This window comes from Geotrypetes seraphini, chromosome 4 (genome assembly GCF_902459505.1).
Source record: "Geotrypetes seraphini chromosome 4, aGeoSer1.1, whole genome shotgun sequence".
Classification (NCBI taxonomy): domain Eukaryota; kingdom Metazoa; phylum Chordata; class Amphibia; order Gymnophiona; family Dermophiidae; genus Geotrypetes; species Geotrypetes seraphini.
The window spans coordinates 12,466,804-12,674,300 of NC_047087.1; the positions used below are offsets into that span (position 1 = coordinate 12,466,804).

Below are 207,497 nucleotides of genomic sequence, written 5' to 3' on the forward strand. Positions count from 1 at the left end.
CATCATTGTACATTTGCATGGCAGAATCAGAGACTGCTAGGAAAAAGAAAAGACCATGGTAAGTATTTTGATAATCTGCCGCTAAAATACATGCACACTAAACAGGCTGGAGCAGGTTAAAGACATGTTTAGGTTTTGAGAATCTTTCCCTCAGTGACTGGGAGTGGGTCTGGAAAAAGGAGGGCTTGGTAGAGCTTGGAGTCCAGGAAGGGCTCAAACTTGATGACTGGTGAAAGGTGTCCAGGACCCTTGGGGACCCAGAAGGCTGAGGATCAGGAAACTGGCGATGGCCCCACATGTAGCAAGAAGAGTTCAAGATCCCAGGCTAATTTGGATTGAGGTGTTCTCTCGAGTGTCCCGGATTCTCAACTTGCGGGTTCCGGTGGACTGGAAACATGCCCTGTTGTATTGGCACCAATTGGATCTTGATTGGGGAGATTCCTTATTCTGCAAGATAGCTTTCACTGCTGCCCGGTTGGCCCTAGCATCCTTGTGGAATCAGGGGCGACCTCCCACTTGGTATATGGTGGAACAGCGCTTGACTAACTGGCAGCTTCTTTATCAGTTGACGGCTTTACGACATGGCAAACACCATGGCTATGCTCGTATTTGGCGTCGTTTTCGGGCATCTATAGGGATTAGTGGAAGGGGGGAGAGGGGTGTTGACTTTGATGTTTGATTGGGAGCCTAGGACTGGGGAGACCCTATTACTGCTATTTTTTAAATTTTTTATTGGTGGGGTTAGGAGACCCTTTATCCTATTGGGTGGTGTGGGTATTGTGCTTCGTCCCTGGGGGGGTGGGTGGGGGGGTATTGCTGTGGTTTTGATGTATTTATGGTTAGTTTTAGCGTTTCTGGGGCAATAACTTCTGTTTAATTTGCTGATCGCAATGTTGATGTTTTCCTTTGCGCTTTGCTGTTGCTGTGTGTTATTGCTGTATACTTATGTATATTTTTCAATAAAAGCTTTCATTTAAAAAAAAAAAAGATCCCAGGCTAATGGGGACTGGCGAGTGACCAGTGGGGCTGGTGGTGACTGGTGGAGAGAACAGTAATGGTACTGGCAGCTGCCAGAAGACCCAAGAGGAAGCAGCCTGTAGAACCTGAGAGCACTGGCCAAAGGTCACTGGCGAGTGACCGGTGGGGCTGGTGGTGACCAGTGAAGAGATTGGTAAATGGTACTGGAACATAAGAACATAAGAAACGCCTTCACCGAATCAGACCTTTTTGGTCCATCCAGTCCGGTGACCCGCACACGCGGAGGCCAAGCCAGGTGTTCCCCAATGAAACCTGTTTACTCGTATCCATCGATGTGATTTGCAAGAAGGTGTGCATCCAACTTGCCCTTGAAACCCAGAATGGTGGTCTCCGTCACAACCTCCTCCGGGAGAGCATTCCAAGCGTCCACCACTCGCTGCGTGAAACAGAACTTCCTGGTATTTGTCCTGAACCTGTCGCCTCTCAACTTCAATCCATGACCTCTTGTCTGATTCACATTTGACAATGTGAATAACGATGCTTCTTGCTCTATTTTGTCGAATCCTTTTATTATCTTACTAGCTGATGCCCCGGCGTTGCACGGGTATTTAATTATAGCAATAACACTGTAAATGGATTCAAATAAAGATACTTTATAATGGTGAATGAAATTATTTTTTTACAGCTTTATAAAAAGTACAATATTCAAATTATAATGTGAAATATTTGACAAAATGAATACAATACAACTAACACAAAACTTGATTATAAACAACATTTTTAGTTTCACCTCCAGGAGCAAGAACATATAAATTCTTGGGTGAAGAGACCCCCAGAACATATCACCCCAGTTAGTGAGGGATCTGCATACCAAGTTTCGTTCAAATCGGTCAAGCCGTTTTAGATTTACTGTGAGAATGGCAGCTGTTTACATTTTTTCCATTGACATGAATGGGTGAAATCTGATGTTCTGTTTGTAGCTCCGCCCACGTGTGCAGGTGGGCCGCGAGACCCCCAGGACATATCACCCCAGGTAGTTGGAATTACTGTGAGAATGGCAGCTTTTTACATTTTTTCCATTGACATGAATGGGTGAAATCTGATTTTCTGTTTGTAGCTCCGCCCACATGTGTAGGTGGGCCGCGAGACCCCCAGAACATATCACCCCAGGTAGTGAGGGATCTGCATACCAAGTTTCGTTCAAATCGGTCAAGCCATTTTTGAATTACTGTGAGAATGGCAGCGTTTTACATTTTTTCCATTGACATGAATGGGTGAAATCTGATGTTCTGTTTGTAGCTCCGCCCACGTGTGCAGGTGGGCCGCGAGACCCCCAGAACATATCACCCCAGGTAGTTGGAATTACTGTGAGAATGGCAGCTTTTTACATTTTTTCCATTGACATGAATGGGTGAAATCTGATTTTCTGTTTGTAGCTCCGCCCACGTGTGCAGGTGGGCCGCAAGACCCCCAGAACATATCACCCCAGGTAGTGATGGATCTGCATATCAAGTTTCGTTCAAATCGGTCCCACAGCTTTTTACATTTTTCCCATTGACTTGAATGGGTGAAATCAGATTTTCTGTTTGTAGCTCCGCTCACGTGTGCAGGTGGGCTGCGAGACCCCCAGAACATATCACCCCAGGTAGTGAGGGATCTGCATACCAAGTTTCGGTCAAATCGGTCAAGCCGTTTTTGAGTTACTGTAAGAATGGCAGCTCTTTACATTTTTTCCATTGACATGAATGGGTGAAATCAGATTTTCTGTTTGTAGCTCCACCCACGTGTGCAGGTGGGCAGCGAGACCCCCAGAACATATCACCCCAGGTAGTGATGGATCTGCATATCAAGTTTCGTTCAAATCGGTCCCACAGCTTTTTACATTTTTCCCATTGACTTGAATGGGTGAAATCAGATTTTCTGTTTGTAGCTCCGCTCACGTGTGCAGGTGGGCTGCGAGACCCCCAGAACATATCACCCCAGGTAGTGAGGATCTGCATACCAAGTTTCGTTCAAATCGGTCCCACAGCTTTTTACATTTTTTCCATTGACTTGAATGGGTGAAATCTGATTTTCTGTTTGTAGCTCCACCCACGTGTGCAGGTGGGCCGCGAGACCCCCAGAACATATCACCCCAGGTAGTGAGGGATCTGCATACCAAGTTTCGTCCAAATTGGTCACAGTGAGAATGGCAGCTTTTTACATTTTTACCATTGACATGAATGGGTGAAATCCGATTTTCTGTTTGTAGCTCCGCCCACGTGTGCAGGGGGGTCGCGAGACCCCAAGAACATATCACCCCAGGTAGTGAGGGATCTGCATACCAAGTTTCGTTCAAATTGGTCAAGACGTTTTTGAATTACTGTGAGAATGGCAGCTTTGTACATTTTTTCCATTGACATGAATGGGTGAAATGTGATTTTCTGTTTGTAGCTCCGCCCACGTGAGCAGGAGGGCCGCGAGACCCCCAGAACATATCACCCCAGGTAGTGAGGGATCTGTATACCAAGTTTCGTCCAAATTGGTCACAGTGAGAATGGCAGCTTTTTAAATTTTTTCCATTGACATGAATGGGAGAAATCTGATGTTCTGTTTGTAGCTCCGCCCACGTGTGCAGGTGGGCCGCGAGACCTCCAGAACATATCACCCCAGGTAGTTGGAATTACTGTGAGAATGGCAGTTTTTTACATTTTTTCCATTGACATGAATGGGTGAAATCTGATTTTCTGTTTGTAGCTCCGCCCATGTGTGCAGGTGGGCCGCGAGACCCCCAGAACATATCACCTCAGGTAGTGAGGGATCAGCATACCAAGTTTAGTTCAAATCGGTCCCACAGCTTTTTACATTTTTCCCATTGACTTGAATGGGTGAAATCTGAAGTTCTGTTTGTAGCTCCGCCCATGTGTGCAGTTGGGCCGCGAGACCCCCAGAACATATCATCCCGGGTAGTGAGGGATCCGCATACCAAGTTTCGTTCAAATCGGGCAAGCCGGTTTTGCAGAGGCAGTTTTTACATTTTTTCCATTGACATGAATGGGTGAAATCTGATTTTCTGTTTGTAGCTCCGCCCAGGTGTGCAGGTTGGCCGCGATACCCCCCAGAACATATCACCCCAGGTAGTGAGGGATCTGCATACCAAGTTTCGTTCAAATCGGGCAAGCCGTTTTTGCGTGATCGCGGCACATACATACATACATCCGATTTTATATATATAGATAAGTCTCTATCATATCCCCTCGCAGTCTTCTCTTCTCAAGGGTAAATAAGCCCAGTTTCCTGAGGCGTTCTTTGTAGCTCAAATTTTCCATACCTAATACTAGCTTCGTAGCTCGCCTCTGCACCCTCTCCAGCAGGGTCACATCCTTCTTTAGGTAGGGAGACCAGTGCTGGACACAGTACTCCAGGTGTGGTCTGACCATTGCTCTGTAGTTGCCCGAAGACCCAGAGGGGCAATGAAGAGTTGAGAAGGACCCAGTGGTGACCAGGTATCTGGAGGAGCCTGGTCATGTGAATGAAGTGTGTGTTTGTTGTCTTAACAAAGCCTGAAGAAGTTAAGCTGGAAGGAAGACCAGAAATGCCTGGGGATAGAGGCGTGATGGGTAATGACCATTCAGCCTGATCACCCTAACTCAATTGGAGACATTGTCCCTGAGAGAAATTAACACTTTTTACAGGAAGGTTGTCAGTCTACCCGGGCTAACCAACAGATTATTGGTACATAATGTAGATTTTATCTCTTTATCCTCAATCTTAACCCCCATCACCTCCCTATCCTGTAGCAATTTCCAAGCTAAAGGCTCCATATACAAAGCTAAAAGCTCTGGGGACAGAGGACAGCTTTCAAGGGTTCTCCTTCTGAATACAAAGCCCACAGATAATATCCCATTCACTAGCACTTTCACTTTGGTCTTACTGTAAAGAACTTTTGTTTTGTTTTAAAACACCGCAGCTAAAGCCAAACTTCTACTATAATAAAACGCTATGCGCACATTCGCACTCTTACCTGCGTGATCCCTGATCCATAGGTCCGTGGCTGGCAGGAATGCGCATATACAACAGTCCCTCTCTCACAGACCCCAAGGTGATGTGCGGGGGGAAGAGGGATTAGAGGGAGAGAAATAATGGACCTGTAGGAGGGAGCTGGAGATTGGAGAGGAGGGAGAGAAGTGCTGGGCCTGCATATGTGGGATGGGGGAAGGGGGTGGAGGCAAGGGAAAGAGGTGCTGACCTGCAACGGAGGGGGCCGGAGTAAAGGGAGACAGGTGCTAGACTTGTGTGTGGAGGTGGAGAGAAGGGAAAGAGGTACCAGATGAAGGGGAATAAAGAAGAAGCGATCAAATGATGAACCTACAGTGGGAGAAAGAACCAGATGGTAAAATGGGGAGGAAAAGATGGATGGAGTAGGTTCAGAGAGGAGAGGGACAAGTTGGTATGGGGAAGGAGAGAGGGAAGAAAGTTGGACATAGGGTAGTATACAGAAACAGAGGGGAAATAACAGGCATTGAGTAGGAGCACAGGAACTGGAACATAAAGGGGAAATGCTCCTTTGTGCCAATCCCCATACAGCAATACCTGACACAGGGATGGAGGGGGGGGGGGAATATTGGAATAGATAGATAATGCTGGACACTGGGGGAGATAAAAGACATGGGGGAACTACGAATACAGAAGGGAGATGCTGGATATGGGGGAGGCATAGGGACATAGAGGGGTGATGATGGATGTGGGGAGATGAACACAAGAGATGGAAATATAGGTGAAAGAAAATGCTAGATCCAAATGAAAGAAAGAAAAAGGGGGATGGAATTTGAGATATCATTTTTTTCGGTGTGGTTCAATCACAGTGATTTACGTGGGGTGATGAAATGTTAAGTGTCTTGTCTAAACTTGCCTCCATCTTCCATCTGTGTCCCTATATTTCCTTGTAAAGATAAAGTCTTTATTAATACATAGAAGCTTCAATGATTCTTAAAAACAGATGGAAGATGGATGGTGGACTTATAAAGAGAAATGTCAAATGGACAGGAGACTCTGGTGAGCGTGTTAACAGAAGACAGAGGGAGGCAGAAACCAGAGACTAGAGCAATATAATTGTTTAAAAATATAATGATCTGGTAACAAAAAGGTAGAAAAAGTAGTTTGATTTTCTATGTTGTAAATAGAATATGTCAGATTTGGAATGCCAGACCTAGTTGCCCCTGCTAATACCATCCCTTGCAAGTTCTACTTTTCCTGTTTCTGTGATGCTGTACTATACCCAGGGGTTTACGGTCCCTTATTCGGTATTCGGCATTGGTGTTGCACATGGGTGACTGACGTATTCTGCAGTCATTTGGCTTGTTCAATTTCCCCGCTCAGTAGATTGATATTTTAGGGTCCCGCTGTAATATTTGGGCCACTGCTTTTCCATCGTTTTGGTAATGCTCTAGGTTTTGATTGAAAGTTTTTGAAAGGGTTTCCTATATAATTTTTTTTTAACTTTCTGTATTGAGCAGCCCCTGTTAATGTGGACTTGGCATAAGTCTTAATGTTGAATTTTTAAGTTGTTTCCTTGAAATGTGTTTTTTTTTCTGCTTTTCCTGATTTTTGTTATTGATGTAACAAGTGTTAACAAAATATATATAAAAAAATATTATTACAACATTATAATAAATGAATTAAACAGAAATACAGTTCAAGTAATTTAACACATATTTAAATCATCCTTCCTATTTCCCCCCTACCCTAGAATGAAAGATGACATGAAATACCAAGTTTATAAAAATGCAGAGAACATTTACATAGCTTTACTATAAAGTATTAAGAATCATATTTCTTGCTTTCGAGGATAATTTTTGTATATAAGGGTCCCAAATTATTTTAAAATAAATACTGTACATAAAAATATGGGGGGGGGGGTTGGAAATTGAGGGAATATATTGAGAGCTGTATTAGGTAATTTGAAAAAATTATTTTGAAGGAATGATGAACATTTATTAGAAGTTAATATGGTAAATTTAAATGTAATGACTATTTTACTGTATTATATTATTATGTATTCCTTCAATAAATGTTATAAATTGGAAAAAAAAACCACACACACTTCTGAAAGAACTTACTTTCGTAAGATTAGGCTGGAAACGAAAATGTGCCATCGACGACCCGGATCCTCCCCAAAAGGCTGAGGCTCGTCATCTGGCGCGGGCGGAGCCTCTCTTGCATCAGCCTCCTAGGAGGGAATAAAGAGAGGCGGCGGCGGCGCCAAGCGGCAGCACCAGAGACAGCGCTGCACGTGCGGTGGGCTCGCGCGGCTGCAGCAGCAACGTCAACGGCAGCAACTGCCGCGATGAAGAAGCGCGGCGGTGGCTCGAGCTCGCCGGCGCGCGGCGCCGAGGAGAAGATCCTGAGCGAGCCGGCGGAGGGCGAGGCGGTGGCCCTGCAGCGCAACATCACCCTGCTCAACGGCGTCGCCATCATCGTGGGCACCATCATCGGCTCGGGCATCTTCGTGAGCCCGACGGGCGTGCTGCGCGAGGCGGGCTCCCCCGGCCTCTCGCTGGTGGTCTGGGCCGCGTGCGGGCTCTTCTCCATCGTGGGCGCGCTGTGCTACGCCGAGCTGGGCACCACCATCTCCAAGTCGGGGGGGGACTACGCCTACATGCTGGAGGTCTACGGCCCGCTGCCCGCCTTCCTCAAGCTCTGGATCGAGCTGCTCATCATCCGGCCCTCGTCGCAGTACATCGTGGCGCTGGTCTTCGCCACCTACCTGCTCAAGCCGCTCTTCCCCAGCTGCCCGGTGCCCGACGGCGGCGCCAAGCTGGTGGCCTGCCTCTGCGTGCGTGAGTATGGGCGCCCGGAGCCTCTCCCCAAGGGGATCCCAGACCTCCTAGGGAGGCTGACACATGACCACCGTCCCACCCCACAAAACATGATTCTGCCCCCCCCCAAAAAAAAAAAAAAAAAATTAGACACATGGGTCCAGGGGAACTGAGACAATACCTGTCCCCCCCAAAAAAACACATAGGGAATCCGAGACTCCCCCCAGTATACACATCCTCATAGACACATGGGTCCAGGGGATCTGAGACAACACCTGTCCCCCCAAAAAAAAACCACATAGGGAATCCGAGACCCCCCCAGTATACACATCCTCATAGGGAATATGACACATAACCCCCCCTCTGAAAATATAGGTAGATGTCCATGCACAGATCCTGATACATCACTGTCCCAAACCCCCAATACAAACATGATCCTGCTCCCCCCCCCAAAAAAAAAAATAGACACATAGGTCCAGGAGATCCGAGACAACACCTCTCTCCCCCCAAAAAAACAAAACAGGGAATCAGACTCTCCCCAGTATACACGCCCTCATAGGGAGTCTGACACATGACCCCCCTCTGAAAATATAGGTAGATGTGCATGCAGACATCACCGTCCCACCCCACAAAACATGATTCTGCCCCCCCCCCCAAAAAAAATTAGACACATGGGTCCAGGGGAACTGAGACAACACCTGTCCCCCCCAAAAAAAAACCACATAGGGAATCCGAGACCCCCCAGTATACACATCCTCATAGGGAATATGACACATGATCCCCCTCTGAAAATATAGGTAGATGTGCATGCAGACATCAGTTCCCACCCCACAAAACATGATTCTGCCCCCCCCCCAAAAAAAAATAGACACATGGGTCCAGGAGAACTGAGACAACACCTGAGCCCCCCCAAAAAAAACACATAGGGAATCTGAGACCCCCCCAGTATACACATCCTCATAGGGAATAGGAATATGACACATGACCCCCCTCTGAAAATATAGGTAGATGTGCATGCAGACATCACCGTCCCACCCCACAAAACATGATTCTGCCCCCCCCCCCAAAAAAAAAAATTAGACACATGGGTCCAGGGGATCTGAGACAACGCCTGTCCCCCACAAAAAAAAAAATCAGAGGGAATCAGACTCTCCCCAGTATACACATCCTCATTGGGAGTATGACACATCCCTCTGAAAATATAGTTATATGTCCATGCAGACATCACCGTCCCACCCCTCAAAACATACCAACATATGATCCTGCCCCCCCAAAAAATAGACACATGGGTCCAGGGGATCTGAGACAACACCTGTCCCCCCCAAAAAAAAACACCACATAGGGAATCCGAGACCCCCCCAGTATACATATCCTCATAGGGAATATGACACATGACCCCCCTCTGAAAATATAGGTAGATGTGCATGCAGACATCACTGTCCCACCCCACAAAACATGATTCTGCCCCCCCCCCAAAAAAAAAAATAGACACATGGGTCCAGGGGAACTGAGACAACACCTGTCCCCTCCAAAAAAAAAAACCACATAGGGAATCCGAGACCCCCCAGTATACACATCCTCATAGGGAATATGACACATGACCCTCCTCTGAAAATATAGGTAGATGTCCATGCACAGATCCTGATACATCACTGTCCCAATCCCTCAATACAAACATGATCCTGCCCCCCCCCCCAAAAAAAAATAGACACACAGGTCCAGGAGATCCGAGACAACACCTCTCCCTCCCACAAAAAAAAACCCAGAGGGAATCAGACTCTCCCTAGTATACACATCCTCAAAGGGAGTATGACGCATGACCCCCTCTGAAAATATAGGTATATGTCCATTCAGACATCACCGTCCCACCCCTCAAAACATACCAACATATGATCCTGCCCCCCCCCAAAAAAAAAAAAGACACACGGGTCCAGGGGATCTGAGACATCACTTCTCCTACCCCCCAAAAAAAAATATACCAAGGGGATCTGAGACCCCCCAATATACACATCCTCATAGGGAGCCTGACACATGACCCCTTCTGAAAATATAGATGGATCCTGAGACATCACCTCAACCCCCCAAAAAAAACCCACAACACATATACAAACACCAAGGGGTCTGAGACCCCCCCAGTTAACACATAGGGAGTCTCACACATGACCCCCTCTGAAGATATAGATAGATGCCCATACAGAGATCCTGAGACATCACCTTCCCCCTCCCCCCAAAAAAAACATGTACAAACACCAAGGGGATCTGAGACCCCCCAGTATACACATCCTCATAGGGAGCCTGAGACAATACCCCAAATAAATAAATAGATTTATAGACGGATGCTCACACTCACAGGAAGCCAGAGACAACAGCCCTTTCCCCCAAAAAATAGACACACCAGTTCAGGGAATCATCACTCCCAACAAACACACTCACAAGAAGCCTGAGACATCTCCTATATACATCAAGGGAATCTGAGACCCTTGTATAACACTTCCTCACACACCCCCTCTAAAAATACATATCTAGATAGATGCCTACACTCACAAAAAGCACAAAATGCCATTCCCCCCCCAAAGGAGTCTGACGCAATAACATCCTCCTCAAGTAAGGAATACATTATGCCTGGCTTCTAAACACATACAAGGAGTCTGAGAACCCCCTCCCCCCTTTTCTCTGTTCCTATCATCCACTCCCCCCAAACACATCCTGATGGGCCACATCCTTCTCTGTCAGACACATGGTTCTGTAGGCCTCTCAGGCTTACATTTACACGTGGGTCTCAATGAAATTGGAAAAAATGTCTCCTGACTGTAGCATCATATCTGGGAAAACAGAATTCTGTGATGAGAACCTCTTTTCCCCTCCCCCCACTCATTCATTCATTTGACCTTAGTCTGATTATAGAATTTGTCCCACTGATAATGTTTGTCGAATTAATTGATTGAATATTGTACACTTACTGCAAGATTTGAAAATGAATAAAGGATATATATAAAAAAAAATAAGCTAAGAGCATGACATCCTAATATATATAGTGCTCTTACAACAAAACATCTTTAAATAACCAGGGCCAGTAGGTGTGTTAACAAAAACCTTTGGTCACAAAAAGGATGTATTTTTAGGAGTTTTTTCTACTGATGATTACCTGCAACATTTTGTTCACATTAACATTTAGTGGGGAGAAAGTTCTGGGGAAAAAGGACACTGTGGAAATTAAGCAAGAACTGATGCTGCTGCCAGTGTGTATTATGCAATGCATTTTAGTCTGTGTGCTTTATTGGGAACTGAGTGATTAGGTAGGTGGAGGGTAAAAGTCAAATTTAGATACATATTCAAAAGATTTTATGCTCCTGACTTTGAAAAACTACTAAGCATCTAATCTACTGAGATCATAAATTTTTTAAATGAAAATTTCACTAAACTCTTGAATTTAGCAGCATAAAAAGTGGGTGACAACGGGTAGATTTAGGGCAGGGAAAAATTGGGAGTTTAGTTCTGATTTTCAGCAATAGGCTCATAAATCAGGTTCATAAATCTAGGCAAACAAATAGCAGGCCTAATTTTATAAACATAATTTAAGCTACTAAATCAAGATGAATTTTCAGTTGGTCTGAAAATAGGGCACAAACATAGGAGCTCAGCATTTTTGGAATATTGGGCCCAATAATCATAATCTAGTTCTTCATGTAATAGAAATAGATATCATCTTATAAAACCAAACCAGGATTCTGCTGAATGTGTTGGTTCATTGATAGCTTAGCATTCTTTTAAGTTTATTAGATGATTTGGAATAGAAGATAGATGCTGTCTTGACCCTGTAAACTGCATTGGTTGTACTCGCAGAAAAGCAGTACACGTTCCCCTCCGAATCCGCGGTTTCAGCATTACCCATAACTTTGAATAGATGCCTTTATAGCAAAGTGTCTCTTAGAATTTTGAAACAAATTAGTGTTAAACCCCTGAGGCAGCTGCATGTGCCTTTCTGATCTACTGCATTGTAATAATACCGATGTGTTCCTGTTTGGTTGAAAGGTGGTACTATAGAAGGCCTCTCCCTACACAGTGTTTGGGTGAAGGCATATGGTATCCATGCATGCAGCAGGAACGGGTAAACACTAGAAGATGGACAATTAAAAAAAAAAAAAAATTGCAAGAAGAAGCTGAGCACACCTTGTTTGGAAATATTTTATGTAAAGGAACAAGTAGTTGTTTCTCAAAAGATGCCAATAATCTTGAATTTCCTGCTTGAAGGCTGGGATGGTAGCAGAGGGGAGAACTCAGAAATGTGTCTCATATTTGGCTCTAGTCATTTTTTGTTACTCTGTGTAAATCCTTCCCAGGTTCTCATTATTTACAGGATTAGAGGCTTAGAGACAGCCCTTGCTATAGATTTGCAACAGCAAATTACGACTTTGATTTGGGGATCAGTTCCCTGCTCCTGTGTTGTGTTTACAAAACAATGCCGGGTTTTTTTTCTGGCTTCTGCTGGGGGTAGAGGGGATTCTCTTTCCTATTTCTCTCTCAAGGCCTTTTAGTGTTGGATCTTTTGGACTTTGTCGAGCACCTCCTCAGGTATCACATAACCTGCATCACTGAAAGATGAGCCTGCCTGTTGCATCATCCCTTTCTGTTAGCTTTACTTGTATGTATGTGATTTGGTTGGGGGTTTTTGTTCAACTTTAACAAAAAAAAAAGTAAAAACACAAGAGAGCAATTACAGGGCTGTGCAGAGAACATGGTAACTTGCTTCATCTTGACATGGAACTTAAACCCTTAGCAAATCTACAGAAGAATGCAAAACCACAGCCAGCAGAAATTGAAACAAAGCCTCACTGAGGCTTGGGGCTTCTTTAGAGCAGTGACAAGCCTGTGCCAGAGACCTCCAGGCGCTCTTCAGGCCTTTCTTGTGACATAAAAGAAGCTCTTGTACTGGTTGGGGATGGAGGACACTAAAAGTTGATGCTACGGTTTGTTTCTAGCTATACATCCTGGCCTGCATGTTTTATTGTGACACACCCAGGAGCGGTTTGTGTAGGTGTAGGCAGGTGACACCATATTTAAATAGCGTATAGATTCTAGTTTCAAAGGTGCTCTTCAAGCCTTATGAACTTAGACTGGACCTATTTCTACCCCATGGGACTAGGCCAGCCTAGCGATCCTGGTGTGTTGATTTTCAGAACTTGTTGCTCACACACAAAAAAATTTGCTTGTATCCGGCCACTCCTTAGAGCAGTAGTCTCAAACTCACGGCCCGGGGGCCACATGCGGCCCGCCAGGTACTATTTTGAGGCCCTCGGTATGTTTATCATAATCACAAAAGTAAAATAAAAGTTTCTTGATCATATGTCTCTTTAGCTATAAATTACAATATTATTATTAAGACTTAGCCAAAAGGAAAGATTTATAAACTATAAAGAATTTTACCTCATGCAAAATTGTCATTTCTTTAATAAGACATTATTTTTTTCTGTGGCCCTGCAAAGGATTTGAGTTGGAGACCACTGCCTTAGAGGGAGCATTGCCAGCCAAACCTGGGAATGAAACCTGCCTTCCCCCCTCACAGGGTTACTTTTTAAAACTTTAATGTGTGGGAGGTGCGGCTCTTTGCTGATTGTACTGTTCTCCCTAAGCTGAGGTGTAAGTGACCATTGATTTACTCCTGCTGCGTCCTTCAACCCCTTTTTATCAGCCTTGTGAACATGTCAGTATGAAGTGCTTAACAGCTGAGGTGGTGGAGTGGAGAGGAAAACGGTGACGGAGTTTAAAGAAGCGTGGGATGAACACAGAGGATCTAGAATCGGAAAAGACTAGTAAATATTGAAGAACTAAGGCAGGTACTGGGCAGACTTGCACGGTCTGTGTCTGTATATGGCCGTTAGGTGGAAGATGGGCTGGGAAGGGCTTCAGTGGCTGGAAGAGTGTAGATGGGCTGGAGTGAGATTTCACAGAGACTTTGGCAGTTGGAACCTAAGCACAGTACCGGGTAGAGCTTTGGATTCTTGCCCAGAAATAGCGAAGAAGAAAAAATTTAAATTGAATCAGGTTAGGCAGACTGGATGGATCATTTGGGTCTTTATCTGCCGTCAGGGTCTGCTGAGGGATTCCATGTTCATTGGCAGAGCTGGAATAGGAGTGGGGTACTGCAGGACCCTGGGGCAGGATTTAGGTGCACTGATCAAACTATGTGGGGAAGAGAGACCTGAGCAGAACCTATGTCTAATAGGTGGTCTTTGATGGCTTGATGAGGACCTGGGTTCAATTTCCAGGTTAGTCTTCTGTTTATCGGGTCAGTTGGGGATGCAGCAGGGGGGGGAGGGGACATTCACAGCCCTGAGGAGAAAGATGGTACCCCACAGTGTTTGCAAGAAAGCTTTAAGGCATATGATTGCAGGGTTCCAGAGGGAGCTTTGAGGGGTATAGCCCCTGTAATGACCCAGTTAGGTGGGAAGTGATTCTTTGCTCTGAATGAAGACTGGCTGTGCTTCATCCCAGCCCTAGTTCAGTCGTGATCTGAAAGCCCGAAGAAGCTGCAGGAAATTTCTAGATAATAAAAATTAACTTCAGTAAAACAGTTTAAAATGGATTCAGTTTGTTGCTGGATTTTCAGGCCAGCCTGTGACATAGAGGGGTAGAAGCTCTGCTGTTTTAAGCTGATACCTCTCACTACCTTCTGCTCTGAGCTGATAGTCTTTGGCTCCTCTCATGCTGCCTTGCTCAACCTTTCTGTTACTACTCTATATGATAGAGGAGAGGGCTAGAAAGGAGCTTTTCTAGGATGCCCTGTGCTTTGGGGGTCTCCTCTGCAATTTTCTACAGGTTGCCTGATGCGGTAAGCACTTGCCACTCCCTCTGGCTGATGCAAGCTGCTGCCGGGATGTAGCCAGCCCTGGTGATTCATCCGGGCAGGAAGAGCTTGGTGCTTCTATAATGCAAATGACAGGGTGGGTTCAAGACACAACCCAGCATGGTGCAGGGTTGCAGCCTGGTGCTACATGCGGAGGATGAGTTTCATCAGCCTGGGCCACCCACTTTCCACGGAAGATGACTGTGGTCCTCCTTTAACTACTAGAAAATAAACTCCGTCCATGTGGGCTGATGGCATGAAGCTGCTCCTTCATCTACGTGGATATGGGAGCTACTAGTAGTCATGGCTTAAATTGCTCTGACATCTGTTTTCACGTGTACGTTCTTACAAAGGCAGGCATTTTATTCTGGTCGTATTCTTGCACAGAAAGTCAGGATTACATGTGTTTAATTCATCTGATCTATAGGGTGCACAGTATATGCAGCTTCTGTGGGCAGCTTGGAGAGAGATTTGTTGTGATCCCAAGAGTTTTCCCTTCTGAAATGTCTCTGCTGAGGAGGAGATAAGAGGGAGGATGAGATCTGCCAAATATCCATCATTTTGCTGTAAATAAACTGCACTCTTTGTAAGTTATCTTTCTTTACAGCAGAATTCCCCCTGTCCTCCCTCTCCATTTGTGTTCAGGTATGAATCCTTACATTGTTCCTGCTCCAAGGTCAGTGAAAGTACTGTTTTGTTCTACTTCCATACAGATTCTATCTAGGGAAGTGCTGGTACAAAGATCTCGTTCTAAAATCGGTAAATTATAGGAAGAAGAGAAATGAGGGCATCTTTGGAGCTGACTTGGCTAGCTGAAGTTGTTTTTGGGCTATACTTTGTGATAGAGGAACTTTTTGCTTCCTGATTGAGATCCTGTACAGTGGGCATCAAGCTTGGGGGATTTCTGCTACTACAGATCCCAGAATTCACCTGGTTCATACTTAGAAGAACCAGGACTGAGCTGAGCCTGTCCCTGGAAGCTGTGGGCTCCAGCCAGCACTGTAAGGGAATAATAATAACAGTTTATATACCGCAGTACTGTGAAGTTCTATGCGGTTTACAAAAGACTAAAAGAGGTACAAGTTGATTTAATTTAAAGAGGTTAAGGAAAGAAAGTGGTAATAGGACAAAAGTACCGTTAAGGAGAAAGAGATGAATGGGTCAGTGGTTGAGAAGGGATGGTGGCTTTTTACTAGACTAAGGAAAGTGTACAGTGATGCACTGTTTGTTTCCCCGGTGGGGGGGTTGGTCTGACTACATGGAAATAAATACTTTATAAACCTGGCAAGAGGATGTGACTGGAAACTACAAAAGAAAAGAAATAAAGCCCAAAAGGAGCTGGGAAGGAAATGCAGGAGGCTGCCTTCACAGCCAAATGTGGAGCTTGTCCCTTAAGGGGTCCAGGGCAGGGGGAGCGGATTGAAAACAGGATGAAGGTTTTTTGTTACTCAAAGGATTTAGCTGGGAGGGTTGTTAGGCAGCTTTATTTTTCCTGGGCATAAGGGTATGAAAGAGAGCAGAGCACATATCTTGGCAGCAGGTCAGTAAGGATGAACGTTCCCCCCTCCTCATGCTCCCATGTAACTGGATAGGATTGGTGGATTCCATGGTAGTGTGAGCCTCATGGTGCTTTTTCTTTTCTCCTGCAGTTTTGCTGACAGTAGTGAATTGTTACAGTGTGAAGGCTGCGACCCGTGTTCAGGATGCTTTTGCAGCAGCGAAGCTGTTGGCCCTGGTGCTGATCATCATCCTGGGCTTTGTCCAGCTTGGAAAAGGTGAGTGAACCCTGTTCCCTTTCTGTCTCCCTTCTCTTGGATCTAAGGCAATCAGACATTTCACCTGCATATCTGCTATCCTGAGTGGATGAAGTAGGCAGAGGGACTGTATACACTGTGTTTTTCATTGGCCTGGAGTGTGTAGCCCTTGTTTTGAGTGGGGCAGGTTCACACTACTGTAAAAAATCCAAGACCTCCATTAATGGTGCCAGCAGGAATTGGGTGCATGAGTAGAACGGGTACAAGTGGATCGATCTTTCGCTCCGTCAAAAATTACAAAGACTAGGGGACACTCGATGAAGTTACAGGGAAATAATTTAAAACCAATAGGAGGAAATATTTTTTCACTTGGAGAATAGTTAAGCTCGAACGCATTGCCAGAGGATGTGGTAAGAGCGGGTAGCATAGCTGGTTTTAAGAAAGGTTGGACAAGTTCCTGGAGGAAAAGTCCATAGTCTGTTATTGAGAAAGACATGGGGGAAGCCACTGCTTGCCCTGGATCGGTAGTTTGTAATATTGCTACTCCTTGGGTTTTGGCTAGGTACTAGTGACCTGGATTGGCCACCGTGAGAACGGGCTACTGGGCTTGATGGACCATTGGTCTGACCCAGTAAGGCTATTTTTATGTTTGAGACTTCCTACAGATCCCTAGTGGGAGGAGGTAAACAACACACTGGTCCAGGAATAAAGTGAGGATTTACAAGAAAGAAGATTAGCAAAGGTAAGAACCTAATCTTTCGTGGAGATACAGTAGGTGTTTGAGGGGCAGAGTGGCCTGCTGGTTAGAACAATTGCCTCAGCACCCTGAGGTTGTGAGTTTGATTCCCACTGTAGCTTCTTGTGACTCTGTGCAAGTCACTTAATACTTCATTGCCCCAGGTGCAACATAAGTACCTGTCAAAAAATATATAAACTGCTTTAATTGTAACCACTCAGAAATAATGGTTTATGAAGTCTCATCCCTTTTACCCTATTTGGTGGGTTTTGGAGAGCTCACCATACAATATAAAGGAGTTTTGGTGAAGTGTATACTTGGGATCAGTGGCCCCTGAAGTGTTCTGCTCTGCTAGGATGTCTGTGTGGCCAGTCTACTAAAAATGGTGGCCTCTCCTACATTCCAATGGCTTGTTTTGTGTATTTTTATTTTTCAAAAATGGTTCAAAAAGATAGATGCACATATGAAAAATGGCCATTTCAATAAAAAGATAGACGTTTTGCAGTTTTGAAAATAGGCACGTTTGCTATTGGATTTTTGTGCCCATGTGGGATCCCTTAGAGGGTTAAGCCAAGGGAACCTGTCACCAGGAGTGGGATCCCTAGGATAGTAGACTTGGGGGTGGGTCAGTAGAGTGGGCAGATCTGATGGGCTATGGCCCTTATCTGCCGTCATCTTCTATGTTTCTTCACAAAACATCCAAACTTAGATTTAGACACCATATTGAAAATGGTCCTCAGTGTACCCTGGGAAAAGAGTTGAGGCATTGTGCTTTGAGTCTCACAGCCACCACGAGACCTTAAGGCCTCCAGTGAAGAGCACTGCTAGCTCATTCTGTGATAAATATGAAACCAAAAGATCTAGCTAGATCTGAACAGGGTAAACAAGTGACCAGCATTGCAGCTGCCCCTAACCCCAACTTTGTGAGCAGTAAAGAAGGGAATGCAGAAGCTTGGAGGACCAGAGGGGAGCTGATCCCCATGTGATGGGACATGGGTAAATTTAGCTGGTGTCTTCGCCCTGAGCTGAATCACTTGAGTCTGGTCAGATGTTCTCCTGGGATCCTTGTCTGCTCGTTCAGATGCTCTCACGCTCTGTTTCAGACTCATGTCTGGCTTCAGGCTGCATAGCTATAAACATGAAACCCAGTTTCACATGGCTGCATCGAGAGCTCTTACATGCACACTCTAAAGAATTCAAATAATGCCAGTAACGAGGGCTTAACTGCATCCCCATTCATACAGGATTCCCAGTGCCTGTGTGATGCCTTAGGAAGAGTTCTGTAATAGAGAATGACACGGTGACAAAATTCCGCGGGATAACCGCGGGAAATAATCCCATGTCATTTTCTAGTGTCTATTTCAACCTTGGTCCTTCTACACTGGCATTCTTCAAAGCAAAGCTTGCGGGTCAGTGGTTGTGGCCATTCATACTCTGATTCTTATGTGAGCCAAGGATAATGAAGCCATTGTGACATCACTGATGTGATTGGCTCTTAGGCACTGGTGGAATGAGGCATTATGACATCACAATATCTGCTCTGGAATGTTGCTGCTCAATCTCAGCATTCTTCAAAGCAAAACTTGTGGGTCAGTGGTTGTGGGCATCCAAACTCTGATTCTTCCCTCTCTCTTTAAAGAATGACATGAAGATGGTTTCCCGCGGTTATCCGCGGGGACGGGAACAGTGATGAATTTTGTCACCGTGTCATTCTCTATTCTGTAGCAAAGCTGGAATGTAATCTCATAACTGGCAGTGAATGGAAGAACCTGGAGTTTGGATCATCTCACTTTAGGCCTTTGTCACTAAGGTTTTTGTCTCATACTGTGGTTGCAGAGGACTTGGGAATCCATTAGAAATCCCATTTTTTGGTTAGTAAAGCTGACGTAGGGGGAGGAATAGCACATGTTATAGGAATTCTCCTTGTATTTTTCCTCCTGCCTGGCTAAGAGGTACACTAACTAAAACGCACGCCGACAATCGTGTGCAGGACTTATGCGCACCAGATTAAACAGTTACAGTAAGCGCTTCAAGGGGAGATGTGGGGGGGGGGAACTCTCCCATTAAACTTAGAAGTGTTGCGCTCCCTTTGGGGGAGGGAGGGGGTGAACTACCATTACAGAAGAAACTGCTGTTTTACCTCATTTTGGGGGGCAATTGGCAGTTTCTAAGTTTACTGGGAGGGTTCCCCCCCCCCCCCCCGGAGTGCTTACAGTAACTGTTTTAATCTGGAGCGCATAAGTCCTGCTCGTGATTGTCGGCGCACCATTGTTAGCGTGCATTTGTCCCACGCGGTTATGACAGATCACCAGCTAAGAGACAACCAGGGGGAAGAAGAGGAATTTACTACTGGGATATACATACACTTCTCCCTCGTTATTCGCAGGGGATACGGGCAGAGCCGGACCGTGAATGACGAAAAACCGCGATTATCTGGCTCTGACCCACCCCCACCTCCCTGCTGCCTTCCTGGCCTTACCTGGTGATCTAGAGGGCTTTCGGGGCAGGAGCGATCTTCCTACGCTCCTGCCCCGTGCAGATCGCCATGAGGAAATGGCTGCTGTGAGTTCCCGTAGTCTCTCGAGATTAAGTCGGGATCTCCCTACAGCCATTTCCTGATGGCGATCTGCACGGGGCAGGAGCGTAGGAAGATAGCTCCTGCCCCGAAAGCCCGCTAGACCACCAGGTAAGGCCGGGAAGGCGGCAGGGAGGTAAAAAATATGTTTTTTTTAATTTTTCCCCTCCCCAGAAAAACGATTATGTGTGAAATCGCGAGTGCAGAAACTGCAAATGGGGAGGGGGAAGTGTATTGTTAAAAGACATGATATCTTGACTTTTTGTCATGTTGAGTTGTTGAATTGTTATCCTTCACGTGCAGTATTAAAGTGAGGAAAATAAAAGAAATTCCATTTTCCTGCCATTTTGTGTGGCATCTTATAGTTCATTTCATTTGCTATATCACTTATCTTAGTACAAAACTCAGTAGTTAACAAAATAAAATCATTGGAAAAAGAACTGCATAAAATTGACAGAGAAGTTCGCACATAAGCCCAAAGAATCAAAAATTCAAAATACAATGCAATAAAAGAATCCTAAAAGTCGAGTGATCTATATGAATCAATTGTTATATTATTGTACACTTGTTGTGAGATGTAAAAATGAATAAAGATTTGGAAAAAAAAAAGAATCCTAAAAGTCAGTACCCATCTTCATGCTGGATGTAACTTCTTTTTTTTTTTCCCCAATTCTTTATTCATTTTATCATCTTACAACAAGTACACAATATTACATCATAAAAAATAAACACATCACTTGAATTTCTTACTAATATCATCCTAAATATATAAATTAATCCCTCCCCACCACCCTTCCCTTAAATATTTCAATCAAAAATATATAAATATTATAAACTTATTTAATAATTAACCTTTAAAAATAAATTTATACCACCCCCCTATGTATAAATATACTATCGATGAAAAATGATGTCTAATCCTATATAATAAAAAGCTAGCCGCGCATGCGCACTTCTATTTGCGTGTTCCGTGCGCTGTAGGTCTGTGGCCGCAGGAGTGCGCATGCGCGAGTCCCCAGCCTTACTTTTCTCTGACTACAGACCCACAAAGCCACCGCCTCGGCTCCTCTCTCTCATCTTCCAACGCAACTGCAGCTCATGAGAGGAGCCGCGGGGGCGCCTTCGAAAACGGCTCCCTTGCGGCGCTTTACAGAGAGTCTGACTACAGACCCACAAAGCCACCGCCGCAGCTCCTCTCTCTTATCTTCCGACGCAACTGCAGCGCAAGAGAGGAGCCGCGGGGGCGCCTTTGATAAACGGCTCCCTTCTCCGAGTGCCCACCCCCTCCTCCTTTTTTTGCGATCCATCGAGCGGCTTCTTCCACCACCTACCGAGCCCCCAGCCCTGTTTTCAGCTCCTCCTGCACGGGCCCAAACCAAAAAAGGAGCCGGAACTCTTCCCCACCCGAAACACTATGCCCGCTGCTCACAAAAACAAAACTCCCCCGACAGATATTCTCCGAGTGCCCACCCCTTCCTCCTTTTTTTGCGATCCATCTGTAACCAGGTAACCGACAATAACCGACCCAACCGTCTGAAAGTCAAATTACACATTAAGACAGGGGAAACTCAGAAGAAAGCAGGTACAATTGAAAACATCAAGCGCTACTGTCCGACGAAACGATATAGCACTGTGTGTATTAAAGCCTGAAACGAGATACGGTGATGTTTAATTAAAGATAGCATAATTAGCAGCTTTTTTTAAGGCCCTGGGGACTCAGTGTTCCCAAGAAGTTACATTACTTCTACGTTTCAAGTTGGTTTTAGGGGCCATGGAGAGACAGGGAGAGGGTTAGGGGGGAGGGGTGTGCTGGGGGGGAGACAGAAGGGGCCATGGAGAGATAGGGAAAGGGGGCTGCTTTGGGGGGGTGGGGTGCTGGGGACAGACAGCTTTGCTCTGGGGGGGAAGACAGAAGAGGGCCATGGAGAGACATTTGGGGGGGAGGTGGGTGCTGGGGGCAGACAGCTTTGTTCGGGGGGGGGGGGAAGGGGGAGACAGAAGGATACAGACAGCGGCCAAGGAGAGAGAGATAAAGAAACACAGACAGACAGACACATCTATTCTAGCACCCGTTAATGTAACGGGCTTAAAGACTAGTCTTTACAATAATTTGCCAATGGACCCCAGATCTTTTTAAAATTTATAATTCCCATTCTGCAAAGCAATTACTCTTTCCATTTTATAAATGTGGCACAATGAATTCCACCAGAATATATAATTAAGATTGTTATAATTTTTTCCAGTTACTAGTGATATGTTGCATGGCAACTCCTGTCATTATCAATAAAAGTTTGTTATTACTTGATGATGATTGATTCTTTGTTCTCATATACATATCGAACAGAATAGTATCATATGATAGAGCTACATGGTTTTCTAATAAACAATTTATTTGGGACCAAATTGATTTCCAAAAAGCCATGATATATATGATAAACATTTCATTTCTACTAACCAGATGAGAAGTGTCTTAGAATGATGTGACAGTAGTGCTGTCTGATTCAGGGAAAAAAAATCTCCAATTTGATGTGGCCTATTGAATTGATTTTTCAATTTGATTCACTTTTCCCACCCAATAGGGCTTTTTTTGGTTTTTAAACCTCCTGGCAGGTTTATTTTGTAGCCCCTTCTCCCACCCCAGTCCCCCTTTATCCTATCTAGCCCCATGCTGGCGCTGTGGTGTAAACAAAAAACACTTTTCCTCTGTTAGGTCCTAGCTCACGCTCGCTAACACCAGCTCTGGCAGGATGCACATTTCAAATCTGACATTTTGTAATCACAAAATAGAAAATAAAATTAATTTTATTACTTTTTGTTGTCTTGTCATTTTATTATTCAAATCATGTAGGTTCCTGGCTCTGGTTTCTGTTTGTCTTCTGTTAACTCACTTTCCAGGATCTCCTTCCTATTTGATGTTTTCTTCTTTCTCCATTCTCACCATCCATCTTACATCTGTACCGTTCCTTCCACTGCCATATCCAACATTTCTGTTTCTTTGCCATTGTTTACCATCTCTCTTTCTCCCCCTACCGTCTACCCTCTCTATACCCTCCTCCCTGAGATGAATCAGGCAGCACTAGCTCACGGTGACACAAACCATTTGTGACATCACAGTATATGGGGAAGGCTGTGCTTTAGTGCTCTTTAGGGCATATTCCTTTACTTTACAAATGTTCTTACTGTATATTCTGCAAACCCTTGTGAGTTTTAGGCAGATTATAACTCAAAAGAAAACCAGACAGTCCCTGGAAATCACAAAACATTACATACAAATAATTGAACCTTGTGATTCCACGCTCTCCATTCATTATAGGTGACATCAGCAACCTGAGCTCTGAGCATTCCTTTGAAGGTACCAGCACAGATGTAGGAAAGTTGGTCCTGGCTCTGTACAGCGGTCTCTTTGCCTATGGAGGCTGGTAAGTTGCCATACCTTGAATGACATTCTTTAACCCTTCTCACCCACCCTACACACTTGCCACATATCCTATAAAGCATTATAGGAAAAAATATGGTCAAATCCAGTATTGATTTACACCTAAATTTTCAATAAAACATTAATGCAATCAAGTTTGCAAACTTTGGAATTATTTTATGTATAAATCCACACTAGTGTTTTAAAGAAAGATCCTACTTTCTTAATATGTCAAACTAGGAGGGGTGTATATCATAGAACTGGACAGGCTCAGATCAAAAGACTTCTTATAACCTATATGTTTCAGGTCCCCATCCTGGAAAAGTAGCTTTAATCATCTATACACACCTCCATCCTCCCCCTACAATGTGAACAAATGAACCTGCAGCTGAATCCTAAAATATATGATTTAATTAGCACTTACTGCTTCTCTAACACCCTTATGAGTGTGACTCGTTGTAGAGGTATTACATATATTGGACCATTTAGCAGTACTTATCTTTTTTAGTGATTTCCACCTTCAGTGCTGAAAACATGATGATAATGATTTCCCAACACTCTCCTTTATATGACACTAAACTCTGTAGCAGGGTTAGAACTGCGGAAGAATGCAAAGGGACCTGAACAAACTGGAGGAGTGGGCGAATAAATGGCAGATGAACTTCAATGTAGGGAAATGCAAGGTCATGCATATTGGGAAAAAAAACCCGATGTTCAGCTACCAAATGGGGGGATTGGTACTAGAGGGAAGTAACCTTGAAAGAGACTTGGGTGTACTGGTGGACACAACAATGAAGTCAACGTCACAATGCACAGCAGCCTCGAAGAAGGCAAACAGAATGCTGGGTATTATTAAGAAGGGTATTACAACCAGAACGAAGGAAGTCATCATGCCGCTGTACCGCGCGATGATACGACCACATCTGAAGTACTGTGTCCAATATTGGTCGCTGTACCTGAAGAAGGACATGGAGATACTTGAGAGGGATCAGAGAAGAGCGACAAGAATGATAAAAGGTATGGAAAACCTTTCATATGCAGAGAGGCTAGAAAGGCTGGGGCTCTTCTCCCTGGAAAAGCGGAGACTCAGAGGAGACATGATAGAGACTTACAAGATCATGAAGGGCATAGAGAAGGTAGAACGGGACAGATTCTTCAGCCTATTGGAAATTACAAGAACAAGGGGGCACTCAGAGAAATTGAAAGGGGACAGGTTTAGAACCAATGCTAGGAAATTTTTCTTCACTCAGAGGGTGGTGGACACCTGGAATGCGCTTCCGGAGGATGTGATAGGACAGAGTACATTAGATAGGATCATGTTTTAAATTCTTTATTCATTTTTGCACATTACAACAAGTGTAGCAGATAAACTCATATGAACTTATAAATACACACTTGATTAACTCTCATAAAACACTTTAAGTATAACATTTCATTACAAATTAATATTCTATAATATTTTGAATATTATGTAATAAACCTAATATTTAAACTATTCTTATTAAATAGAAAAACCTCCCCTCCCATCACAATATTACATACAAGTACCATTACAATGAAACTATTGATATATTCATATATTATGAAATAATAAAAATACCCCCCCCCATATTTCCCCTGATGGGCCACCGCAGGAACGGACTGCTGGGCACGATGGATCCCTGGTCTGACCCGGCAGAGGCAACTTCTTATGTTCTTATGAGCATTTCAATCAAATGGACTTTCCTTGGGGGAACTCTATCAACATTGCTAATCTGGTTGAGCAGGGGGGGTGGGCTGTCCTATGGAAGCACAGTTGTGTGGGATGTGGGCTCCTTTGAAAGAAATTTTGACCTGAAGTCATGATGCCACTGTACAGAGCCATGGTGAGACCGCATCTGGAATACTGTGTTCAATTCTGGAGGCCACATTACCGTAAGGATGTGCTCAGAGTTGAATCGGTTCAGCGGATGGCCACCAGGATGGTCTTGGGGCTAAAGGGTCTCCCGTACGAAGAAAGACTGAGCAAATTGCAGCTCTACACTCTCGAGGAGCGTAGGGAGAGGGGAGACATGATTGAGACATTTAAGTACATCACGGGACGGGTAGAGGTGGAAGATGATATCTTTCTTCTCAGGGGACCCTCGACCACAAGAGGACATCCGCTCAAGCTCAGGGGAGGGAAGTTCCGTGGAGACACCAGGAAATACTTCTTCACGGAGAGAGTGATTGAGCATTGGAACGAGCTTCCAGTGCAGGTGGTCGAGGCACGCAGCATCTCAGACTTCAAGAACAAATGGGATACCTATGTGGGATCCCTACGAGGTCATGCCAAGGGATAGGGTCACTAGGACTGAATGAGCGGGTCAGTAGAGTAACAGTATACAGTGGTGCCTCACACAACGAACTTAATTCGTTCCAGGAGCAAGTTTGTTATGCGAAAAGTTCGTTATGTGAAACGCGTTTTCTCATAACAATACATGTAAAACAAAATAATTCGTTCTGCAGCATAAAATATGCTAAGATGACATAAAAAAGATAAATTTTTTGTTATTATTTTCATTTAGATACATCTAAAAACACACATTTTTTAAATTTAAAGACAGACTAAGTAGAGTCTATCGAATCTTGCACATCTTCACTGTATGTTTCCTAATGGAGTGAGCAGGCAGTGCCATGCGTTAAGGCCTTGCCAAATCCAGCATCTACCACCTTCTGCTGTTCAGCAAAGTAAAAGGAAGGGACCCAATACTGCAGTTAAACGTCCATTTTTTTTAATCATTATTGGAAGTCCTAGTTCTTAATTTAAGCATCCCTGTAAAATAGGGCTAGAACTGGAAAACCTCCAGACACAGAAGCTGAAGTTAGCCCCAAACCCTTCCGGGAAGAAAGCAAACGGTGGCTCGAGAGGGTCCGAAAGGGCGGGGCCCATCAGACTCACCCCACCACCAGGACCGTCAGCGCCGCCACCGCCAGGTAGTTGGTCTGGTAGTAGAGCAGGTTGCTGACCACTCGGTTGTTCCATTTGTTGATGTCCTTGAAATCGGGCTTGGCGAAGCGATCGGAGCCCGGGAAGAAGTCGGCCCAGGCCCGGAAGGGAGCCAGTTGCACTTCCATGACGGCCAGCGGCTGCTGCTTCTCTTCCAATGGCCCTGGGCTGCACCGGCTAGAGCGGAGCGCGAGCGTGGGATCAGCTGAGCGGCGCGAGCTCCGGGCTCCTCCCTTCACTTCCTGCTCGGGGAGTGGAAGGGCTGCCTTTTATGTCTAAAACGCAACGAAGCTCCCTAACGAGCAAACCGTCCACTTTTCTTTTCTTTTTTTTTAGCATCGGGGAAGCGGCGAGAGTAGCTCCGCCCCCCCCCCCCCCCCCCCCCAACGCATCAGCAGTAGGCGCGGATGCAGCTCGGGCGACTTCGTTGTGTGAAACGAAGTCCGTTGTACGGATCAAGACAAGAAGTTCGTTGTGCGCAGCGTTCGCTGTGCGAGGCGGCCGTTATGCGAGGCACCACTGTAATTACAATTATTCTTTAGGGGGTCAGTAGATTTAAGATTTAAGAGATCCAGAACTTATGGATAATGCACCGGATTGGTTATATTTAGAATGGCGTCTTATGTTTCCCCTAAATTTAGTTCATCTGCCAAGTATTAACATACCTAGAAGATACAGAGAAAATAAAATATTAATGGATACTTGGAAAACGTTGAGGTTTATTGATAAATTAACACCTATCCCAATAAACAAATCAACTAATCAATCTATATGGATAAACTCCAAGATCAAAATTGGCGGAGCTCAAATCCTTTGGAAGAACTGGATTATTGCAGGCATTAGATCTCTAGACGATGTTATTTCAGAAGGTAAACTGCTGGATTTTTCACAATTGCAACATAGATTTGATCTTAATAAAACACAAAGTTTTAAATGGTTGCAATTGAAGCAGGCCATTCAGGTTGGGTTCCCTGAATGGAAAACATTAAATAATCAATATAGTTTAAAGTTCTTATGTTTTCAAGCAGACTTCCTAGGACATCAAGCCGCATTGTGGTATAAATTAATATCTGGATATTTGAATAAAAAACCAAAAAATGGTCTAAGAGATATTTGGAGCATTGAGATTAAGCATCAAATTAATGCATCTCAATGGCCACTAATTTGGTCTTGGAGAATGAGATGTACAGTGTCAGCATCTATGAGACAAACTTGGTTCTTTTTATTACATAGAGCTTTTTGGACCCCTACACGTTTGCAAAAATTAGACAGTTCTAAGTCTAGTAAATGCTGGCACTGTAATCTGGAACCAGGGACATTAGATCACTTACTATATCATTGTCCCTACATTAAAACTTTTTGGAATTCAATTTGGCCACAAATTAACAAATTAATGGAAAATCATATAGCAATATCATATGATACGGTATTATTTGGAATGATGATGAGAAAAAATAGTCAAATTTCACCAGAAAATAACAAGCTTTTATTAATAATGACAGGGGTTGCCATTCAACATATAACCAATAATTGGAAGAATTATAATAACCTAAATTATACATTTTGGTGGAATACAATATGTCACATATTTAAAATGGAAAGAACAATAGCAATACAAAGAGGGACATATACTAAATTCATAAAAATATGGGGGCCATTGACAAAATACTGCAATGAATAAATATTAAGATTTCTCTTCTTCTTTTCTTCTTTTAAGTATCTTTTTTATGACGCACATAGAGGGGGAGTAATGAAAATAATATTTACATAATATGTTATAATATGTTATACAATATGTATGAATGAAAAATAATAAAAGGATGGGGGGAGGGAGAGGGGATATAAATATATTTAGAATATGATGTATTAGATATAAAAATGATATTGTGTATTTATCAATTGTAATTTAATATTTTGTACATTTTATGTAAAATTTGAAAATTAAAAATATTATATTAAAGTAATAAAAGGGTGGGGGGAGGGAGAGGGGGAAAATCAAATTTAGATATATAATGTATTAGATATAAAAGTGATACTATGTATTTATCAATTGTATTTTAATATTTTGTACACTTTATGTAAAATTTGAAAATAAAAAATAATGGGAAAAAAAAAAAAAAGAGGGTGGGTAAATAGTGTGGGCAGACTTGATGGGCTATGGCCCTTATCTGCCATCATCTTTCTTTCTATGTTACTAGGAAAACATCATTTTTGGATATGGGTCAATTTACAGGGACGTCACTTTCTAAAGAGCCCGAAATGCTAGGCTAGATTTAATTTTTAGAAAAGATCAAAACTGTTCTGATGCATCCTGTTCTTGGGCTTGCTGTGGTTTAATAGCTTCATTATGTATATAAGAGGCCCTTTTATGTTAGATTTTGCACTTAAAATGCTATGAGCAAACTAATGCAGCACCCAGCGGGAGCGTTCCTGTATTTCCCATTGCAGGCCGTGTGTGCACACTACCTCTTCCTGGTTAACACTGAAGCACTTACCCTCTAGTTCTGTAAACTTGGGCAGACAATTTTGTGACTAGTGTACAAAACTGTATGTACACAATTATAGAATAGTACCTAAATTATTTAAGAAGATGCTAATTGGCTTAACTGCCAATAATAACCCAGTAACACAGTAAATGATGACACAGTCCATCCAGTCTGTCCAACAAGGTGGCTAGAGCCGCATCTATCACACTGCAGGCCCTGTGCTTAAACACTGGTTGTCAAGCAGTGGTGTAACTACAGCTAGGCCTGGGTGGGCCCAGGCCCACACAGTGACAGCATTACACTGCCCTCTCCTTGGCCTCCTGGCATCTGCCCTCCTATTCTCTTCCTGGTGTACCTTACAGACTTCTGCTGCACATCAATGATTTCATTTTTGCTGTCAGTACCTGCTCCCCAGGCTTCCCTCTACCATGACCCGCCCTTGCTGAGGCCACTTTCTGTTTCCTGTCTGGTGGGGTTGGTGCCAGCAGCAAAAATGAATTGCTGCTGGTGCCAGGGATGCCTGTAAGGTACACCAGGGAGGGACAGGGTTTGTAAACAGGGGAGATGCTGGGAGTTTAAAGGAGAGAGACGTTAGATGCAGGGTAGATGTAAAAACCTTTTCATAGCTTGTTCTGGAACTCTATGCCTGTGGAATGTTTAGTACTTCTCTTTGTGGACTCTGCTGATCTTTCATGAGTAGTTGTGCTGTGCTGTAAACCAGGTTGAAAGTGTAGTGAGATTACACCACTGTTAAAGTCATCACCTTGCCAACTATATAGGCAACCAAATATAATGGAGTGTTGGTTATAATCAGATACCATCTGCAGGTATTGCTGACAGTATTCATCTTACCAGCCAAGATGAATGGAGGAGTAGTGTGGTTAGCAAAGTGGTCTGGGGAACTGGTTTCGATTCCCACTGCAGCTCCTTGTGACTTTGGGCAAGTCACTAAACCTTCAATTTACTTGCATATCATATGTAAACATTGCAACCACAGAAAGAAAGGTGGTATACCAAGTCCCATCCCCTTTCCCTCCCCACCAAAAGCTGGACAATGATCTACAGTACTGGAGTTGCCGAAACTTTACCTGTCTTTGCCATTTGCAGGATACAGACCATAGACGTCTGCCCAGCATCGGTCTCAGTTCCCCCAATGCTGGAGTTGCCGAACCTTCTTTCATTATTTTGCCATTTGTGGGCTACAGACTATAAAAAATGGTAAAAGACTGAAAGAAGAATGTGGGATTAATTGGTATCAATTTGCAGTTCTGCATGTAATTGCACTTAGGTGCTAGGCTTCTCGAATAACATCTAAGTTCTATAGTTCACGGGAGGGGCATGTCAGACACAGACAAAATTTATAGAATTCTGTTAGTTATGCATGCATCCGACAGTATTTATGCTCACACCTAAGTTTGGCCCTCAATATCAATTTCTGTCAGTTTTTTTTTATAAAGGCTTCAGCACTCAGCTTGGCTTTAATAGAATACTTGCTTAGTGCTCAAATTTTTGTGCCCTTTTTGGAGGTGGTAAGTGGTCCGTTAACTCTGCATTAGGAACTTAATGCTCAATAAGTCCAGTGTATTGACTGCCAAATGTCTTCCATGCCCACGCCTGCCCATTTCATGCTCCCTGACACTAAAAGCACATTGGGCTAGATTCACTAAGCAAACCGATCGTGTACCGATTGGTTTGTGACCCAATTGTTCCGTGACCCGATCAACACCCGATCCGATCAGCTGCATGCAAATGAGAGAAATGGCATGCAAATTTTGTAAGGCAGCGATTCACTAAACAATTTATACTAAACCGATTGGGCTTGCCGATCAGAAAAGAAGCAACTGCTGAAGACCAGTCGCTTCTATCCTGGCCGACTCTCCTGCCCTTTAAAATCACGGGCTTACAATGTTTTTAGCTGAATATATAAAAAAGGAATTTTTCCTTTTTTATATGTTCAGCAAACTGCATTGCAAGCCTGTGATTTTAACCCGTGTCCCCCCTCCCCGAACCAAAAAAACCTGCCCCCCTCATGCACTGCTGCCTGCTGTTGCCACTGCCCACCCCCCCTGAACCGAAGAAATATGACAGGAGGGATGCCATCTCCCTCCTGCCATCACACATGGCCGGCCCACCCGCTCCCCATACCTGTAAAACTGTTGGGAGTAGGTGAGGTGCCCAATTCCTCCACAGGCCGCTGGTGATCTTCGGGAGGAGGAGGGGTGCCCAGTCCCTCCTGCTCCTGGCCTCCTTCGCCGAAGAGTGCAGCCTTAGGCCCCACCCTGATGCATCATGTGATGCATGGGGTGTGGCCTAAGGCCCTGATTGGCTGAGGTACCTCAGGCTTCTCCCTTGGGAGGGGCCTGGGGCGCCTCAGCCAATCAGGGACTTCCTTAGGGAGGAGTCTAAGGAAGTCCCTGATTGGCCAAAACAATGGCCGGCCGGCCTCGGAGGAGGCCTGGAGCAGGAGGGGCTGAGCACCTCTTCTCCCAACGATTTGGTACAGGGAGGGGGTGCTGGGTGCGCATGAGGGGGGGGGCTTCGGCACAGGGGAGGCTTTTTCTTTTCTTTTTTTAAATAGGCCTGATATTTTCCGATCTCTTAAAAAAAAAAAAGCCAGCAAAGCCCTGACAGCAGGCTGCTTCTCCTGTCACTACTCTCAGGGCTCAATCCGATCCGTGCAGTTAGTTGGGGCGTGCCCCCAATCATCCTCATTTGCATGCGGATTGGACACAGATCGGAGGGTTAGTGAATCTAGCCCTTAGGCCCTGATTCTGTAAATGGCACCTAACTCCTAGGAGCCGTTGAGTTGAATTGTCAATCCTCAAATTGGTTGGCACATACCAGCTAATTTTTAAAGTGATTTTTACATTGTTTTTTAATGGCACTTTCAATTGTTTGTTTATTTATTTATCTCCTGCCCTTATCCAGGGTGAGTTACACATTTACATACAAAATAAAGCATTACATTTAACATACAAATCACATCAACATCACTATAAAACAAATTGCACACTTGCATATAGAATGTAAAATTACATGTAACATACAAGTCGCTTCAACGACCAACATCATTATAACCAAAGAAGCTGGCCAGACCATGGAATACATTTGTGACCAGCACTTTGCACTCAACAATCGCCACTCCTCCTCCCTCAGCTAATCTCAGACCCTATATTTCATCTTACAGAACAGATGTCTTTTAAGTACGTTCTTAAAGTTCTGTAAATTTTGCTGTTGCCGAATATATCGGTGGCAATTAAGAAAATTAAGTTAGGCACTTAGGTTGGCTAGGCCTGTTGATCTAGGAGCCTTTTATAGAATTTGGACCTTAATATCTGATTTATTGCGCTATAGCTTGTAAGTTCTGCACATTAAACCATACATTAGTAAAAAGGACCCAAAGTTATTTGTTTCAATTGCATTGTAAAGCTATGTATGTGTTGTCTGATGATGGCTGTGGATGATTTTATGATAAATATTTGCTGATTTTTATGTATTCTTAAATCTCATGTTACTAATTTTAATCAGCTTTCAGGTGCGTTTTGTGAAGAAGCAGGGAAGAAGTCCAGTCAATGAAATGAACTATCAATAATTGTCTTATTTTGCTTTCTAGGAATTATTTGAATTTTGTTACAGAGGAAATGATTGATCCGTACAAGTAAGTGAAGAGTTGGTCAGCTGTGTGGGTTCTGCAGAGTAAATGGTGTGCTGAACTGGTTTTTTTCCAGTTCTTTTTTTGTACAGATATTTATCCCAGGACAAGCAGGCAGCATATTCCCACACATGGGTGACGTCACCGACGGAGCCCCGCAGCGGACAGCCTCGAAAGCATCTTGCTTGAAGATCTCGAGCTTTCGATTGCTGCATCGCGCATGCGCGCGTGCCTTCCCGCCCAAACTAGGGGGCGCATCTCCTGAGAGGATCCTCAGTTCAACGTTTTCCGCGGAGCCGAGAAGACTTGTCGACTTGGTTCCCGTAGCGTTGTGCCTTCTCTTCACCGCGGCTGAGTACTTTTTATTGTTTTCGGTCGCTGTGTTTCTATACTAATTCTATTTTATTTCTATATATAAAAAAAAAAAAACAAAAAACATCTTTTTGTTTTTCTTTAGCGTCGGGTTGGAAGATTGAGGCCTAGGCCTCTCTTCTCCGTTCTCGACACGGACTTTGTCCTATCTATGTCCCGGCCTGTTACCGGGTTTAAAAGGTGTTATCAGTGCGGTAGGACTATTTCCATCACTGATCCACATAGTCGGTGTATGATCTGTCTCGGGTCGACTCATCGCCCTGAAGATTGTCTTCGCTGCCTCACTCTTCAACCTCGTGCTTTTAAACGCCGCTGCGACAGGTTTTTGGAGCTTTTTCCTCGTATGGAGCCTGAAAAAGCTGTGGCCTCGGTCGAGGCATCTGTAAAATCCTCGACTCCGGGTCCAACCTCGAGTACTAAAACCTCGACCTCGCCTCCTCGACAGGCCTCGGCCTCGAAGACCTCCGGGTCCTCGGCCTCGAAGGCCTCGACGATGTCCTCGAAGCCTGGATTGGGGGGTAAGTCTCCTGCTTCCTTTTCAGGTACCATCCCTAAGAAGCCGACAGAGTCTACCTCCATTCAACCTGGGGCCCCAGGTTTGACTCCGTCTTCCAGACCTTCAAAACGTGCTTCCAAGTCCAGGGAATACTCTCGATCGAGGTCGCCCTCCTTGGAACGCACGAGACCTCCTGTGACTCCGAGTCCTTTGGTCTCCGTCCCCATGTTTGAGGATATGCTGAAGTCAATTCTGACTACGCAAATTTCCTCAATAGTGGCTCAGTTGGTACCGGCCTCGACTCTGTCTGCGCAACTCCAGCCTGAGCAAAAATCTGCACCTTCTCGACGATCTCCTCGTCGCAGGTCTCGATCCAGGGTTTCCTCGTCGGACTCCTCATCTGAACATGGGGCTAAACAAGCATTACCTCGATCCAAGCACAGGTCTCGATCTTCGAAGCTTACCTCTACAAAGAGCTCGAAGCATTCTGATCTTACTTCCAAAGCTCATACTACCATTGCCTCTTCAATTTCATCGAGGCATTCGAGGTCGAGGACACCACCTTCGAGGCATTTGTCTCGAGAAAAATCTCCTCTTACTAAGCCTCGTACTCCGCGCACCTCTCCGACTCGGAGCCTTAAGCGGAAACATTCAGCCACTCCTCCTCTGACAGGCAGTGGAGCATCTTCCATCACTTTGCATCTTGAATCTGAGCCTGTATCTCAGTATTCACGCGAGGCTTCTCCATCTTTTTCAGTGACACATCGTTCTCGTTCTGTTTCTCCTGAGGAAGCCTCGACCTCGAAGTCTGCTTCCTTTGCTAAATTTGTCTTCGACATGGGGCAGGCTCTTAATATTGATTTACGTTCCGATTCAAAATACACGCCTGAATATCTGGCGGATATGGAACTTTCTCATCCTCCTAAGGAGACTTTACGTCTACCCATGACACTGGTGCTGAAGCAGACGTTTCTACGTAACATGGAGACTCCTTATTCTGTGACAGCTATTCCATCGAAGCTGGAGTCTCGGTATCGTACTGTTCCATGTAAAGGGTTTGAGAAATCTCAACTTTCTCATCAATCTCTAGTGGTGGAATCCTCCCTGAAGAAGGCTCACCCATCTAAGGTGTCTGCAACAGTTCCACCAGGACGCGAAGGGCGAACTATGGACAAGTTTGGGCGCAGACTTTATCAAAATTCTATGATGACAAATAGAATTTTGAATTACAACTATGTCTTTACTTCATATTTTAACCATTTTTTGAAGCAGTTGTCATTGTTTTGCCCAGACTGGCCCAAAGAACGCCTTTCTGAATATAAACATATTATTCAATCTCTATCTCAGTTACGTCTATTCATGTTGCAGGCATCTTACGATGCTTTTGAGCTATCCTCCAGAGTCTCGGCATTTGCAGTGGCTATGAGACGTCTTGCATGGCTCAGGATTGTAGATATGGATCCCAATTTACAAGATCGATTAGCAAACCTGCCGTGTCAAGGTTCTGAGCTCTTTGATGACTCTATTGAAGCAGCTACTAAAAGGCTTTCTGAGCATGAGCGCTCCTTCGCCTCTCTGCTTCGTCCGAAACCAAAACCTTCTGTGACTAGAGCTTACAGACCTCCAGCTCGTCGTTACCCCATGAAGTCCACACCGGCTTTTTCTAGGCCTCCACCTAGGCGGCCACAACAACAACGTCCTCAAAAGCCCCAGACACCTGCTCCAACCAAAACAGCTCCGTCTTTTTGACGGTCCAGTGATGAGCATTCCAACCTCTTTACATCCAAATTCCTCCCTACCCATCGGAGGTCGCCTTTCCCTTTTTTCATCTGTCTGGGAAACCATTACATCGGACCTTTGGGTCCTTACGATCATCCGCGAGGGATACTCTCTGCGCCTGCTTCAGGTGCCTCCAGATCACCCTCCAAGAGAGTGTCTTTCCAGTTCCTCGCAACTTCCCCTTCTTCTTCGGGAGGCTCGGGCTCTTCTTCACCTTCGAGCAGTGGAGGAAATTCCTCCTCTCGAACACAACCAGGGGTTTTATTCCAGATACTTCCTGGTTCCAAAGAAGACGGGGGATTTGCGACCCATTCTGGATCTCCGAGCTCTCAACAAATTTCTAGTCAAAGAAAAATTTTGCATGCTCTCTCTCCCGATTCTGTACTCCCTCATGGATCAAGGGGATTGGATGTGCTCACTGGATCTCAAAGAGGCTTATACTCACATTCCTATTCATCCAAATTTTCGCAAATATCTCAGGTTCAAGGTGGGGAACCTTCACCTTCAATACAGGGTTCTTCCATTTGGCTTAGCAACCTCTCCTCGGGTTTTCACCAAGTGTCTGGTTGTGGTAGCCGCGGCCCTTCGAGCCCAGGGATTGCAAGTTTTTCCTTACCTCGACGATTGGCTTATAAAAGCTCCTTCTCTTACAGGGGTTACGCAAGCGACCCTTCAGACTATTTCTTTTCTTCAAAGTCTGGGGTTCCATATCAACTTCCCAAAATCTCAGTTAGTTCCAACTCGATCGATCCAATTTATTGGAGCGGTGTTGGATTCTGTCCGCATGAGAGCTTTTCTTCCTCTCAACCGACAGAATACTCTCTTAAACCTTTGTCATCATGTAGCTTCCCTATCAACTATCAGGGCGCGTCAAATGATGGTCCTTCTCGGTCACATGGCATCTACAGTACATGTGACTCCTTTAGCAAGACTACATCTTCGCATCCCTCAGTGGACTCTGGCATCCCAATGGCAACAAGCTCTAGATCCACCTTCTCGCCATATAACGGTGACACCTTCTTTAAAGAAGTCTCTCCGCTGGTGGATGCTCTCTTCAAATCTTTCCAGAGGTTTGCTGTTTCACCATCTTCCTCATCAGAAAGTTCTCACAACAGATTCGTCCGAGTACGCATGGGGAGCCCACGTAGATGGTCTCCGTACGCAAGGATTATGGACGGCCACAGATCGTCGATGTCATATCAATCTGTTGGAACTCAGAGCGATATTTCTTGCTCTCAAAGCTTTCCTTCACATCCTTCACGACCAAGTAGTCCTTGTTTGGACGGACAATCAAGTAGCAATGTATTATGTCAACAAACAGGGCGGGACGGGTTCCCATCCTCTGTGTCAGGAAGCTCTGAAGTTGTGGCATTGGGCGATTTCACACAACATCTTTCTTCGAGCCGTTTATATTCAGGGTATTCAGAATTGCCTTGCAGACAAATTGAGTCGTCTGCTTCAACCTCACGAATGGACGATCAACTCCCCCACACTTCGTCAAGTATTCAATCGATGGGGGACTCCTCGGGTGGATCTTTTTGCGTCACCCAACAACTTCAAACTTCCTCTGTTTTGTTCCCGCATCTTCTCCCCTCTTCGTCTCGAGGCGGATGCTTTTCTACTAGACTGGAGGAATCAGTTCCTTTACGCCTTTCCTCCTTTTCCTCTGATTCTCAAAACTCTTGTCAAGTTGAAGTCGGATCATGCCACAATGATTCTCATAGCACCTCGGTGGCCCCGACAACATTGGTTCTCTCTTCTTCTGCAACTCAGCATCAAGGAACCTCTTCTTCTGCCAGTTTTTCCTTCTCTACTCACTCAGAGTCAGGGATCCTTACTTCATCCAAACCTGCAGTCTCTTCATTTGACAGCATGGTTCCTTTCTACCTGATGGATTCTGCTGAATTTTCTCAGTCTGTTCAGGATGTATTTCTGGCTTCCAGAAAACCGTCCACTCGTCAATGTTATAGTCAAAAGTGGACCAGATTCTCTTCTTGGTGTTCCACTCATAATCTTCAGCCAACTTCTTCTTCTTTGGCTTCCGTTTTGGATTATTTACTTCATCTATCCCAGTCAGGTCTTCAATCCACATCTATTAGAGTTCATCTTAGTGCAATTGCTGCTTTCCATCAGCCTTTAGAGGGGAAATCACTTTCGGCACACCCTCTAGTTTCTCGTTTTATGAAGGGTCTTTTTAATCTCCATCCACCTGTCAAACCACCTCCTGTGGTATGGGATCTTAATGTGGTCTTGGCTCAATTGATGAAGCCTCCTTTTGAACCTATTGACTTGGCTCATTTTCGATATCTTACTTGGAAAACTGTTTTCTTGATTGCTCTCACTTCAGCTCGTCGAGTTAGTGAGTTACAAGCTTTGGTTTCGGATCCACCTTTTACTGTTTTTCACCATGACAAGGTGGTACTCCGTACTCATCCCAAATTCTTACCTAAGGTAGTGTCTGATTTTCATATCAATCAATCTATTGTTCTACCGGTATTTTTTCCTAAGCCACATTCTCACCCTGGTGAGGCGGCTTTGCATACTTTGGATTGTAAACGTACGTTGGCTTTCTATCTTCAACGTACTCAACCTCACAGAAATTCTCCTCAACTTTTTATTTCTTTTGATCCAAATAGATTGGGTCATCCCGTCTCGAAGCGTACTATCTCCAACTGGATGGCTGCATGTATTTCTTTCTGTTATGCTCAGGCTGGTCTTCCTCTACAGAGTCGAGTAACAGGCCATAAAGTCAGGGCTATGGCGGCTTCTGTTGCTTTCCTCAGATCAACTCCTATTGAGGAAATTTGTAAAGCTGCCACTTGGTCCTCGGTTCACACTTTTACTTCTCATTATTGTCTGGATACTTTATCCAGGAGGGATGGCCATTTTGGCCAATCTGTTTTACAGAATCTTTTTTCTTAAATTGCCAACTTCCCTCCTCCCTTTTGATTTAGCTTGGAGGTCACCCATGTGTGGGAATATGCTGCCTGCTTGTCCTGGGATAAAGCACAGTTACTTACCGTAACAGGTGTTATCCAGGGACAGCAGGCAGATATTCCCACAACCCTCCCACCTCCCCTGGTTGGCTTCTTAGCTTGGTATCTGAACTGAGGATCCTCTCAGGAGATGCGCCCCCTAGTTTGGGCGGGAAGGCACGCGCGCATGCGCGATGCAGCAATCGAAAGCTCGAGATCTTCAAGCAAGATGCTTTCGAGGCTGTCCGCTGCGGGGCTCCGTCGGTGACGTCACCCATGTGTGGGAATATTTGCCTGCTGTCCCTGGATAACACCTGTTACGGTAAGTAACTGTGCTATTTCTTCCTGTCTTTACCGGCAATTTCTCTAATGCTTCTACCCCCATCCCATAAGGGATGAGGCAAGACAGAATGATTTCTGCCTGTACTTCCTGTTTTCCAAACATGTGCCAGCCAGCCAATTAAATATGTCACTGAAAATCTCTTCCAAACTTAGTTCCAAGTGTATTCTCCAGTCAAATCTTCTTTCACGTTGAATTACACACTTTTAAAGAAATCAATATCTTCTGTCATAGACTTTAGAAAACACCCTCCTCCGTCCCATATTGGTATGTGTTCTTAACGGGGAGTTGATTGGTGTAACCTCCTCACCGGTCCAGACTCAATTTTAATTAAATTATCTTATTTTAAAGGTACTAAGAATCTTATATTCATTATAGAATTGTACTTATCTAAATAAATGATTCAGCGTTTGGACCCGACATGTTTCGCTGCTGCTTCGTCAGGGATCCACACTGTGGCTCTAGCTCAGCTGGGTTCTGCTGCCTCTCTGAAGCTAGGTTTCCAGTTCTACTTCCTCATGGCTTGGCAACCTGATGTATTTGATGCTTTGGTACATTCATTTAGATAAGTACAATTCTGTAATGAATATAAGATTCATAGTACCTTTAAAATAATAGAGAATTTAATTAAAATTGAGTCTGGACCAGTGAGGAGGTTACACCAATCAACTCCCCGTTAAGAACACATACCAATCTTTTTTCCTTTTACCATTTTCTTCAATTATACAATCCCCCCCTTCCCCTCCGTTAATAATTTATGTTAAAAAATGGTGTTTATTCATTACAAAACAATGCTAATGGCTCCCATATTTTATTAAATCTTTTATAATTTCAATTTTGTATTGCTATTGAACGTTCCATTTTATATAAATTTAATTTTATATAAATTTAATTTATTTTATATAAATTTAATTTTATATAAATTTAATTTCCACCAGAAATTAAAGTTAAGTCTGCTATGATCTTTCCAATTGTTAGTAATAGAATAGTAAGAAGAATAGAATTGAAAGGGAGGATGGGTGAGGGATTTATATATATATATACAATTGTTAGTATCTGGATGGAATTATCAAGTGTTGTTTTTGAGACTATGTATTACTTTTTATTGTACACTTGTTGAATGATTAAAAAGGAATAAAGAATTAAAAAAAAAAAAAAAAGAACACATACCAATATGGGACGGAGGAGGGTGTTTTCTGAGGTCTATGACAGAAGATATTGATTTCTTTAGAAAGATGGGAGGGGGGAGGGTTTTTAATTAATTTACATATTAAGAATATAATGTATGATGTTCAAGTGTTGTACGATAGTATTTCATGTTGTTCTTTTTGTGCACTTGATGTAAGTTTGAAAAAGAATAAAGAAATTAAAAAAAAAAAGTGTGTAATTCAACGTGAAAGAAGATTTGACTGAGAGAATACACTTGGAACTAAGTTTGGTTGGTTGATGTGCAGTTCCAAGTATTAAGTGTTTACCTTCATTTAGTGACTGAAAATCTCTTGGCATGTGTTTTTCCAAGTATATACAAACCAGGCTTGAACCTGTCATCTTCCAGGCTTACACTGGCTGCTCGCACATATAAAAGCAATTTCCTCCTACCATTTTAAGGAAATGTAGTAAAGGTCGTACCTACCAGTCTCTGCTTAATAGGCCACAAATGCATGTTGTGGCTCTGAAAGGTTTGATAATCATGTTTAGACCAGGACACCCTGCGACCCTTAATTTGCTTGTTTTCAGTTGTAGCTAGGGCTTTATTAGCATTATATTGGGCTGTAGGCAAACATATTTGTGGGTCTCCCTATCAGGGAACCCCTTTTCCACTATTTCACCTCTCCAGATGTAGCAGGGAAAATTTCTGAGCCTAGCTGTGGATATGATGACAGTAATATTGTATAAACTGAAATGTCTGGGATGGCCCAAAAATGGGTCTCCCTGTTTCTATTCAAGTCTTCTCCCCCCCAACCCTCCGAATCAGCAGACTTCAGCCCATTCCCGCATCTGCCCCCTACCTTCACCCCCACCGGCTAGCGTTCCCTCCCTCCCTCCTCAAGCAAGAGTGAACCCCATCCCCAGGTCTACCGTGGCTTTCTGGTGGTCTAGCAGTTGAAGCCTCATGACACTGCCACTGGAAGTCTTGGTGGTCATTTTTTTGCTGCGGAGAAAGAATGGGCAGGAGTGAGTGGGAATTGCTCCTGTCCCAATGTGGGGTGGGGTTTATTCTTGCTTGGGAGGGAATGCTAGCTGCTGGCCGGTGGGAGTGAATGTGAGGGTGTGGGTACGCGCTGAAGTTTGGCGGGGGAATTTGGAAACAGCAGAGGGATTGGCAGTGGTGGAGGGGGAAGATTACCAGGAGGGTGGTAACTCACCATAGGGAAGGCAAGGGGAGGAATGGTAGAATATAAGCCCTTTGGTTTGTATTTGAGTTACCATTTTTCCCCTGGTTTCATGGTTTATACTCAAGATAGGTAGTAACTTTTTAAAAGCTCAGCAAGGAAGAATCCATTAACCATGCATGTTACCTCTTCATTGAACAGGAACCTGCCCCGGGCCATCATTATCTCCCTGCCAATAGTGACCCTGGTGTATGTGCTAACCAACCTGGCGTATTTCACCACCCTGACGACAGATGAGATGCTGAATTCTGAAGCCGTTGCTGTGGTGAGATTAACATGCGAACCTCGGTTATATACGCAGTACACTACAAAAAGCTGCCCACCTGCCGTTTTGTAAAGCAGTAGTACTTTGATTCCTGGCCCATTTGCCTCACCTGCGCTCATAGAGCACCTCGAGTCCTGGCTGTAGGAACCTGATAACGGTCACTTCCAAGGCTCCTTTAATCAATTGCTTCTCTAATTCTGCTTTTACTCTTTCCAATACAAGGAAAATTAGAAAAACTTGTGCAAATATTAACCCATTTTATTTCTAAGCTTGTAGCATTGTGCACTAGCAGGGAAATCTATGTTTAAATAATTACATGAGGTACTCCCCTGCCAACCAACCCCTTCTATTTGAGAGAAGGGGAAGATAGTTGCGGAGAGAGCGCATGGGTCAATAACCTGAAGATTCCTGAATGTATTTGTGAGGATCAATCAATTGCATGTCTGGTGATGAGAGTCAAGTCGTGCAGTTTATCAGATGATGGTCAGAGCAGGAGAATTAAGGTGGAGAAATTGGCAACTGAGGAGTTGGAGAAGAGGATAAGGTCAAAATTAATCTTGTTTACTTCTAGGATTTTGGTAACTATCACTTGGGTGTGATGGCCTGGATCATTCCTGTCTTCGTTGGCTTATCCTGCTTTGGGTCTGTGAATGGCTCCCTCTTCACCTCTTCTAGGTAAGTGCCACTGCTACCCATCACAGGGCCTCTGAACCAGTGTTCTTTAGCAGAGATGCAAATGTATGTCTAGTAGTGAAGTGGAGGCAATGGCAGGAAGGCCCAGTCCCACACTGCTAGATTTCCACAGCAGATCAGCTATTGGGTCTCAAGAAAGATGGGGCCTCTTCTCAAATGTACTTAGCAAGCCCAGGCTCTAGAGTTGTCATAATATATAGGTATGTAATAGGTTTGATTGGGTTTTTCTTGCCTGGTAGTTTCCTCCTGTTATGGGTTTTCAGCTGAATCAGCACTGGCTTCTTCTGGACTGTGATATCATGAACCTTCGATTTGTGACTACCTGGAGCCATGTACCAATGCTCCTTCTGGAACACTCTAAGCCTGGACCCTAACTCTGACCACTAGTTGTCATCTTTGAGCAATAATGCAATGTTCTTCAACCTTTTTACACCTATGGACCGGCGGAAATAAAATAATTATTTTGTGGACCGGCAAACTAATAAGACTGAAATTTTTTAAAACCCCATTGCCGCCCCGTCCCCGCGAGCTCGGTCCCGTTAACCATCTGATCCCATCTGCACAAGCCTCAAATATTTATGATTTTATATTGAACATATTTTATTAAAGTATAAAAAAAAACAATATTCTGTACAAGTGTCATTTTATAAATATAAATAATACAGGGCAAGGATCAACAAAACCCCTGTCTCCCCTCCCCTTCACATATATCCCCTCTACTATCAAGAAAACTGAATAAGCCAAATTATTACAGAATGCTACACAAATATCATGCTAACAGAATACCGCAGTCACACATGGCAGGAATGGTGTTAGGGGGAGAGCAACTAGGGCAACTGCCTACTGGTCAGAGAGAGCCCTAAGCCAGCTGGAAGCTAAAGACGCACTGCCTGGGATTTGCACTACCCAGTTATGTCTAACATCAGCTCTAGCAGGATACATATTTTAAATCTGATATATTCTAATCACAAGATAGAAATAAAATTATTTTTTTCTACCTTTTGTCCTCTCTGGTTTCTGCTTTCATCGTCTTTTCACTCTGTTCCATCCAGCGTCTTCCCTCTATCTCTTCAATCCAGCATCTGCCTCTTCCATCCACTGTCTGCCCTCTACCCCTCCCCCTCCCATATGGTATCTGCGTTCTTTCTATGTCCGTCTCTCCTACACCAGATCTAGCATCTTTGTCCCTCTTTCCTTATTTTTCATCTGACCCCCCTTCCCAGCATCAATCTCTCTCTATTTTGTCATTCCTCTGTCTCTCCCCTTTCCCTCATCTGATCTCTCCATTCCATCCTGACTCCTTCCCCTCCTCTAATCTCCCTTGCCAGCTGTTTCCTTCCAATGTTCCTCCTCCCCTGTCCAGCAGTACCTTCTCCCTTTCTTCCTCCCCTTATCCAACAGTAATTCTCGTCCCTTCCCCTTCTCCCCTGTCAGCAGTATCCCCTTCCTTGTTTAGGAGTACCCCTTCTCCCTTTCCTCCTCCTCTTATCCAACAGTAACTCTCGTCCCTTCCCTTTCCCTTCTCCCCTGTCAGCAGTAGCCCCTTCCCCTCTCTTGTCCAGGAGCACCCCTACCCCTTCCCTCCTTCCCTCTCCAGTAAATGTTTCCTCTTTGTAGGCTAGCGGCAGCTCTGTGTGTTTTTAACTTCGGCACACAGCTGCCCCTAAGCAGTATTTTAGCGCAGTTTCATGAGGGGGCCTTTGGTAGGCCGGCCCGCTTCGATGATGTGGCCTTACTGGGTCAGACCAATGGTCCATCAAGGCCAGGAACCCATTCTCACAGTGGCCAATCCAGGTCACTAGGACCTGGCCAAAACCAAAGCCTAGCAACATGCTACCGATCCAGGGCAAACAAAGGCTTCCCTCATATCTTAATAACAGACTATGGACTATGCTCTCTTCAGCCCACCAAATCACCACATATGGGACACAGACTGTGCAAGTCTGTCCAGTACTAGCATTAGCTCTTTAATTTACATCCTTTGTTTTCTAATTGAAGATCTTCTGTTTATCCCATGCTTTTTTGAATTTTTCCTCTCCACCACTTCCCTCGGGAGGGCATTCCAGGCATCTACCACCCTCTCCGTGAAAAAGAATTTCCTAACATTACTCCTGAGTCTTCCTCCCTGCAACCTCAAATTATGCTCTCTAGTTTTACCATTTTCTCTTATCTGGAAAATATTTGGTTCTATTTTAATACCTTTCAAGTATTTAAACATTTGTATCATATCTTCCCTGTCCCTCCTCTCCTCCAGAGTATACATATTTAGGTCTTCCAGTCTCTTCTCATATTCTTTTGGTTCAAACCTCTTACCTCTGGATCGCTTCAGTCTTTTTATATCCTTCACCAGATATGGCCTCCGAAACTGAACACAATACTCCAAGTGCGGCCTCACCAATGACCTATACAGGGGCATCAACACCTCCCTTCTTCTGCTGTTTATTCCTTTTTCTATACAGCCTAGCATCCTTTATCACATTGTTTAGATGCCTTTAGATCTTCAGACACAATCACCCCAAAGTCCCTCTCTCTGTCAGTGCTTATCAACCTCTTACCTCCCAGCACGTACAGTTCCCTTCTATTTATACCCCCCAAATGGATCACTCTGCACTTCTTCGCATTGAATTTTAGTTGCCAGACATTAGACCATTCTTCTAACTTTTGCAGATCCTTTTTCATGTTTTTCCACTTCCTCCGGGGATTCAGAAGTGTCTGAGACACTGTAAACTGGTGCTGCCCTAAGAGGCTGAGCACAGACACTCAAATAGGAACCCTTCAGAAGGTAGTTTCTCTGAAAAGTTCACCTTAAAGAGTTTATAGTCATTTTAACAGACAATAGTACTGGCCAATTTCTATATCCATTATAAAATACTACAAAGCATGTACATATGGTGAATATCCAAAATAACTGCCTCTTTCTGTTGGTCCCTATCTGCTTAACCTTAACCTTCTAACCCTTCAGAAATGACCCTCACAACCATATTGAACGGAATTGGTCCCAGCACTGAATGTAGGTAGATTTGCTGTATGATATTTAAAAGATCTAATACGATTTTGAAAATTCACCTTCTGTCTCGGTCGTGTTAAATTTAAGTTTAAATTTAATTCCAAATTTGCAAATTTTGATCTTAGTTCCGGTTTAGGTAGACCAGGAAGTAGTGTGGTATTACCTTAAACACATAAAGCAGGAGCCCTTGAGTGTTTCGGTAAGCACATCCGGTAGAGAAATCCCGGACGTGATGAAAGACGCCTTGAAATTTTGGGCAAGGTAAAAAAAAGTTTGGAGACCCTGAACATGCTATTTAGCATTGAATAATAAACAGGTTGGTTGGATATATGGCAATAGATTTGTGTGGGTAGCATTTTAGTGAGTGGTATTAAAGATTGTTGTTTCAGTAGAGATTGAAGCAACCATAAAATGTAACAGAAACTACCGTATCGGCGTAATTTTGATATAGAGTGAGTAGAGGCGAAAAATGTATCAACCACTAAAAATAGATCTTAAATTTAAAATCAACCACTAAAAACAGTTCTTAAATTTAAAATCAAAATAAAGTTTTTTAGATAAGTTTAAAGCATGTAGATTGCAATAGGGTGATTTAGCCTTAGGTAGTCCTTTGAAGCCTTTATTAATTGCAAGAGCTCTAAATAGTAAGATATCTGTTTTAAAGAAGTATATACATTTATTGTTTAGTGCTGACAAGATCAATTATATTGTTCCTGAAGAAGCTCTGTTGCTTGTAGAGAGAGCGAAACGGAGATCTTCCGTCGTTTCCAGATGGCCGGGTAGCAAATCTACTCCTGAGCTAAATACTACAATAATGATATAAGGAGATAACCATAGCAGAATAACTATAACAAATGGTATAAAAAGTAAAGAGAAAAGAAAAATCTTTCCAGTAAATTGGATATTATAATAATAAAAGAGTTTAAAGGACCGATGATAGCTCACAAGAAAGTTATATGCCGTGACGTGTTCTAGTAGCAGAACAACTGTGAGCGCTTTTATTTAATTTTAAGGATGGTGCATAGTAGAGAGCTGCACGGGAACGGGGACGACGGGAATCCTGCGGGACCCACAGGCATCCCGCGGGTTCCCCCTTCGGGTCACGGGGATCCCGTGGGGACGCCCCTAGGGTCTTGGGGATCCTGTGGGGACGCCCCCTAGGGTCGCGGGGATCCCATGGGGACACCTCCGAGGGTCGCGGGGCTCCTGCGGGGCTGGATGTACTCAGTCGTGTGGCTCTTCTCCCTACCTTCTCTGCTTGCAGCACAGAGCCGAACGGAAGTCTTCCCGACGTCAGCGCTGATGTCGGAGGGGAGGGAGGGCTTAAACAAAGCCCTCCCTCCCTCCGACGTCAGCGCTGACGTCGGGAAGACTTCCGTTCGGCTCTGTGCTGCAGGCAGGGCAGGTAAGGAGAAGGAGAGTAGCCTCGCGGTTTGAGTGGCTACCAAGGGAGGGGGGCGGTTCGCCCCGCCCCAGTTGCAGCACAGCCGGCCAGGTCCCCTTACTTTTGTGGCACTTCCCCGACCGACCGATAACAGCCCGGGTCCGACAATCCTCCCTGCCCTGTAGCCGCGAATCTAAATTACCTTCTTACAGCAGCTGTAAGAAGGTAATTTAGATTCGCGGTTAAGGGCAGGGAGGTTTGTCGGACCGGGGCTGTTGTCGGTCGGTCGGGGAAGTGCCACAAAAGTAAGGGGACCTGGCCGGCTGTGCTGCACCCGGGGCGGTAGAGAAGGAGGGGGGGAGAAGGACGCTGAAAGGCCATGGTGAAGACAGGAGGGGGGGGAAGGACTCTGAAAGCACTTGAAGACAGAGGAGGGAGAAGGACGCTGAAAGCACATGGGGGAATACAAAGGGGTGGAGAAGGACGCTGAAAGGCCATGGGAAGGGCGGGGGGGAGGACTCTGAAAGCACTTGTGGAAGACAGAGGGGGGAGAAGGATGCTGAAAGCACATGGGGAAGACAAAGGGGTGGAGAAGGACGCTGAAAGGCCATGGGGAAGACAGAGAGGGAGAAGGACGCTGAAAGGACATGGGGAAGATGGGGGGGAGAAGGACATTGAAAGGAAATGAGGAAGAGAGAGTAGGGAGAAGACGCTGGCAGGGAAGAAGACAGATGCCAGACTATGGGGGGAGCGGAGAGAAGAAGATGGGTGCCAGACCAATTTGGAAGGGGGAAGAAAGGGAGAGGCACAGTAACAGAGCAAATGGAAGATGCAGAAGGAAGAGAGACAGTGGATGGAAGGAATTGAATGAGAACATGAGGAAAGCAGAAACCAGGCAACAAAGGTAGGAAAAGAATTCTATTTCTTTTTTTTTTATTATTTTTTTTATTTATAAATTTTTCATTCTTACAATAATTTAATTGTACATAAAGCTTAAATTAATACATGAAAAATTATGATTCTAAATAATTCATCTTATCATATAAAATATAACCCTCCCCTTTTTTCATTTCTTATTTCCACATAATATACATTCCCCTCCCCACGCTAATATAACTATTACTAATGTGCTATGAAATCTGATCATTGGAATAGCGGGTCAATGGTTCCCAAATTTTCTTAAAATTATGAATATTTCCCTGTTGTAATGCTATTGTTTTTTCCATTTTGTATATATGACAGACTGAATTCCACCAAAATGTATAGTTTAATTTGGAATAATCCTTCCAATTTTGAGTTATTTGTTGCATGGCGATCCCTGTCAATATTAATAATAGTTTGTTATTGTTTGCTGAAATCGGACTCTGAGTTCTCATTGCTGTACCAAATAGTATAGTATCATATGAGAGTCTTACAGGATTTTCTAATAATTCATTAATTTGGGGCCAAATTAATTTCCAAAATGCATTTACACAGGGACAATAAAAAATTAAGTGATCTAACGTCCCAACTTCTACTCTACAATGCCAGCATCTATTAGATCTAGTACTATCTATTTTTTGTAAACGCGTAGGGGTCCATAAAACTCTATGTAACAAAAACATCCAAGTTTGACTCATAGATGCTGACTTTGTAGATCTTAATCTCCAGGACCAAAATCGTGGCCATTGAGACTCAGATATTGTCTGACCAATCTCAATGCTCCAAATATCCCTAAGTCCAGTTTTCTTTTTTTTATTTAAAAATCCATTTAACAATTTATACCATTTTGCGGCTTGGTGACCCAAGAAATCCGCCTGGAAACATAGAACCTGCAGACTATATTGAGTATTAAGCGCTTTCCATTCAGGGAACCCTGCCTGAATAGCTTGCTTCAATTGCAACCATTTAAAATATTGTGTTTTATTTAATCCAAATTTATGTTGCAATTGTGAAAAACTAAGCATTGTTCCTTCTGAAATAACATCATTCAATGTTCGTATACCTGCAATTATCCATTGTTTCCAGACGATTTTGTATCCGCCAATCTTGATCCTGGAGTTTACCCAAATGGATTGATTTAATGATTTAGCAATTGGTTCTGGTGATAGATTACTAATATATCTTAATGTCTTCCAAGTATTCAACAGAATTCTGTTATCCTTATATCTTCTAGACATGTTTATACTAATTAGATGTTCTAAATGTAGTGGGAACAGGAGTCGCCATTCTAGATATAGCCAATCTGGTACATTTTCCATGAGATCTGGGAGGATCCAATACATACCCTGTCTTAGAATATAGGCTTGATGGTACCTATAAAAATTTGGAAAATTTACCCCTCCCTCCACAATTGGTCTTTGTAAAGATACTAAAGCAATTCTGGGTCTTTTCCCAAACCAAACAAACTTTGTAAGAATATTATTTAACTTTTTATAGAATGACCCCTGAAAAAATATTGGTATCATACTCATTTGATAACAAACCACAGGCAACATCATCATTTTAATTGTTTTTTTTTTTTTTGCTTCAGGATAAAGTAGTATATTAGTTGTGTTGATAAAAATTTATAAACATTAGAGGCTCTGGTAGAAACCCGTTTACAAAGTATGTATTCTTCCCAATTAATATTTTCAAATTAATAAAGTCTTTTTGCTTATTTGTAAATGGGTTTCTACCAGAGCCTTTAATTCAGTAGCATAATTAAATGAAATAACTATTTCTGAAATTTATAGGGACGGGCGGGGACGGAGGGGATTCCTCGCGGGGACGGGTGGGGACGGAGGGATTCCTCACGGGGACGGGTGGGATTCCTCGCGGGGACGGGTGGGGACGGGTGGGACTTTGGCGGGGACGGGTGGGATTTCTGTCCCCGTGCAACTCTCTAGTGCATAGAGGGCTCTGGCAGTAGCCTATATGCATTTCGATGATAGAAGTGCGGTGCACAAAATACTTTGAAGGAGTGATTAATACTAATTAAATATGTCATATTCCATTCAATTGATCTGTTCAATCCAAAAGGTTTCAAAAAATTTAGCCTGGAGAGCCACCGTGCTTCGCATTGTAATAATTTCCTTTTGATGGTCACCTCCCCGAACACGTTTTTCTTCTTTGTCAATGCACAAACATTTTAAATCTTCAAATTTGTGCTTAAATTGTATGCAATGATCAACAAGCGGAGCAGTTAATATACCAAGTTTCAAGTTTACTAATTTTAATATACCGACCATCGAAGAACACCTGGCCGGTTTACAACTGATGATGTATTCAGACTTACAGGACAAAAAATGTTGGATTGTATATCTTGTGCCTTCTGTTGGATTGATTAACCCCTTCACTTGTGTGGTTATATTGCAAATGCTGCACAAACTGCATTTGTAAAATCCACATGGCAAAATGTTTTTACTGACTTGTTGGCCAGTATCATATATTGCCGGACTGAGAATATCTTTAAGATTTTTCTCTCTTGAAAATGCAATTCGGAGATAAGAATCACAATGGATTTGCTTTATTCTTTGGGGAAATGGTGGTAAATTGATATATTTGTGTGGGGTGATTGTAGCTGCTTTAATTGCCTCCAATTCCTGCTTAAGTTTAGAGCTCCTCTTTGATACTAGCAAGTTGAAAACAGATGGGGCAAGCCTTGAGCCTCCAAATGGTGTGCCTGGGAACTAAACACCATAATGATTGCACTGAATGAAATTCATCTTGATTATTTGGAATTGGGATAGACTGAGACTTCTTGATTATTGGGCTGTCTATATATGAATTGCAGACCCTGGAGTAGGTGGGAGGGTCTAAAGTCCCAGTGAGTCACCAAGATCCCTAACAGCAGGGAGCTTGGTGACAGCAGTTCTATAGGAGGGCCTAGCAATTGAGACACTCATACAAATTATACAGATTCTGCTGGAATCTACCTAATATTCCCAATAAATCTAGCTAGCAGCTTCTGTGCTATAATCTTCAGCTACCGATTAAAACTTAAAGCTGTTTTCTGGTCTGATTAACTATGTAAAATAAAATAAACCTTGCCTGCAGTATGAAAGACAAGAGATTTAAAACAAATTGTAGATTTAAAACAAATTGTAGAAAATATTTCTTCACTCAACATTTAATTAAACTCTAGAATTTGTTGCCAGAGAATGTGGTAAAAGCAGTTAGCTTAGCAGGGTTTTTAAAAGGTTTGGATAGGCTGGAGAGATTTACCCCTGACGCTTCTGGGTAGAAAAGCTCTGATTTAGAATGGTGATATTCCCACAATGGCTGTATGTGATGCAAATGTTGCTGTTGAAACTCTTGAAGAAGAATCTCAGGAACCTGAATCGTCTGCCCCTCCCATTGGAACCGTCATAAACCTTAAGTATAACTATCTTGTTGGTGGTAGGAATTGTGGTGGTCTAGGTATCCCCAATTTTGGACCTTATAACATGACTTGTTTGCTAAGACAAAGGATTGGATGCTTGTGGAGCAGCAATACACGCCAATACCTTTAGAATCTGCCTATTATGCGACCTATTCTCTTCCTGCTTTGCAACACATACCAAGTGGAAACCTCCTTAAGGCTTAAGTAGTGTTTTAGTGAAATCTGTGCTTGAGGGGTGAGCCACTTAGTGCAGAAACTCGGAGGGGATTCCTTTGAAGCTGGGATGGATAATCCTGTTTTTGTGGAATGGGAAAGGAGAGGTATTTCTCGGGTGGAGCATCTCTTAGATGATGGTTGGTTGAAACCTTTGGATATAGGGAATCATTGGGGGGGGGTGTCACATTTGCCTATTGTCAAATCAAATACTATATAGAGACTTTGTCGAAGGAATGACTGAGCCAACCCATAGGACGCCACTCAGATATTTTTTTTTTGCAGACTAACTAGCCCCAAATGAGGAAGGACACTGAAGGAGAACTCCTTTATGAACCCTTGAAAAAGCCCTTGTGGGCGAAACGGGTCCTGTTGGGGCAAAAGAATTGCTATTGTTTCGTATTCATTTTTGAAAAGTAACAGTAAGAATTACAGCAACAGGCAAGCAAGCCGCATTTAATGAGGAGGCAATCAGATGATCCAAAGCTAGACTAATGGCTTTGTAAGCTCTCTTGCCATCCTGTAATTGACCCAAACAAGTGAGGGTTGTAAATATTAATTAGCAGTTGGTGCTTCGGGAATGCTTCATATTTCACCCAAATACAGTTGCATAAAATAGGAGGGACGAAATCTCTATTATGACTCAAATGCCAATTCTTTCCCATTCCTTTTGGGCTTGTTGGTACACTCAGAATTTTTTTGTCTACCATAAAGAACGATTTGCAGGAAGTCTTGGGCACAGTTGAACAGATGGCGTTAGACATAGCAGGAACTTTCCAGGAGATGCGCAAGGGAGGGCTAATGTTGTGTTGTAAGGTGTGTCTCTTAGCGCTTAAGTGTATTCTTCAGTTTTGGATTTCTTCAGATGACGGAATGTGCTTTTTAATGGACTCGGTAACTGATGAAACCAAGAAAGAATTATGGTGACCCATTATAGATAAGTGACATTTTGCACCATCTTTGGTTTTATTATATGCTGTAGGTTGTTGAGGATTTGAAATGAATGGATGCATAATACTATTTTATTTTGTTTCAAGAGGGAGCTGTGGGCAATTATTTGCTGTCATCATTAGGTTTCCCGGGTCATAAATTCAGCCTGTGCCAGGAAATCTATTTCATCTGAATGCATTTTCCTGCTGACTGAAGGAACTGTGAGTTGCTGGTTTGAGAAATGAGTGGAGTGGTTTTTTTCTTTGGCCGATGCATGAATGGATGCCTGCTGCTTATTAAAAAGCTATGCCTAGAACTGCAGGGCTCCTGGTTAAACTGAGGTCTTTTTTCTCCACTATAAGTTGTGGTATCAGTTCCTTCTTTCAGTAGAAGAGTGTGAATTTTTCTTGTATTATTGTTGATTGACTACTACTGGTCCTTTAATTATTTACTATTTCTTCAGACCCCCCCATCTTATTGGAAATGGAGGGCTAAAAAATGCAAGGTCATGTATTTGGGCTGCAAAAACCCAAGGGAATGGTACTGTTTAGGGGTGAAGAATTTATGTGCATGACAGAAGAGCGGGACTTGGGTGTGATTGTATGTGATGATCTTAAAGTGGCCAAACAGGTTGAAAAGGTGATGGCAAAAGCTAGAAGGATGCTTGGGTGCATAGGAAAGGTATGGCCAGTAGGAAAAAGGAAGTATTGCTGCTCCTATATAAGACTCTGAGACCTCATTTAAAATATTGTGTACAATTCTGGAGGCCGTACCTTCAAAAAGATATAAAAAGGATGGAGTCAGTCCAGAGGAAGGCTATTAAAACGGTGTGTGATCTTCGTCATAAGGCGTATGGGGACATACTTAAAGATCTTAATCTGTATACTTTGGAAGTAAGGCAGGAGAGGGGAGATATGATAGACATTTAAATACCTACGTGGCGTAAATGTGCATCTCTTTCATTTGAAAGGAAACTCTGGAATGAGAGGGCATAGGATGAAGCAGTGACTTACCGGGGGGGTGGACCACCCAGGTGCACATCCTAGGGGGGTGCACAGCCGGCCAGGTCCGGAACCTCCCGCCCTACTCTGCCACGGGACCTACACCTCAGCGCAGCAGCTGGTCCACCCCTTCTGACGTACTTGTTCTGGAGCAGAGTTGGCAGCTGTGGGGAGGTGCAGCAATGTCCCACGATTTCTGCATCTGCCGGCTCTGCTCCAGAACAATTTATGTCAGAAGGGGGTGGACCGGCAGCTACGCAGAGGTGCAGGAAGGTCCCGCAATGACTACGTCTGCCAGCTCTGCTCGGAAGAAGTAAGTGACGTTGGAGGGGGTGGTCCGGCAGCCACAGTCATTGCAGGACCTTGTAGCAACTCCTCACGTCTGCTGGTGCACCCCTTCCGAAGTCAATTCTTCCAGAGCAGAGTTGGCAGCTGCAGTCATCATGGGACCTTGCTGCATGGCATTGGTTTAGAGGGAGAGAGAAAGGATAATGGAAGGGTGGTGGAGGGAGAGAAAGGGGGTAGGGTGGTGGAGGGAGAGAAAGTGGGCAGATGCTGATGGAAATTGGGGGAAGGGAGAGGAGAGAGTGAAATGCCAGACCATGGGAGTGTGGGAAGGGAAGGAGAGGAGAGAGATGCCAGACCGTTGGAGGAGGGAAGGGAAGAAGATGGATGCCAGACCAATGGGGGTGAAGGGAGAGATGGAAGGGGGAGGCATGCAGTTTCTGGAAGGGGTATAGAAATAGAGAAGATGCCATATAGAAGGGGCAGAGAGAGGGCAAACAGTGGATGAAAGGAAGAGAGTGTCAAGAAGATGAGGAAAGCAGAAACCAGAGAAGACAAAGGTAGAAAAAATTTTCGTTTATTTATTTTTTTAATAAATTCTTTATTCATTTTTCAAACTTACAATAAGTGTATCAACAGGTACAATCATTTAAACTTATATAAAACACTTAATGATCAACAATAATCAAATTATAAAATTTACCTCCCTCCCACCCTTTTCATATTATGTAATAAACATTTATATTTAATAGATACTTTCCTATCTTTCTTCCCATTTATAAACAACTTTTAAATTATCTCTCCTCCCTCTATCTATTCGTTTTTGTTTTTTTTATTTTTTGCATCACTGTTTCTGTGGTGTTGCATTATATGCAGAGTCCAGCTTCTTGGTGGTTCAGTTTAACCTTTGTCTTCGTATTTCTATTTTATCCCCCCTTTTACAAAACTGTAGAGCGTTTTTTAGCGCCGGCCGTGGTGGTAACAGCTCTGATGCTCAGAATTCTATGAGAGTCTGAGCTGTTACCACCATGGCTAAAAAGCACACTACAGTTTTGTAAAAGGGGGAGGGGTTAGTTTGTGATGACATATTCCATACTAGGCGAAGGTGTTTTCTGTGTTCGAAAGATATGGTTTTCTGTTAGGATTGACTGCAGGTTTGGTCTGTACTAGTCTGGCTTGTTTAGTTTTACAGTGGGTGTATTGATGTTGTACTGCTCACTACAGTATGTAAAATGCTGCCTTTTCCTAGGTACACTCTTGTGCGACATGTGGATTGTTACTAAAAATCATGTTTTTCATACAGATGGGGGGTGGTGTCAAAAAATGATGAGCCCTGGGTGTCACATATGCTAGGTACGCCACTGGGATGAACTTAAGAAGTGATAGGCTCAGGAGTAATCTAAGGAAATACTTTTTTACAGAAAGAGTGGTAGATGTGTGGAACAGTCTCCCAGAGGAAGTAGTAGAGACAGACTGTCTGAATTCAAGAAGGCACATGGGATCTCTTAGAGAGAGGAAGATAATAGTTACTGCGGATGGGCAGACTGGATGGGCCATTTGGCCTTTATCTGCTATCATGTTTCTAAGTTCATACTTTAGTCACTTGGTGCAGGCAGTGGAGGACCATCTTAAACAACGAGAAAACTTTGCTAATCTGAGATGCTTACCTGGACTCCTTGAATCCTAAAGGTCAAAGTTTACTATTCAGGTGGGGTTCCCTGAATGGAAAAATTTAAATCATCAATATAGTTTGGTATTCTTGTGCTTTCAGGTGGACTTCTTGGTATAAATTGTTAGCTGGATTGATAAATAAGAAACCAAAAACTGGTCTTAGGGACATTTGGAGCATTGAGATTAAGCACCAAATTTCTGTATCTCAATGGCCACGAATCTGGATTTGGAGGTTGAGATGTACAATGTCAGCATCTATGAGACAAACTTGGGTTTTTCTGTTACATAGAGCATTCTGGACCCCTTTTCGGTTACAAAAGTTAGATAGCTCTAAGTCAAATAAATGTTGGCATTGTCATCTCGAAGCCTATAGGGACTTTAGATCATTTATTGTTCTATTGTCCACTTATTTTGGCGTTTTGGAATTCAATATGGGGCCGAATAAATTGTTTATTGGAGAATCCAGTGGCATTGTCTTATGATACTGTGTTATTTGGCATGTCAATGACAGCTAAAAGTCAAATATCATCTAAGAACAACAGACTTTTATTAATAATGACAGGAGTTGCCATACAACAAATTACAAGCAATTGGAAGAATTGGAAGAGGGTTAACTATAGTTTTTGGTGGAATTAATTGTGTCATATGTATAAAATGGAAAGAACATTAGCCATTCAGAAAGGGAATTTTAAGAAATTTCAGGAGATTTGGGAGCCATTAGCAAAATATTCTAACGTCTAATTGTTTTCCCCTATAAACATGCACATCCGGGAGGGGGGAGGTTTGATAGGATAATAAATTTAGATATATTGAATTGAGGGTCATTATAGAAATTATGTATGTCAGTCATTGTGATTGGGAGGGAGGGGGGAAATAATTTTGAAATAGATAAAATTAATAGAATATTAAGTATGATATTGAAGTAAAAAATGTATTTATTATTATAATGGTGGGAATGATTGGAAGGAAATACTGTTAATAGGGATTTATAGTCGTATTATTGTGGAGGGGAGGATGATAAAGATTGATCTCTGGGGGATCATAAGAACCCAGACCCCTGAATGAGTTGTAATTTAGGACCTTTCATTGACATCTGTCACTTGTCCCCCCTCGTTTGCTTGAAATCACTTGAGGGGGGAGGGGGGATAATTAGGGGGGAAATGTTTGACTGAGTTCATTGTTTGAACAATTCTGATGCATAGTATTACAATATTTTATATTCTGCCTTTTTATAAATGTAGTTGTTGTCATCAATAAAATTAATTGAAATTAAAAAGATTTGGATAATTTCCTAACAGAAAAATCCACTGCTTATTCCTAGGGTAAACAGCATAAAATCTGTTTAACTCTTTGGGGATCTTGTTAGATACTTGTGACCTGGGTTGGCCACTGTTGAAAACAGGGTACTGGGCTTATAATGACAGAAGACCAGATGAGCCCAGCTAAAATTCTTCCACTGGGTAAATGAGGCTATGTATTCCCAAAAGCTTGTGCCCTGCGGGCTGCTTTGCTAGTGTTTCCTCATCCCTGCCCCAAGTAGCTGACAATTAGGCATCTGCAAGGGCAGGCTGACTTGCTCAAGTCGTACGAGTGAGCTTGAAAGAGGGGTGTACACTGGCTTTTAAATGGTTTAGTTTGACTAGTGTCAGATTTTGTAGACACGGGGTGAGAGTGGTTGAGTTGGGGCTTGGAACTTATTGTATCTTTCTCTTCTGTATGTTGATTACAATGAACCCCTTGTATGCCACAGTAAGAGGAGCCACTTGCTTTTCCTTTCAGATTGTTCTTTGTGGGTGCTCGGGAGGGTCACCTACCATCTCTTCTGGCCATGATTCACCCTCGACTGCTGACGCCAGTGCCGTCCCTGGTTTTTACAGTAAGTGCCATGCCACTTCTGCTCACCCAGTGCACAGTGTTAATAAATCTGTATGAGTCTATCATTCTTCTGAGCTTATTGCCCTGCTAGACCAGGCTTCCATGGGGTTTTAGTTCTCTGATACCAGACTGTGCCAGGGTCTGAGAGTATGTTAACATTGATTTTCTAAGCTGAGAGAAACAGCTAAAAGAAAATCTTCTGTGTTTGGTAGAGATGAAGAGGTGGACAAAAAAGGCTCTTCTGACTAGGGAAAGGTCTTGCACTTTGAGGTTCCCTTGGTACAGCAATTGGCATGGCTGGGCAAATTGAATGAGCCAATTTTCCTTTTTATTTCTCTGCCATTATTTTCTGTGTTAACATTTTCATTTCAGTATTGAATATATTAATAATCACTTTTAGAAAACTGATAATGATATTCAAGAAACAATAAAGTAAAACAAAACATTAGCATTTATCATAAAATAGAATCGTAAGTAATTGAGATTTAGGTGATTAACAGCCTGTTTGAACTGCCACAGAAGAGATTAGAGATCAAAGATTATTTGAGGGTCTTAGGAAAGAATATGGCAATAACTGAAAAAGCTGGTCTAGCTTGTCTATGTAAACTCTCCTGGGAGGACCACAAAGAGCCTCTTGAACCAGTATCAGGCTGGTATATGCCGTGGAAAGTGTTCCTTTCCTTAGATGTTAAGAGGGGTCGGGGCGGAGATAGCTAGTATTTTCCAGAAATGCATGCCCTGTGAGTTTCACCCTGTTGCTGAGCTCCTGGTGTTGCTTTCCTGTCATCCACAGTGTGCCATGACCCTGCTCTATGCTTTCTCTAAAGACATCTTCTCAGTCATCAACTTCTTCAGCTTCTTCAACTGGCTTTGCGTGGCACTGGCTATCATTGGCATGATGTGGCTGCGTTACAGAAGTCCTGAGCTGCAAAGGCCCATCAAGGTGAGGGGTGAAGGAGGCATATCTTATGCCCAATGAGGCAGGGATGAGGGGCTGTATGAGAAGGACAGACTCGCCAATATCCACAGAAAGAACATAAGAGTATCCAGTTTCCAACACTGATCAACCCAGGTCACAAGTACCTGGCAAGATCCCAAGGAATAAAATGGATTTTATGCTGCTTATCCTAGGAATAAACAGTGAATTCTCCCAAGTCCATCTTAATAATGACTCATGGACTTTAGTGTTAGGAAATTATCCAAACCTTAAACCTTGCTAAGCTGACTGCTTTTACCACATTCTCTGGCAGTGAATTCCAGACTTAATTGCATGTTGGTGTGAACATATGTCTGAACCATTACCAGGCCTATACAAAAGAAAAATGGTAGTGGAGAAGCAGAGAGGATACAATGGTGAATAGACCCACCAGACCTCACACTATGAATCTTGAAATAAGCTCTTCCTTGGGGGAGCAGAGTTGCTGCGTATTTGATCTTGTGGACCGTTGTATATTGAGGTATCGCAGGATAGATGGTTTCCATCAAAAGAAGGGACCTTTAGGGCCCTTGTGTACAAGTTACTGCTTCTGTATCTAATCTCAATTTGTTAGGCATTAGATGTGTTTTTCTGGAGACAAATGTCACTGAAATTGAGGCACTGGGATACTGTGTGCTATGCAAATTCGATATAAAAAAATCCCTTCAGGAGTAAATCATATCTAAAATACAAAAAAATAAACACTTGCTTCAATATAGATGGAAAGACACTGAAAATAACAACTAATGAGCAAAGCTGCATCACAGACGAGCTCTGAATAGCAAATACACATGTTGCATCACTTCTAATCTCTTACACATGTTTTGACATCAATGTTCCCAATATTTTTACACAAAAATAAATTGCTCTTTTCATGAAAATATAACAAATTTTTGTGCCCATCCATATTTAGACTGTAAAAACTTATAAAATGTAAGTGCATTAAGCTCTGACTGCTGTCTACTCATAAAGACCACATTTGCCGAGTCATTAAACTGACCGGAATCTATTACAGATTGTAGTTTAGTTGATTAAGTCAAATGGTCCTCTCTCCTTCTCTAGCTGAACATCTTACTGCCCATCTTCTTCGTCCTGGCATGTATCTTCCTCATCGTTGTCTCCTTCTGGATGACCCCAGTGGAATGTGCCATTGGATTCGGTATCATCTTGACTGGACTCCCTGTTTACTACTTTGGGGTTTGGTGGAAATCGAAACCCAACTGGATTCTCAGTGGTATCTGTAAGTATTTCACCACAGGAATGGTAGCAATTTTTTTTTTTCCAGGTCACTGGCCTGTAATCTTTCTTTTAAAAATGTATTTAATTAAAACATCTATCTTACATCATCTATGGTTCTGGGCAGTTTAATTTAAAAAACATGACCTGACATACACACACAGAAGATAAAATAAACATAATCCTCTCGATATTCAGACTGCAGGAGATTGCTGGCGATCAAAAATCCAGTTCCAGCGCTGTATCCGGCGACAGACTGGAAATCCAATGCCGGTCATTGGCTGAATGAAACATAGCCAGCTAGGCTAGTATTCCGTAGCTGGCTGGCTAAATCTTAACGGTCAAAGACCACTCCTTGATTACCGCAATATTGCCTATTTGGCAATTTCCCAGAAGAATATGCAACGAATTGCAAATAATACAAAACGCGGCGGTCAGGCTGATTTTTAGGTTGAAGAAATATGATCACTTAACACCCTCCTATCGAGTACTGCATTGGCTGCCAATGGAGGCGCGGGTGAACTTTATGTTTGGTTGCTTCTGTTTTAAGGCTTTGTTTGATTTAGCTCCCAAACATATAATTGAGCTTTTCTCTTTTGCAACCAACAGACATAAGAGAAACTCACATCTGAATTTTGTTTTACCGCCTGTTAGAGGATGTAAACTTGAAAAACATCATCAAAATCTTTTTTCATATCTAGCAGTGTTATGGGGTAAGGATTTGGAACAATTGCTTTTGCTTACTGACACTTCTGGGGAATTTAGGAGACATCTAAAAACATATCTGGTTTTGAAGTATTTAGGCAGCTAATTCGTAAAAATTTTATTATGCACTATTTTGATCATTTTAGTGTCTCTAATTATTGGCTTTTAACTTTTTTAGTTCTATTCAACTTCTCTTATTGGGTTTTTTTTTTAACTACTGTAAACCGCATAGAACTTTACGGCCTTGCAGTATATAAAATGATTATTATTATTATTATATGGCCATCGAAGTTAGCCCGCGAGCTGCTGCATATTGGCAGTGACTGGCTATGTCAACATGTAACATAGCTGGTCACCTGCCAATCAGATGAGCTGGATATTCACTGCCAGGTAGCCAGCTATATGCTAGTTAGCCGGCCAGGAGCCATTCCCAGCCAGCTAAATGGCGCTGAATATCGGGCCCAGTATCTAAATGTCGTTAAAAACCTTATCAGACATCCTTTGCCCTACTCTGTTATTGTAGAGAAAGCATGGCAAGTGACATCTCCTCCTTCAGAGATGCATGTGTAAAGCACTATCTGCCATGCACTGGAAATCTGAGTGGCTGTGTTAGCTTTTTATTTATATTACAGTTCCATTTGTAACACTTCAGAAAGACATGCAGTCATTTCTGGGGTGGAAAGTCCTGGCATTTTCATCCAGTTCTCATGGGGAAAACTCAGGTCTTGCCAGAGAAGACCTGCGACTTCAATTCACAGCTGCTCTGAGAAATAAACCATTGTCCTTAGCCATTTGCAGGGACCTAGCTCTTCCTGCTACTTGATATAGCCAAGTTCACCCAGTTTTCTTCCCTTTGTGGTCCTCCTCTGAAAGGATTACTCCTACAACATACTTTCTCTCAAGTCCTTGTGTAGTGCTGCTAATGGATATTGTAGAATCTGCGATCTCATTGTTCAATCTACCTCACCAGAATGATTTTTGTTAACCTCCGCTCTTGTATTTGCATTGCTATGTTTCTTGTCAATTATAAATTGGCATGTCTTGTATAACCAGTTTCTTTCCAGTTAATACCTTCCTCCCTGGTCCACTTATAAGGAGCTGTCAAAGGCCATACAAATGACAGGGGCCATTTTTAGAAGCTGCATTAAGTGCTAATGAATGCTTAAAGCAGTAAAAATGTCCTAATACACGGCGTACAAAAATATTCTGTGTTTTGCCCTTTGAATGCTCTAAGCACATGGTATTTTATTGTTTTTGGAGGGGCACTAACTGAATAATGCAGCCAATGTGGTAAGTAATCCTGCGTTAATTTTTTTAAATGGTTGTGCACTCCATGGCCAGAAATTCAATAAACAGAAAATTGCCTATTTTACGGCTGTGCCAGAAATGGGTTTCATGTGTGGGGAAAGTCCTGCGTTAGGGCATGGTAAGCCCCTAAGCCATCAGCTGGTGATTTTGTCAAATAATGTGATCTTTTCAGTCTGATCTCCCCTTGTGATCCCATGTGCTTTAGGATCCTGTTAACATATTGAATTTACAGTATTTGCTGATGTTTATTTAAGGATAACTGACACTTATACTGAAACCTTCTTTTTTTGTCCCCCGCTGAGCAGTTTCCACCACAGTGCTGTGTCAAAAACTGATGGAAGTGGTACCTCAGGAGTTGTGAGCCAAGGGCGCGATACAAGGAAGAATTTGTTGGTCCATGAAAAGTGCACAAATGTTACATTCAACAGGACAATCCTAAACCTAGTTAAAGGCTTTCATGGGCAGCAACCTGCATCAAGCCATAGGGTTGCTCAGTGAAACACCCTTGTCCCAACTAGGCAGCTCATCACCTCCTACAGGAGATAGAGAAGAATGCTGTTCACACCTCAAAAGTACTTGTATTTTAATTTGATTCTATTTAAAATCACTTAAAGACAGAAAACACTCCTCTGATCTGAAGCAGCGAGATTGGGGGAGGCAGGGGCTGTTGGCATATAAATATTTTCAGTAAAGGCAAAAGACTTTCAGTGCTGCGTCCTGAAAATGGGAACGGAGAAGTCAGGCCTGAACCCTCCATGCCTCCTCCTCCACCTCACACACCCCTGCAGCTGGTAAAGACAAGGTGCTCGTGGCCCTTCAGCGCTGGGCGGAGCCTGTACTTTGACTCCTGAGAACCTACAATCTCCCAGATAATTTCCAGACTCATGAGAAGACTATTAAATTATAATTTTTGTATGTTTTAAAAAAAGAGAGAGAGAGATGTCCTACACAGACTTGCTAGAGTAATATTTTGAAAACGAAAATATTGAATCATATTTGCAACTGCTATTCTAGGAAATTTCACTTTTAAAGGTAGAGGAGTGAGTTATGGCTCAAGTTTGGACTATTCATTCATACTCATTCCTTGCATATCAAACCTTAAACACTGCAGTAGTTTCATTCACCTTGTTACTGATATCATATATTGCCGTGGAGTCTCTTGGGCAAACTTTTTGAACTATGCAGGAAAAGGTGCTTTTAACGTGATTAGATCATGTGCTGTAAGATTTATAGGCTGAGTACTTCTTCCCAGCTGTTTTTGTGATATAGTGTGAAATCCAAAATGCTGTTACAAATTGAAAGGTCTCCTAAATAGATTATCTGCTGTATAGCTACAGCTGTACTTACCAGCAAAAAGGTAACCTTTTAGGACCAGATTCTTTTTGTTATGCTGTGGGGCTGGTGTTTGTGATCTGCAAGAGCCCTACACTGCTGTATAGGTGGCAGCAGGGAGCACAGACCGGGTCTTGATGAGTATACAGAAAAGAGCTTATGTGTATCCTCCAATTAATGTCCATCAGTCTACATCCAAAGATTATGTTTTGAGTCTTAACAGACATGTCATGCAGCTCTTTCTATGAGTTTGTCTACAGCACAAACTCTTTTACAAACTAAGGATGAGGGTCCAGTGCATTCATCCTGGTTTGTTTTGGCTCTCAGACTAAAACATTTTTCTACAATGTTCTGTGTAGACAGCTGATCACTGTCTGTGATCAGAAGCAGTAAGTACCAGCCTTTGTGTGTAGAAAGAAGTGATGGGCCCTTTGCAATGGCCTCTCCGAGCTTGCTTTGTGCTCTTGTCACCAGAGCTGCTGCAGGAGAGAGACACTTGGATCAGCCCTGATTTCTCATCTTCCATCCTAACACATTGTGGTATAGGTGATCCCTGTTTCTACGATTTGCAATTAGCTCTGTAGATAACAGGCATAGGTTGTCAGAGTGTGGCACAGTGATTAAAGCTACAGCCTCAGCACCCTGGGGTTGTGGGTTCAATCCCATGCTGCTCCTTGTGACCCTGGGCAAGTCACTTAATCCCCCCATTGCCCCAGGTACATTAGATAGATTGTGAGCCCAAAGGGACAGACAGGGGAAAATGCTTGAGTACCTGAATAAATTCATGTAAACTGTTCTGAGCTCCCCTGGGAGAACGGTATAGAAAATTGAATGAATAAATAAATAAATGCTGTCACATGGAGATGCTCTATAACTAGATATATTTAGACTATGACACCATCAGAGCTGCTTAATTCATGTACTCAAAGTTGACATAATTATTCTGCTAGCACATGTGTTGGTCCTGGAGGCATCTTCCTCATTGATAAATGCACAAGCACCAGGCACACCACTGCCTTGTAACACTTGGTGTTTTCTCTCTAAGGAAAGCACAGAATGTGGGTCCTTTGCAAGAGAAGGTTGTGTGATCACTTTTGTACCTTGAAATGCTGATCTAAAGAAAAATAGTCTAGATGTTACAATTCAGTATTTTTTTGGTTTCTCCTAGTTACTGGTTTAATTTTACTAATTTAATTTTGCAGTTTTTAACTCCTCTATTTATTTTTAGGTGAAACAGTACCTTCCAGTCATAATGCTAAGTGAATGTCTTTTGCTGCATTAATATTGTGTGTTATGTCAGTATTCCATAAAATGCGCTGACCAATCCCTTACCCTACTCTTTGGTAGTCTACTTAATTCTGTGCATTGTCTGCCTTACGCTTCGTTTGTGTAATTGTTTTTTTTCAGGATATCAGAGTTGCTGAATTATATAACATGGGCAAGCAGTGTTTTAAGCAAAGATCTAACAAACTGAGCCTTTGTGGTGCCCATGTTAGTTGCTTGTTTCTCCTCATCTGTTTCCTCCACCCCCCCAAAAAAATACAGCAATTACAGGGGCTGGGCCTTTCGCTGGGGTGTAATACCTCCTATACAGTAAGACTAACTGTAGCTCTTTCCATGTCTGATGTTTCTTTTCACAAGCCAACTAAGCGTGTCAGGGCTTGAGGCAAATGTACCTTGCTCCAGTTCATGGTGCAAGGCAAGGAAGGAACATGAACTCTTCTATGGCCCATTGCCTCCAGTGGTGCTTTTGGTAGCCTTCTTCATTTTAAGACTGAGGAGTGAGTGGCAGCCACCCCCTTTGCTGGAGACTTACAAGTGAAGCTGCTTCTGGTTCTGTACAGCAGCCTGTGCTTTTGAAAGTCCTGTGTTATTTTTGTGAAGAATTGTGCAAAGGTTTAGTTGCTAACTGTTTTCAGAGGTGGGACTTGCAGCAAGCTTCTGGGTAAGGTGATGGAGGGTGATAGGAGGAGATAGCATGGAATATTGCTACTCCTTGGGTTTTGGCCAGGTACTAGTGACCTGGATTGGCCACCGTGAGAACGGGCTACTGGGCTTGATGGACCATTGGTCTGACACAGTAAGGCTATTCTTATGAGGTGGGACTTGGTGGTAGCATTCAGTTTTTTAGGAATGCTTTTAGCACTAAGCATGAAGGTAAGAATGGTGAAGGAGTTTAAAGTTGTGAGAGTCTCAGGGTGTAAATGTGGGTAGTGTCCTGAGGAGTGGGGGGAGGGGAGGGGAACAATTCCATGTGGCCTGTGGTTTGGGTTCCCTCTTCTTAATACCAGTTTATTTTTGATTTTTTACAAATAAATAAACTTTCATACTTTTGTGCCTTTGGTTTTATTCTCTGCTGGTTTCTCTTTTTGATTTATTTTAGTTTCCATTTATTTCAGCTGCCTCTTTGTCTCATCAGTAACTGCTTAATTCCCTTCCTACTCTTCCCCTTTCCTTTTCTTATTTTGTAGCAGAGGGGAAGCATCAACATGAGGTTAACTGAATAGAGAGGTGGACAGTGTTAGCAACAGTTTAAGAGGGAAAGAGATGAAAGATGCAGGAGAGAGAAAGAAGTGAGGAGAGCAAAGGATTGTGGGAAGCACAATTGTGAGGAGAGATGGGGAAGGTTGGGAGAGGGAGAGTAAGAGGGAAGGTTGGGACAGGGAGAGTAAAAGAGGGAGGGGAGAAGGTTGAGATGGAGAGTAAAAGGGAGAGGGCAGCAGCACTGGAAAGGCAAGAGGGAAGAATGAAGCAGCATTAGCTAGGAGGGAGGGATGGGACAGTGGGAGCAACCTTAGTAAAGATGAAGTATGGGTTTTTCTGGTGGGAGACAGTGTGAAGACCAGATTTCCTACCTCTCAGCTCTCCCATTCCCCCTCATGTCTTACTCTCTGTTTCTTGCCCACCCACCAATCCTGCTCCCATCATCTCTACTACTTGTTTATATTCTGTCACAACTGCTGAATCTCTCTCTTCATCTCTGCTCTTCTGGATCCCCACTCAGTCTTTATCAATGCTTTTGCCTTTGAGTCCTCGTTTCTCTTCCTCATAGCTGCTTAGCACCTTTCAACTTCTTCCCACTTCCTGCCTTTGCTGTTCTCGTACCCTTTTTCTTGCTTCCATCCCCCCCCCCTTGCTCCATAGCTTGAATGCCCTGCTCCGTCTCCCTCTCTGGCCTGGCAGACGAGGTTCTGGTTGGATAAGTAACCAACTTCTGACTCTCCCTAATGTGTGAGTCAATTGATCTGGAAGGAAATAAGTTCACAGTGGGAGAAGTGAATGCACTTGCTGACCTGCTAGAGATGGGAAAGCAGTATGGTAACTCACCTCTTGTTGTGGGCCACAACTTGAGAATAGGTAGAGGGTGGAAGCAGACACATGTTCTTACCCCCACCCCTCACCAGCAGAATAGGATCTCCTTTCCTCCCCCATGCTGGGAGCAGGAGTGGTTAACTCCCTGTTCCCTATGGAGCTAGTCTGCCCAGAGTGGCTGCATAGCACAGGAAGCTGACCACTGTGACCTGCTATTGAATGTTACTCCTGCTGTCAGGGAGAGGAGAAAGAGCAATCGAGAAGAAAGTAAGCTACTCGTGCTGCATTGGAGGGAAGTGCAGGAGAAGAGAAGGTCCACTCTGTGCTCTCAGTGAAACTGGGATAGGAGGTAACTGTAGTCCATAATTATTTTACTTAAGATCTGCTATACTGCCTCGGTACACACAAAAACATTTGAAATAGAGCAGGGAGCTACAATTTGGATAGGAAAGAGTCATTCATTACAAGATCATATTTGAATCAATCCAGATAGAGACAAAATGGGGTTTTGGGTGGAGATAGGGGGGGACGACTTAGACACTAACCTGTTGTCACCGAAAGTTGTATATTTAGAGAATGCATGTTCAAAAAAGAATGTTTTTCCAGCTATTCAAAATTTTTTGAGGTTGGATTCTTTGTCCAGTTGTCCAGATTTGGGAACATCTGCTAACCTTTCTGTCTAATGCTTCAGGCTCCTGCAGCCTCTGTTGTAGAGATGACACAGGGACCATTTACTGCGGTAAACCGCGGGTCACTGCAGTAAATCCGCATGAATGGAAACATTTGCAACTGGTTTACCACAAGAATGGGGACAAAACCTTTCACTGCCCTGCTGGAATGGGGACAAGACCTTTTACTGCCCCGTGGGAGCAGTGAAAAGTCTTACTCCTGTGGCAAAAAAAAATTGCGCCTATGTCAGACTCAGCATCTTCTCCCCAGCTCCTCTTGCGCCTATTTTACCTTCAGGAGCCAGCCATGCCACAATGAAGACAGAAGGAACCTAGAACCAAAGCCTGAGACCAATGTGATTTGAAGAATAAAATTACCAGACAACAAAAAGATAAAAAAAATACATTTATTTTATATTTTGTGATTAGAATATTTCAGATTTGAAATATGTATCCTGCTAGAGCTGGTATTAGACATAACTGGGGACCATAAAACCCAGGCTGTGCTTCTTTAGCTTCCAGCTGGCTTAGGGCTCTCTCTCTGACCAGAGGACAGTTGCCCTACTTGCTCTCCCCTAACACTATTCCTGCCATGTGCGACTGAAATATTCTGTTAGCTTGATTTTTCTATGTAGCATTCTGTAGTAATTTGGTTTGTTCAGTTTTCACAATAGTGAAGGGGATATTTGTGAAAGGGAGGCGAAATGGGTTTTGTTGAACTTTGGTATTTTAGCTGGCAGAAGTGGTGCACATGTGCAGTGAAGATTCAAAAGCTTGTGGTACTTACTGGATTGGAGAAGTTTTCCTGTAAGTGCTCTATTGATGTCACCCATGCTATAAAGACTTGTATCCTATTGTCCACAGAGAGCACCTGCTACAAGTAAGCAATTTGATTATTCTGCATTTCTGGTACCTAGAAAGCAAGAAATAACAGTGATGATTTCCCTTAATTACTTTTGGTTAAACTAAGTTACAAGTGAGGAGAGTAGGTTTCCTAGTACAGGTACAAAATTCTTTATCCGAAATTCTTGGGACCAGGCATATTTCGGTATTCAGATTTTGGAATGGTAATATTAAGTCAAGTGTGGTGCAGTGGTAATAAGTCAGAGGGTGTGGCGCAGAGGTTAAAGCTACAGCCTCGGCACCCTGAGGTTGTGAGTTCAAACCCATGCTGCTCCTTGTGACCTTAGGCAAGTCACTTAATACGCCTATTGCCCCAGGTACATTAGATAGATTGTGAGCCTGCTGGGACAGACAGGGAAAATGCTTGAGTACCTGAATAAATGAATGTAAACTGTTCTGAGCTCCCCTGGGAGAACGGTATAGAAATTGAAATAAATATTTGTGTTTATAAAATGACAATTGTCAGAGGAGAAGCTTCCGCCCACACACACGCGACTGCAGGGCAGCACAGGCAGGCTTTGCCGGCATCAGTTTCTTTTCTAAAGCACCATGAAGGTAAGGGGGAGGGAGGGAGATTCGAAGGGCGGTGAGGTGGCGAGAGGGAACAGTGAAGGGGACGGTAGTCCGGTGACGGGGACAGATTTTTGTATGATAATTTTTTGTGAGCGACTGTCTAATGACTTGACCTATGGAAGAGAGGTGGGGGAAGATGTGTACTATATAGTGACACTGTCTTGTGTGCATTGTAATTTTTTAATGGATTACTAGCGGCTTTTTATTTTCTTTGTTCAGTTGTGAACTGTGTTTAGAGATATTTTAAATTAAATAACATGGCAAGTAAGGATTACTTTGGCTACCTCTTCTGTGCTCGTGTGTTCTGCAGGCTTTAGTATCCTGGCAGTACACCATTGGGTCTCTTTAGTACTTGAAGCACCAACTCCTCTAATTTGTTTTAAAGTATTTGATATTTATCATCATGTCCTGCCTTAGATTGTCACTTCTGTAAGTAGCAAGCTGAAACCCAAGAATTTTGTCTTCTGCTGCTCTTTGCAAATGCTACTCTCTTCCTGTTTGTCCTGCTGTATCTTATTTCATCCATTAGGGCCTTAGGTCTTGTAGCCTTCCTCTTTTTGCTTTTTCTGATGATTCTACCTCTCTTCTGCTGTGTGTGGGGGGGGGGGGGCTGTTGCCTTCGCACTACTGTCCCACATCATCATGGAATTGACTTTAATGCACTCCCATTCAAGTTGGCAAAATACAACCAAACCAGCAGATACAGTATAGCATTCTTAATATATAGCTAACAAATAACATAGTAAATGATGGCAGATAAAGACCCAAGTGGTCCATCCAGTCTGCTCAACCATACATACTCCATAAATTAATTTACCATATTTTTCACCCCATAAGACGCACCTGACACACCCTAGATTTAGAGGAGGAAAACAAGAAAAAAACATTCTGAACCAAATTGTGCACCCAGCCTCCCTCACTCCCTGCCAGGCTGTGCACCCTGTCCCCTCTTCCCTGCCAGGCTCTGCACTCTGTTCCACTGCCACCCCCCCCCCCCCCCCTCACCTCATGGTCTAATGGTAGCCTGGGACAGGAGGAATCCATCCCAGCCAACTAACAATTTTTTCCTCCTCCATCCCCCTCATGGTACCTTTTTAAAACACTACTGCCACCCTTTTGAAACACCTGCGCCCGCCCTTTCTTTTAAAACATCCCCCACCCCGCAGTACCTTTTTTTATGCAAGATATCAGAGATGTTTAATTCCAAAAGCTAACATTTAAATTAATAAATGCAAAATAAAATACTTTTTTCTACCTTTGTTGTTTGAACACATTTTTTTGGTAATTTACTTTGACTCCATGTATCTCTTTTCTGTTTTTATCTGTTTCTTCTGTTTGTGCAGGGTCTCCTGTCCCTCTGACATTTCTTCTATTCCCAGGTACCCCATCCTTGCTCCTGTACCCCTATTTGCCCTACCCAGTGATCTTCCTTCTCTGTCCCTGTCCTACTTCCATATCCCCATCTGCCCCTTTTCCAGCATTGTCCCTCAGTGTCCTAATCTCCTCCATTTTCCAGCATTGCCTCTTGTTCCACTGTTCCTACCCTCTCCCTGTCTCCCATTTACAGTCTGCATCCCTGACCCTACCATCCCTCCTCGCCCAGCATCTCTCTTCTATGTTCTTATCTCTCCCCATGTTCAACTTCTCCTCTGTCTCTTCCCTTCTTCTAAAGATCCTTTCACCTCAAGGCCACATATCTTCCTGGCCCCCCTCCCCCCCCTAGTGCTGGCATCTTTTCCTCCTCCAATTCAGTCCCTTTCTTTCCTCTCCTCCTGCTCTTCCCCATCCCTGTTTTCCTCCTTACTACTCCGGCAGCAGCAATTGCATGCAATCTTTCTAGTAGTACCTTTTTAAACGCCCCTTCAGCCTGGTGGTCCAGCGATGTATGAGCCAGCAGGAGTGTGCTTTCTGCGATGCTGCCTGGGCCTGCACCTCTTTCTGAATGGCTGGTGTCAGTTCTCACAAGTCCTGCAAGAACTGATGCCAGTCTTGAATTTTCCACCCCTCAACCTCAAATTATGCCCTCTGCTTTTACCATTTTCCTTTCTCTGGAATAGATTTTGTTCTACGTTAATATCTTTCAAAAACTAGAAGACACTCGACTAGGGGACACTCGATGACGTTACAGGGAAATACTTTTAAAACCAATAGATTTGGACAAGTTCCTGGAGGAAAAGTCTATAGTCTGTTATTGAGAAAGACATGGGGGAAGCCACTGCTTGCCCTGGATCGGTAGCATGAAATGTTGCTACTCCTTGGGTTTTAGCCAGGTACTAGTGACTACTGGATGCAAACATGCAAAATAGTTCATTATTATGTAAATTGAATAATGCAACTCCTGTTGAATTTTGCAGGAGAATAATGTCAGCTCAAAGCTAGTGCTGTTTCCTTCCTGGGAGCCCTTCTAAAAGGGGATGGTACTGTAATATACAAGTATGGTCCAGATTCTTCCTCCCTCCCCCCCAAAAAAAACATATCTTCTAGTCCCTCCAGAGACCTAGGGCTACCTCCAGAAAAAGGAGGATGGATTGAGTCATCCGGGTTTTACTTCCACTCCTGGAAATAAAACCTGGATGTCTCAATCCATCCTCCTTTTTCTGGAGCTATATGATAATCTTATCCAGACCTCCAATGCCCAAAGACACTTTAGTTATGTGGCATTTAAACCCTGTCTTCCCCCTCATTGTCTTGCCCTGTCCCCCCCACCTGATAAAGACCCCCCATTCCTCTCATAGCCCCCCACCCCCAGGCCTATTCAAAGCAATTGAGTGTGGCTTAAAAGTAGGGGGCAGGAGTGATCCCCTGCCAGTTGCACTCAACATGGTGCTCACGATCCCAGCAGTAACTTTGCAATACTACCACTAGGGGTCAGGCTTCCAGGAGATAGGAGGCACAGTTCAATTGTGCATTAGGAATTGGTTACCACTACTATATTGTTTCTATAGCGCTACTAGACATACACAGCGCTGTGCATAGTTTATGCAGGTACTTTCTGCAAGCTCACAATCTATTGGACAGAAACAGAGAATAGGGTTAAATGGCCATTTTTCTTAATGGAGAAGGATACTACACACTGGAGTGCCACAGGGTTCTGTACTGAGACTGGTTCTATTTAACATATTTATAAATGATCTGGAAATTGGAACGACAAGTGAAGTAATTAAATTTGCAGACGACACAAAACTACTCAACTTTGTCAAAACATGTGCACTGTGGAACATTGCAGGTACTACTACTATTTGTCATTTCTATACTGCTGAAAGGAGTATGCAGCATTGTACATTTAACATTCACTAGACAGTCCCTGCTCAGAAGAGCTTACAATTTAATTTGGACAGACTAACAGGACATCTCAGGGTTGGGGAGTTGCTAGCAGAAGGAATGATATGATGGGTAAAGGTAACTCAGTTGAAAGCAGCTTCAAGAAAGGGGGCTTTTAGCTTGGATTTGAATACCACTAGAGACGGAGCATGGCGTATTGATTCTGGCAGCCTGTTCCAGGCATATGGCACGGTAAGAAAGAAGGGACGGAGTCTGGAGTTGGCAGTGGAGGAGAAGGGTACAGACAAGAGGGGACTTACCCGATGAATTAAGTTTACAGGGGGGGAGGGGAGAGCATAGAGGGAGATGCAAGTCAGTAAGAGGAGTTTGAACTGTATTCGGAGACAGATGGGGAGCCAATGAAGTGGGCGGCTCTTGCGTAATATGAGTTGTGCAGCAGCATTTTGAGCATATTGAAGGGGGAAAGAGACAGTTGAGTGGAAGACCTAAGAGAAGTATGTTGCAGTAGTCTAAGCAAAAATTAATGAGAGTGTGGATAAGGGTTTTGGTAGTTTGCTCAGAGAGGAGAGGTCAGATTTTGGTAATATAGAGGAGGAAGCAACAGGTTTTAGTGGTTTGTTGGATCTGAGCGGAGAAGGAGAGAAAGGGATAGCAGCGGATGAGGTTACATCGCTACATACACTGAAAGTATGATGGTAGATAGGTAGACCTTAAGTAATTGCAAATGACAAATTAAATGTCATCACATTCGGAAGAATAATCCAAATCACAGTTACCTAATGCTGGTCTCCACCTGAGTCAGCACCCCCCCCCCCCCAAAAAAAAAAAGATCTAGGTGTCATAGTCACTACACTAAAATCTTCTGCCCCGTTTGTGGCACTGGCCAAAAAAGCAAACAGGATGCTAGGAATTATTAGGAAATGGATAAGCCTAAGACTATTATGCCTCTGTATTGCTCCATTTTATGACCTCACCTTTATTGTGTTCAATTCTGGTCGCCGTATCTCAAAAAAGATATGATTAGAAAAGGTTCAAAGAAGAGCAAGCAAAACTGATAAAAGGGATGGAACTTCTCTTGTATAAGGAAAGGCTAAAGCAGTTGGAAAAGAGATGGCTGAGGGTGATATGATTGAAGTTTCCAAAATCCTGAATGGTGCAGAATGGGGAAAACACAGCTCTCAGATTGATAAACTCATTGAAAAAATGTGATCACATTACCACTGCTTACCAAGACTCGCTGGCTCCCAATACAAGCACGCATACAATAAAAATTCTTTTGCACCCTCTTCAGAGCCCTAAATGGAACGGGTCCCAGCTACCTAAACAAACACCTGATCAGAAATAACACATCAAGACCAAGGAGAACATAGGCGCTCTTCACTCATCCCCAGCAAAAGGCATACAAAGCAAAAAACTATATGGCGAACTACTAGCCACCAGAGCAGCAAAAATAGATGGCCAACTACAAAATATTAAGGAAAGAACTGAAAACTATACTTTTCAAAACGTTTGTCAAATGAGCTAATCAAAAACCTTATAAACCCCCAAAACCTACCGATCATGCTAGTCTTCAATTCGTGTAAGCTCCCTGGGAATGCCCAGGCAACTCTTTTTGTAAACTGCCTAGAACTGAAAAGTATTGGCAGGATAGAAAACACTAATTTAATGTAAAAATGAATCTTTTTTTTTTACTTCCAAAAATGACAAAAACCAGAGGACACAATGAAATTACTTGGAAATACTTTTTTCACTCAAAGAGTAGTTAAGTTCTGGAACTCATTGCCAGATGATGTGGTAACAGCGGTTAGTGTAAATGGGTTAAAATAAAAAAGTTAGTACAATTTCCTGGAGGAAAAGTCTATAATCTGCTATTGAGACAGACATGGGGGGAAGCCACTTGCTTGCCCTAGGATTGGAGAGCATGTATGTTGCTACTCTTTGGGTCTCTGACCTGGATTGGCCACTGTTGGAAAAAGAAAATGGGCTGGAGTGGACCTTTGGTAGTTCTTAGTTCTTATTTTCTTACATTCGTTGCCAGTTGGGTCTGGGAAGCACTTTTAATTTTAAAGAAGTTTTTTAAACTAATTTCTTGATGATGTCACCTAATTACATTCATTTCCAGTGTGCATGTTTTGTTTTTTAATAAGGCTTTCACAGTCAAAGTGAAGCAATCAGATCTGACCCTTGAGGGGAAGCTTGCTTTTTTTCATGTTCCTTTTTTCCTTAATAGGTTGTGCTTATTAGTTTCCAGTTCTCTCTAGCTGCTCAGTGCAGGCTGAGAGTAATTACGTACAGGAGTACTCATACTGGACTATCTTGTGGATCTTATTGGATTTTTTTTTGTTGTTGTTTCTAATTAACTGGTACATTTGTGCTACTGGTAGAACGCTTTATTTTCCACAGTGAGCGCTTCCTCTGATGTGGTTGGGATTCAAGAGGCCAAGTCATGCATTAGCAGATGTATCCACCAACGTGGAAGAGCTGTTTATGAGACTCTCAAAGCACAATGAAGAGCATTTAGAGATTCTCTTCAGCTCCCTTGTTCCTTAAATAGGCCACACTGCAAACCAGAGCAGCACAAATCACAGGCATTCAGCTCAGGGAGATCTACTCATATGTCTCTTCTGATGCACACACTGTGACAAGGGATGCAACGCTGATGGAATTGGTCAGAAGTGAAAGACAACAGTCAACACTGCATAATCATCTCAAAAGGAAATTCAGAAGCTTAAAACTTTTAAAATTAAAATGACTAGACACCTCAGAGCTAACAGTGAAGGACTCAGCAGAGATCTGGGTTTATTAACACACCTCAAGTAATACGTTTCCAAAACCTTAACACAGGGGTAGGGAACTCCGGTCCTCGAGAGCCATATTCCAGTCGGGTTTTCAGGATTTCCACAATGAATATGCATGAGATCTATTTGCATGCACTGCTTTCAATGCACATTCATATTTTATTATTCACGTAGGTTTTGGCAATGAGGAAGGGTGTTTCAGCTCCCAAAATCTAATCGAGACTTGTAGTTCAACTCCACCTTAATTTTTTTTGTTAACCTTAAGGCTGACTGGGGGCTGGCCACCAGGGATTTCCTCACGCAGGAGCGCACAGGCCCCTGGCTTGTGATTCCATTGGCCAGTACCCAATTTCAAGATGCAGAAAACAACTCTCCACTTCCTACTCCTGCTCCTCCATTCCTCTGTAGTGTTTAGGCAACATAAGAGGGGGTGAGACTGGAATGGACAGGTGTCTGTATATTTCTATTTATAATTTGCAGTCACTTCTGGTGAGGGAGTTTCTGCGATTAGTATAACATAAGAACTTAAGAGCTGCAGAACTAGGTCAGTCCAAAGGTCCATCTTGCCCGTTATTCAACTGAGGCCGGCGCAAGAAGGAGATGGAAGATGCTGCTTGCACTGGCAAACATTTCAAGAGGTATAGCAGGGGTGGGAGAGGAGGAGAGGCATTTGGTGCCCCTGCCAAGATGGCACCCGGAGGTGGTCTGCCCCTCTTACTGTGCCACTGGTCCTATGAGCCGATGTCAGGTGGGAAAGCACCAGCATGCATGTGGTATGGGCTTTGCCTAATGATTTAAAGTGACAGTGTGCTTGGCAGTATCCATACTGGGTTCCATGGATGACATCACCCACGTTTGAGAATACAATATATGCCTGCTGTCCTTGGAGACCACCTGTTACAGGTAAGTATCTTTGCTTCACTAACTGGCAGGTCAAAACAGTGTACAGACTAAACAAAAGTAGTGAAAGAAATACAAACACCAATAGCAAAGTTCCTAAAACATCCTTGTGCTCATTTTTATAAAGGGTCAAAACAGACAATACACAGATACATAGTAACCAAGCAGATAACAGCAAATAAGGACCTGCATAGACCATCCAGTCTGCCTAACAAGATAAATTCATAAAGCATGATGTGATACTACCGTTACAGTGATTTTATTTGATATACCGCCATTATTAACCCCCAAAAAGTCAAAGCGGTTAACAATAGATAAAAATCTGAGGGAAATAATTAAAAACCAACAAATAAACTGGCTTTCTTTCTGTCACTCTCTCTCCTTAGCCGCTTTCTGTCTATCTTTCTGTCTCTCTCTCTCCTTAGCTGCTGTCTGGCTGTCTCTGTTTCTGTCTCTCTCCTTAGCCACTGTCTGTCTGTCTTTTGGTCTCTTTCTCTCCTTGGCCGCTGTCTGTGTCTTTCTGTCTTTTTCTCTCTCTCTCTCGTTGGCCGCTGTCTGTCTGTCTTTCTGTCTCTCTCTCTCCTCTCTGTCTCTTTCTCTCTCTCCTTGGCCGCCGTCTGTGTGTCTGTTTTTCTGTCTCTTTCCCTCCCTCCCTCCCGTTCCCCGCCTGGCCCAGCTTCCCTTCCTTTGGCCGCCCCTCAGCCCACCCCATCCCCTCTGCGGTAGCGCCACCAGCCTCCAACAAATCCTCATCCTTGACCCACCCAACGAACTGAAATTCACCCAGAGGGGAGGGTGGAGGCAGAGGAGGAGGCCGTGCGACCAGGGAGCAGCAGTGATGTGGCCTTCCCTCCCCTAGCTCCGTAGCTCGGTAAGCCGCCACCCTCTCTCTCCCCGATGTCAGCTCAGAATGTGCGCACGCGCCGAATGCCGCACTCTCCAACATTTCTCTGCCGCCACGGAGCCATGAAGATTGAAGTGCGCGTGCATGCTAAGGGTATTATTATATAGGATGTAAATATTCAGGGTGCTGATGATACAGGACCTGATGAACTAGAGTTAGTGTTTTGAATTGTATCCTAGAATGAATTGGCAACCGATGGAATTTTAGATATAAATTCTTTTACAAAGCCACTCAACTACGGCACCAAAGCCCTTAATTTCCAATGAGCTTGGGTGGCGATTACCGCAGGCTGCCACGCTAATCAGCTTAGTATAAGGGGAGGGGGGGTAATTCAGGCAGCTCTTATAGAATTTCCCCTTATGCCTAAAATAACACTTCATAAAGTAAAAAGCCTGTTCATCAAGAAGTGCTGCCAGCGTCAGCTTCATCTCCACTTGAAAGTGACCCAACTAATCACTGTGTTTTTGGCTGGAAACCCGTAACCAGTTCAACAAACATAGACAACCGAACAGCAAAATTCAGATGACATGATCCACTGTTTGCATGACGAGGTTTGCAATAGCAAAATACCTAGCTCGCGGTTTGGCTGTTTAATTTGCTTATTGAGGAATTGTCACATCTCCCTTCCACTTTCACTTTTACAAGGGTCAATTTCATAAATAATGCACACTATTTTTGTTTATTTTTTTCCAAGTATTTCTTACAATCCTTCAGTATAGTCTCCCTGCTTTGCAATGACTGAGTCCCAATGTCCGGGAAGCTTCATTATTCCCATCCAAGACACCGTTTTAGTTCAGTTGCCAAATGGGCTCGAGTACTGGCAGAAAAAAAAGCTACTTCCAGAGATGCAAAATGATGTCCACTCAAAGGTTGTTTCAACTTTGGAAATAGGTCAAAGTCGGTGGTCTCATGTCTGGACTGTAGGGAGCAGGAGGTAACACTTCCCAGCCGTATTTGCATAATTTTCAATGACATTCCCTATGTGCGGGTGAGCGTTGTCGTGAAGAATGAGTGGCCCAGCCAAGAGCAACTGAGGTTGGGTTTTGTGCATTTTTTTGAAAAAAAAAAATCATGATAATACACTGCTGACTTCTTCCACGTGGAACTTTGTCTGTGATGATGATGCCTTCATGATCATAAGCAAAAATCATCATTTGTTTGACTTTTGATTGAGCTCGTCAAAATTTTTTTGGTTGTGGGGAAGATGGAGCTCTCCACTCGTCATTGAAAAACTACGCGAATACGGCTGGGAGGTGTTACTTCCTGCTCCCTACATTCCAGACCTGAGTCCACCAGACTTTGACCTTTTTCCAAAGCTGAAACAACCTATGCGTGGACATCATTTTGCATCTCTGGAAGAGCTTTCTTCCGCCGGTCCCCGAGCCATTTGGCAACTGAACAAAACGGTGTCTTGGATGGAATAATGAAGCTTCCCGGACGTTGGGACTCAGTCATTGCAAAGCAGGGAGACTATATTGAAGGACTGTAAAGAAATATTAAAAAAAAAAAAAATGTAAATGAAAAAAAAATAGTGTGCATTATTTATAAAATGACCTTTGTACTTTTAACTGCAAGCATCAAATGTAAAAGTAACAAAAATTGACAAAATGATTAATTCAGTAAAAGAAACAAAGTACTTCTTTACAAGTAAAAGTATCAAAATATTTACTTAAGTATAATAACTAATTACATTTATTTATTCCACCCCCCTGTGCTGCCGAGCAGCATGAGCTAAATGCCGAGCCACCCATAGGAGTAGAATGAGTGGCTCTGATTGGCAGCACAGCTTGATCAAAGAGGGGGCTGGGGAGGGCTTTGACAGAAATTCCAGTAAGTTGGAAGTGGAACCTAAGGGCAGTATCGGGTGGACTTCTACGGTCTATGACCCAGAAATCTATATACAGTATATAAAATCGGAGGTATGTGTGTGTGTATGTGTGTATGTGCCGCAATCATGCAAAAACGGCTTGACCGATTTGAACGAAACTTGGTATGCAGATCCCTCACTACCTGGGGTGATATGTTCTGGGGTCTCACGGCCCACCTGCACACGTGGGCGGAGCTACAAACAGAAAATCAGATTTCACCCATTCATGTCAATGGAAAAAATGTAAAAAGCTGCCATTCTCACAGTAATTCACAAACGTCTTGACCAATTTGAACGAAACTTGGTATGCAGATCCCTCACTACCTGGGGTGATATGTTCTGGGGTCTCACGGCCCACCTGCACACGTGGGCGGAGCTACAAACAGAAAATCAGATTTCACCCATTCATGTCAATGGAAAAAATGTAAAAAGCTGCCATTCTCACTGTAATTCAAAAACGGCTTGACCGATTTGAACGAAACTTGGTATGCAGATCTCTCACTACCTGGGGTGATATGTTCTGGGGGTCTCGCGGCCCACCTGCACACGTGGGCGGAGCTACAAACAGAAAATCAGATTTCACCCATTCATGTCAATGGAAAAAATGTAAAAAGCTGCCATTCTCACAGTAATTCAAAAACGGCTTGACCGATTTGAACGAAACTTGGTATGCAGATCCCTCACTACCTGGGGTGATATGTTCTTGGGGTCTCGCGGCCCACCTGCACACGTGGGCGGAGCTACAAACAGAAAATCAGATTTCACCCATTCATGTCAATGGACAAAATGTAAAAAGCTGCCATTCTCACAGTAATTCAAAAACGGCTTGACCGATTTGAACGAAACTTGGTATGCAGATCCCTCACTACCTGGGGTGATATGTTCTTGGGGTCTCGCGGCCCACCTGCACACGTGGGCGGAGCTACAAACAGAAAATCAGATTTCACCCATTCATGTCAATGGAAAAAATGTAAAAAGCTGCCATTCTCACAGTAATTCAAAAACGGCTTGACCGATTTGAACGAAACTTGGTATGCAGATCCCTCACTACCTGGGGTGATATGTTCTGGGTTTCTCTTCACTCAAGAATTTATATGTTCTTGCTCCTGGAGGTGAAACTAAAATTGTTGTTTATAATCACGTTTTGCGTTAGTTGTATTGTATTCATTTTGTCAAATATTTCACATTATAATTTGAATATTGTACTTTTTATTAAGCTGTAAAAAAATAATTTCATTCACCACTATAAAGTATCTTTATTTGAATCCATTTACAGTGTTATTGCTATAATTAAATACCTGTGCAACGCCGGGGCATCAGCTAGTACCAAATAAAAAAAGACAAGTTAATCACGAATTTATAATGCTTATTACTATTGGGCAGGCTGGATGGATCGTTCAGGTCTTTATCTGCTGTCATTTACTATGTTACTATGAATTTTAAAAGGAGTTAAGCAAATTTCTGGAGCAACAGCTAGTAGACTGTTTTTTTCACTGGGAGCAAATAGAATGGAGTTTATTTACTTTTTGGGATCAGGATGCTGTGCTTGATGGATTTATTTTTGTCTGGCTCATTATGGCAGTTCATATGTGTTCTTGACAGTGTGGACGGAATACCAGGACATAAGAATAGTCTTACTGGGTCAGACCAATAGTCCATCAAGCCCAGTAGCCAGTTCTCACAGTGGCCAATCCAGGTCACTAGTACCTGGCCAAAACTCAAAAAGTAGCAACATTCCATGCTACCGATCCAGGGCAAGCAGTGGCTTCCCCCATGTCTTTCTCAATAACAGACTTTTCCTCCAGGAACTTTGCAAACCTTTCTTAAAACCAGCTACTATGGTAATAGTTGGTAACAATATTGAGATGAGCATTAAAAAAGCACCACAAATAGTGTTTGGGGAATGAACTGGAACTCTGCTAGAGAAAATGTTTGTTTTCAAAAACAGTGCAGCGAAGACTGGTTTAGAGAGACTTGGAGGCTTTTAAATCAGTTTCAAACTGAAAAAGGCTAAGTGTGGACAGGGGCTTGGCATCCTGAGCTGAGCCAGCTAGAATGAAACCCATAAGAACTCACTTATAGAGAACCCGAAATGTCCCTGAAACACAGGAACACAAAGGTATTACGTTGCAGTATAGCTGAATAACATAGAAACTCTGGCTGAAATTAATCCCCTAAGGAATTTGCTATCCAAGGCTGCATAGTGGCTGGTTCTGATTATTCTTTCTGCTTGCATCAGTAACAGATGAATGCCGGGGGGGGGGGGGGGGGGGGGGGAGGGGTCTATTCCTGTTTACAGACTAAGTTCTACACGCACATCAGATGTTTGGGAGGCTTTCCTGACGTTACTAAATGGGAAAGAATTACCAAGTGGAGAGATTTGCATCCACTTTCTGTGACATTGCATTGAATAAGCTATTGATAACTTTTCGAGAGCTTGGTATATCAAGAAGATGTTCTCACATAGGGACAAAGCAAGAGAAAATCTTTAAACCCTTAGAGTACAGCAGGAAGTGCAAGGTGGCCATGAGAGCCCTTTCGACTGGCCACTAAGAACATAAGATTTGCCACTGCTGGGTCAGACCAGTGGTCCATTGTGCCCAGCAGTCCGCTTACGCAGCGGCCCTTAGATCAAAGACCAGTGCCCTATTTGAGTCTAGCCTTACCTGCTTATGTTCTGTTCCAGCAGGAACTTATCCAACCTTTTCTTGAATCCCTGAAGGGTGCTTTCCCCTATAACAGCCTCCTGTGAGAGGAACTGTATGTGAAGTTGTCAGTAGAGTTCATATCATCATCTACTATCATCATTCTGCTGCCCCTCAATATCTCTCCTCACTTTTCTCTCCTTATTCATCTCCCAGACAACTCCGTTCCTCAGATAAGTCACTCTTAACGTTACCCTTCTCCTCCACTGCCAATTCCAGACTTAGTTCCTTTCATCTAGCTGATCCCTATGCCTGGAATAAATTACCTGAGTTTGTCCGTCAAGCCCCTTCCCTTGTTTAAAAGCAGACTGAAAACCCACCTTTTTTATACAGCCTTCAATCCTTAACCCTACTCCCCATTGCCCTCTAACCCAGCCCACTGGTTAACCGTTCCCCTTAACTGTATCCATGACATCCTGTTTGTCTGTTTAGATTGTAAGCTCTTTCGAGCAGGGACTGTCTTCTTTGTGACTCTCTACAGCGTTGTATACATCTGGTAGCACTATAGAAATAATTCATAGTAGTAGTAGTAATGTGAAGAGTTTCAGTTTTTGGGAAGCAGAGCTGAGAATGTGATGTCATAATGCCTCATCCCACCAATAAGAGCCAACCTCATCAGTGATATCACAATGACTTGATTGTCCTATGCTCCCCTCTGCCCTCCAACCCAGCCAGCTGATTAACCTCTCCCCTTAACTGTATCCATGACATCCTGTTTGTCTGTCTTGCCTGTTTAGAGTGTAAGCTCTTTTGAGCAGGGACTGTCTTCTTTGTGACTCTGTACAGTGCTGTGTGCATCTGGTAGCGCTATAGAAATAATTCATAGTGGTAGTAATGTGAAGAGTTTCAGTCTTTGGGAAGCAGAGCTGAGCTTGTGATGTCATAATGCCTCATTCCACCAATAAGAGCCAACCTCATCAGTGATGTCAGAATGGCTTGATTGTCCTGTACAAGCCAGCAGATTAACCGTTCCCCTTAACTGTATGCATGACATCCTGTTTGTCTGTCTTGTCTGTTTAGATTGTAAGCTCTTTGGAGCAGGAACTGTCTTCTTTGTACAGTGCTGTGTATGTCTGGTAGCGCTATAGAAATAATTCATAGTAATAGTAGTGCGAAGAGTTTGGGAAGCAGAGCTGAGTTTGTGATGTCATAATGCCTCATTCCACCAATAAGAGCCAACCTCATCAATGATGTCACAATGGCTCAATTGTCCTGTACTCCCCTCTGCCCTCCAACCCAGCCCGCTAATTAACCGTTCCCCTTAACTGTATCCATGACATCCAGTTTGTCTGTCTTGGCTGTTTAGATTGTAAGCTCTTTTGAGCAGGGACTGTCTTCTCTGTGACTCTGTACAGCGCTGAATAAGTCTGGTAGTGCTATAGAAATAATTGATAGTAGTAATAGTATAAAAGGCAGAGAGAAGAGACATGTGTGAGGAAGCCAGTAGAGCTTACACCATAGTTTCTAGAAGAGACAGAGAGAGGAGCTATGCATGAGATGATCAGAAGAGCCCATACCACTACCCACCAGAAGAGACAGAGAGAGAAACTGTAGGTGAAGTTGTCAGTAGAGTTTATATCGCCATCCACTGTAAAGTCAGCAAGAAGAGATGTGTGTGAGGAGGCCAGAAAGGCTCATGCCATCAGTTTCAGGAAGAGATAAAGGAGCTGTGTGTGAGGTGGTAAGAAAAGCCCATACCACTATCCACTTGAGGGACTGAGGTAGGAGTTATGGGGTAGAGAATGACACGGGGACAAATTTTTCCCCGTCCCTGTGGGAACTCATTTCCCAGTCCCTGCAAGTTCTTTTCCTATCCCTGCCTCATTCCTGCAAGCTCTGTCCTCATCTGCACGAGCCTCAAACACTTTAACATCATAAGTAGCAACATTCTAGAGCTCCAATTGTGATGTCATAATGCCTCATTCCACCAATGCCTAAGCTCTGTCCTCATCTGCACAAGCCTCAAACACTTTAAAATCATAAGTGTTCAAGGCTTGTGCGGTTAAGGCAGAGCTTACAGGAATGGGACAGGGACAGGGGCAGCGACAAAACTTGCGGGGACGGGATGGGGAAATTGAGTTCCTGTGGCGATAGAGACAAATTTGTCCCTGTGCCATTCTCCTTTATGGGGCTCATTTTCAAAAGAGATAGATATCCGAAAGACAGCATAAACTGTCGCTTGGTCGTCTTACTAGTGAAAACATCCAAGTGGGCATTTTCAAAACTGACTTTCTAGACATCCTTCTGGCTGTTTTGTCTCCGGTGCATCTAATCTAATCTAATCTAATCTAAACCTTAGGTTTATATACCGCATCATCTCTACATTCGTAAAGCTCGACACGGTTAACAAGAGTTAGGGTAGAAAGGAACTCCAGTAGAGGGAAGAGGCAAAATGAATCTAAATCTTAAGCGGGTGTGTTTTGGGCGGGATTAGCCCTTGAACATTTTACAACAATAATCAAACCTTTTACAAAACGTCCAGGGCCCAATTTGGACATTTTGGGCTAAAACTATTTTTTAAATGAATAAGGGCCAAAGAGGTACCACCTGACCAGCTGACCCCCCTCCTACCCCCCCCCCCAAATATCTGCATGAAACAGTCCATAGCTGTCTCTATGACAGCTGCAGACACTATGGCCAGTTCAAGCAGAGCTGCAAGCAAAGGTCTGGAGTACCCTGGTGGGCAGGGCAGTGCAGTGGACTGCAGAGAAGGGGACCCAGGCACACTTGTGGTGGAAAGTGTGAGCCCACCAAAAACCTACAGTACTGTCATATAGGTGACAGCTGCAGGCATAAGGGCTATTGGGGTGATAGGCAGTGGGTACAGTAGGGGAGTTTTGAAGGGCTCACCCTATAATGTAAGGGGGGTTATGGTGAGATGTGTACCTGGCACCCTTAATGTGAAGTTCACAGCAGTGCTCTATAGGGTATCCACTGCTCTGCTGGCATGTCTGTGTGGCCAGTCCATTCAAAATGCTGGCCCCCTCACACATGCAAATGGCTTGTTTCTGACATTTTTACTTTGGACTTTTTTTTTCTCAATAATAGCAAAATAAAAAAAAACACAAAAACATCTGACTTGACAAACATATAACTGAGTATAGCAATAATTGATCACAAACAATGAATTGGCTCCAATTAGGATTTTCACGCACATCTTGCTGATCACTGTGCTATAAAGATGTGCATGGAACTCTCTTAGGGTACATCTGAACAGATGAATTGGAGCAGCTGAAATATCTACCAGAACTAAAGCCATTTTGGTGGCTGGGGTGAAATTGTGGAAGATGGTGGGTAACATCCAGCACTTTAAAAAGCTTTTATTTGCAGAAGCTGTTTTTTTTTTTTTTTTTTTAAATAGATGAGGAGTACTTTTTAATAGGAAGCAGTAGATGCGGAATGAGAGATTCTTATATTTTCTTATTATTTCTTATGTGGATATATTGTATATTGCCCAGGAATTAGAAATGTGTAAAATAAATAAATAAAAGTTTATATATGTATTTTATAACCTGCTTAGGTTTTAGGTGGGCTATAAATTTTTTAAGTAACTGAATAAATTTACTGGGCTATTTTGGGAACAAAAAATAGACATCTAGTTGGGCCATTTTCAAGAAAAAAAGATAGATGTTTTACAGGTTCAAAAATGGCCACTTTCTCCAGCTATTTTTGTGGACATTTTTCTCTTAGATGTCCTATTAAAAATGTTCCACATCTTAGGTGTATAATAGAACCTACACTTCCATCCACTAGAGGAGACAGAGCTCGAAGCTGGGGCCCTGAGACTGTAAGCAGCGCCTGCCACGACAGAATTGAAGCTCCCAAGGACCCTAGGCACTGGAAATGTAGACCGGGGTTTTACAGGCCTACGTTTCTGGTGCCCAGGGTCCTTTCGGAATCACAGCCAGCAGTGCATAGTGATGCCGAAGTCCAGCGTCGCCCCTAACCATGCCCACTTCCCAGATGCCAGTTCTGGAAGACGCACAGTGGCTATTTTAACGAGGGTTTAATTAGGTTTTAATGGCGTGACCAATTGTTATCCCAGTTTAAACCAATTAATTTAGGTGGAGTTAGGGCGGCTACCACCGCCTTATTTTCAGCTGCTTTTGTGGAATTTGGTCAGTAGAGGTCATCCCACCATCCACTAGAAAAGGCAGAGAGAGGATCTGTGTGTGAGGTGGGCAGGAAAGCCCCATCACTATCCAGTAGACGAGACAGAGAGAAGCATTGGTAGAGTTCATCCCATCAATTGCTGGAGAATAAGTGTCGCCCTGGCAACTGATAAGGACATTTGCAAGATGGGAGGGGGGGGGGGCAGATAAGAGAAAGAATGAAGAAAGGAAGGGGGGGGGGAAATGAGAAAAATTAAAAATGCTCCCCTCTAAGGCAAAAATTCCCCTCTCTGCTCAAAAATCTCCAACAAACTGAGGTGTCATTGTTGCAGGTTTCCGGGTCTGGCTGCGTCTTTGTCAGGCACAAACCGACGTTTCAGCCACCCTGCTGTGGCTTTCTTTAGGGTATGCTCTGAGGTCTGCCGTGTGACTTTGGAAATAGTGGGTTCACTGACCTGATTGGGAACAGGGCAGTCTACCAATTTGAATTTCTGGCGGGAAAGTCAGTTGGTCAGAAATTCAAATTTTGTTGTGAAACGCCATAGAATGGAAAAGTAGGGGGGAGGGAGTTTAATTTCAAGGATTTCGTCTTTTAATATCCTAAGCTTTGTGTTAATAGTGTTATGAGCAATTTGTTTAATATGTTTCTCCTGCTTTATTGTATCTTATTATATAAAATTTCAATAAAAATTTTGGAACTGAAAAAAAAAAAGATGGTCTCCCCATGGAGCTGGGTTAGATGTTCTCTCAGGGTTTCCATAGCTGGCATTGTGCTTGGCATCTCTGTGGACAAAGCAAGTGACACTCTGACCTTTATCTGGCACAAACTTTCCTAAGAGGATGATTATTTTATGAGCAGGCAGAGATTATTAATTAAGGGCCATACAAATTCAACCTAGTTTGAATGAAAACATTTATATCTTTAGTGGACTGATATGTTGAGGTAAGCTGGTTGCTGGTTGCCGGTGGTGGTCTTGAATCTATATTGTTTATTGCTGGCCCTCAGCCACCAAATCTAAGTTCCCATGACCCTAAAAGAGGCGCCAGAAGTCTGAGCTTCCCATGGTGAGGAAAGTGGAATGGACTCATAGACAGCACTGACGTTTACTAGCCCAGAGTTATTTCAGTCAGGAATGTCCTGGTGAGATGAAAAGCGTCTCTCCTATGTGAGTTTCCCAGCGCGACAGGGGAGCCCTCCAGGGCTTCACAGTCCAGTTCATCAAATAATATAATTGCAAGGTTGAATAAATATACATAAGCTATCCACTGTTAGTAACTCAAGTGTGAGAATCTGCAAAACAGCAGGTTGAAAGGCAAAGGCACACACAATGGGAGGAAACCAGGGAGGGAAGGTTCTCTAGAGTCCATGGGGGGTGTTTTGACCACCAGAACATGAACACACATCAGCGGATCTGAGCTTTTCTCATCATATGATTCAAAGAAGAAATGAGGGAGAGTTGGGAGAGCTTTTGGACAGCTGGTAGTTGAAGGAGGTGCAATGGGTGTAGACTATCGCTAATTATCGAGAAAGACATGGGGGAAGCCACTGCTTGCCCTGGATCGATAGCATGGAATATTGCTACTCCTTGGGTTTTGGCCAGGTATTAGTGACCTAGATTGGCCACTATGAGAACAGGCTACTGAGCTTGATGGACCATTGGTCTGATGCAGTAGGGCTATTTTTATGTTCTCCCTCCCATCCCACTGTGCAGCAGAACCCCGCTGACCCTCCCACCGTGAGACTGACATACCTCCACTCCGAGGCCTCCAAAAACAGCAGAGGTGGCAGCGCTCTGAACGGGCTACTTCACGGCCTTCCCCGCCGGGGCCTTCCCTGTGCCAGTCACTTTATGACATCATTAGTGATGCGGCAGGGGGAAGGCCCCAGTGGGGAAGGCAATGAAGCAGCCTGTTCAGAGTACTGCCACCGCTGCTCTTTATGGAGGCCTCGGAGCGGAAGTGTGTCAGTCTCACGGTGGCAGGTTCGGTGGCGTTCTGCTGCACAGGAGGATGGGAGGGATAGAAAGATGCTGCATAAGGGGATGGGTGAGAGGGTCGGTGGGGTTCTCCTGCACAGGGGGATGGGAGGGAGAGATAGAAAGATGCTGCACAAGGGGATGGGTGAGAGGGGAGGAAAGATGCTGCATATGAGGGGGAGAGAAAGGAAAGAGGAAGAACTGGGATGGAGGAAATGAAGGGAGAGATGATTGTTGTACATGAAAAAAATAAGACATCCCCAAAAATAAGTCCTAGTGGGTTTTTTGGACCCAAAATTGATATAACACACTGTCTTATTTTTGGGGAAACACGGTAATTTATGGAGGGAATTGAACAGATTAAGAGACAAGATTCCCTAGCAGGATCAGTCAATGTGAAATAGTAGGAGCCTTGCCACTTGCTCTCACAGAGAGTGTAAATCAAGAAGCATGTAGAGCAGTATTATGGGGGACCCCCCCCTACCTCAGAACCTCAGCCCCCTGCTCTAGGGACTAAGAGAAAATAAAGGAAGAAAGAAGCACTCAGAGAGAGGGAGGGAGAGGGGAGGGGGAGGAAGCAGAGGAGAGAGAAAGAGATATTCAGGGATGGGAGTATGAAGAAGAGAAAAAAATCCATAGTGGAGCTAGAAGGATCTCGGATCTGTGGTTAGAAGAAACATACATTTGTGAGACCTCTACTGCGCCACCCCTCCAAGATCTTTATTCCTGGTCTCAATTCCCCCCAACACCCCATCATATATATATATACACACACACACGGTGAGCTTTTAGCTTGGATTTTGAATACTGCTAGAGATAGATATTGACGTAATGACTCAGGCATGTCTGTTCCAGGGCATACAGCACAACAAGACAGAAGGGGATGGAGTCTGGAGTTGGCAGTCATATGTCTTGTAGTAAAATTATTCTAAGGTGCTGCATTGTCTTTGCACACCACTGAAACTGGACTAACATGTCTGTTAGATTCCCTCCCATATTCTTGTACCCAGTCTTGTAGAATTTCAGTACCTCTGCTCTCCTCCAGTCTCTTGGTGGAACTTTGCCTTTCTCCAAAGACATTGAACAGAGCTCTGAGGGCTACACTGAGCATGTCTTTCAACTTCCCAGGACCCTGGAGTTACTTACCTGTATTGGCAGCAGAGAACTGCGCAAACATACTGTGTGGTTTGGGGAAGGTGGAGTTGTATCTCCCCTGCTTGCTGATGGAGCAAGTGAATTACCTGTAAAGGGTGTTCTCTGTAGATAGTGAAAATACAGCCGGTGCCCTGTGAGACTCCGCTGAGCTTCCAAAGGACACCTAATAGCCTGTGCTCAAACACCTGCTAAACAGAAGGTGAGGAAAAAACAGGGATGGCCCCGAGCTCCAAAGAAATAAATGCAGGCTGACCAACAGGTACCATCAGCTGTAGACCAAAGTCTGTTTCTTCTCTACGTGGGCAGAACTGAAGAAAAGCTCCAAGCACAAAGAAATCCCGACAAAGGGGCGAAAACACTGAATAAAATAAGAAAAAAAGGAGATCAGAACAAAAACATTCCTCCAGGCATGCATGCAGAAGAGAAAACTGCTGGTGGTGCTCCCAGTGAAGTAGAGGAGATTCACAGACAAATCTGGAGTGGATTCCTTCTGCATATTGAGAGATAGCCTATTGCACTGGAAATCAGATTTTGGACATTTTGGAAAAATAGCCAGAAAGCCAGTTGAGAAAATTACCATTTTCAAGTCATCCAGAGCAATAGTTGGCTAATTTTGGGTGGACCTGGGCCTGGGATCCTTGTGTGCTCAGTACAGAAAGAAGTGCATATCTGTTTTTATTTCTTCAGCGTTGTAATACTTGCTGAGTTTAATTTCTTGGGGTTCTCAGTTCATTTTCTATTTCTATTTGTGATCTCTTGTTCTGTATTTGGTCAATGTTTTGTCTGTGTTTTGTGTGTGGTAGTAATGGGAGGTAGGGATATCAGAGAGGAGAGGGGATTAGGGGTCCCCTCCTTAATATCTGCCCTGGGCCCCAGAACAGTAGGCTGAGACTGGGGGAAGCCAGAGTTCAAATCCTGGTCCTGCCCCCCTCCCCCACATACAACAACCAACATTGTGATGCTTCTTGTGAACTTGGGCAACTCACTTCATTCTCCATTCCTCAAACTATGCCTGATAGTCAACGGCAGATAACAGGAGATATTATCTGAATACACAGATTATCTTTCTTTAACCCCTGTGACCGGCATTTTAAAAATGCTGACTGTGGCAGCTGATATTGTAAGGCTCTGGGGATAGGGAAGTAGCTACTGTACATGGTGGAGAGTGAACTGGTTATTCTCCTGCAGACTCCATGGCTAGGTTCAGTGGCTTCAAACCACAGATGACCCTTGCTCTTATTAGGAATGAGCAGTTCTTCACAGAGGCGTACTTAGTATATCTGACTCCCAGGGCTGATCATTTTTTAACATCCCCCTCCTCTCTATATAAAAATTTTTTTTTTAGTAATAATCCACGAGTCACAAGGGTATACCTAGGAAAAGATGGCATCTTAAACACTGCAGTAAGCACTAGAACCTCAATACCCATAAGCTAGATTAATACAGATTGATCCTGTACAGATACACCCTCACCAAGTACATATGAGAGTTATATTAAACAATATCAGCCAGAAATTTAAGGACCAGAGGCATTATAAAGGTGACAGGTATGGAAACTAGACTGTGCAAGTGATATTTTTGGAAAGTATCGTATATACTCGAATATAACCTGAGACTTTTTGGCCAAAAAAATGGCCCAAAAACGGAGGTCTCGGTTTATATTTGGGTCAGCACTATCCCGCCCCCCTCCCGAACCTGTTTGTAGGCTTCTGCCAGGCCTACCAAGAAACCTGGTGGTCAAGTGGTGGCTGGGACAGGAGGGTTCCCTCCCGCCTCCTGTCCCAGCCCGATTCTAATTATGTTATCTCCCTCCTGCCTACCCCGCGTACCTTAAGTATCCCTAGTGCTCCAGTGATTAATCGCGGCAGGAGCAACCTTTTCCCCTTCCATAAAGCATCTTCCCTCTTTCTGTGTCCCTTTCATAAACTGTCTATCCTGTGTCCCTTCTCTTCTTTGTACATGATTCATTTCAGCTTCATCTCCTCTCCATTTTTCTCTCTGTCTCCACACCCTCCCCTATGCTCTGGCATCTCTCTCTTCTCCATTCCTTCCTTGCAGTGAAAGGAAATTAACAATTGAAAACAGGCCTTCCTGAGAAGGGAGGAAGGCAGAAAAGTTAGCTGTAACCTCATTTGCAGCCAAGGAAGGACTGCTTTTGAAATAATCAAGAGAATCAGGACTATTTATATAAGCTGTTTTGTTTTGTTTTTTTTGCTCACCCTGAGAGACAAAGGGGCCAACAGGAGTGACTCCAAGGCTGAAGAGCCTGGCCTGGAAGTTTTCTTTTTCTGCCTTTTGGGGGGGAGAGTTTAGAGCAGTGGGCTCAAACTCACTGCCCGCCAGGTACTATTTTGAGACCCTCGGTATGTTTATCATAATCGTAAAATAAAATAAAAGTTTCTTGATCTTATGTCACTTTAGTTATAAATTATAATATTATAAGACTTAGTCAAAAGGAAAGATTTAATAATAATAATAAACAGTTTATATACCACAAGGCCGTAAAGTTCTATGCGGTTTACAATAGTTAAAAAAAATACAATAAAAAGTTGAATACAATAGAACTAAAAAGTTAGAAGCCAATAACTAAAAAAAACCCACTAAAATGATCTGAATATTGCATAATAAGATTTTTACGAATCAGCTGCCTAAATACTTCTTTAATAAGACATTAACTATTTTTTCCGAGGCCCTCCAAGTACCTACAAATCCAAAATATGGCTCTACAAAGGGCTTGAGTTGGAGACTACTGCTCTAGGGAATAAGATTACCTAACTGACAGTGGAGAGATCATCTTCCCACCTGAGCAGAACACCCAGGACCCTTTCAGATGGGCCTGAAAGTGAGATACTATTTCTAGTGAACTGATAAGCTTAAGATTTTGGATTTAGGGCAATAAAATGTGCATATGATATCAATGCAAGTCAAAGAAAAATCGTATGCTCTCAAGTTTTACAAATACTGTACTCTGTACTTCTAACTCCCCTTTAAAAAATGCTGTAGTACAGCTTGGCAAGCTCTAGTTACCTTACACATGTGGGTGAGAAGCAAGCCTCTCCATGCAGGAAACAGAAGGCATCCATTCCTTCCCAGTGCCCAGCTGGTGTTGCCTGCTAATCCAGACATGCAAGAGCCCAGGCTGTTTTATATCCCCTGCCAACAAAAAGGTAATAAATAATCCCTTATAAAAGACTTTTTATGTTCAGCATTGCACCAGAGAGAGTGGTTGACCTGCAGGGCTGGGGCCAGATATCCCTAAGCAATTTACGGATTAAGCTTTTTTGCACAAAGCAAAACCACCGACGCTCCTTCCCACCTCATTCCCAGGTGATTCACTAACCATTGCGCTCTGAAACCTGAGATTTAAGAGGATATAGGAAGAGTGTGGTGCTGTACCTTCAAGGATTGAACATTGAGTTAGCACAAAACCATCGTGAAGAAACTCAGAAACAGAATAGGATCAAACAGGGTCATTAAAATGTGATTTTGTTCTCTGTCTTAAAACTGAAGATCCTATGCCAAAGGTTTCTCAATTAAGAATGGACTAAAATTCTGAGCAAAAACTATGGCCTCTCTCGGTTGCCTTAAATTGGCCAACACCCAATCCACTTCTAGACAAACTCAAGATGATGCCAATATTTTATGAGAACTGAGCTGTGTCGGAGATCTCAAAGACTTACAACTCAGCTTTTCTTGTGCAACAGAACTGGTGGTCTTGAGCAGCAGGTTAAACCCTCATTAACTGCGAGGGTTATAGAGCAGAGTTTCTCAACTTTAAGCCAAGTACCCCCTAAATCTAACCAATATTAACCAAGTTCCCCACTCAAGCTCTGCCCCTGACCCCACCCCCATAGTAATAGTACCAATTGTAATGCAATTTCTTCCATTCATTTTTCATATACACACACAATATAATCTTAATACATAATGGTAACCACAAAACTTAAAAAAAAACAAAGCACACTGTATACAGAGAAAATATTAATTATCATTTATATTTGGGGGTTTTTTCAAAGAGGTCAAGGCAGATAACTTTAAAATATGCAATGTACCTCAGTAACAAATATAGAAAAATAGACAAATATAATGCAAAATAGACAGCAGATATAAATTCTCAAAACTGACACATTTCCGATCACTAAATTGAAAATAAAATCATTTCTCCTACCTTTGTTTGTCTGGTGATTTCATGAGTGTTTCTGGTTGCACTTTCTTCTGACTGTGCATCCAATATTTCTTTCTTCTGCCTCCTGCACACTTCCTCTCCTCTGGACCTCAATCCCTTCCACAACCAACATCTCTCTCTGTCTCTTCATGAGTCCAAAGTTAATTCCTCTCTCCTCCACCCCTATTGGCAACATGTCTCCCTCTCTCTCTCTCTCTGTTCATCTGTCTTGAGAGATCCAGGCATCTCTCCTATCCCCTCTACATCCAACATTTCTCCCGCTCTCATCCCCAGATCATGTGCAGCATTTTTCACCACTGCCCACCAGCCCCATGCCCATTTCTATTTCTATCACCCCTCTCCACCACCATGCCACATCTCTCCCTCCATCACTATATCCAACATTCCTCCCCCTTGCATCCCCTTCAATCTGTCCCTCTGTTCCCTCTCCACCACCATATCCAACATTTCTCCCTCTCATCTTTCTATTCCCCATGCATCTCTACCTCACTCCTCTCTCTCTATGCCCAATTTTCCTCTTTCTCCCTTTCCCCATGTGCACCATCTCTTTCCCTCTCATTCACACACTCATGCCCAACATTTATCCTTTTCTTTTCCCTCCCTCCTATGTCCCAAGTTAATGCCCCCTTCCTCCCTCCCTTGTTTCCCAAGTTCATGCCCCCTCCCTTCCTTCTGTGTTCCGAGTTTATGCCCCCTTCCCTGCCTTCCAGCCTCTGTCCCAAATTTGTGCCCCTCCCATGTCCCAACGCGCTCCTTCCCCCTCACCTTTCTCCCACTATTATGTCCCCTCTCTCGCTTACTTACTCACTCCAGGGCCACACTCTCTCCCCAGGGGTCCAGCTGGGCTGCTCTTTCCAGCCTTCAACCGCACAGGGAAATGGGCAGCAGCTCTTACACGCTGCACGTGGCTGACCCACAAGCCTTCCCTCTGACGTCAGCCTTCCCTTGCTGTGATCAGCTCAGCAGCAACGCAATTCTCTACATGGAACCTGTGACATAGATGCTGGTTAGAGAATTGGGGTGGTTAGATGGGGGTTAGGCGATTATGCATAGGACGCCCACATGCAATTCTCAAAAGCTGCTTAGGAGGCTGCTGAAACCGGTCGTCCTAAATAGAATCAGACCCTAATATTTTTTTCCTGAATTTATTAATGGCAATATGTCAAATATGCATCTTCACCCTTGGTATTATAGGGGACCATCTCAATTTTTCTGCCTAGGCCCATTCAGTCCTAGCTATATCGCTGGTTAGATCAAAGTATCATTTATTTGATTCAAACACTTTGGAAAAATAGTAAGCTTTCAGATGGATTTTAAGTCTTAAAGGAGGACTCTGTTCTTAATGCCAGAGGGAAGAAGTAGCCACTGAAAACCAAGGTGTTCTGCTAAGATAAAGCTGAATCTGAAGATGTCCAGGAACAACCATTAAATTATACTGCTATGTCATCCATCCTCTGATTATCCCCTCATCCCTACTTTTCTCCATGAGACTGTCTTTGATTTGCTTTCATGTTTTACTTACATATTCTGACATTTCTCATCTTTTGCTCATTTACACTGGCTTTTACAAAGCCGCGGTTGAAGTAGAATTCCAATGAGCGTTGAAGCATTTACCTCGCCGGCCTGTGGTAGAAACCTTGACTGCGGCTTTGTAAAAGGGAGCCTTAGCTCCCAAAGAAGCTAGTCAAAAAATTTATTGTTAGCCCAATAAAACAAATCTCTTTTTTGTTTTATAGTACAGTATTTCAAAAGAAAGAAGTGAAATTGTTGTCACGAGTCAGGGAAGCTTCCCTGTCGCCAGTTGAAGGAAGGAGCCAGTAGAGAGAGCAGGTTATCTGTACTGAATGGATGTATCCTGCTCAGGGCTGCCTGCTGTAATTGCAGAGCAGACTCTGTTCTCCTATTAATACAGACTGATAAAAGCAGATAGGGCAGCTAATGAAACTTCCTGGAACAGTCCCTGCCATCAGAAAGGACTTCAAATGGAAATGAGAAACTGTGTAAAGCCGGCCTCTGTACTCCTCCTGCCCACTTGGAATAATTGCAAGAAAAGGAAGCATATCAGATTTAACTGAAGTGTCCTGCAAAGATGCCTCTGGATTACACTGAGAACATCACTTAAACTCCTTCCCTTAAACAATATTCAAAAGGGACTAACCGGTGTCTATAATTAAGCCCTAACAAACAACAAACCTTCATACTCCACTCCACAAAAGGAGAAACCACAAACAAACTCTGGCAAACAATAGCCTGCAAAGTGGAGTTGATGATCTGTAAACTCCCAGGTTTGTTATTCACATAAAATTATAAAAACAACAAATAAAAGTCAATAAAATAAATGCAACTGGCAAAAATAACAAGTAGTCCCAGATACAGATCAAATGATTATCTATGCGTAAATAATTCCACTATGGTGTACACAATGGCAGCAGATGGTGATGACCGCAAGCACAGTATTTCAAATCAGCTGACAAATGGTGTAGCAATAGAATGGACATCAGTTAGTTTAGCAGGGTTTAAAAAAGGTTTGGATAATTTCCTAAAAGGGAAGTCCATAGGCCATTATTGAGATGGCTTGGGAAAATCCACTGCTTATTCCTAGGATAAGCAGCATAAAATCTGTTTTACTACTTGGGATCTAGCTAGGTACTTGGGACCTGGGTTGGCCACTGTTGGAAACAGGATACTGGGCTTGATGGACCTTCGGTCTGTCCCAATTCAGCAATTCTTATGTTCTTATTTGAGCCAAATATAGGACTTCAAGCCATTGTGACATCACTGATGAGGCTGGCTCGTAGGCATTGGCGGAATGAGGCATTATGAAATCACAAACTCTTTGGGTTTCTGCCAGGTACTTGGGACCTGAACATAAGAATAGCCTTACTGGGTCAGGCCAATGGTCCATCAAGCCCAGTAGGCCAATCCAGGTCCCTAGTACCTGGCCAAAACCCAAGAAGTAGCAACATTCCGTACAGAATCTCAAAGAATAGCAAGATCTGGAATCCCAGAGAGTAACAAGATTGTAGAATCCCAAAGAGTTGTAACATTCTATGCTACTGATCTAGGGCAAGCAGCGGCTTCCCCCATGTCTTAATAACAGACTATGGACTTTTCCTCCAGGAATTTGTCCAAACTTTTCTTAAAAGCAGCTACGCTATCCGCTCTTACCACAACCTCTGGCAACGCGTTCCAGAGCTTAACTATTCTCTGAGTGGAAAAATATTTCCTCCTATTGGTTTTAAAAGTATTTCCCTGCAGTTTCATCGAGTGTCCCCCTAATCTTTGTAATTTTTGATGGAGTGAAAAATCGATCCACTTGTATGGACACTGTCACCAACCCTCCGCAGAGTAGGGCTGTCGGGTGACAAACACAGGGATTCTGGCGTGTCCCCTCCAACCAGGGGTACCTTCAGGACTTTTTCAGGTGGCCCTGGGCAATTGCCTGGGCCTAAGAGATGCAAGGTAAGTAAAAAGGTTTCACCATATCACCAGCCAAAACAAGTTCTTTAGGAAAGAATAAGTTGTTTATTCTGACCCACAGGTCAAAAGTATGCAACAGAAAACAAACATCACTTTTGCAGGTCATTCAACAAAAATAGTAGATTTGCAAAAAATAAAGCTTTACTGCAAATTCAAAATAAATCAAAACTCCTTAGGCAACCATAGCCACAGCAAACTCTGGTAACAGTTCAGCTTTTCTCTCAGCTCACACATGCAGGCAAAATCACACAGCTGAGACAGATAATCTAATTAGCTTCAAGAACGGGAGTCACAAGTTCCAAAAACCAAACTTAACGATGTCAGTTTGAGCTTCAGGTTCATAAACTTGCTTTTAAATCCATTCCTCAGTTTGAAGCAAGTATTATTCTTACTCTCAAAATACTTATAAAGTTCAAACATATCTTAACTTCTGCAGGCATAGTTTGCACAGCAGAAACAAACCAAACATCAGCAAAAGAAAGAAAGAAACACAAACCACTAATGGTTTCTCAGTTGCTGCATTCTTTCATGCAACTTCCATACCTTCCGTCTGGCTTTCTAACATAGGGCCAGCCAGTTCTATCTCCATGCCTTCCACACGATCTAGAACCTGGTAGTTTGAAGTAGGCAGGATTTCCTCCAAATCCTGCATGGAATAATCCAGCACGTTTTCCTCTCCTGCTCTGTTCCACAGCTCTTCACCTGCCTTGAGCTGTGGGAGTGACTCGCCCTGGTCACTCGCTCCTCCTCCTCCCTCCTCCTCCCTCCTCCTCCTGCTTGACTCAGCCTGCTTTAAACAGATCAGAGCCAATCTCCTTCAGCCTGTAGCGGGGGATGGGTTTTGGCTCTACAGCAGTTTTTCTCTGCCTAGGTTTATCTCCTGCAGCTATCTTCCTCGTGGCTTCTCTAGCTGCTCTAAAGCCTGGAGGCTGCTGTTGCCAATCTGCCTACCTCTGTTCCAGTTCACTATCTCTTTGGTTATGGGGGCAAGGGAGGTCAGCCTCAAGGTGAGTGCCAGAATCGATCTGGTCTGCTCTTCTGCATCCGATCCTATCAGGGACCGGACTAGTGCTGGTGCTGGGTTTGTCACAACACGATGCACGTTAGGAGAACCTAGGCCTTAATAGTTTCTTTATATGCATTGATGCCCTTCCGTACATCTCCTCCTCTCATTTAATGATCCCTCTGCTAATTATCCAAGCTTCTCTCCTCTATCCATGACGTCCTCCTTTGTTCAAACTAGGTATCTGAGATAAAGCTACCCTTGTCTAGTTTGAGCTGACATGTAAGACCATTTTTTAAAACTATCTTTTTTTTCGCCCTGGTGATTGTGTCCGTATGTAAATAAACCTCTCCTGAGTGTTCTTGGGATATTTACTTCCTTACATGCGTAAGGCGGGAGGCGTATTCTTCGGTCTTTCTGAGGCCCAAGAATGTAGTAATGCTCTCCTGTGATTTCTCACCCCAAACACAATTCTATGTTATCAAGGCTCAGGTACCTTTTGTGATTTTAATGCCATGTATGCTTGTCTATTTCACGCCCACACTCGAGATTCTGTTCCGCCCGGCAGTGACAGGTTGGTGATTAAGAATCCAAGTTTGTCACTTATGCCTGCAGGTAAAATCAATATTTAATTTTCTGACTGCAATTCTGGACTGTTAACAGTAGGACAGACGAGAATGATGCATATGATATTTGCACAAAAGAAAGAACAAAACCCAAAGCAAAGAGCATTTTCTGTTCCAGGGACAGATGTAATCAGGCTGTAAGATGACGTGGGTTTTAAGACCATAAAACATGAGGAGAACCATGATAGGTTGTACCATCAAGCCCAGTGTGGTTATTTTGGGTTGCTTAGCAAAAAACTAATATCCTTTGTGAGAGATCTATATTTCATTCTTTACTCCGAACTCTCATGATAGAAAAAAATACCTAACAGATCATACTAGAGAGGTCCATCGCATGTTCTTTACTTTCAGCTTTTCCTTAGAAACGTGATGGCAGATAAACGCCAAACAGCCCATCCAGTTGGCCCATCCACACCATCTCAGAGTAGTGAAGACACAGGGGGATTGTGAAGATCTACAAAGTGACATAATCAACCTCGAGAAATGGGCATCGACAAGGCAAATGAGGTTCAACGTGGATAAGTGTAAAGTGATGCATGTCGGTAACAAAAATCTCATGCACGAATACAGGATGTCCGGGGTGGTACTTGGAGAGACCTCCCAGGAAAGAGACTTAGGAGTTCTGATCGACAAGTCGATTTAGCCGTCTGCACAATGTGCTGTGGTACCAAAAAGGGCGAACAGAATGCTAGGAATGATAAAGAAGGGGATCACGAACAGATTGGAGAAGGTTATCATGCTGCTGTACCGGGCCATGGTGCACCCTCACCTGGAGTACTGCGTCCAGCACTGGTCGCCGTACATGAAGAAGGACACGGTACTACTCGAAAGGGTCCAGAGAAGAGCGACTAAGATGGTTAAGGGGCTGGAGGAGCTGCCGTACAGCGAAAGATTAGAGAAACTGGGCCTCTTCTCCCTTGAAAAGAGGAGACAAGATCGAAACAGTCAAGATAATGAAGGGAATAGACTTAGTAGATAAAGACAGACTGTTCACACTCTCCAAGGTAGGGGGAATGAGAGGGCACTCTCTAAAGTTGAAAGGGGATAGATTCCGTACAAATGTAAGGAAGTTGTTCTTCACCTAGAGAGTGGTGGAGAGCTGGAACACTCTTCCGGAGTCTGTTGTAAGGGAAAACACCCTCCAGGGTTTCAAGACTAAGCTGGACAAGTTCCTGCTAAACTGGGATGTATGCAAGTGAGGCTGGACTCATTTAGAGCACTGGTCTTTTACCTGGGGCTGCCGCGTTAGCGGACTGCCGGGCAGGATGGACCACTGGTCTGACACAGCAGTGGCAATTTTTATATCCCTCTTCTTTCTATGAGATCTTAGTGATAGCAGTCTATAACAGCATGTGGCATAGTAGTTAGAGCTACAGCCTCAGCACCCTGAGGTTGTGGGTACAAACAAACCCTGGGCAAGTCACTTAATCCTCCACTGCCCCAGGTACATTAGATAGACTGTGAACCCACTGGGACAGACAGGGAAAATGCTTGAATACCTGATCCGTTCTGAGCTCCTTTGGGAGGATGGGCTTATAAATCACAATGGAGAGGCTGCCCAAGCTATTAGTCTAATTTTAGCTTATCCAATTTATTTTTTAAATATTTATTCATTTTAAAGCCAAAAATAAGTGCAACATATTATACAGACAAATCTTCCAGACTGGTTAAGATTGGAATGGCAACTCCTGTCTCCACTGAGATTGGGTCACATCTTAAGTATCAAGTTAACTAGGCTGTATAAGGACAATAGAATTTTATTGGACACATGGCAGACATTAAATTTATTAATAATTTAACACCTATTTCGATTCATAAATCCACCTGTCAGTCCCTTTGGCTTAACTCCAAGATTCAAATTGGCGGATTTAAGGTCATCTGGAAGCATTTGATGAAGGCGGGCATACGTACTCTGGATGATGTAGTATCAGATGGAAAACTGCTTGACTTTTCACGACTGCAACAAACATTTGGTATTGCTAAGTCTCAAAATTATAGGTGGTTGCAGCTTGTCCAATTTTTGTTTAAATCCATCTGTATAATTAGCATCAACTATATTCTCCAGCAACACACTGCACGACTTAATATGCTTGTGACTTAATCCCAAGGATAAGCAATGCTTCCCCAGATTTACTGATAAAAACAAAAAACTGTGGATGCTGATGTTCTGAAAATGATTTATTATTTGTCCTTTCACAATAAAATCATAAAACATAAAAATCCATATATAATAGTCCACCGGACCCTACACGGTCCGTGTTTCGGCGAACACGCCTTCCTCAGGGGTCCAATTGATTTCAAATACACAAATTAAGAAATGGACTAAAAACAGTGTAGTTGTCTTTAAGCATATAGTAAGAACTGACTGGAGACAAGCAATGGGCTTGAAGGGCCACCGCGGGAGCGGACCGCTGGGCAGGATGGACCTATGGTCTGCCTCAGCGGAGGCAACTTCTTATGTTCTTATGCTTTTGCTCCAGGAATTTGTCCAAACCTTTTTTAAACCCAGCTACCTTTACTGTCTTACCACATCCTCCAGCAGCGATGAACCGTTCATTGAGGGCAGGATTCTGGAACTGGTGCTTTCGGCGGCCGCTTTCACGTGACAATCACACAGTGGCGCCTGTTTCAGGAATGCGCCTACGGGAACAATAGGTGGCGGAAAGGTAGGCCAGGGTTTTCTGAGCCTACATTTCCGGCAGCTATCTTTGCATGAATCGCGCCTATGTAGGCGCTTTAGGCCGCCTAACGCCACTTCTGGCATTGGCCACACCTGCTTTGGCGTTCGGCGGCCTACAGTGCCTGCGTAGGCATTATTCCAGCACCTTTTATTTAGGTGCTGGTAGGTGCTTCAACCTCGCCCTTTTTTTGTTGCCATTTCTAATGATGTTCTTCAATTAACTTAGGCGCTGGTTTTAGAAGTTTCCCCCTCCCCCGCCCGAGTGCAAAACTATTTTCTTCTATTTGTTTAAAGTATTATCATCAGCTGTGGGGCACCTGCCACTCAGCAAGATGGCAGAGATAGCGAAGGAGCCTGTGGCGGTTTTCCCTGTCGCCCTCCCTCAGCGACACTGCGAGCCTGGAGCCAGTGGCGACCACCGCGGCAGTGACTCTCCCTCCCGCCCTTTCTCCGTCAGCCGAGGAAACCCTGGGCAAGACCAAAAAAAAAGTACTACCATCGAACCTCATGGAGTGTTCCCTAGTCTTTGTACAGTATTTTTAAAAGATCTAAATTTACCTGTTCCACTCCACTCAAGATCTTATAGACCTCAATTATATTCTCCCTCAGCTGCCTCTTCCCCAGACTGAAGAGCCCTAAACTTTCTAGCCTTTCCTCGTATGAAAGTCCTTCCATCCCATTAGTCATTTTGGATCCGGGGATAGATTGAAAAGGTTAGTTAGATCATTTGCTAGGTTTAACTAACCTTTTCAATCTATTCCCGGATCCTAACTCTTCATCTAATTAACTATCTTGTAATTTTACTGGGTAGAATGAGGTTGTGCTTCTTTTTTTGTTTGTTTGAATGGGGGGGAGGGAGGGAGGGAGGGATTGATAGGGTCTCCGGATTTGTTAATGACATTTTGCAAAGTACTCCAATGTTCATGAGACTGAGGTCTCGGACTTACTTCTCTCTTTTTATCCGACAGAGGTGAAATAAGGACTGGCTGCATTTTCTCATTCTCTTCTGTAAAGGATGGCTGGATAACGTGACCTTCCTTTTACTGATCTTTCTCCTCACAGGTTCTCCTGGGTGATAATCACTATAAGAGGAAGTAGGCACCGCAAAAATGATCCTGTGAGAAGGAAGCTGGTGCTGGGTTTGCATACAGACTGGTTTAGTGCTACAAACATCTTTTAACAGCAAATTTACCGATCTTAAGGTCGGGAAAAGGAAGCTGATGATGGAGTCAATGACTATATGACTATTTCCCCCTCACTGTGATTAAACAGTTTACCTTAGAGTGCCTACTTCTTGTATTTTTTTTTTTTAAATCTACTGAGATGTACATAAGCTGTGAGACAATGATGCAATATCCTAGCTGTGATTACACCAGACAGGACTTGCAGGAGACTCGCGGAGAGGAAAGGCTGCTCCAAAAACCTCTTGAAGCTCCCGTGAGAAGCCTCTGACACCTGGTGGCAAAGCTGTGCCACTTATTTATTTATTTAAAACATTTCTAATCCGCCTCCATCCAAGGCGGCTCACAGTGGGGTCCTTTTACTAAGGCGTGCTAGACGTTTCAGCGCGCGCTAAACGCTAACGCATCCATGATAGAGAGAGAGACTGAAAGAAAGACAGACAGACAGAAAGTGGCCAAGAAGAGAGAGAGAGAGAGAGACAGAAAGACAGACAGAAAGCGGCCAAGGAGAGAGACAGAAAGAAAGACAGACAGTGGCCAAGGAGAGAGAGAGACAGAAAGAAAGACAGACAGTGGCCAAGGAGAGAGAGAGAGAGACAGAAATAAAGACAGACAGAAAGCGGCCAAGGAGAGAGAGAGACAGACAGACAGACAGAAAGCGGCCAAGGAGAGAGACAGAAAGAAAGACAGACAGTGGCCAAGGAGAGAGACAGAAAGAAAGACAGACAGAAAGTGGCCAAGGAGAGAGAGAGAGAGAGAAAGAGAGACAGACAGAAAGACAGACAGAAAGCGGCCAAAGATAGAGAGAGACAGAAAGAAAGACAGAAAGCAGCCAAGGAGAGAGAGCGACAGAAAGAGAGACAGACAGACAGAAAGCGACCAAGGAGAGAGACAGACAGAAAGACAGACAGAAAGCAGCCAAGGAGAGAGAGACAGACAGACAGAAAGTGGCCAAGAGAGAGAGAGACAGACATAAAGTGGCCAAGAAGAGAGAGAGGCAGAAAGACAGACAGAAAGCGGCCAAGGAGAGAGAGACAGACAGACAGAAAGTGGCCAAGAAGAGAGAGAGACAGAAAGACAGACAGACAGAAAGTGGCCAAGAAGAGAGTGAGAGACAGACTGCCAGAAAGCTGCCAAGGAGAGAGACAGAAAGAAAGACCGACAGTGGCCAAGGAGAGAGAGAGAGACAGAAAGACAGAAAGCGGCCAAGGAGAGAGACAGAAAGAAAGAAAGACCGACAGTGGCCAAGGAGAGAGAGAGAGACAGAAAGACAGAAAGCGGCCAAGGAGAGAGACAGAAAGAAAGAAAGACCGACAGTGGCCAAGGAGAGAGAGAGAGACAGAAAGCGGCCAAGGAGAGAGACAGAAAGAAAGAAAGACAGACAGACAGAAAGTGGCCAAGAAGAGAGAGAGACAGAAAGACAGACAGACAGTGGCCAAGGAGAGAGAGAGACAAAAAGACAGACAGACAGTGGCCAAGGAGAGAGAGAGACAGACAGACAGTGGCCAAGGAGAGAGAGAGACAGACAGACAGACAGTGGCCAAGGAGAGAGAGAGAGACAGAAAGACAGACACACAGAGAGCGGCCAAGAAGAGAGAGACAGAAAGACAGACAGACAGAAAGCGCCAAGGAGAGAGAGAGAGACAGAAAGCGGCCAAGGAGAGAGAGAGAGAGACAGAAAGACAGACAGATCTATTGTAGCACCCGTTAATGAATCATAATCCAAGAAAAGAAAGTCAATCCAGATAGTCTTGTCAGAAGGGTCCATGTGGCATCCCGGCCCAGAGCAGGAGAGGGAAAGTGCGCGCCTTTTTCTTTGGCAATGAAACCGGCGCGTGGGCATCTCTGCACGTGACCCCGGGCCATCAGCCGTCTCGCGGCAATTCCTCCTCCCGCCAGCAGGGCGCACTGTGAGCCGCCTCGTCTCCTCCGAGCTCGGACCGGAAGCGGCTGGAACGTCGCCGCCCAACGGAAGCAGCGCGCCGCGAGCCCTGGGAAGCATGGGGAAGAAGAAGAAGGGGAAAGGAGCCGAGAAAACCGCGGCTAAACTGGAGAAGAAGGTCTCGAGGCGGGCCCGGAAAGAGGAGGTGAGCGGGGCCAACTGGTGCTGGACTAGAGGAGTCGGTTACAATCAAAGCGGTTTACACGGGGCAAAGAAGTGTGAAATGACTTGGCCAGAGTCCCAAGGAGCTGCAGTGGGAGTCAAACGCACAACCTCAGGGGGCTGAAGCAGCTGCTCTACCCACTAGGCCACGCCCCTTAGTGTGAAGCGTTTCAGTCTCTCGTAACCACAGCTGAGATTGTGAAGTCATAATGGCTCATTCCACCAATAAGAGTCAACCTCATCAATGATGTCACAATATCTTGATTGTAAAGGACTTGACTTTATCACTTTTTCTGCGTGGTTACGTTTTGTACCAGGGGCAATGAAGTGTTAAGTGACTTGCCCAGAGTCACAAGGAGCTGCAGTGGGAGTCAAACGGTGCTGAGGCAGCTGCTCTAACCACTAGGCCACTCCTGCACTACCCACTGCTACCCAAAGAGCTCCACACACGATAACCCCCTTCCATGAAACCCAGTATCCTGTTTCTAACAGTACCCAATCCGAGTAACAAGTACCTAGCAAGATCCCATGGCACACTCTAAACCCACCTCCCCCCCCCCCCCCCCCCAAGAGCAGTGCACCTTCTCTTCCTCTTCCGAAGAACACTGCACTCTCCAACTCCCCCAAGAGCAACAATCACTCCCACCCCCCCAGGAGCACTGCACATTCCAACCCCTGGGATACTGTATTTCTCTTCCACCCCCCCCCCCCCCACAGAGTACTGTTGTACCTTACCTTCCTCTCAAAGTGCAGAACTACATCTCTGGAAACTGTAAAGGTGTTTTCTGTGGCAGAGTTATTTAATTTGGTTTTGTTTTCAGGAAGACCTCGAATCTCTGATAGCAGAATTCCAGTCCCTGGATGCTAAGAAGACCCAAATAATTGAGATACCCTGTCCTCCTCCTCCTCCACGGTAAGAGGCTACTTTCAGGCCTGCTCAGGTTTCCAAAATGAAACTATTGATACCATTTGTTTGGTGTTGAGTTTGTAGTTGTGAGAAAGATGTTCTTTCTCTAGCTTTCCACTGAGGGTCTTGTACTGATTCAAGCAAGACTATTGCATCTGTAATATAAGAATCTGAATTACAGACTCAGGCCTCTTTATTCCCAATTGACAAATTTCACACCTGATTGTAATCTTGGAAAGAGCTGGAAGAAGTGTGAGAAAGTCCCGTATGGAAACCTCACAGAAATAGGTTAGAAATGTATTTAGATGGATAAAGAGAGGTATCACGTGTTCAAAGAAGGAAGCAATATTACCTCTGTGCTGGTCTCTGGTGAGATCTGATGTTGAGTACTGACTATAGAAGTATAATGGAAAGAGGCAAATGAGATGTCGGATATTCAACCAATCAGTTCCTTTATAGTACAAATAATAAAAATAAAGTCTATATCCTAATGTCCATCATGGATATAAAGTCACATAAAGAGATGCAAAACCTGTGACGTGAAAGTAGGCTAAGTCTAGGAATGCCTAGAATGTCCCAACTAGGATCCTAGTTTCTGCATTCGTAGGTGCCTTCATCAGGGGATGAATGGACACTGCTGTAGATGACTGAACACAAACTGGCAGTAAATATGGGTAAACGTACTGATAGCGAAGCAGCATCTTTGGAGGCAAATGCGCTCCAAAAAAAACCTAGGTATTATAAGCCCTTCTGAAACACCAAAGGAACTAAACTTCCTGAACTAAAGGAAAGAAAATGGAGATGTACCAGAGGGTCACAGGGATGAAGCAGGAAACTACAGGCTGGTGAGCCTCACTTAAGTTATTGGAAAAATAATGGAAGTGTTGCTGAAAGAAAGGACAGTGTACTTCCTTGAATCTAATGGGTTACAGGATCCGAGGCAACATGGCTTTACAAAAGGTAAATCGTGCCAATGAACCTGATTGAATTTTTTGATTGGGTGACCAGAGAGCTGGATCGAGGACATATGCTAGATGTAATTTACTTGGATTTCAGCAAAGCCTTTGATACAGTTCCTCATAGGAGGCTGTTGAACAAACTTGAAGGGCTGAAGTTAGGACCCAAAGTGGTGAACTGGGTCAGAAACTGGCTGTCGGACAGACGCCAGAGGGTGGTGGTTAATGGAAGTCGCTCGAAGGAAGGAAAGGTGACTAGTGGAGTCCCTCAGGGTTCGGTGCTGGGGCCGAATCCTGTTCAATATGTTATGTGAGTGACATTGCTGAAGGGTTAGAAGGAAAAGTGTGCCTTTTTTGCAGATGATACCAAGATTTGTAACAGAGTAGACACCGAAGAGGGAGTGGAAAAGATGAAAGAGGATCTGCAAAAGTTAGAGGAATGGTCTAATGCCTGGCAACTAAAATTCAATGCAAAGAAATGCAGAGTAATGTATTTGGGGATTAATAATAGGAAGGAACCGTATATGCTGGGAGGAGAGAAGCTGATATGTACGGACGGGGAGAGGGACCTTGGGGTGATAGTGTCCGAAGATCTAAAGGCGAAAAAACAGTGTGACAAGGCAGTGGCTGCTGCCAGAAGGATGCTGGGCTGTATAAAGAGAGGCGTAGTCAGTAGAAGGAAGAAGGTGTTGATGCCCCTGTACAGGTCATTGGTGAGGCTCCACTTGGAGTATTGTGTTCAGTTTTGGAGACCGTATCTGGCGAAAGACGTAAGAAGACTTGAGGCAGTCCAGAGGAGGGCGACGAAAATGATAGGAGGCTTGCGCCAGAAGACGTATGAGGAGAGACTGGAAGCCCTGAATATGTATACCCTAGAGGAAAGGAGAGACAGGGGAGATATGATTCAGACATTCAAATACTTGAAGGGTATTAACGTAGAACAAAATCTTTTCCAGAGAAAGGAAAATGGTAAAACCAGAGGACATAATTTGAGGTTGAGGGGTGGTAGATTCAGGGGCAATGTTAGGAAATTCTACTTTACGGAGAGAGTAGTGGATGCCTGGAATGCGCTCCCGAGAGAGGTGGTGGAGAGTAAAACTGTGACTGAGTTCAAAGAAGCGTGGGATGAACACAGAAGATTTAGAATCAGAAAATAATATTAAATATTGAACTAGGCCAGTTACTGGGCAGACTTGCACGGTCTGTGTCTGTGTATGGCCGTTTGGTGGAGGATGGGCAGGGGAGGGCTTCAATGGCTGGGAGGGTGTAGATGGGCTGGAGTAAGTCTTAACAGAGATTTTGGCAGTTGGAACCCAAGCACAGTACAGGGTAAAGCTTTGGATTCTTGCCCAGAAATAGCTAAGAAGAAAAATATAAATAAATAAAATAAAATTTAAAAAAATTTGGGTTGAATCAGGTTGGGCAGACTGGATGGACCATTCGGGTCTTTATCTGCTGTCATCTACTATGTTATATTTGAATATTTCAGTAGGATATGGAAGATGGCATTTCCCATAAGCTAGAAAGATGAAAGAGAAAAGTTAAAAGGCTCATTGCACTGGTGCATGGAGGAAGTCCGTTGTATCACTCCACCATTCCATGCCTGGGAATAAAGCAGGAAGCACCATGCTTGGTCCGCACGATTATTTTAGACATCCAGATATTTGAGGAACATCTGTTTGGCTTCGTGCAAGGGGTAATTGCACAGAGGAGGCAAGTCACATGACTTCACTGCTTCCGCTAGGCCTGGGGAAAATAGAGCAGAAAACACTATGCTTTGCTTCTACAGGTTTTTTTAGACATGCAGATGATTTGAGGAACACCTGTTTGGTGCAAGGGTACCAAAAATAAGACACTGTCTTGTATTAATTTAGGGCCCAAAAAATACACTAGGTATTATTTTTGGGGAAACACAGTAGTTATGTGAGCAAAAGAGAAATGGTAGCGTCCCTTCTGAACCGCCAAAATGTGAATTCAGTTCAGCTCAGCCGTAGGGTTATATTTGGACATTTATAGGGATAGGCAGATATCTGAAAGAAAAGCATTCCAGAACTAGGTAAAAACACCACTCAATAAAACCTGACGGCCTCCAATACCATGGAGGGAGCCTGTCAAAAAACGACACCCACTCCCCTTTTTAACTGACGGGAAGGACAATCCCCAAGCCTATCCCCTCATCCCCCTTCTCCAGACCGGACTGATGTCCACAGTGACACCTTCCGCAAGCAGCCAACTGACTGGCGTGCACACGTAAACACCCCCTCCCCCAGCAACCTTGTTTTCCTGGCACACTTTCCCCAACCCCAGCCTCACGCAACCTTATTTTCCTGGAACGCGTGCAGCCTCTGGAGATCCAGAACGCCTGTCCCGTAGCTCGCGCAGCTGCTTCCTTCCCATCTCATCACCTTCTGCACACACGCACTGAAACAAGACTCCTTTTACAGTTGCCTGCTGCGGGTCCAGAGGCACGTGAGTGCATACCTCCCCACCCCCCTGCCAATTGTGCGGACAGACACGCGCACGCCAGAGCAAGACGCTGCTACCGTACTATTAGGGCTTATTTTGGGGGTAGGGCTTATATTAAGGCCTACCTCAAAAATCATACTAGGGCTTATTTTCGGGGTAGATCTTATTTTTGGGGAAACACGATAATCCACAAATGTGCAAGGAAACATAGCTTCTCCATGAGGCAAAGGATTTAACTGATAATATCCTTCGAACCGTCCAGCTAAATTTCATCCCTGCTGCCTGTGCAGGAAATCCATGATAGCTTAGAGAAATATACAAATATTCCAGACAGCTGGAGAAGTAAAAATTGCATGTTTTAAATTCATTGAATGCGTAAATATAAGAGATACCATCAACAACTGCTATCGTACCAGGCAGCCACATGGGGTAAAGACTTAGAAAAACTAATTGCTCACACAAACAACTATGGCGAATTTAGGAAACACCTAAAAACCTACCTGTTCTTGAAATACCTAGGTAACGAACCAGAACATCAGCCCCCCTCATAATACCACCACATACCCGATCCTGTAAATTGTAAACCCCAACCCTAATCACTAACCATGAACACTCCACTCAACTCATGGAATATTTCTAAATTTGTGTTAGCAGCATGGCACTTCCTGGTCTTGCAGCACACAAACTGTTGTTAATATTATTAATGTTGGAATTACCAGATGTACAATGCTATACCCGTTAATTCGCTGTATGTACAGTTTCTCTTTATTGTATTTACAGTTTCTCTTTATTGTAAACCGCCTAGAAGTCGCAAGATTGTTGGCGGTATATAAGAATAAAGTTATTATTATTATTATTATTACAGCTGGGGTATGAAGTCTGGCAGATAAAGAGCAAATGGCCCAGTCTGCCCAACTGCAGCATCCACTCCCTAAGAGATCCCACACTTTCTTGAATTCAGACCCAGTCTTTTCCACGCATCTACTACCCTCTCACCTCGAACTTCATCCTGTGCCCTCTCACTCTGGAGTTTCCTTTCAATTGAAAGAGACTTGCCTCTTGCTCATAGTTGACAAAAACACAGATATTTCTGTTTCCAAAATTTCAATATATATTTTTAATGTAAGTTTATGTTTAGGAAACCTGGTAATCTGACACATGACACTTTGCAGGAATTATTAAATTAGTACGGCAGTATTTTAAGCAATTAAGTCGTTTTTTTGTGATAGCAATTTCTAGATGAAGAGATGATATTTAGAACATAAGCATTGCCGCTGCTGGGTCAGACCAGTGGTCCATCGTGCCTAGCAGTCTGCTCTTGTGGCGGCCCTTAGGTCAAAGACCAGTGCCCTAACTGAGTCTAGCCTTACCTGCGTAGGTTCTGGTTCACCAGGAACTTGTCTAACTTTGTCTTGAATCCCTGGAGGGTGTTTTCCCCTATAACAGCCTCCGGAAGAGCGTTCCAGTTTTCTACCACTCTCTGGGTGAAGAAGAACTTCCTTACATTTGTATGGAATCTGTCCCCTTTTAACTTTAGAGAGTGCCCTCTCGTTCTCTCTACCTTGGAGAGGGTGAACAACCTGTCTTTATCTGCTAAGTCTATTCCCTTCAGTATTTTGAATGTTTCGATCATGTCCCCTCTCAGTCTCCTCTTTTCAGGGAGAAGAGGCCCAGTTTCTCTAACCTCTCACTGTATGGCAACTTCTCCAGCCCTTAACCATTTTAGTCGCTCTTCTCTGGACCCTTTTGAGTAGTACTGTGTCGTCCTTCATGTACAGCGACCAGTGCTGGATGCAGTATTCCAGGTAGGGGCGTACCATGGGCCGGTACAGCGGCATGATAACCTTCTCCGATCTGTTACCTCATGTTCCCTACAGTTCAGACCTGAGTCCACCAGACTTCAACCTTTTTCCAAAGTTGAAACAACCTATTGAGAGGAGGAGAGAGATGGAAAGAAGAAAAAGCATGGACGTTCTGAAGGATCCCTGTAAGTCCTGACATTGAACCAGGTGAAGTGGGATAAGGAAAAACCCAGAAGCTCACTTTTCTCTCTACAGAAAAACTTCCCTCCCCCCCTGCAAATGACATTTACCTTATTTATCTCTGTAGCTGATGCAAACAGTAGATTAACTGTAAAAAGATATTGCACACAATTTACCAGAAGGCTTGCAAGAATGAAGAAATACTCAGTTTTTAAGCAAAAGTTAGCTACTGTATCAGTAAAACTAGAGAAAAAGCAACAGGTTCTGAGGCTGTGGGTTTGCTGTGGTTTTGTACCAAGGCCCACCCAGCCAGATACCATGAAGAGATAAACACAGACCATGGTCCAAAGATAAAAATTCTCAGAAGATAAAGTTCTCAAGAAATAGCACGTGTCAGAGATATTTGCAGTTGGGAGGGGGTCTTGTGCTCGGAAAGGCTTATATGGTATGGAAACAGACATTTCGGGGAAAGGTTAGGTCTCACGGTAAACAGAGTGAACATATAACATGACGCTGGTCAACCAGCCAATAAAGGAATGTAACTAGGCAGTAATGCATAGGAAAGTAGCCAATAAGGATATATCATGTGATGTAGGCTAACGTGGTGTTGGCCACTAAGAAATGTATAAAAACCAGGCCTTTAGAAGGGAGAGGACAGAACAGACATCAGAGGATCTCTAGGCCTGGAGATCACCTTCTGTTGCTACTATCAGATATTCACCGCTACACTCTGTAATTCGATGTCTGTGCAATTTATCCTCATTGTAAACCGCCTAGAAGTCGCAAGATTGTTGGCGGTATATAAGAATAAAGTTATTATTATTATTATTATTCTTCTGTTACGCTATATGCTGAATGATTTATTCCTGTAAGCTGTTACTGATTGACTAAATAAATATATACTTATTGAAACCAGTATATAGCGTGCGAGGTCTCATTACCAAGGTAGGCCTGGACAGCTGCCTACATCACTATGTGTGGAGATCATTTTGCATCTCTGGAAGAGCTTTTTTCTGCCAGTACCTGAGCCATTTGGCAACTGAACAAAAACGGTGTCTTGGATGGAATAATGAAGCTTCCCGGACTTTGGGATTCAGTCATTGCAAAGCAGGGAGACTATACTGAAGGATTGTAAAGAAATACTTGAAAAAAAACAAAACGTGTAAATTAAAAAAAATAGTGTGCATTATTTATGAAATGACCCTCGTTTGTTTGAGGATTCTGAAGTGTTTCTATACATTATCTACACAGTGTTTTGCAGATCTAGTCTGAGAAAGGTACAGTTGAATGAAATGGCTAAGGTGGCAAACTGTGAAGTAATTTCACTGAAATCTCTGAACGGGGTCAGATGGCTGTCTAGGTATTTTGCAGTAAGTGCTTTTAGTCAAGAACTGTGACACATTGATAGAACATTGCAGAAAACAAGTTGATGAAGACAGTGACTTAGGGCTTGTCTTGACAAATTAAATACAGCAGAATATTTTGTAGCATTGGTTATCTTTCATGATGCTCTAAGTGATTTAGCAGTACTTTGTAAAATTCAAAGAAGATCTGTGAAAGCTAGAAGAATGGCCTAAGATTTGGCAGATAAAATTTAATATGAAGAAGTGCAGAGTGATCTAATTTGCAGGAACTGGGAGAAGGGACCTTGGTGTGATAGTGTCCCAGGACCTCAAGGCTGAAAAACAATGTAACCGAGCGGTGGCCGTAGACAGAAGGATGTTGGGCTGCATAGAGAGGAATCGCCAGCAGAAAAATGGAGGTGCTAGTGCCCCTGTGCCAGTCACTGGTGAGGCCCCACTTGGGATACTGTGTTTCGCTCTGGAGATCGTATCTTGCTAAGGATGTGAGAAGACTTGAAGCGGTCCAGAGGAAGGTAGACAAAATGATATTGGGATTGCGCTGAGAGACGCATGAAAAGAGGCTTGAATGCCTGAATATGTATACCGTAGAGCAGGGGTGGCAAAGTCCCTCCTCGAGGGCCGCAATCCAGTCGGGTTTTCAGGATTTCCCCAATGGTTATGCATGAGATATATTTGCATGCACGGCTTTCATTGTATGCTAATAGATCTCATGCATATTCATTGGGGAAATCCTGAAAACCCGACTGGATTGCGGCCCTCAAGGAGGGACTTTGCCACCCCTGCCATAGAGGAAAGAAAGGATAGAGGAGATATGATACAGATGTTTAAATACTTGAAGGATATTAATCTACAAACAAATCTTTTCCAGAGATGGAGAAGCGGTAAGATGTCCTTCCCTCCCCCACCCCACCATAAGCAAGACCTGTACTCGGGATGATATGAATGTGGTCTAAAACCGTGTTCTTCAACCACCGGTCCGTGGACTGGTGCCGGTCCACAGAAATTTTCTGCCAATCCACAGGGCCGGCACGTACATCAGACCCAAAACAGTGTTCGTCAACCGCCGGTCCATGATGCGATCGATGCGGCGTTATCTTCGAGCCAGCTCCCTCTTCCTCACTGATTCAGTGCACAAAGCCACGGGCAGTGGCTCCTACGCGTGTCCTGCGCCTGAACCGGAAGCCTTCTCTCTGACGTTGCAATGTCAGAGGTAAGGCTTCCAGATGAGGCATGGGACGCACAAGGATCCGCTGCCCGCAGCTTTGTGCACTGCATCAGTGAGGAAGAGGGAGTCGGCCTGAAGATAACACTGGGGGCAGCATAAAATGGCCAGGCGGGAGCAGTCCAGAAGGTAAGGCATAGCATAGAGGGAGGGAGACAACAAAGGTAGGGGGGAATGATTTTATTTTTGAATGTAGTGATTGAATTATGTCGGTTTTGAGAATTTACATCTGCTGTCAGTGTGCTTTGTGTAGTTTAATTTTGTGGTTAACCATTATGTGTTGTTAATAAGATTATATTGTGTGTATATATGAAAAATGAATGGAAAAAATAGTGTTACAGTTAGTACTATTATGGGGCGGGGTCTGGGGTGGAGATTGGGTAGAGATAGGTGGGGGTCTGGCCCATGACTTAGCCCAGTGTTCTTCAACTGCCGGTCCACAAACTAATTATTTTATTTCTACCGGTCCATAGGTGTAAAAAGGTTGAAGAACACTGGTCTAAAACATGCATACTTGCTTCTGATCTGTCTTGCCATATACAGGACACAGACCATAGAAGGCCGTCTGGTATTGGCCATATTGCCCCAATGCTGGAGTTGCCGTCAAAGCTAACTCTAGCCCGTCCCAAACTGTCATAAAAGTCCATCCAGCTTCCATCAGGAAGAACGAAAGGGCCCTCTCTAAAGTTGAAAGGGGACAGATTCTGTACGAACGTAAGGAAGTTCTTCTTCATCCAGAGAGCGGTAGAAAACTGGAATGCTCTTCCAGAGTCTGTCATAGGGGAAAACACCCTCCAGGGATTCAAGACAAAGTTAGACAAGTTCCTGCTGAACTGGAACGTACTCAGATAGGGCTAGTCTCAGTTAGGGCCCTGGACTTTGACCAGAGGGTCTCCATGTGAGCGGACTGCTGGGCACGATGGACCACTGGTCTGACCCAGCAGCGGCAATTCTTATGTTCTTATGCCCGCTTCGCTTTTACACTGCTAGGGCTGCGTTTAAGCATCTCTCCTGCACCAAGTTATAGTTCTTGATCTGATGATGTCTTCTGTCAGGATTGTTCTCTTCCTGGATCCTCTGTGTCTATCCCATGCATTCTTGAACTCGGTCACTGTTTTTGCCTGTACCATCTCCGCAGGGAGGGCACTCCAGGCACCCACCACCCTCTCCGTGGTGAAGTATTTCCTGGCATTACTCCTAAGTCTACCACCTCGCAACCTCATATTATGTCCTCTGGCAACTAGATTCACTATATTACTATGTAGGTTCCTTGAAAACAGAGGAAGCTTTTCAGTTTGCCAAAGCTAAAGTCACAACATCTGGGAGAAAAGGGTTATTTCAGTGAGGCTGTTTTAACTTTCAACACTTCTGTAGCCGGTGCTTCCATTCTTCAGTTTATTAAGCAGATGTGTGATCATATGGATAGGAAGTTTCCAGACCACAAATTGCAAGAATACGCTGTGTTTGTGACTCCATCCAATATGGATGATTGCCTTTGAACGTCAACAGCTCACCAGATTGGTCAACGGATACTACAGTTTGTTTAAGAAAGATGAAACTTCTTTTGGAAAGGAACTTTGTGAACAGTTGAGAATTTTATACTTTAAAGTGAGCAATAATTGTATAGAAACACGATGGCAGATAAAGGCCAAATGGCCCATCCAGTCTGCCCAACCACTTTCTAAGAGAACCCACGTGCCTACCCCAGGCCCTCTTGAACTCAGACACAGTCTCTGTCTCCACCACCTTTTCCAGGAGACTGTTCCATGCATCTACCACCATTTCTGTAAAAAAGTATCTCCTTAGATTACTCCTGAGCCTTAACTTCATTTCAGAGCTTCCTTTCAAATAAAAGACTTGACTCGCGCATTTACGTCATGTAGGTATTTAAACGTCTCTTTCACATCTCCCCTCCAAAGTATAGAGATTGAAATCTATAAGTCTGTCATTATGACGAAGACCATGCACCATTTTAGTAGCCTTCCTCTGGACTGACTCCATCCTTTTTATATCTGCATGTGTATATGGGTGTAGATAAATTTTATCTTGAAAACGGCCCTAAGGATTTTTATGAAATGGGGTGAGTCTAGGGTTTTTGGGTGCGAGAAAGCAATTTAGCTAAGTCTGGAGATCGGCAAAATTCATTTGGAAGATTTTTCCACTGTTCCCATTGATCAGACATTCCTAACAAAGCTTAGAAGCTTAGTCAGCCAATAGGATGCAGGGAAAAGCAGGACTGAAGGTTGCTAAGGCCTCCCCCTGCAGCCCATTGGTCTGACATTTGTAAGGAAGCTTAGCCGCTGGGATTGAAGGATGATGTCTGATCACCTATTGGTCTTGTCTCCTCTGCAGCTGATTGGCTGGCTAAGGAAGAAGGGCTGCAGTGTAGGTAAGGGGTTGTGAGAGGAAGAGAGGCTGAGGGAAGAGATACGACACAGCTAAAGTTAATGCAAGCTGGTGGAGGCATGGAAAGTGATACCAAGGGAACTGCAGCCCATTGGTCAGACATTTGTAAGGATCTTTAGCCAGCCAGTAGACTGCTGGGAAAAGCAGGACTGAAGGTTGCTAAGGCACGGTCTCTGTAGCCTTTGCTCCCGCCTCCCTCCAGCTCACCTACTTCTTTGAGCGATGCTCGGTCTTCCAGGTGAGAAAATGAAAAGTGGACTACTAAAAACTCCTCATATGTTTCACATAGCAACAGGAATAGCTAGAAGCTGGACACTTAAGCAATTTAGGCCCCCTTTTATCAAGCTGTGTTAGTTTTTTTTATTGCTGGCCGCTGCGGTAAAAGCTCTGAAACTCATAGGAATTCCTCTGAGCGTTGGAGCTTTTATCCCAGTGGCTGATGATAAAAAACACTCTAACGCGGCTTGATAAAAGGGGCCTTAGTGAAGATTAAAATACATCTGCAGTCAAGAAAGAGTGTCCGTCTGGACAGTGTTAATAATTTGTGGAAAGGAGAGAGGAAGGAGGGAAACACTTTTTGCTCTGTATCTACCCAGTTTTCTCTGCATATTTCGGCTTTGCCAAGTAACAAGTACATGCTTTATTGATTTTATTTTTTTTTTTCTCAGCAACTGTCAGTCTATCTAAACAGTAATCCAGACCCTTACTGCATTAGTGGATTACCACCATGCCCCCCCCCCCCAAACACCCACCACCCCGCTGAGAGCCAAACCTAAGACACAGAAGCGATGATCTAAAATTGTGCACTGCACGGATTCCTCATCGACTTAGATTTCAGAAATATTTCTACTTTCATAACATAACATAAGAACACCTTCACCGGATCAGACCCTAGGTCCATCTAGTCTGGCGACCCGCACACGCGGAGGCCAAGTCAGGTGCTCCCAGATGGAGAACTTGATTACCCGTATCCCTCAATGTGTTTTGCAAGGAGGTGTGCATCCAACTTGCGCTTGAAACCCAGAATGGTAGTCTCCGTCATAGCCTCCTCCGGGAGAGCATTCCAAGCGTCCACCACTCGCTGTGCGAAACAGAACTTCCTGACATTTGTCCTGAGCCTGCTGCCCCTCAGTTTCAGTCCATGACCTCTTGTCCATGTCACATTTGACAAAGTGAATAATGATGTTTCTTGCTCTATTATGTCAAATCCTTTTAGTATTTTAAAAGTCTCTATCATATCCCCTCGCAGTCTCCTCTTTTCGAGGGTGAACAATCCCAGTTTTCCAAGACGTTCTTTGTAGCTCAAATTTTCCATACCCTTTACTAGCTTCGTGGCTCGCCTCTGCACCCTTTCCAGCAGGGTTATATCCTTTTTTAGGTATGGAGTTCAGTTCCCCAACCTTTTGTTTTTCCCCTTAAGTGTTTTCTGTTCTTTTTCTTTCTATTAATTGTAGTTCCAATCTCCTCTTCCCTTTTGTTCCCGTTCGTCTTTGTCCTTAAATTGTCTTTTCCCTTGGCTTGTTTTTGATTAAATTACATTTTAATTGGTATATTGTTATACATTCTTGTACACCGCCTAGAAGGCTCGAATGGGCGGTATAATACATTTTAAATGAACTTGAAACGTGATACATGATATCTGTAAATGGAAATATTTTTATTTATACAGTCTTGCGGAGCCTAATATTTTAAATATGTTATTTCAGTAAATACTTTTATGAGTGTGTTCTGTAATGAATTACCATAGGATAACGTAAGGAATGTTTTGAAGAACCAACCTGGTCCTTAGAGGGAACTGAGTATAAGACATTGCTGCTTTTTTTCAGTAAGGGTGGTGGCCATCTGAACCAAAACTAGAACAGTGACAGACTTCTAGCTTGGGACAAGGAGAAGGGAGGAAAAAGAGCACAGATTGAGTACGATCAGGGCAGGCTTGGCGGTCCACTGAACTTTCCGTGTGTTTTGTACGACTGTAACGTTGAGGGGTTCTCCAGTGAGTGTTGAACATGGAGTCTTAAGTATATTTACTGTAATGGGGTATTTCTATCTCTGAGCTCTCTGTGAGATGAACCGCTGCAGCAATGCCTGCTATAAGAGAACAAAATAGTATCTAAGAGCTCTGTAAGAGGGTTCGCTGTGGGAGCGGGTAACATCTCTATATACTGATTGTTTTTCCTTTGCCTCCTGCAGGTTAAACGCCTCCTTGTCTGCACATCCTGAGAAAGATGAGTTGATTCTCTTTGGAGGTGAATATTTCAATGGGCAAAAAGTAAAGTATTCTATTTTTTTACCTTTTTTAATTGTATCTAAATTACTTCAACGTGGAAGGGATGCAATGGGTGAATATTCTTTTTAAAGGCTCCCTACGTGGTGACTACAGAAAACTCTATCCCTGAGTGGCACTTTTGGGTATATGATAGATCTCTCGCGCTAATACTTAATGAGGCTAGAAGGACTTGGAACCATTATCAGGTGATGGGTGTGTTTGAATTTGTGCCCCTTCCTCAACCAGACCCTTTGGCATTTTATTCTGATAGCTTTCTGACATCTACTCAGCAAGAGAGGTCAAGTGCAGGCCTGCAGCCCTTTGTAGCTTGGGATGCCACACAGGAAGGTGGGGGGTAAGAATTGTCAAGAGTGTTATGGTATGCATAGCCTATAACCAAAAGGGTATGACTAAGGGAGTGCTCCAAATCAGGGGAGGAAATGATATATAGCTATTTGTGATCTCACTGCTAAGAGAGAAGGGGGGCTGTTTCTGAAGAAATTATGGGCCTGCATTTCTAAACAACGGAACGGTTTTGTTTTTATCAACCCAATAAAAATGTAAATGAGAAAGAGAGCTCAAGGTCAGTTGCTCTTTTAGCTCCCTTGTCCTTACTCAAAGAACACTGTGTATTAAGAACATAAGAATTGCCGCAGTCCGCTCACGCGGCAGCCCTCTGGTCAAAGACCAGCACCCTTACTGAAACTAGCCCTATCAGCGTACGTCCTTGTTCAGCAGGAACTTGTCTAATCCTGGAGGATTTGTCTTGAATCCTGGAGGGTGTTTTCCCCTATAACAGCCTCCAGAAGAGCGTTCCAGTTTTCTGACACTCTGGGTGAAGAAGAACTTCCTTACGTTCGTACGGAATCTGTCCCCTTTTAACTTTAAAGAGTGCCCTCTCGTTCTCTCTACCTTGGAGAGGGTGAACAACCTGGTTTTCTTTAGCACTCTCCAGACCAGTAGAGGTTAACTTTACGAATGGGGTATATATCTAATCATGACCAGCAGGTGGAGACTGAAAACAAAACTTTGGGACAGTATATACTATCCTCCCTTCTCTATTTCCCTCAGTCTTCTTTCAGTCTCCAGCAGGTGTTGAGTGATCTGTACCCATCTCTCTTGGTAGGGCTGTTGGAATTTGTTTAGGGGTTTATTGTCCCTGTTTTTGGCCGGACGGAGCTTGGTCGGGCCCTGTTTGGGGGTCCGTCCGACCTCGGGGGTGTCAAACCCGGCGGGTCACGAGCGGGGTCCCTCCCCCCACTTCCTCCACCTCCCCACATTTTTTTAGAGGAGCCTCAGCAGTAAGCCTTGCCCCCTAAGTCAAGCAAGGCATATTGCTTCGAGAGCCTGTGGAGTCTGTTCTGTAAAAAAAAAAAAAAAAAAAAAATCCTGAGGTAGTGCTGGTCTGAAGGGTTGTTTCCCTTTAAGAAAACTGTATTTTACTGTATTTTTTCATGTAACCAGCACTTTTTTATAGCTAGGTCGCGTCTGGAGCAATTGTGCCCTTCTCCGGGGGAGTAGGCCACAATTTTAGTCCAGCCGCGAGGCACTCGCGGCCGGCCTGAACTCGGCGGTTTGGGTCGGTGAGGTGGTGGAGCTCCGTCGGCAGCGGCTGCAGGCGCCCAGAGCTCCCCGCCGATGGTGCCTCGCGAGTCGGCTTGGAGCAGTGGGGAAGCCCGGTCTTCCACAACCGCCCACGGAGGGATTCCCCGAAGGATTCCCTCTCAGCTGATTTTTTGACAGCTGATGCCGACTTGCCTGTCTTAGCGGCTGGGACTGTTCAGTCTTCTCAGCCGCTACAGGCCATGGAGGGAGCATTTTTGGCGGGAACTTCGCCATTTTCTTTGTCTGGCCCCTCCATTTTGTCTGCAACCTCAGGTGACCTTCCCCCTGTATGGCGAACACAGGGGCAGGTTTCAGCTTGGACCCCTGCTGGGGCAGGGAGTCCCTGGGGACCCCCAGGGGTTTTTTGCCCCCAATTTATTTTCTTTCTTTGTGCGGACTTTTGGGGGTCCCACGTGCGCCTGGGGGGTTTCGGGGGGGGGTTTCCCTCCGCGCCCCCTATGGCTTTGCCTCCCTCTTTTCGTTTGGCGTCCCCTCTTCCTCCTCCCTCATCCAAGCGCCCGCGGGGGGGCTTGGATTGCGAATTGGTGGGCGGAGGAGCGTGTTGGCCTGGTTGAGGACCTGGCTGCTTTGGCGGGATTCCAGGATCCTCTAGAGGGGACGCCTGTTGGCAGCGGGGCGGCGGGTTTCCCGTCTTCCAGAGCAGATGCGTCCGTGGTGCGCTTTTTTATTCAGAGGGATGAGCTTTTAGACCTGTGTAGCAGGTCTCCTTGGTGCTGCATTTTTGCAGTGGCGCCGCCGGAGACCCCGCGTATGGGGGCCCCTCTGCTTCAGGGGGTCTGTCCTGGTTCCCGCTCTTTTCCTGTGCGTCAGGATTTGCGGGATTTTGTGTTGGCGCAGTGGCCTATGGGCGCAGTTTCGTTTGGTGTGCGCCTTGGCTCTTGGGTATCCCGTCCCGGAGGGAGGTAGGGCTACCTTAATTTCGCCAATGGGGAACGCGGTGGTCTCGGCACTTCCTAAGCGGCATACCGTGCCTGTTATGGACGGTTCTGCTCTTAGGGTCTCGGAGGCGCGTGCGTTAGAGACTCTTCTTAAGTATGATTTTGATGTCTCTGCCTTTGGGGTCCAGGCGGCTGTTTGTGGGGAGCTAGTCGCTCGCGCCGTGTTTCGGTGGGCTGAGCGTGTCCTGGATCGGGAGTCTGATGACTGGTCTCTAGTGGATCAGGAGGTAGCGAAGATTGCGATGGCTGCCTCGTTCCTCTCAGATGCTCTTTATGACTTGGTGCGGATTTCGGCTAAGTCTATGGCATGGCCGCGCGGCGTATTTTGTGGCTGCGCGCTTGGGCGGCGGATTCTGCGTCCAAAGCTAAGTTTACTAAAGTTCCCTTTAGGGGGTCTTTTTGTTTGGAGAGGAATTAGATGAGTTGATTCAGACTCTGACGGACTCGAAGGTGCCCCGTCTGCCTGAGGACCGTGCCCGCCCTGCGTCTAGGTGTGGGGCTGCCCGGGGGCGTTTGCGGGAATTTCGCAAGTATCGCCCGGGGCGTGGGGCTGCTTCTTTCCCGGCTCAGGGTTTTTCCCGGGGTCGGTTCTTCCAGCGCATGCAGCCCTTTCGGGGGGCCCGTCGGGGGGCAGGGAATCCCTCCGCCGGTTCCCCCGCTTCCCGTCCTGCGCAATGACTCCTTGCCGGCGCCCCCTTTGGTTCCGGTGGGGGCCCGGCTGCGCAAATTTTTCCCCAAATGGGCCGAGATCGCGTCCGATCAGTGGGTCCTTGAGGTGGTGCGGGACGGTTACGCTCTGGAGTTTACCCGCTCTCTGCCGGACCTTTTCCTCGCTTCTCCATGTCAGACTCCATGGAAGACGCAGGCTTTTCGTCAGACCCTTCAGCGTTTGCTAGATCTCGAGGCAGTGGTGCCGGTGTCCCCTACGGAGTGGGGCACCGGCAGGTACTCCATTTACTTTGTGGTGGCCATAAAGGAGGGGACCTTACGGCCCATCCTGGATGTCTCTCGATCTGACGGAGGCCTACTTGCAGGTTCCAATTCGGGCCTCTCATCAGCACTTCCTTCGCTTTGCGATCTTGGGGCGGCACTTTCAGTTCTGTGCGCTTCCCTTTGGTCTGGCCACGGCTCCTCGGACGTTCACCACGGTAATGGTGGTCGTCGCGGCAGCCTTGCGGTCGGTGGGCATCCTGGTTCTCCCCTACCTGGACGACTGGTTGATTCGGGCAAAGTCGTTGCAGGAGAGCTCCCGGGTTACGGCTCGGGTGGTGGAGTTTCTCCGGTCGCTGGGCTGGGTGGTCAACCTTTCCAAGAGTCGGTTGGTCCCGGCTCAGCGTCTGGAGTGCCTTGGGGTTATGTTCGACATCTCCTTGGGGAAGGTCTTCCTTCCAGAGGCCCGGGTGAGCAAATTGCAATCTCAGATTCGCCTGCTTTTGGCGTCCCGGGGTCCTCGGGCGCGAGATTTCCTCCAAGTCCTGGGGTCAATGGCGGCGTCCCTGGACGTGGTGAGGTGGGCGCGGGCCCACATGCGTCCTCTTCAGTATGCTCTGCTCCGGAGGTGGTCTCCCCGGAGGCAAGATTTGGATGTTCCGGTTCCCCTGCGAGGTTTGGCGCGCTGCAGTCTGCGCTGGTGGCTCCGGACCCCTCACCTGGTTCAGGGGGTGGGTCTGGATCTCCCGCAGTGGACGGTGCTCCTTACGGATGCGAGTCTCCTCGGTTGGGGGGCTCAGTTTATGGGCCACTCAGCTCGGGGCACCTGGTCCGCGGAGGAGGCCTCCTGGTCGATCAACGAGTTGGAGACCAGAGCGGTCAGGCTGGCGCTGTTAGCTTTCCACTCCCTTTTGCTGGGCAAGTCGGTCAGAGTCCTGTCGGACAATGCCACGGCGGTGGCTTATGTCAATCGTCAGGGGGGCACCAAGAGCACTCCTGTGGCGCAGGAGGCGGCTCGGCTCATGGTTTGGGCGGAGTCCCATCTTCTGGACCTCTCGGCTTCTCATATAGCCGGGGTAGAAAATGTTCAGGCAGACTTCCTCAGTCGTCACTTCCTGGATCCAGGAGAGTGGTTTCTCGGCGCCGGAGCGTTTCGGTTGATAGTGCAAGATTGGGGGCAGCCCCTGATGGACCTGATGGCCACGAGTGGCAACGCCAAAGTGCCCCGCTTCTTCAGTCGTCGCAGGGAAGGGCTGGCCGAGGGTCTGGATGCTCTGGTCCAGCCGTGGCCAACGGAGGGGCTGTTGTATGTGTTCCCTCCTTAGCCGCTGGTGGGCAGAGTGCTTCTTCGCATTGTTCACCATCCTGGTTTGGTGGTGCTGGTGGCTCCGGATTGGCCTCGACGTCCGTGGTATGCGGATCTGGTGAGACACCTGGTGGCGGTTCCTCTTCCTCTGCCTCTCTCGGACGACCTTCTGATGCAGGGTCCCATTCCCTTGTTCGACCCGTCTCTCTTCTGTCTTACGGCGTGGCTCTTGAAAGGGGTCGCCTTAGCAAGAAGGGATATTCAGACAAGGTGATCGCTACACTGTTGGGGTCCCGGAGGCTTTCTACCTCTTGGGCTTATGTGCGGGTTTGGCGTCTCTTTGAGGAATGGTGTCGGGCGCGGGGAGTGACCTCTTTTCGCGCTTCTCTGCCTAACATTCTAGAGTTCTTGCAGGATGGCCTGGATAGAGGCCTGGCTTGGTCTTCTCTCCGGGTTCATCTTGCGGCCCTGTCGACCTTTCGAGGGTTGGTGTCAGGTCAGCGTTTATCGGCTCTTCCTGATGTGATTCGGTTTCTGCGGGCGGCCAAGTTGCTTAGGCCTCCCCTACGGCCCTCGGTTCCCTCTTGGGATCTTACTCTGGTTCTCTCTGTTTTGGTGCGCCCGCCTTTCGAGCCCTTGGACGACTGTTCTTTGAAGGACCTTTCTTTGAAGGCGGTCTTTTTGGTGGCCATTACTTCTGCTAGGAGTATTTCTGAGCTGCAGGCTTTCTCTTGTAGGGCTCCCTTCTTGGAGTTGTCTAGGGAGCGGGTCGTCTTGCGGCCTGTTCCTTCCTTTCTGCCGAAGGTTGTTTCTCTTTTCATGTCAATCAATCGGTGGTTCTCCCGGTCTTGGGTGGTCGGGAGGGCTCTTCTGAGCAACGGCAGCTGCGCAAGTTGGATGTCGGTCGGGTCCTTCGCTCTGATGTGCAGCGGACCCAGGAATTCCGGAAGTCCGATCATCTCTTTGTCCTCCTGGCTGGTCCTCGTCGGGGAGCTGGCGCTTCTAAGGCTACTATTGCGCGCTGGATCAAGGAGACGATTGCTTCCGCTTATCTTCTGAAACAGCAGCCTGTTCCGGAGTTTCTCAAGGCTCATTCCACTCGGGGTCAGGCGGCTTCTTGGGCTGAGTCGTCGCTCGTGCCTCCGGTGGATATTTGTAAGGCTGCGGTTTGGTCCTCCTTGTATTCTTTTGTTAGACATTATCGGGTAGATGTTCAGGCGCGTCGGGACGCGGTGTTCGGTGAGCGTGTTCTGGTATCGGCCCTTCGGGGGTCCCGCCCGTGAGAGGGACTGCTTTGGTACGTCCCATTCGTAAAGTTAACCTCTACTGGTCTGGAGAGTGCTAAAGAAGGAGAAATTAGGTTCTTACCTGCTAATTTACTTTCTTTTAGCTTCTCCAGACCAGTAGAGGTCCCCACCCTGTCTGTTGTTGTTGTTGTTGTTGTTGGGGCTGTTTTCGCGGGCAGTTTTTGTTTTTTGCTGCGGGTTCTAGTATTTTTCTAGGGCCGGGGAGAATTAAAGAACAGCGGCTGTGGCTCGGCTGGCTTAGCTGGCGAGCTGTGGGGACATTTTCCTTCGGGTATTTCTCCTCTGCATTTTCCAACAGCATTTGGGTATGTTATTTGTTACTCCTGTTCGGAGTATTGTTTTCTTCCTGTTTTCCAGTTCTTGGTTCTGCTTGGCTATTCGGCAGACTGAGGGAAATAGAGAAGGGAGGATAGTATATACTGTCCCAAAGTTTTGTTTTCAGTCTCCACCTGCTGGTCATGATTAGATATATACCCCATTCGTAAAGTTAACCTCTACTGGTCTGGAGAAGCTAAAAGAAAGTAAATTAGCAGGTAAGAACCTAATTTCTCCTTATCTACTAAGTATGTCCCCTTCAGTACCTTGAATGTTTCGATCATGTCCCCTCTCAATCTCTCCTCTTTTGCTTCTGCCTTTCATCGCCTGGTACATGACCCAAGTCTCTTGGTGATCCTCATTAATAGCAAGAGGTGATGGCGTGAGCAAATTCACACCTAAGAGTTTCTACTTACTACTGTGTTCTCTCAGCAGGTTGCTCCTCGGACTCCATCTGTGTTATGTTCTAATATTGTTGCAAACTTTCTCTTTCTTTAGCACTCTCTAGACCAGTAGAGGTTAATCTTTACGAATGGGTATATATCCAATCATGACCAGCAGGTGGAGACTGAAAACAAAACTGTGGGACAGTATATAATATACTCCCTTCTCTATTTACATCAGTCTTCTTTCAGTCTCCAGCAGGTGTTGAGTGATCTGTACCCATCTCTCTTGGTAGGGCTGTTGGAATTTGTTTAGGGGGTTTCTAGTCCCTGTTTTTGGCCGGACAGAGCTTGGGCGGGCCCTGTTTGGGGGTCCGTCCGACCTCGGGGGTGTCAAATCTGGCGGGTCTCGAGCGGGGTCCCTCCCCCCACTTCCTCCATCTCCCCACATTTTTTTAGAGGAGCCTCAGCAGTAAGCCTTGCCCCCTAAATCAAGCAAGGCATATTGCATCGAGAGCCTGTGGAGTCTGTTCTGTAAAAAAAAAAAATCCTGAGGTAGTGCTGGTCTGGAGGGTTGTTTCCCTTTAAGAAAACTGTATTTTACTGTATTTTTTCATCTAACCGGCACTTTTTTATAGCTAGGTCGCGTATGGAGCAATTGTGCCCTTCTCCAGGGGAGTGGAACACAATTAGGTCCAGCCGCGAGGCACTCGCAGCCGGACTGAAATCGGTAGTTTGGCCCGGTGAGGTGGTGGAGTTCCGTCGGCAGCAGCTGCAGGCGCCCAGAGATCCCCGCCGATGGTGCCTCGCGAGTCGGCTGGGAGCAGTGGGGAAGCCCGGTCTTCCCCAACCGCCCACGGAGGGATTCCCCGAAGGATTCCCTCTCAGCTGATTTTTTTTGACAGCTGATACCGACTTGCCTGTTTTAGCGGCTGGGACTGTTCAGCCTTCTCAGCCGCTACAGGCCATGGAGGGAGCATTTTTGGCGGGAACTTCACCATTTTCTCTGTCTGGCCCCTCCATTTTGTCTGCAACCTCAGGTGACCTTCCCCCTGTATTGCAAACACAGGGGCAGGTTTCAGCAGGGACCCCTGCTGGGGTTTTTTGTCCCCAATTTAATTTCTTTCTTTGTGCAGACAATTGGGGGTCCCACGTGCACCTTGGGGGTTTCGGGGGTGGTTTCCCTCCGCGCCCCCTATGGCTTTGCCTCCCTCTTTTCGTTTGGCATCCCCTCTTCCTCCTCCCTCATCCAAGCGCCCGCGGGGGGGCTTGGATTACGAATTGGTGGTCGGAGGAGCGTGTTGGCATGGTTGAGGACCTGGCTGCTTTGGCGGGCTTCCAGGATCCTCTAGAGGGGACGCCCGCTGGCAGCGGGGCGGCGGGTTTCGTGGTGCGCTTTTTATTCAGAGGGATGAGCTTTTAGACCTGATGTAGCAGGTCTCCTTGGTGCTGCATTTTTAAAGTTGCGCCACCGGAGACCCCGCGTATGGGGGCCCCTCTGCTTCAGGGGGTCTGTCCTGTTTCCCGCTCTTTTCCTGTGCGTCAGGATTTTCGGGATTTTGTGTTGGCGCAGTGGCCTATGGGCGCCGTTTCGTTTGGTGTGCGCCTTGGCTCATGGGTATCCCATCCTGGAGGGGGATAGGGCTACCTTAATTTCGCCAATGGGGGACGCGGTGGTCTCGGCACTTCCTAAGCGGCATACCGTGCCTGTTATGGACGGTTCTGCTCTTAGGGTCTCTGAGGAGCGTACGTTAGAGACACTTCTTAAGTATAATTTTGATGTCTCTGCCTTGGGGGTCCAGGCGGCTATTTGTGTGGGGCTGGTGGCTCGCACCGTGTTTCGGTGGTCTGAGCATGTCCTGGATCGTGAGTCTGATGACTGGTCCTTAGTGGATCAGGAGGTGGTGAAGTTTGAGATGACTGCCTCGTTCCTCTCGGTTGTTCTTTGTGACTTGGTGCTGCTAAGTCTGGGACTTTTGGTGGCCGCACGCTGTACCTTGTGGCTTCGCGCTTGGTCGGCGGTTGCCGCGTCCAAAACTGAACTTCCCAAAATTTCCCTTTCGGGGGTTGTTTTTTGTTTAGAGAGGACTTAGTTCCGGTGGTTCAGACTCTGACGGACTCTGAGGTGCCCCGTCTGCCTGAGGACCGTGCCCGCCCGGCATCTCGGGTTGGCATTGCCCGGGGGCGTCTGCGGGAATTTCGCAAGTTTCGCCTGGGGCATGGGACTGCTTCTTTCCAGGCTTCCGGTTTTTCCCCGGGGTCGGTTGGCTTAGCGCATGCAGTCTTTTCAGGGGGCCCGTCGGGGGGCTGGGAGTTCCCCCCCAGTTCCCCTGCTGCCTGTCCTGCGCGATGTCTCTTTGCCGGCGCCCCCTTTGGTTCCCGTGGGTGCCCGGCTTCGCAACTTGTTTCCCAAGTGGGCCAAGATCACGTCCGATCAGTGGGTCCTGGTGGTGGTGCGGGACGGTTATGTACTTGAATTTTGCCCGCTCTCTGCCGGATCATATCTAGCCTCTCCATGTCAGGTGGCATGGGAGACGCTAGCCTTTCGCCAGTCCTTCAGCGCTTGCTAGATCTCAAAGCAGTTGTCCAGTGTCCCCTCAGGACTGCGGTATCGGCTGGTACGCCATTTCCTTTATGGGGCCCTAAAGGGAGGGGACCTTTCGGCCCATCCTTGGTTTAAACTGAGGTCAACAGGACTCTCAGAATTCCCTTTTATTCGCATGGACACACTGCAGTCTGTCCTTCTGGCGGTTCAGCCGGGGGAGTTCCTGACTTCTCTCGCTCTGGCGAAGGCCTACTTGCCTGTTTCCATTCGAGCCTCTCCTCAGCTCTTTCTTTGCTTTGCGATATTGGGTCTGCACTATCAGTTCTGTGTGCTTCCCTTGGGCCTGGCCACGACTCCCCGGACGTTCGCCAAGTTGATGGTGGTCGTCACGGCGGCATTGCAGTCAGAGGGCATTCTGGTGCACCCCTTCTGGGATGACTGGTTGTTTCGGGCAAAGTCGTTGCAGGAGAGCGCCCGAGTTACGGCTCGGGTGGTTGAGTTTCTCCGGTCACTGGGCTGGGTGGTCAACCTTTCCAAGAGTCAGTTGGTCCCCGCTCAGCATCTGGAGTACCTTGGGGTTCTGTTCGACACCTCCTTGGGGAAGGTCTTCCTTCCAGAGGCCCGGGTAAGCAAATTGCAATCTCAGATTCGCCTTCTTTTGGCGTCCCGGTGTCCTCGGGCGCAGGATTTCCTCCAAGTCTTGGGGTCGATGGCAGCGTTCCTGGATGTTGTGAGGTGGGCGCGGGCCCACATATGTCTCTTCAGTATGCTCTACTCCATAGATGGTCACCCCAGAGGCTCAGTTTGGAGGTCCCTGTCCCTCTGCGAGGCTTGGCGTGCTGCAGTCTTCTTTGGTGGCTCCAGACCTCTCATCTGGTCCAGAGGATGAGTCTGGATCTATCGCAGTGGACGGTGCTTCTCACGGATGCCAGTCTCCTCGGTTGGGGGGGCTCAGTGTCTAGGTCACTCAGCTCAGGGCACCTGGTCCATGGAGGAGGCGTCCTGGTCGATCAACATGTTGGAGACCAGAGCCGTCCCTCTGGCGCTGTTAGCCTTTTGCTCCCTCTTGATGGGCAAGTCGGTCAGAGTCCGGTCTGACAATGCCACAGCGGTGGCTTATGTCAATCGTTGAGGCACCAAGAGCGCTCAGGTGGCGGAGGAGGCGGCTCGGCTCATGCTTTGGGGCGGAGTCACGCCTTCTGGACCTCTCGGCCTCTCACATGGCCGGGGTGGAGAATGTTCAGGCGAACTTCCTCAGTCACATCTTAGATCACAGAGAGTGGTGTCTCAGCCCTGTGGCTCTTCAGTTGATAATGCAGGCTTGGGGTCAGTCCCTGATGGACCTGACGGTCACGAGTGGCAATGCCGAGGTGTTCCGCTTCTTCAGTCGTCGCAGGGATGGACTTGCCGAGGGTCTGGATGCTCTGGTTCAACCATGGCCAACAGAGGGGCTGTTGTGCATGTTCCCTCCGTGGCCATTAGTGGGCAGAGTTCTTCTCCGCATTGTTCGCCATCTGGGTCTGGTGGTTCTGGTGGCTCCAGATTGGCCTCGGCATCCGTGATACGCAGATCTGGTGACACTCTGGTGGTGGATCCTCTTCCTCTGCCTCCCTTGGACGACCTTCTGACGCAGGGTCCCATTCCCATGTTCGACCCGTCTCCCTTCTGTCTTACGGCTTGGCTTTTGAAAGGGGTCGCCTTGGTAAGAAGGGGTATTCAGATAGGATGATTTCTACACTCTTGGGGTCCTGGAGGCTTTCTACCTCTCAGGCTTCTGTGTGGATTTGGCACTTCTTTGAGGGGTGGTGCCAGGTGCGAGGAGTGGTCTCTCTTCGCGTTTCTGTGCCTAACATCCTAGAGTTCTTGCAAGATGGCCTGGATAGAGGCCTGGCTTCGGCTTCTCTCCGGGTTCAGCTTGTGGCCTTGTCAGCCTTTCGGGGGTTTGTTACGGGTCAGCGTTTGACAGTCATTCCTGATGTGATTCGCTTTTTGCGGGCGGCCAAGGTGTTCAGGCCTCCCATGCGGTCCTCTTTTCCTTCTTGGAATCTCAATCTGGTTCTCTCTATTCTGATGCACCCGCCCTTCGAACTGTTGGGCGGCTGCTCTTTGAAGGACCTTACTCTGAAGACGGTCTTTTTGGTGGACATTTCTTCCGCTAGGCGTGTTTCTGAGCTACAGGTTTTCTCTTGTAGGGCTCCCTTGGAGTTTTCTAGGGAGCAGGTTGTCTTGAGGCCTGTTCCTTCCTTTTCTGCCGAAAGTAGTTTTTCCTTTTCATGTCAATCAATCTGTGGTCCTCCCGGTCTTGGGTAGTTGGGAGGGCTCTTCTGAGCAAAGACAGCTGAGCAAGTTGGATGTTGGTCGGGTCTTTCGCTCTTATGTGCAACGGACCCAGGAGATCAGGAAATAAAATCATCTCTTTGTCCTTCTGACTGGTCCTCTTAGGGGGGCTGGCGCTTCTAAGGCTACTATTGCATGCTAGAACAAGGAGACTATTGCTTCCGCTTCTCTTCTGGGGCAGCAGCCCGTTCCGGAGTTTCTCAAAGCTCATTCTACTCGGGGTCAGGCGGCTTCTTGGGCTGAGTCGTCGCTCGTGCCTCCAGTGGACATTTGTAAGGCTGCGGTTTGGTCTTCCTTGTATTCCTTTGTCAGACTCTTTCGGGTAGATGTTCTGGCGCGTCAGGACGCGGTGTTCGGTGTGTGTGTTCTGGTGTCAGCCCTTCGGGGGTCCCGCCCGTGTGAGGTACTGCTTTGGTACGTCCCATTCGTAAAGATTAACCTCTACTGGTCTGGAGAAGCTAAAAGAAAGTAAATTAGCAGGTAAGAACCTAATTTCTCCTTTCTTTTTCAGTTTCCTTCCTAAAGTCATCTTTACTGCTTTTTCACAACTACAGCTGGTGGCTAATGAGCACAACACAAAGCTTGTTTCCAGAAAAAACAGGGCCTTTGACATTTTTCCAAATAACCCAAAAACAAATGTACTATTAACCTGCCCTCCCCTCTAAAAAATGTATTACCATTGTTGACAGGTGTTACTGCAAGATGTTATAAAAATGGATGATTATAATAAACACTTTCAATTTCAATTGATGCTGAAATATCCAATGGTATAATATGAGAACAGCATAATAATAATAATAATAACTTTATTTTATATACCGCCAACTATCTTGCGACTTCTAGGCGGTTTACAATAAAGAGAAGTGGTTTACAATATAGAGAAACTGTAGTTACAATATAGATAAACTGTAGTTACAATAAAGAGAGACTGTACATACAGCGGATTAAAGGGTATAACATTGTACATCTGGTAGTTCCAACATTAATAAATATTAACAGCAGTTTGTGTGCCGTGCTGCTTACATATGATTAGAAATGTTCCTTAAATTGAATATAGTGTTCATGGTTGGTGATTGGGTTGGGGTTTATAATTTAATGATTTGGGTATGTTGTGGTATTATAAAGGGGGCTGATGTTCTGGTTCGTTATAGGCTATTAACTGATTCAGACTGAAGGAAAAAGCCTCAGACAAAGGCCCTCCCACCTCCACCAAAGTGGTTTGCTAAAGTCACCTCATCAGCAACAAACCTTCAATGAAGATAAAAGCTTTATGCTGTGCTTTACTAGCGAAAACAAAAGATAGAAGAAAAACTTTTCCACTTATCTTCTGCTGATCTGTACACCAACGGTGGCCAGCGTTTCACAAATCTGCTGCCTCAGGGTGTAACATGACTGATCAGACTTTAAAGTGGGACGCCAGGCGCGTCTCCTGCATCTGATGGATGATGCATTTAGGAAGTGACCATTAAGATTCGTTTTAGCAAAATAGTGTTTAGCAAAGAAGATAAAGTTGCGATTACATTTTTGTGACAAAATAAGGCATACAGCATAAAGGCCTTGATTCTGCAAAGTGCGTCCCGGTTTTAGGCAGCTGTAGGCGTCCTACAGCTGTCTAATCAGCCAATCGGGATGCATGTTTTGTTTTTTTTAAATGCTCCCCGGGCAGGCCGCCTATATTGAAGGCGCCTCCGGGAGCCTAGGGAGGCCTGCAAGACCGCCTAAGGGCCGTAGGCGAACTTAGGCGGCCCTACGCATCTCCTTAGTAGAGGAAGAGACGCTTACAATGTAGGCCAGCAAAATGCTGGCCTACATTGTAAGTAGAGGCTGCAATAGTTATCACGGCAAGGGATCTCCCTGCTGCAATAAGCATAGCAGCCGCCTGCCCACCCGACACCCCCCGATCACCAGCAGGAGGGTGCCCAACCCCTCCTGCCGGAATGCCACCCACCCGACATCCCTGATCACCAGCAGGAGGGTGCCCAACCCGGAGGACGCCTCCCCCCAGACCCCCCCGCGCTAACGCCCCCTCCGCCACGCTAGCACTCCCCGATGATTCCCCCAATCTCTCTCCCCAAACTAACCTCTTAATTGTTGGCCGGCTGAATGGGTCTTGGAACCGTCCAGCTGGCAGGCCCACCTCGTCAAAATGAGGCGGGCCCGCCCCTTCCCAGCCGAACCTGATAAGCCCAAGGCCTGATTGGTCCAGGCTCGTAGAGCCTGAGCCAATCAGGCCTTAGGCTTAGCGGGGAAGGGGCATTTCAACAAGGCAGGCCTGCCAGCTGGACTGCACCAAGACCCATCCAGCCGGCCAACAATTAAGAGGTTAGTTTGGGGGGGTCATTGGGGAGTGTTAGTGCGGCAGGGGGGGCATTAGCACGGGGAAGGGGTCCGGAGGGAGGTGTCCTCCTGCAGGAGGGATTGGGCACCCTCCTGCCGGCAATCGGGGGGTGTCAGGTGGGCGATGTCTACCCTAACCCAATTCTCTAACCGACGTCTGTATCATGGACGCCGGTTACAGAATCGGGGTTAGTGTAGGCTCGATTCTGTATAGGTCACTCCTCCTGGGCGTCCTATATAGAATCCGGGCCAAAAGGTTTAAGGGAGTTTCTCAATAAAGGCAGGACTAATGTGTTTTCAAAGGTCATACAAGGGGCCACTGAAAAGTTCTCAGCTCAAGCAAGCAGAGAATGATGTGGAGCCATGAAACCTACCAGTTATTCCACACTTTTCTTGACAGTTTTTGTTTCATTTCATATAATTGAACAAAAAGTGTCAAGAAAAGTGCGGAATAACTTGTCAGTTTCATGGCTCCACATCATTCTCTTCTTGCTTGGGCTGAGAACTTTTCAACGGCCCCTTGTACTAAGGTCCTAATTCTGTAAATGGTGCCTAAATCGGCAGCTACCTTTAAAAAAGGCGCCAGCCGCATGTTAATCATGCTTAGGCACCATTTAAAGAATTACAGCTAACAGCGCCTGTCACAAAACTTAGGTTCCAGTAATGTAGGCCAGGATTTTAGTGGTCTCCACCCCAGACCACGACTACTTCCACCACTAGGCGCTTTGGTGTAGATGCAATTACATCGCCTATCCTTGTAGGTGCCTCCTGACACCTACTTTTTTTAAAGAACATTTAATTGTTTTTTTAATGGCAGAATCAATTACCACGCTGATTTAAAGCCAATTAAAACAATTAAGTTAGGGGACGGTAGGTTCCATGCTCGTAATCCAAAGTGCTTGAATATCAAAGCAACTTTCCCCATAGGAGATAACGGAAACTCAGACGATTCATTCAACAACCCCAAAAAACAAAGTAACCCCTTTTGTTCTGCACTCTTGCTTTAATGGCGCGTCCTGGGTATGACCAACTTCACCCCCCAGCCCATGAGAGCATCATAGATCACTTTGTGCGCTTACATAGAAACATGACGGCAGATAAAGGCCAAATGGCCCATCTAGTCTGCCCATCCACAGTAACCATTATCTCTTTCTCTCTCTGAGAGATCCCACGTGCCTATCCCAGGCCCTCTTGAATTCAGACAGTCTCTGTTTCCACCACCTCTTCTATGAGACTGTTCCACGCATCTACCACCCTTTCTGTAAAAAGGTATTTCCTCAGATTATTCCGGAGCCTATTACCTCCTATACCCTCTCATTGCAGAGTTTCCTTTCAAATGAAAGAGACTCGACTCATGCGCATTTACATCACGTAGGTATTTAAATGTCTCTATCATATCTCCCTTCTGCCGCCTTTCCTCCAAAGTATACAGATTGAGATATTTAAGTCTGTCCCTATACGCCTTATCATGAAGACCACACACCACTTTAGTAGCCTTCCTCTCGAACGACTCCATCCTTTTTATATCTTTTTGAAGGTGAGGCCTCCAGAATTGTACACAATATTCTAAATGAGGTCTCACCAGAGTCTCCTAACTAACCAACAGGAAGAAAGAATAAATCATATTAAAATAATCACAAGTAACAGTAGACCTCACCGCACCCTCAAAAAAAGGACAAGGAAAATAAAACCCATCAAAATCACTACACCCACCATACCCATCACAACTACCTCTGTTCCCTGCGCTTACCTCAATACTAGATCAGTAAGGAACAAAGCTTTCTTAATCAAAGATTGGATCATCAGCAAGAAGTTAGCCTGCCTCTTTCTAACGGAAACATGGCTACTGTCCGAAGAGGATCCAATACTAAACGACCTAATACCAGATAACTACAAAATTCACATGTTAAACCGTGAAGACAGAAGAGGGGGAGGACTGGCAGTCATCCTCAAGGAAGAATTTAAACTTGAATTAGTAGACTCCAAGATAACCAACCAATTAGAAACACTAGCATGCAAAATTAGGAACAAAGACCTAGAAGTGTACCTCTCCTGTATTCTATTTTATGTTCCGCCAAAATGCTGGTCAAAGGCCAGAGAGGACTTCTATGAATTCATAACTCAATCACACCGTCTTACAATATTATAGCAGGAGACGTAAACCTACATTTAGAGAACGAGGACAATCCCGACACAAAAGATTTTAAAAACTTCCTATCCTCACTCAACTTCATTCTCCCTCCATCCACACAAACCCATGAAAAAGGCCACCAGTTAGACTTGGTAGCTATGTCCTCAAAAGAAATCCTAAATCCCACTATTTCTATATCCGACGGCATCTGGAACCACGACATCTGGACCGATCATTTCACATATTACTTTAACTTAATCTGGAACCAACCAAAAGAAAAAACTCACCCAAAGATAAAAAAAGAACATTTCACAAGGGGTCACATCAACCCAGAGGAATACTGGGCTCATTACGAATCGCGAGAGGAGATAAACGAAGAGGATGAGTTCTGGGAACAGTGGACGAAAACAAGCACATCCATCTTAGACAAAATAGCCCCTAAACGAAACAGAACAAACCGCTCAAATAAATATAATAACTGGTTCGACTCCGAACTATTAAAAATGAAACAATCAATAAGACGACTAGAAAGGATCTGGAACAAAACAGGAGAAATAATAGACAGGAACAATTGGAGATCAAACATAAAGGACTACAAACAACTGATAAAAGAAAAACATTCTACTCATCCAAAATACATACATCCAACACGAGTTCTAAAGGAATCAACACTCATGAATTGTTCAACCTGGTCAAAAATTTATTCGACACCACACGTCACAGTCAATCCATACACGAAATAAAACTTCCATCAGCAGACGATCTAGCACAACACTTCGACTCAAAAATTGTGAACCTAAGGAACAACTGCCCAACAAACAATACAGATGAACATCAAACAGCCAACATACATGAAAATGAAATACCAGTGGACATGTTTTGGAACTCCTTTCAGGATCTAGAATGGAATAACTTCATAAAACTTTACAACAAATATACCAAATCAAACTGCATTCTAGATCCCTGTCCCCCCAACATTATGAAAGCAGCCCCATTAGACTTTAAACTAACACTGTGGAGTCATATGTCCAATAATCTCAAAAACGGAAAATTCCTAACGAAAAACGGTCACATTATAATCACCCCAATTCCAAAAAAATCGTAAACAACACCTAACATCAGCAACCAACTATAGACCGGTAGCATCCATTCCATTTTTCGTAAAAATAATGGAAGGTTTAGTACACACCCAACTGATGGACTACCTTGATCAATTCTCACTACTACATGAAACCCAGTCTGGCTTCAGACCTCTATTTAGTACTGAAACGGTGATTGCAGCGACCCTAGAATACTTACGCAACTTATTCAGCAAAGGCCATAACGCCTTAATCATGCAATTCGACATGAGCTCGGCCTTTGACTTGGTGGATCACGAAAAATTACTACAAAATTACTACAATGTCTAGACGCAATCGGCATCGGAGGTGAGGTACTTGACTGGTTCCGAGGATTCCTTACGACCCGCACCTATCAAGTACGCTTCAACTGCAACCTCTCTAAAATATGGAGAAACCCATCAGGCGTTCCACAGGGGTCCCCACTATCCCCACTACTCTTCAACGTCTATATATCTTCACTAGGCATGCAGCTGGCCCAGCGAGGTATAAAAATATTCAGTTACGCAGATGACTTCACAATCATTATCCCGTTTAATGCGTCTCCTTCCAAAATCACCCCCATAACAACAGAAGCGCTAAACCTGATGGAACAATGGACCACAGAATTCAAACTGAAGCTCAATTCAGACAAAACTAAATTCTTTATAGCCTCGCCACACGCACATAATACGACAAAATCATTACGCATTAACAATCTTAACTACCCCATTCAACCAACGATGAAGGTTCTGGGGGTAATACTAGACCAAGGTCTAACTATGAAAGACCATGTGGACTCCCTAATCAAAAAAGGGTTTTTCACTCTCTGGAAACTTAGGACCATTAGAGCATACTTCAACGCTTCAGCTTTCAGAATTCTAGTACAATCCCTAATACTAAACCACCTTGATTATTGCAACATTACCCATCTGGCAATCTCCCAGAAGCAAATGCAGAGACTACAACTAATACAAAACGCAGCAGTCAGGCTGATTTTCGGGCTGAAGAAGTCTGATCACATAACCCCTTCCTACCGACTCCTGCACTGGCTGCCAATGGAGGCACGAACGAAGTTCAAGCTGGGATGTCTCTGCTTCAAGGTATTACATGGTCTAGCCCCTAAATACATAACAGACCTCTTCTCATTCCCAACCAACAGACATGAAAGAAGAACACACCTGAAATTCATCTCCCCACCAGCTAGAGGATGCAAATATAAGAGATACCATCAACAACTTCTATCGTATCAAGCAGCCTTATGGGGCAAAGACCTAGAAAAATTAATTACACACACAAACAAATATGGAGAATTTAGGAAACACCTAAAAACTTACCTGTTCTCGAAATACCTAGGGAACGAACCAGGACAATAGCCCCCCTTCGTAATACCATCCCAAAACCGAACTTGTAAACTGTTAACCCCTAATCACTAACTATGAATACTCCATTCAATTTATGGAATTTTTCTAATTCTTTGTAAGCCGCATGGCCCTGCAGCATACGAACTGTTGTTATCACGATTAATGTTGTTATAATCAGATGTACACTGCTATACTCTGTAATTCGCTGTCTGTACAGTTTCTCTTTATTATAAACCACCTAGAAGTCGCAAGATTGTTGGCGGTATATAAGAATAAAGTTATTATTATTATTATTATACAGAGGCATCAATACCTCCTTTTCCTACTGGCCATACATCTCCCTATGCAACCTAGAATCCTTCTTTATTAGCCATTCTCTCACGCGCCATCTCAGGCCTGTGTTCTCTCTCCTTCAGCGCAGGATCCATCTGCCGCCAGCGGCTGGGGATTAACAAGCCGCCTCAGTCGGTCTTCTTCCTGGCTGGAAGGTTGGTCCGGTGCCCCCTCCCCGGATCCCTGAGCTGATTTCTCCTCGTTTCTCCCGCTTAACTTTGAGTGCCACTTTCAACCTGCACTGCCGTCCGGTACGCCTTGACTGTGCATGCACCCGCAGAGCCAACATCCAGGGATGGATGCTGGCTCTCGCTGTCCACCAATCGGAGGTTGCCGAAAAGAAGTGTGTGCGGTGCCCCGAGAGGATTTGAGAATTTGGAGGTTGACGGGAAAGCACGCGTGCAACTTCTTTTGTGGATAAATTATCTTTTGTGGTTTCCTTGGTTACGAGTTGGACCACATTGGGAAATTCGGCACATGCGTCTTTTAACTCTTCTCTTAGAGAAGCTGTTCTGGTAGCGCTTGCGATGGTGGTTTGAAGGACTCATTTATCAGGACGGCGCTCGTCTTGCAAAACACTCGCAGACTGAGGTTTGACTGCATTTTGAAACTCTGTAAGGGGTCCCATTTTTTCCCAGACACTGCGTAGATGTAAATCAGATATCTAGCTTTACCTGTTAAGCTTGAGCTGGCAAAGCTTTCAGTGTAGCTGTGGGTGACAAGATGCAGGTCTGATTCTTCATTATCCACCTGTTAGCGTTAAGGACTCCTAGCTTCCTGGCTGAGGGAGGAGGGGCATGGACTCGCGCCTTTCCAAACCGGGCTCTTCTGACTCCTGGGACTGGAAGGATGTGTGAGGCTGTCCTGCATCTCAGGAGATGAAGATGCCTGCCTGTCCTTATAAAAATGAGAAGATCTTGGAGTGACCCACTTTGTCCTTCATGTTTTCTGGTGGATATTAAAATTAATTACGTTTGATGGGTTCATCACGTCCTTCAGTCTAGTGGCTTACATTGAGCTTTTATTCTTATTCTTGGTTGGATGGAAGAAATTCAAACTGTGTTTCAAAAACAAGTTAACGAGTTCCATATCATTGCACAATAAAGAATTAACTTATTCTTCTGTTACTTTCATGTTGACATTTTATTACCTTGTGTCCCACTTTTCTTCTTAGACGTTCCTGTACAATGACCTATATATTTACAATGTTAGGAAAAACTCCTGGACAAAACTTGATGTACCCAACCCCCCACCCAGGCGCTGCGCTCACCAGGTAAGGCATCAGTCTCTCCTGTGTACGCTTTGAGGCTAAGAAGGGGCTCTGCTTTGGGGTGGGGGATTGCTTTCAGTAGCTATCATCAGTGAGAAAACAATAACCCCTGCCATTTGGTATCATTTTTGTATGGTTTATTGCCTTACTGGCTGAACACAAACAGACTGGCACTTAACATTAAAAAAACTAATGTGATGCTTTTCCCATGGAAAGAAAGTTTCTCTCTTATTGCTCCTATTACTATAAAAAATGTCCCCCTGCAATTAGTTAACAATATAAAAATTTTAGGGGTGACTTTTGACAACAAACTGAATTTTCATGATCACATCAGTAATATTGTTAAAACTACCTTTTATAGATTACGTAAGATTTGATCAATTTCAAAATTTCTATGTCCAAAATCACTAAATATTCTTATTCACTCTTTGGTGATTTCTAAAATAGACTATTGTAATGCTCTTTTTAAGGGAATATCGTTGAATGAAATTAAACGTCTTCAAATCATTCAAAACGTTTCCATTAAACTTATAACCAATTCTAGAAAGTTTGATCATGTTACACCTCTTCTAAAAAACACGCATTGGCTTCCAGTTATTCATTGGATAACATACAAACTTTGCTTGCTCACCTTCAAGTCTCTTCTCAATAAAACTCCAGCATTTATATATAAATTATTAATTCCATACTATCCAAACAGAGCTTTAAGATCAAATGAACAAAATTTACTAACTATTCCTTCGCTTAAGATTATTAATACAAGACGGCAGTTTATTTTTTTCAGTAACCGCCCCACAGACTTGGAATGCCCTTCCAATTTATTTACGAAAAGAGCAGGATCTGGGAAAATTCAAAAGTAATCTAAAAACATTTCTTTTTAAAGATGCCTTTGGTACTTAATCTAATAATCCTTAGGCCAGTGATTTTACTGTATTATATTATGCTTTTATTTGTTTCCCTCTTGTACTTTTCCTTTTTTTGTTCTGCTTTTCTATATTGAATTGTATTTCGTATCCCCTTTTTGCCTTGTGTTATGAGTATGATGAGTTAATTTTTAACCCAATGTTACTATTTAAAGTTTGTATTGTATTGTTTCCCACTGAATGTATTTTAAATTGTTCATCGCTTAGAGGTATGATTAAGCGATTAATCAAAAGAACCATTAAACTTGAAACTTGGTCCATCAAGCCCAGTAGCTCGTTCTCACGGTGGCCAATCCAGGTCACTAGTACCTGGCCAAAACCCAAAGAATAGCAACATTCCATACAGAATCTCAAAGAATAGCAAGATTCCGAAACCTCAGAGAGTAACAAGATTCTAGAATTCCAAAGAGTAGTAACATTCTATGCTACCGATCCAGGGCAAGCAGTGGCTTCCCCCATGTCTTAATAACAGACTATGGACTTTTCCTCCAGGAACTTGTCCAAACCTTTCTTAAAACCAGCTACGCTATCCGCTCTTACCACATCCTCTGGCAACACGTTCCAGAGCTTAACTATTCTCTGAGTGAAATAAATTTCCTCCTATTAGTTTTAAAAAGTATTTCCCTGTAACTTCATCGAGTGTCCTCTAGTCTTTGTAATTTTTGACGGAGTGAAAAATCGATCCACTTCTACTCTACTACAGTGTAAAATAATTTTTATTGATCTTTTCAAAATATCCAAACAAAGCATAACTGATTCTCACATGATACAGCTCAGATTATCAAAAATACAATGCACTTCCCAACCTCTCCCATCCCTCCTTTCATAAATATGCAAATATCAAACGACCATTTAGAAACAGAGGTCTCAAGTCCTTCCTTGAGGGCCGCAATCCAGTCGGATTTTCAGGATTTCCCCAATGAATATGCATTGAAAGGAGGGCATGCACATAGATCTCATGCATATTCATTGGGGAAATCCTGAAAACCCGACTGGATTGCAGCCCTCGAGGAGGGTCTTTGAGACCCCTAACAGCCATTTAAGATACGACTGCGAGCAACAATGGTCAGCGTTGTCCAAAAAAGTTCCTACGTAGTCTGAAAGCGCATTCCACGTCTAGATGAGAAGTCAAATATTTCCTTCCTCTCCCCGGCAACAAAGGGGGAGAGTGCTTTATATTTTGTATCATTCTCATTAAAACTTAAGCATAAAAAGAGGGTTTCACAGCTTCCTCAGCTAAATCAAAGACTTGGTCTCTCAATGTGTTGTGTCTAGGATACAGCAGGAAACTTGGTGTGAAAACATCCTTAACAGAATTACATATGTACTAGATTAAAAAAAAAGAAAAATGCAATGTGTTTCACATACTAGCAAATGATAGGCCTGCGGTCGGGACTTTTTAACAGCAGTTTAACTAGCTGATTAGATTTATGTTTGGCAAAAATGGGTCACCTGGGGAATGATTTTGATTTTCAAATATTTTTCTTTGCGACTCAGTGGTTTCCTCCTACTTTCCAGTTCATTCAGAACCAGGTCTTGGATCTGGCAGAGCTACCCTAGAGAGTTTAGCCCTGTTCTCAGTTTCCTAGTCTAGTCCTGTTTGTGACGATTCTCAGCCAAGGGCCATGCACCTTTCTGGAACCCTGCAGGCATGGGCCCTATGTCTAGTCACTGGTGAGTGCGGTTGCCTGATGTCTGTCTTCCTCGCTTCCCACAGTGGCCTGGAAACACTTCCTCGGTGAGCCTGGCATTGAACTCGCATCTTTCTGCATGGCAATGCATATCAGAGCTCTCAAGTTGGCCTAACTTGACAATTTTCAATCACACAGTAAGCCACTGAGATTGACTGCAAACCCAGGGAGGGAGGGGAGCAGAGAAAGGAAGAAATGCTGGACTGGGATTTTAGCATTCTTTATCACCAGCACCCGGAGCTAGTGCCTGACCTGTTCCTTATGTTGTCAGCCCTGGCGTAATGATTGTTTGGAAATCACTGTATCTACATTCTGGTATGCTGTGCGTGTGCGAGTGTGCACTTGTCGCTTTGTCTGGAGGAGAGTGTGGCATAGTGGTTAGAGCTACAGTCTCAGCGCCCTGAGGTTGTGGATTCAAACCCTGCACTGCTCCTTGTGATCTTGGGCAAGTCACTTAATCCTCTACTGCCCCGGGTACATTAGCTAGATTATGATTCCACCGGGACAGACTGGGAAAATACCTGAAGTACCTGTATGTAAACTGCTTTGAGTGTGGTTTTAAAACTACCAAAAGGTGATATACAAGTCCCAATCCCTTTCCCTTAAATGCCGCTACTGCTAGTACTTGTTCAAAGTGGTTTACATAAAACACATTCATAATTAATAGTCAAAATAGCACACATCAACATTCAACTTAAAACATTAAAAATCTCAGACCCTCATAGACTGCTTAATAGAGAATGACACAGTGGCTGTTACTCGCGGCTAGCCGCGGGTAACCCACCAAAGCGGTGAGGAAAAACCTGTGTTCACCGTGGTTACGGGGACAAGGCCATTCACCGCCATGCAACCGGAAGTTGCATCAGAGACGACCTTTATGGCAGCCATATGCAACTACAATGCTCCGGCTGTTGTAAGAACATAAGAAGTTGCCTCTGCTGGGTCAGACCAGAGGTCCATTGTGCCCAGCAGTCCGCACCCGCGGAGGCCCATCAGGCCCATGACCTGTACGGTGATCTTTGTCTGAACCCTTAAATCCCCCTTGGTCTCTATCTATACTCTCTCTATATCCCATCTCTACCTCTATCTGTATCCATCAATCCCCCTATTTTTCAGGAATTTATCCAATCCTTCTTTAAAACCCCATAGTGTACTCTGTCCTATCACAACCTCCAGCAGCGCATTCCAGGTGTCCACCACCCTCTGAGTGAAAAAGAATTTCCTAGCATTGGTTCTAAACCTGTCCCCTTTCAGCTTCTCCGAGTGCCCCCTTGTACTTGTGGTCCCCAATAGTCTGAAGAATCTGTCCCTGTCTACCTTCTCGATGCCTTTCATGATCTTGAAAGTCTCTATCATGTCTCCTCTGAGTCTCCGCTTTTCCAGGGAGAAGAGCCCCAGCCTTTCTAACCTGTCTTCGTATGGAAGGTTTTCCATACCTTTTATCATTTTCGTCGCTCTTCTCTGGACCCTCTCAAGCATCGCCATGTCTTCTTGAGGTACGGCGACCAATACTGGACACAGTACTCCAGGTGCAGGCACACCATCGCCCGATACAGCGGCATGATGACTTCCTTCGTCCTGGTTGTAATACCCTTCTTAATAATACCCAGCATTCTATTTGCTTTCTTTGAGGCTGCTGCACATTGTGCCGTTGATTTCATTGTTGTATCCACCAGCACACCCAAGTCCTTTTCAAGGTTGCTTTCCCCTAGCACCGATCCCCCCATTTTGTAGCTGAACATCGGGTTCTTTTTCCCTATATGCATGACCTTGCATTTCTCTCTATTAAATCTCATTTGCCATTTATTTGCCCACTCTTCCAGTTTGTTTACGTCCCTTTGTAGATCTTCGCATTCCTCAGCGGTTCTAACCCTGCTGCAGAGTTTAGTGTCATCCGCAAATTTTATAACTTCACACTTCATCCCCGTTTCCAGGTCGTTTATAAATACATTGAACAGCAGTGGTCCGAGCACCGACCCCTGCGGAACACCGCTTGTGACCCTCCGCCAGCCTGAGTATTGGCCCTTCACCTTTGTTTTCTGCCTGCCAACCAGTGTTTAATCCATCTGTATATGTCCCCTTCCACCCCGTGGTTACGCAGCTTTCTAAGTAGTCGCTCATGGGGTACCTTGTCAAAGGCTTTTTGGAAGTCAAGGTAAATTATGTCTATGGGTTCCCCTTTGTCCATCTGGCTGCTTATTCCTTTAAAGAAGTGCAGTAAGTTTGTTTGGCAAGACCTTCCCTTGCAGAAGCCATGTTGGCTCGCTTTCAGTTGTCCGTTTGTTTCTATGTGCTCATTTATCAGTGCTTCCATCATCGTGCCCGGAACTGAAGTCAAGCTTACCGGCCTGTAGTTCCCGGGGTCACCCCTTGATCCCTTTTTAAAAATAGGTGTGACGTTAGCTATTTTCCAGTCCTCTGGGATCTCCCCAGTTTTCAAGGATAGGTCACAAATTTTTCGGAGTGGTTCCGCTATTTCGTTTCTTAGCTCTTTTAGAAACCTTGGGTGGATTTCGTCCGGGCCCGGCAATTTGTCGCTTTTCAGTCTATCTATCTGCTGGAGGACATCCTCATGGCTTATCTCTATATGCACCAGTTTTTCTTCTCGATCTCCACTTATGATCTCTTCGGGTTCTGGTACATAGAATGTGTCCTCGCTTATGAAGACCGACATGACTTGACAGAAGGGCTCCGAGGTAGAATAACATTATTCGCCGATGATGCCAAACTAAGCAATGTAGTGAGCAAAAGCACAACAGACAAAAATTCAATGGCAGACGATATGATGCATGACCTACTTCTACTGGAGCGCTGGTCTAGGTCCTGGCAACTCAGTTTCAATGCCAAAAAATGCAAAGTCATGCGCCTGGGAAGCCGAAATCCATGCAAGATTTACACCCTAAATGGCGAGATCTTGACAAGAACTGAAGCAGAAAGAGACTTAGGGGTGATTGTCAGGGAAGATATGAAGTCTGCTAATCAAATAGAGCAAGCTTCATCCAAAGCAAGGCAAATCATAGGTTGCATACGCAGGAGTTTCGTCAGCCGTAAACCTGAAGTCATTATGCCACTGTATAGATCCATGGTGAGACCGCACCTAGAGTACTGTGTGCAATTCTGGAGGCCACATTACCGCAAGGATGTGCTGAGACTGGAATCGGTCCAGAGAATGGCCACCAGGATGGTCTCGGGACTCAAGGAGCTCCCATACGAGGAGCGGTTAGGGAAGTTGCAGCTCTACTCACTCGAGGAACGTAGAGAGAGGGGAGATATGATCGAGACATTCAAGTATCTCACGGGTCGCATCGAGGTGGAAGAGGATATCTTCTTTTTCAAGGGTCCCGCGGCAACAAGGGGGCATCAGTGGAAAATCAGGGGCGGGAAACTGCATGGTGACACTAGAAAGTTCTTCTTCACCGAAAGGGTGGTTGATCGCTGGAATAATCTTCCACTTCAGGTTATTGAGGCCAGCAGCGTGCCAGATTTTAAGGCCAGATGGGACAGACATGTGGGATCTATCCGCAAAGATAGATAGGGAGGGTCATTGGAGTGGGCAGACTTGATGGGCCGTGGCCCTTATCTGCCGTCTATTTCTATGTTTCTATGAAGAATTTGTTCAACCTGTCAACCAACATCACCGGCCACAGGTAAAGGGCAGGGAGGTTTGTCGGACCGGGCCTGTTGTCCGGGGGTGGAGTGGGGGGGGGGGGTGGAGGAAGCGCCATGGAGGAAATGTGGGGTGGAGAGGAAAAGACGCTGAAGGGAAATTGGTAAAACAGAGTGGACGCTGAAAGGACATGGGGAAGACAGATAGATGCTGTAGTGCGTAAATGCCACTTCATGTTATAGAAATTGCGATTAGATCTTACTTTGAATTTTCTGCTTTTAGATTGCTGGTTCAATCGTTACTACTGAGTCTTCTCGATTATTGTAATATTATCTATCTGACAGTCACCAAGAAAGAATTAGCAAGACTTACAATAATACAAAATACAGCGGTCAGAATGATTTATGGCCTGAAGAAATTTGATCATGTGACACCCTTTTATCGCGAATTGTTTAAATTAGGCTGGTTCTGGTACAGCTCCTTCTTACTTAGTCAATAGATTTTCTTTAGCATCATACAGACATAGTAGAAGAACTCATCCTTTGTTTAATTTTCCATCTGTCCAGGGTTGCAGGATTAAGAAATTTCTAAATCATACTTTGGCATCTCAGGCAGCTCTTCATGACAACGAATTCCAAATATTGATGCTTTCTTATGGCCATTTTAGAAAACAACTGAAGACCTATCTTTTTTTCTAAATATTTGACTGTTTAATGAATCATCTTATTTCATGTAACATGTTTACTTTTATACCTTTTTGTAAACCGCGTTGAACTTCTGGTTACGCGGTCAAGAAGCACAATGTTAAGTTATGTTCTTTTTGGCTTTTCAAGCAATAAAAAAAGTGTCAGGATCTTTCACAGGAATAATTAACTGTACATGGAACACGCTACCAGAAGCTGTGGTAGGCAGGAGCACGTTACAGGGCTTCAAAGAAGGTTTGGATCGGTTCCTAGAGGACAAAGGGATTGAGGGGTATAGATAGGAGTAGAGGTAGGCTATAGAGCTAGTCAGGGACCTCTGCTCAGGCAATGGTCCTGATGGGCCGCCGCGGGAGCGGACCGCTGGGCGAGATGGACCTCTGGTCTGCCTCAGCGGAGGCAACTTCTTATGTTCTTACATCATCTGTAAATATAGTGCTCCCAACCAAGCTGTCTAATAACTTTCTCCAAAGGCTCACCCAGATATTAAACATCATTGGGACTGTCATATATGTAAAAACATCAGTCCTGAGGTAGTGCCATATTGCAAGACTAAATCAAAAAGTAATGGCAAAATACTTTTAATGGCTTTAATAGAAGTAACTTCGAGCAATTGAAGACGTCACTTTTTCACATAGTCCCCATGCAAGACTGAATTGCGCAGAGATCAGGAGAAATGCACGCACCTACATTGGTTTCAGCAACTGTTAATGTTGGGGAAATAACTTGGAGCATAAGAACATAAGAATTGCTGCTGCTGGGTCAGACCAGTGGTCCATCGTGCCCAGCAGTCCGCTCACATGGAGACCCTCTGGTCAAAGGCCAGCGCCCTGAGACTAGCCCTACCTTTGTACATTCCGGTTCAGCAGAAACTTGTCGAACTTGGTCTTGAATCCCTGGAGGGTGTTTTCCCCTATGACAGACTCCGGAAGAGCGTTCCAGTTTTCTACCATTCTCTGGGTGAAGAAGAACTTCCTTACGTTCGTACGGAATCTATCCTCTTTCAATTTTGCGACAAATTTTGGTTTTTGAAGCTTTTCGGTTTTCAGAATTTTGGATAAAGGATCTTGTACCTGTACAAACTACAAGAAGTTTCTATCAGTCAAGAAAGACGTAATCCATTTTAGTACTGAACCATTCAATCCAATATCAGCACATTACATTACATTAGTGATTTCTATTCCGCTTGTACCTTGCGGTTCTAAGCGGATTACAAATTAGTAGTCTGGACATTTCCAGGAGCGTTACAATACTAAGAGTCATGTATATAGCAAGTTACAATTGATAGTCTGGATATTTCCAGGAGAAGTACAAAGCAGGAATAAGTATAAAAATTAGAAGTTTGGACTTTTCTAGGAGGGTTATCTCTACAATACTAAGAGTCATGTGTATAGCAAGTAACATTGAAAGTCTGGACATTTCCTGGAGAATTACAAAGCAAAGAGAAGGTATATAATAGGTTACTGTGATGAATAGTAATAATAATAATACATCCGGGATATAGTAGTGAGTTATATTCTGTTGAAGGAATTGCTGTGGTGGTAGAGGTGGTATTCATGAGAGTGTATTCTAGTGCTATAGTGAGGTTAGGATGGTGGGAAGTGTTTTTTGAAAAGATGAGTTTTGATTTCTTTTCGGAATACTTTAATGTCTGTTGATTTGATCAGTAGATTGGAGATGGTAGGGTCAATCTTCGCTGCCTGTGTCGCCAAAAGGCTATCGTATAGTTTCTTGCGTCTGGTACCATTGAGAGGGGGGTAGATGAATAGGCTCTGAGTTCTCCTTATTCTGGGTGAGAGGTTACATGATTAATCTTGCACAGCACATCCCCTTCAGCCAGATGTTTTAAATGGAATTGTTCTGCCGTTACTAAAATTGTTTCCATGTTGTGATCTTTCCTAAATCCTGACTGAGCTATGTCTAATCTTGAGAAATTCGGTTCCCTGTTTACAAACTTTATCCAGAAGCTAAGGTAACCAAGGTTGGTTAGCTAAAGGCCTATAATTTACACAGATCTTCAGTAAAGGTTTGATAACTGAACATTTTCTTGGAAGGTAACCTGCTGGTCTCTGGATTCTGAAACTTGCTCATTCTCGAGCAGGCATATGGCTGTCCAGCAGGTGGCACTGTGGTGGCTTCTTTTAGGATAACAGATGGTCTGGAACATTGCTCCAGATAGTATTGTATTTTAATAATGATTTCATGCTGTTCCTTATTTTGGGAACACCAGCAAGGGCGGAAATTATTTAAATGTTTTATGTGGTCTATAGGACGTGCATCAAGCAGCAAAGTGAGTAGTGCAGTCTGGTACAATTTGATCCATAGAGCTCTGGCAGTGGATCTGCTGTACGTTCACAGATGTCTTCACATTTTTCGTTAGTGTCCGTGGTGTAACCTTTCTCCTTACCATCTGCTGTTCAGTTCTTATCTGTTTGTCCTACCTGGTCTCCCTCTTGTTCTACCATCTCTCTTAATAAGCAGCTATTCTGCATGGCTGTCCCCTCTCTTATTAGGAAGAAATCATGCAGCTTTTCATTCCTGCTCACAACCTAGTTCTTACCAGAGAATCTCTGTGCTTCTAAGATTAGTGTACCAGCCTTTACTTTTGCTTCTCTTCCAAGCAAACAAAAAACTGAGCAGCTCTATGCAAATGCTTCAGCGCTGATGAAAGAAAATCATGTTGGTGTATTCTGTGCTGGTAATTCTGCCCAACAATTTATCTTGGACATGAAGAATAGTGGCCAGCAGTATCGCTTGCTGGTCTGCTACACAGGGGTAATGAATAAGACTGATGTCCTAAAGCATATAGCCACGTGTGCGTGTGCGTGTGCGGCTTCCGTGATAACTTTCACCTTCTAATCAATCTTAAGAGCCAAAGGAAATGTGGTTTTTGGCTTAGTGAATGAATTATTGTTGCAGTTTCTCCTTGTGCAAGGTGGCCATTTTAAATTGTGTACAGGAAATCAGATTTTTGAAATGTATTTCTTTATAAAATTGATTATAAATGAATTATGTATGTGATGTTTTTAAGCGCTAGTAATGCTACACTTCTCCCTCGGTATTCGCGGGGGTCGGGGCAGAGCCGGACCATGAAGTGTGAAAAACCACGAATAACTTCTCGTCCGGCTCTGACCCACCCCCGCCTCCCTCCCTCCCTCCTTTCCCCCGGCATCCCGGCCTGGTGGTCTAGCGGGCTTTCGGGGCAGGAGTGAACTTCCTACGCTCCTGCCCCGTGCAGATTGCCAATAGGAAATGACTGCCGTGAGTTCCCGTAATCTCTCGAAACTACGACGGGAGCTCATGGCAGCCATTTTCTATTGGCGATCTACACAGGGCAGGAGCGTAGGAAGATCGCTTCTGCCCCGAAAGCCCGCTAGACCACCAGGTAAGGAGTAATCTATAGCGCTACTAGACATTTTAAGTCCTGTAGGTAGGTGGGAAGGCCCTAAACTATGCTTTTTTTTCCCCCCCAAAAAAAAATCACGGATAATTGAAACTGCAAACCCCGAAACCTCAAATAGGGAGGGGGGAAGTGTACTTTAATTTTCTCTGTTCCCCGTGTATTGGAGTACAAAAGGAAGTGGGAACGGACAATGAGCACTCCACTGAAGAACACTGATGTAAAACCAACTTGTTTATTTCATAAAAGGACACAAGCAGAAGCTGTGGACCCGACACAGCACTGTGTTTCGGCGTCTGAGGAACGCCTGCATCAGGGGTCACTCAGTCCAGCTAACATGCCAGAGTAACCAAAATCACTGAAAAGAGGTGTTGTGTGTGTGTGTGGGGGGGTACTCTTTAACTGTGCTTTTTTATTTCCCTACAGGCTGTGGTGGTGCCACAGGGAGGTGGGCAGCTGTGGGTATTTGGCGGCGAGTTTGCATCACCGGATGGAGAACAGTTTTACCATTATAAGGATCTCTGGGTGCTGCACCTGGCCACCAGGATATGGGAGCAGATCAAGTAAGGGGTTCACAGCTGCTTCTCGGGGTAAATCTTGCACCAAAAAAAAAAAAGAAAAAGAGGAGGAAAGGGTCTCAAGACCACAGTGATAACCAAATATCTCCCTTCAGTCAAGTGATTTGCACAGTATGTTTTGGAAGCTCACAGATCACTGCAGCCTAGCGCTCGCTTCTCAGCTCATATTATTTTTCAACTCGCTAGGACCCTGTGAAGGCAGGTGCTGTCTGGGAAAAGGAAATAGGAAAGGAGCAGGATTTTCTTTCCCTAACCTAGAAAAGATCATCAGTTCAGTGAAGAGGCCAAAGGGTTCTTAACTGTGTCATGAGAGACTAGGGTTCAAACCCCACCGCTACTCCTTGCTGTCTTGGGCAAGTCACTTAAGCCTCCGTTGCTCAGTTACAACCTTGGATTGTGTGCTCTCTGCCATCCCTGAATCTAACTCCCCTTCAGCTACCAGTGGAAAGGTGGGAACTAAATATTGATAATAAAACAGAAGCAGTAAACACTACACTAGTGTTCATAATAATAATAATAATAACTTTATTCTTGTATACCGCATTACCATGGAAGTTCTATGCGGTTAACAGATGAAGAGACTGTACATTTACAGCGAAGTTACAATTTCGTTAATGTTACATTAACATTTTAGACGATAAATTTACGGAGAAGTTAATTTTTTGCGGGTAGGTTATATATTTGGAGTAGTTATGTTTGCTATAAGTTACATACAGCGGTGTTACAAATAGAAGTGTTACAGTGGATGTTGCACACTGAGCAGGGGATGGTGTCTGACTACTCGGGCCTGTGATGAACATGATGGAGGGGGGAGAGGGGTGTCTGCTATGCTGGGTTTCAGTGTGGTCCACACTTTATTCTGGGTGCTGAAATCCTTGGCAAATTAGTTTTCTTTGGCCATTTGCCCAAGGATCAGGTTTTTGTTTTTCTCATCTCTTCTAGTTACACATTAGCCAGTAGAAGCTAGGGATGGTTCAGGTATAATACTATTGGCAGATGCTGTTGTAAATTAGCCGGTACTGGGAAACCTGTAATTTTCAGCCCATTTTCTCTCAAGGCAACTCTTGGGTTTATACTTTTAAGTAGGAATCGAATTGGCATATTCTACTCACCTGTCTTGAAATTGGAAAAGAGGATGGGAATGCCAAAGAGCAGCAGGATGGCTGTGACCCAGTGGAAGCCCTAGACAGGGGCAGCTCAAGGCACTTATTTATTTATTTATTCATTTACACTTCCCCCCTCCGTATTCGCAAATTCCGTATCTATGGATTCGCTTATTCGCGGTTTTAAACCACAAAATTCATTTTCATTTTTCAGGCTATTTTAAGTCCTGTAAGCCCCCCGCCCCTTAAGCCTTACCTGGTGGTCTAACGGGTTTTTGGGGCAGGAGCGATCCTCCCACGCTCCTGCCCCGTGCAGATCGCTCACAGGAAATGGCTCGAGAAACTACGGGTGAAAACCCGCTAGACCACCAGGTAAGGCTTAAGGAGAGGCTTTCAGGGCTTAAAGTAGCCGGTGGAAGCGGGGGTTAGGGGCAGAACCGGCCCGAATATTATTCGCGGTTTTTTACTATTCACGGGCTGGCTCTGCCCCTAACCCCCGCGAATACGGAGGGGGACGTGTAGTTTTCTATGCCGTTCTCACAGGGGAGCTCAGAATGGTTTACATTAATTTATTCAGGTATTCAAGCATTTTTCTCTGTCTGTCCTGGTGGTCTCACAAACTAATGTACCTGGGGCAATGGGGGGGGGAGGGGATGGGTGAAATAGAGCCTTCTATCTAAAGCACCAGGATCAAAAGGTCCTCTCTTATAACTCAAGTAGAGGGGGATCAGGCCCCCGTCCCACTCTTTTCCCCCTTCCTGCTCAACCTTCCCATAAGAGCACAAAAGGGGCTCAACCCCTCCCCCAACCTCACACCACCTCCCGCTACAGAACAGATGCACAAAGTATATTTTCTCTGAAGACTTTGCATGACAGCTTCTGCACTTTCAACCCTACATTTCCCCCTCTCTACCCCAACCCCTTCACCTTACCTTCTTCACTTTGTCTCCTACTCCTTCACCCCCCTCTCTGTTCCTTTCCCTTTCCATCCTGCCTTAGAGAGTTGCACGGGGACAGAAATCTTCTCCGTCCTCACCCATCCCTGCAAGGATCCTCTTCCCATCCCTATAAAAAGAACTAACTACTTCTGACAGTTTTGATTGAGTTTTACTAAAAAGGGTGTGCCTGGTTTGTTTCCTCTGTCTCTTCTCTCTCTTTCTATATGCTAGCCAGTGGGGCAAAAAAAGGCCTGCAGTAAAGAATAGGAGGCCCATCTACTTAAACTGATCACTTCCTGAAGATACATTTGCGTGATTGTCAGTATTGACAATTGCTCTGTGTGTTAAATTCAGCAAATATGTTTGGTCCGGTCGGGTGTTTTCTCTGTGGGAGACTTCCTTGCGTTTCGGCAACTTCAACATTATGTTCGATCCCTCCCCCGAGCCGCTTTGGTTTTTCCTATTGAGAACAAATTTGCGGCGCTGCTGGATCCCTATTTGGAGGATGGGTTTACAGTTTCGGGTCTGTATAAGGATCTCCATCGATTATTGGGTCCGGCTGATCGAGCTGTCCTACACGCCCGTTGGTGCCAGGATCTGGGGATAGCACGAGACGCTTTGGATCTCCCTTCCTTGATTGCAAGACTCCCGGGAGTTTCCGTTAATGCAGATCTACGGGAGTGTCAGTTTAGGGTTCTTCATCGGGGCTATTTTACGAAAAGTCAGTTATATTATTCGGGTTACACGGACTCTCCTTTATGCCCTAAGTGCCTCCAGCAACCCCATTCGTTTATCCATGCCTTCTGGTCTTGTGTGAAAATCAAACGTTTTTGGCGGCAGGTTGTAACATATGTGGAGAGCGTCTTTGGTACTACATTACCTTTTTCTGCCGCTGGTCTCTTGCTGGATAAGTATGAGGCCTTCCGCTTGTCTGATTCGGGTCAGCGGCAGTTTATGAGACGGGTGGGGGTCTTGGGGAAGAAAGTAATTCTATCTGTCTGGATTGGGGAACTTTCTCCATCCTTTTGGGAATGGAGGAACCGTTTGCATGCTCTGCTGCTGCTGGAGTGTAAAGATGCGTCTTATAGCTTACGACGGCGGCGACTCTTTCTTCGGATCTGGGATTCTTACCTTTTTTCACTCTCACCACGGGCTAGAAGTGACATTCTAAATTCCTTGTGACTTTTTCGGAGACCTGGGCTTGTGTTCCATCCTTGAGGGGCGCCAGGTATGCTTCTTTCTCTTTCTTTCTTCTTCTTCTTTGCTCTCTTCCTTCTTTCTTTCTGTGTTGGTGTTCCTTATTGTCTTGGGCAGTGGGCTATCTGAGTCCAAGCCTACTGCACTCACTTTTTCTCGTTTCAGACTAGGGGGTTTGGGGGGGGGGGTGGTGTGGGTGGGATTGTTGGATCTCCTATTTTGTTTCTGCTGTTTTCCATTGTTACTGTGGTTCTGACCTATTGGTCTGTTCTGTGTTATTTGATAATAATAAAAATTGATTCAACATAAATTCAGCAAATATGTTCAAATGTTTTTTTATTTCCATCACTCACAAACCTGAAAAGTTGTACAGACCTCCATGGGAATCTCGCAATGCTTTTTCATATTCTGCATGAATTAAACTGTAAATTACAAAAAATTGGTATAAATGGTGATAATCTGTCCTTGAATAACCCTGGAGGTGATAAAGAAAAATGTGCTTCCCCAAATTGGAATTAAAGAAAACAAAATAAGTGAAATAAATAAAAAGGATCAATCAGTACGGGCCCAATACCCTCGTTTCAACCATTGGCCCCGGGCAGGTGTTTATGCAGTGTCAAGCACTTAGAAATAAATCTAAATAATTTGGGGAAGCACATTTTTCTTTATCACCTCCAGGGTTATTCAAGGACAGATTATCACCATTTATACCAATTTTTTGTAATTTACATTATTGTCGATATTGGTATTTATATTTGTATTTTGGTTCTTTTTGGCCATTTCTGAATTAAACTGTAACATTACATTACGTATTGATGTATTAGGCCCAACGTCTTTAATTGTATTCCTCTTCCTGGAAATGTCCAGTTATCTTTTTGATGTAATCCGCTTAGAACTGCAAGGTACAGGCGGAATAGAAGTCATTAATGTAATGTAATGTAATGTACATTAGTGATTCCTATTCCGCCATTACCTTGTGGTTCAAGGCGGATTACATAAGAGTTGTCAGGAGGTTACAAGAATTGTAACATTACATAGGAATTGTCGTAGGGATTACATAAGAATTACAAATGGATTGTCGAGAACTTAAGGTGATACCTGTTGGGTAATTAGAAACATATTAGATTAGATATGGGTAGAGAGTGGGTAAGTGGAGTTTGGGAAGGAACTGGTCGTGTTAAATGGGTTTTATGTATTTTTTGAAGAGTAGGGTTTTAGTTTCTTTCTTGAAGGTTTTGTAGTCTGTAGTCAAGGCGTACCAGACGGCAGCGCAGGTTGAAAGTGGCACTCAAAGTTAAGCAGGAGAAACGAGGAGAAATCAGCTCAGGGATCCTGGGAGGGGGCGCTGGACCAACCTTCGAGCCGGGAAGAAGACTGACTGGGGCCGGCTTGTCAATCCCCAGCCGCTGACGGCAGATGGATCCTACGCTGAAGGAGAGAAAACAGGCCTGAGATGGCGCACGAGAGAATGGCTAATAAGGATTCTAGGTTGCCTAGGGAGATGTATGGCCAGTAGGAAAAGGAGGTATTGATGCCTCTGTATAAGACTCTGGTGAGACCTCATTTAGAATATTGTGTACAATTCTGGAGGCCTCACCTTCAAAAAGATATAAAAAGGATGGAGTTGGTCCAAAGGAAGGCTACCAAAATGGTGGTAGATGTGTGGAACAGTCTCCCGGAAGAAGTGGTGGAAACAGAGACTGTCTGAATTCAAGAGATCTGGAATAGGCATGTAGGATCTCTCGGAAAGAGAAAGAGACAATGGTCACTGTGGATGGGCAGACTAGATGGGCCATTGGCCTTTATCTGCCGTCATGTAATTTGATTTTCAAGGTATTCCAGGCATCTAGATGTGTAGTTCCTTCCTTAATTGCAATAGCCTCAACCGATTCAAACGTCTGGACCTTTTCTTTTAGATTCGCCAAATCAGAAGATCATTTATCTGAAACTTGTGCCTGGAGGAAAACCGCTTTTGAGATAATTTTCAAATCTCCACTATTTTGTTTCACATTGTTCAGTAACGAGCAATGCCTCGCACAGCGTTTCCAATGTCACTATGGCTGGTTTCAGCATTTCCCTCTGTTGGAAGTCAAGAATTGGTCGGCCTCTAACTCTTAGTAATTTACTCGCGGTTCCTTGCTCCAAGACCTTCGAGGCCGCTCGTGTGGTGGGATCTTCCTCTGGAGTTAGGCTCATTGATTCCGCTGCCAGCCCCCCTTATGCTCCAGGACTTCCGTCTGGGCAAATCTCCTCTGGTTCACTCTGGCCGGTGTTCAACCCGATTGCTGGTTGAGGAAGTAGAACTTGATAACAAATTGCAAAACCTTTTGTCCCACATTCCAGCCTGATAAGATAAAAAACTGCAGTCTGAGGCAACAGCCTCAGGTGGCTGAATGATAAGAGCCACCCCTGGAAATGGGTTCAATCCTCAATTCAGATTTTCCGTTCCCCAGACTAACCATAGCTTCAAATATTTCCAAGGCAGCTTTCACAGCCCTGGGTGGATGTAGTGCCAGCCCTGGCACAACAGTGACACCAAGTGGCCAGATAAAGGATCTTTGATTTCGGAAAGACTCCTGGGTGTAGTTCAGTCAGGGTTTAGGAAAGATCGCAGCGCAGAAACAATTTTTGTAGCAGTAGAAGATTCCATTTTAAAAGATTAGTTTCTACTGCAGTAGGCTTGTAATAGACTGTGGAGATGACTTTCAAAATTGCGCTCTTAGAACTTTTCAGGAGTGTTTCTCCCTGCTGATCTGTAACCTGTTCTACATTTCATTCCTCTGATGCTTGGTATCTTGTTGCCTCCCTTGTCCCGCGACCTAGACTAAAGCATCCACAACGTTTCCTACCAAATTCCTTATGGCTTAGAAGTGAGTCCAGGAGCAATGGAAGCTCCTGGACTAACTTCTGGCATTGATGAAGCAATGCTGAAAAAAACAAACAAACCCCCCAACAACGAATGTGCAGGTCCATTTTTTTTCCTTTGTAAGGATTTCAAAATGTAAAAGGTAATAGAGAACAGAGAGGGGAGCTTGTACCAGTGAATGTGTTGCTGTATTTGCTATTTCAGAGCAGCTGTCTGACGGATGACAGTCCCTTGGCTTCTGTGGGAAGGCCTGTGTTATCCTTCTGCTTTTCACAATCCTGCCATCTTTCAAGTGTGGATTGGCATTTGTCTCCTTTCTTCCTCTTTGAGTTGTTTTTAAAGATTAAAGCTTTATTAAAGTTATTTCTTCTGGCTCACTGCTATTAGATTTGGGCAAGCGCTCTCGGCACATTGGGTAAGATTTGAGAGACTGCAGTCTCTTGTGTGAAAAGAGGAAAGAGCACGGTTTTGAGTAACATAGTTAAAGACCTGCCCAAACTTACACTCTCTATAATTTAATGATTTAATTGAAATTGTTCTTTTTCTTCGATAAACCCAGAGCATCTGCTGGAGTCTCTGTTGAAGCTCACTCCAGCTCATCTAAACCACCCCAGCCCATCCTCAACTGATTAGAGAGCCTCTCTGTTCATCCCACGCCCTTTTGAACTGTGCCTGGAGCCTTATACTCTTCCACTCTTGCATTTTTTAGTTTGTAGGAACTCTTTATTATCCCAGGACAAGCAGGCAGCATATTCTTTACGCATGGGTGACGTCACCGACGGAGCCCACGGTACGGACCTTTTTACTAGAAAGTTCTAGTTGGCCGCACCGCGCGTGCGCGAGTGCCTTCCCGCCCGACGGAGGAGAGCGTGGTCCCCAGTTTCTTCGTTTCCGCGGAGCGAAGAAGACGTGCGTTTTTCAACTCCGATTGAAATCCTCTTTTGCCTTCCCGCTCGCGTTCTTTTTTCGTTTTATTTACCTTCGGGTTCTTTTTTATTTCATTTCCAAAAAAAAAAAAAAAAAATTATTTCTTTTTGTTTCGTTTTTTGTCTTTGCCCCGGCGGGGCCTGTTGTCACGATCCAGGCCTCGGGGTTTGATTTTGCGGAGGCCGTGTTCACATTCATGCCCCCGCAGCCCGGTTTTAAGAAGTGCCAGCGGTGTGCACGCCCGATCTCCCTCACTGACCCACACAATTGGTGTTTACAGTGTTTGGGACCGGAGCATCGGGCGGACTCGTGCACCCGCTGTGCCACTCTTAAAAAACGCACTTTGAAGAATCGCCAAATCCAGCAAAGTCTGCTGTTCGGCACCGGCCCGACTATGGACTCGACTTCTTCAACTGCGGCACCATCGAAGTCGGCACCGACCACCTCGACACCGCCTGACATTACATCGGCGCCACCGGCGCCAGGTAAGCCGGCTAAGAAGCCAAAGCAGAAAAAAGTGGTTCCGGTGCCAACCCTGGATGACCGCATTGCGGCCATCCTCCAGGATAAGTTGCAGGAACAACTCCAAAAGCAACTTAAACAGCTCTTGCCCTCTATCCTGGCACCGCTGCTTTCGGTACCAGACCGGCCCGAGCCCCACACCGTCCAACCGGTATCCACGCCATCGGTACCTATGGACCCCTCCATGCCCATTCTTTCGGCACCGCATATCCATGCCCATGCCGAGACCGTAGCTCTGACGACATCCGATCCTCCTCGGGACCGAGCGGAACACCGGTCTTCCCGCGAACCTGACCGGCACCGTTCGTCCCGGGACCGAGACAGACACAGGTCTTCATCCCCCGGTACCGTCTCGGTACGCTCAGGCAAGTCTCGGTCTAAAGCTCATCATACCGAACCTTCCACTCCAGTCTCTCGGCACGCACACACCGATGTCAGAGACCCGGACCTCTGGGAGGAATCTCCCCTCGGTACCGAGGAGGATGCATCGTCGTCAGACGAAGAGCCCTCGGCCCCCGATACCACATCTAAACCTGAGCAATCTTCTTTTTCAAAATTCCTCAGGGAGTTATCAGGAGCCTTATCTTTGCCTCTGGAATCCGATTCCAAGAAGTCACAAGCTTTCCTGGAGGCATTAGATTTCGATCAACCTCCTAAGGAGTTCCTGAAGTTACCCGTGCATGACATCCTGCGGGAAACTTTTTATAAAAATTGGGAAAATCCATTAACTGTCCCTGGGGCACCCCGTAAACTGGATAGCCTTTACAGGGTTATCCCAATCCCGGGATTTGATAAACCCCAGCTGCCCCATGAATCTCTCCTGGTTGAGTCCACTTTAAAAAAGACTCAAGGCTCCAGTGTATATGCCTCTACCCCTCCTGGCAGGGAGGGCAAAACTATGGACAAGTTTGGCAAGCGGCTCTACCAGAATGCCATGCTTGCCAACAGGGCAAACAATTACTCTTTCCACTTTTCATTCTACCTGAAACATCTGGTAATGCAACTCTCCGCCATGCAAAAGTACATGCCGGAGCACAAGGTTCCACTATTCCAGCAGCACATCTCCAGCCTGCTTCAACTTAGAAAATTTATGGTGCGCTCCATCTATGACTCCTTTGAGCTCACCTCTCGTGCATCTGCCATCGCTGTGGCCATGCGCCGCCTGGCCTGGCTCAGGGTCTCTGATCTGGATGTCAACCATCAGGACCGACTAGCCAACGCCCCATGTATGGGAGACGAATTGTTCGGAGAGTCTCTGGATACCACCACACAAAAACTCTCCGCCCATGAGACCAGATGGGATACTCTCATTAAACCAAAGAAGAAGGCCCCTCCTGCTCGGCCTTACAAACCACAGTCTTCATACCAGCGCAGGTTCTCCGCTAGGCCGCTTAACCCGCCTTCACAGCAACCTAGGCGGGCTCGCCAACAACACCACAACCAGGCTCGTGCACAGTCTAATCAACCTGCCAAGCCTCTTCCTCCTGCCAAACCTTCTCAGCCCTTTTGACTCCTCTCTCCAGGGCTTAGCCAGTCTTCCACCCTCATTGCCTCTCCCTCAACCAATCGGAGGCAGGCTCCACATTTTTCTCAGCCGTTGGGAGGTCATCACATCGGACCAGTGGGTCCTCAACATCATCCACCACGGCTACTCTCTCAACTTCCAGACTCTTCCACCAGACAATCCTCCCGTAGAGTCTGCTTCTCTTTCAACTCAAACCCCCCTCCTCCTGAGGGAGGTCCAATCCCTCCTTCTCCTCAATGCCATCGAAGAAGTACCTCTGGAACAAAGGGGCCGGGGATTCTACTCCCGTTACTTTCTGGTTCCAAAAAAGACAGGAGACCTACGTCCCATTCTCGATCTCAGGGACCTCAACAAATGTCTTGTCAAGGAGAGGTTCAGAATGCTCTCCCTTGCCACGCTTTACCCTCATCTCTCTCAGAACGACTGGCTATGTTCCCTGGACCTCAAAGAGGCCTACACTCACATACCAATCAATCCAGCTTCACGTCGCTACCTAAGATTCCAGGTGCACCATCGCCATTATCAGTACAAAGTGCTACCTTTTGGCCTCGCTTCATCACCCAGGGTGTTCACCAAATGCCTCATTGTGGCGGCGGCCTTCCTCAGGTCTCACAACCTCCAGGTGTTTCCCTACTTGGACGATTGGTTGGTGAAAGCACCTACGTCTCCGCTTGTGCTACAAGCCACTCAACATACCATCTCTCTCCTCCACCTCCTGGGGTTCGAGATCAACTACCCCAAGTCGCATCTGCTTCCCACGCAGCGCCTTCAGTTCATTGGAACAGTTCTCGACACCACTCTGATGAGGGCGTTTCTCCCCTCCGACCGTCAGCGGAACCTGCTCCGCCTGTGTCGTCAGGTGCTCCTTCATCACTCCATCTCTGCCAGACAGATGATGGTCCTCCTGGGCCACATGGCCTCGACGGTGCATGTGCTTCCCCTGGCACGACTCCACCTCAGAACACCTCAATGGACTCTGGCCAACCAATGGTCGCAGACCTCGAATCTTCTTTCTCATCCCATCTCTGTGACATCGTCTCTTCAGCAATCTCTACAATGGTGGTTGAACTCCTCCAATCTTTCCAGGGGCCTTCTTTTTCATCTGCCCCCGCATTCCATGATCATCACCACGGATGCCTCCCCTTATGCATGGGGTGCTCACCTGGGAGACCTACGCACCCAAGGTCTTTGGACCCCGCAGGAGCGTCTTCATCACATCAATCTCCTGGAACTACGAGCCATGTTCTATGCTCTCAAGGCCTTCCAGCACCTTCTTTGCCCTCAGGTTCTGCTCCTGTGCACGGACAACCAAGTTGCCATGTACTACATCAACAAACAGGGCGGCACCGGATCTCGCCTCCTTTGTCAGGAGGCTCTTTGCATTTGGACCTGGGCCACGGCCCGCAGTCTCTTCCTCAAGGCTGTCTACATCCAGGGCGAACAGAACTCCCTGGCCGACAATCTCAGCCGCATCCTTCAACCTCACGAGTGGACCTTGGACCCTCCCACGCTCCACTCCATCTTTGCTCGCTGGGGCACTCCGCAGGTGGACCTATTCGCAGCTCCTCACAACCATCAGCTGCCCCAGTTCTGCTCCAGACTCTTCTCTCCTCATCGTCTGGCCCCGGATGCATTCCTTCTCGACTGGACGGATCGGTTCCTCTATGCCTTTCCTCCTCTACCTCTGATGTTGCGGACTTTATCCAAACTCCGCAGGGACGGAGCCACCATGATCCTCATAGCTCCCCGGTGGCCTCGTCAACACTGGTTCTCCCTCCTGCTTCAGCTCAGCTCCAGGGATCCCATTCCTCTGCCTGTGTTTCCTACTCTACTTACACAGCAACATCAGTCTCTACTACATCCCAATCTGTCTTCGCTCCACCTGACAGCTTGGTTTCTCTCGGGCTGACCTCTTCAGGAAATCTGTCTCAGCCTGTCCGTCTCATTTTGGACGCCTCCAGGAAACCGACCACCCTCCAATGTTACCATCAGAAGTGGACCAGGTTCTCCTCTTGGTGCCTCCGTCATCATCACGATCCCACCTCTTTAGCGGTGGAAACTGTTCTGGACTACTTGCTCTCCCTGTCCAATGCAGGCCTCAAGTCTAACTCTATCAGAGTCCATCTCAGTGCCATCACGGCATTCCATGAACCTGTCTTAGGAAAACCTCTCACGGCTCACCCTCTGGTTTCCCGATTCATGAGGGGCCTCTTCAACATCAAACCACCTCTGAAGCCTCCTCCGGTCGTCTGGGACCTGAATGTGGTTTTATCTGCCCTCATGAAACCTCCCTTTGAGCCGCTTGCCACAACTTCGCTCAAATTTCTGACATGGAAGGTTCTTTTCCTCATTGCCATCACCTCTGCCAGGAGGGTTAGTGAGCTTCATGCACTGGTTGCCGATCCACCGTTCACTATTTTTCACCATGACAAGGTGGTTCTGCGCACCCATCCAAAGTTCCTTCCAAAGGTGGTCTCAGCTTTTCACCTCAACCAGTCCATTGTGTTGCCTGTTTTCTTCCCGAAACCTCATTCACATCCCGGAGAACAGGCATTGCACAGTCTTGACTGCAAGCGTGCCCTGGCTTACTATCTTGATCGTACAAGGGCTCACCGCTTGTCCCCTCAGCTCTTCCTGACCTTCGACCCAAATCGTTTGGGTCGACCGGTCTCTAAACGGACGCTATCCAACTGGCTTGCAGCTTGCATCGTGTTCTGTTACGCTCGGGCCGGTCTGTCACTAGACGGCGCTGTCACGGCCCACAGGGTAAGAGCTATGGCCGCTTCTGTTGCTTTCCTCCGTTCCACACCCATTGAGGAAATCTGCAAGGCGGCCACCTGGTCCTCAGTTCACACATTCACTACTCACTACTGTCTGGATGCTTTCTCCAGACGGGATGGGCACTTCGGCCAATCTGTACTTCAGAATTTATTTTCCTAATGGCCAACCATCCCTCCTCCCTCTTTGTTAGCTTGGAGGTCACCCATGCGTAAAGAATATGCTGCCTGCTTGTCCTGGGATAAAGCACAGTTACTTACCGTAACAGGTGTTATCCAGGGACAGCAGGCAGATATTCTTACGTCCCACCCTCCTCCCCGGGTTGGCTTCTTAGCTGGCTTATACTAACTGGGGACCACGCTCTCCTCCGTCGGGCGGGAAGGCACTCGCGCACGCGCGGTGCGGCCAACTAGAACTTTCTAGTAAAAAGGTCCGTACCGTGGGCTCCGTCGGTGACGTCACCCATGCGTAAAGAATATCTGCCTGCTGTCCCTGGATAACACCTGTTACGGTAAGTAACTGTGCTATCCCTTTCCCATAGTTCGCTCACTCTCTCGCTGGGGCATTGCCACCTGCAAAGTGGGAGAAACGCCAGCTTACACTCTGCTGACCAGAGATTGGAGTTTGTTGTGCTGTCTGAAAGTTGTTCAGAGTGAATTAGTACATATGGCCCATATTGCTAAAATTAGACTTAATTCACAGAACTTAGGCCCTGAATCTACAAAGTGCGTCCCGATTGTAGGCAGCTGTAGGCGTCCTACAGCTGTCTAATCAGCCAATCGGGAGGCACGTTTTCTAAAAAAATATTCCCCAGGCAGGCCGCCTATATTGAAGGTGCCTCCGGGAGCCTAGGGAGGCCCACAAGCCTGTCTAAGCTCGACTAAGGCTAGGCGGTAGCCTTAGGCGAACCTAGGCAGCCCTGCCGCTTACCATGTAGGCTAGCAAAATGCTGGCCTACATGGTAAGTAGACACGGCCACTATACTTTATCGCAGCAAGGGATCTCCCTGCCACGATTAGTATAGTGGCCGCAGCTACAGCCGCTAGTCTCCCCAACTCCCCCCCCACCGACGTTTGTGGTAGGAGGGTGCCCAACCCCTCCTGCCGAAAGAACCTGGCCCCCCCCCCAAAGATCACCGGCAGGAGGGTACCCATCCCCTCCTACTGGATCCCCCCAACGACCCCCCCAAACAAAATGCCCTAACCGCCCTCCCCGGACCCCCCCAAACGGCCTCCCCGAAGATCTCCGGCAGGAGGGTGCCCAACCCCTCCTGCCGGACCCCTCAACGCCCCCCCAAAGATCGCCGGCAGGAGGGTGGCCAACCCGGAACCCCCATGAAGCTTACCGCCAAGTTGGCTAGACGGGTCTTCGCATTGTCCGGCCAGCAGACCCGCCTCTGTCCAAATGAGGCGGGCCACCCCTCCCCCGCCCAACCCACAGGATCCTAGGGCCTGATTGGCCCAAGCGCCTAAGGCCCCTCTCTGTAGAGAAATCTAACACTTTGATGTTAAGTGCTTAAACTACCGTAATAATTTTTTAAGAGCTTTGATTTCACCAAAGAATCTTTTTTCAGTATTATATTATGAATATACTATATGATAGACACCAGTGGCACATTATTCCCTCCCACATTGTCAAATTGCTAAGAAGACATATTAAAGGTGGGGTCCATTTCTTTAATACAACATTCAACGGGGAGGGAGGTGTAGTTTATTCATTAAAAAAAATTGTGTGTTCAGGTTCTGCTTTGATTTCATGAATGTAAAATTTTATTGTACCTGCTGATATGTTCATGTGCTTGAGTATATTAGAAGCACAATAAACATGATTTTATTATATTACAATGTTCAGTGTATTGAAGTGTTCTTCTCTCTCTAAGATCCAGGTGAAAACTCTTTCCATTTCTGTGCTTACAAGTAATATGTCAGAATTCAGTTTTCTATCTTTAAAGCAATAAAAAAATGATTTCCAGTTACCTCTGTATCTTCCTTCTCTCACCTTCCCCCCCCCATGCATATTTCTTTATTTTAAAGCTGACCAACATTTCCTTTGCTTTGCAGAGTACCTGGTGGTCCCTCCGGCAGAAGTGGCCATCGCCTGGTGGCCTGCAAGAGACAGTTAATTGTTTTTGGGGGATTTCATGAGAGCACAAGGTTGGTTATAATAATAATAATAACAACTGAAGCTGATTACTTTTCTATTTGCTCTGCATTGAGCCGATCTAACAGGCCCTGCCTTTGAAGCGCAGGATTGGGATGGCTTTTTGAAGAACAAGACCCTTGTGGGATCTAGCTAGGTACTTGGGAGCTGGGTTGGCCACTGTTGGGCTTGAATGACCTTTGGCCTGTCCCACTATGGCAGTTCTTAAGTTCTTATGGGTTTCTTGACAAAAATTCTCACAGATGTGATGATCTACTTCATCTAATACCAAAAAGATTTTCAGCTTCTTTTTCTTTACCTATGAAAGCAAGATGCAATAAAAGGGGTGAATATAAGGAGTGATTCTCATGGGGTCTGTTCCGGGCTCCAATCTAAATGAGGCAACTGCATGAAGCAAATGCTTTTCTTTGCAGAAAATTGTTGCCATTATAAGCTAAATTTTGCTTTTAGAATAGGCTTTCCAAGGTTCCATAAGGTACAGACATTTTGAGCAGCTAATTTGGTTAAGTGTTATTTCTAGAAGATTCCTGCCATGTATTTTGACCATTTTGTATGTCTTGAAATGAAACTTAGTATTGTAGTATTTAAAAAGTTTTCCCTTATTCTTGGTGTGAGTCTTGGTTATTGCTTTTACCTAGAGATTACATCTATTACAATGATTTGTATGCCTTTAACCTGGACTCATTCACCTGGGCAAAACTGTGTCCATCGGGGACTGGCCCAACTCAGCGGTCCGGCTGCAAGATGGTTACCACACAGGACGGCAATGTGATTGTCTACGGGGGCTATTCTAAACAGGTAAGAACTGTCCTTGTGGTCACATACTACAGATCGCATGAGTCGGCAGTCTCTGGGCTAGATTTACTAAACTTTACCATGATGCAGAAATAAATGCTTTTATTTTCATACAAATAGATTAAGGGCATCGTAAAACAGTTATGAAAATATATATTCTTGTAAACAGACGCCTTGGGTCACAGCATGGAAAGTAAATGCTAAAAGCATGACACACAGTCATATTTTGTAAGATCACGTGCATGCATGTTTTAACAGTGGGTGTAGGTGAGATGGAAGGGTCACCGCTCGGCAGCTTTGGAATGCACTACCTGTGCATTTAAGAGAAAAAACTCTAGACCGGTTCAAAGGCAAATAAAAAAAAAGTCATTTATTCAAGGATTTAAAACATTGTGATAACTTGTGTTGAACCAAAAATAATCAAAAAACTATCTCCACAAGTTAAATTTATGCTTAAAATGAACAATGTTTTCGCTTCACTTGTGTTCCTTCCTGATGCCCCTGTTGGGAAACTCGAGTCGAATGGAGGGGCTTATTTTAAGCGTTCACATTTCACTGCACTGAATGAATTGATTTTTACGGTGTCCCAATGCTGCTGATCTGCCTCCTGTTTTGAGCTACTATTGCCTGAATCAGATAATTTTCAATGGCATATTTTAATGTACAGAGTGTTTGATGGATGGCAGTAAGAGGGACTTTACAGGGCAATGATGGTCCCTCATTACAACCAGCATTGGTACATTTGATGGTACTTTTGCCCTTTTTGGTTGGTGACTGAGCACCTTATGGTATTTTTTCAGTACCTGAAATTATGTTTGCACTTTATTAAGACACTATTTATTTATTCAATTTTTTTTTTTTTAATTATTTATTTATTTATCATTTTAATACATCCTATATACAAAGATGTTTAAAGGAAATATATTTATTCATTTTAAGTATAAATTTAACTTGTGGAGATAGTTTTTTGATTTATTCAAGGACGCCTTCATTTTATAAACACTCTAGACGATGCACCATCTTCCGTTCTTCTCTATTTTTTATCCCCTACCTAATGACAGCATCGGAGAAAAGTGTGCAATACTTAGGGCTCCTTTTACTAAGCTGCGCTAGCGCTTTTAAGCGTGTGCTAAATTTCCGCGCATGGTAGACGCTAATGCCTCCATTGAGCTGGCGTTAGTTTCTCTGCGTAGCGCGGGGGTTCGCGCGCTAAAAAAGTTACTGCAGCTTAGTAAAAGGTGCCCTTAGCTTGTTTTTAAAAGCAATTGCAAATAACAGTGATAAGTTTTATTAACGATTTCACAGTATTCGCGGGGCCTATACCAAAAACCCATGCATATGATATGAAAAAGTTATTCGCAGGCCGTCTTTGAACGTAACTCCCTAAAAACATATCTGTTCTCGAATTATCTAGGTAGCTGATCCGCACTTCTCATGATGTTTCATTCAGGCCACCAAGCCTTGTATTTCTTTGTTGCAGTGTTTGCATTTTGCACACATGCCTACCTTACCTATACGTAGAGGAACATCATTAAAATATTTCCAAACCAGGTCTCTTTTACGGCCTACTACCATTATAGGTTTTTTCCTCCAAGGAGAGAATAATATGATAAACCTCAGGCTATATACTGAAAGATCCCAAGACTCGTGGAGTATTCTGCTCAAAAAGTTTCACTTTCATTTTTGCAGCTTGCCCTTCCCTCCTCACACTGAGCTTGTGCAGATATATAAACTTAGCATTTACGAGGTAAGGGGTTGATTCTGTGTACATCAATTTGCAAAGGAACAATGGGGCTGAGGTCTTTCTCATCTCTGTTTCTAGTGCAAGAGGCACATCATTCTTGAACCTATGGGTAGTCAATTCTTGGTCACAAGATCCTATGTAAAAAGCTTCATTTACATTTTTCTGCTTTGCCTCCTATTCCTCTGGGCTGTCTTCCATTTCTCTCTCTACACACGAGATAGAAAAAGCCTGTCTGTTCTGCTCGTGTTTATTTTTCCTTTATTTTTGATTTTTTATTCGATCGTTATGCTTTTCAGTGCTGTAGAGGCTCCCAATTAAGGGACAACTCTGGCTGTGGGAGAACACAGACATAGAGCAGAAGTCTGTAACCAAGGGGCAGCCTGTGTTGCGGGGCACCTGCTTGGCCAGCCTGCACCAAAAGCTCGGGAGCCCGGGGACCATTCCTTTGGGAGCAAGGCTTGCTCCAGATTTTGTCCGCAGAGAGCTTGAGTGACTCCGTGGTGATTTTTCTCAATGATTGGGGCCGACTGCGTTTCCTACCCCCAAATGCATGCATGAGTTCCAGTGGGGTCTCAGGCTGGTCAGTGTGTCTGAAAGGCAGTCCGAAGAATCAAGCAGTCCACTTTTCAAGTTTGTGTGAGGCAGATGTTCTCCCATTCAGCTGGCTGCAGTTTCAGTCTAGGCAGCTCCCTGCACCAGTATGGCACAGTGAGTACAAGGCAGACAGCCTATGAGACAAAATCGGGGAGGGTTTCTAAAACTGGTATATTGGATTCTGGTGCTAGAGACAGGGTGCCGTACCCCTAAAATCCCATTTTCAGAATTTTTTGACCCTTATTTAGCTCCCTCAGACCAGTTTTCATCAGTTCTTGACCTTTTCCATTCCTTAAACAAAGTTTTCTTGTCTCTGATGGCTTCCTTCACCTCTACAGTGAGCCATGCCGGTTCCTTGATCTTTTTCCTCTTGGATCCCTTGTTGATATGTGGTATATACAGATTTTGAGCCTCGGTGACTGTGTCCTTAAAAAGGGACCAAGCTTGCTCTAGCATTTTTACAGTGCTTATCCTCTTCTTAATCTTCTTCCCTACCATGAGTCTCATCCCTTCGTAATTCCCATTTTGGAAGTTCAGTGACATGGCCATCAATGTTTTGCCCCCGCGTCCAGGTCGAAGTGGATCATGTTGTGATTGCTGTTTCCTTTCTACTTCTACACCTTGTGCCGGTCCTCGCAGTCCATTTAGAATTAAGTCCAGAATTGCCTTTCCTCTCGTATTTTCCTTGACAAGTTGTTCCAGGAAGCAATCGCCTACAGCATCCAGGAACTTGGTTTCCCTAGCGCGGCCAGAGCTGCCTAGGTTCCAGTCTATCCCCTGTTTTTATTTAGCTTCCATGCCTGACTAACCTTTGTTTCTACACCACTACTTAGAAGTTCCTTAGGCCTAGCCGCACACAGCTACCCCTGAGCCTTTGTTTTGCCAGTTATGCAAAATAATAATAATAACTTTATTTTTATATACCGCAATACCATAAATAGTTCAGAGTGGTTTACAGAGAAAGAGACTGTATACAGACAGCGATAATACAAAAAACTTTCAAAATTACATTAGCATGCTAAGATTAATCGAGTTTATCTGGGAGTGTTTTAGGAATGCATCAAGGCAGAAGTGGAGTTAGAGAAATTTGTCAAAGAGATACGTTTTGATTGACTTCCTGAAAGTTTGATAAGAAAATGTGTTTGAAATAAAGTTGGTTTAAACGCTTGTTCCATTTGCCTGCTTGGAATGATAGGTGGGACGAAACGTCGATCCTGTGTTCTTGATCAAAATGAGATAAAACCAGGTTTTATGTAGAGATGTTTCCATGAACCAATATTGTCTACACTCTTAGATGACGGGAAGACACCCCAAAAATGGGAAGGTCAGATCATCTGCTAGTAGTGTGTGAGGACTCTCTTGCCAGGGCGTTTTCTGCTACATTGAAGTCTGCATGGGGAGTGACTTGGATCAAAAGTGGAGCTTCTTCCAGTGAAGAGGCATCATCGGAAGACGTGCACTTTTATTTAAAGCAAGAGCCAGGTGTCGCTGGATAAACCGCTGGCTGCATGGTACACACAACACCCAGGCTTCTCTAATCTTAGTTCTGAAGCCTCTTTGCAAAAGCCATGTCCTTGGCTGCTTAGTTTAATGAAAGCTTCCTTTCCTAGGCTACCAGAGGAGTGCAGTCAGCTAGAAAATGACACGGGGACATCCCCGTTCTGACCCCGTCCCCGCCCCATCCCTACAGGCTTCCTCCTCCTCTGCATAAGCCTCAAACACTTTAAAATCATAAGTGTTTGAGGCTTGTGCAGATGAGGACAGAACGAGGATGGAGATGGATTCCAAGAAGGCAAATTTGTCCTCGTGGCAATCTGTACAGTAGAAATCACAGCAGGACAATGCAGAGCTGACTTTTTCCTCACCCACCCACCCCCCTTTTATAAGTTTAGGGATTCTTAAATGGATTTTTTTTGTTTTATAAATCTTTATTCATTTTCTTATGTTACAACAAGTATTTCAAATAAATTCATTATAAACTTGAATAATCACACTTGATTAACTTACAGATTAATATCAAATTTAAAATTTCTTTAGAAAATCAATATTTTATAAAGTTATAATATTATGTAAGAAATCTAAATTAATATAATTATTATTGAATATAATAATCTCCCCTCCCTCTCTCCCTCCCTATCAATATTGAATGAGAAATCTTTATTCATTTTCATATGTTACATCAACAATATAAATTCATACTAATATTTCAGAAAACTAAATTTATATAATTCTTAGTTAATATAATAATATCCCATCCCCTCCCCCCTCCCTTCTATTCAGTAATACATGAATAAAATTTTTAAATGTTATTTTATCCATATTTCATATTATAAATCTAGTATTAATATATTATATAATATTTAGAGATATGATCTCTTTTTCTTCTAATCAAATTCTATACATGGGAAAATTAATCATTCTTTACAATATTCAGTTAATGGTCTCCATATTTTTTGAAATTTATCTACATGTCCTTTTTGTGTTGCTATATTGAGCTCCATTTTGTATATATGACATACAGAATTCCACCAGAATGTATAATTTAATCTGTCATGTTTTTTCCAATTGAATGTGATTTGTTGTATTGCTATTCCAGTTAAAATAAAAAGAAGTTTGTTATTACTTGATGATATTTGACTTTTTGCTCTCATTTAGTTTGGCATGGAAACAAAGCTAGTATATCTAAAAGAAACTAAGGTAATTGGAAAAAAAATAAAGGACCCTCATTTAGCAGAGCTTCCTTCTTCTGCCCCTTGACAGGGCAGACTTTCAGCTGGGTCACTGCTTTGAGCGATGGCCCCAAGTCCCCGCTGCCTTTGTGAAATAGAGAGGTCGGAGTGATATTGGCTACACAGAAGTGGCAGTGTCAGCTTGCTGAACTGCTTAAATTTGCTTGCTTGCTTGCTTCTTCTGGGACTGCCCGTAACAGGATGGAATAAATTCCTTCCCCTCTAATGTATATTGGTAAAGTAATCCTGAGGAATTTTGCCCAGTGCCTTTACCTTTGTGCATCCCCAACCACCTTTGATAAATCTAATCCTGCGTAGTGGTACAACAGATGAAGTACATCTTAAAATAAAAGCATGCTAAAGGCACCTTCTGTACATACACTATACCTTATTAACAGAAAAGAATGAGGGAATACAGAATGGACCAGCCAAACAGAGGCATCCCATCAGACTAAGTTAGATATGCTTATAACAAATATGGTTTTGAAGAACGTATTGCCAGAGGTTGTGTTAAGAGCGGATAGCGTAGCTGGTTTTAAGAAGGGGTTGGACAAATTCCTGGAGGAAAAGTCCATAGTTCGTTATTGAGAAAGACATGGGGGAAGCCACTGCTTGCCCTGGATCGGTAACATGGAATGTTGCTACTCTTTGGGTTTTGGCCAGGTACTAGGGACCTAGATTGGCCACTGTGAGAATGGGCTACTGGGATTGATGGACCATTGGTCTGACCCAGTAAGGTTATTCTTATGTCACGTCAAAGCTATTGTATCTGCTGCCAAGATAGATTATGTCAAAATGTCAATTTACAGAATATCTCTGCAAACATTGTCTGAACTGCTGGGGAATTTTTGTAAAGTTGCAGAACTCCTGCCTGTAGCTCTGTTGCTGAGTAGCAGTGGTGTCGCATGCATGCACTGGTGTTTCAGATTGCTGTCGGGGGGCTGGACTGCTTCAGGCTTATGTTGCAGGGGTTGTCCAGGCAAAGATATGGGAAGAGGAAAACAAAACAAAGCCATTATCACTTTGTCAGCTGAAATAAGCTATTTTCTTATTTGATTATAGAAAAAATTTCTCAACAAGTGTTAAGGGAAACTTCAGGTATTAACCCACAAATACAGATATTCAGATATATAGGGCTGAAAATCCCCCAGGACTTATTTGTCAGAGGTAAAATGTACTTTTTAAAAAATACTCTGTTTATTCAAGAAAAGTAATACAGCACCAGATACAATAGCATAAATAAACAGTTGCATTGGATGTATATACAATCGATAAGATTGTTTATACAGTAACCCCACTCGAAAGAAACCAGAGAAAAAAACGAGCCCAAGTCTTGGTTCTTATAACCCAGGCTCAGCCAACATTACCCCCCCCCCACTACTGGAATTCTTCCCCCCTCCCTCCATCTCATCCTCCCCACAACCTATTGAACCTCCCTCCCCTCCTTGGAAGCATTGGGCATACTGGTCTCTGCAATCTATTCAGTGTCTGACTCTGTAATATAGGGAAAAGTGATTGCAAATAAGAAGACCATGCTGCTAAAAATGTTTTACTCCGGCTCCTAGAGAAGTGAGCCGCCACAGACTCCCAGATCATCAGGGCATGGAGTTTATTCCTCCAAAATCATATTGTGGGTGGTGAATCCTGCAACCAATGATTAAGAATGCATTTCCTACCTAAAATATAGCTTTTACTAAAAAAAAAAAAAGAGTGTCCCTCGAAGATTGACTCCCCAAATAGCCTACAGAGGATCTCTAATCAGAAAATAATGGGTATATATTGAAAGAACTAAGGCCAGTACTGGGTACACTTGCATGGTCTGTGTCCCGTATATGGCCATTCAGTTGAGGATGGGTTGGGGAGGGTTTAGATGGGTTGGAGTGAGCTTTGACGGAGACTCCAGTAGATGGAACCTAAGCAAACTACCGGACAGAGCTCTGGTTTCTGGCCCAGGAAAAAGAACCTTTACTCTCTTCCCCTTCCTTTTGCTTTCTTGCAGCCCCTCTCATGCCACAGTCAACCTTCTCAATGCTCCTTGAATCCTCCTATTGGGTCTTCATTGTGTTAAAGAAGCAGCTTGCTTAGCTGAAAACATTACTACCTCACCTGCAAAAAAATCCACTTGCTTTCAGACAAATGGATTTTTCAAACTTGTCCTTTTTTTTTTTTTTTTTAACAAAGACAATGCATTTTTTGTACTGCTATCACATACATATATTTGTATAACAGCTAGTGTTTAAATCTTGAACGCAATCTGTCTGGTTAAATTTAACATTTTAATTCAAGAATATTATTTGTCCGACAGCCTTTGTTCATCTATTTCTCCCTCTCCCTCTTCTCTCTTCTCAATTGGTAGTATTAATAAAGCTCCTCATTGTTCTGCCCCCACATTTCAGATAATACTTTTCCTTATCATTTTTGAAAGACTCGCATGTTTTTTTTCCAAATTGGACTAATTTTTTCTTTTGTACCACCAAATCTTGCACATCACAAGGATATTCCAAAGCCTGTCAGTGACACCCCCCTTCCTCCCATAAGTAAATTTTTCTTCCAATAGCGGGCAATTTCATATCTTATAGCTACAAGCATCATTTCTGATATTTTAAACATTTTTAAAATATATATTTTAATTTGTCCTTCTCCCCATAGTTCCCTACCATCTAGAACAGTGGTTCCTAACCCTGTCCTGGTGAACCACCAGGCCAATCGGGTTTTCAGGATAGCTCTAATGAATATGCATGGAGCAGATTTGCATGCCTGTCACTTCCATTATAGGCAAATCTCTCTCATGCATATTTATTAGGGCTAGCTTGAAAACCCGATTGGCCTGGTGGTCCACCAGGACAGGGTTGAGAACCACTGATCTAGAACTAAGGGTGGACAACCATAGTCCTCAAAGATCAGAATCCATTCAGATTTTCACAATGCATGATATTGCTTTTGCATGTACTGCTTCCATTTTATGCAGAGTTCCTGGAAGACCGAGCTTTGTTCGGGGAAAATGGGCTGTGGGATTAAGATGGGGTGGTTGTTTGGGTTATGAGACATTAACCCTTAGTCCTGGTTTTCCCTGTAGCCTATTGACTAGCTAAGCTTCCTTAGGAATGTCTGACCCCTGAGCTGCTGTTATCTTGTTATCAGTTTTCATGCCTCCCCCAGCTTGCATTTACTTTAGCTTTATTCTCCCTTTTTACATTCCATATAAGAACATAAGATTAGCCTTACTGGGTCAGACTAATGGTCCATCCAGCCCAGTATCCCGTCTTCATGGAAGCCAATCCAAGTTGCAAAAACCTAAATAGTAGCAGCATAGGTACTTGAGGGAGTCCAGAGAAGGGCAACTAACTTGATAAAAGGTATGGAAAACCTTTCATATGCTGACAGATTGGAAAAGCTGGGGCTCTTCTCCCTGGAGAAGCGGAGACTTAGAGGAGATATGATAGAAACCTTCAAAATCCTGAAAGGCATAGAGAAGGTAGATAGGGACAGATTCTTAAGACTGTGGGGAACCACAAGTACAAGGGGGCACTCAGAGAAATTGAAAGGGGACAGGTTTAGAATGAATGCTAGGAAGTTCTTCTTTACCCAGAGGGTGGTGGACACATGGAATGCGCTCCCGGAGATTGTGATAGGGCAGGGCACGCTACGGGGGTCAAGGAAGGTTTAGATAAATTCCTGAAGGATAAGGGGATTGAGAGGTACAGATAGAATTAGAGGGTACAGATAGATTTAGAGATAGGTTATAGGAAAAGGCAGGAACCACGTAACAGGTCATGGACCTGATGGGCCGCCGCGTGTGCGGACTGCTGGGTGCGATGGACCTCTGGTCTGACCCAGCGGAGGCAACTCTTATGTTCTTATTTCATGCTGTCGATCCAGGGCAAGCAGTGGCTTCCCCCATGTCTGTCTCAACAGCAGAATATGGACTTTTCCTCTAGGGACTTGTCCAACCCTTTTTTAAAACCAGCTACATTAACTGCTCTTACCATATCCTCTGGCTTAACTATTCTCTGAGTGAAAAAATATTTCCTCTTATTGGTTTTAAAAGTATTACTCTGTAACTTCGAGTGTCCCCTAGTCTTTGTAAATCTTGATGTAGTAAAAAATTGATCCACTTGTACCCGTTCTACACTACTCAGGGTTATGTAGGCTTCGATCCTATCTCCCCTCAGCCGTCTCTTTTCCAAGCTGAAGAGCCCTAACCTCTTTAGTCTTCCCTCATATGAGAGGAGTTCCCGTCTGCTTTATCATCTTTGAACCTTTTCTAGTGCTGCTAAATCTTTTTAGAGATGAGCCCAGAACTGAATGCGAGGAAGTTCTTTTTTACCCAGAGGGTGGTGGACACATGGAATGCGCTTCCGGAGGTTGTGATAGGCCAGAGCACACTACAGGGTTTCAAGGAAGGTTTCGATAGGTTCCTAAAGGATGAGGGGATTGAGGGTTACAGATAGATGTAGAGGTAAGTTACAGAAATGGTCAGGAACCACTTCACAGGTCACAGACCTGATGGGCCGCCGCGGGAGCGGACCGCTGGGCGCAATGGACCTCTGGTCTGACCCAGTGGTGGCAACTTCTTATGTTCTTATGAATGCAATACTCAAGGTGAAGTTGCACCATTGTGTGGTACAGAGGCATGATAACATTCTTACCCCCTTTTTACAAAAGCATAGCGCGGTTTTTAGTGCCAGCCATGACTCATAGAATTCCTTGGAGCTTGCTCATTTTATACAGTATAATAGGATAGATCTCATGTTTGTTCATTGTGGGTTGTGGCCCAGCTTTAATCGAAGACATCCTAGCTTATGTATTGGAGAGGATAGGAAAAATTTGCCCATTGAGATTGAGCCATGTGAGATCAGCCACAGACTAGCAGCATGGAATGGAGTCGCAGCTTGGAAAGAGCACTGCTGTTACAGGGCATGGCTTTTGAGCTCACCAGTGCAGAGTATTGTCTAAACCAGGGGTGTCAAAGTCCCTATTCGAAGGCCGCAATCCAGTCGGGTTTTCAGGATTTCCCCAGTGAATATGCATGCAGTGCTTTTATTCGGGAAATCCTGAAAACCCGACTGGATTGCGGCCCTCAAGGAGGGACTTTGACACCCCTGGTCTAAACAGTCTTATGGTAAGACATCTCCCTGATAAAGCCAAAAATTCTCATCTCTTCTCTGCTTGCTAAAATATCACCTACTATCATGCCTGCCAGCAAGGCCCGACTGTACTTACCTGCTTAGACCTCCTCACCCAAATCTGTAGCATTTATTTAATAATATTTCTATTCCGCACTATATCAACCTACATAATAAAACAAATCTCAGACATCAGATGTATACATCGTGTAGCCTTCATTCTCCCAAAATCATCTTGCTCAAAATTATCCAGCTCATTTCAATAAGGGCAGTTACTTCTTAACCAGGTCAGAGATGGATCTTATCTACGAACACAATTCACATTCTCATAAATTGTAAAAACAAATGAGTCTTCAGTTCTTTTTTTTTTTTGAAAATGTTTTTATTAAAGGATCAATGCACAAGAGAAAATACGAAAGGCAACCAAGAAAGAAAACAGCAAATTAAAACAGAATCTCTCTCGGTCTTAAGGGTATGAAAACTGTCTATAGAAATATCAAGTGTATTGTTAAGATAATTGTATAAAAATTTATGACACTTGTTGTTAAATGAAAAAATCAATAAAAAACTTTAAATAAAAAAAAAAAAGAAAAAAAAAAGAAAACTGTCTAGATATACCATGTTTCCTCAAAAATAAGAGAGTGTCATATATTAATTTTGGGTCCAAAAAACAGGACTTATTTTTGGTGTAGGGCTTATTTTTTTCATGTACAATGATCTGCTCTCCCTTCCTCTCCTTCACCCCAATTCTTCCTCTTTCCTTTCTCTCCCCTACATGTGCAGCATCTTTCCTCCTCTCTCACCCATCCCCTTGTGCCTTCCCTCTGCAGCATCTTTCTATCCCTCCTTCCCATCCCTCTGTTCTGCAGAACCCTTGAGCAAGCATCTTTCTATCCCTCCCTCCCATCCCCCCTGCACAGTCGAACCCCTGCTGACCCTTTCCATCTTTCCCCTCCATCCGAACCCCGCCGACCCTCCCACCGCAGAGACCGACATACCTCCTAAACAGGCTGCTTCGCAGCCTTCTCCCTGTGCCGGGTCGCTGATGACACCATCGGTGATGTTGCAGAGGATAGGACCCAGCGGGAGAAGACCGTGAAGCAGCCTGTTTAGAGTGTCGGCGGGTTTCGAATGAGAGGGAGAGATGGAAAGATGGGAGGGTCAGCGGGGGTTCGGCTGCGTGGGGGGACGCGCTGCTGCCAGCAAATCCAGGGACATTTGGGTTAGGCTTCCGGGATCGATATTACTAGGGCTTATTTTTGGGGTAGGGTTTATAGTAAGACCTACCCAGAAAATTATGCTAGAAATTATTTTCGGGGTAGGTCTTATTTTCGGGGAAACACGGTAGACGATATATCAATTTTAAATCTATATAAATTAACAGTACACCTTCAGAAAAACACAGACAAGTAATAAAGAGATAACAAGATAGTGAATTTCAGTTGTACAATGGACAGTTAATGAGTAAGAGGAGGGAGGAGGTGGTTTTACTGTAAAGTAGCTTCTCAAGCACATAAGCTGCTTTGGGCTCAAATCCTAGCCGAGTTAGCTCAGACTTTCCTTTTTCTGAGGCAATTAAAAATCTGACCTTAGAGCAAAAGTTGACTAACCACTGGCTGCTTCTTGTCTTCCGCAGAAGGTTAAGAAGGATGTGGATAAAGGCGTACTGCACACAGACATGTTCCTGCTGAAAAGCGAAGGCAAAGAGAAGGAAGGTATGAAAGAGCTGGTGGTGGCTGGTTATTGAACTCACATTAGCACCTCTAAGTGAAATGTGTGAAAAGGATTACTCCGCTAGCAGCGCTGTCTTGGAAGGAGCACATTAACCTTGGCAAGACTGGCAGCGAGACCCAGTATATCTGAGTTAGCATTCAGACAAAGGGCTAGATTCATCAATCTGCCGATCCAGGTCCGACGAATTCTGCAGCTAAAATATGCAGATGGGGGGGCGATCGGAAGAACGCCCCCATCTGCCAGCACAGATCGCTTTTCTGCGATCCCTACGCATGCACACATCATCTGTAGATGGTCTGCGCATGCTCGTCGGAGCCAACTTTAAACTTTTTTATTAGATTTTAGCCCTGCGAGCCTGTGGTTTTAACCCACTTTAAATCCGTGGGTTAAAGCCACGGGCTCGCAGGGTGGGGAAGGACAGGAGAGATTTGGGGAAGTCAGGGCAGGAGAACCGGGGCGGCAAGCAGGCAGGAGACTTTTGGGGAAGTCAGGGCAGGAGAATCAGGGTGGCGAGCAGGGCTTCCAGAGTCGGAAAGATGTTTTCGACTGGTCCCAGCAGTCGCTTCTTCAGTTCATCAGCCAGCCCAGTCGGATCAAGAATTTTGTGTTGTGAACCACGTCCCTGTCTTCTTTGCATGCGTTTCTCCTCATTTGCATGCACGGATTCAAAGCGGATCGCAGGAGAGGTTAGTGAATGGGGCCCGAGGGAAATCTGCTCACAAACCGATCGGTACAAAGGCCCTGATGTCCTAAATTGTCCAAGCCCCGATTGTCTTCCCAGTTTGGCTGGTTTAGCAATGACCTCATTTGCTGACCCAATGTTCCACATGTCTCGCCATGTAGTTTCTGTGCGTTTTGCCATACAAACAACCTCATTTAGTAATAAAATTTAATGTACAATTTGTGAGTTGCTCCATGCCTAGAAATGAGATCATTAATATAAAAACGAGACATCTGATTGATGGCCTAACATCGCAAAGGCATGTACTAAATTTAGCGACGGCTAATAACGACCCGAAAAAACTGACAGGTCTGTCATATTTTTTCTTTTTCCTTTTTTATGGGCACAGATGTGTGTATAACATACACACACTATCTGCCCCATAAAAGAAAGTTGTGTGACACCCTTTGATACACCTGAGAGAATTAGGAGAGCAATAGAAAAGGATGCTGGGGAAAGAGAGAGAGAAAGCATATGGCACAATCCTAAAATGCTTTAATTTCAAAATTGGACATGGTCTGCTGAGTACAGTTTTTTTCTGTACCAGTGAAGCTAAGAGAAATATCTAGCCAAGGTCTGAGTGTCTGGAAAAACAAGACATAACATAACAAACCTCTTCCCTTTAATTAATTTGTTTTTAATGATATAATTATTAACTTCCCCTCTCCCTTTACCCTCAAGCTCATGTTTGTATTTGTAATTTGTCTATTTAATGTTCACATTTCCCCCCCCTACAAAAATTTATTTTAACCTTTCATTTTTAGCATTGTAAACCAGCCAGGTGCACATCGATGGTCGGTATATTAAAATTAATTAAACTTGAAACTTCAGGACAATAATATTGCTTAATTAGCAAATGTTCAAGTTTTTAGATCGATGTATGTAACAAGGTCAGTGTGTCCTCAGTGAACATGTTGTTAACCCCTTCTGTTGCTGACAGGGGTGAAACCTATCGCATGGGATAATTGAGTCATTATTGTTGCTAGGGAAATTAACAAAAATATAGACTAGGGGTCAGACTGTTGAAAATGCTTGGAGAGAAAAACACATCTGTTTATAAGAACGTACATATTTTTTTTCACTTACATAGTTAGGAAAAATAGTCATATCAAAAATTGACTATTGCAACGCCCTGTACAAGGGATCTACCTTAAAAGAAATACGTAGACTGCAAATTCTTCAAAATATCGCAATAAAAATAATCACTAAAATAAAAAAATTTGATCATGTAACTCCCCTTTTAAAGGAAAAACATTGGTTACCCGTAAATCACAGAATCACATATAAAATAGCATTATTCACACTTAAAATATTAATAAACAAAGCTCCTGCATTCTTAGAAAGATTTCTAATAGAGAATGACACGGTGAAAAAATTGGTCCCCGTCACCGCCCCGTCCCCGTCTCACCATCCCCGTCACCGCCCCGTCCCCGTCTCACCATCCCCGTCACCGCCCCGTCCCCGTCTCACCATCCTCTTCACCGCCCCGTCACCGCCACTGCCACCCCATTCACCGCCCCGTCACCGCCACTGCAATCCCATTCACTTTTCTTTATTTACGTATAAAGGAAACATTCTTTAAAACTTTAAAACTTAGTTAAATATTAGTTAATAACTATACAAAAACAAAACACGCAGAGAAAAAATTAATTAATAAAAATTCTCAAAACTGACACATTTTGATCACTAAATTTAAAATAGTTATTTTTCATACAGTTTTTCAATCACTAATCTTCCACCACCCCTGGGGCTAGCAATGCAAAAACAAACACGACATGTACTTTAAATGCTGCCGTGATTAGCATAGTGACCGCGGCTACGGCTGCAAGTCTCCCCTCCCCCCAGCGATCACGGCAGGAGGGCACCCAACCCCTCCTGTAGACCCCCCCAACGGCCCTCCCGACAATCGCAGCAGAAGGGTACCCAACCCCTCCTGCCGGTCCTCCCAATGGCCTCCCCTAAGATCGCCGGCAGGAGGGTACCCAACCCCACCTGCTGGACCCCCCCCCAACGAACCCTCCCACCCCGGAACCCCCTTAGTCTTACTTTCCAAGTTGGACCGGACGGCTCCTCACACGTATGGCCAGCAGGCTTGCCTCCGTCCAAATGAGGCGGGCCCGCCCCTACCCTGCCCAACCCACAGGATCCTAGGGCCTGATTGGTCTAGGCACCTAAAGCCACTCCCGCTATAGGAGGGGCCTTAGGTGCTTGGGCCAATCAGGCCCTAGGATCCTGTGGGTTAGGCAGGGGAGGGGAGGGGCGGGCCCGCCTCATTTGGACGGAGGCAGGCCTGCTGGCCAGACGAGCGAGGAGCTGTCCGGTCCAACTTGGAAAGTAAGACTAAGGGGGTTCCGGGGTGGGAGGGTTCGTTGGGGGGGGGTCCAGCAGGAGGGGTTGGGTACCCTCCTGCCGGCGATCTTAGGGGAGGCCATTGGGAGGCAGGGGAGGGGAGGGGCGGGCCCGCCTCATTTGGACGGAGGCAGGCCTGCTGGCCAGACGAGCGAGGAGCTGTCCGGTCCAACTTGGAAAGTAAGACTAAGGGGGTTCCGGGGTGGGAGGGTTCGTTGGGGGGGGTCCAGCAGGAGGGGTTGGGTACCCTCCTGCCGGCGATCTTAGGGGAGGCCATTGGGAGGACCGGCAGGAGGGGTTGGGTACCCTTCTGCTGCGATTGGCAGGAAGGGTTGATCTGACAAATGAGGAGCACGGTGAAACACAGGTAAATAGCGGTTCCTAGAAGGGGATACATTGGCCCGCGGGGACAAACCTGTTCACCGTTTCCGCAGTCGGTGAATGGCCTTGTCCCCGTCACCGCAGCGACTGCTAGTTTTCTTCCCCGTTTTCGGCGGTGACCCGCGGCTTAAATGCGGTGGCCGCGGGTAAACCGTCACCGTGTCATTCTCTAATTTCTAATACCATATATTCCCACAAAATCCTTAAGATCTGAAGAAAAATATTTACTAGTAGTCCCCTCGCAAAAATTCATTTATTCAAGGAGGGATGTGATTTTTTTTCTGTTATAGCCCCTCAAATTTGGAATTCGCTCCCGATCAACATAAGAAAAGAAAAATTACTTAGCAAGTTTAAAAACCTCCTAAAAAGTTGGCTTTTTAAGGACGCTTTTAATTGATTCATTTAAATTTTATTATTTTACAGTGGACTAGAAATACCGCCAAGTCAAAATTAAGTGGATAACCTTCCCCAACCTCTTGTTTCATTACCTATCCCTTTTTATTTGTTTATGAATTGTATTTACCGTAATCCTCTTTTTTTTCTCCTCCCTTTTTTAAATGTATTATTTTACTAAAATTAGTATTAATTGTCTTGTTTTTTATTTTTTATTTTAACTAAATGTAAATCGCATTGGATTTGGATTTTGTGATCAAATCAAATATTTTAAATAAGCTTGAAACTTAAAATCATGTGATTATAACTAATAGAAGTACATGGCTGAAGTATGCAATTTGTAATTGGATATTTCTTTTGAGCTTGTAATTTGATTGGAGATTGCATTAACCATGTATGTCTACTAATTAATGAGATGATGTCAGAATATTAATATAAGGGGTAGGACTAGAAGCAGCAAGACTTCAATCAAAACAGGCAGTTCAGTCACCGAGAGCACCCAGGGGATGGCTATGATCCGAGTACAGATGGAAGGGGAACCAGGACGGAGGGCAGAGGTCTCTGTACAGACCGAGGTCATCCCCTCAAAGATGTCTACAGTCTCTGTACAGACCGAGGCCATCCCCTCAAAGATGTCTACAGTCTCAACGCAGACAGAAGTAATGGATCAACCGGACGAAAGCCTTTTGATGGAGCTGAAGAGCCTGAGAGAGAAGGTTCAGCGCTTAAGGAGCATCCGAGACGACGAGACCTTCATTGATGGAGTCATCCAGGAGCTGTCTCAGATCGCTGAACAGGAACCTGACAAGACCACCCCGGGAACACCCAAAGCATCCAAAACGGCCACCTTGAGACAAACCACCGGAATGCAGGAAGTGGTTGGAGACGCTGACTCCTGGCAGCTGGTGACTTCCTTCACAAGAAAACGCAGAGGACCTAACTCTGTCTCTTTTTCTCTCATACAGGACAGCTCTACATCGACACCTCAAATCGCCCTGAGGAACAGATATCAGCTGCTACAGGAAGGTCCGGAGAAAGAGGTACAAGAAGTTGTTCAGCAGATGGTTCCAGCTCCGGAATCAAAAGTACGGCCCACCCCTAAGAAGCGCAGAGTGGTGGTCATCGGAGATTCGCTACTGAGGGGCACCGAGGGACCAATCTGCAGACCAGACCTACAATCAAGAGAGGTCTACTGTTTGCCAGGGGCCAGGATCAGGGATGTCACTGCTTGCCTTGACAGACTCATCAATCCCCGAGACCACTTCCCCATGGTTCTAATCCACGTCGGAACCAACGACACCGCAAGGAGCAGCCCGGACAGCATACCTGAAGACTTCAGGGCCCTGGGGGAGAAGCTGAGGAGGATGGATGCGCAGGTAGTCTTCTCCTCGTTTCTCCCAGTGAGGGGCAAGGGCAGAGCCAGAGAGGATCGAATACAGAGGGCGAACGACTGGCTGCGAGGATGGTGCAAGGAGATGAACTTCGGGTTTCTGCACCATGGAGAAGCATTGCAAGGACTACAGGGACACGACGGGCTACACCTGACCAGAAGAGGGAAGAAAGTCCTTGGACACCGCCTAGCCCGCCTACTCCACAGGGCTTTAAACTAGCACAAACAACATACCTGGCGAACTAAACTGCCAATACATTTTTGAGGCTGAGGTAAGTAGTCACCGAAATTCTAGGTCTGGGTCAGGGGTGAGTGCACACACTTTCGAATCGGGAGTAGGGTCACATTCAGTGTTCCCTCTAAGCGGGCGGGTGTTGTGAGCAAACTTTTTTCACCGTGAGCCAAAAATATCGGGCGCCAGCAAGTTATGAGCCAACTCGCCCGATTCTCCTCTCGCCGCCCTGCCATCTGCCGTACGCCTCTTCCGATCGTGCGCTGTGACGAGAAACGTGTGCGCTGCGATGTAATATTTTGTGCACCAGCGCACGCCAGCGCAGCTTAGCGGGAACACTGGTTCAAATGGTTTTATTTATTTCCCCAAATTTATTTTTGTTATACGCATTGAAAATATTTGATATTGCGTTTAAATCAAAATCTCAATAAACTTGAAACGAGTGCCCGTGAGATTGTGGGAGGGTTAAATACTCAAAACTTAGAAGTTTTTGCTACGCCAGCTTTCTGGTATCTTTACATACAGTGGCGTACCTAGCATATGTAACATCCGGGGCCCATCATTTTTTGGCACCCCCCCCCATCTGTAAGAAAAACATGATTTTTAGTAACAAACCACACGTCACACATGAGTACCTAGGAAAAGGCAGCATCTTACATATTGCAGTGAGCAGTACATCAATACACCCATTGTAAAACTAAACAAGCCAGACCAGCACAGATCAATCCTACACCGTCAATCCTAACAGAAAACCATGTCTTTCGAACACACAGAACACAGAAAACACCTTCGCCTAGTAAGGAATATGTAATCACAAACTAACCCCTCCCTCTTTTACAAAACTGTAGTGTGGATTTTAGCTACGGAGGTAACAGCTCTGATGCTCATAAAATTCTGAGCATCAGAGCTGCTACCACCAAGGCTGGTGCTAAAAACGCTTCACAGTTTTGTAAAAGGGGGGATAAAATAAAAATACATAGACAAAGGTTAAATTGAACCAGCAAGAAGCTGGACTCTGCATACAATGCTTCACAGAAACAGTGACACATGTCTCCTAAAGCAATAAATAAATAGAAATTTTTTTCTACCTTTGTCTTCTGTGGTTTCTCCTTTCCTCATCTTCTTGTAACTCTCTTCCTTCCATTCACTGTCTGCCGTCTCTCTTCCCCTATATGGCATCTTCTCTCCTTCTATGCCCCTTCCAGAAACTGTATGCCTCCCCCTTCCATCTCTCCTTTCACCCCATTGGTCTGGCATCTCTCTCCTCGCCTTCCCTCTCCCACACCTCTCCTCATAGTCTGGTATCTCCCCTTCCCTGATTCTCTGGCATCTCTCTCCTTTCCTTTTCTTCCATCTTTCGCTCCCCCTCCATGCTCTCACATCTCCCCCTTCCTTTTCCCTTAGACTGGCATACCTTCCTCCTATGCTCCAAGCCCTGGCATCTCCTTTAATTCCCTCCCTCATCTTCCTTCTCCCTCCAGCTGGGTACCGCAACACTCTTCCCTGCAGCTCTGCACTTCCCCACAATTGCCATGCTTCGGTTCCTCTTCTTCCTTCCTTCCTCCCCCCCCCCCGCGGGACCCTGCGGCACCATCAACTCTTACTCCCTCTAATGTCGGCCCTGCAGCTCCAGACTTCCTCGCACCTTCTCCCCTCCCCCTTTGGATCGCTATTATTTTAAATGTTATAGCCGCAGAGCTGTATCCATCAGTGGAGATGTCTAACCTCGGCCTGCCCCGGAACTCTTACTGCAGCAGCCGCCCGTCTAGGCAGGAACAGGAAGTCACTGTTGCAGTAAGAGTTCCGGGGCAGGCCGAGGTTAGACATCTCCACTGATGGATACAGCTCTGCGGCTATAACATTTAAAATAATAGCGATCCAAAGGGGGAGGGGAGAAGGTGCGAGGAAGTCTGGAGCTGCAGGGCCGACATTAGAGGGAGTAAGAGTTGATGGTGCCGCAGGGTCCCGCGGGGGGGGGGGGGGGAGGAAGGAAGGAAGAAGAGGAACCGAAGCATGGCAATTGTGGGGAAGTGCAGAGCTGCAGGAGCTGTTATAGCCTCCCCTTACCTTTGCGACGCGTGTGTGCGCTGTGAAGAGAAACTTGTGCGCTGCGATATAATATTTTGTGCGTGAGCGCAGGCCAACGCAGCTTAGCGGGAACACTGGTCACATTATATTTATGGGTCACATTGTAATTCCGGGTCTAGGGGGAGTACACACTGTAGTTCTGGGTATATGGGGAGTACACATTGTGGTTCTGGGCCTCAGGAAAGCACAAATAACGCAAATAATGCTAAAGGTGTTCAAGTAGCTCAAGTAGAAATATCCCCATTGAGACGTAACAAAATACAACATGGAGGGCTATGTACGTCAACGCACACAGTTTAGGAAACAAGATCCTGGAATTGGAAACAGAAATAAGGAATGCCGACCTGGATGTGGTGGCGATATCCGAGACCTGGCTCACAGACTCCCACGGGTGGGACATGGTCATACCGGGTTACAACTTGCTTCGCCGGGACAGGGAGGGCAGAATGGGAGGAGGTGTAGCATTATATACTAAAGATGACATTAAGGTCACGAGAATCTCAGATGTCCAGTATACTGGGGAATCCCTTTGGGTTAATTTGGCTAGAGGGAAGGACAAATGCTTGTATCTTGGCGTAATTTACAGACCCCCAAGACAACAGGATGACCTGGATATGGAAATAATCGGAGATATAGAAAATATCACCTTGCGTGGGGACACAGTATTGCTAGGTGACTGATGTGGATTGGGTTACACTTACCTCTGCTTCCGGCAGCAGCAGGAGGCTATTAAACTCTATGAAGGGAGCAAGACTCAGGCAACTGGTGTTGGAACCAACAAGGGATCAGGCAATACTGGACCTGATACTTACCAATGGAGAAAGTGTCACAGAGGTCTCGGTGGGCGACACATTGGCCTCCAGTGACCACAACATGGTATGGTTCAATCTCAGGAAAGGTTTCACTAAATCTACTACACTGACCAAGGTCCTCAAATTCAAGGACACAAATTTCAAAGAAATGGGAGACTTCGTTCACCAGGCGCTACAAAGCCAAGCAGAAACCGATAATGTGGAAGAAATGTGTGCAATTCTGGAGGCCGCATTATCGCAAGGATGTGCTGAGACTGGAGTCGGTGCAGAGAATGGCCACCCGGATGGTCTCGGGATTCAAGGATCTTCCATATGAAGAACGGCTTGCAAATTACAGCTATACTCGCTTGAGGAGTGCAGAGAGAGGGGAGACATGATCGAGACGTTCAAGTATCTTAAGGGCCGCATCGAGGCGGAGGAAGATATCTTCTTTTTCAAGGGTCCCACGACAAGAGGGCATCCGTGGAAAATCAGGGGCGGGAAACCACGAGGTGACACCAGGAAATTCTTTTTCACTGAAAGAGTGGTTGATCGCTGGAATAGTCTTCCACTACAAGTGATTGAGGCCAGCAGCGTGCCTGATTTTAAGGCCAAATGGGATCGGCACATGGGATCTATTCACAGGGCAAAGGTAGGGGAGGGACATTAGGGTGGGCAGACTAGATGGGCCGTGGCCCTTATCTGCCGTCTATTTCTATGTTTCTATGTTTAGTTGGAAAACTGCCATTTAGCAGTTCCCTAAGAGTGCCCAATAAGGCCTTATTGGTACTTAATCTTATTTGTGTTCATTTATTACTTTAACTCTTGTCTGGGTGGTTGGAAGGAATTCTTTGGTGTTTCTTAGAACCTGGCAGTAGAACGGTCTTCCTGTTGTGATATCCTCTGTTCCATTTGTTCTATTCGCCTGCCCTACCCTTCCACGGTGTCTCAGATGTTATCCACCGCTGCCTGCAATTTAGATAATTTGTCCTCCAAGATGGCAGAAAGGGTCTTTGTGTCCTGGAGAGTGATAACAGGCCCCATTGGTGAGGGCGGCTGGGCCATCTTACAAGGATGAACCGTGTGGTTCTCCCTGGCAGGCCGCAGAGTTTTAGCGGGCATGTCGCGTGTCACACTACTCCATGGACTTTGCACCACCGCACCAAAGTCGCCCCGAAGTTCCCAGAGCAGGTACACAAAAAAATGGTGTTCCAATTACAGTGATCAAAGGGAATTTTTCAGATAATGTGCCGGAGGATGTGAGAGATGAGGCAAAGTGCCACCGCTCAGCACAGCTTCATCATGTGACTCCCTCCGGTGCAGACTGTCTTAATGACACTTCAAGGTCTTGGTTGGATTGTCAACCTGAGGAAGAGCCAGCTGCATCCTGATGAGTCCCTGGTGTATCTGAGTGTCCGATTCGATATGGAGAAAGGCTGAGTGTTTCTTCCAGAGTAAAAAATAACACAGGGGCAAATTTTTCCCTGTCCCCACAATAACTCATTTTCCCATCCTGTCCCAGAGAGTTCTTTTCCTCTCCTTGCCCCGTTCCTGCAAGCTCTGTTTTCATCTGCACAAGCCTCAAATACTTTAAATCATAAGTGTTAAAGGCTTGTGTGTTTAAGGCAGAGCTTTACAGTAATGGAGCAGGGACAGGGACATCAACAAAACTCACGGGGATGGGACAGGGAAATTGAGTTCCTGCAGGGACTGGGAAAAATTTGCCCCTGTGCCATTATCTATTCCAGACTGAAACTTGGGAGCCAAATTTCGGCTCTACTGGCAAAGCAATCTCCATCAGCTTGAGATTATCTTCAGATTCTGGGCTTGATGGCGGCCACAATAGAGATGATTCCTTGGGCAAGAGCACATATTCGCCCTCTGCAGTACTCTCTTCTCTCTCGCTGGTCTCCACAGAGGGATCCTCTGCATGTTTGACTGCCCTGGATGATGGAGGCCTGCAGCATCATGTCCTAGTGGTTTCACACTCAGTCGCTGTCCTCTGGAATGCTTCTACAGATTGATTCTTTGACCACACTGACAATGGATGCCAGCCTTCTGGGCTGGGGGACTCACTGTGAGGATCACCCAGTACAGGGGTAATGTTCCCCATTGCAGTACCATTGGTCTATCAACAGGCTGGTGCTCTGGGCCATCCAGTTGATGCTGATTCACTTTCAGCCCCAGTTATCAAAGTGGTCAGTGTGTTATCTGATAACGCAACAACAGTGGTTTATATCAACCGGCAAAGAGGCACCAGGAGTGTCGGCCTCCAGAAGGAGGCGAAAGCTCTGTTCCGCTGGGCACAGACTCATCTTTTAGCCATCACTGCAGCTTATGTCGCTGGAGTGCTAAACACGTAGGCAGGCAGACTCTGGACCTGGGAGAGTGGTTCCTCTTGCCTCAGGCATTTCAGAGCATCATTGATCGTTGGGGCTGCCATACGTTAGATATAATGGCAATGGCGAGCAACAAGAAATCAGTGTGATTCTTCAGCCATGAATATGAGCACGGCAGCACTGAGATCGATGTGCTGGTTCAGCCTTGGCCAATGGATGAACTCCTGTATGTGTTCTTTCCCTGGCCCGTGGTAGGCAAAGTCCTGAAAAAAGTGGCCTGTCACTGGGGATGAATTATCCTAGTGGCCCCAATATCCCTGGTACATAGACTGACCTCTGAGACTTCAGCTGTTCAGGGACTCCTCTCTCAAGGTCCGGTAATCCTGCAAGATCTAGAGCGCTTTGGTCTCATGGCATGACTCTTGAGTATTTTGAAGGGCTACTCGGATCTGGTTGTGTGCACTCTTTTGAAAGCCAAGAAACCTGCCACATTCATGGCATATGCCAAAGCATGAGATACCTTATAGTGTTGGTGCCACAAGGAGCAGCTGGATCCTGCCATGGCTTTGATTTCTGCTGTCCTGTCCTTGCTTCAAGAAGGTCTAAATATGGGGCTGGCTGTTTCAACCCTGAATGTTCAGTTGGCTGGCATTTCCTGTTTCAGGTGCTCTGTGTTCTCTTGCTCCGCAACCAGATGTTGTCAGATACTTCATGGGTGCTCTGAGGCTATGGCCCCTGGTTTGCCAGCCCTGTCTGTCCTGGAATTTGAACATTGTGTTGGAAGGGCTCTCGAAGGCTCCGTTTAAGCCATTACAGGTTGCCACCCTGATGGACTTGACTATCAAGATGATGTGTCTGGTTGCCATAACTTCTGAGAGGCGAATCTCTGAACTACAAGCCTTGTTATGCAGGGACCTTTCCTGTGTATCACAGAGGCCAGGGTTTCCTTGAGGATCACTCCCTCTTTCTTGCCAAAGTGTGTTTTACATTAACCAGGAAGATTGCCTTCCAGCCCTTGGGTTCTAAGAAAAAGGACAGAGTTCTCAAGATGCTGAGTATCAGGAGGACTGTTTTACGCTACCTGGAGGTTATGAATTACTTTTGTCTCAGACCACCTCTTTATGTTGATGAATCCAGCTAAGAAGGGGAGGCCAGCTTCGAAGGTTACCATTTCAAGATGGATCCGGTCAGCTATTTTGTCCTGCTATATTGCCTGCGGTGGAAAGCCTCCCTTTGTACTTTGAGCTCATTCAACAAGAGGGGTTGCCTCTTCCTGGGCTGAAGCCAAGACAGTTCTTCCAGATGAGATTTGCCAGGCAGCGATTTGGTCATCCCTTCATACTTTCACCAAGTTTTATAGGATGAACGTAGTAGCTCAAGAGGACTCCTCCTTTGGAGCCTCAGTATTGAAGGCAGGCTTATCTCTCTCACCTGGGGTTTCTGGGACTGCTTAGGTACATCCCATGGTTCAAAATACCATCCCTAGCGCACTGGAAAAAGAGATTAGGTTCTTACCTTGATAATATCTTTTCCAGTAGATAGGGATGGTATGCTGAACCCCCCGCCTATAGTTGTCGATGAGCCTGCCTGGACCTCCTGCTAGTTATAGAAAATTGGAAGACTTTGTATATCGACGTTGGTGCTGGAGATGACTTCTACGAATCCCATGGACAGCTAGGATCACCAACAAAGATGTTCTTGATCATATAAAACCAGAATTGTCCCTGGAAAGCAAGATTACCAGACAGAAACTGGCCAATTTTGGACATATGATGAGGGCAAATTTACTAGAAAAGGAGGTGCTATGCGGAATAGTGGTGAAAGGAAGCAGGGGAGACCAAAGGCCCGTTAGCTGAATACTATCAAGAAAGACATAGAAATGAATTTCAAGCATTTGAAAAAAGCCATGGAAAACAGGAAAGTATGACGAGGACTGGCCTACAGAGTATCCGGGGGTCAGCCATGACTGAATGGATAGTAGTAGTAGTACATAAGAATAGCCTTACTGGGTCAAACAATGGTCCATCAAGTCCTGTAGCCCGTTCTCACGGTAGCTAATCCAGGTCACTAGTACCTGGCAAAACCCCCCCAATGAGAGCAGCATTCCAGCATCTCAAAGAACAGCAAGATTCCGGAACCCCAATGAGAGCAACATTCCAGAGCTGAGATTGTGATGTCATAATGCCTCATTCCACATTGCCTCAGAGCCAACCTCATCAGTGATGTCACAATGGCTTGATTGTCCTATACTTGGCACACATAAGAACAGCCATAGTGGGTCAGACCAATGGTCCCTCTAGCCCAGTAGCCTGTCCTCACGGTGGCCAATCCAGGTCACTAGTACCTGCCCAAAACCCAAAGAGTAACAACATTCTATGCTACCAATCCAGGGCAAGCATGGTTTCCCCAGAGTTCCACAATTTCTTATGGCCTTTTGCTAATAAAGTTTATTTGTTCCTTTCCTCTCTATGGTGTGGTTATGATGTTGTGGGGCTCATAATTGAACCTTAAATACGTCTAAAAACCCACCCAAATCAGCACTTGGACATCCTAAAAGACAGGTTGTCCAAGTGCCGATAATCAAACCGAATTTCTGGATGTATCGAGGGACATTTTAGGCCTCTGAATGCTGCTGTTTGCCCAGAGCTGAAAGGGGCGTATCTGGAGGAGTGGTTAGGGTGATATTTGGGCAGGATATGGGCCGACCTACACTTAGTCGTCCTGCAGGGAAAATCGAATGTTTTACAAGACTTCCTGGATGAAACTTATAGGTTGTGAGTTAGATGATTTGAAAACAGGTATAAGTGCTTAAAAGGTAACCAAAGTAACCAGATAATCACTGCAGAGACAAAGTAAAGACCCACACATACTCTCTTAGTGATCCCTGGCCCCCTCACACCTCCACAAAGATAATAATAATAATAATAACTTTATTTTTCTATACCGCCATAGTCAGGCGACTTCTAGGCGGTTCACATTGAAAGAAGACTGGACATTCAGCGAATTACAAAAAGTCTTAATACAATACAATAAGTCTAAATACAATACAATAAGTCTAAATGGAAAACTTACATACTAATTGGAGTTCTGTGGGTAAAGAATACATGAATACATGAAAGGAGCTTCTTGAGAGAAAGAAAAGGCGTTTACAGAGGGGGGAAATCCTAGTTAGGGAGAGGACAGTTTTAGTCAATGAATTTGGCGAATAGGGCGGTTTTAATTGATTTTCGGAATGGGGATGGGGATAAAACGTGCATACCTGTCTGCAGAACATCAGCACCTGGTATAGGAAAGCCTAGTAGAGCTGCACAGAAGTCTCTTAAATAGCCTAGGGGGTAGGCTAGTGAACCATAGAGAGGATGACCCAGGCTCATAAGTGACTCTAACCACTACATTTATGGTGGAACGTGTGCTCACCAGCCCCCTCCAAACCCTACTCTACTGCCATATAGGTGCCACCTGCAGCCATAAGAGCTATTGGGGTTATAGACAAGTGAGTATAATGAGTTTTGGAGGTGTTTTGGAGAGCTCACCATAACCTATAAGGGAGTTCTGGTGAGATGTTTATCTGGCACCCTTTTTGTGAAGTTCACAGCAGTGCCTGATTTTAAGAAGAAATGGGATCGTCACGTGGGATCTCTGCACAGAGATAAATAGGGGAGGGTCATTAGGGTGGGCAGACTAGATGGGCCGCGGCCCTTATCTGCCATCTTTTTCTATGTTTCTTCTATGTTTCTATGCCTTGTAAGGTGCCCCACTGCTCGGTTGCCATGTCTGGATGGCCAGTCCATCACAATGCTGGCTCCTCCCATGTCCAAATGGTCTTGTTCTGGACATTTGGGACTTGGTCGAAAATGTGGTATAAAGATAGACAAACTAGCGGTCTGTACGATCAACCGCCTGGTTGTCCAGATAGACGATTTTTGAAAAGAAAAAAAAAAAAAATTGGGGGGGATGTATAGTGATTTGCCTTTTGAGAATGGACATTTTCCCAGTGCCGACTTTGGGTGTTTAACACCATATGTCCAAATCAGACTTAGACGTATGTTTTGATTATGCCCCTTCATGTGTTTATATATATATATATATATCCTGTAGGGCTGTCACCGGCTTTGAAACTAACTGACTGAGGGCAGCAGAGAGGAGGAGGAGGTACTGAAAACAGTGATCTCCTGCAATGGACTTGCGGGAGCAGATGCAAAACCCAAGGATCAGCATGCCATACCTACTGGAGAAGATTTTCTCGTATGGAAACCTGTCTTCAATTATTCTGGATCTGCACAAAAGGTTTTTAGAATTTTTGCTTAAGTCGAAGTGACTTTTGCTGAGCACTCGCCTATGACTCTGGAGGCCTGATGCTAACTTTTGAAAGACACGACAGTGTGTCTAGATGAGTAAAAGCAGGGGCAGGAGGAGAGCAAGCTTAGAAAGCCTCACAGCTTGATTAAATTCATGGCAGGTCTCTGGGTAGGAGCACTGCAGATTACCCACATCTTATGATGCTTCCTCTTGGAGATTGACTCTGCACAGGCAGTGAACGCAATAGTCAGGTGGTAACATGTTTTGTTTTTCTCTTTTGTGTGGAGCTAATGAGCAATTAAAGAAAGCATCAGGCTGTCTCTGCAAAAGGCTGTACTTGAGCAGATTAATAGCAGGCTTTTTCCTAAGAGACAGAGTGGTGCAAAATAGATGGCAGGAAGGATGTTCTTCTGCATGGGAGAAGGGGAAAGACAAACTCAGTAATGCAGTCATGGGAAGGGTGGTTCGCCTGCCTGCAGTGATGTTCTCTAGTTTCCGCTCTAAACCTGAACTCTTTTGCTCGCTTCCGTGTCTGCTTTCTTAATGCTTCACTCGGCAGTTTGGCTTGCGGCTGAAATAATCTAAGCCAAAATGGCATTTATATGCTGCTGTTTCCAGTGGCAGTCTGGTTCAAGGCAGCGTATAATAAGGCAATGAAAATAATACAACTTCAATTCAGTAGTAGAAAGATGATATAACAAAAGCAAAGAAGAATATGGCAAAATGATGATAAATACAGCAAAAGCTAGGAGATTTATGAGGACCAGAATCTTTTTTTGTAAACTCATAACAATTTATTGTAACTCAACTTTCTAATTACAGTGAAAATATATCTTAAACTACTTTTCGGGTTACAGTCATAGGGCTCCTTTTACGAAGGTGCGATAGGGCCCTAACACGCACTAGCCACTACTGACTGCCTCCTCTTCGTTAGAACATTTCATGGCGTTACAGCTGATCTTGCATGGGGGGATACTATTGTGGAAAATTACATGTTTGGGGTGTGGGCCCCTTGTGTACATGGATGATCATACAACTTCTAGTATCAAGTGCTTTAGCCGCGGTCCCTGGAGTATTCTGCAGAATCAAATATGGAGGGGTGGGAAGGCTTAGCTTGGGATCGAGAGGATGTGGTTAGGCCAAGATGTCGATTTTTATGGCTTTCTTGAACGGGATGGGGGTAGGTTGTTCCATAGGTTTGGGAGTAAGATCGTTTTCGGGCTGGAGGGCATTGTTCAGGGTTTTGTTGATCCTTGTTCTGTATTGTTTGTGATTTCTAAAATGACAGTTCTACAGAATATAGTTTCTTTTTATACTTTAATAAAATGATTAATATAAATTCATAACTCTTTGAGGCTTGTGTGGATGGGATTAAGCAGAGTTTGTGAGGACAGGGTCAGACTTTGTTCCCGTGTCATTCTCTCATTTCGAAAGTGCTGCTGGAGTTGATCACATCATCTTAGAACCACAGCAGTCTGCTTTTTTCCCCCCTTTTTCACTGAATTTACATGAATTCCAAGCAGCTGCACCATGAGCTAGAGCCCTTCCTCATCCATATGCTTTCTCAACTAGGGACAGAGCTGGACTGGGGCACCAAGCATTTTTCTCTCAGTTCTCTCCTCCCCACCCCCCCCCCCCCCCCGCCCCACTCACCGCCACTGCAGAATTAATAGTTTTGCTGGCAGGAATACTCAAGCACCACCAGCTGAAGAGATTCTCTGCCTGGCCAGCAAGGTGCTCCATCCTCCAACACTGGCACTTTCATGCATGTTTATAAGTGCCCATGTTGACAGCTGGAGCACCCCATCAACTTCCTCCAGTTTTGGCTGGCGGGGCTTGAGCATCCCCATCAGCCAAGCATCTGATGCCACAATTTTGGAGAGGGCCTGAACCCTAAATGAGAGGGCTACAGGCTAAATTTAATGCAGTTTCCTTTATCTTAATGTAGAGTCTGGACTGAAGCCTTAAGGTTACCTTTTAAAAAGAATTGTTTTCTTTTCCTGCTGGAGCTCTCCCTCTTGTAAATTAGGACCTTCCATATTTGCGTCTCTATGCACCTTATGGGGTTTGAATGCAGTCTTCAAGGTGAAGGGATGTGCAACTTGTCTATGACACTAATTATTTCCAAATATTCTTTCTACAATTCTGTAGTATAGCTCTACCTCGGCTGCTTCTAGAAGTCTTAGTTGTCTTCTGCCGCTCATGACAAACCTTTCTCCAAGTAGTTGTTAGAATGAAAAGAGCTAATTGAACATCTGTAAACCCAGGTACCACCTTTCCTCATCTAGCAGAAGTACATCTGGAAGTTTGATTTCAGGCAAAACAGCCAAGCTTCCATTTGATTTAAATACATATTTATTTGCTAGGACTGAAAAAAGGAAACTAGCTGATATAAATCAATTTATAACATTTTTGTAAGGCTTGATGAAGGCACTGAACCTTGCTCTTCCTTTCTTTGATCTTTGCCTGCAGATAAATGGGTCTGGTCACGTGTGAATGCCTCTGGGATGAAGCCCTCTCCTCGGACTGGCTTCTCAGTGGCGGTGGGACCTGGTGGCCGAAGTGTTTTGTTTGGCGGTGTCTATGATGAAGAGGAGGAGGATAGCATCGAAGGGGATTTCTTCAATGACATATATTTCTATGAAATGGAGAAGAGTCGCTGGTTTGCAGGACAGCTAAAGGTTATTTAACAGAAAGGTCTTATCTCACTTTTAATACCCATTCTGCAGTCCTATATCAAGATCAGATGTTCATCCTATCCTTGGAAATGTTCTTGCCCTGGGGCCTGGGGTTTTAATAGTAGCGGAAGAGAGCTGCTGTTTGCTTAATCGGTTTAGCATAAAATGTCAAGCACATTTGCAAAAAGTGATCTCAAAACAGGAAAACTGGCTCACGACCCAGACTAAAAAAAGAAAGGACTGCAAGATTCTTTATTAAAAGTCTATGTAAAATATTAATGCATCAAAAACGGCTCTCTTATACATGGAGTGCGGACCCAACACGGTCTGTGTTTTGGAAAAATACTCCTACCTCAGGGGTCCTATTGACTGTGATGGACCCTTTATCTGATGGATGTTGATAGCCTTCATCAAGATAAGTCCCAGTAACAAGTGGTCTATATTTAAATGTTTGATGGTTATCATTGACTCTAACTTTGACCACAATCAGGACTTTTTTGAACGTGATTTTACATTATTTAATGTTTTGGAATTCTCTGTGATTATTTTGCACTTGGCACTTTGGATAATTATTCAGCATGTTTTAAAATTTATTTAAACACAAACAAAAAAGAAATTTGGTAAAAAAAAAAATAATAATAATTTTGCACATTAGTCCTAGGGTGGACATTATGATATTTATGGGCTATTCCTGCAAAGGACTCTAGTGCCCTATGCTCAGATATACCCTGATGAACTCTCCGTTGATTTCATTTCATTGATTTCATTCATTGCTAAGATGTTCCCATGAACTGATTGCACACCCGGGACTTTATAACTGGAAGCAGTGTTCCTGTATGCTCACTTAGAATTGAGAGCAGGTCTTTTCCATCCAGCATATGATTTATGACCTCTCTCTAATAGAGTAGGCTATACGCTATTTTCTGATAATTTATCCACCATTTCTGTCACCAGGGGCTAAAATCAGAGAAGAAGAAACGCCGACGAGGTAGAAAAACTGAGGCAGAGACAGCCGAGGAAGATGAGAGTGAGATCCCAACCCCTCAGGGACCTACAGAGACCACTAAAGAGGTGATCACAGAGGATGGTACTGTGCTGACCATCAAACAGGTGGTTCCAGCTCCCAGTATGGAGGCAGAGAAGTCCGATTCGGAAGAGAGCGATGAAGAAGATGAAGCTGCCTCTGGGCCACAGCTGGAGCCACACCCTCGCTCCAATGCCATGCTAGCAGTGAAACATGGGCTTCTCTATGTGTACGGTGGCATGTTCGAGGTTGGAGATCGCCAGGTCACCCTGAATGATCTGTATTGCATTGACCTCCATAAGATGGATGAGTGGAAGGTCCTGGTGGAAATGGATCCCAGTAAGTTGAGGCTGCTAATATGCCTGGTCTGGGAATTGGGGGAAGGAGGAGGAGGAAGCAGCATCAAAGTTCATTTCAAATTTGCATACACAGACCAAATCTATTCCAGCCCATGATAAGTTGAAAGTTAGTAGCCTATCAGTGACCTGTATATTGTTGATCAAAGTTTGTTTTTCAAGATTTTATTAAAATTTGATTGAATCGCTTATCTAAATTCTAAGCGAGATACAAATTAATATATAATTAAGAACATAAATACAAAAAAAGCATAAACATATTTAAAAAATAAAAACCAACAGCAATAACCAAATAATTACCTAAGGATGAAAAGTTTGAAGCAATTTAATTGATCAGTGATTTATAATAGTGAGATAAGATATTCAAATCCACTTTTTTGAAGCAGCTTTTAATTCCTAACTCCGGCCCACTTGTAAAGCACCCATATCTATCTGCCATTCCCTCTCTAGTTCCCTACCCTATTTGCCTTGTCATGTTTAGGTTCATCCTTTTTGTCTGTCCTGTCACAATTAGATTGTAAGCTCACTCGAGCAGGAACTGTCTCTTGTGTGTTAATGTGCAGTGCTGCGTGTGTCTGCTAATGCTATAGAAATTAGTAGTAGTGGTGGTGATGAATGATCCAGCTGTGAATCCGTAGGACCTGTGGGGTGGGATTAATTGATAATGCCTTCTGGCTTCCTGGCCTCTGGGAATAAATACTATGTTCTTGTGGTTAGAGTACAGAACCAACTCTGAATTGTAATCTTAGCTCTGGTTAGCTTAAGTGAATTCTGATTTTGTTCCTTTACCTCTGCTTTTTTGCCTCAGTCCTCATCACTCCTTTTGAGATGATGTTGCCCAAGTTGAAAAGCTAGGGATGACTGCGTGTTTGTGAAATGCCATGAATTCTGTTTTGCCCTTTCTTTACTTCTCTTCTCCAAGAAACCCAAGAGTGGCTGGAAGAATCGGACTCAGAAGAGGAAGGAGATGAAGCTGAGGGTGCAGAAGGAGGGGATGAGGAAGATGACAATGAGGAAGACTCTGAAGAGAGTGAAGGTAATAGACTGTGCACTTTTTTGGGAGATGGGGGGGGAAAGAAATGGTGTGGTGGCCAAGTTAGTCCATTTTTCAAGGTAATATCCTCTATAATAAAACCCTTAGCGCGCATGCGCACTTCAGTCTCCGTGCGGCTGTGATCAGTGATCCAGGGCTCCATGCCCCCGCATGCGCAGTAGGAGCCTGCGGAGGTTTGCGATGTGGGCGGCGGTTTCCCCCGCAACGTTCCTGCCCCGAGAGGAAAGATGGCAGTGTTGGATTCGGCGTTACTGCTTCTCGGCCTCCTCCTCTGTCGCTGATGCCTGACTCCACTCTGTCACTCCCATGGAGCTGTGCAGCTGTGGGGCGTTTGCTAGAGCGGCCCACGGACCAGTTCTGTTGGACAGGAGGGAGCAGGGAAGGGGTGCTGCTGGACAGGGGGAGCAGGGAAGGGATGCTGCTGGACAGGGGGGAGAGACAGAAAGAAAGACAGATGGAGCAGGGAGAAAGATAGAAAGAAAAAAAAGACAGACACACAGGGGGCCAGGGAGAGAGACAAAAAGAAAGAAATGCCTAAGTCTACACATCTATTCTAGCACCCGTTAAAGTAATGGGCTAAAAAACTATATAGAAATAAAACAAAAAACAAAAGAAATAAAGTGATACTTTTTTATTGGACTAACTCGATGCATTTTATGATGAGTGTTTGAAGGTCACCCTTTGTCTTTAGATCAGAAATAAGCAAATGTTGACAAATATCAGTATATAGGAGGAAAACATTGAAAGCATTTCAGGGGTTGTTCACAGGAAGAGGGAGGGGTGGGTGGGTGAGCAGGAGCCACCCCTCTTCCTGTGAAACTACCCCTGAAATGCTTTCATGTATATATACTGTCTTACATTTGGGGGAAGTGATTAGGACTTTTTTGCTGAAAGCAGGATCATTCTGAAGAAGAACCTGGAATGAGGAGAACTTCCATTTCTCTTGTCTCTCTGTTTCTAGACGAGCAGCATCCAGCCGTCCAGCTTGGAGAGAACTATGCAGACTATCTACAGAGGACAGAGACTTACTGGCTGCGGCTTGCTCGAGATAACATGGGTCCAGATGCCAAGGAGAAGAAAGTATTGAAAGTGGCGCATGCCATGGCCAAGGCTTTTAGTGACGGTGGAGAGCAAGTGCACTAATTGGGATCTGAGGATGAGCAGGCCATCATTCTACACATTGTAGACAATTCAATGACTCAAATCCGTGACCTTCAGCAAAATGCGGAAAAAATATCCTCTCTACTGTTGGGTTGGCGATGGTTTCTTCACAGCAACATTTTTTGGGTCTAATGATAAAGATGATTGGTTTCTCTAATAGGTATTCTTGGGAAGATTTAAGCCATCTTCACATCTTAGTTACAAAAAGCCCTGAATGATTTAAGAAGTGAGCAACATAAAATAGGCCTTGTTTTGTGAAAAAAGGTATTAAAGCATTAGAAAATAAATAATGTACTAATCATTTGAAAACCCAGTAAATGAGCCCAAAATAGGGGCACCACAGGGGATATTTAGAGCTGTCTGACTGCAGCCTCTTTAACAACAAAACCGTTGGTTTCTTCCCCTTTTTGCAAGTGTGATTTTGCCTGTTGTATTCCTCCTGAGTCTCTTGGTAATAATTTTTTTTAAGTGTGCCATTCATTGGGAAGGGACCTAAGATTATGATTATTGAAAGTTTTTATACCGCTACTAATGACTGGGGAGTCAATTCAGAGCGGTCTATATGAGCCTCTGCAAAGGTGCTACACTACAGGAGCTTCTGTAGAGATGTTACCATAAGGAGTTGTGAGGTGTTACTATGCATGGGCTCTATACTGAAATACCCGGAGCGTTGGTAATGGTGTAAGCATGTGGAATAAGCATGAAACCCACCATGTCACATTTGAGATTGCTCCTGCAATTAGAGGTGCTAGCTTTTTTGTGTTTCTTTACAGTATAATAATAATTTATTTTCTTGTATACCGCCCCCACCAGCAGTTCTAGGCAGTTCACAACAGAACTGAAACAGAATGAGCAGTTCTTGAGATGGGGGCTAACCATGTGATCACTGCACAGTACATGGAATTGTTGCAATAGAGATAGCGACAGCCCTGAATGCCCGAGAAAGTTGGCTGGGGATTTAAAAATGACACTGAATTCTAAAACAGCCTCTTCGATCTGTTGAGTTTGGGGAGTTCTTCCATGCACCCTCAGCAGGGTTGCCCTAGAAATACTACCAAAGAGCTAGAGGCCAGCCACAGAAGCTACACTTGAAACAAAGCACAACTCAGTCAGTTACAGGTAGAGCCCAGCTGAACCTAGGATCAGTTTCTGCTGAAACTGAATCTGCGATTGAACTCGCCCACTCAGTTTGGGCAGAAACTGAAATCGTAAATAAAACTGCCCCCTTTTCCTGCCCTGACCTCCCATGACCTACCTTAGTGAAGCCCTGGTACTCCAGTGGCCTCTTCTGGAGCACGAAGCCTGCCTCGTGCACTGCTCCACTCTAAATGGTTCTAGAGCCAACACATGAGTGAGTCCCCTGCCCTGTGCTGATTCCATTCAGACAGTGGCTGCTGGGACCTCCATTTGAATTGGCAGCCATTTGAATTGGCGCAGCGCAAGGGGTCTCCAAAAGGGTTTCACTAAAGTAGGCCCGGGGCGGTGAAGAACAATATTTTGGGTTCTACTGAAAATGCAAGGTATTTTGGGTCAGTTTCGGTACCAAAACTGAAATTTGGACAGCTTCTAGTTAAGGAGATAAATGACTTTTGAATTCTAACACATTTGTTATTTCCTATAAGGAGTTGTATTAATTAATTTTCAGAGTTGATTTGTAGTCAGTTCTGGTTTAACTGCCATGTGTGTTTGTGTTAAATCAAAGATGTTCAATATACTTTTGGTATGGATTCATAGTGCAAAAAAAAAAAAAAGGATGGCTTTTTAGGTAGATTCCATTTTCTGACTCAAAATGCGCTTTCCTAGCCCCAGGCTTTCTCCCAGTACTACCCACACCCCATTTTCCCGGTTGCAGTATCAAAGTCCCATGAACATCCCTAGTCACCACCCCCTTCTCATCATCCTCATCGGATATCTTTTGGCCCAGCCCCTACCTCGGTTCCCTCTCTGACACAGGGCATTATTTTGTGCCTTCCACATTGCAGCTTTGTAAAGGGTTTAAAACTTGAGAACAAGTGCCTCCTGTTTCTCGTGAGAAACCAGCAAATGACTGTCCTGGGTTTTTTTATTCTTTATTTATCATTATATATATATATAAAGAAAAAAGAAGATCTTCCACATTTGTACAGGAAATAAAAGTACATGGATCAACTTGCCCATGCATAATTAACAATGCTCAATCTCTATTTAGTCCACATTCTGGGAGAGACAATTCACATATCAGAGAGTTTAAGAAAATCTATATATATAAAATCGGAGGTATGTATGTGTGTGTGTATGTGCCGCGATCACGCAAAAACGGCTTGACCGATTTGAACGAAACTTGGTATGCAGATCCCTCACTACCTGGGGTGATATGTTCTGGGGGTCTCGCGGCCCACAACTCTATGTTGCTTGCTCAAGGGTGGGTTCACCCAACAATTTATATGTTCTTGCTCCTGGAGGTGAAACTAAAATTGTTGTTTATAATCACGTTTTGCGTTAGTTGTATTGTATTCATTTTGTCAAATATTTCACATTATAATTTGAATATTGTACTTTTTATTAAGCTGTAAAAAAATAATTTCATTCACCACTATAAAGTATCTTTATTTGAATCCATTTACAGTGTTATTGCTATAATTAAATACCCGTGCAACGCCGGGGCATCAGCTAGTATAAAATAAACACGTAGGAAATTTGATAGTGTAATGTCTTCAAGCTATTTAAGGATATCCTAATTTTCTTTAGAGGTGTTGGATATTGTCATTCCCTTTCCTTCAAGAAAAAATTGTAATTGAGAGGGCTCAAAAAATATATAGGAATTTTGATCCAAAAGGATCTTACATTTACAGGGATATCTCAATTGAAATTTGGCCCTCAATGAAATTACAAACTGTTTGAATTCTTTTTTGTAAAATCTTTATTCATTTTCAAACTTACAATAAGTGTGTCAATATGTTAACACAGATTAACAATAAGTATATCACTTAATAATCATCAATAGTACAAATGATATATTCTTATCTCCCACCCTTCCCACCCCTTCCTATTATATAATCAATACCTTGTACAATATGTAATCATAAAATTACCCCCCCTCCCCCCTCATAATTGAATCTGTAAATTTAAGGGGAAAAAATGTCATCTAATCAGTACAATATTTTGTTAATGGCTCCCACACATCTTGAAATTTCCTCAAACATCCTCGCTGTATTGCAATAAATGTGACATAAGGAATTCCACCAGAAATTATTTAAAAAAAACACCAAAACTGTTTGAATTCAAGAGACCTTTTCCATCTGGTTTGAGTTGATTTTGAGACGTCTAGAAACATGCTGATCTTACTGTCCAGAAAGGTCACCTATTTCAGCCTGAAAAACAGCCTAAGAAGTGCCTCTGTCTTGTTGAAAGACAAAAGCCACCATAAGTGTAGAGCGACAGATAACTTTTTCCCCTGAGGTTTCAAGGACTACTGTTAGGTTCAAGAGACGACTGGGGCCGAAGGGTTCTGTTTAGGTACTGGCAAAAAGTATATTCTGTGTAAAGGAGGAAGTCCGGTCTCGGGGTATTTGAATATTTCTTAAGAACTTAGAGAATAAGTCTTTGGGAAAATTGAAGATTCTAAGATTCAACTGTTTCATATAATTTTCAAAGTTTTCCTGGCAAACAATAATCTATCCTGCAATAAAGTCGATTGAGAAGCTTGCAGAGTTTGAACTCGCTGATCAAGGTTATTAACTTTTTCTCCCTGAGCCTTCATTTCCTCCTGAAGTTTATCCAATCTCTGTCCTTGAATATTTACCAGTGGTAAGGTTCCTGCACATAGTTTATATAAAGAGTTTAACGCTGTCCAAATAGACTCTAAAGTGATTTCAGCAGGTCTTACCAGAGGAGGGACTGGTGAAATATGTCCTTCACTCGCTGAAATCTCAGCTACCTGCTCTGAAAATGTCCCCGCCGAGGTAACCTGAGGAGCTGGCAAGCCCTCAAGCTCTATTGGTGATGCTGCCCATCCCTGTGGAGTCGCCGTTGTTCCCCAGTCTCGCGGTTGCAGAGGAGATGCAGGTCCCATGAGGCTAAGCAATACCGAAATCTCCCTCCGATTTGGCTCAGCCAGTTCGCCCTGTGGTGAAGATGTAAGGAATCGAATTATCTCCTTTCTCGTTGAGGCTGACCCTGGCTGCCGGGCTGAAGCAGCTGCTCTGCCTTGTCTTTTTGGCATTTCACAAGCAGAATTTAGACCGAAATCGGGCAAGGAAATCACATCAGCAGGAGAGTGCAGTTCGGTGTCCTCACTACACTGCAGCCATCTTGTCTTTGTCCTGTTTTAAAGTTATAAGCAGGGATTTCCAGTAGGGCAGCTGATCCAGTTGGCCATGGATTGTTAGACCTGTGGAACTCCCCTCCCCCTCAAACCAAAATTTGTCTCTCCCTACTGCAGAGGCAATGAAAATAGCCAGGAAGCTTGAGGTTGACTCCTTAATAATTTCTTACCTCTCCTGGAGGTGTGATTATGGGTTGCAGGAGTGAGCGACAACTGGCGGCCTACACTGGGGCAGACATCCAGGGGCACTGCAAGAAAAGCCTGCTGCGGGATCCCGGAGCCTGCATGTATGTTCTTGTGGAGGAAGCTGTGGAACAAGCAAGGTGGGAGGTTGGATTTCGAAGAGGGAATAATACACTGAATAATTCCTGGATGAGACACACAGCGGCTCCCTCCTATTGTCACTGAAGGCTAGACTTCAATTGGCGAAGGTGGAATATGCAAAAAAGAATGAAGCGATGGTCCCTGGCTGGAACTAACTTTATGAGCAGATTCCTTGGAGGACAAACTGGAAACTTGGAGAATGGCTCACAGCATAATTGCCTCTGTGTGACTGGAATCTCTGAATCAGTCTCAGATGCTAAACTGCGAGCCGTTTTAGAAGCCCTGTTTCTTAGTGCTCTGGTACTCTTGGATCATATGGGCCCCTTTTGGGTAGATCTGACCCATAGACTGGAGCCTGGAGACCAAAGGCTGAGGTTGGTTATCTTGAAGCTAATGCACTTTGCTTATCCCATGATTTTGCAATTGCTTAGAGTGGGTAAACATTTGGAATATAATTGTCATAAATTTTTATGTTTCCAAGATTATTCTCCAAAGGTATCTGCTCAAAGATGGGAGTTTGCATTGCTCTGCTCAAAATTACTTCAACTAAAAGTGAAATTTGCTCTTCTCTATCCTGCTAAGCTCTGGGTGCTGGACCAAGGACAGCCTAAGATTTTCACAATGGTTCAGGAAGCCAAGACTTTTGGGGATCACCTGTGTCCTCTCTCTGCAGACCCTTAACCTTCGTGCCCAAGAGAGGATTCCTGGGAAGGGTATCTCATCTTCCTTGCTTGTAGTTTTTTGATTTGATACTTTGAACTTCTGCGCTGATGTGGGATGCTCAGGGGAAGGGGGAGGAGTAGGCACTCATCCACTGGATCTTGTTGCCCTATTTGGGGTGGTTTAGGGCTTGGTAGAAGGGGGAATAACAAAGGGGTAGGGGAGGAAGTGTGGCTACAGCCTCAGTACCCTGGGGTTGTGGGTTCAAATCCACGCTGCTCCTTGTGACCCTGGGCAAGTCACTTAACCCCCCCCCCCCATTGCCCCAGGTACATTAAATAGATTGTAAAAACCCACCAGGACAGACAGGGAAAAAGGCTTGAGTACCTGAATAAATTAATGTAAACCGTTCTGAGTTCTTCTGGGAGAACGGTATAGGAAAATTGAATAAATAAATAATGGTGAAGTCCAAGAGGGAAAAACGAGTGGTGATGAGAATGTGTGTTCTGCTTGAACTAGTGTTTGGAATTGTTCCTTTTTTGACCCCAGAAAGATTTTCTTATCAGTGACAAAATATTTGTTCTTGACACTAGTGGGGGGGGGGGGGGGATTTCTCTTTTTGGTTATGGTGGAAAGGGGTGGTGAGGGGGTGGGTATGGTGAGCTTATTCCTGGTTCAGCTGGGGAAAGGGGGAATTGGGATAGGGATAGGGGGAGTGAAAGGTTTGGTTTGTTGGGGAGTTTTTCTTTTCCAAACCCAGATGGATTTATACTGTAACTTAAGCCTCCTTTTACGAAACTGCAGTAGCCGTTTCTAGCGTGGAGAGCCACGCTGAATGGCCTGATGCTCATTGGGTTCCTATGAGCGTCGGGAGGAGCACGGGCCATTCGGTGCAGCTCCCTGCACTAGAAACTGCTATCATAGTTTCATAAAAGAGGGGGTTAGTATGTCTGATTGTGCTTTTGACTTCCTCTCCCTTGATTCTCTTTTTTTGCTAGGACTTGAGGGTGGTTTTGGGTGGGGATGCCTTCTTTCTTTGTATCTTTATCTGTTTCTTTAGCCTGGACACAAGGTAAAGTGGGGATTCCTTGACTATTAAACTTGCTTTGCGCAGTGTGAGAGAAGTTCCCTCTCCAATTAAGCGCAGAAAAATTATTCTGGCCCTACAGAGAAAGCACATTGCTATTGCAATGTTATAAGAAACATTACATTACATTAGTTGCTTATATTCTACCTTAACCTTGCAGTTCTTGGCGGATTACAAAAGAGGGAAGCTGGACATTACCAGGAGAGTTACAGGGTAAGGTACTAATTACAGGAATAGAGATAAATTATGATACTGCATTAATATGTCCTGAAAACATTTTCTGAATAACAGGGTTTTTATTTCCTTTCGGAGGGTTTTGTAATCAGGTGGTGTTATTAGTAAGTTTGAGAAGTGGTGGTCAATTTTCGCTGCCTGAGTTGCTAGTACTAGGCCATTGTACATTTTCTTGCGCAGTGTGCCTTTGATGGGGGGAGGGGAATAAATGGAGTGTGTGTTCTTGGCCTGGTTGAGTTGTTCTGGATGAGGCGATCGTTAAGATAGGTGGGGGCAGCACCAGTTAGGACTTTGAATAGTAGAAACACAGTTAATCACATTGTTTATGCTGCTTTTGATAAAGGGAGGGCATTGTAAAATTATCAAACAATTTGACCATGAAACATACTACTTTCAGAATCACTGGAAAACATTGTAAGCTAAGCAGATACATTATCTGAGAAAATAAGAACAAGGGCTTCGCAGACTGTTTTAAACCCCTTCCACCAACAACTTGGCGATAGGCAAATTTTGTAAATGTACCAACCTATCACCCCCAGGTCTAATGAAGGCCACCTTCAATTCTGCTGAAACCAAAACTTCATGAAGGAAAAACCCACACTCAAAATGTTCAAACCCATTCTTAAAAACCTCAAAAGAATGCCGGCAAACAAGAGTCAGAACAAAACACAAACCCCCCCCCCCCCCCTCTCATCAATACTGGGCAAGTTTCTTAAATAGTATCTTCATATAATATTTAAAGGCTTTTAAATATTTAAATGTGCTCATAAGCTCTTCAGCAAGGCGCCACAGCAGCGGTACAATGTCGCTGGAAAGGTGTTTGAATTTTAATCATGACACATTGCATGGAGCAAGAATACTTCTACTGGAGTGGCAAATGTTATGGTTCTACAAGAATTGTTTAACATTAGACCACTTATCTGAAAAGGTCAGTTCATGGCTCCAACACAGTCTGTGTTTCGCTATGCTACATCAGGAAGCTGGAAGGATGAGCTTTTTATATTGATTTTATTTGCAGTGTGCAGTGCCTGAGTCCTTTTTTCAACATCAAGTGTGTAGACCAAAGGAAACTTAAAATCAACACCGATACCAGAGGGCAGGAGAAAGACGTAAGAGCCCGATCCTGCAGACAAGCAAATTGATTCGCCCCTCCCCCGAACCAGCGGGGAAACTTAAAATCAGCACCGATACCAGATATCTGACTTTCTACTATTTAACTAATTTAACGGTTAATTCATCTGTTGTTATTGAATCTAATCTAGGGCTATCTGATTCACTACTAATTAATTATCCTAGAAACAGGAAGTAACAGAAACACCAAATAGCCATTAGGACAAGAAGGAGTCAGTTTAACCTACAAGCATGCATCTCCTACTGATCTATTATGTAATAACATTAAGGATGTTAAGTCACTCTATTCACAGCTACACTCACCCCATTACCCTGATTTACCCATAAGGTTTATAATTAACCAACAGGAAGACAGAGCAATTCATATCAAGGTAATCTCGAGCAACGGAAGACATCAACGTACCCCAAAAAAGAAAAAGATAAGGGAAGTAAAACCTATCACATCTACTTCCGTTCCCTGTGCATATCTTAACACCAGATCTGTTAGGAACAAAGCATTCTTAATTAAAGATTGGATCATCAACAAGCAAATAGCCTGTCTTCCTAACGGAAACGTGGCTTCTGTCTGAAGCTGACCCAATAATAAATGATCTTATACCAGATAATTTTAAAATCCACATGCAGGATTAGCAATTGTCGCCAAGGAAGGATTTGTAGTTGAACTATTGGATTCCAAAATGACCAATCAATTAGAAATATTAGCCTGTAAAATTAGCAATAGGGAACTAGAAGATTCCCTTTCTTGTATACTATTTTATGTTCCACTGAAAAGCTGGCCAAAAGCTAGAGAGGACTTCTGCGAATTTGTCCTATATAACTCAATCACTTCATCACATAATCTAATCGCAGGAGACATAAACTTACATCTAGATGAAATAGACAATCCAGAAGTGAAAGACTAAAAACTTTCTTTCTTTACTCAATTACAATCTCCCTCCATCCACTCAAACGCATGAAAAAAGCCATCATCTAGATATGGTAGCGATGTCCACAAAGGAGATCATAAACCCCCCCATCTCTCTCTCGGACGGTACTTGGTGTCATGATATCTGGTCCGACCATTTCACTTATTTTTTCAATCTAATTTAGCCTTGGCTAAAATCTAAGACACGCCCACGGACAAAAAGAGAACACCTCACAAGGGGCCATATCAACCCAGAGGAATATGATCTACAAGCGAAGGTAGAAGAAGAAGGAGTTGACTTCTGTGCTCACTGGATGAAAACTAGCACATCCATCTTAGATAAAATTGCCCCTATACGAAAGAGCAAAAGCTGCTCAAACAAATACAACAAATGGTTTGACGTCGAACTCCTAACAATGAAACAATCAGTAAGACGATTAGAAAGAATCTGGAAAAAATCAGGAAAACTGTCAGACCGAAACATCTGGAGATCCAACATAAAATTCTACAAACAACAGATAAAAGAAAAATGTAAAACTTTTTACTCATCCAAAATTAACTCATCTAATACTAGCTCAAAAAGAGCCAACACAAAAGAACTGTTCAACATAGTTACAAATTTATTTGACATCACACGCCACACTCAACCCTATACAATATCAAACTACCCTCAGCAAATGATCTAGCACAACATTTTGACTCAAAAATAAAAAACCTAAGAAATAACTACTCGACAATTGTTACATACGAACATCAATCAATTGATATACCAAGAAATGAAATACCAGCGGACATGATCTGGAGTTCCTTCCACAATTTAGATTGGAATAACTACATCAAATTATATAACAAATACTCTAAATCATACTGTGTCCTGGATTCATGTCCCCCAGAGATTATGAAAGCAGCTCCACTAGACTTTAAATTATCCCTATTGAACTATCTAACCAGTGGAAAATTCCTCACCAATAATGGTCATATTATAATAACCCCAATCCCCAAAAATTGTAAAGAATCAGCAACATCAATAACCAAATATAGACCAGTAGCATCTATTCCATTTACGGTAAAAATCATGGAAGGATTGGTACACACCCAACTAATGGAATATCTCGACCAATTCACTCTTCTGCACGAAACTCAATCTGGTTTTAGGCCTCTGTTTAGCACTGAGATAGTAATTGTGGCCATTCTGGACAATTTGCATTACTTGCTCAGTAAGGGTCTCAAAGCCCTAATCATGCAATTTGACACGAGTTCTGCCTTTGACTTGGTGGACCATGGAAAACTGTTACAATGCCTAGATGCAATTGGAATTAGAGGAGAGGTACTGAACTGGTTTCAAGGTTTCCTTATATCACGCACCTACCAAGTCCGTTTTAATCACGATCTCTCTGACACATGGAGCAATCCATCTGGCATGCCACAAGGATCACCACTATCCCCTTTGCTCTTGTGACAAACCTGTGGCCAGCTTTGTCCCTGTAAGGGATAAAAGCAGAACACGGTCCCTGGTCAGAAGGGTTGACCAGGTTAGAAGTAAAGGTTTGGATTTGGCTGACTACCCCTCAGACAGTGAGGTAGAGCAGGAGAGGCAGGAACACAGGTATATCCAGCAGAGAGCGCCATCTCAGGACAGGTACTCTAGAAAGCCTGATAGGACTCTTATTGAGAAGTGGAGTCCCAATGCTGGAAGGTATGCTCATTACCAGCCTAGGAGAAACCTGAATTATTTCCCTAGGGATTTCCTGCCAAACGCAGCTGCTCCTAGGAGAGAGGGGTGGGGCTTTAACTCACATAAGAACAGAGCATGGGATCACAGTGAGGGGAGCAGGGAGAGCCGGGACGGGGCTAGAGCTAACGAGCTCAGGCAGCGGCAGAAGCAGCAAGGCTTGAATACAGATGAGGGGAGAAGTCTCTCTCCTAAAGCCTGCAGCAGTGAGGACGTGGAGATGACCGAGGACTACCTCGGCTCCACCCCAGAGGCTGCTGAGCAGACAGAGGCTATGGATGTCTCTGAGCCACTGCTGGAAGCTGGCTATTTCCCCACTGACATGGAGGTTAGTTGCTAAGGGGAAGGAACCAAGTGCTTGTGCCGGCTCCTGTAACCCAAGCTCAGCTGACAGTGATTAGGGGGAAGAGCAGGAAAATCTCTCCGCTACACTGTATGACTGCCCGGAGAGCATTGTTTGTTCAAGGAACTTTATAGGGGTGTGAAAGCTCCGTGGGAAAAACCTAAGTAAAGTTCACAGCTTATCTAATGCCATGCTGTGTTCCGTCGGCCAGGAAGCCCAGCTGATAGTAACGAGCTGTGAAGCCTGCTCTGCAAAACCTATCCGTGTCTCAGCTAGGTAAGCTGAAACGTTTGAGAAATTCATTGCTAGGTTTTGGAACTGTAATTACTCTGGCTGTGTTCACAAGGTGTGCAAAGTTTGAAAGTTTATTTTCCTGATATTTTTCATTTACCTTTACCCCTGGTGAAGAGGACTGTATTTAGACTGAAAAGTCCAGGGTATTGAACTGTATGTGGCATTTGTAGCAAGCCATTCTGACAACTGCAAGCTATTTTGTATTTTATATTTTTGCCATGACATGCGGGTGGCTGATGGTATTCAGACCCCCGGGTTCAATAAAGTACAAGAACATTCTTTTGTAACAAGACTTACCTGTGTGGTCTTCTCTTTACAAGCTACTCTCAGTGGGGCCTGGCAGACTAGGCAGGCGCCTAGGTCTGTTATATCCTGAAAAGCCTTCCTCCAACCTGAGGAGGCCACGCCAACAGGCCAGAACTCAACACACCTAATCCCTCTGCTGGTTAGAACAAGGGATAAGTGTAATGTAATGTAATGTAATGTAATGTAATTCATTTCTTATATACCGCTACATCCGTTAGGTTCTAAGCGGTTTACAGAAAATATACATTAAGATTAGAAATAAGAAAGGTACTTGGAAAATTCCCTTACTGTCCCGAAGGCTCACAATCTAACTAAAGTACCTGGAGGGTAATAGAGAAGTGAAAAGTAGAGTTAGAGGAAAAATAAAAATAAAATAAACATTTTAAAAAGACAGCATTGATCTAAATACTTTGGATTTGTGTCACACTCTTCAATGTTTACATGTCCTCATTGGGTACACAACTGTCCCAGCTAGGGATAAAACTATTTAGTTACGCTGACGACTTCACGATAATTATCCCATTCACCAACTCTGTCTCAGAAGTCACCCCCAAAGCAACAGAAGTACTAAATCGGATGGAGCAATGGATGACTGAATTCAGACTAAAACTAAACTCAGAGAAAACAAAATTTTTCATAGCATCGCCATACCCGCTTGACACTAAAGCACCAATGTGCATCAATAATCTTAGTTATCCCATTCAACCCACTATGAAAATTTTGGGAGTAACACTGGACCAGAACCTGACCATGAAAGACCAGGTAGACTCCTTGATCAGAAAAATCTTTCTCACCCTCTGGAAGCTTTGGTCCATCAGAGCTTACTTTGACGTCTCATCATTTCGAATGCTGGTACAATCCCTTATACTGAGTCAACTCGATTATTGTAACATCGCCTACTTGGCACTCCCCCTCCAGAAGAATATGCGGCAATTGCAACTATTTCAAAATGCAGCGGTTAGACTACTTTGTGGACTGAAGAAGTTTGATCACGTAACACCTTCCTATTGACTTCTACACTGGCTGCCGATGGAGGCACGTGTGAAATTCAAGTTTGGTTGTTTTTGCTTCAAAGTACTTTATGGCTTAGCCCCTAAATATATAACAGACCTTTTCTCTTTCACAATCAACAGACACAAGCGATGCTCACACCTGAACTTTGTTTCTCCACCAGTTAGAGGTTGTAAATGTAAACGTCATCACCAACATCTTTTCTCACATCAAGCAGCACTATGGGGTAAAGACCTAGAACAATTGCTCATGCCTACTACCTATGGGGAATTCAGGAAACGCCTAAAA

The 207,497-nt window shown here is 44.6% G+C and overlaps 2 protein-coding genes across 2 annotated transcripts; both read left to right on the top strand.

Moving 5' to 3' along the window:
- The first annotated feature begins 7,203 nt into the window (after positions 1 to 7,203).
- Positions 7,204 to 63,583, top strand: SLC7A5 (solute carrier family 7 member 5). The gene is made up of 10 exons (XM_033941059.1): positions 7,204 to 7,796; positions 16,269 to 16,394; positions 22,998 to 23,103; positions 32,167 to 32,211; positions 40,702 to 40,825; positions 41,397 to 41,500; positions 56,131 to 56,227; positions 57,020 to 57,169; positions 58,265 to 58,442; positions 60,757 to 63,583. Exons 1-10 carry the CDS (start codon positions 7,304 to 7,306, stop codon positions 60,810 to 60,812), a joined length of 1,479 nt encoding a protein of 492 aa, XP_033796950.1. The 5' UTR covers positions 7,204 to 7,303; the 3' UTR covers positions 60,813 to 63,583.
- Positions 63,584 to 63,934: 351 nt separating this feature from the next.
- KLHDC4 (kelch domain containing 4) lies at positions 63,935 to 196,655 on the top strand. The gene is made up of 14 exons (XM_033941294.1): positions 63,935 to 63,940; positions 86,829 to 87,015; positions 101,964 to 102,181; positions 103,020 to 103,111; positions 115,692 to 115,770; positions 135,891 to 135,989; positions 146,735 to 146,871; positions 160,803 to 160,895; positions 161,541 to 161,700; positions 173,527 to 173,605; positions 191,080 to 191,288; positions 192,240 to 192,648; positions 193,588 to 193,701; positions 194,681 to 196,655. Exons 1-14 carry the CDS (start codon positions 63,935 to 63,937, stop codon positions 194,860 to 194,862), a joined length of 2,064 nt encoding a protein of 687 aa, XP_033797185.1. The 3' UTR covers positions 194,863 to 196,655.
- The last annotated feature ends 10,842 nt before the right edge of the window (positions 196,656 to 207,497 follow it).

Excerpts from the sequence above, each read along its gene's own strand:
- SLC7A5 (XM_033941059.1), top strand. The coding sequence starts at position 7,304 with ATGAAGAAGCGCGGCGGTGGCTCGAGCTCGCCGGCGCGCGGCGCCGAG. Across the intron at positions 56,228-57,019 it reads TGCCGTCCCTGGTTTTTACA|TGTGCCATGACCCTGCTCTA; the intron begins GTAAGTGCCATG and ends TGTCATCCACAG. Across the intron at positions 58,443-60,756 it reads CTGGATTCTCAGTGGTATCT|TTTCCACCACAGTGCTGTGT; the intron begins GTAAGTATTTCA and ends CCCGCTGAGCAG.
- KLHDC4 (XM_033941294.1), top strand. Across the intron at positions 103,112-115,691 it reads TGTCCTCCTCCTCCTCCACG|GTTAAACGCCTCCTTGTCTG; the intron begins GTAAGAGGCTAC and ends TGCCTCCTGCAG. Across the intron at positions 191,289-192,239 it reads GGTTTGCAGGACAGCTAAAG|GGGCTAAAATCAGAGAAGAA; the intron begins GTTATTTAACAG and ends TTCTGTCACCAG.